The following is a 284,554-nucleotide window of genomic DNA, read 5'->3' on the forward strand; positions in this document are numbered from 1 at the left end:
GAAATGGCAGAGTACTTCAGTAGCCATTCTGTAAGAAATCTCTCTCTGGCTGTTGCATACTTTGACAGTAGAAAAATTGGAGGGGGAGGGGGGCGGTGTTCGCCCACTGCCATTTTTTAATCTTGAGTATTTTATAGACCTTTGAGCCATCTGGGTATGTTAAATTATGTTAAATTATTGAACTGTAGAATGCTTTTATTGTTTTATCTGTAATTTTAATCTGTTGTGAGCTGCCCTGAGCCCTGTGTGCAGGGAAGGGCAGGATAAAAATTCAAATAATAGATTAGACAGATAGAGATATGGGACAATGCAGCAACCACTGCCGAAGGACAGACACAAAAACGCTGGTCTGGAGTTATTTTATGGAAATGACCCTTCATTTAGTCTGTTGGCAGCTCATTGCAACATGTGATTATATATGACGGCCTCAGTTTTGGGACTGCCAGCGTATTGAGATAGTGAGGCAGATCAAATTTAGTAGAATAGTTAATTCCCAGATGGAGCAGGGAACATTTCTATGTAGCATTTTCTTGGAGGGAATCCCAGTCCTGTTTAAGCAGTTTCTGTATAAGTAATGCTTGTCTTTCTTGATTTCCATAAACCTAACTGGTTTATTTCTATATCCATAGTTCTATTCCATTTTGACCAACAGTGCTCATGGGCTACTATAAAGGCAAGGAAGGAAAGCACTAAGCATCTTGCACAAAAATGATCCTTATAAGTATGGATAGTTCCATATCTGCAGAGTGGCCATACGTATTGCTAAGTGAGTGTTAAACCACACATGATGCTGGAAAGGAAGGGGAACTTAAGAGTCACTCTCCTCCATTTCATGATTCCACCCCACTCTGGATCCAAGTTGGGCTTCATGCAGCCACTATGTCGTAAACAGGGCTTACAACAGAAAAAGCCCAGCAGGAATTCATTTGCATATTAGGCCACACACCTCTGACACCAAGCCAGCTGGAACTGTGTTTCTGCTCAAAAAAAGCCCTAGTTGTAAAGAAAAATGCCCTGGAGGCATAGTCATGGATCTTCTAACATCTGGTCTGGACTTTAGGATTGCCAGCTAAGGGTTAGGAAATCCATGGAAATTTGGGATTGCAACCTGAAGAAGCCAGGGCTTGGGGAGGGGAAGGACCTGAGCAGGGTACAATGTCCTGCAAATTAGCCATTTTCTCCAGGTAACTGATCTCTGTAATTTTGGGAGATCTCCAGACTCCACCTGGAGGCAGGCAACCCTTGGTCTGTTTTGACCCCTAGCTATTCCAAATCTACCTTCCTGCTAGGGGGAAATCACCCAGATAAGGCTTTTTGTCTGTTGATCGCCTATTCATCAGACAGTGCCTTGGGGCCAGAACTATCTGGAGTCACTCTCTGCTATCCAGGCTCTATAGAAAACTGGTGCTGCCCAGCAAGAAGGGCCTGTAATAACTCCTTGAAAACTGGAATATCTTTCTCTCCCTGCTGCCTTTCTTAAACCGCCCCCCTCCCCAACAACACATTATTTCCCTAGGAGTGAAGCAAGGAGCCAGACATCTACCTTCGGGAGCTCATTGCAATCATTTCCTGGGCCAGGTTCAGAATATATACCAGTTGACCATCCCTGTACTACAAGATGACTGAACAGTTGCATCTCTTATCACCAAGTACTAAAGAGGTGGATCACACCCTATGCAGGCAGCTGTGGTATGCACTGTGTTTCTTTGGTTTGTCTTGGCTTCTGAATATTGAATGTTGGAGGGGTGGCCGATACACCCTTTGCTAATATAAAATCCAAGGCCAGATGACTTCAGCAGCTAGTCAAGATCCTGGGCCTGAAGGATGGAATTCCAAAGGAGCACCTAAGACCTGGCTTTGGAGCCCCGGCAACACAGGAGAAACCATGCAAAGAGATCCATGAGTTTAAAGGGGAAGGAGAGCTATCCAGTGACCACAAGCTCACAGCTTTCTGGTAAGGCATCTTGCAATTTTGGGAACACAAACAGGATATAGCATTTGCTCTTATCCAGGAGGAAAGAACTAAACAATTAAAGTAATTCCTGCATGCTAATTACATGTATTCTAATAGTTCCTATCTACTAGGGACTTTCCTTGTTTTCTAATATCTACCCCTACAAAAACTCTCCCTCTTATTTGGAAAGGCATCCCCTAAAGACAACGAAGCTATTGAATCACTGTGGTATAGTGGCAGTCCCAGGATCAAATTTCCATTCTGCCATGGAAGCTCAGTAGGTGACTTTGGACCCAGTCACTCACTTTCAGTCACTAACCTACCTCACAGAGTTGTTGTGAAAATAAAATTGAGGAAAGGACAATGAGGTGAACTACTCCCACTGAGGAGAATGGTGGAGTATAAATGAAGTCAGGGGTGGCCAACGGTAGCTCTTCAGATGCTTTTTTGCCTACAACTCCCATCAGCCCCAGCCATTGGCCATACTGGCTGGAGCTGATGGGAGTTGTAGGCAAAAAACATCTGGAGAGCTACTGTTGGCCACCTCTAATAAATTGGGAGCATCTTTATTTGTTTTTTGTTAGTATGTGTGCAACTGCAAGAAACTGCTCTTGTTTCCCTTCTGTGCTTTTCCCCATATCTGCCTTTGCAGACAGTAAATATTATTGAATGTGCCTAAATTTCAGCTAGCTCAGTACAGTCAGACTTGTCAGCAATTGAGCTAGGGATGTCAATTTTGGATTGGGAACATTCTGGTAAATTTAGGAATGGAGCTTAGGGAGATCAGGGTTTGGGGAGGAAACCTCACCAGGGGATAATAGAGTCCATTCTCCGATTTAGCCATCCTCTCTGGCAGGACTGTTCTCTGTTGTTTGGAGATCAGTTGTAATTCTGGGAGCCTTCCAGGCCCCACCTGGAGGGTGGCAACCCTGGATGAACAGCTTGCTAAATGTTCTTAAAGGGCTCCAGAGGGTTGGAAAGCAGGCTATAAATTTAAGAGAAAAACAAAACTTTTTCTCTCTTAAGAGCAGGAGCAGAACAGACAATTGTTAGAATACCTGAACAGGGCAGGTGGAAAAGTGCTTTCAGCAGTTCATAACCAGCTAGGACTGCGGGTGTTACTAGTACACAAGAGTCCACCTGTTTCCATCTATGCCATTTTGTAGTCTATGGGTTATATCCTACCAGCTTTTTAACTCGGTCTCACCTGCTTCTGATCCTCATTGGAGCCAGCATTCCACATGGGTTTTGTCTGCAGTTCCCACAATCCTGGACAGGGCCAGCCCTGCCACTAGGCAAACTAGGCGATTGCCTAGGGCACCAACCTTGGCACCCCCATGTGACTCAGTGATGTTATAATTGGGGGGGGGGGGGGAGAGCCAGAAGTTAGCCTTGTTTAGGGTGCCAGATAGTCTAGGGCTGGCCCTGTTCCTGGTCATAGGCTTTTTTGCAGGGATGGGCTCCTGCTCTTGCCAGTGGAATAGCTGGTAGGATTCAACCCTATATTACACTACAAGCATGATTGCCTTATTGGGAAATAAAGGAATTGTTTGTGAAAATTGCTTCCCCCGCTTCCATTCCAGTAAGAATGTAACTTGGGAGTGTGACTTGCCAAGCTACCAGCATTCTGCCTCAGTCTTCTTTTCTTCTGTTAACCTCACTTTCACTCAATCGCAAAACCATTCCCTTCTTAAAAATATACTCTGCAATATCTCTTTTTGTCTGTTGTTTAAGGTGAAACTTCTGTCATCTGTCTCCAGTATTAATTGCTCTATCACCAAGTTTTCTGGAACCACTTATTCTACACCTGGAGGTGACCATAAATGCTAATTGCCTTCCAGTAATGTCTGGTGCGGGGTGGGGGGGGGCGGTACTCAAAGATAGCAGCTGGCCGCTATCTTACCTGGACTTTGTACCAGCCTGTACTGGCTTACTTTCATTCTTTCCCTCACCTTTTGCAAAATCCAGCCTGTATTAAAATGTGCCCTGTAGCCATACAAAAGAGATCCCTTATTTCATTAAAGAGCATTTGTGGTTGTTTGAAAGAATATTGGGTTATTAAAGAAATGGCCTACCATACATAGATAGCCTGGGCTTAAGCAGAGTTGATCTTGGATAGGTGACCACCAAGGAATACCAGGGTCATGGCACGGAGGCAGGCAACAACAAACTACCTCTGAATGTCTCTTGCCTCATAAACCCCGTGGGGTCACTATAAGTCCACTGTGACTTGATGGCAAAAAACAGCAACAAAAGAAATAGCAAGGGTGATATAGATATAGGTTTAGCAAACATTTCCCATGTATATATGCTAAATTATTCCCTCTAACTAGAATGGAAGTCTGCAGTATGTTAGCATCCTCTACTGGATATCCAAGTAGCCCCATAGTGCACAGTGGTAAAGTTGCAGTACTGCAGTCCGAGCTCTCTGTTCATGACCTGAGTTAAATTCCTGGCGGAAGCTGAGTTCAGGTAGCTGGCTCAAGCTTGACTCAGCCTTCCATCCTTCTGAGGTTGATAAAATGAATACCCAGCTTGTTGGGGGGGGAAGTGTAGATGACCGGGAAGGACAATGGCAAACCATCCCATAAAAAAATCTGCCGTGAAAATGTTGTGATGCGATGTCACCCCAGAGTCAGAAACAACTGGTGCTTGCACAAACCTTTACCTTTTTACTGGATATCCAAGGAAGCAACAGAAATCTCATCTAGCCAACAGCCAATGAGAAATGAAGAGCAAGCCCTTTCCTCAATCTCTAAAGAAGAAGAAGAATACCCTCCCACCAAGGAGGAATTACAGTCATCGAGACCTGCAGCATCAGAGTCACTCTCTCTTTTCTAGGATCTCAGCAAGATAACTAAGTTCTCTCAGAAATATTCCATAGATAGAAAAAAAAAATTCTAAATGCCCCTTGTAAGATTTGTTACCCTTATGCAGTAAAAGGTGGCTTAAAGACAAAGTAGTATGTGGGTTGGATCCATCCAGCTTTTCTGCTGGTGAGAAAGGGAGGAAACAGGTGTCCTCTTGGGCACCTAAAACGGCTCTCCCGGGAGTCATAGGCTCTGCATGGCCAAAAGCCACCTGGGATGGGAAGCTGTAGTAAGGAGGAGATTGAGCAAAAAACGCTAGCTGGATCGGACCCCATATCTCACAGGCAGCTGTTTCTAGGACTATAATTTTGTTTGACTGAATCTTCCCAAGCCCCTTTTGCACAAAACTGTAGGAGCTGAACACAGGGTTGCCAGGTCTGTGTTGGAGACTTAGGTGGTGGATCTGGGAGAGGGCAGGGTTTGGGGAAGGGAGAAGCCTCAGCATAGTACAGTGCTGTGCCATAGAGTCCACCTTCCGAAGCAGCCATTTTCTCCAGGGGAACTGATCTCTGCCAGCTGAAGATCAGTTGTAAAAACGGGAGATCTCCAGGCCCCACCTGAAGGCTGGTAACCCTAACACAAATATGGAAGATATACTTGTAAATATCTCTCATGAAGGTCTGCTTGCTGCTTCAGGCATTCAGTATACTTCAAGGCACAGAGAAAAACTTTAATCAGTCTCTCCTACTGCTACTGGTGATCTGATTTTGAGTCCTCCGCACCTGTTCTAAAGTTAACAACAACCAATAGGATTGTGAATTCTGGTCCTAGTGACTTGGTTTGGATTTATATCAGTGATCTGATTCCTTAATGTGGTTCCCCACTGTGCTAATTTTCTTCTTTGACAAAGCATCTCCTCCCCAAAGCAAGTAGCCAGTCCTGACTTTCCTACATTGGAGGAGATGGTGCTCAAAACAAACACCTCTTGGCATCTGGCCTCCTTCATACAGGATTCTTGGCTTGCAGTTCCCCAATATTTTGTGAGTGGCTTCAGCACCCCACTGCCATTGTGTGGTGGTGCCAACTTCATTCTTAGAATTCTGAAATTGCTCTCAGGCTCACCAAGATTGGGAACCTTTGTCATATGAGCATATATGAACATATGAAGCTGCCTTATACTGAATCAGACCCTCAGTCAATCAAAGTCAGTATTGTCTACTCAGACTGACAGCAGCTCTCAAGCTGAGGTTTTTCACGGCTATTTGCCTGGACCCTTTTTAGTTGGAGATGCCAGGGACTGAACCTGGGACCTAGATGCTCTACCACTGAGCTACCATCCCACATACTTGTTACCCTGCGTGTAATTCACCCTTATACTGGGACTTGTTATCCTACATAATTATCACTCTGTGACTAATTCACCCCAATATTGGGTTGTCCTACATAATTGTCACCCTGTCCCCCAATATCAGGGACCATTGTCCTAATTGTTCCCTTGTGATTAATTCTCCCCAATATTTTGTCCTACATAATTTTGTCCCATGACTAATTCACCCCAATACTCAAGAAGTGACAGTATGCTCATTTCTACTCTGTGAAAACTTTCGGCGACTAGTTTCTATACTTCAACAGATGTCTACCTGAGCCATTTGTTGGAGGCATGCATCTTGCAGATATCACAAAATCACACAAGTCTTTAAGCCACAGCCAGCTTCATGCATAATAAAGCATGCTACTGCCATCTTTTGATCCATGGGTTGTAAAATGTTACAAGAGCATCCATTTACCTGGGGCAACCCTGGAAGGTATGGGATTAACTCCAGATGCTTCCATTCAGAATTCCTATCAAAGGCTTGTTTTTTTCGTGTCTCCAGGGAAGTTGCAGGCCATCAGTAGTCTGATTTGATATTCCACCAGGACAGACAGATTTTAAATTGTTATCCATAAATGACAAAGAACACCCACTCTTTTTGTTGTTGTTGTTCCTTGCTTGTCAACAGCAGCTCCATTTTGTGGGACATAAGCTTGGGAAACTTGCATAGAGAGCCACACCAATCATGTGCCAAGCCTCCCGTGGGTGCTGTATCAGGAAAATACCATGGCACAATAATCACAGGGGTCAACTGTAGGAGGGGCTGTATGTGCTGATACCAACCAGTCTACCCTTTCATTTACAGTCACGCCCTTACTTAGTTAGGCCTTTCTCAAACCATATTTGACTTAACCAGGGCTTTTTTTTTGAGCAGGAACACAGTTCTGGCTGGCTTGGCACCAGGGGTGTGGCCTAATATGCAAATAAGTTCCTGTTGGGCTTTTTCTACAAACAAAGCCCTGGACTTAACTGCAACCATTGTCCTGTACAGTTTCACCACTTCCTATTAAAACATCCTTGAGACATTTTTACTGATTTCCATTATCGCCTTCAGTGCTGGACTGAGTCTATTTCTGTCAATACAATACAGAGTACTGTGGCACCTGAGAGGTTAACAGATTTGTTGTGATGCCTGCTTTGTCAAGCTTGATTCCAGTGTAGCAGCACAGAGACCAATAAGATTTTCCAGGATTTAAGCAGTAAAGAGCCAAAGCTTTGAGGTAGGGTTGTCTGCAGTGTTCCCTCTAAGCCGAGTTAGTGTGATAGCTCACAGATTTTTAGCCTCCAGCTCACACATTTTTGTCTTAGCTCAGGAAAATTGGCCCCAGAGCACACTAATTTATGCAGTAGCTCACAACTTTAATACCAGTAGGTCACAAAGTTGAATTTTTGCTCACAGGACTCTGCAGCTTAGAGGGAACATTGGTTGTCAGGTGAGTCCTGGAGATCTCCTGCTTTTACAACTGATCTCCAGTGGACAGAGATCAGCTGCTCTGGAGGGTGGACTCTATGGCATTATAGCATGCTGAGGTGAGGCCCCTCCTCCACCCCAAACCCTGCCCTCTTTGGGATGCACCCCCAAATTCTCCAGGTATTTTCCAACACAGACCTGGTAACTCTACTCTGAGGAAGGGTACAGGGTTTCCGGGTCCGACTCAGGAAATATCTGGGGATTTTGGGAGTGGAGCCAGGAGACTTTGGGGGTAGAGCCAGGAGCCAGGGGTTGACAAGCACAGTTGAACTCCCAAAGGAGTTCTGGTGATCACATTTAAAGAAACCACATGCCTTTAAAATGTTTTTCCTCCAATTGGAAATAATGAAACTAGGGCTGCCAAGTTCCTGAGCCGGGCAGGGGTTCTCCCGCTCTGGAAGTTCCCAACCTGCCGGCCCATATTGGGCTGGTGGGGAGATCCTCCTCCAACATAACTGGTGCAATGATGTCATTCGGAAGTGCCATCATTGCACTGGCAACGTCACATGCTGGCCACTCCAGGAGCGTCCAGGAAAACTCTATGGTTTTCCTGGATGTTCCTGCAATTTGGGAGGAAAACTCTATAGTACACAAATTGCTAGAGCATCCAGGAAAACCCTAGAGTTTTCCTGGATGCTTCTAGAGCGGCTGGTGCACGACATTGCCGGCGCAATGACAGCACTTTCGAGTGACGGCATCGTGCTGCACGTGTAAAGCATATAAGTCCCCTGACAAAGCCTGTGGGGGACTTAGCAACCGTAAATGAAGGATAGGGGCATCTTCTTCTTTTTGAAACTCGGGGGGTGTTTTGAGGAGAAGGACTGGATGCTATACTGAAAATCTGGTGCTTCTGCCTAAAAAAATCAGACCCCCCCAATACCCACTAATCAATTCTCCATTATACCCTATGGGAATCAGTCTCAGGGTATAATGGAGTGCCCAGCAGACATTTCCCTCCCCCCACCCTGCTTTCTGATAGCCCAGAAGGTGGTGAGGGCCTCCAAACCATGGGCTCTCCTTTCCCCACCTGGGGATTAGCAACCCTGCTACCAACAGACCTTGTTGGGATATAATGCCATGCTGCGTACTCTCCAAAGCAGCCATTTTCTCCAGGGAAGCTGATCTCTGTCTGGATCGGTTGTAATTCTGGGAGGTCTCCAGGCCCTACCTGTTGGTTGGCAATGCTAGTACAGACAGTGAGGGAGAGTGAGAAAAGTAATTACATAGTACGTTCCAGAGATAAGTACTCAACATCTGTTATGCAGTGGAAGACAAGAGCCTGTCCAAAGGGTAAATGATCCTATCAGACTGGGAGTCGAATTCTACATGCTTTTGATGAATTAGCAAAGCAGGTCGATGTGCATAAATCTCTTGACAAAGAACAACGGCTTCCTTTAAAGACCCACCTATTCACAGCCTCCACTGAAACTTTAGTGTAAAATTTGTCATTTTTCATAAATAAGAAGTTTTAATGAGAGGTTCCAGCAAAAGGCAGCTGAATAGGAATTCATATGCATATTAGATCATATAAGTCCCAATAGAACCTGTGAGTGGCTAGCTCACTGCAGAAAACAACTTCCCCTTGTATCTGTGGATCTGTGCACTATCAGTGGATTTCAGGCTGAGAAAGCACCAGACTGCATCTAAATGTCACTGCTCAACCAGTGAGTGTCCCAAATGAAGATGACACACTAACCACTAGGCCACACAGGCTTTGTATTGGTTATGGAAAGTGCCATCAGGTTGCAGCTGACTTATGGCAACCCTGTAGGGTTTTCAAGGCCAGAGATGAACAGAAGTGGTTTGCATTTTGCCTGCCTTTGTGTAGTGACCTTGGGGCTTCGTTGGAGGTTTCCCATCCAAGTGCTGACCAGAGCCAGCCTGGATGCTTGGCTTCTGAGATCTGCTGAGATTAGGTAGCCTGGACTATCCAGGTCAGGGTTTTGTAATACAAAATCAAATATTGACTATAAATATTTAATAACATAATCAAATGCAGTATCTTGACAATATGTTATAACCATAACTATAATTGCATTAATGTGAAGATTAGTTACAGCCAAGGGATAGTAATAATAGTAATAATATTTAATTTATATCCCACCCTCCCCGCCGAAGCAGTAGAATGTTTCCTACAGGAGATTTTATTTTTCTAGTTTTCATTGCAAGTACTAAGAAAAAATTCAGATCATATGACCTTAGTGGGTATGAATTCTCAGTATTCATGTATTTAAAACTACGGTTTGCTGGACCTGGTGAAATGGTGACTTTCCCAGCCATAGACATAGCGTGAGAGGGGAATTTTGAGGACTGGTGATAAGGCTACCATCTAGTGACAAAAAAAGAAGCTGCATTGTAAGAATTATTTCTTGTTCAAAAAAGTTTCAGAAGTTCAACCAGGTTGGTCTGCAGTAGAAAAGCTCAAGTAAGAGTCCAGTAGCACATTAGAGACCAACATTTCCAGGGTCAAAGTTTTCGAGAGTCAAAAGTGGCTTCATCAGAAACTTACCTTGAGTGTCTCTGCAAGAAATCTGCATGGAAAATACTGACTGTTCATCTAAACCAGATCAAACTTGCTTAACGTAAAAGCCACATAGAATAAATACCAGATGTTTGAAAGCCCAAGACATCAGTTTTTTGAGAGCTGGAAGGAAGGAAGGTATAGGAGGGAGGGAGAGGTGGAAAGAAAGCAACTTTAAATGAACTCTCCAAGCTGCCAGTTGACTTGGCTTAGAGAAGAGATTTAAAGAAAGAAATGATTTCTCCAAGCTGGCCGAAGGGGCGATGGGGGCTTTTGAGAGCTGCACAATATATGTGAAAGAGCCAGATGTGGCTCCTGAGCTGCAGTTTGGACACCCCTGGTCTAAAGCAACCAGTGAATTCTAATCACACTTCCCCTCTGAGCCACAGGGTGGGCTGGTCCAGGTCATTTAAAATATGGTCACAATTGCAAAAAGTTTTATTTAGGCTGGTTGTGGAGCCCAGCCAACAAAACAGATGTAGAGAGAGGAAAAGAAGAAGCCAAGCATGAAAAACATTTGCAGTCTGTGATAGAGCAAAAGACATCTTACCCAGGGTATCAGACCTCCAAGGGGAAGATGCTAGACCTGGAATACAATGTTTCTCTAATGATAGCAATTTGTTTATTCAAGGCAGTTGTGGAAATCATTCATGCCCTCCAGCTGTTATGTCAAATTAACCATTGAAAGGTTTATCTAGGGTATGGGGTACCATAAATGGTGCTCCTTGGGAACAAAAGTCACCCATTAATTATGCCATCATGCTGCCCTTTGCCCAGTGTCAGAGTTAGGGTGGGACGATCAAAAAGCACTGCTGGAACACAACACTTTCTACCCTCTAGAGAAAACAACAGGTTCCTGAATGTGTGGGCAGATAATCCCCAGGTAAGGAAGATTCTATGTTGCATGGCACCAAAGACAGAAGGAGGCAAAAGATGAACTGGAAAATCCAGAGCTGACTTCCAGACAGCATGGGAGCCAAGTCTGTCTACGAATTTCCCCCCTGCAAGATCCCCCTCACTACTACAAAGGTGACCTTTTGCTTTAATTCTTAACAGGAGCCTTTCCTGCTGGGAGCTGGCTGAATGGGAGGCGTGGCCACAAGGTTTTATGTATACCCTCAGGGGAACTTGCTTTATTATCAAAGTAGAAGTTCTCTGGAGAGATGGGGCCTTGCCTTTGATAACAGGTAGACCCAGCAGAGTTCTGGTTTGTAAGTCTAACTGAGGTTCCCACAAATCCTGGCTCTAGTTGCCCACAAGATTTATATCTTATCCATTCTGCTGGGATCTTATTTGACCAAACCCCTCAAGGTCACAAAGCAACACTTGAAGGCAACAGATCTGGTTGCTTCTCGGCTTTAGCCCCATCTCATTTCCCAGTGAACTCTGGAATCCTGCCCTACAGACCTCTTTTTGATGCTCTCCTTTTCTTTTTTGTCTCCAGGTCTTCTGCCACCATGTGGGTCTGGGCTTTGCTTCCAGTGCTCCTAGCTGTAGGGGGTAGTGTCGGCTTCTGGGTTGTGTGAGTAATCCAAAGAAGGGGACTGGTTGGCTTTGAAGGGGCAACTAGATTTTGGCCTCTCTCTGGGACTGGTTGGATAGGATATTGAAGAAATGGGATGTGTCAGCTCAGATTTGGAAATTGTGCACTCTGTATGTTAGCAAAAAATTCCCCTGGAGAAGAAATTCACCAGGTAGAGGCTGGTGTGTCAATCTTGGCTGATGGAGAAAAATAGGATGTGGATGTGAGCATTGTTAACACACTGTCATATGATCATCATTATTATTACTTTACCGGATGATGGGCAGTTGTCTGTTTTTTTAAAGTGCACTGAATTATTCAGGAGTGTAGCTGCTTTGTTCTGAAGTAGGCAGCAGAACAAAGTCTGAGCCCAGTGTGTATGCACACAAAAGTTGACACCCAGAATAAAACTTTGTTGTCCTTAAAGGTGTCACTGGACTCAAAACTTTGTTCCAATGAATTATGTCCTTTGGGTTTTTCTGCTCATTTTCATGGCATTTGAATGCTTTATTTTAACAAAACAAGAATCTGCAGCTGCATATCTGAAAGTGCTCAATCTTCACTTTGCCCTCGGCATTCTAAGCTCAATCAGTGGCCTGAGGAAACATTCACTCTTAGCCCAAATCTGTCAAACAGAGCTAATAATACTGGCCTGTTTTCTTGGGTCACTGTAAAGACAAATGTGTGTAAAGTGCTTAAAATTCTTTAAAGTGCTATATAAATTCTGCATGTTGAAAGCAGGCTGTTTGCCTATCAGCTCAGTTTGTGCCTATGTTTTTAAAGTACCTTACATCTTTAGAAAGCAGATAAAATGGAACTATTAATACAGGATTTTTTTTTAAGCTGTCTTATGTGATTTCTGTTTCCTTAGGTATGTCATGGCAGTTGCAAATGGCTCTGTAAATATCACAGAAAGCTTTCCATACATCAGGTATGTTTGATTGTTGGTAGGAAGTGCCATCAGGTAGCAGTTAAGTTACAGCAATCCTGTAGGGTTTTCAGGACAAGAGGTGGTTTGCTGTTTTCTATCTCTGCATATCATAACCTGAGTTCGATCCTTACAGAAGCTGAGTTCAGGTAGCCGGCTCAAGGTTGACTCCGCCTTCCATCCTTCTGAGTTCGGTAAAATGAGTAACCAGCTTGCTGGGGGGAAAAGTGTAGATGACTGGGGAAGGCAATGGCAAATTACCCTGTAACAAAAAGTCTGCCAAGAAAACATCATGATGTGATGTCACCCCATGGGTCAGTAATGACTCTGTGCTTGCTCTCTGTCCTTTACCTCTGCATAGAAACCCTGTGCTTTCTTGTTGTCTCCCATCCAAGAACTAACCAGGGTGGTTGACTCTGCTTAGCTTCTGACTAGATTGGGCTAGCCTACATAGGTCAGCCAGCTCAGGGTTGGGAAATACCTGGAGATTTTTTTGAGGAGGAAGGGGGGAGCCTGGAGAGGATGGGTTTGGAGAAGGGAGGGATCTTCACAGGGTATAATGCCACAGAGTCCACCCTCCAGTGCAGCCAGTTCTTCCAGGGAAACTAATCTCTGCAGTCTGGAGATCAATTAGAATAGCAGGAGATCTCCAGATGCCACCTGGAGGGTAGCAACCCTATCTTATTAAGGTCATCTTTAAGAGGCACTGCTCCAGGTTTCCTACATTCAATATTAATTGTCATCAAAGAGCAGGGGCCTCCTATGTGGTCGCCCCAACCTTAACGTATCTTTCCCAATGGGTATGCTTATATTTTTTGTTCCTTATGTAAGTTATGCTTACACAATATTTTCTCGTTTGTAAAAGCCTTTTGAGTATGCGAAGTGAAAAAGATGAATACTTGAAGCCAGTTTGATGTTGGAGGAGGGGTTATTTATTTATTTGCATTAACAGTTTTTAGTGAGCTAGGAAGTGACTTTAAAAATATTATAAGCAATTATGGAAAGGCAGGATGAAACATGTCACCAATAGATTCAAATTGGATTTCTGTCTTTGGGATAAATGCAAATAGGGACCTGCATCAGGAAATCTGGCGCCAGACCTCGCTGGTTGCCAGGCATGGCTCACTACCATATAGCCTGGTTACCAGCTTCCTTTTTCCGGACAGCTGGATTTGGCTTTGGATTTCTAATCAGCTGCCCAGCCAGTTACAGGAGGGAGACAGATGGGGGACTTGCCTCTTTGACTGTCAGAAAATTGGTCCCAGTTATCATATTAGTCCTGAAAAGGCACAGAGACAGCAAGAATTGAAAGGCAGGCCGAAGCTCCAGTAGGGCAGCTGCCAGTGTTTCTAGCAGGGCCCACTACCACCCACCAGTGCGCAATTCCCCTGCCTGCCCACCACCCATGCTCTTGGCCACCTGCATCATCATGGGACCAGCTGGTGGGGATTCTGGGGAAGGACACACGGGTGGGCCATTGGGAAGGGACCTGTGGATTGGTGGGTAGAGGGGCATGGTGGGAGGCAGGGGAGGAAGTCTGAACACTGCTTGTGGCTCCCAAAAACTGGGAATTGGCCTTGGGCAGTGGTGTTGAGAAGGGCGGGGGGCTGCAGGAAGGAGGAGGTCTAGAGTCAGCTCCAAAGAGCCAGTTTGGTGTAGTGGTTAAGTGCACAGACTTTAATCTGGAAGAGCTGGGTTTGATTCCCCACTCCTCCTCCACATGCAGCTGGGCAAGCTAGAGTTCTCTCAGAGCTGTTCTCTCAAGAGCAGTTCTCAAAAGTGCTCTCTCAGCCCAGCCGACCTCACAGGGTGTTTTCTGTGGGGAGGGGAAGGGAAGGAGATTTTAAGCCACTCTGAGACTCCGAGTCTCTCTTTCTCACCGCCTCTCCCAGTGACTTGCATACCAAGTTGACTCTGTTGATGGTGGCAGGGAGTGGAAGATGATTCAGAGCCAGAGTCTAATTTTAGTACCAGATGCATGAAATTTGCCAATGCTCTGTCTCTCTCTGTCCAGCACTTGCGGGTCCTACCCACCACAAAGCTGCATTTTCGGTCAAGTCCTGAATATAGGAGCCTTATTAGGTAAGTCTGCTCTCCTATCAGCTGGTTTGGGGTAGGGTTGCTAGCCTCCAGGTGGCTCCTGGAGATCTTCTACTATTATAATTGATCTCCAGATGACCAAGATCAGTTCCCCTGGAGAAAATGGTTGCTTGGAGGGTAGGCTCTGTGGCATTATGCCCCCCTGAGGTCTCCCTCCCCAACCCCGCCCTCTCAAGCTTCCAGCGCCCAAATTTCTAGCTATTTCCCAACCCAGAACTGAGAATCCTACTTAGCAGGGCTTTTTTTTTGTAGCAGGAACTCCTTTGCATATTAGGCCACACACCCCTGATGTAGCCCTGGATTGATGTAGCCAATCCTTCTGGAGCTTACAATAGGCCCTGTACTAAGAGCCCTGTAAGCTCTTGGAGGATTGGCTACATTAGGGGTGTGAAGCCTAATATGCGAAGGAGTTACATGCAAAGAAGAGAGCCCATCAGGGACTGTGGCTTTTCCATGTGTCCCACCTGTCCTGCTTTTCTGTCCTGGGACTTTTCCTAATGCCTTCAGGAAATCAGCATTCAAATGATATTGGGATACACTGTCTAAGGTTTTAATTCTCTGAGGTTCAGCTCCCTTACCAGAATTTTTTTAAAAATGAATCTCCAGGGATTTCCCAAACTGGAGCTGGCAACCCTATGTCTTAGGGACAGCAGTGGGTTGTTGCTGGCACAGTCATCCATTTAATCTTGGCCTTCTCTCTCTCCCAGGTGTGGTCATCTGTTGTCTGAAATACCAGCAGTTGAGGGATTATGGCTGTAACTCACATTTAAACCTAGCAGGGCTTATTGCCGGCCTATTTTGCGCTCTTGGCTCATCTGTTGTTGGCAACTTTCAGGTAGGAGCAGAGACAAGCCTATAGGAATATGCAAGAAGCGAGGATACTGCCTGCCTACTTGGGGGGAGTTGCTGTTCTGACCACCTATTCCATTGTCTTTACCATTGCAGCAATATAACCAACTGGAAACCCATTTGTTTGGTGCCTTCTTGGCCTTTGTGGTGGGTATCCTTTATTTCTGGATCCAAGCAGTTCTGACCTATCAGGCAAAGCCGAGACATGGAGGATCGTGGATTGGGCCTCTCAGGTTCTGCCTCAGTGCTTGCGGCACTGCCCTGCTCATTGCCAGTATCCTGAACTCATGAAGATGGGGGAGGCAAAGGGAGGTGTGCATTCTTATGCAGGTGGGTCTGGGGCTAGTTGAGGGCTGGAAGGACAGGTTTTGCTAGGGTTTCCAAACTCTGACTTGCAATGGAACACCAGATGAATTCCCCTGAGGAAAACAGGTGCATTGGGGGCAGGGTAGGTTCTGAGGCATTACATCCTGCCATCTCTAGTAGAGATACCAGCCTCCAGGTGGGACCTGGGGATCCCTTGGAATCTCCAGACTTCAGAGATCAGTGCCTGTGGCTGCTTTGGAAGGTGGGCTCTATGGCATAGTACCCCACTGAAGTCCCTGTCAGTCTTCCCTCTAAGCCGAGTTAGTGTGAGCTAGCGCACAGATTTTTAGCCTCCAGCACACACATTTTTGTCTTAGTTCAGGAAGGATGACCCCAGAACATAATAATTTATGCAGTAGCTCACAACCTTAATGCCAGTAGCTCACTAAGTAGAATTTTTGCTCACAAGACCCTGCAGCTTAGAGGGAATATTGGTCCCTGTCCTCCCCAGACTCCATCCCCAAATCTCTGAGTTTCTCAATTCGGATCTGGCAACTCCCTACCACCCAACCCATTGGTGGCCAAGATGACGACCATAGATTTATACCTCGCTTTCTCTCTGAATCAAAGTCTCAGCTTACAATCTCTTTTATGTTCCTCCCCCACGACAGACACCCTAAGGTAGGTGGGGCTGAGAAAGCTCTCACAGAAGCTGCCCTTTCAAAGACAACTCTGAGAGCTATGGCTAACCCAAGGCCATTCCAGCAGCTGCAAGTGGAGGAGTGGGGAATCAAATCTAGTTCTCCTAGATAAGAGTCGGCGCACTTAACCACTGCACCAAACTGGGACCTGGCAGCCCTACTTCCCGGAGATGGCAGGCCTAGTTCTTGTTGTTCCAGTTTTTTGTTTAGGAACACTGTGTATTTCAGATCCTGTGCGAAACTAGGAAAGCATTCCATGTCGTTAGGCATTTAAATGGCTAGGGTCCCTTCCACCCCGCTCCTCTTTTAGAGTGACATGCAGTGGTTCCAGACCTTGACTCCTCAACTCCAGCATGTGCTCTCTTCAGTCTGGGACTGGACTCCGAGTCGGCCTACTGTGAATGGGCCCTGGCCATGGATCTGTTCCTGCTCTTTGGCCTTTTTGCTGTGGATTTCTGGCATGTGGGCTCTTGCTCAGTCCACGTGCAATACTGCATGGTGAATCGAGAAATCCTGGACATTCAGGCATCAACTCAGACTCTATCGCTTTGATAACACCATGGAGAGAAAGGATTGTTGTGAACCTGTCTGCTTGGATGGATTTCCACACCAGCTTTGCTGGTAGAACTGATTATTCCCTGCCATGTCCTTTCTTTGGCAGGCAAAGTAGTCCTTCTTGGGGGGAGGCATGGGACCCTTGGTGGACAGCCCAGATATGTCCTTTTGTCTCTTTGGAAAGTCTCCTCCACTATGACTCCCCCTGTCAGACCAAATCTCCTCTGCCCCTGAACAGAACTATGGATTTCCTTTGTAAAATGCACTGGGCCCTTCCTGCTGAGAATGCCAGCTTTTTGATTCTTCTCAGAAATGGATCCACCAGCCACTTTTTCTACTTGACTTCTGGGGAAAAAAAACATTTTTAAAGTATCTGTTTTATTTTGCCATTAGCATCTTCTTACTGGTGACAGCAAAAGGCCCTAGTTTTTATATCACCCACTCCCATCCTACTGTATGAAATACAGGGCAGTGGAAGGATCCATTATCAGTCTTCCATATGTGTGTTGCCATTCGATGTATCCTTCCACCTGTGGAGCCTTCTCTTTTCTACCTCATGGATGGATCTAGAAAGAACTCTTGTGGTGTAGATGGATATAAAGCAGCTATTTCTCCATCTACTCCCTCCATTATAATATAGATTTAATGTGTGAGGCAGGAGGAAAAGATTCCAGTGAGACTTTCCCCCACAAGCCGGAATGCATTGAATGGAAGTTGGTGCCATGTTACTGCAACTGTGGTCTGACCGTACTCTTATGCCAGTTAAAAAGCAGCTGGCACTCTCTACCTCACACTCCAAGGGTGGCTTGTTGACACCATCCTGTGTGGGGAAAGATAATAGTGTCCTAAAACTCAGGCCTAAAAGACCAATTCTTTCCCCTGTGTGCATACTGCTGTATGGGGGCACCTCAAAATACTTTCCTGTCATAAACTGTAGTGCTACGTCCTTGTGTGAGAAAGTTTGTGCTGTCCTCGTTTTTCCTATCCTGTGATGAACAGGGGAGGGTAGGGGTAAAGGAAAATTGACTATCTTAGGTGAGATAGATTCCAAGACTTCTCTTATAGTTTCCCATTATGGCACTGCTAAATCTGAATTTCTCAACAAAGGGAAGACTTACTCCCCTTCAGATTTTAACTAGTTTTCTTGCTATAAATTCTTCCTGCGCAGTCTCTCTCTCTCTTTTTTGTGGGGGGAGAATAAAAATCTTGGCTTCTCACCATCTGCTAATTCTGTCCACAGAAGAGTGTATTTTGTTGCCACAAAACCACACAGTTGGTGTTGTGAGAATATGACAGCAATCTAGCTTCTGGTGCAGTACTTCTCAAGTGTTTGTTGACGTGTGTTTTGTAGAGAGTGGGAAGACGGCGGGCCTGTCTCTTTCAGAAAGCGTAGGTGATGGGCAGCCTGAAATCAGTTGGCAGCTGTCCTGGAAAAAGAGAATCCAGCAAGGACGATGGTATTTGGGACAAGCAGAGAAAAGATTTCCAGGTAGGATGTAGTGGAGGAATAAAGGCAAGGGGATTCTGTCCCCACAGAAAGGAATATGATTGGTTTCTGGTGACTACACAGTTTATGAGGTAGCAGCAGCAGCCACCAAAGGGAATTAACCAGGACAGGTCTGGTTCCAAGGGTACTGAGTCCATGCAAAATGACGGTGGTGTCTAAATCCAAAAGGGCGCTTGTATACTTTTTCCCTCTTACATGCAGACAAAAGTGCTTATCACTCCAGCTCATCCTCTCATGCTTGGGCACTGCACACCCACCAGCTCCCATTCTGTCACACTTACCACTGTCGTGTCTACAACTCATTCACAACTTACTCTGTGCACAGAGCAGTCAGACTTTGTGTGAATGGCCCACTCAACACCACCTATCTTGCTTGTACGTAAACATGCAAAGAATACCCACACCCCGCTCTTTTGCTGTATGCATGCTCACTCATAGCTTCTTCTATCTGTCGCATTTCATTTGTGGGAATCTCTTCCTTGTGGTTTCTTATCCTATTCCTTCTCTGGGTTGGGTGCGGAGGGGAGGTCAAGTGACATTTGGATGGAAAGGAATTACAGCATTCACTCTGCTGTGGGTCCTCTATCTAGATCTTAGCAGAGCAGTATGGGATAAAGCCATGAGCCAAAATTCCCAATGTAACACAAAAATTGGGCTTTGCGCCCTTCCTCGTATGCATACATACATTGAAGATAACCTACCCACATTTTGCATATGCTCACAGCATTTCGTAGCATTTCTTTCCATCTCACAAATATGCAGCAGCTAAGCATGTACCCCTGCATCTCTCCATCCATCATCCACTTGCAAAACACATCACACTTGTTCTCCTCCACACAGCGTGGCCAACTCCTATGCTCATAAACCCACAGGGCATGGGACACCTACTCAGCTACGCACAATATTCACCTGGCAGAGTCTTTGTTTCACATACATTCATACATACTATCGGATCCGCGCAGTGTCCACATACCTTCTAAGGATGGTAGCTCAGTAAAAGCACTAGGGGAGAGAACCCCAGGAAGGGGTGTTGGAGCGACACCACAGCTTTCACTTATGGGCCAAGGCTGCTAAAGACAGGACCAGCTCCAAATTATTGTATATCTGGAACCATCTCACAGACCATCCATGCTTCAGCGCTTGCCTGGATCAACCAGAACTCCCTCACCATGAATGGAAAGCGGTGGTTCCCACTTTGCAGACAAGAAGCAGTACCTCCCAAACATTGACCGGAAATGACACGAGGTGGATCCGGGCAGCCAGGGAACATTTCAGTGATTGATTGTATTTTTTTTTTCTGAGCAATAATTAGACCCCAGAGATGACATGAAATAGGAAGGGTTGGATGGTTGCAGGGAGGGAGGGAAGAGAAAAGCAAGGGCATATGTGTGATAAGATTGGGTTCACAAAAAGGAGAGAGGACAGATGGACACGGGGCCAGAAGATGAGATGGGACTGGGGTGGGGCTACATACAATTATCTCCTGTTCATGTGCACGCCCGCATGCGCCATCGTCCACATCCAGCAGTGTCACTCCCACCAGGGAGAGGAGAGTCACCCAGAGCCACTGAGGAAGGAAAGGAGGTTGGAGGGAAGGAAGAAGCAGGATTGCTTTTGTAGATTTCCACCACAATTCGTATTGCTCAACGGCAGTCTCAAGACCTTGAGTCCACCAGAGCTGCCAGCCCTCTAGACAGATTCATCCCTTGCCTACTCCCACATTCAAAAGAATACATGTAAGAGGCTTGATTGGAACAGGTATGCTGCTAGTGCTACTATCCTATATCAGCACCTTGCCTGGCTTCCTAGCCCTCCCCCTCCCCTTCCCGCAAGCCCTTCTGGGCTCCATCTCTGTTGATATCTGTGACTCCAGTCCATTTTCCACCACAAATGCTGCCCATGGGATCAAAAGGAATCCTGCCTCCAGGTCTGTGGTAATTATATTGCGGGTGGTGTCTGCATTTAGAGGGCTAGGTTGGGTAACATGAGGCTCCTCTGCCTTCCATCTGAGACACAGCACTTTTGAAAACCCAGTGCAGTGGTCGCCGCCTCCTCCTCCCTCCCATCAGAATGCCTTGTGCAGATGGATGCAGAGTGTTGGGGGGGGGGGGACTTGGGGGACAGGGAGGGGGAGAGATGAGTCATGTTACCCACTCAGAGTTCTGACAGGGTTGCTAAAATTACACGAAACAGAGCCAGTTAGAAGAAGAGTTTAAAATCAGCAGGTAAATAACATCCTTTGGAATTTTGCAAAGCAGCTGATGGAATTTTAAAAATGCCAATTACTTAATCGGGGAGGGGGAGTGTCACTGGGAGCAGGAATAGAATAGGATATTATTTTACTGAAATGCATCTTATATTCCTTTTAAAACAAATTAGTGGTTAAATAATTTGACAAGATGTCCTTAGTAAAATAATAATTTGCCTATTAAAAGTGTGAGAGAAAGTAATTTAAAACCTGTTCTTGCTTGTTTTGCTTACACAATGCATGATGTTCTAACCTCTGGAAGAGGGCTGGTATAAGCTAAAGATCATGTGACATCTTTTAAAAAATATGAAAAGAGAATTCTCTACAGTGGAGTGAGATGCAATTTTAATAAGCACATATTTGATGGGTACAAGGTTGCTAATTGTTAATTACCCCTTCCCCAACACACAAGTTATCTGTTCTCACTTTCCCTCTCTGTAGCACAACACTTGCATAGGAATCACTAAGACCTTTCAGCAACCATTTTCATCTCCACTGTAGGATTGCTTCCACACACAACCACTTAGTTGGGAATAGCCATAAATTATTGACTATGTTTTAACCAAATGCCAACCTACTACATTCCAGTGTCTTCCCTGTTATCCTCCTGCCTTTTTGCAGACCTGATTTGTGCAGTTTAAAAAAACAACAACATAAAGAGCAATTGCAGCTCCATGCTGCCTAGTGTGGCTAGTCAAAGCATGATTAACGTTTGGCCTTTTTCTTCCTTTCCTTCCACTTGCAGCTTAATCAACTGTTATCAGATTGTGGGGGAGGGGGGCAAGATTAAGTAGTGCTTTTCACTTTGCAACCAAAGCTACTCAATTTTTTATTATCATTACAGTGCTATTCAGGGGTGAAATTCTAGCAGGAGCTCCTTTGCATATTAGGCCACCCCCCCCCCCCGATGTAGTCAATCCTCCAAAAGCTTACAGGGCTCTTTTTTGTAAGCTCTTGGAGGACTGGCTACATAAGGGGTGTGTGGCCTAATATGCAAAGGAGCTCCTGCTAGAATTCCACTCTTGGTGCTGTTATAAAACTGTGATAATAAAAATTACATAACCTATCCTTCTTGACTACAAAGTTAAAAGGCAGTATTTAAGCTGGTCCTGCCACTGCCCTCCCCCCACAAGTGCAAGGAATGCTGCAGCCAGGGAATGGAACTGATAAGGTTGTAAACAAAGGAAGAAAAGTAACTCCACAGGGAGAAGCAGGACCTTTGCTGAATGGAACTTAATGCCTAGTAAACATTTAGTAGGATCTTGGTTGTGAGGATAGAAAGCATTGCTGTATTTCCATGAGAATATAGTGCTATATGAAGTGCTGTGTGGAACCACGTTTCAATTCCGCATGCAGCTGATTGTGGAAAAGGAATGCCTGAGCCCATGAGAGGTGATGGATTATACAAGTGTGACACTATAAGAATTGGGTTTAATCAAAACGGAGCATCCACACCAAGTTAGAATCCAGAACCCAGTTTTTAAAAAAGAAACTATAACCATGTTGTGCTATAGAGGTTTTGCAAACTCCAAGACTGGTCATTTTTCATATTGCTGACTGTTCTGTCACTGAATGGGCACACACACTTCCTCCCCCGCACCCCTTTCCCAAATTAAGAAATTTACATTTTATAAACTGAATTATTTTTAGTTTCAGAATGTTTAGGTAAATGTGGTTTTAACTACATTTTTCTATCCTTGTCATTTTATTAAACTTACAAAATGCTGGCTTTCAATAAATACTTTAATATAATCACAACTGTGTCCATTTTGGCTCCGCATTTGAAAATCAGATTTTTTTTTAATATTGGCTTTGGGAGAGATTTTTTTTTTTTACATTTTGGAAGAGGTTTTTATTAATGTTCTAATATTTTAAATTCCATCTTGTTCAGCAATAGTGCTTTTTTCATTAAAAAACAAAAGAATTGCCCCTGATTTCTGGAAACAGGAAAACTAAAAGAAGAAAAATAGGAAGGGACAGGGTTGGGTGCCAGAAACCTTTGAATTTCTCACTCAAGCAAACTTCCTACTAGCTCTGTCTCGTGATTTTAGTGGGTTCTGCCAAGATGCCATGAGTAGGTTGGCCTCCTACAGGCCACAGAAGGAACGGCAGAAGAAAGAAGATGTCTCCTAATTGGACTAACTGAAATCAGGAGAGAGTCTATGAAAAGGACTGAAGTAAATAAAGACGCTCCCCCCTTCCCTCCCTCGCTCCCTCCCAAACCAAAGGAATCAGAGTAAACATCCCAGCCCCCACCGGCTCCTGCCCGGCTTCTCTCCTCCTCCTCCAGGTTTGTTTTGTTTCTGTCCACCATCTTCTTGCAATTGTACTCTCCCCTCCCCTTTTGTTCTTTTTCTGGATTTGTGGTGTTCTTTTTTTTCTGTTTTGTTCTTAATTATTTACAAGTTCACAGTATGGGCTGCTCCCAAGATGGCAACTTTTCCGCCCAGGGGTGAGACGAGCTTCTTAAACTTAAACCACCCCCCCCTTCCCCTTTGTGTCTTTGGTGGGGCCTTGACCCATCCGTGCCTTGAGTTCATTGGCTCCATCTGCCCTGCTGGGGCGGCTCTAGCGATTCCCAGGGGCACGGAGTTTGCACTCCTAGCTGCTCTGGCTCCCGGCTGCCCCTGCGCTGCCCCGGTTGTCACGGCTGCTGTGGGGACGGGGGTGGCGGTTGCTGGACTTGAGTCCCATTGGATGAGACCAGCTTCTTGTCCTTAGAGCCACGTCGATGGTGCTCAGAGGAGACGTCGGATTCAGAGCGCCGAGATGTTTGGCAGCTGCGGGTTGGGGTACATGGCAAGCGGCACAGTTGCCCGTTCTTCTCATCTGGAGTTGGAGACAGAAGAACAAACCATGTGAATTTCACAAACGGGTATCACTTAGTTATACTCTGAATACTTTTTTTTTTTTTTAAAAATGCTTCTCTTCTGGTTTTTATTCATGTCATTAGAGTGGCCTTTTACTATTTACCCGATAGTTAATAATTAGAAATGTCTTACTACCATTTTAAGAATGATAACATAATTTAAATGACCAAGTTAAGATTCTTAATTTAGATTAACTACAATAATAGTAACATCTTTAAGAGATACTGTTATGATCATTTTTTTCCTTTCTTCTTCAGAATAATGATAGAAATATTCCTCTTATATTTAGTAATTCAGCATACAATAAAACTTTTAAAAATTATAATTACAGTGGGCTTAAAAAGTTTTGCTTTTTTAAAATTAGTGTGGTTATGTTTATGGTTATGGCCAATAAAGTCATACCACTGAAGGAAGAAAGGAAGATAATGTTAACAGTCCAAGAAAACAGCAACAGTTGTATGCACAAAGGGGCCACCAAGTCACAGCTGACGTATGACAACACAGTAGGATTTTCAAGGCAAGAGATGAACAGAGATGGTTTCCCATCGCTGGCCTCTGCACAGCAACCCTGGACTTCCTTGCTGGTCTCCCACCCAAGTACTAGCCAGGGCTGACCTTGCTTAGCTTCCAAAATCTGATAAGATCAGGTTAGCTGGGCTACCCAGGTCAGGCCTTTAAAAAACAAACGGACACAAGATGACCTCTTTCTGATCAGTTTTTGCTATAGTTGGAGCTGCTCAAACCATACTTGAAATCAACACGTCAAAGAGAAACTGAAATATTCAACACTTTAAACATTAAATTCACAAAGAACCCAATAGCATGCTGAGATCTGGAAGTGCTCCAAAGCAGTGACTCCTTCAGGAAAGACCAAAATCGAGCGTCCATGGTCACAGAATCATAGAGTTAGAAGGGACCTCCAAGGTCATCGAGTCCAACCCTCTGCACAATGCAGGAAACTCACAAATACCTCCCCCTAAATTCACAGGATCTTCACTGCTGTCAGATGCCCATCTAGGAGTGGTAGCATACCAATGAATTCCAGTTGCTGGAAGGAGTGGTAGCATACCAATGAATTCCAGTTGCTGAGGTCAAACAATAGCAGGAGGGCTATTGCCTTCATGCCCTGCTTATGGGCTTCCTAAGGGCTCCAGTGGGCCACTGTGAGACCGCAAGGTAATGGAGGAGGTGGATCTTTGGTCTGATCCAGCAAGGCTCTACTTTCTTACAAGCTGGTATGATGCCAACATTAGGCAGGTGCGTGAAATGTCAAGCAAACAATGCAAGTGTCTCTTAGAATATTGACTGCAGCTAGGGACATTACCTAGCAAACTGTTGGTACCCAGTCCGAGTACGGATCCCGAACACCCACCTGCGAGGGCTTGCACGGAAGGCTGGTCGTGTGTGCTGAGCAATTGCGCCTGGATTGTTTCCACAACTCGCTTAAACCGGCGGCTGGGACCTGTGGAGGCAGACAAGGGCTTTTAGATCGGGAGGGGAATTCTCTTGAGAGAGTCCCAGACCCTGGGGCAAAAGACACTACTGAAAGGGGTTTATGGTGAGAAGCTGCAAATCAAACATGTCTCATAAAAAGGGATCTGTGGATTCCAAAGTGAGGCTGGTGCCAAAGCTCTGTATTTTCCACGTTCTTTGAGATTCCAGGTCTGGATTACCCTGTAGCAGCAACCATTTGGGGCTGTTTGGATATGGATCACCAGATGAAATGGTCCTCCTGCCTTTTCATATTCAAGGTATATGCCTTATTGTCTCATGTTAGTTGAGTAAAATGTGATCTTCCCCACAAGAGAGCAAGGACTGAATCACTCCTTGCGGGCATATCTACACAGCAGACTTAGTGTAATATATTCCTGCTGCCCACCTAAATCTGGGAACTACAGTCCTCTTAGGAGAGCCAGTGTGGTTAGAGTGTAGGATCCCCATGCTGCCACAGAAACTTGCTGGGTACCCTTGCAACATGCTCCTTCAGCTCAGTCTACCTCACAGGTTGTGTCAGGAGAAAATGAAAGCCGAGAAAAAGATTCTGCAAACCAGGCGTTTTTTGGTAGAAAAGCCTAGCAGGAACTCATTTGCATATTAGGCGACACACCCCAACATCACTGGAAGTGATGTCACCAGGGGTGGAATTCTACCAGGAGCTCCTTTGCATATTAGGCCACACACCCCTGATGTAGCCAATCCTCCAAGAGCTTACAACGGGTGGCCAACGGTAGCTTTCCGGATGTTTTTTGCCTACAACTCCCATCACCCCCAACCATTGGCCATGCTGGCTGGGGCTGATGGGAGTTGTAGGCAAAAAACATCTGGAGAGCTACCGTTGGCCATCCCTGGCTTACAAAAAAGAGCCTTGTAAGCTCCTGGAGGATCTGCTACATCAGGGGTGTGTGGCTTAATATGTAAAGGAGCTCCTGCTAGAATTCCACCCCTGATCCAGTAGGTTACTTTCTGCATACTGACACAGAACAGTACAGTGCCATCAGCTGCATTTCATGGATGTGTTCTCACACAGCCCCCCCCCCCCCCAACACAGCAGGAGAGAGAGCCACACGCAGTGGGCATCAGCAGGCCCAGCTTTTCCAGGAAGGGGGCACTCATGGGCAGCTCCTCATCTCTCACTCTCTTCACAAGCCCATTGGAGGCTGGAGGTGGCAGAGAGGATGGAGTTGCCTAGTGCCTTCCCTCTGCCTGAGACCTTTTTTAAGCTGGAACCCTGGCCAATCCAGCCGGAACTGCATTCCTGTGTGTTCCTGCTAAAAAAAAAAGTCCTGTTGCAAACTAATTTGAGTCTGCATTGGGGAGAAAAACAGGGCATAAATATCTAGAGAAATAAATAGGCAATGTTGGAGAGTCTCTGCAGTCTCATCAAACCATGAATTCCCAAGATCCTTTGTGTGAAGCCCTAACAGTTAGTGTGACAAAAGTTTGTAGTGCCTGAATATACCTTGGATATATCTAAATTTGCTGTATATCCTCCTGCCATTCATATACAGCTTTGTGATCAGTCAGGAACAGTCTTAGCCAATGGACATGGGGACAGCTGCTGCAGGCCCTGTGCTGGTGGGGGCCTCAGCACAATCCATAGCCTTACCTCATGAAGGAGAGGGGAAAGAAGAAAAGCAGGCTCTTGCCATCTGCTTGCAACCACTCCCATCTGGGGCTTGGGCACAAGGGGCAGCCAGCTTCCAGCAGCAGCTCCTGCCCACTTTGCACAGCCCCGATAGGAGACCGGCACTTATTCTAGGGCCCCATCCTGGAGTTGTGCCCAGGGCTCCAGAAGCACTAAGACTGTCCCTGGGAACAGGTCTCTAAAATCCATCAGCATCACACTTCAGCCTTTGGGAACAGAACAATAAGTGATGGCACTGGTGGGGGGGTCGGTAAACAACAGGGCAGGCCCCAGCCTACTGCCTGGGATGATCCCACACGTTCCCCAGCGAGCACTGAGATCGGGAACTCAAAATCTGGTTGTCCCCGGGCCAAAAGAAGCCCGTTTGAAAGCTACAAGGGACAGGGCCTTCTCCATAATGGCTCCATCTTGGTGGAACCAGCTGCCGGAAGAGGTAAGGGCCCTGCGGGACCTTACCCAATTCCGCAGGGCCTGTAAGACAGCCCTCTTCCGGCTGGCCCACAACTGACTGGCACTGAGTACTGAACACTGAACACCGAATTTGAATTGAGCGTAACTTAAGACCGCTGAATGATTTTAATGTTTTATGTATGTAACAAATGATTAGATTTTTAACTATACATTATGTAATGTTAATTTTAATGCTTAATTTTATATTTTATGTTAGTTTTACATGTTGTAAGCCGCCCTGAGCCACCTAGTGGGAAGGGCGGGATATAAATCTCAGATAGATAGATAGATAGATAGATAGATAGATAGATAGATAGATAGATAGATAGATAGATAGATAGCATTATTCCAGGGCACCAACCTGAGATGAGAGTGAAGGTGACTGAGTAGATCCCACTGTCTTTGTGTGCCTCCCCACCCTCGGAGTAGCTGATGTCCACTTGGAACTTGACGGGTTTCTGGAAGACCGAGGGGCCGCCTGATGACTTGTATTCGGCCCGGAAGCTTGTTTGAGACACAACACTGTGACTCAGGCTGGGAATCTGTGGAGATGATCGAAGGGGCATGTCAACTCGTGAGATGGAGATTATCCCCTCCCACTGTCCTCCCCAAAATTCTGACACGGTCCAAACTCTGGCTTCCTCAGCTCCCCACTGGCCTCTTCCTTCTCACCATCCCAGTTCCATTTTCTGTCTTTTTCCCTGCCCTACCCCAAAGTCACACTCTTCTTCCCTGACCCTCGACACTCACTGAGAGGAAAGCATGAACAATATCAGCTTTGATAGAGCTTAGGGGCTTGTCTTTGATGACCACAAAAATTTGCTCCTCTTTGTCTAGGTTGATAAAATTCCCAAACCAGGATTTCTTGGCTAGTCTGAAAGAGAAAAGCAGAACAGGGAGGGGGGGGCAGGCTGAGTTGGTTCTGCAAAGAAACATGGCCCAGAGAACTGGCAGTTGCATCAGGTTGTCAATGATGTTGCAAGAACTAGCCAATAGATGCCTATGGCCCCCATAAAATCACATTTCACACACTGCTCACTATTGCTAGTGAGCCAGAAGCAAGATATTTAGAATCCAGTATCTGTGCATTCAGCATGACATACAATTTAATTTAATTTTAATGTAATTTTTAGATTTATATTCCACCCTATCCCGCAAGCAGGCTCAGGGTGGCTTACAACAATACAACAACGGAGTTAAAATAATATCATAAAAACAGATATTATGAAACAGGAGCAGCACAGTAAACAATTACCACCTAGAAAAGTGTTTGGATAAGGGAAAGGGCCTGAATTCCCCCAGATTCCATACCATCACTGTCTTCTGATACTCACTCAGGGGACGACTCTGGAGTCAGACTGGACATTTCCTCTGGTGTGGGAACTGTAGAGCAAGAAGCATTAAGACATTCAACAAGAATGAACAGGGCCTGTTTTCCCCCCAACACAGCACAGCCCTTCAAAGCAATGGCTGCTCTCCCCACCCCCCAACTGGGGAGCATCTGTCTGGACACAATGGGAAACAGAGCTGGGCTTGGACTGAACAATCCCATCAGGGCTTGCTCTGTTATTCCAAGGCAGTTGTAAGTAGGGTTATTCATCTCTATAAGCAGAGAGCTGCATGCTACCGAGATGTTTCTGAACTCTCCCCCCCTTGGGGAGGAACATCTTCTCTTGTACATCCCTCTTCATAATGCCCCTGTATAAATCAATAGTGCGGCCTCATTTGGAGTACTGTGTACAATTCTGGTTGCCGCACCTAAAAAAAGATATTATAGCATTGGAAAAAGTCCAGAAAAGGGCAACTAGAATGATTAAAGGGTTGTTGGAACACTTTCCCTATGAAGAAAGGTTAAAATGCTTGGGGCTCTTTAGCTTGGAGAAACGTCGACTGAGGGGTGACATGATAGAGTAGCGGTGGCCAACGGTAGCTCTCCAGATGTTTTTTGCCTACAACTCCCATCAGCCCCAGACAGCATGGCCAATGGCCATGGAGGGACGGTGGGAGGGACGGTGGCTCAGTGGTAGAGCATCTGCTTGGTAAGCAGAAGGTCCCAGGTTTAATCCCTGGCATCTCCAACTGAAAAGGACTCAGGCAAGTAGGCATGAAAAACCTCAGCTTGAGACCCTGGAGAGCGGCTGCCAGTCTGAGTAGACAACACTGACTTTGATGGACCGAGTGTCTGATTCAGTATAAGGCAGCTTCATATGTTCATATGGCTGATGGGAGTTGTAGGCAAAAAACATCTGGAGAGCTACTGTTGGCCACCCCTGTAGATAGAGGTTTACAAGATTGTGCATGGGATAGAGAAAGTAGAGAAAGAAGTACTTTTCTCTCTTTCTCACAATATGAGAACACGCGGACACTTCATGCTGAGCAGTCGGATTAGAACTGATAAAAGGAAGTCCTTCTTCACCCAAAGGGTGATTAATACGTGGAATTCACTGCCACAGGAGGTGGTGGCGGCTAAAAGCACAGACAGCTTCAAGAGGGGGGAATGGATAAGCATATAGAGCAGAGGTCCATCAGTGCCTATTAGCCACAGCATATTGTTGGAACTCTCTGGGGCAGTGATGCTCTGTATTCTTGGTGCTTGTGGGGGGGGGCACAGTGGCAGGGCTTCTAGTGTCCTGGACCCACTGGTGGACCTCCTGATGGCACTTGATTTTTTTGACCACTGTGTGACACAGAGTACTGGACTGGATGGGCCATTGTCCTGATCCAACATGGCTTCTCTTATGTTCTTATGTTCTTGCACAGACAGTTGGCCAGGATTCCCCAGTCCTCCTGTGACAATCCCTGCACTCGTCACCCACGGGTGTCACACACAATGCTCTTCCCTAATGTTTTCACACCGTCACTCACCAGCATCAATCCACACATCCCACATCATTCACTCATAACCTTTAAACATCTTTTATAGCACTGTCATCAAAGTTCTCCTTCACACAACCTGAGTTTCAGAATGCCAGGGGCACAAGGTGAACGTTCACTCACACAACCCTTCATTGTTTCCTCTGCCACAACTTCATCCATGGCTTCCTCTTTTGCAGTGAACTACAGCTGGCAATCACACCTAAGCTGACAGACATGGATTGGCATTTGATTTACAAGCTGGAAAATCCCAAACTGAGAGCAATGTGCCGTTTCCACATAACTCTGCTTTCCCACTAGGAAGTTGCTAATTGGTTTTCCACAGGCAAGGAGAGGAAGGGGAACGGCTCCTCGCACTCGTCATCTCCTTGATCATCCACAGTCAATGGTACACAATTCTATGGCAGCATCTCTCTTCCTGAATACCCCATCCCAGACATAATTAGCAGCCAGGGACTGTCCGGCACCCTAGGCAAGGCTAACTTCTGGCGCCCCTCCCCGCACTGATAACGTCACCAAGTCATATGGGGGGCACCCAATATGGTGCCCCCAGAAGACCAGCACCCTAGGCAATTGCCTAGTTTGCCTAGTGGCAGGGCTGGCCCTGTTAGCAAGCCATCATCATCATCTTCTCCAATAAGAGTTCTTGAGAGGCTCACTTAACACAACTGGCAACACTACTGAGTCGACCAGCACAACCCATCTAACCCATCCCTGGCCAATTTCCACCCCACCCTCAGCAGAGAGTGATAATTATACACTCACCTTGCAGTTTCCGGCGGTGGAAGCGTGGGGAGCCAAGGAAGCTGTTCTTGATGGAGTTCAGGCGGGTTTTCCACGCCACGCCGGCCACGCCAGGGCTGCTCGGTGGCGTCCCACCAGGAGTGCCGGTGGGACTCTCTTTGGGCGTGTGTACGGGGGTGCCGAGCGGAGTGGGGAGGGGGCTTCCCCGAGGGGAGGGGTGGGGGGTGACCTGCAGCACAGATTTGGGTGGGGGTTTAGTAGAAGGGAAAAAGCAACGGGGAGAGGAGGGTGGGTGAGGAGGCGGGGAGCTGGGGGGCAGGGGGAAAGGGGCGGAGCATCGGCTCTGCAGGGCCCGTTCCCCTGCCGGGCTGCCCTTGGCTGGGAGTGTCTGGGTCTTTGCAGGGGCAGGGGGAGGCGATGGGAGGGAAAAGCTGAAGATGGGGCTCTGGGTGTGGGGAGAAGTGGGGGGGAGAGAGGTGAGGAAGGGGAGAGCCGTGAGATGGGGGTGAGTAATGGCAGGTGGCATTCCCACACTCTGCTCCCAAAGCGAGTCTTGCTCCACGGTCCCTAACTCAGGTATCCTTGACATTTTCCACTGTCCCATGCTCCTCAGGGAGGGCCCAGCTTGATCTATCGGGAGGCTCTACATGGAGGGACCAGCCTCTTTGCGTGCAAAGCAGACAGCATGGGGGAGGGGTATTTTTTTAAAAAAAACAGACCAAAAACTGAGCGCACGGGTGAGGGGAGGGAAACCCTGCCCCCTCCCCCCTGCCTTACCTCACTGTACTCTGTTGCTTGAAGCATTTTTCTTCCAGCGTGGCTCACTTCCGGTATCGGAGTCAGGCGTGGAGAAAAACGCTTCAAACAACGGAGCACAGTCGGGTCAGGCAAGGGAGATGGCAGCCTTCTGCTCCCCTCACCCGCATGCTCTAGTTTGGATTTTTAAAAAAAGGATTTCCCCAACCTCCACTTTCCATGTGAAGATGACAGCACAGGAATACTTAAGGTGTGGGCACAGCTACCTGGGGTCTCACTGGACTCTAAGACTCGAGGCTCTGCTTCTCACGGGCTGCGCTGTGGCAAACCTAACACCCCCTTGACACAACCAGGAACAAGCCCCTCTGAGAAAATAAACCAGCTGTGTTCTTGAGGTATCCACATATGCCATTGCTTATACTTTCTGACAGGAAGGCAAGCTACCCTTGGACTCAAAGCCTGAGCCTGTTCTTTGGGAATCCATTTTTCTTGACAAAACTAACTAAATAAAGCCAGACGGGGTTAAAAAGGAGAGGCTGTCTTCTCTAAGGGTTTCGACTCCCTCACTCACCCCCGTGTCTTTTAACAACTTTGTGGAAGGTAGTAATTTAGTCACTGAAGCTGTGCTTGCTTCATTTAAATGATACATAAGAGAGAAAAAGTTGCCCCCCTCTGTCTCCTAAGAGTAGAATTCAGAAGCCTCCAAAGAAGTTGACAGGCAGTAAATTCGGGACAGACAAAAGGAAATCTTTCTTTACTCAATGAGTAATTAAATTGTGGGATTCACTGCCAGCGGATGGAGTGATGGCAACAAGCAGCTTTTTGGAGAACACCATCCTTCAGGGGCACAGCCTTCGCTGGCCTGGTGTCAGCAGAGAAAGCTGCACCACTTGAATCATTTCTGCCTGTCACGCAGCCACCTGCTACATTAACCTTCAGTACGGTCTAGCACCGTGTCTGAGAGTCAGTGATCCACACTGGAAGGTGTGCACACCCCAGTTTGAATCTCACCTCTGTAGATAGCCACAAGCTATTCTCCACTGCAGCCCACCCATCTGCAATATGGAGGTGAGAATGAAGCCCTGCTTTACAGGGTTTATGATTTTCCCCTGCCTACAACCAGCCAGATCTCACGACAGGCCTGCCCACACTCTCAAGACACTCTGCTCTGACTCCCTAGAGCTTGTCCCCACAGAATGTCTGGCCCTGTCCCTGTCCTCCAGCCTGACCCTCCACAATCCAGACATTTTCTTGGCTTTTCCTCAGGGCTTTTTTTGTAGCAGGAACTCCTTTGCATATTAGGCCACAAACCCCTGATGCAGCCAATCCCGCAAGAGCTTACAGTAGGCCCTGCAAGAAGAGCCCTGTAAGCTATCAGAGGACTGGTTATATCAGTATGCAAAGGAGTTCCTGCTACAAAAAAAGCCCTGCTTTTCCTCAACAATGCTGCATACCCCTCTCACATGGTTCACTGACAAAGCCTGAAAGCTACTCAGCCAGTGGAAATTCAACAGGTCCAGCTTTCTCTAGCATGAATGCAATGGGATATGTGTCTGCATGTGAGCTGCATCTGGTGAAGTTCTATCTGTCAGTTGTGAAATGCCACATTCAGTGTCACCCCACCTCCCTCCCAGCAACCTGAACTAAGTGCAAGATGGGATGTGAATGAGGGTCCTGAGGCTGTGGATTGGTTTCCTGACTCCCACCCCCTCAAGACCCAACCCCTTCCCTCTCCGTCGGTGCCCTCCCACAGCCACCTCAAACTGCTCCCCCGCATCATCTGCCCCAGTGGTTCACCATACCTCCCCCACCCCACAGTCTCTTTTGAAACCCTTCTACTCACCCTGGGGCTACTGAGGGGGCTAGAGGACAAGCCAGTGGAGGCACCACTCACAGATCGAGACCTGTTTGTGAGGAAGAAGAGGCAGATATGGGGGAGGGAGGGGGGGAAGATGAGATACACAGAAATGCAGTTCTTAGAATTATCAACAGGGGGCAGCAAAGACTTGGGCATATCTACATCTTTCCGACTCTGGGGTGAAGTCGCATCACAGCATTTTCACGGCAGACTTTTTAATGGGGTGGTTTGCTTCTGCCTTCCCCAGTCATCTACACTTTCCTCCCAGCAAGCTGGGCACTCATTTTACCGACCTCGGAAGGATGGAAGGCTGAGTCAACCTTGAGCCAGCTACCTGAATCCAGCTTCCACCGAGATCGAACTTTCATGAGCAGAGAGCTTGGACTGCAGTACTGAAGTTTTACCACTCTGCGCCACGGGGCTCATCTAACTATATCTATAGGCAGGAACACACAGGAATGAAGTTCTGCCTGAGAGGGGGTGTGGCCTAATATGCAAACGAGTTCCTGCTGGGCCTCTTCTACCCAAAAAAAGGCCTTTCTATAAGTACAGTATACATGGGTCGCAGCAAAGTAAATGTACATTGCAGGGCAAGCAAGTATTAAAATATTTGCAACTTCCACCTCCTTCTAGTAGTACGGGAAAGCCTACTGGAAAACCTACAATGCTTCCTAAAGCCAGACTGCAACAGCGTCTCTCTTCTGCTAGATACATATATTTATGGGCACTCACCTCTGGCTATGTTGTGCCATCTCTATGGCCCGTCGGGCCGGGACTGGGGAACCACCATCTGTGACACTCAGAACTTCCATGGACTTCCGTTCCGGCCGGCGCTTCCCATGTCGGTTCAGCATGGGTGAGTCGACTCGCTTTCGAGGGGGGTCTGAAACAAATCGGGGAGAAGAGACAGATTGCGGTTATCTTTTGGGTAAGGCATAGGAGCTGCCAATTACATGGGGATTTCTTAGTATTCGGGGCAAGACAGCAAAGCACTACAATGTCCTGGTTAAACTCTGCACCTGCCAGCACTGTTTTGACCTGTCTATCTGCGGGACTGCCTTTCTCCGTATATTCCCCAGAGAGCACTGCGTTCAGGGACGAAAAATCTACTGTCCATCCCGGGACCAAAAGAAGCCAGGTTGTGTATGACACGAACTAGGGCTTTCTCGGTGGCAGCGCCAGAACTCTGGAATGCTCTCCCGGAGGCCATAAGGGCCCTGCAGGATCTGCCTATGTTCCGGAGGGCCTGTAAGACCGAATTGTTTCAACAGGCCTTCGATATCTAACTGAGAGAGAGCTGCCACTGGACATCATATAGAGCACCAAGTAGAGTACTGGTAGTCACAACCGAATTTTCAGAACCGCCTATATTGTACTGTATTAACCCAGCACCATAAAATGGTTTTAAATAATTTAAATATGTAATTATGCTTTATATGTTTTATTGGTTTAATGGTAGTAATGTGATGTTGTGAGCCACCCTGAGTCCGCTTGCGGAGAGGACGGGATATAAGTTTAATGTAATAAATAAATAATAAATAAATTTGATGGGGCAGGGTTGAGTGGGGGAAAGGAAGAATTTAGAGGTGGTGTGAACAGTGCGATGACTTGGTGAAGCATGGCTTTTGGGGTGCCTCCTTGATTGCAAGTAGGGCTAGTGAAATGTATGGGAAGGGGTGTGCATTGGTCTTGCTGTCTTCCCCTCACATCCAGATGGAAGTCTCAATGTGAGATATGGAGGAAGGAAGAGAACGACAATTGTCTAGCAATCCAGCAAAAAATCCCTGGGTCACAGCTCCAGGACATTCTGGAAGGTTCTTTTGGCCCTTCAGCAGAATCCTGTCCCTGGAACCTTTCTGGAAGGTACTAGAAACTAGTGAGCCATGCCCTCCCTCCCCTAAATGTGTGTTGGGAAAGGGCCCCCTAATGTCTCACCAACATCGTTGCGTGGAGGCAGATCTTCATCCTCGCAGCTGGGGTATCTCTCCTTGCGGTCCAAGAGCAGATAATAAATCATTTTTTCCTGGTTTTCCCTGAGGTAGAGAGGGAGAAAATTGGGGGAGTGGACTCAGGGTGAGGAGGACCTCTCTGGATTTAGAATGGAAGTAACAGATTTCCCCCGCTCTGCGCTCTTTACACTTTTCTCCCCTCTTCCCATCTGTAACTATTTCGCTCACCTTGCTTTCAGCCACACCTCCCCCTGCTCCCTCCTTTTAGAGTGAATCAACAATAGAAACCTGCAGGGGTTTTGACCTAGAGTAACCATTTCAACTTTCAGACCTGTTAAGAATCTAACAGTTAGACTGGCAGACAAGGACTAGGTTTCACCCTGGCCTAGATGGCCAAGGCTAGCCTGACAGTTAGAGGAGTTCCTCAGTGGATCAGGCTTCCTCGGGAGGTGGTAGGGTGTCCTTCCCTGGAGGTTTTTAAACAGAGGCTAGATGGCCATCTGACAGCAATGTGGATCCTGTGAATTTCCTGCATTGTGCAGGGGGTTGGACTAGATGACTTCGGGGGTCCCTTCCAACTCTATGATTCTATGATCTTGTCAGATCTTGGAAGCTAAGCAGGGTTGGGAGAACACAAGGACATCCAGGGTTGCTATGCAGACTAGGCAATGGTAGACCATCTCTGTTGGTCTCTTGTTTTGAAAACCCTACGGCAGGGGTGGCCAAACTTGCTTAATGTAAGAGTCACAGAGAAAAAACATCAGATGGTTGAGAGCCACAAGACATGAACATCGGATGTTGGAGGGGAGGGGGGGAGGGAGGGAGGGAGGGAGGGAGGGAGGGAGGGAGGGAGGAAGGAAGGAAGGAAGGAAGGAAGGAAGGAAGGAAGGAAGGAAGGAAGGAAGGAAGGAAGGAAGGAGAGCAGCTATCGCTGCTGGGGCAAGAAGTTGTGATAGCCAAGGGTACTGGGAATCTCCACAGCCGGCATGCAGCACAGAATGTTGCCTCTGAGCCATTACAGAAACATCTCACAGACTACAGTCTGCTAGGAATTTCTCCTCCTGAAATAGATGGGGGAGGGAAAGGTAAAAAGAAAGCAACTTTAACTTTAAATGCATTCTCCAAGTCACCAGCTAGTTAGGCTTGGAGAAGTGATTTAAAGAAACAAATGCATTCTCCAAGCTGCCCAACGGAGCAGTGGGAGCACAATATGTGTGAAAGAGCCACATGTGGCTCCCAGGCCACACTTGGCCACCCCTGCCCTAAGGGAGTTGCCATAAGTCTGCAGTGACTCGATGTCATGAATGGGAGACCACCAAGGACATCAAGGGCTGCTCTGCAGAGGCAGGTAATGACAAATTCCCCTTTGTTGACTTCTTGCCTTGGGAACTTTATGGGGCTGCCATAAGCCTGCTATGACTTGACAGCACTTTTCCCCATCAGCTGAATCAATGCTAAGACTTGTTGTTTTGTACTGAGACTTCTCTCCCAGAACCACCTCAGCTTTCTCGCATAATTCCATTTCCCAGGTTTCCCTAGTCCATGATAACAAGTGTGATAGCATCAGGGGCAGCCTGACGCCCCATGGCACCCTAGGCAGACTCACTGCCTGGTGCCCTACAAGAGCCCCCCCTCCCCCCCGCCTCCTCCCTTCCCCACCGCGCCTCCTCCCTCCCTTTGGACCCTTTCCCATCCCAGCATGTCAATTTCAATGCCGGAACTGGCTCTAGTGCTGCATTCTGGATCGCTAAAGCTCCCCTCCCCCGGCCGAACACACCAGTCGCAGTTAAAACCGCGCTGTGGGGCCAGGCTGTGCTCACCGTCTGTCCCTCAGGAACAGTGTCCTGAAAGAGTGACCCCCCGCTGAACTCCTCCCCTCCCATCCAGGATGTGGGGAGGGAAGGAGTCAGCTGTAGCGGGGGTCGCCCTTTCAGGACCGCGACTGGAGTGTTTGGCCGGGGAGGGGGGGGCTGTAGAGAGCTGGAATGCGGCGCTAGAGCCGGTTCCGACGTTGAAATTGACACACCGGGGTGGGAAAGGGTTCGAAGGAAGGAGGAGGTGACGCAGGGGGGAGGCGTGGTGGGGAGGCGCAAGGGGGAAGGAATGGCGGGGTGGGCGGCGGCAGTAGCGGTGGAGGGCAAAAGGCAAACTAGGTGTTTGCCTGGGGCACTGGGAGGGGGTGGGGAGCCCAATTTTGCGCCCCCACCCTCCCGGTGCCCTAGGCAGCCGCCTAGTTTGCTTAGCGGGAGGGCTGGTCCTGGTTAGCATACTGCATCCCCAGCATGTAATGTGCAAAACTTAAGGCAGACTCTCATCCCCACTCCCATACACCCTAAATTTTCACCCCTCGTTCTGCAGCTCCTGCTTCAGCTTGTTCTTGTCGCGGAAACAGCCCAGAGAGTGCATGCTCTCCAGCACGTCAGGATCCAACTCGCTGACCGACTGGATCCGCCGGATCGCCACCTTTCGAGGAATTGGCTGCTCTGGCTCCGGTTCATTCTTGCCTCCTCTGGGAAAGATGGACAAAAATGAGTTAAAAGGAGAGCAGCTACCGCTGCTGGGCCAAGGAGTTGTGATAGCCAAGGGCACTGGGAATCTCCATGGCCAGCATGCAGCACAGAATGTCAGCTCTGAGCCATTACATAAACACCTCACAGACCAATCTGCTAGGAATTTCTCCTCCTGAAGCCCTGTTAACATTCATCTTGTGCTAGTTGTTTCTATTTCAGTGAAGCCTGTACAATGGACGCCCCACTATTATTGGCAAGGCTTTTTTTTTAGTAGGAACTCATTTGCATATTAGGCCACACCCATCTGATGTAGCCAATCCTGTAAGCTCTTGAAGGACTGGCTACATCAGGGGTGTGTGGCCTAATATGCAAAGGAGTTCCTGCCACAAAAAAGCCCTGATTATTGCTATTATTATCCATTTAAAGTTTCTAGCTCTCATGCGTTAAGAACTAAACCCAGGGGTTAACTAAGCTGGAAACTTAGAAATGTCATCTAAAGGAAAGCTCACAGTGGAACATTTATACTCTGTTCATCTTTTGAACTCAGCTCCTACATGCACTGCCTAGGCTCCATTCCACATCTTGAGTGATAGTGGCAAACCAGACAATATTAGAGATCTCAGTTCAGACAAGGAAAGGAACAGAGAGCTGAGTGGAAATCAAACGGAAGGATCTGGGAATACTCACAAGAACCATGGGTGCTTCTGAATCTGTTCTAGCTACAGCCATCGCATGAAAGGAAAAAGAACAGGATTAGTTGCCTTTTTTCCATGCCTTATCAGCAACACCTAACACTCCATCACCACCACTATCAGAATTTTATAAAACCCAAACCCCTCCCATGCTTTATGTATTATCCCCATATGCTCAATGGCATAAGAAAGGGGAAGAGGATGGGGAAATACATTGTAGAAAAATCTGTTTCTGTATTTACATGTTCATCAAAGGATTGCCTAATAACCAAATCAGAAGGGTTATCCTCCTTTCCCCACTGACTGCATCCACCCCTCACCTACACTCCTGGTGTTTTTATTTGGATGCAAAAATGATAGGCAAAGACCGAATGCCAGTCTTTCTGCCACATCCAGGGATAACAACAGCATAGGGGGAGTAATGAGCAAAAGAGTTGCGGAAACAGGTTTAAACTTTCCTCTCCTCCTGCACCATGTCCCTGATCTGCCTTTGCTGCTTTGTGGCTGGAATTGCCACAAAAGGCATGGATCTCCCAGCGTCATGTTCAGCAGGGCCCTAAGAGAGCTTTAAGCTCAGCGCTCAACAGCACAGTGCCTGCAGTGGCTGGATGACTCACACTGAGGCGCTTCTCAGGTTCCACCTCGATCATGCCCCGGAGGAGGTTCTGACAATCAGGTGGGATGAAATGGGGCATGTGGAAGATTCCTCGCTTCACCTTTTCCAATAGCTGCCGTAGGTTGTCGTCATCAAAGGGTAACGCCCCCTGCAGGACAAAAGGCAGGAGAGTTCAGCTTTTTAAAAAATGCACATGCAAATCCAACCAATCTGCAATCTGATGGGTGTGTGTGTGTGTCTACACCTGGAAGTCATGGCGATTTCTAATGACTGACCCCTACTAGGGGCCTGGAGGATATTCAGAGAGGTGGCTGAATAAAGCCTGCCCCTGTCCTCTTGACTGCTGGTATTCCATAGAGGTCTTCATCCGCATATTGGCCAGGGTCAACCCTGCTTTAGCTTCTGAGATCTGGTGAGACTGGGCTTGCGTGGGCTAGCTAGCTCAGGTTTGCATTGGAATTTTATTGGAAGAAAGCACACTTTTTAAAAAATCGAATGTTTTAAAGTTAAAGCAATAATATTAAGCTGAGCCTGAAAATATTGAGAATGCCTTAGAGATCAAGCTCAGTTTTTTGGAAACCAGCATCAAATTGTTGAATGTTGCTTCTGCACAGGAACGTATAAACATTGGACTCTTAAGTGCCAGCAACAAAATGGCTATAAATACAGGAAACCTTGTTCCTGGGACTTCTTCAGCAGTAGAATTTAATATTCATACACTAAATTCGATGGTTCTACATGTTTGTTTTAAAACTCAACATCCAAGAGTGTTGGTGTCAAACTCAATTTCAGTGTGTCAGACATTTTACATGGAAGCTTTTCTTCTTGCCACTTCTATCCATGAGCTTCACTCTGGTTGCCCCACCTAGAGGCTAGCAACCCTATTTGCTTGACTGGAGTGGTTCAGTGCCGGTGGAGAGGTGAAAGGACAGTGCTTCAAGTACAGGGAATCTCAGCACCACAGGGCCAAAACACATGAAGCAGCCCATGTTCTTTGTTTTACCACACACAGAGTTGCTCCTGTGGCATGCAGGACTGAAGTGAACTGAAGTGCAGCATAGTAGGTTGAATATTATTGGACACTGACAAGGAGACACAAATCTCTCCTCAGATTTGAGGTGCCTTAAAACAAAGACAGTTATGTGGGCTGTCCTATCCGGACTGCAAAGGAATCCAAAGATGGCTGGGCAGAGGATCAAATAACTGCCTCACAGTGTCCCTGAACCCTCACAGTCAGAGGTGTGTGACATAGAGTGCAGGCAGCTTCACAGTTTTGGAACCAGGGAGTGGGTGTCTTACCACCAGCAGGGCAAAGAGGATGACTCCACAACTCCACATATCAGCGCGGCGTCCATCATACTTCTCTCCCTAATGGACAAAGAGCAGAAATATTTTGGGGCTGGCCTCTGCCCAGGGGTTGGGTGGGGAGAGGGAAAAAGGGTTGTTAGGAATGATGAGAAATTAGAGTTAAACGTGGGAGGCAGATGTGAGTGGCAGTGGCAGCCAAGGAGGAATCTAGCTGTGCACAAGGAGAACTGTGTCTCCCCCATACCCATCTTCTTTAATCCAGTTCATTTCTAGGACATTTCTAGGAAATCTCTCATCCCCTCAGATTTAAGAACTGTTTCCAATTCCTGTTTCCTGGGGCAAGAATAGCACTTTCTTTGCCTTAGCCACCTGATTCACATATTTCTGAGGAACAAACTTATTTGACTTATCCAAATCTGGAACCTCTGGCATAAAGACTGTCGTGCTTTAGGAAATCTGAACTTTTCTTCCTTGATTAAAAACACCACAAGTTTGAGTCACCAACTTCTAGAGGACAGATTCACCATCGTATAGAGCAGGGGTGGCCAACGGTAGCTTTCCAGATGTGTTTGCCTACAACTCCCATCAGCCCCAGCCAGCATGGCCAAAAGCTGAGGCTGATGGGAGTTGTAGGCAAAAAACATCTGGAGAGCTACCGTTGGCCATCCCTGGTATAGAGGACAAAAGAAGACAAACAGCTCTCTACCCCCACATGTAATGCTTCCGTCTTAACCCATATGTAATGTAGAGCTGTCACCTGATTAACACAACTGTATAGCGATAAGTTGAAGAATCGCTTCATTAACAATGCAATCTTAAGAACACTTTCCTGGGTTGCAAGCTCCATTTGAGTAAAATGGGGGTTACTTTTGAGTAGGCCTGTTTAGGAGTGCTCCCTAAATTTACATTATATAGAAAGAAAAATGTTCTGCAGGATTCAAAAAAAGAAAACCCTGTGTTTTCTTGGTTTTGGATGAGGCACATATGTCTTGCAATGCACGCCATTTTAGAGGAGGCATCCCTCCCTTGAACACAGCAAGCTGCCTTTATATAGAATGAAACCCTTGGTATGTCAAGATCAGTATTGTCTACTCAAGCTGGCAGCAGCTCTCTGGTGTCTCATGCAGAGGTCTTTCATATCACCTACTACCTTTTGTCAAAAAGGGAGATGCCAGGGATTCAACGCAGGACCTGAATGTCAAGCCAGTGTGCTCAACCACGGAGCCACAAGTCCTCTTCTTTTCTTGCATTCAGCAGGGAATGCATGTTTTGTAAAGGAACTTGACATCTGCAACTTTTCAAAGTACTTGTATCATTTTTTTTCAAAGCCTGCAAACCAATTTATTAGAAGCAACTTTTTTAGTGCTTGAAACCGATTTGTTCTAATTAATCAAGTGCTATTGATTCTACATGCACACACACAATCCATCTTCCTTCCTTCCATCCAAATACTGTTCCCTCCAGGTATCTCTTCCCCCAGTTCCTCCTGAAATCAGTCTTTTTTGTTCACCCAACACAGGCTTGAAAAGCCCCCAAACCAGATTCAGGACTACCAGGGAATTGCCCATGGCCAGGTTTGATGCGCCCACTGATCTGATCCTTGGGCAATGGGGAAGGGAAGAGGATAACAGCATACATCAAGTGAGAAGAAAGGTGGCTGAATCCTTACCTTGATCACCTCAGGACATGCATAGTGAGGAGAACTGCAGCCCAGCATTGAGGGCAGAAAAAAGAAAGAAAGACAGAGACAGAGGAAGAGTGAAACGCAGGAGAAAGCTGATCCGTGGGGCCATCAGGGGGGCAATAAGCACATGCAGCTTTGACAGTAGGATGCTGTTCCCTCCCCAAGCTAATGTGGCCTGTAGGAAGAAGCCCCCCAATTTGTCATTGCTGCCATATTTGGCCATTTCACTTGTCGCACCTGCAAAGACTGAGGGACATCTGCCCCACATGATAACTTGCCTTTGGCCCTTTGAGATGAAGATGTAAAATCTACTCAGCCTTTACGTACACCCCTAAGATATTCCAGGAAGGGAGGTGGGGAAGGAAGCCCTTTGAAGTTGTCTAGCAACCATGCAGTTCTACTTGCTTCCTGCAACTTCCCAACAGGCTTTCTAATGGACAAGTGGGTCTGATTTATTGTCATATCTACACCCTGCCTTTCTCAGGGCAGACAACAAAAGAAATATAAGCAGATCAAGATCTTGTTCTCTCTTCCAGTACTGAAGAGTTTCTATTCACCAATGGAAACTGAGGCCTTAACTAGATAAGATGCTACAAGATCTACAATGGAACATTCCTAGTATTTTTTTTCTTCATAAACTGCAGCTGTACAGGGCCCTTCAGAGAGGAGTTTTCCTTTTCTCCTTTGCTGTTGTCCCTAGCTGACATGGATGCACTTTTATGTTTCCCTCTGATCATTTCCACAGTAGTGACATTCCCCACATTGATGTTTTCTCCTTCTTACCCTGCATTTTTGGAATTCACAGTTTAGGTGAGTTCCAAATGTGTGTGGTAAGGAGGAAACTTCAGCTTTGTGCCTGGTGAGGAAAAATCTACTGCAGAGAATTTCACATAACATGCAGTTTTAAAAAATCAATGTGGGGAATTTCACGACTGTGGAAATGGTCTCAATGGAGCAAAGAACTCTGCAAAAACAGTTCAAATTATGACAGAGACATGGAGAGAGTAGAACCCCACCCTCCCCCAAGCTGTATTTCCGAGGAAAATCAGGGCCTCATGTGGTTGCTGTTTACAAAGTAAAAATGCATGGGGCTCTGCCCATGGAACTTAGCATCATCTCCAATTAGGCCCTGAGAGGAGAGGGACCAGGTGGTCATCAAGGAATGCCAATTCGATGGGCCTTTCTTTCAGGTTGATGATGCTTCCTTAACTCCTGCTCTAAGCAAAAATACCCCTTCTGTGGGTGACACATGATAAAATTGGTAAACATTACAGGATTACCAGCCTCAAGGTGGGACCTGGAGATCTCTTGAAATTACAACTGCTCTCCAGGCATCAGAGGTCAGTTCCCCTGGAGAAAACAGATACTTTGAAGTTGGGCTCTATGGTATTATGCACCAATGAGATCCCTCCCTGCCCCAAACCTCACCCTTCCAAGGCTCTACCCCTAAATCTCCAGGTATTTCATAACCCAGATTTGGCAACTTGGCAAACACAATCTCCAAATCCAGGTCCAGGAGATAGCATCAGATTTATAAAGGCTTGTGGCAAAGAGGTACCGTCTGTCAAGGGCTGTTTCCAAACTGGCAGGATGAAAAGCCAAGTGGTAGAGCTAATCTGGCATTTTCTGTAATAACATTTGGGGATGTCAAGACATGGGCATGGCAAGGAAGAGGTTGACCTCTCCATTCCCTGGGTAGGAATAAGAATGAAGACTGGGGACAGGTGGCAGACAGGAGAAGGTCAATGACAACCAGGGCTTTTTTTGTAGCAGGAACTCCTTTGCATATTAGACCACACATCCCTGATGTAGCCAATCCTCCTGGAGCTTACAGGGCTCTTAGTACAGGGCCTACTGTAAGCTCCAGGAGGATTGGCTACATCAGGGGGGTGGGGCCTAATATGCAAAGGCTTTCCTGCTACAAAAAAACCCTGATGACAACCATGGCGAACAGACTATGTCTTGTGCTCCACAATGAATGGGAATCTTATAGTGTCCCCTATCTATAGAGCTGTCAACTTCACCCCCATAAATTGGCCCCCTTCACTGCTGACATAAGACAGTTCACACTTTAAATTCCAGATGATTGTGCTGCATGTACATCCATTTCTCCCAGTAAACACGTAGCGTCTGAAGGGAAGATGCAACTTATAAGGAACATGGAGCCATGCGCAGGAGACTCAAGGCTAGACAGAGATCTCTGATATATGCCCGCTATGGGTTTCTAGACACCCCTCCCCTCCTGGTTTATGGCATTCGCTGCTGGAAATATTGCAAATGTGACTCATCCCTTTGCTGGTGTCTCTACAGCCCACCCCTGTGTAGAAACTGACTCACCCACAACTTGTTTCCAGCAGGCTGTCTCCGACCTGCAGGGAGGCCATGCCGAAATCCGCAATTCGGATGTTGTTCTTCTCATCCAGCAATAAGTTCTCAGGCTTCAAGTCTCGGTGGCTGCAGAGGTCCAAACAGAAGAGTAATAAACATCAGAAAAGGCACACCTCCTTTCTCACAACTTTGCCTCTTGAACCCACAGCTGGGTGAATCCAGACTTATCTCAGCAAAGGAGCTGTCTTTTTTCTCTGGATATTTTCTAATCTAAAGCTTTCAAAAATGTGCTATAAAAATACAACACACACACACACAAAAACCCCCCTGACTTCCAGAACAATAGAGAATCCACCAGAGTGCACAAAACACAACTCTTATTCTGAAAGAAGAAATTCGATTTTCTTGGCTATGGGCTCCTTTGGACATTCTGGATTTAGAAGCAGTTATTCTAGGGCTGCTACCCTGAGAAAACATTTTGTATATACAAGAAATTCCAGCATGTTTAATCTACTACATCTGGTAGGACCATTTTGGGTCAATTCACAGCATTAGCTGAGAATCTCACTGAATGGAAATAACAATCCCAGGTATCATTGAAACCCCACATGACCTTGGATAAGGGAGAGATGATCCATGAATTTTTAAGGCTGTTTCAGGCCACTGATTCAAAGTTGTACTGAGTAAGGAGACAGGAGCTCAGGGACTGCATCTCCTTTCATTGCTTTACTGGTAAGTAACTGTCACACAGAAGGAAAAGGCTCAATTTGGACTGAGGCCCTAGTTCAGAGGATGGAGGTTTAAATCCAGACAGGAGGCTCCCTGGCTGAAGTTCACTGCTCAAGACCAACAGGAATGTCCATTCATAGCTCTGCTAGTTTCTGGTCTAGACCATCTGACCTTTAGCTCACTCTAATTTGTATTCACCCTCAAGAATGTAAACCGGTAGATGCCGAAGCCAGTAGAGTGGCAGTTATTCCAGAACAACTCATGTCACAAAACAGCCCCTTCGAGAGTAGAAAACCACAGTTCGCAATTAACACATGGCCCTCAACAGCTGTCCTGCCAGTAGCAAGCAGCCACCATCTATGCCAAAAATGATGGACAGAGCAATCCTACACAGAGGTCTGTTACTCCAGCCTAAACTCTGAAGAAGTGCACATGCACACAAGAGCTTATATATACCTTGAATAAAACTTTGTTGGTCTTAGAGGTGTCATGGAACTCAGCCTTTCTGCTGCTTCAGACCAAGATGGCTACCCCACCTGAATCTATCTTCATTACAACAGAATAAGTCTGATGACAAGAGTCAATAGAATTACACCCTTCCCAATCCACTGACGCCAAGAAGAAGCACAGAAGGATGCAGCTCTGCTTAGGACTGCGCTGGTCTCCCAAAGGGAACAACATGAGTGGTTTCTTGGATCTACTGCCATTTGCAGACAGCGTGTGATTTCTAATTTGTCTACTGTGTGTTAGGCAAAGGGAGCAAGGCAAGGATAAAGTTTGCACACACAGAGAAATACACCAAAATACCAAACCCACTTCAATAGAATAGGACATGAATACAAATGAAGCTGCCTTATACTGGAATCATACCTGTTCATCAAAGTTAGTACCATCTACTCAAACTGACAACAGCTCTCTAGGGTCTCAGACTGAGGTCTTTCCCGTCACCTACTACATGATCTTTTTCACTGCAGTTGCTGGGGACTAAACCAGGGACCATCTGTATGCAAAGCAGATGCATTTCACTGGGCCATGGCTCCTCCCCTTCTGCAACCAGGCAGCACAAACTATGTATATTTTATATGCCTTTGCTTTGGATCACTCAGAACAGAAGTGGCCTAACCTCAGTTTTCCATTATGTATTTTTTTTAAAAAAGACTCCCCTGTGTTCCCAGTTTGTTGTAGTGGTTTGGAGTGGTGAACACTAATCTGGAGAACCAGGTTTGATTCCCCCCTCCTCCACATGCAGCTGCTGGTGTGACCTTGGGTCAGCCACAATTCGCTCAGAGCTGTTATCTCAAGAGCAGTTCTCAAAAGAGCTCTCTCAGCCCCAGCTACCTGGAAGGGTGTCTGATGTGGGGAGAGGAAGGGAAGGGGATTGTAAGCCACTCTGAGATTCTGAGTGAAGGGTGGAGTATAAATCTAATCTCTTCTTCATCCCCAGAGAGTTTTCCAAGCAGCGATGCACACTCGGGCTCTCTTAAGAGCTCAAGCATGATTAATCCATGTTTAGTGACCCTGAGTATGCATTCTTACTTAAGGACACAAGAAATGCTTTGCTGGATCAAACCAAGATCTGCCTAGAGTAGTATTCTTGGCAAGAATCCCAGCCAGCAGCTCCCACAAAAGTTAATTAATCCAACCTCCATTAACTAGGTTTTTCAAAGAAGGGGGTAGAAGAAAGGAACAGAGAGAGGGAAATGCTACGGAGAAATTTGCAAAACAAGGTTAGAAATGTGACTTTTAAAAAAGCTAAACTTTTTTGGTATGACAGTTTATGCAGATGCATAGAATGTGCACAGCACTGGTAACTTTTTAGGGGAACAAAGTTCCCTCAAATCATGGTGGGTTTTTTTATTAGCTGAAAACTAATTATCGTTTCCAGTCTATTTACTGGTGATGGGTTCTGTGCCTTTAACAGGGTCTGTAGACATCAGCAGACGAGAATACTCAACCATATCAGAGATAATTTTATCTAGGCAGATCAAGCAATTTTTTAAGGCACAGGAGAAGATAAAGCCTTGAGATTGTGTGTGTGTTATGTGTCTTCATAGGATGATATAATGTTTCAGGGATTCATAGGTGAAAGAAGCACAGGTTCAAATCCCAGGACTGGGGGAAGAGAGCTCACCATATAGAATAGCTGTGGCAGAAATCCAAGGCTGAGACAATTTGCCGAAAAAATTTCCTGGCTTCCTTGGGTGTCAGACGTCCCTTCTTCACCAGGTAGTCAAAAAGCTCCCCTCCCGAGACATGTTCTAAAACCAGGTATCTATCACAGAAGGAGTCCAGAGGCGGTGGCACCAAGAAGAGGAGAAAGGAAGGAAGAAGTAATGAGAATCTTGCAGGTCACAATAGAAACAACCTCACACTGAATTCCTGCATGGCAGAAAACACTGCCAGGTGGACAGGAAAGGAAGTTGAAGAGCCATCCAGGGTCTTTAAACTGCCTTTAGCAGGCTGTGGTTGAATTAACAAACTTTAAGCTAACCCATCATATAGACATCAGCAGTGGTCATCCAAGAACCCAAAACATGTAGACAAAAGATGTAGAGCTGCTTCAAAGATGACAACATTCTTGTAGCCATTAGAGTGTCAGACTAGGTTCTTCTAGGAGACCCAGGTGTGAATCCCCAACTCTGCCATGAAACTCACAGGGTAACTGGACCACTCCCTCTCACATCCTAACTTACCCCATAAGTATTTGTTGTTGTGAGGAGGGGAGAAAGTGATTAAGAAAAGCAGGGATATAAATATCTACATAAATTTATGCATGAGGAAAAGGAAATGCACAATTGTCCCCTGCATCACCACAGGCACACAACCTGTATGTGTGGAGGCAAATGCCCATAAGATGGTGAAAAACGATCAGGGATCTTTCCCCCCCTTTTTTTGCCATTTTACTGGCATGGAACAGGGGTTCTGGAGGTTGTTTCTTTGGATATCTGGGGTTTTGGGGGTTGTTTTTTGAGGTAGAGGCACCAAATTTTCAGCATAGCATCTGGTGCCTCTCCTCAAAACACTCCCCAAGTTTCAGAAAGATGAGCCCCAAAAGAAGATGCCCCTATCCTCCATTATTTCCAAATGGAAGAAAGGCATTTAAAAGGTGTGTGGTTCCTTTAAATGTGATGGCCAGAACTCCCTTTGGAGTTCAAAGACTCCTGGCTCCACCCCCAAAGCCCCCAGATATTTCTTGGATTGGACCAGGAAACCCTAAAAGGGCCTAACCTCTCCAACTTCTTCCCACCTTCTCTGCAGCTTCCACTCTCTCATTCCAGCACTGGGCAGCTGTCAGAAGAGGAAGCATGCTGTGAGAAGAGAAAGGAAAACCACCACTGCCATGGCAGCCACCCATGGAAAGGGCAAGCCAGCCCATTTTCTCCCCTTTCTCTGCAGCCAGCTGGTCCTCCAGCAGGCAGCTTGGCAAGGTCACTCTCTTGCCCAACTCACGTGCTTCATGCTGAGGTGAGAGGGGTGGGAACTGGGAAGGCAGAGAAGGAAGCCCTTCCCTTCACTCCGGAAACACAAAGGCTGGTGAAGGTTCAGCCGTAGTGGGGAGAGACAGACCTATGAGTTCAGATGTATTTTGATAATTTAAAAAGTTATAGTAACTTATATATATTATATTAATAGTTACATTATTTATTTGCCTCACACCTCATCTTTCTCCCCCTTGGGACCAGTGTTCCCTCTAAACTGAGTAAGTGTGAGCTAGCTCACAGATTTTTAGCCTCCAGCTCACACATTTTTGTCTTAGTTTAGGAGGGATGACCCCAGAGCACACTAATTTATGCAGTAGATCACAACTTTAATGCCAGTAGGTCACAACTTTAATACCAGCAGCTCACAAAGTAGCATTTTTGCTCACAAGACTCTGTAGCTTAGAGGGAACATTGCTTGGGACCCAAATCAGCTAGGGTTGCCAGGACTGTGTTGGAAAATACTTCGAGACTTTGGGGGTTGATCTGGGAGAAGGCGGGGTTTGGAGAGGGGAGGGGCCTCATAGGGATGCCCATCCACTGTTGGGGACAGAGGATCCCCCGGTTTGGAGGCCTTCCCCTCACTTCAGAGTCATCAGAAAGCAGGGGGGGGGGATGTCTGCTGGACACTGCATTATTCAATATGGAGAGACCACTCTGGCTCTAGGGGTCACTTCAGACATTCTGCAGCTCATGGACAGCCACATTTATACTTACTGACAACCAAAAGAGCCAGCTGTAATCCCTAGAGATCTCCAGCTACTACCTGAAGGCTGGAAACCCTACATGGTACCCGCTGGGGCCACGGGCCAGTGATGCTCTCCCTCAAAGGGCTGTTGTGAGGACCTAGCCAGTGTGGTCTAGTGTGGTCAGAGTATGTGACTGGGATCTGGGGTACCCTGGTTCAAATCCCCACTCTGCCATGGAAATCTGCAGAGTGATATTGGGCCAATCACAATCTTTCCACCTAACCTGCTTCTCAGGGTTGTTGTGAGAATAAAATGGTGGAGAATGATGTAAGCTGTTTTGGGTACCCATAGAGGAGAAAGTATAAATGAAGTAAATGAATAAAATAAAAATAACATGGGGGAACCACAGATGTCTGATCTCCTTGGAAGAAGGGGCAGGATTAAAATGGAAGGGACCAGCAGATAAACCCGGGAGTCTTGAATGAGCCACAAGACTCTCTGTCATCCTCTTACCTCTATTGTTTGTGTCTTTTAATTCTGAATATTTCCTCTGGGCAGCCTCTTCCTCTGGCCCCCGTGTCCCTCCCCACTCCCATTGTGTCAGCGAATGAAGGATGACAAAGAATGCCTATGTGTGAGGAATGCCCGTTGTCTGGCACTGCCTGGTATGCTGGGCAACTCAAGTACACAGACACATGTACACAGACTGCAGACTATGCTGCTTTTGCAATGTTAACACAGAGGGAACTACCTAGTAAGGAACCACCGCTCTGCCCCAAAGAACTCAGAAAGCAGAAAACGATCAGGAAGTTCATTGGACTGCTCTGCTGCTCTGGTTTTAATAACTGAGTGACATACAGAAATCACGTTTTCCCATCATGCAGCCACCAAAGTTCCAGCTACTCTTTTTCCCTTGTAAGACCAATGCTTAAAGGGACAGGAGCAAGGCCAGTTTAAACACTGATTTGCCCACTTGCATCATGAGCTGGAAAATGGGTAGTTTGGGTTTGAGGAGAGAGACAGAGCAGATGTGCCTTGGGGATGAAAGCCCAGAAAGAAGGCACCCAACGCTGAACTAAGTGGTTATGCACACTGGTTCCACCCAGCCTTCCATCCCACAGCTCTTACAAGAGGTGTACTTTAAAGGAGATGCTGATGGGAAAGATGAGCTTATCCAAGCACTCTTTCATGCACCCTATGTCTTGTTTAACCTAGGCTCACAGTGGCTTTGTGTGCAACTTCAGTCTGCCAGAAATCCATAGTCCTGATGAGTGCCGCACTGGCTGCCTACTGTTGCATACACACCAGGGTCACGCAAGTTATGGTGACATACTGGGTGCACAGAAGATCACAGGGGTCAGTTTTTTGTGCCCACCAATGTCATACTTAAATGAGGCCTTAGGCCTAAGTGATGAGGGAAGTAGGAGGGAGGCCATGTGTCATATGGTCACCTACCCTCTTCCCATCAATCAACTCACTGGAAAGTTCTCCTGTGTACATTAATTTCAATGAGGGTTACACCAAAGAGCTCGAGGATAATGGCTGATCACTCAGGTGCCCTTAATGGCATCCAACATCTGCGGTATGAGTTGACCATCACAGTTTGCAGTATGGGGGCTTCTGTCAGAACTTTTTAGTAGTTAGTGGCTTATGGGTCAGATCTTTCCATCTCCCTCCCCCCTGCTTCTTTCAGGGGTGCCCAACAATCCATTCCAGCTTGCCACATGGGGCTTCAACAGAACTTTCTAGAAGGTGGTGACTTATGGGTTAAATCTTTGTACCCGCTACTCCACTGCCCTCAATACTGGGTAACTTGCTCTCCCTCCGTTTGCTCACTGTAGCTCCACCTCGTTTGAATAGCTACATGTTATATTTATTGTCCAAACAAAGTGAATTTGGTAAACGGTATCCTGCCCTTCCTTCAAGAAGTACTCCTGGCCTGTCTGGAATCTTACACAAAAGCAGCCTAGGAGAGAGCAGCAAACTTTGCCTCAGACTTCAGATTCCACCGAGGATGTACAGGGATTCCTTACACGGGAAGTGTTCCCTCAGTCCAAGCTCTGGAGTGTCTGTCTCATAGGAAACATTATTCCCCTCACATGCATGTGCACACTCACAAGTGTGAGGGAAGACTGAGGGAGAATATCTGTAAATAAATACCTACAAATATTTTTTGTTCTCGTAGACGTCATGGAGTTTGAGGACATGGGGGTGTTCGATGAGCTTCAGAATGGCAATTTCCCGTTCCACCTAAAATGGGGGAAAGCGAATCTATGTAAACATGTCTGGGGATAGGAAGGAACTCTTTGCAATGTTTTTAGCATGCTGGAGAATCTCAAATAGAAACTGTTCCAGGGTTATGTCTGAAGGGAATGAGATCTTCATTATCTTAATGATTCAAGTCCAGAAGCGCCATAGAGGCCAACTAGATTTCCAGGGTAGAAGCTTCCAAGAGCCAAAGCTGTCTTCATCAGATATATCTGGTGAAAAGAAGTTCTGACTCACAACAGTCTGTACCCTGGAAATCTTCTCAGTCTCTAAAGTGCTTCTAGATTTGAATCTTGGTCTTCCACTGCAGAACAACACAGCTGCCCACTTGAAACCAATTATTTGCATGATATTTGTGCAGATTTTAAACTTGCCAGGATTGGGTTTCCAATCCAATCTGGATAAATAAAATATATTTATACATATATAGCCTGCTATCCATATGGACTGGTTTACCATTCAGCGGAGGTGATTTTTGTCCACATTGGCAGTGGTACAAGTTTTTAGAATGAAAAATGTGTACCTGTGTGGGGGCAAGAGGGTTGCCAACTTTCTGGAGATTTGGGATCAGAGGTTAGGGATGCTGGAGTTTGGAGGGGCGAGGAAGCTCAACATGGATGTACTCCAAGAGTCTATTCTCCAAAACTGCCATTTCCTCCAGGGGAATTAATCTCTGTAATCTGCAGATCAGTCGTAATTCTGGGAGAACTTCAGACCCCACCAGAAGTTTTGCATACCCCTCTGAGAAAGCTATGCCCTCATTTTAACATTATAACAGACTCTCATTTATTGCACTTCACACTCAGAATACTTAATGGGTTTAGTACATGGACATCAATCTGCTATTCCAATTTAATCACCCTTCGTTGTTGTTTCAGTCCAGTTAAAAAAACCTAACAAATAGCAGACCACAATTTGTGACTTTCTTAATCTGCTAAAAACATTTCCATGACTCTGAAAACTAACTCACTGCCCACTTTCTCTATATTTAGGACTGCTTGCCATTCCATACTATTGTCTGCTTCTAGCACACGAAAGCTTACATTCTGAATAAAACTTTGTTGGTCTTAAAGGTGCAACTTAACTCTGGGTTTATTCCCTCTGGAATCTGTTTTCTCTCTTTCTCTCTCTTCCTTCCTACCCCCCCCCCCCCCCAATTTACTTTGAACTCTTTACTTTGGCAGAGCAAACTGGTTGGCCTTTTAGTGGAAAAGATGGCAGGAATCTGTACTTTGGAATCCCCCTTTCCGTCTCTGGATCATAGATTTTACCAGACACCTCTCCCTCCGAGAACCCCACCCCCAATTGATACTTAAAAAAAGTAGTCCCCTGTGCAAGCACCAGTTGTTTCCGACTCTGGGGTGATGTCGCATCAGGATGTTTTTCGGCAGATTTTTTTACGGGGTGGTTTGCCATTGCCTTCCCCAGTTATCTACACTTCCCCCAGCAAGCTGGGCACTCACCTTCATTAGAACTGACTCCGAAAGCTTTTCCCGGTTCACAATCTTAATGGCCACTTTCTGCCCTGTGATGCAGTGCACTCCCAGCTTCACCAGACCTTTATAAACACACACAAAAATGTTTTAGAGAACTAAGTAATACAAGAAACCAGAATTGCATGAATGGGGGTAATGATAATGCAAGTGAAAAATTATATTATTTATTTATTCTTTGTACTTATATCCCCCCCTCCCTGCCGAAGCAGGCTCAGGGCGGCTATTATCTCTTTAACAATACGCCTTTCACTTGTACTTGTAGGATACATATAAAAATTTACAGATAAGGTTAACAACTGATATCTATTATTTTCCTATAGTAGGGGTAGTGAAGTGGTATCTGACCACATACTTGCTTAGCTCATCCTTTTCCATTTTTCTTGGAAACTTGCTTCCAAGACATAGTGCACAGTTGCCAAAGTGATAATCCAAATGCATGCGGGATAGGAACTATATGAAGACTGTGGGAATGTGCATACAAGTGAGGTGTCTGTCTGCGGTCCACTTAGCTGTGAAAAGACCCATTGAATGCAATAGGGCTTACTTACAAATGAACATGAATAGGACCCAGGTGTGTCTATGATATTATGTATTTCTCATTTAATGAGGAAATGTTTTTAGGCTGAAGTCAACACATTTCGAAAATGTGCTGGGGACTATGTGCAATCAGTTCCCTTAGAAATGACTTGCTCACAGTTTATTAGATTTTTTATTTAGATATTATATCTAGGGTTGCCAACTCTGGGTTGGGAAAAGCCTGGGGATTTTTTTTTTTGGGGGGGGGGGTAAAAGGAACAATGCCTTATTTAGAATTTAATATAAAAGCACAGCACATTATAATCAAATACTTTTAATAAAAAAGAAGAGATGCTCCAAAATCAACTTTAATATAAAAAGATAGTACATTATAATAAAATACTGTTAATGTCCTATAATGTGTAAGATGCCATTCCCTTATGATTTCACATAGTGGAGGGGAAAGCCTCCCCCCAACTAGGCAAATAACACCTCCCTTAGGCCATTTCATGTCAGAAAAATGGCATTGGGGGGAACATGGAAGCCCTTCCTTCCCCTGTGCCATGGTCCACCCAGGGCTTCTTTTGGTAGCAGGAACTCCTTTGCATATTAGGCCACACCCCCTGGCCAATCCCCCAAGAGCTTACAGTAGGCCCTGAAATAAGAGCCCTGTAAACTCTAGGAGGATTGGCTACATCGGGGGGGGTGTGTGTGTGTGTGGCCTAATATGCAAAGAAGTTCTTGATACAAAAAAAGCCCTCACGTCTCAGTCGGAAAAGATACAAGTCATGGCTTGCAGAATGTTCAGTCTGGAGAAGAGGAGGTTGAGGGGGGACATGATTGCTCTCTTTTTAAAATATTTGAAGGGCTGTCCCTTAGAGGAGAGCAGGGAGCTGTTCCTGTTGGCAGCAGAGGAGAAACCCTCGCAATAATGGGTTTACGTTAAGGATGGGAAGGTACTGGCTGGATATTAGGAAAAACATTTTTACAGTGAGAGTTGTTCAATAGTGGAATCGGCTACCTAGGGAGGTGGTAAGCTCCCCCTCACTGGCAGTCTTTAAGCAGCGGCTGGACAAACACTTGTCAGAAGATATTGTATTTATATCCCGCCCTATACTCTGAATCTCAGAGCAGTCACAATCTCCTTTACCTTCCTCCCCCACAACAGACACCCTGTGAGGTGGGTGGGGCTGGAGAGGGCTCTCACAGCAGCTGCCCTTTCAAGGACAACCTCTGCCAGAACTATGGCTGACTCAAGCCATTCCAGCAGGTGCAAGTGGAAGAGTGGGGAATCAAACCCGGTTCTCCCAAACAAGAGTCTGCGCACTTAACCACTACACCAAACTGGCTCTCTGTGCTAGGAATGTGCTAGGCTGATCCTGCACTGAGCAGGGAGTTGGACTGGAGAGCATGTATGGCCCCTTTTAACTCCGTCATTCTATGAGAAACATATTGTCTAATTCAGCTCACAATGTGCTTCTTATTTTGGATCTCTTGCAATGGCAACCCTAACCCCAGGAAAAGCCCAAAGGTTACATCCAGCACTGCTCCCTGAACTGTACAGAGTGAGGGGCATGACCACTGCTTCTTACCTCTACTTTTACAGTTAGGAATGCCTCCTTCTTTATGGACAAGACATCTTAACTTAACAGGCAGAAATCAGCAGATTATGTTTTCTCATTTGCAGCACTTCCACTGTGGAAAAGTTGCAGCACAGCCACTTAGGCATAGTGGTTAGAAGGCACACTTCAGTAGGAAAAAAATCAAATATATGGTAATGAGACCTGAGCTTGCTGAGACTACGAGGGAAAGAGACCTTGGACTTGTGGTGAATAGCCCAATGAAAGCGTCAAAACAGGCAAACTCCATGCTGAGGATAATTAGGAAAGGGATTGAAAATAAAACACCTGGTATTGTAACGCCCTTGTAGAATGCCATGGTGTAGCCTCATTTGGAATACCGTGTGCAGTTCTGGTGGCCGTATCTCAAGAAGGATACTGCCAAGTTGGAAAAAGTACAGAGGAGGACAACCGAGATGATCAGAGGGCTGGAGAACCTTTCCTGTAACAAAAACCTGGAAAGCCTGGGACTCTTCAGTCCAGAAAAAAACCAGACAGCTTAGGGGAGACATGAGAAAGGTTTATAAAACCATAGAGTAGATGAAGATTTTCTCCCTGTCCCATAATACTAGAACTTGGGGACATTTAATGAAGCTGAGGAGCAATAGATTCAGGATGGACAAAAGAAAGTACTTCTTTACGCAAGGAGTGACTAAAATGTAGAATTCACTGCCAAAGGATGTAGTGATGGACACAGGTGTAGATGACTTTGAAAGGGGATTAGACAGATTCATAGAGTTCAGGTCTATCAGTGCCTATTAACCATTTACAGTAAGCGTCTGAATCCCAGAGCCAGGAGGCAGCATCAGGGGAAGGCTTCAGCCTCTATATCAGGGGTGGCCAAACTTGCTTAACGTAAGAGTCACATAGAATAAATGTCAGGTGTTTGAGAGCCACAAGACATGAACGTCAGATGTTTGAGAACCACAAGACAGGAAGGCAGGCAGGCAAATAGATATGGGGGGGAGGGGAGGCAGGGAGAGGTGGAAAGAAAGCATCTTAACTTTAAATACATTCTCCAGGCTGCCCACTAGTTTGTCTTGGATAAGTGATTTAAAAATAGAAATGTCTTCTCTAAGCTGGCTGATGGGGCAGGCTTCAAGAGCCACAAAATATGTGTGAAGGAGCCACATGTGGCTCCCGTAGTTTGGCCACCTGTGCTCTGTACCCTGTGACTTGCCCTCCAGAAGGGTGGGGCCTCATCATGGTACAATGCCATAGATTCCACCCTTCAAAACAACCATTTTCTCCAGGGGAGCTGATCTCTGCCAGCTGGAGATCAGTTGTAAAAGTGAGAGATCTCCAGGCTCCACCTGGAGACTGGCAACCCTACCCTGAGCCCATTTGGGGGGTAGGACAGGGTACAAATTGAATGAATGAGTGAACAACCATTTGAAGGCTGCTCCTTTGCTATTCCCATTTTACAGATGGAGAAATGAGGCACATAGCTTATGAATCAAGTCTTCTCAATGAGTTCACTAGATAGACCCAAATTTCATTATCAAAGACTCAAGCTCAGCCACAATGGAAAAGAACTATTGCGGGGAGGGGGTGTTGTTTCCCTTTTTTTAAAAAAGCATATCTCATATAGCATTCATTACAATTACTGTCAGTGCCTTATTCCATAAAAAAGAGAGATTGCACACCATCCCTATTGCTTATCTTTCTAAAGGTTATAAATGGATACCCAATCAATTCAAATTTCCTGCCTATTCCTGTCTTTGCAAGGAATGAATCACCATAGAAGACTTCTAAAGAGTGAACTCTTCCAACAAATCTTGTCACTTATGACACTCACTCCCCCAGTACTCCACAGACCTACAACTCCCAATATCATCTTGTATCTGAAACTGGAACCTGTCATAACAATATTGGCTTGGACCTACCTGTAATTTCCTATAGAATAAGGAGCAAACAAAACCAAATCACTTTCCAGAATCAAAGTGCCAAAAGAGTTGTCATGGCTAAACAGAAGATTTGTATGGGTTATATATAAAAAGAAGATATTGGATTTATATCCCACCCTATACTCTGAATCTCAGAGCAGTCACAATCTCCTTTACCTTCCCTCTGTGAGGTAAGTGGGGCTGAGAGGGCTCTCACAGAAACTGCCTTTTCAAGGACAACTCCTATGAGAGCTATGGCTGACCCAAGACCATTCCAGCAGGCGCAAGCGGAGGAGTGGGGAATCAAACCCGGTTTTCCCAGACAAGAGTCCGCACACTTAGTCACTACACCAAACTGGCTCTCAGAGCTTTCACTTACAATTTTTTGGGGTTCTCATTCATATACTCCAATCTTTGAGTGAATTAAGAAAAGGCAGAATCCTACTTCTTGCAGAAGAAGGTGCTGAGTTGTTTGTTTCTGCCATTAACTCACAACCAACTTCAGGTAACCCTACAGGGTTCTGAAGGCAAAAAACATTCAAAGGTGGTTTGCCATTGCTTGCCTCTGGCATCATGATCCTGGGCTTCTTTGGTGGTCTCCCATCCGAAGATGAACCAGGGCTGACGCTGCCTTAGCTTCCAAGATCTGACAAGACCAGTCTAGCCTGGACCAAGTTCTAATTGAAGGTATTTGCTGGATGACCCTTGTTCTTGGCTCAAGCGGCATTAAGGTCTTAACCTGACATCAGCGGCTAGTGACTTTGACAGGAGTTGTTAGACACCTTGCCTGAGATCAAAAGATGCTTTCCACAAAAGTTGATGGGAATTAACCACATAGGGAAATGTACAGGGTGGAGGAGCAGCTTATCTCCTGCTGTTTTTCTGCTCAGTCTACATGAGGCATGGCTGAGGGAACCTCCAAGCAGATTAGCAAGTTTGAGCTAAAGGAGAAGTGTGATTAGATTACACTCTTCCTCTTTTGATTTCTACTTCATGGATGATAGTCAGGGCTTTTTTTGTAGCAGGAACTCCTTTGCATATTAAGCCACACACCCCTGATGTAGCCAATCCTCCAAGAGCTTACTGGGATCTTAGTACAGGGCCTACTGAAAGCTCCAGGAGGATTGGCTACATCAGGGAGATGTGACCTAATATGCAAAGGAGCTCCTGCTACAAAAAAAGCCCTCGTATCACCCTTCTTTAGATCTGAGACAATGGCTGGCCCATAACACATTCCAAGTTAAGTCATTAGCTAAGATCTTTCTTGTATAGCATTGCAGAAATATCCCTCAGAGGGATAGGCAGCATCACCAAGGGATCTGCCTTGGCTGACACCATGACCCTTCTAGAATTCAGTCAGGCAACTCCTTCTAGGTCCTTCCCTCCTCCAGTCCTGCCCTATATGAAAATGATCCATTCTGTATAAGTAGCACGATTGCCAACTGTCAGGACTCTCGGGAGAAAAAAAGTCTCCCCCCTCCCCTTTTTGTTTTAAAGTCACAGCTCACTTATGGCCACCCTATAAGGTTTTCAAGGTAAGAAATGTGCAGAGGTGGTTTGCCAGTGCCTGCCTCTGCATTATGACTCTGGAATTCTGTGGAAGTTTCCCACCAAAATACAAGCTACAGCCGACCCTGCGTAGTTTCTGAGATCTGATGAGCTCAGGCTAGCCTGGGCTATCCAGGTCAGGGTCTTGTACCTGTAAAAGGTAAAAAGGTAAAAGGTAGTCCCCTGAACAAGCACCAGACGTTTCCAACTCTGGGGTGATGTCGCATCATGATGTTTTCATGGCAGACTTTTTACGGGGTGGTTTGCCATAGCCTTCCCCAGTCATCTACACTTTCCCCCCAGCAAGCTGGGTACTCATTTTACTGACCTCGGAAGGATGGAAGGCTGAGTCAACCTGGAGCCGGCTACCTGAACCCAGCTTCCACCGGGATCGAACTCAGGTCATGAGCAGAGAGCTCGGACTGCAGTACTGCAGCTTTACCAAGGTACAAGTACTTAATAGGATGTTGTTTACCAGGCAGTTATCTCCACCCTGTGAAAAAGCTTCTGCTGCCCATTTCTACCCATTAATGGGAAACAACTTTTCCTCAGCCTTTAGGCCATAAGAGACTTCCAGACTGGCTAAACTTAGTATCAGTATCAGGAACCTTTCTTTGCTTCATGTCAGCTGGTCCAGGCAGCCTCAGACCTTTAAGGTGAGGTCGTGAGTAGCCCCAGTTGAGCCCTGAGACTGAGACAGGAAGATGGGATGGGAGGAGAGAAACGTTACAGTTCTAGCTTGCTTCAAAACTTCTTGTGCATCGTTCTTGGACTTGCTAAATCCAGGTTGGGAAATTCTTATAGATATAGGGGTGGAGCCTAAGGAGGGCACCATTTGGGGAGGGGAGGCACATTAGTGGAGTCCACCCTCTAAAGGAACGGATTGGTACAGTCTGGAGATCCGTTGTAATTCTAGATCTTCGGCCCTACCTAGAGGTTGCAACCCAGAGAGATCTACAGAACCTGAGTATATATCATTTCCTTGTTATACCCCACTGGGAGGTTGGCAATCCCATTCTAGAAATAGAAGCTTGGGAAACCAAATATAGAAGGAAAGAGTCCAGTTCATGGCCATTCAAAGGCCTCCCCTGAAGGCCAGTCTTGGGCAACATCTTTCCTGACTCATATCAAGATACACACACATGGGGCTTTGTCAGGGCTTTTTTTTAAAAGCAGGAACGCACAGGAACTCAGTTCTGGTTCGCTTTGCACCAGAGGTGTGGCCTAATATGCAAGTGAGTTCCTGTTGGGCTTTTTCTGCAAAAACAAAAAACCCCAACACCCTGGGCTTTGTAGCATCTGAAGAGAAAATCCAGCTGCATCACCTTTTGGTATGGTTGCCAACCTCCAGGTAGCACCTGGACATCTTCTGCTATTACACCTGATCTCCAGATGTGTCTCCCTGCAGATAATGGCTCCTTTGGAGGGTGTACGTTATGACACTGTACCCTGTTGAGGTCCCTCCCCTCCCCAAACCCCACCTTCTGCAGGCTCCACTTCTAAAATTTCCAGGTATTTCCCAACACAGAGCTGGTGACCCTACCTTTTGGGCAATGTGAGAAATTGTCAACAGGGCTAGACCAGAAGTCCCTTCTCCTTTATGGTAGTTAGCAAATTGGTGGAGGGGCATCAGTGGGAGGGATCTGAGTAAGCACCTGTGAAAGTCCCATAATAACCTGGGGAGAAGGGTATAAATTTCTAAGGAAGCATTGTAGCATCTGACTTTGTAACTCAGTGATACATTGTAGGAACACAAGCATCCAGGGGAAAACTACATGCCCATATATATATTAGCTGTGGTGGAAAACAACTGGGGGAGGGGTATACACTAACTAGATCTGCTGCCATACTAATTTGATGCTCTCAGAGTCAAAAGACTAGACAAATAAAACACAGAAAGGCTGAAGAAAGCAATTCTGGTTAGTGGAAGAAGGCTTGTACAATTTATGGCCCACTTAGTGGAATGCAGCCCCTGCCCATCCATGTACTCAGGCCTACCCACTGTATTTACAATTCCTGGGAGTCGGCAAAATGGGAGCCCCTTTTGACCCCTCCCCCACAAAGATAATATTGGACTATGGCTGAACAGCTAGGCCAGAAAGTTTCTGGTGGGCCCAGCCTAGAGAAAGCGCCACTGGGCAAGATGCAGTGAGGATTTTCAAAGATTTAAAACTACAAATGAGAAGAATACCTTAAACATCAGGAAGAAGATCAAGTGAAAATTAGACATGGCAGAAGAATTAGCTACATATGTGAATGTAAGATATCCTGATTTCCTATATATTTATTTAGATATTTACAGGGATTTTTTCCTGAGGGAACATGGTAGAATGGAGTTCTGGAGCTAGGGTTGCCAGCCTCCAGGGGGGGCTTGAGATCTCCTGCTTTTACAACTAATCTTCAGCTTGCAGAGATCAGCTCCCCTGGAGAAAATGGCTGCTTTGAAAGGTGGACTCTATGGCATTGTACCCTGCTGAGGCCCCTCCCCTTCCCAAACCCCTCCCTCTCCCAGATCCACCGCCAAAGTCTCCGGGTATTTTCCACCACTGACCTGGCAATCCTATCCGGAACCTCTTTGTGGAAGCAAAATTCTCAAAAAATGTTTAAAAGTTCATGTGAGGACACCTGCGTATCTCTCTTTCATTTCCCTCTTGAGAGTTCTGGCACTTCTTTTTCCAGGAAAAAAAGCCCTGGATATTTATACAGTACTCTACTTACCTTCCCAAGGAGGACTGAAAACAGCTTACAATAACATCCTCCCTCCCTCCTTCATTTTATGACCTCAACAACAACCCTGTGAGGTAGGTTAGGCTGAGAGACAGTGGCTAGCTCAAGGTCTCCCAGCAGACTTCCATGGCAGAGTGGCGATTCGAATCTGGGTCTTCCAGATCCTTGTTCAACACTCCAGCCACTACACTGTGCTGCCTCTCATATAAAGCAGAAAGGATAAGAGAGGGCTTAGGGCTATCTTGATGGGCACTGAACAGATCCCACACTTCTGCATTTTACCCTCAATTGGTTAAGATAGCATTATTTCCAGTCCTGAAGCCAAACTGCAAAAAACACACACACACAACCCCCCCCCCCCCATTATTACACTTTTATCCCTCCTTTCCTCAAAGGAGTTTGGCATACCATACATAATTTCTTCCATTTTACTCTCACAACAACCCTGTGAAATAGATTATTATGGTGGTGTCTAAACTACATTGGTGAGGGAAAGCAGCATGGTATAGCCCAGGAGTGGCCAAACTTGCTTAATGTAAGAGCTACATAGAATAAACATCAGATGTTTAAGAGATGAAAGACATGAATGTCAGAGGTTTCAGAGCTGCAAGATAGGAAGGAAGGAGGGAATAGATGGGGAGGAGAGGTGCCTTCTCCAAGCGGCCAGCCAGTGGGGCGGTGGGGGCTTCAGGAGTCACACAATGTGTGTGAAAGACCCACATGTGTCTCCTGACCTGCAGTTTGGCTACCCCGGTATAGCCCAATCTCATCAGAACTGGGAAGCTAAGCAGGGTTGATACTTGGATGGGAGACTACCAAGGAGGGTTCTGCAGAGGAAGGCAGTGGCAACCCACCTCCACTCCTCACTTGCCTTGAAAGCCCATTGCTGGGGTTGCCATGAGTTGTCTGCAACTCAACAGCACTTGACACACACAACTGATATTGAGTTTCATGGCTGGAGAGGAGATTTGAACCCAAGTTTATTTGGTCTGAATTGGACACTCTAACCCTGACATGTTAAACATACAGCCCAGTTATTCGGCCTGTGATTAACTGGGGAGAGAGAAACCAGTCTAAACATGGACCAGAAGGACCTATATTAGGATATTATACCCCCTACTGTGGTCCCTTGGTTCCCCAAATACAGGCCCTCCCCAGGGTCTTCCCCTAGATCTCCAGTGATGACCCAACCCAGAGTTGGCAACCATAAGGGGTGAGGAGGGCTGGTTTGGCCCCAAGCTCTATTTTATTTTTATTTTTTTGAGGTGGGGTAAAGGTCACCGTCAATGGGATATCTCCGGCACCTGGCATTACAATTTATGGCACACATGGCCCCGTCCAACAAAGTGACATTTATGTCAGATCCAGCTCTCGTAACAAATGAACTCATCACCTCTGCTCTAACCACTGTGCCAGGCCATGTTTGAAAGATGTAGTTCTGGGATTAAGCCTTTCCATATGCAGATGTATTCCCTTTAAAGGAAACTGACCATTCCCCCAGTCTTCCACCGGCCTGCCTAGCTTGCCTCTAACATTCAGGAATGGGATTAGATATTAGAAAATATGGTTGCTTTCATCTTTGCCAAAGGTTAGGAAAGCATCAAATAAATAATGTTTTATTTGGAGAATGATGTTGCAAATAGCCACTCTCCTGATCATCTCCAGCAGACATTAGAAAAGTTGATGTGTCCCTCTCCACCCCCCACCCCCAATCCCCTTCAGAACATTCATAACTAACACAGATATGGATGGGCTAGTGGGTTAGTTTAGAAAGATTGTTGGTTGGACACTTGGGGCTTATTTGCCAGGCTTCTCCATGGTATCCTGTTTTAGATAAGAGCAGTGAAGGAGATCAGAAAAGACCAGTGGATCCATCCAGACTGCGAAACAATTTTTGTCTGACTGTCTCAGTAGCCCCACAGATTTATTCTGGGCATGATTTTTTTTAAAGTGCTCCATTTGTCTTGCAAGCCAAAGAATGCTAGAAACTTTCGACACCTTAAAGTTCTGTATCCAGAACTGTGAAAGTCTAGAACCAGTGCCAGGTTTATTAAAGAGCTCCAGTACACTGAGCTGAATGACTGACAAAATATTCTTCTCTTCCCAACTTGGATCATTTACGGAAGAAGTAAGCAGCATATGAGCTAAACTAAATAAGTTTAGCAAAGCCACCTAGGGTTGCTGTCTCCATGCTGGGAAATTTAGGAATTTGGGAATGGAGCCTGAGGAGGGCAGGGTTGGGGACAGGAGATACTTCAGTAGGGTAGAATCCACCATATGGTTGCCAGCTTCCAGGTGGGATCTGGAAATCTCTCACTTTTAGAATTGATCTCCAGCTGGCAGAGATCAGCTCCCCTGGAGAAAATGGCTGCCTTGAAGGGTGGACTTTATGGCATTGTACCCTGCTGAGGCCCCTCCCCTCTCCCAGCTCCACCCCCAAAGTCTCCAGGTATTTTCCAATACAGACCTGGCAACCCTACAAAGTAGTCATTTTCTCCAGAGGAACTAGAGTTGCTAGGTTCAGGTTGGAAAATACCTGGATATTTGAGGGGTGGAGCCTGATGAGGGTGGGGTTTGGAGAGGGGAGGGACTTTAGTAGAGTAGAATGCCATTCAGCTCACCTTCCAAAGCAGCCATTTTCTCCAGGTGAACTGATCTCTGTCATCTGGAGATCAGTTGTAATCCCAGTACCCCCATTTCCAGGGTCAAATATGTGTGTGTGCTAAAAGTGGATTCTAGATGCTGAACCTGTTGTTTTCTTGAAGGGCCACTTTGAGAAAGGAGTGAGGGATGAAGGCCTGGTACCTCAGCAAATTTCCTGAAAACAATCTGATACCAATGAATTATTTTGTCATTTTTTACTGCCACTTCCGGTTGGCAACTGCTTTGAATTGCATCTCCGAAGGGCCAGATTTGACTGGTGAGCCTCCAGATGCCAACTCCTAATCTCAGTCGACTCCAAGGAGAATTACACAGTTCTAAATCCACTGAAGTTAATAGGCTTACAAGGGTATAACTCTGCTTAAGACTGTGTTGTGAATGACTGTCACTCTTTCTCTATTAGCCAATATTCCACAGGCCCCATTCAGCTCCTCCTCTATCCTTTCTGTAATTAAATCTTAATTTGGTCCCCCCAAAAAGATCTAAATATCATTGTTAATCTCTTCTATGATTCTTTAAGTGTGCTTAGACCTCAAAACCACAACAGCATTACAGTCTTTTTAAAGGAGGAAAATATAGACTGAGAGAGAAAGAGAGCAGGGTGCTTTCCTATCCCCCCTTTTTAAAAAACTCTGGATAATTTACTAGTCCTTTAAGACCCCCCCCCTTTTTTTTTTACAAATAATAACAGTAGTAACTCTAAAACTGACCCATCTGCTCAAAGTCACACACAGACATGTCAGGCCAAGGCAATCATGGGCATACACATAGTGGCTGCGTAGATGTGATCTGGGAAATCCATGGTTCAAGTGTCCCCTCTGCCACAAATTCACTAGGTAGCATCGTCATGCCAGTCAATTATCTTCAATTATTCCCATCTGCAGGAATAACAATGCTGTCCTACCTTACTGGACTGTTGTAAGGATTACAAAACGATATTTGTTAAGCACTTCGAACACTAATTGTGTTAGATAGTAATAACAGTTACTGTCGTTATCAGTGTTCCCTCGAAGCTGAGTTCGTGGGAGCTAATTCACAGTTTTTTAGCTGTAGCTCACACATTTTTGTCTTAGCTCAGGAAAAATAGCTTCAGAGCAAACTAATTTATACAGTAGCCAAATCTCTCAGTCACAACTTTAATGCCAGTAGCTCACAAAGTAGAATTTTTGCTCATAAGACTCCACAGCTTAGAGGGAGCACTGGTTGTTATTATTACTATTCCCAGAACCACAAACACTACTACGCCCCAAGCTACACTGTCTTCCAGACAAAAGTGCCTCCCCCAAATCTATTTAAGATAATTCTAATAACAAAATCGGAGTTTTCTGGTCACTGTAGCGTTGTGTCCAGCAGAACTGTCAATGAACGGCACGCATTGTGATGGACTCAATTCATCATTTTTTTTTCTAGTCAACTTTTTTGTTTTTAACTTGCAAGCTGCTTTATAAACATGTGCATACTTCTTCAGTCTGCAAACACGCACCACTTCCTTCCTTTCCCGCCCCAGGAGAATCCCAACTCAGCATCTTCAGGGCTGCGAAACACAAATGAACACACAGTCCAGCAGGAATTGAGATGTATACACTTTTTTTTTAAAGAAAAAAAATTTGATCTCTGCCACTGATGTCCCTTAGGTGACCTTGGGCATGCCACTTCAGTCATCTCCTACCAATGCATTTTTTACTACATGAAAGGGTCACATAAATAATCATGAAAGGAGACAGTATTGCCAGATACACTTCCAGGCGAAAAAGGAAACCCTCCTCTGTTGGGTGGAGGCATCCATTTGTTTTGTTGTTTCTGGTGTCTGTTTCTTTTGGGACACAGGAAACAACCTGGTCCTTTCCCTCCTCCTCTTCCCATCTATAGCCCCATTTAGTCGGGAAATTCCTGAAACATCTTTGCACAGAACTGCCTCTGCCGCCACACTGAAGAAATGATTATTCAGCAAAATCCCATCCTCTCTTCTCCCCTCCTGCCTCTTCCATTTCTTTACCCACCTGCTCCAAACCTTTATTACAGTCATGCTGGGCTCTTTTTTTTACATTTCTAAACCTCCAAAACATGGGCAAGCCCCCCCTCCCCTGTCCTGGCACACACACACCAGTCTTGCCTCCCCTTGTCACAGTCTTCTTCGCCACTGCAGTAATCGGTTCCCTTTTCAAACCACAATACTCATTGTAACACACCGAGGCTCTCTCTCTCTCTCACACACACACACAAATTGAGGGATTCAGACAGAGAGAGGCCTTGTGGTTTGGGTTTTCCTGCATCATTGCAGAGATAGATGGGTCTCCCCCCTTTCCAACCAGCGATTAACCATCTCCGAAAAAGGAAAGGAAGCTAAAGAAGATGAATTTTTTTATTGCCTGGCCTTGGACATTTAGTCAAGCCGTGTCTCTCTCATAACCTACCGAGAGCCCCTGTAATCTAAACCACACAATCGAATCGGCATCCCTGCAGAGAGTAGAAAACTCTTTCATTCATCCAGAGTGCTGCAGCAGGAGAGGATTGGAAGAGGGGGGGGGGGAAGGCAGAGAGAATTGTATAGGCCTCTCCACAACACGCACCGGCAGCATCCCTCTCTGGGCCGTCCCTCATAAATACAGGATCTCAGCAAGGTAGAGATAGGCAGGTGAAACGGAGAGGGGGTTTATTGGTCTTTCTGTGAGCTGCTATGGGTTGAGGAATCTGGGTGTCACACATTCAAATCAAGTTTTTTTTTCTCTTTTTCCTCTTCGTCCCTAACCAACCTTGGTCACTGCAGCAATTTTTTTTTTAAAGCTATTGCTTCATCTCCAGTGCTCTCTGCTTCTGGTCCTTCGCCGGGGAGATACAGGCACCTCAGCGGAGGCTGCAAACCTGACCTGTTTGGAAAGGATGAGTGACCCACTGGTGTGTCCTCCACCCTCCCAGGTTCTGTCTAGGAATAAGTATTTGTGTGTGTGTTTGTATGTGTGCACACACCTCTCTGCTACCTCGCACAGCGGATTCAGAGAACCTCACAACAATCCCAAAACAACATCTGCTGCTAGGGATGTCTTTCTAAAACACACCCTTTCCAAAAACAAAAAAATCTGCATTTCTATCAGCCACCATGTAAAATAAACTCTTTCCTGAACAGGCACTCCAGGCTAACTCCTGCACATCCAATAAGCAATGCCCTCTCTCTTCTAACTACAACACCAACCATTTGAACATGTACGTCCTTCTGACCACCACCAACACCCCTTCTGCCAAATTTACTCTTCTTTCCCAAGATATCTAGCTGCCCCGGCAACCTCAGTCTTGTACCTTCTTCTGACATCCCCCTCAAATCAGCTCTTTGGTTTCCCACTTTGGACAGCTGGGTACTCCCCCAAAGAAACTCCAGGAAGGAGGAATCCAGCCTCCTTCCCACCAATTTATTTTCTAGACAGGCAAACCTCCTACCCTCTTTCCCTGAACTCCTTCTCCCACCTTCCTTTGGCCATGGGACATGAACACTTCCAAACACATCTTTTATTCATCAGCCTGGGCCAACTTAACCTCGATCATTCTGTCAAATTACCCCTCCCCTCCTTTATCCCTGTATGCTGGAGAAGGCCAAGGGAAATGGAATTTTTCTCTGCCACCGAGGTTGTCCCATGGTTGTGCCCATTCCCGTGGCGTGGGGGGGGGCTGCCCCTCCCACCCAGCCTCATAAAGAGGCAGGATCTCAAGTACTCACCGGTCTGTCCTTTCCCCAGTGTTTTCTCCAGCCGGTAGGGCCCCACGTACTGAGCATGCTGCTGGGTCTGTTGTGGCTGGTAGGGGTGGACCCCACCTGCTTCTTTGCCACTGGACATGGCTTTTGTCTGTCACCTTCCAAGCAACAATAAGAGATGGGGGCCTTGGGGGGTAGGGTGGGGTGGGGAGAGGCAAGGCAAGGCCCCCGATATCGCCCTATAGGGACAATACCGGGGCCGGCATCCTGATGGGTTTAGGGGGAGGGGGATGCATCAGGGAGGGGGAGGGAGGAGGAAGAGGGATGAAGGATGCTACAGTCCGGGTACCAGCATCCTCCCGCTGGTCCAGCCACCCCCAACCAAGGATGCTGATGTTGATGCTGATACTGCTGGGGATGCAGGATGCTGGCGGAGAGCTTCCTCCGGTCTGGTCCTTCGCCTCCTCTCACTGCAATCTGAAGGGATCTCTCGAGCTCTCTCCTTACATCAGCATCCGGGCAACTGGGTGACAGACACAATCTGGGTTAACCCTTGGCGGAACAAAGGCAGCGCCTCCTCCCCAGGCAAGGGAAAGGGGTGGGGATTCGGGGGCGGGGTTGAGGGGAAGGGAGGGGGAAGGGGTCGTCAGGGAGGGGTGCAGCAGCTGGGTGGGAGGGGATAAATTAGGGTGCTTTGCATCTGAGAGGTTTTATGGGAAGTGGTGTTCCATTGGTGTGATTGTGTGTGCCCGGTGGTGTAGGAGATATTTTATGCATACAAGATGTAGGTGTGTGTGTGTAGGAGAGAGAGAGACAGAGAGAGGGAGATAGCAACTCTGCGGTTTTGTGGGAAAGGTATTAATGCAACTGTTAGAAAGGTTGTGGTTTTGGGAGAGGTATGAGTGTATGAATGATTTTTCATGTACATGCCTGTGTGATAGTGTTGACACAGGTGAGATCAAGGGTTGTCATGGTGTGTGCAAGAGATGGAAAGAATAACAGGACTCACAGAGCTTTTTCTGGGACAGTAAACGAATGCTATGTATGAGTTTGAACATGTACCTGTAAACAGATTTGCACAGCTGTTTGTGTTTTGCTTCTCAATTTCTGTCATTGAGTACCTGTCTGAACTGACATCTTCATCCTGCAATCACAGTGTGTTTGGGGATGCTTGACAGATAGGCTGAGTTAAGCATAATTATGAATTTGTTTCTGTAGTACTCAAACAGGGGTGCAGACCCCATCTTGGTGAGTGCTGCGATCACCTGGGAGGAGTGGGTATAATGTTGTAGACAGGAATAGGATCCTGAGGCAGGCAAAGGCTTGGGTCCTGGGATGCCCCAAAGAAAGGCAGGTACATAAATATTTTAAATACAATAAATAACCTGAGTTAGATGGGTTAGATTACTGTATTGCCTTGTGCGTTGGCCTGCCCTTGAAGACTGTTCTGAAACGTTGACTGGTTCAGCATCAGAAAACATAGGGTTTAAGCCAGGGGTGTCAAACTCATTTGTTATGAGGGCCAGATCTGACATAAATGAGACCTTGTTGGGTCAGGCCAGGTCAGGTCGGGCCAAGCCATGCAGGGCCGGGTCATGTGTGTACCTATTTAAGATTAGGTAGCAGAGATATAACATTTAAAAAGAACACAGACAAACACAAATATATATATTTTTAAAAACTTAAAACTTGTTTAAAATGTTAGCACTCCTGGCAAGGCAAACTATTTCCCCTTCCTCCCCAAGGGAGGAGCCTTAGCCAATGGAGAAAACAGAGGTTTTGCTCTGTAGCTCCTGTGCGATTCAGCAAGCCTTGCAAAGCAAGCTATGACGCAGAAGGAAGCAAGAGAGAGGGAGAAGGAAGAAGATGACAGCCAGTTGCTCTGCTCGGGGGCCTGATTTGGCCCCCAATCTGCATATTTGATACCCCTGTTTAAAGCACTTCTAACTGGAGTTGTTAAAGACATCTCAGTGGCTTTCAGGCTGTTCCCAAGCATAATTGAGGGATCTCATTTTGACATATAAAAACCAGATGGCTTCCTGAAGGGTCACCTTTTCCAATATGAATCTGTTAGTTCTAAAGATCCATCTCAAAGCTCGCTGTCACGTGGGTAGTCCAGACAAGCCCAATTTTGTCAGATCTCAGAAGCCAAGCAGGGTCGACTCTGGCAAGTACATGAATGGGAAATCTCCTTGGAATAGTGGGAGATGGGGGCAGGCTGTATTCAGGCACCTCCCCATAGGGGGTCAGTCACGAAAGGTCAACATGACATGCAGGTATGCAAGCGCACACACACACACTACAATTTTTTTTTTAAAAAAAATCCAGATGCCCCAGGCTTCAGAAATTAGATGGATGGTGCTGCAAGAGCAGGTCTTTTTAGTGTAGATGGTCTCCAACCATATATTTTTAAAGATTTCCCCTTAAATCAGAGGTACACACTCTAAATAAACAGCCACATTTTGCGATTACCATCAGCCAAGAGAGTCATCTTTCCCTCCCTGGCAGGATGCCTGCACCTCAGGGAAACTCATCGTTTACCTATTTCAAAATAGCTTAGCTGTTTCAAGGTGGGACTGGGAACAACTTGTCAACCACAAGCCCTAGTGGGTAAGGGCCTTGCCCTTTCCTGGAACGGGGGGGGCGGGGCAGGAGCTATTTTGGAGAACAGTACTCAGAACTACAGGTGGCACGCCAAAGAGCTGCATGCGGCTCCCAAAGCACTGAGTATCCCTGCCTTAATCCCATTTTGTTTGCCAGTACTTTTAACTGTTGATTTTTCTACTGCTTCTACCTCCTCCCCCCACCCCCCCCAACTGGTTATGAGAGACAGCACAGTCTAGTGGTTAGAGTGTCAGACTAGAATCTGGAAGATGCAACTTCAAATCCTCTCCTCTGCCTTGGAAACTTGCTGGGTGACCTCTGACAGGTTACTTTTCCTCTCTCTTCTGTTAAGCCTACCTCACAAGTTTGTTGTTATGAAGATCAAAGAGAGAAAGATGTTATAAACCTCTTTGGATCCCCATTGGGGAGAAAAAAGAGGTATGTATGTATAAATAAATAAAATGGTAGTTTGATTTGCTGTTTGCTTCCATTTTACTTTGCTTTTTGTTAAATTTCTAATGTTGCCTTTGATGTATTGTTTAATTGAGAATTTTATTTTTTATCGCAAGCTGCTTTGGATATTTTGTTTGGAAAAAAAATTATAAATCTTCAAAGAAAAAAACTACACAAGCAAGTGGTCATGTTGAATTCCTGGTTCACATTTGGTTTCAGAGGTGTAGCTGTTTGCTCCATTTGTCCCACCATCACATTTGGGGAATTTTTTATTTTGTTTTAATGGTTTTAGGCAGGTGCGGGGTTTTTTGAGCAGGAAAGCATAGGGACTTCTGGCTGGCTTGGCAGCAGGGGGTGTGGCCTAATATGCATATGAGTTCCTGCTGGGCTTTTTTGTAGAAAAAAGGTTTTAGGAATGTTTGAACTTTTAAAAAAAATGCAGCATTTTTATACTGCTTTTTGGCAGAAAAAAGGGGTGGGGACTCTTGATGTTGTTTTTAGATTAACAGTTTTAAAAAAAAAACCATTGAAACAATAACACCCTACAATGAATTCTAAAGCATCATAGAGCAACCTATCTATCATTAACAGCATAGTGCTGCCCAGCTCTAAAAGATTAAATTCCCATCTCAGCTGTTCAATGGAATAAAAGTAGATTCCAAAGTGCTGGGGCAGCCACTCAAAAGACTCTGCTCCTGGTGTATGCCAGTCTTGCATCTACTTGATATGACATTCAAAGTACATTCTCATTGGCAGATCTCAAAGAGTGAGAGGACTTACATGGAAACAGATGTTCTCTTAGGTACTCAATTGGAATCTGTAGGGCTTTGTCGATCCAACAGTACCTCATATTGTCTGGAAACATATAGGTACTCAATGCAGTTTTTGAAGCAGCAATGTGCTTCAAAATGTGCTTACTGCTACGTAATGTGCTCTCACCAGCAAAGGACAAACAGCAGTGTTTGCACAGTGCACTCGCTGGTCCTCCTGGACTATACAAAGATATACCCATATGGAGTCTATTGCAGTAGTCTAATATATGGTATGTCACTAAGGCATAGATGGCAATATCTTTACAGCAACAGAAGCAGATAAAAGGTTCTCCCGGTCACAGCCACCATCAGATGTTCTGGCCACAATCTTGAATCCAGGAGAATCCCTACGTGACAAACCTGATGCTTCAAGGAGTGAGATCACCCACCCACTAGACAGCAACAGTCTTGTGTACCATCCTCAAAAGCAGTGATTTTCAGCCCTTCTTTTGGGTCAGGAAACCTCCGTTCCAGGTTGTGATTGCTTGTAGGCCCTCACCTTCCTCTCCTTGCCCCCAATTTAAAAGTTTAAAAATAGTAATAAGTAATTTATTTAATAATTTAAAAATTCCAAGGCAAACAACCACCACAACTTGTGTACTGATGAGATGTTGTAAGGAAGAAAAAATATATGAGGTGGGACGCTGCAGAAATTCATGGAAGCCCAGGAAAGTGCTTGAAAAACCATCCTATGCTTTTCCAAGAGTCTTTCTCATATACTGTGGTTTTAACAGGAGGATTGTGAAGTTGTGGCTAAACCAGATAGCATTTCTCCAGCCACAGATGTTGTGGGGTAACAACCACACTGAGTAGTGAAATCACATGAGTTCATGGAAAAACAGTGTCCCCTCTTTAGAGGGAAAGCATTCCTCTTTAGAGGGAAAGCTGCAAGAATATCACAGATTGGCCAATGCCTGTCACTTCAACAGCCTGTGTCACTAGTCCCACTTCTCAGCTGTTTTGAAATGCTGGCCCCTGAAAACATGTTTGTGCTGATTCTTTAAAAAGAAGAAAAATCAGAGTGAGGTATGCTCACTCTCAGCAATGGTCAAGTGCACATCTCTTCCATTTTAAAAAAGTCCCAAGAATTTTCCACCTTATTAAGGTGCATTCTCTGTATGGTGTATGTTTTGAACACTCCCTCAATATTATAAAACTCGTATGTCAGGGAGAAGTGTTGCCATCAAACCTTATGTTCTCCTCTTACATGCTACGTTTCTGAAAGCAGGAATGGGTCTTTTTTTTTAAAAAAAATAAAATAAGAGCGGCAGTGGCCAATGTAAGAGCCATATAGAATAAACACTGCTTAATGTAAGAGCCACCACATAGAAGAAACATCAGATGTCTGAGAACTGGAAGACATGAACGTCAGAGGTTTGAGAACCACAAGTCAGGAAGGGAGGGAGGGAGGAAATAGATGGGGAGGATGAGGGAGAAGTGGAAAGAAAACAACTTTAACTTTCATTGCCTTCTCCAAGCCGTTGGCCAACAGGGTGGTGGGGGCTTCGAGAACCAAACACTACGTGTGAAAGAGCCACATGTGGTTCCCAAGCCGCAGTTTGGCCACCCCATGATAGAGGCTTTCTGACAAACAGCGATGTGGAGACAGGGTGTGGAGAAAGTTCTCTCTCTCCCTCTGCTGTGATACAAGATCTTGGGAGCCACCTAGTGAAACAGGTGGTGAATAATATGGGCAATTTGCTATCACAAAACGATTAGGCCAATTCGTGGGAGATAAAACTACCAATGGGCTATTAACTACGATGGCACCGCCAGGTTCAGGAGCAGCATCTCTCTGAATAACAGTGGGGGGAAGCAGTGGGAGGGGGCTGTTACCTTTTCCCTGCTTGTGAGCTTCCTGAAAGCGACTAGGATGGTGGAGCAGACCGCCTATTGCTGTGGTCTGTCGGGATCCTCCCAAAAGGGTGATCCTTCCACCTGCAACTCCCTCCGCGTGGTGCGGCCGGTCTGAGGCCACTTTCCCGCTTGCTTCTGCCACGTGGCCCTTCCCGCCTGGCAACAAAAGCGCCAGCGCCAGGGTGGTGGAGGAGGCGGTGGCGGCTGGGTGAGTTTCCCTGGCCCCTTTGCAACAACTTGCCTTCAGTCTTTTGCAGCCGGGATCAAAGCAGGTGAGGCCGGGGAAAGCTGCAGCCGGCGGAACGGGGAGGCGCGGCTGCTACGTGGAGGGGAAGGCGGCGCCGGCCCCTCAACTTCCCAGGGCCGCAGGGCAGAAAGCGACGCGAGCTGCGTCTCCTTCTCGCTTGCTCCTTCCCAGTTGTCGGGAATGAAATCTGAACCAAATCTAGGCCAATGTGTTGAAGGACGAAAAGACAGTGCCTCGGTGCGTTTTTCGGGGGGGGGGGGGGGCTTTTCTCACCTCTTTGTGCCGCAGAAGCCGAGGATTGGGTTGCCAGCCCTTGGAAGAAAGCAGCAGGCTCTTCACTCTTGCCTGGAGGCTCGGAGGATGGAGGCCTGAAGAAAAGTTCTGGAGACTCCTATTGGATCTTCCTACAAGTCCACTCCCAGCTGCTCTGGCTCAAGATACCATACCTGCCTCTGCCTCAGTATGGCTCGCTTATACCGCACCTTTCCACTCTGTGGTATACCCAATTCTCCCTTGTTTGCCCCACAACTGTCCTGCAGAGTAGACTAGGCTAAGAGAAAGTGGCAGACTCAGGATCACCCAGCCAGCTTTCTTAGTTGAGAGGAAGTCTGACCTTGGCACTGTCCTTGTCCAACTCCCAAACTACTTGTATCAATCAAGCTAGTAAAATTAATGCAGAGCAGAAAAAGTATCCCAAGAAAGTTAGCCATGCCACAGGAGATAGCATGGGTTTCACGTACGCACATGTTTGTATGCATGGTTAGATTAAAACGTCATTTCCCAATGTTCTTCATTAACTAACTGTTTATTTGAAATATTTATCTGCCTGCCATTCTCCTAAGCAAGCTGGGATATGAGGAGGTAGCAGTAAAATACAATAAGGCCATACAAACTCATGTAATTAAAATATTTAAACAAAACACTAAAATGACAGTAAAAGTATCTGTTGAAAGCAATGGGGTGCCCATATTCCCTAGGATCCACATGCAGACCACCTCCACCACCCTGAGCCTGCTTCAGCAGGGAGGGCGGGATATAAATCAAATAAACTCCACTCAAATGCTCCGTGGAATAGTTCTCTTTGGGCAGATAGCTGTCTCGCCTCAGATTCCAGGGCACCAGTTAGGCCTGCACGGGGCTGTTTCCCACTTAAGATACCACACCTGATTATAGCGACCAAAACCTGTGCTTTCTCTGCCATGGCTGGTGGAGGGGGCTCTATGACAAGGTGGGGTGGCGTTTATTCATTGGAGTTTTCAAGAAGTACTTATTCATTGGAGTTTTAAATGGGGTGTATGCTGGCTCAACCTTGATCTGCATGATCCAGGCTAGCCCAATCTCATCAAATCTCGGAAGCTAAGCAGAGCTTAGCTTTGTACCTGGATGGGTGATCTCCAAGGAACACCAGGGTCGTGATACAGAGGCAGGTAATCTCTTGAATGTCTCTTGCCTTGAAAACCCTATAGAGTCACCATAAGCCAGCTGTGACTTGATGGTATTTTCCAGCACCACCTGGCTAGCTCTTGGAAACTATTTATTACTTCAATTTATATCCCGCCCTCTCTGCAAGCGGACTCAGGGCGGCTTACAACATCATAAAATACAATCAATCCAATAAAACATATAAAACCATAATTTACTTATATCCGTTTTAAAACCATTCTATGGCGCTGTTTCAGTACAGTATAGGCGGTACTGAATTCTCGACTGTGATCGCCAGCATTCTATAAGATGTCCGGTGGCAGCCCTTTTTCAGTCAAACAGCAAAAGCCTGTTTAAACAGTTCAGTCTCACAGGCCCTGCGGAACGCAGACAAATCCCGCAGGGCCCTTATGGCTTCTGGAAGGGTGTTCCAAAGTTCTGGTGCTGCCACCAAAAAAGCCCTGGATCTCGTCACACATAGCCTGGCTTCTTTTGGGCCAGGGGCAGACAACAGATTTTTTTGTCCCTGATCGCAGTGCTCTCTGGGGGATATATGGGGAAAGGCGGTCCCGTAGATAGACAGGTCCCTGACCATAAAGGGCTTTGAAGGTTAATACCAACACCTTGAAGCGAACTCGGAACACAACAGGCAACCAGTGCAGCTCCCTCAGCACTGGCTGAATGTGCTCCCATCGCGGCAGCCCCATTAACAGCCGTGCCGCAGCATTCTGCACTAGTTGTAGTCTCCGGGTTAGCATCAAGGGTAGCCCCATGTAGAGAGCATTACAGTGATCTATTCTTGAAGTGACCGTAGCATGGATTACCGTCGCTAAGTCGTTGCGCCCAGGTAAGGGGCCAGCTGCCGTGCCTGCCGAAGATGAAAAAAGGCAGATCTAACAGTGGCTGCTACCTGGGCCTCCATTGTAAGGGAGGACTCAAGAAGCACGCCTAAGCTCTTGACCTTAAGTGGGGCCTGCCCCGAGAGAGCCAGTTTGGTGTAGTGGTTAAATGTGTGGACTCTTTATCTGTGAGAACCGGGTTTGATTCCCCATTCCTCCACTTGCACCTGCTGGAATGGCCTTGGGTTAGCCCTTGAGGTTGCCCTTGAAAGGAAAGCTGCTGTGAGAGCCCTCTCAGCCCCACCCACCTCACAGGGTGTCTGTTGTGGGGGAGGAAGGTAAAGGAGATTGTAAGCCTCTCTGATTCAGAGAGAAGGGCAGGGTATAAATCTACAATTCTTCTCTTCTGGTTAGTACTTAGATGGAAGAATACCAAGGAAGTCCTGGATCATGATGCAGAGGCAGGTAATGGCAAACCACCTTGCCTTGAAAACCCTACAAGGTCGCTGTAAGTCAGCTACAACTTGACAACATTTTTTTATACACAGGCTGTTGGTGCATTTGGAGTTTTATTGTATGCATCAAATTTAGGTTTGTAAGCCATAGAGAAATACAGGGTATAAAGATTTAATGAAATAACTATAGAACACTCTATGGTACGCACACAACTTTTCCAGAAGGCTAGTCTGCAGGCTTAGCAATTAAGCAAAAAAGAGCAGTAAGAAACAATATATAGAAGCTAGAAATTCAGAAAAAGCAAAAGCACTGGTGGAAGAAAATTATTTTAAAGGGGGAAAGTACCTAAAAATTCAGTGATAATGTCCTCACAGAATTACAAACAGGCCCAGCTAAAGCTATCTTGTTTCTCTAACAGATTTAGTGGGATGCAATTTATCTCCACTTCATGAAAAGTTTCAAACACCCCTCCACACATTGGTGGTGGAAATTCCCATCAAGTCACAGCTGGCTTATGTTGAGTGGCGGCCCTGTAGGATTTTCAAGGCAAGAGATGTTCAGAAGTGGTTAACCATTACCCATCTCTGTATCATAACCCTGGTATTCCTTAGAGGGCTCTCTCCAAATACTAGTCAGGGCCGATCCTACTTAGCTTCCAAAATCTGATGAGATAGCCCAGGATAGCCTGGGCTATCCAGGTCAGGGTGTCCACATATTAAGCTCCTATCAGGGCTTTTTTTGAGCAGGAATGCACAGGAACAGTTTAGTCTGGCTTGATGTCAGGGGGTGTGACCTGATATGTAAGCCGCCCTGAGCCCGCTTTGGTGGGGTAGGGCGGGATATAAATCGAACAAATAAATAAATAAATATAAATTAGTTCCTGCTGGCCTCGGCTCTATCAAAGGAGGAAGATGTTTTCCCCCAGACCTGTTGGCAACCCTATTACCCACTGCAAGGTGATTGTACATTGAATGTTTGTTTTACTGTGCATACACCCTACTAAACTCATTGATGTCAATAGATTCAGAAGGGTGTAACTCTGTTTAGGTTTGTTGTTAGATTATAATCTTAACCATGAACCATTTAAATTGTTTTTTGAAGAAGAAAAAAGGGATGAAAAATAATGATCCTTTGAATATTCAGTTTGGGATCCCCAGCCTATTTTTGGAATTCTGGCATTGGGAGGTGGTTGCAGCCCTAAAATGGCCACCGCAGGAGGTAGAGTCAATCCAAAATGTAAGGGAATGGGGTTTTGCATAGCTCTGATAGTAACTCTTCAATATTCCGAGTAGAAGCTGTTTACCAGGACGCTTTTTAAAAATGAATGTACTGTTTTAAAATGTTTTCTTGCATACACACAGAGTTTACCTTCCGCTACTCAGTGAAGATCCGTATGCTGTGGTGGCAGCTGCTCCCAATGCAACATTTTTACAAATCTCCTCAGCCAATGAGAAGCCCTCCTGGGCAAAGTCACATTCTAAAAACACTGGGTGGGTACAAAAAAGGTGCTGGTAGGCACCACAGCTGGGAACCTCTGTTTTAGCTGTATGTAGTCTTACACTCTGCTGGTATTCTTCGTGGGCTAGTAACTGTTCTGCACTGGACTTATGAAATAATAGGCATGTCAATAAATTCAAAACTGAATCCCCTGGGTCCTCAGGGCTGTTGTAAACTAGTAGTGACACCTTTTCCTTATTTTGTTAAAATATTATGAACTTTTTTCTGTCAAAGCAAATATTTATTCTGCAGGCAACACAATGCTCTAAAATACAGCAGAAAAACAAGACTAGCTTAACTATCTAACACACCAAGACTTGTGTTAGAGGGCATAAATCTTAAGTCCAAGAGTCAAAGGCCACAGCTTAAGCATTCTCTAGGTTGCTGTCTGTTGCAATATCATAGTCCAGGCCCTTCAGTCCATAAGAATCCAAGATAGGAAGTCTACTTTTCCAGGTTCTTAGCTCAATTAGTTTTTTGAGACAAGTGCTACCTGACACACAGTCTTGCTGGAACCCATTACTCCATTATGCCTGACCTTCTCCCTCCCATCCCGTGGGCCACAGGTTCTCATGAGAAGCTAATTGCCGCTTTTCGGGCTCTGGCCTTGAAGATGATAAGGGCTGTGTAGATCAAGAGATCAATTAGTAACACCTTTAGGATGGAACAAGCCTATCACCATTCTCATTAAGCCTTGTGGAGGGTGGCCCAGGGATGCTTTGCCTCACAGGGCACTATTCTATTTCTGCTGTGGCTTGTGTACACATCCCATAATACTGTTGTCTGTTCATGAACTTTCATGACTGTCCCTTTGGTGACTGCTGGAGAACATACTGTCTTATCTAGTACTACAGATAGCTAATGAAAATACATTTCTGTACTACCCAGAAGTTTCCTAGCAAGGAGCTGCAGACTCGAATAGAGACTGGCTCTGCTGTTCCAATTCCACCAGGATGCAGGATTGGGATCTTCCCACTGAGTGAGGAGAATCAAGAGACTTCTGCACTGGTGGAAGTAATTATTTGGTATGATGATGGGAACTCTTTCTACCCTAGTTTGTGAGCCTTTGGATCAGTCCTTTTGGAACTCCACTCTTCACCCATCTACAAGATCTCCAAACTCATATTTTTATTCTGTTCCATGGGCACCTCTGGCAGTTTCAAAAATGAAGATAGCACTGTGTGTCTCTGTGTGGGGGAATCCAATGTGCATGTAACTTTAAAAATAAAAGGGTACAGGAATGGACTTCACCAATCCTGTCCAAAAATTCAAAAGTGAACAAACATTTGAAAATGGTCAGTGGAGGCTATAACCTGGAATGAAATGTGGAGGAAGAAGTGTAGTTGGGGATCACAGCTGGCATTCTTGGGGGTGGGTGGGCATGGAGGTGATGGCAAAGGCAGGGATTCTGGTGGTGTTCTCCACTAGAATGGGGAATGCCTCAATTTTGACAGACACCACAGATGTGCTGTAAAGTGCAGCCAGGTTGAAATGCAGTGGCAAGCTAGACTTCCTGCAGGACTGTCCATTGATTCAAAAATCTGGTTCAAACACATTATGGAAACAGTATGGATGGCAACAGAAAACGCTGTTCAAATGACTTGAAACCATCACCACCAATTAACATTGAGCCCCGGCCTATACATGCAGCAGAAAGAGGTAGAAAACTGAGGTCAGGCTGTCAACCTCCAGGTCGGGCCTAGAGAGCTCCCGAAAATACAGCTGCTCTCCAGATAACAGTTCCCTGCACGAAATGGCTACCTGGAGGGTGGGCTGTAGAACATTATACCCTGCTGAGGTCCCTTCCACACTACAGTCTAGACATTTCCCAACTTACAGTTGGTTACCCCCGGGATGTATTTGAACTGTATGTGGGAAAAGTCAAAACCGAAAACTTCCTCTTTTAAAAAAAAGGGCACTTCAGGGAGAAGGGTTCTTCAGGGGCGTTGCCAGTTTTCCCCCTGCAGCGAATGAGACGGGGGGGGGGGGCGCTTCTAGGAATGCATCCTGCGGGCGCAGCATCCGGTTCCCCACCTCAGCCGTCTACAGCCACCTTCTGCAGCACTGTCCGGAGCAGGCCTCGCGTGGACAGGCCGGGCAGAACGCGACCGAAGCGCCGGTTTGTTGGGCGGCGCTTCGCACCCTGCGCACGAACGTTCTCAAGCTTCGCTTCTAGAATCCGAATCTGTTTCCTGTGGCGCTGCGCTTGCCGGAGCTCGCCTCTAGGCGCCTCCCGCTCTGCTCCGCTCCGCTCCAGACATTCTCCTCCTTTTCCTTTCCACGTGGTTGCAGATGGCCGCGTCCACAGCCAGCCGGGAAGAGGCTTGCGCGCTGTAGGGGTGAGTGGGGTGGCGCTCTCGGTGCGTGGAGGAGCCCAGATGGAAGGGTGGGAGAAAGGGGGGAAACCTGGCCAGGGAGGCAGGAGACGGCGAGGGCAGTTCCTCGGAGGCTGATTGGAAGCGGAGAGGGAATACCCCAGGGGAGGGGAGAAACTTCGAGAGAGCCGGGGTGGCAAAACAACAACCTGCTAGTGTGGTCTGGAGGGAGGAAGCGGTGGCGGAAGACAAGCGGAGGACCCGTTTCAGAGCTAGCCGCCGAAGTGGCTCCTTTAATAGCAGGTGGGGCCGCCCGCAAGACTTATCCGGGGCTGCTTGTTTTCAGTCGTGCCTGTCTGTCGACCTGTTTGGATCCTGCCCTTTTTTTTTTAAAAAAAAAAGCGGTGATGGGAGCAGGGTCGGATTTAAGCACTGATCTGGCAGCCCACGGGCAAGAATCCCTTATCCAGTGGGGCTAAAGGAGCTGGTCGGCTTGTCGAAATCAGGCTCATATGTAGATAGGAGTGCTGCCAACCTCCGGGTACCATCTGGAGATCTCGCGCTAAGTACTATTGATCTCCCGTCCAGACCACTAAGAGCAGTTCCGCTGGATTAAATGGTTGCTTTGGAAGGGAGGACTTGGTGGAATTAAACTCTGATGAAGTCCCTTCCTTTCTTCCCTGGGCTCCACCCTTCTCAAACCTCCAGGTATTTCCCAACCCAGAGCTGGCAACCCTGTACACAGGTAATGTTTGCATATGGTGAGGGGAATGATATGGCTCTTAAAATGGCAGATTAGGAGTTTAGAGACCCAGGTTCAAAACGCCGCCCCCGGGTGGCTGGCCAATCGCATTCTTTCCAGCAAATTTACCCCGAAGGTTAATTGTGTGAAGATAAAATGGAAAATGAGAGAATAATGCTGTTAAGTTGCACTGGGAGAAAAGCAGGATATACATATCTAAAGCAGGAGTCAAGTTGCACCTTTAAGACCAACCAATTTTTATTTAGAATGTAAGCTTTCGTGTGCTCTTAAGCACACTTCAGTCGAGGAATCCTGCACAGTGAGCATAGCCATACATAGCTGAGCAGAGCCATATATAGCTGGTAGGTAGTGGCCCAGAATGCAACATGGTACAGATTTAAGAACCAATGACAGTGAAGTAAAATTATCTGGTAGGCAGTGGTTTGGAATGTAAAATGGTACAATGGCAGAATAGTAAAATTAACAAATTGCGCAAACCTTTGATCCGAGTAGCATGAGCATGCGAAAGCAACAAAACTGCTTCAGACCAACATGGCTGCCTCCTTGGATCTATATACATATCTAAAGAAATAGAGGCGAGAGAGCTGTAGCCCACGCTGGTATTGCTCTGCTGTGCTGCTATTGTGCTCATAGGAGCCGCAGTGAAAGGAAATGCTGGGTGAGTCACTACCAGCATCATGCTTTATACTGGGCCAAGGCAGGGAGGCAAGAAATGGCTTGGCTTACTTGAGGTGATTGTGACAGGGGAAAAGATCTCTAAAGCCTCTGGTGAGGCCCTCAGCTGAACACAGAGTGAAGACTGCACATTTATACCCCGCCCTTCTCTTTGAATCAGAGACTCAAAGCGGCTTACAATCTCCTATATCTTCTTCCCCCACAACAGACACCCTGTGAGGTGGGTGGGGCTGAGAGGGCTCTCACAGCAGCTGCCCTTTCAAAAACAACTCTTGTGAGAGCTATGGCTGACACAAGGCCATTCCAGCAGGTGCAAGTGGAAGAGTGGGGAATCAAACCCGGTTCTCCCAGAGAAGAGTCCACACACTTAACCACTACCCAAAGTAGCCACAAGAGAGGGCTTTGGTAGGCGTGGACAATTGGCAGGCGGCAGGAGAGAGGCTGCCTGAATTCATGCTTCTCTTGAATGGTGAAAACTTAAGAACGCAAGCCTTTAAATCTTCTTGGTAGCAGTGTACAGAATCTTGTGTATGGAGCCAGGTCACCTTGGTTCTCTGGTGGATAGGTTCATTTGGGGGAGATTTTCAGGCCTCTCTGTGTTTTCCTCAAGAGTTGGGAGTCGTCTTCTGGCAGAAACCGTAGACCCCAGCCATGGCTGAAGGGGGCACTGGTGGGAACCAGCCTCCGCGAGAGCATCCCCACAACCTTCAAGGCTTGCTGCAGATGGCGGTCATGGCAGGGAATGCTGAGCCTGCCCCACTGGAGCCCATGTCTGATGAGGTACACAGCTCTGCTCAAGGGGTGGGGAGGGGAGCGAGATCAAATGATGATGTCTGGGTCATGTGTGTCCATATGTGAAGATCTGCATCTGAGACTCCTGTTTACTTGCAGTCAGGTAGATGGGGGCATCAGTTAGGTAAAGCTAAAATTTGGGCACTGGCTGTGGCTTGGTTGTAGAACAAATCTACAATGCTTTTCCTGCATTCACAAAGTTCCTTGCAAGTGGAAAGCGAGTCCTGCAGTGTGAATGTTGCTGATAGTCTCAGATTTTTGCAGCTCTTTGAGAATAAAGATATGTTTCTTCTGTTCTCCAGAGCTGCACAAGTGAGCAACAAGAACTGCGTTTTTGGTTACTATCAGTGTTGCTGATGTGTGCCTCAGTGTCTGAGGCATTCACAAAATCCATCTGGGATTGTTACCGTTCCTTTTCAAATGTTCACCAGATTTTTGGCCTTTTGGGGTACATGCATGTAAATATGTGTAGTGCCTCTTGATCTATCAGAGCCTCATAAGCTTTAGTATGTGTAACACAGCAAAGATCTGTGTTGCTTCAGGTGCACCTTTCTGTCTGCAGCAAATCAGCTTGCCCCAAAGGGTACACAAACCAGTCAGGATTGTTAAATGGTTAAGGGGTGGGGGTGGAGCAGCAGTTTAGATTTCTTCTGTGCCTTGAACAGATGTATATGTAAAAGTCAACAGGCAAAGCTTCCAAGGGCCTTAATGTAAATGTTAAAAAAGCAAGCAAACGCTACCTTTGTGTTTGTACTTCCTGAACACCACTACTTACAACCTGATGACATGTGGGTAAGCATTCTTACTAGCTAGTTTCAGGTGATAGATTGAGGTGGGTAGCCGTGTTTGCCTGTAGCAGTAGAAAAGGGTAGGAGTCCAGTAGTACCTTAAAGACTAGCAGCAATTGTACTCCAGTGTGAGTCATTGCAATGACTCCCAGAAGTTAATAGCCTGTCACAAATGTTGTTAGTCTTCTAGGCTTTTTTTTGGTAGAAAAAAAACCAGCAGGAACTAATTTGCATATTAGGCCACACCCCATGACACCAACCCAACCAGAACTGCGTTCCTGCTCAAAAAAGGCCCTGTTAGTCTTTAAGGTGCTAATTTCAGGCGGGCAAGCATACGAGGCTGCAGTAGAAGAGCCAACACCTTAGATACCAAAAAGGAGGGAGCATTGACTCTTGAAAACTTATACCATGGAAAATTTCATTTCTCTGGACTCACATCTTGCTCTTACCCACTGATGCCTGCGTGGCAAACTACAGGAACAAAGCCTGTAACAAATGCTGGTGACTGTAGCTGAATTCGGAGTGGCTGTGGAACTTGAGGGTCAGTCAAACTTAACTCGTGCAAGGGTAGAGGATTTTGGGGAGCAGGACTCCTGGGTTTAGGTCAGGACTTTGGTAAAAAAATGACAGGGGATGGCCGTATGCATGGGTATTTCTGGAAGGAATATAGGCTCTTGGCAGGAAGAGGAGGGTCTTGTGTGTGAGGGTTTTTTGACTTGGTTTTTTCCCTCCCTCTTGCCATTGGTTGATTCCCCAGGGGAGGCAGTGGCTTCAGGAAGCGATGGTGGAGGCATTCCGGGGCCAGGTGGATGAGGTAGAACAGATGAAGGAGTGTTTGCGGGTGTTGGAGGCAGTGACACCTGGAACAGGGAGCCAGGAGAGTTTGGAGGAAGCCCATTCGGACCGGGTGAACAGAGAAGAAGCACTGGATCTTCTGGCAGAGTTGTGTGAAAACCTGGATAATGCTGCAGGTAGGGAGATTTTCTCATTTTTGTCTGTGCATGTGCATACACAGGAGAGTGTGCGAAGAGCATGATGGGTAGCCGAGGCTTGAAAGGTTACCAAGCAGAGGGTCAGCGGAGATGGAGAAACTGGAAAGTGGATTGAAAATGCATCTTGCATGAAGAATTCAAAGAAGTGGAGAGCTTTTAAAGTCTATCTGGGGTAGGACAAAATAGCCTTTGTAAAGTGGAAAGATTTTTTTTTCAAACACTTTAAATGTTAGTGTCTTCCAGATTAGCCTAGGCCAGTGGTGGCCAAACTGTGGCTCAGGAGCCACATGTGGCTTTTTCACACATATTGTGTGGTTCTCAAAGTCCCTACCACCACCCAGTTGGCTGGCTTGGAGAAGACATTTCTCTCTTTAAATCACTTCTCCAAACCAAGAGAATGCAGTTACAGTTTCCTTCCTTCATCTGATGTTTGTGTCTTGTGACTCTCAGACATCTGACGTTTATTCCATGTGGCTCTTACATTAGGCTATGTTGAGCTTTGTATTTGAGAACTTCAGCAGACTTTTAATTTACAAGTGCAACACACACAGGTTTTGTGGCCTCTTTAAGACTGTTGTGGCATACTTTTTGAGGTAGAGAGCTGACCTCATAAAGTTCATGAAGTGTGATTCTCTGTTGGCAGAATGATTAGCTTTCACAGATGTATTGCAAACACTATGGCTGCTTTCAGACATTGCTACAAACTCTAATTATAGAGAGGTTGGAGTCCAGTAGCATCTTTAAGATAAACAATGTTTAATTCTGGGTATAAGCTTTCATGTGCAAGCACAGTTCTTTTGTGTGCATACACATGAACGCTTACACCCAGAATTAAAGTTTGTTGGTCTTAAAGGTGCCACTGGACTCAAACTTTGTTTTGTTGCTTCAGAGCAACACAGCTACCCACCTGAATCTCTAAACAGGTTTATTCGCGTCATTCCTAGCTGTGGCTTGTTCTCTGGGCAGGTGCACTTTCCTTCCTGCCCCACACACATGGCTTGACTGAACCCTTCCTGTTTTAACAAAGCTCCAGTTTGTTGTGATGCTGAATTCAGGGACCTGGACAAATTGGAGAACTGCCTTGGATCAAATGGGCAACCAAGGCAATGGTGCGCCTATCCAATGAAGAAAAGCTAAAGAGGCTGGCATGTCTCAGTTTAAAAAAAAAAAAGACAACCAAGGGGAGACAGGATGGAGGCTTATAATATTATGTAAAGGTGGGGAAAGTGTGTAGTAAGAACTTTTTCTCCCTGTCCCATAATAAAAGAACTTGGGGCTCACAGTGATGTTGATGGGCAGTAGGTTCAGGATAGACAAAAGGAAGTCAGTGAATCATTGGATTGTGCAGTTCACTAGCAGAGAAGGTAGTGATGGCCAATACAGACAGCTTTCATGGAGTGCAAGTCAATCAACAGCTAGTAGATAGGGTGACTAAAGAGAACCTCCTTTCCTAAGCTGACTAAAAAGAGCCTTCTTATCCAGTGGCAGCAAGCCCCTGAAGGCCAGTGCAAAGAAGCAGCATCAGGGAAAGTCTTGACTTCTAAGCCCTTTTTGGGTTGGCTAGTGTGAAACAGGATGCTAGACTAGATGGACCACAGTTCTGATTCTTCTGATGTTCTAATCGAGAGGCTCAGTCTGTAACATTTCTGTGCAAAGCAACTGCAGCCAAGATTAACTATTCACAGAAGCAGAAATGGGTGACTTCCTTTAATTGGCTATTTGGAGTTCATGAGGCCTTCTGGGGTGAAGACACCCTGCCTCTTTGGGGAGAAGAACATGGATTAAGAATGCTTGAGTATAATTTATATAGTGACAGCCATGTGTGCAGAGTTTTGCACAGTGATGGAAGTGAAACAGACAAGTTCTCGATACATTTACAATTCACAATTCTGATCCCACTACGTCCAGCAAAGACCCTGAACATCAGCAAAAGCCATCCACCCAAATCTGATCAGGTGTGTTTCAGTGCCACCTGATAACATTGCACTTGACTTGGGAAGTTCCTGACACTGAGAGGATGCATGTGCACGCGTGAGGGGAAGGGAGAGGAACTCTCATGACCGTATGTTTGGTGAGTTGCTCCTGTGGGCTATGGTGAAATAATTCAGAGGATCAACACCTCACCTTGCACTGTATTCTGCAAATAATACTGATCCAGCCATATGTGTGAGTCTCCCCTTCAAACTCTTCCACCTTTTTATTCTCATCTAGATTTCTGTAAACTGGAGGGCATGCGGCTTCTGGCCCACCGCTATTTGGAGCATGAGGAGGAGGAGCTGCGCTGGCGAGCTGCCCACCTGGTGGGCACCTGTGCCCAAAATGTGCCCAAGGTGCAGGAGCAAGCTTTGGCACTGGGCTGCATGAGGAAGCTCTTGCGGTTACTGGACCATGATCCCAGCGAAGCCGTCCGGATCAAAGCACTCTTTGCTATCTCCTGTGAGTCTGGGAACAGCTCCCCTACTCTCCCCCTTCTGTTTGGAGGGAGGGAGGTTGAGCGAGAACACATTAGTGACACATGGATTTTGACTCTTTTAGCATCTGCATTGATCTTTCTAACTGTGCAGCTGCTCTGAGACTGTTGAACTCAATAGGATTTTTGTTACAAACAGTATCTAAATGTTTATACCCTGCTTTTCTCCCCAGTGGGAACCCAAAGGAGCTTTGCAGTAGTGTTCTCCATTCCTCCATTTTAACTTTGCAACAACAACCCTCTGAGGCAGTCTAAGTTGAGAGTGTGTGAGGGGTCTGTGATCACCCAGTGAGCTTCCGTGGCAGAGAGGTGAATCGGCCCAGCTGTCCCAGATGCATTGGTGGGCATAATTTTAGGGGGGAAACAACAACTGTCACCCATTCATCTTTTCCATTGGTTCATGCTGAAGTTTTGTGGATTTGCAAAAAGCTTGACTTCTTACAATTTCCTCCCATTTAGTTTTTTTGAGCCCTGACCTGAATGGCCCAGGCTAGCCCAATCTTGTCAGATCTCAGAAGCTGAGATGGGCCGGTCCTAGTTAGTATTTGGAAGGGAGACCACCAAGGAAACCTAGGGTCGCTATACAGAGGCAGGCAATGGCAAGCCACCTATGAATCTCTCTTGCCGGCACTTTCCAGTACCACCTTGCTAGCCCAGATCTTGGAAGTTAAGCAGGGTTGGCTCTGGATAGTATTTGGATGGGAGGCTACCAGGGAGGTGCAGGGTCATGACATAGAGGCAGGCAATGGCAAACCATCTCTGAACATTTCTTGTATTGGAAACCCCCATTAGGGGTCACCAGAAATCAGCTGCGACTTGATAGCCAAAAAAAAAAAAGCCCTTTTGGCCCATGGATGGGCTGTTGATGGATGGGAAGCTGTTGATCCTGTTGTGATCCTGTGCATAACACAAATCATGAGTCTGTTATCCCCGGTTATTCACTTCTTGGCCCAATTAGAAGCTGTGTCCATCTGGGGGTTTTGTGAAGCACATTTAGCACATTCAGTGTCAAAGATTACCCCCCTGAGTCTGTGGCTGAAGTGAGACATGAATGTAAATGGCATTTGTTTGCTGATCCATTCCCTGTGCTAAGAGCAGCAGACTCTAATCTGGAGAACCAGGTTTTATTTCTTCCCCTCCTCCATAGGAAGCCTGCTGGGTGACAGTGGGCGAGTCCCAGTTCTCTTAGAACTCTCTCAGCCCCACCTACCTTAGAAGGTGCCTGTTATGGGGAGAGGAAGGGAAGGAAGGTGATTGATTGTAAGTCACTTTGAGACTCCTTGGGGTATAAAAACCAACTCTTCTTCTGTGCTGCCAGGCCTGGTGAGAGCCCAGGAAGCGGGTTTGCTGCAGTTCCTGCGCCTGGATGGCTTCTCAGTTCTCATGAGGGCCATGCAGAGCAACGTGCAGAAGCTGAAAGTGAAATCAGCCTTCCTGCTGCAGAACCTTCTTATCGATCACCCGGAACAGAAAGGTGAGAAGGGGGCAGGGGGCTTGGTGCCTCTAGCAGTCCCTTCCTTGAAACTGAGGGGGACCCACACTGCCTCTCTGATGAATCTGGGGACCTGCCTGGTTCTGAGGAACAAGCCCTTCCCCTCAGTTCCAAGATGTTCTTAAGGCACTGAACTTGGGTTCTCTTGTCTGACATTCTGATATGTAGAAGCTAACAGTTCTTGGTGTGTGTGGGGGGGGAGTCTTTCCCCTTGAAAATGTATGTTTGGTTTGTGGGGTGAGCTATGTAGCTCTTAAGAGTTCTTTCTCGCTAGAAGAAGCTGTTGCAAACCACCTTGATTGAATATGGTGGAAAACAAATGGCATAGTTTAAGAAGCATCCATGCAGTGAAAGGGAGCTGTTCGCAGCTCTGTTACTAAGTGCCGGGTTATACTGTCTGTCTCTTTCCCCCTTCCCCAGAAACACTCTGTTCGATGGGGATGGTCCAGCAGCTGGTGGCCCTGATCCGGACTGAACACAGCACTTTCCATGAACACGTCTTGGGAGCCTTGTGCAGGTATCAAGGGGAGCGGGAGGCAGCCCCTGTAGGCACTTTGGATGGAAAGTGGAGGATTGCTTGCATAAAGTGGGAACCTAAAAGAACTGGATCAGGCCAGTGTCCACCTTATCCAGCATACTGTCTCACATAGAGGCCAAGGCCCTTCTCCGCTGCTGCCTCCCAGCCCTGGGATTCCAAGCTTTGTTGTTTCTGAAAATGAAAGTTCTCTTGGATCACCTTGGCTAGTAGCCTGTGATGGACCTCTGTTCCCTGAATCTAATTCTTTACATGAACTTTGGATTGGCATTCTTAGGAACTGGGCAGTAGGCTGGAGGCAGGATCAGATTTCTAGCAGTAGACAAAGAGATGCAGAGAGTGATTTGCAGTCAGTCTGTATCTCTGGTGAGGCAAAGCAGGTTCTTCATTTGAAATACTAGAACTTGGCCACACCCTGTGCAGTCGATGGGCAGTAGATGCAGGGAAGTACATCACCATGCAGCACACCTGCAAAAGTCAGTGATGAAGGAGGCAAAGAGGGAAATAACATTGGCTGGTGGAGGTAGAACTTTCTGCCCTGTGTCTAATCTCCCTTTCCTCTCTGTGGCCCTCAACTTCAGCCTGGTGACAGATTTCCCTCAGGGGGTTCGAGAGTGTCAACAGCCAGAACTGGCCCTTGAGGAGCTGTTAAAGGAGCGGTGCCAGCTACTGAAGGAGCAGGAAGCGTTCCAGGTAGGCCATAAATGGGCTCTCTCTGAAGCCTTTCCTCTTTCTGGGAAGGGGGCTGTATGTCTTCTGGGACAACCACTGAGTTTTAAGAGCAGGCAACCCCAAATTCTGTCACTCTAATAAACAATTTTAGGTTTTCATCTAATCTGGTACATGTTAAACAACACAGGATATTTTAAATCTACCTTTTAGGGAATTCCAGGGCTTGGCTGTTGCCCAACTGATTGTGAGTAGCCAAAGTCTTGAGCTCTTCACTGCTCTAGAGCCCCAAAACTGTATTGGCTGCCAAGAATGAGAAGTCTTTGGCTTTTGAAAGTCCCTCCCCTAAAGGGGAGCCCGTTGCACACACTCAGTCATGGGGGAGGAGCTTCTTGTGGATGAAGGTCCGGCCTTGTGTAAAGGGCTTTTTGTTCTCTCAGCCGTGTCTGTAAGTGCTTCCAGTGCTCCCATTGAAATGATGGCAGTTTATGTTTCTAGCACAAGGTTCTTGGGGTTTAATTTCAACATAGAAGTGGCAGAGATAGGAGCAATGTCAGCTTCTGTCCTAGGGTGGCCATAATATCTGCAGGCCAGCCAGGGACACCTTGAGGGGGGAATGAATGTGTGTGAGCGCACACGAAGTGCGCGCCGCCGGAAACAGGAAGTGACGTCACTTCCGGTGACGGCATGCCACCGCCGGAAACAGGAAATGACATCACTTCATGTGACATCGTTTCCCCCGCGCCACCTGCCGGAAGCAGGAAGTGACATCACTTCCTGTGACATCATTTTCCCCAAATGCCACTGCCGGAAACAGGAAGTAAAATGAGTACCCAGCATGCTGGGGGGAAAGTGTAGATGACCGGGGAAGGCAATGACAAACCACCACCTAAAAAGGTCTGCCATGAAAACGTGAAAGCAGCGTCACCCCAGAGTCAAAAATGACTGGTGCTTGCACAGGGGACCTTTCCTTTCCATTGGTAATAAGGGCTAGGAGCACCTTCATTGGAGGCTCATAGAATAAGACCCCCTGGTCCAATCTTTTTGAAACTTGAAGAGTGTTTTGAGGAGAGGCACCAGATGGTATGCTGAAAATGTGGTGCCTCTACCTCAAAAAACAGCCCCCCAGAGCCCCAGACACCCGAGAATTCTCCATTATACCCTATATCAATTCTCCATTACACCCTATGGGAATCAGTCTCCATAGGGAATCATGGAGAGCCCAGCAGACATTTCCCTCTTCCCCTCTGCTTTCTGATGACCCTGAAGTGGGGGGAGGGCCTCCAAACTGGGGGATCCCTTGCCCCCAACCTGGGGATTGGCAACCCTATCCCCTCAGGCTGCTTTCACGGCCAGCGGCTGGCCAATCTCGACTCTCGTCTGGCTTTCCTCCCTGCCGCGCTCCCCCCACAGGCGCTCCTCCGATCCTGGGGAAAGAGCAAAAGCAGCCCTCCCTCCCAGCAGAGAGACCTGCTTTGCAATCCATAGGGTGCTCCCAGATTCGCATTTCGGGGAGCGGGGGTGGAACACCGTTTAGGGGTGCTCCCATCCGCCTCCAGCTGCCGGACTTCTGCCAGGTCCCCGCCCCAGAGAGCTTCCAAACACGCAAGCTGAAGGAAGCGGAGTCCGCAAAGATCGCCAGATGCAGTGTAATGGATAAGCTGTGTGTGTGTACTGTGCCGTCAACTGATGGCAACCCCGGCAAGGGACTTTCAAGGAAAGTGAAAAGCAGAGGTGGTTTGCCATTGTCTTCCTCAGCAGCCTTCCTGGAAGTCTCCCATCCAAAGACTTAACTAAGACTGACAAGATCTAGCTATACCATGCCACCTTCCCTTCCAACGGATGAGTCATATGCCAGTTTCATTTTTCTTCTCCCAAAGTGGAAAACAGTACACCCAGTGTCCAAAGGGGATATAAAGAATTCCTTAAAGGTCCCATATCCCAGCAGAATGTTTGTTCAACTGTGGGTGTGCATGTGTGTAAAGTGCAGTCAAGTTGCAGATGACTTATGGCGAAACCAGCAAGAGCTTTCAAGGCAAGTGAGAAGCAGAGGTGGTTTGCTATTACCTTTCTCTGCACAGTTGTCCTTCATGGTCTTCCAAATGCCAATCCTGCTTAGCCAAAACCTAAAAAAACATTTCTACCTACTGGCAGAAGAGCTCATAATCTGAAGCCTCATTTTAAGAAACAAAATTTAGAAGATTTTGATACTCTGACCACTTCAATTTAGTTAAAAGTTTATTCTTCTATTTAAAAATAGACACATTGTCAACTATGCCATAAACTGACTGTATTTTCTCACAACGTGCTTGCTTAACTATTCTTGGAATCACACCATAGACCTTTTAAGTTAATAATTTCAAAAATGCTGCTGACATGCAATGTGATGCAAAGAAGGGCCTTGCTTGCTCTCTCAAAAAAGAAAGAAAACTGAATAAAGTTGCACAGTCTTCTCTTGGTTAACCACAACTCTGGGAGCAAGAATTAAGATACTGCAGCACATACACTGGTTAGAATGAGCAACAGATTTCCACTGAAGGATTATTATTCACTATAATAATAATGCACAATCCTTTAAATGTGATCACATGGTCTCTATGCATGCACGGGGCAAGTGCAGATTTATTCTACTCAATGATCATCCCTAAACTGCAAGTTATATTTTATGTCAACTACCTTTAGGCCTATAGTGCTGATCCGTAAGTAGTAGGAAAGGGAGCACAAAGGGATTCCTCAAAACTTCGCATACGCTATTCAGATACCAAGTGTATTTGTCGGGGGTAGTGGGGGGGGTGGGGGTCTGTGCCTGTCTCATGGCAACCGTAAAAACTACTTCTACCATCGCTATATCGAAACAAGCCCTGCAACTTTAGGCCAAGAGCTTGAGTGTCTTTATTTTAACTTAACCATTTGCAGTTTTAACCAGAAGTTTAAAACTCCAGCGTTTCTCAGAAAAGCTAAACACGCTTCCTTGGCAGGGAGCTGCACTGAATAAAGTGCGATTCCCTTACAAGTACCGGCTGGGGCTGGGAATACTCCCACAAAGCCAACCTCGACATGATCTCTCCCTCCCTCTCCCCCTCCCCAGCCAATGCCCCCGGGCCACCTCCTGTGGCCTCCCTCTGCCCTTCCATCCTTCATCTCCAGCCCAGCAATGTCAGAGGAGGGCAGGAACCTCCCAGGGGGTTTCTTCCCCCCCCCCCCCCGCTCTTACCTTGTAATCCTCACGGCTGAGGTTTTGCAGTCGTTCCTTGCCTGAGGCTGCCCGGATTTCGACGCCGCCAGCCGAAGGTTCCTGAAGATGCGGAGGGGGCTGTGGCTCCTGCTGCCGCATGGCGGGGCGGTGAGCTCCGCGCTGTCCCACGCTGAGCGCCCCGAAGTCCAGCGTCTTGCTCTCAAAGGTGCCCACCACGTTGCAGAACATCCCGCCATACTTCTGGCGGGGGACTTGGTCGGCCGTGCCTGGGCGCGCCAGGTACACGGGCAGCTCTTCGTCCGCCGCCTCAGGCGGCTCTCGCTCCCGGCCTTTCCTCCCGCTGCTCGAGGCCATGGCGGCCACCGGCGAGGCGGCGCTCAAGCGGCTATGGGGTTGCCGCCGGTGGCAAGCCCGCTCCTTTCTACCGCCTGTAAGGGGAGAGGCTTCGAGCGCGCCACAGCCCCTCTCGCCCGCCACCGTGCCTCAGCTCGAAGGCAACGAGAGAAATCCAAAGGGAAAGGCGGAGGGGAGGAGGAAGAGGAGGGGGAAAGCGGCTTCTCGGGAGAGTCGGCTCCCGCGCATGCGCGAGCGGCGGGCTAGGCGAGAGCGGCGGATTTTGGCGAATCCGGGATTTGCTTGGTCCCGGGTTAGCCAACCCGTGAGGCGGGAATTTGGGGGCAGGGGCGGGACTTTCCCGGGTGGTCGGGACGGTCTGGCCACCCTATGAATCTGTCCACAGATAGGAGCAATGTCAGCTTTTGTCCACAGAGTGGGGGTCTCCCACATTTTTGAGCTTGCGGGTACATTTGGAGCTCTAACACGACCTTGTCGGGCCGGACCATGTGTGTTCCTATGTAAGATTAGGTAGCAGAGATATAAACTTTATAGAGGACACAGAAAAACACAATGATTTTTTTTAAAAAAAACTTAAAATAAAACATGTTTAAAACATCACCACTCATTGGTCTTAAATGTGCTTTCTATCTCTCACATGGGACCCAGGGAACTGGGCAAAGGAAGCTCTGGCTCTTTCCTTCCTTTCCTAGGTGATTAGGAGAAGGAGGAGCCTCAGCCAATGGAGAAAATAGAGGCTTTGCTCTGTAGCTCCTGTGCACTTGAGCAAGCCTTGCAAAGCAAGCTGTTATGCAGAAGGAAGCAAGAGAGAGGGAGAAGGAAGCAGATGACAGCCAGTTGCTCAGAGGCCCTTGGCTCCCAGGCTGCATGTTTGACACCCCTGTGCTAAGAAGTGAGACTGTGCATAACTATGGTAGTAACTCTTTAATGTTTCAGGCAGAAGCTCTGTTTAACAGGATGCATTTTTACAATGAGCATGCTGTTTAAAAATAGTTTTTTGCATGCACATAAAATGTATACATACTGAGACAGCTAAGAAACCCTCCCCTGATAATATTTGTCTTTTATTTTGTGGGCATCTAACCAGGTTTTATATGAACTGGGTGGAAATCCCACTGTCTGCTCCTGCTTTCTAAAAACTTGGCGGGTGCCACAGTGGGGACCCCACCATAAAGTTTCATGGTCAGTGGCAGCTTTCAGTTTTAGAGAGAAAGTTCAGGTTGCGGGTGGCCCTAGTCTTTTCTCTCCGCTCCTGGTGGATTAGTCTTCTGCTTGAGGAAAGAAGTTATTCTGCCCTAGAAGCTTCTGTAAGACAGGCTGCTAGAACCAACGCTGTAGTCTTCTCTGTGCTATTAATTTCCTTTCCTGTGGCCATTCAGATGCTATTCTTCCCCACCCAAGCCTTCCCTTAATTATTGGAGTGGGGGATACAGTCCCTTCTTTTCTCTGTCTGTGACTGTTGTTGTGTTTACTGTTGGCAGATTAGTTCCCACCCCTGCTGTTCACAGTGACAATTTGCTTCTGAATGTAGCAATTAGGTTGCACAAAACTTGACAATTAAACAATTGGCCTAATGTGGTAAGTGTAGGGGATGGGGAGCCCGTCTTGCTGTGCTGTTTTAAAGCTCTCCCTCTGCCCGTCTGCCCACCCTGTTTGGGATTTTATGGGGGGTGGGAACCAAGTTGAAAAACCATACTTTGACATTTTGGAGGCCGAGTGTTGCCTGCAGATATAGCTTAAAATACAAATAGAAGGGTGATTTCTTGGTAGAAGGGTGATTTCTTGGTATAATTGGTTGGATTGGGGAAAGGGAACGATTCACCATCAGCTCAACCCATTGTACCATAAGCTCAACCAGCCATGCAGATCTGCATGTTGGAATGGACCTCCCAAGGGGTCAAAGGGTAGCTATAAATGGATGGTCAGTGTGATTGTGTGATTCTTCTCCTGATTAACTGTACTATTTTAGACTGTTTACGTGTGTGATCGGTCATCCTCCCTGCTCATAGAAAACTAGACTTGTTGGGGTTCTAGGATACAGGAAAGGAGGAATAACCCCAAACTCTCCTTTCCGTAGCTGAGAACCCAGGTCACATGAAGTTACCTTAACGGAATCAGACAGTTGGTTTGCCAAGGTCACTATTGTCCATCTGCTCTGACTGGCAGTGGCTCTGTGGGGTCTCAGGAGAGGTCTTTCACATGACCTGTGAAGTGAACAGGAGGGGCTGTGGCTTAGTGGTAAAGCATCTGCTTGGTATGCAGAAGGTCCCTGGTTCAGTCCCCAGCATCTCCAGTTATAGGGATCAGGTAGTAGGTGATAAAAAGACCCTGGAGAACTGCTGCTGCCAGCCTGAGTAGAAAATACTGGTCTTGATGGTCTGATTCAGTAAATCCTCATGCGTTCATGATCTTTCTAACGGAAGATTCTAGAGACTGATCTTATAACTCTTGCAGGTGCGCTCCCTGAGCTGCGGTCCCTCCTGGTTCAAGCTTCTCTAATAAAAGTGCAGTGTTGAATTTCTCAAGCCAGCTTCTTTGTGTGAAGCAGTCTGGGCTTTGATGCTTCTTTGGAAGACATACAACTGGCACAGCTAGGAAGGAACATTCCTTCTGTGGTGTCTTTGCTGCTCTGACTATCCACCAGAGGGCGTTTAGAGAAGATGCAAATATACAGTCCAGTGGTATAGCCCTCAAAGCGGTTTGACCACCCGTAGAATGCATGTGGGTAAGATCCTTGACAGGAAGCTGAGAGGCCATCCAAGCCATGTCCCAAACAAAGAATTTAGATATGGGAGGCACTTCCAAGTAAGTGGTCTCCCTCCCCCACCCCAAATGCAGTCTCATGAAGGTACCAATGGAAAGCCTCTCTGGTTTAGGCTTGCCTTACTGAGATGTAAAAGCACAGGGTGATTGCATTGAAGACCGAGGTCAAAAGGCTTGGTGCAGTAGCATGCAAACTTTAGAGTTAACATAGAACTCTTTGTCATCAGGCAGAATGGGTAGTGATTAGTTTTACCAACCCCAAGGTGGTGCCCTGAGATCTCCTGGAATTACAGCAGATCTCCAGACTTCAGATATTCGTTCCCCTGGAGAAAATGGCTGCTTTAGAGGGTGGACTCTGGTGGTGGTATACAGTGTTTTGGGGTTTTTTAAAATTAATTATTTTAATTACATTTATATATAACAACATAACTTGTAGCAAAGCAGCACGAGCAACAATATACATCAAATAAAAAGGGGGGGGGGGGGAAATATACAGTTTAAGTTCCCAGATGTAATCAGCACAGAGGAAAGGAAAATTTTAGAAGGTAACGAAAAGCTAGATTAAAAACAAACCTTGAAAACCATCCAAATTAATTATTCAATAGAAACAGTCACATATAATTGATTATTTTGTTGTAGCAATGTATAATTTGAGATCTTGCAGTTGAACTGTGTCTGTATAATGCCTCAAGGAAAGAAAACCATTTATCCATTATGTTTGCTTTGGCTCCAGAATGATCAAAAGTATAGATGCTCTGTAATTTTGTTGCAAACATCTCCCACACCTTGGTATACCAAAGATTCAGTTGAGGTGGGCCAGGGTCTTTCAATTTTATAGTGATTGCCATATTAGCGGTCACTAATAAAGGGTTTTTTTAGTTATTTTTTATTTTGCAATAATGAAATAAAAATTACAATGTAAATAACACAATAGCTTTGAACAATAAATAATGAGTGGTAATACAAATCCTCATTCAGAGAGTTATACTAAGATCTAAGAGTATACAGTAGCAGCATATTTCAAATAACTATAATTGTTTTAGCCAAATTAGATAACCACGGTGGATTGCCCAGGGCTGAGATATAAGTTATAAAGGAAAACCAAACTGAATAAAAATTAAATGTATAATTTCCCATTTTAGATTCATGAATATTGGAAGCTATTTTTGCCATCATACAAAATTCAGGTTCTTTTATAAAGCCATTTGGTAGTAACTAATGGTATTTGATTGTTTTTCCATGATCTAGCTAAAACAGTTTTTGCAGCAGAACATAAAATTGCTATTAGTTCCCTATGAACAAACAGGATGTCAGCCTCTAATTAAAATTGATGTCAATTCTCTGCTAGTTTGAGGGATCCTTATATCCTGCCATAAATCTTAAAGAACTAGTTCTGGTTGTCTTGGAACATCATAACCCTTGATATCCACAATCTGTAACATGACTCTTTCCCAGAACTCCTAAATTGTGGTATACAACAGGAGTGGCCAACGGGAGCTCTCCAGATTTTTTTTTGCCTACAACTCCCCTCAGCCCCAGCCAATGGGGCTGGGGCTGAGGGGAGTTGTAGGCAAAAAAAATCTGGAGAGCTACCGTTGGCCACCCCTGGTATACAACGTTGAGGCCCTCCTCTCCCCTAACCCCTACTCTCCTCACACGCCTCCGCCAAATCTCCAGGACTTTCCCAACCTTGAGCTGGCAATTCTAGTATGTAATAGCTGTACAGAGACCAAGGATCCTTGCGAAGGCGTGTGTTTTTAAATGCTTCAGACAGAATAGAAAACTGGCTGAATAGAACAATAGAAACTTCTGAATAGAAAACTGCCATTACTCGAAATAAATACGTATCTATATTGACAACTAGTTGAAATTGTATAATGGCTTGTGTGGGAACTGATCCCCCCCCCCGCTCTCTGTGTTTCTCTCCCTTTCAAAGGAGGAGCTGGATTTCTGTGAGACTTTGCTGCGCCTTTGCTTCCAAGGCCAACCTGATGAAAACAACATGGACCGGTAACTTGGCTTCCCGGACCCTTGTTCGATGCTGTTGGAAGTTCTTGCTTATACTTGGAGCGGTGTCAGTTGGAAACACTTTATGGAAACGCCCGTGTTTATCCTACATTCACTGGAGACAGGCTGGAGGAACAGAAGATGTCTCTGTAATGAGAGATATGGCTTGTTAGCCTAACGATTGGCAGGAAGAGACTTTCATAAGCTGTCACTGTGTAACTTCCTCTTCCTCACCCTGCAGAACTGTTCCTCTGCCACCATTCCGTTGCCCTTCTAGCCTCACCCTCACAGTTTATGAACAGGTAGCTGAGCAGCCATAGTTGGGAAGTGGCTCTGAAAATCCACCATGTTTAATTGGTGAATGATGCCGGTTCCTACAGATACCTGTCTCATTTGTCAAAGATGAGATGCTTATCAAGGTGAGGAGGGTTGCATGCCTTTATTTCCTTTATCTGAAATCGCTGTGGCAAAAGCTGATGGGGATTAATTGCCCTGTGGAGAAAGCACACTAAACTGCCACTGCGAGACCCAGAGTGCTTAAGGGAGCTTTGCTCCAAAGCAACAAGGGCTTTGGAGAGTGTCAGCATGAAAGATCCAGAACTATGCTTGTGGCTGCAAGTTCCTGAGGGATGACAGGGCTTTGGACCTGCTCTTTGTCAAGAAGGATGGACAACAATTGTGCCCTTTTGTTCCCTCAATGGCTTCTCTCCTCTTGGTGTATCCCAGCAGCCTCCGCCATTCCCATTGCTCTGCTGTTGCTGTGTTTGCTTTAAAAAAAAAAAAAAAAGTTTCTGGTTTGAGTGATCAGCCTGGCATGTTTTGTTTTTCCTGTTAACAGATGCAAACTCTTATCATGGCCCTCTTTGCTTAGATAAACCAAAAAGGAGCCACTGTTGAACATGACTGAATGACTGGAAAGCACCACAGCTAATGTGGCTTCTTTTGAGTTAGAGGTTGTGGCTCCCTGGCAGAGCACCTGCCTTGCACACAGAAGTTCCGGATTCAATCCCTGTCATTTCTAGTTAAAGGATTTACAGGTAGCAAGACTTGTAGAAAAACTTTCAGACTCTGGAGAACCACTATCAATCTGTATCCCCAATATTGAGATTACTTTATATCATTTCCTTCTCCCTAATGGAGATCCAAAGAGACTTACATCATTCTCCTCTACTCCATTTTATCCTCACAGCAACTCTGAGAGGGTGTGACAGGCTGAAGGTCACCCAGCAAACTTCCATAGCAGAATGGGGATTCAAACCTGGGTTTCCCAGATCCTAGTCAAACACTTTAAGCACTACACAATACTGTTGGTCCCTACTACTGCATATTGCATAGAGAAAATGAAAATCGTGATTGGATTTGTGTCCCTAAATTTTACACACTTTATTTTGAAGCTTGCTTCTAATATGTACAGGTGCCAGTGCTTTACACCCTAGGGTGCCATGCTGGGATTAAAGTTACATGCCTTAGATGTGAAAGATCCTGGATCTGGTTACGGACATCTCTTCTTCATAATGGATCTCAGGTAGCGAGACCTCGGGAAAACTTTATCTGTCTCAGACCGTAGAGAGCTGCTTCCAGTTATGGTAGATAATACAGAGTTTATGTTATGCTTATGTTTAATTCAATTTATACCCTGCCCTCGCTGCCGAGGAGTTAGATGGACCAATATTTTATTTATTGATTTATTTCATTTATTTAGACTGTGTTGAATGCCACTGCAAGGTCAAGCAATAGCAGCTTTGCCAACCAGCCTCAATCCAGCTGTCTGCAGATGTCGTCTGTGATGGCTGGGGCGGAAGCCAGACTGGACTGGGTCCAGTGCCTACATGTCTTCCAGGCAGGGTTTGTTTTTTTTAAATAACAGGAATGCAGTTCTGGCTGGCTTTGCATCAGTGGGTGTGACCTAATATGCAAATAAGTTCCTGATGGGCTTTTTCTACGAAAAACACCCTGCTTCCAGGACTGTCTTGACTGTTACGCAACTTTATTTGCTTATGTACAGGTAATTCCCCACATATGTTTTTTAAAAAATGACACTGAAGCTGTAACAAACTGGATTATCCATTGTCAAGAGGGAGATAGTGCTCAGTTACTATGGTAGGTTCAATCCTTGAAGGAATATTGAGGAACAAACATCTGACTTCAGCAATGGACTTGAAGAAAAAGAGATTGGATTTATATTCACCCTTCACTCTGAGTCTCAGAGCAGCTTACAGTCTCCTTTACCTTCCTCCCCCACAACAGACACCCTGTGAGGTAGGTTGGGCTGAGAGAGCTCTCACAGAAGCTGCCCTTTCAAGGACAGCTCTGAGAGCTATGTCTGACCCAAGGCCATTCCAGCAGCTGCAAGTGGAGGAGTGGGGAATCAAATCCAGTTCTCCCAGATAAGAGTCTGTGCGCTTGGAATGTGGAACAACCACTCTGACACTTCTGAAGGTGCAAGTAGCTTAATAGTTTGCTCTGATGCCATTAGAACCAGGCTGAGGTTCAAGGGTGGGCAAAATGGCTGTTCATAATGGCGTTTGCTGAGGTTGTCGTGACTGGATTATAGTGGTCCTGAGTTGGTTCAAGAAGAATGAAACAGAAATCTTCCTCAATTTATTAAAAAGTTCAAGCAGGTACTCGAACTGGAAGTGAACAGAAGGAACAAGCCTGAGGGTGTGAGAATGAAGCATGGTAGAAAGCACACGTGTACAGGGAGACAGTTATTTTTCATACTTTTCTTTGGTTGAAACACTGGGAAATTGCTGTGAAAGGTAGCAGAGAATTGTACTGCAATTAATGAATTAATTTCTAGTTATATGAAGTTAATACAAGCTTTTCTGCAGTTACCCCAAAAAGGATATTTATGAGGGGCTTGCAGCTGTTTACTGGCGATGTTTTCCATGCCTTTAAAAGCAACCTGTTGTGCAGATACTTAGCCAGTGAACTACTTTCATCCTTTTTAATATCTACAGGAGGAGTTTAATTTTGGTGTCAGACAGCTGTTAAAAGCAGGACCAGTAAAATGGTGCCAAGTTCATAGTACCATCTCTTCCAGTGCTGTTGAAATATACTGCAATAATCTCCAACAATCTCTTTCTGCCCCACACCTCTTACTCTCACTCACACAGAAATCTCATAGAAGGCCACCTGGCTACAACTGGGGCTGCCAACTTTTCATTGGCAGAGCTCTTATGTCTGCAACAACAGTATGATGAACAGAAAAGTTTCATCCAGCAAAAATGGAAGGAAAGAAAGAAAGAGAAAGGGAAAGAATGAAAGGGAAGGAAAGGAAAGGAAAAGAAAACGACATGGAAAGAAAGAATATAAACATAAGAGGAGCCATGTTGGATCAGGGCAGTGGACTATCCAGTCCAAAATTCCCTCATACAATGCCCCAAAAGCACCAGAATATCCACCAGTGGGGCCAGGGCACTAGAAGCCCTCCCACTGTTGCTTCCCCCCCCCTGCGCACAACACCAAGAATACAGACAGAGCATCACTTGCCAGGAAAGAAAGAAGGGGGGGAAAGCCTTCCTCACCATCCGATGACCCCAGCCAGCAAAAATTCTGCCCAGGGGTCATTTGGTAAAAAAAACCAGCTACTGGAATGCCCACTCCCCCCTCGCAGCTGAAACACACACACACACCCTTCTTTGCTGCCCAGGCCTCCTGGGCAAATCTCCCCAAAAGAACATACTGCAAGGCACATGAAAACTCATAACCTGAAGAACACTTCATAAGTCTAAAGCGCCAATGGATGCCAGCTCACTGGGAGTGGGGAAGAAGGAAGGAGAGGCAGCCCAGCTCCTCTCTGCACAACACAGATGGGGCGGGGCTAGCTTTGACTTTTCTTGTGACCGAGTAGTGAGGCTTCTGTGGCCCGGTACCAGGTCACAACCCTGAAAATGGAAAACTCATCTCTAGGGGGACTCATCTCTGTAGTCTGGAGATGATATCCCCAGATTTGCACCCCCAACTGGCCGTCTGATGCAAAAGAGAGCATGAGTGGATGCAGATTAGCTAAACTTGTCATTGTTTGGTCACAGGCCAACTGAATCTCTGAGTGCTTACAGCTACTTCCTCCCCAGTCGCAGCCCTCATTATTTATTCCAGATAGCCCTGACTTGGATGGCTAAGACTAGCTGGATCTTGTGGATGCTCAGAAGCTAAAAGTCAGCCCTAGTTATCCTTTGGACAAGAGAGCACCAAAGAAAATTTGAGTCACTATGCAGAGGCAGGCAATGTCAAACCACCTCTGTTTATCTGTGGTTTTGCAATTGGCTGCAACCCCTCCCTCCTCATGGCAGCCCTCCCTTTTTGGCCAATGAGCCATTTAAATGATTCTGGTTGGAGTGATGGATTTATTCTAGCTCTCCTCTTTGGACAATGTTAGCCTGTTGCAGAGAGGATGAGGAGCCTCAAGCCTGAAGGAGATTGGGATCAGTGTAGAATGGAAGATGATATGGCCTTGGCTTGGGCTAAAGTGTTTGCTCCTTGGCCATTTCTTGTAGAATGTTGAATAAGAGAGGATATTGAAGAGATTTACTCAAGACCAATGGGAGAAAATGCTCCTGTTCATCAAATAGTTTATTCTTTGATCCAAAATTAGACAGCAGTGATGTACAGACAGAAAACAAAGTTAAACAGCTGTCTGCTGCAGATGAAACCAGTAACATAAAATGGTTCTACCGTTCTAGAAAGGGGTTATTTAAAGCACTTCTTTGATTGGGAACTTTGCAACTGATCTCCAATACAGAGTTGCTTCATGGCTGGGTACACATTTGTTAGACCTTATGATCCAAAATGCAGAGAGAGTGGTGTAAAATCAAAATGGTCTGGAAAGCTCATATTTCCCTCAATCCAGGCATGGGTTGATTAGCAAACGCGGCAATGGGAGGAAAGATGGTTTAGAACAAAAATTTAATTAGGTAAGCATATTTATAAAAGTAATGTGTTCCATTTCTGGATTTGGACGAAAATTGTAGACTCACCTTTGACCAACCGCGACTGTGATATTAAAATGGTTGCATGTATGATTGTGGGTATTCATTTGTGGAATTAGTGGGGTTTTCGAGTGTATAAAGGTGTTTTTGCGATCAGTTTCTGTAAATTTCCCATGAAGGCGTTAAGAAAAATAACGGGAGATCAACACGATTAAGGTTGCAATCTTATACACGTTTACTTGGGACTAAATTCTAATTTAAATAGCTAGTTTACTGTCGATTAAACACGTACGGAAGCACCCTTTAAATCTAAGAACAAGAAAGCTGAACTTGAGAACAGGAAGGGTGGTTTTAACGCATGCGCGACTGTCTTAAAAGAAGTAATGGGGAGAGCGCCAGTTGTACAGTGCGCACGCGCAGTTGCCCTTACTGGTCCCATTCGTGAGAAGTACAAGGGAGGAGCCAAAGCGAGGGGGAAGAATCTCAGCAAGATGAGGGGGAGCTTCGCGCATGAGCAATTGCCCTCGCTTGTTCTACCATTCTGGTAAGGGAGGGGAGGCGGGTGGAAGAGAGTGACAGCAGTCGCAGAAGGAAACAGCGGGTCGGCCGCTGGAGGAGCGCGCGGAGGATTGTGGGATCGCGGCGGTGAGAGCAAAAAAAAAAAAAAAAAAAAAGTGAAGGGAGAGCGCGAGCGACACCCCCGCGAGCGAAGGAGGGGGCTCGAGCCCGGTGAGAGCGGCTGGCGGTGGAGGCGGGGAGGGCAGGGGAGCAATGGGGCGCGCGCGAGTGGTGGGGGAGTTCTGTGGGAAGGAAGCTGCCGCCATTTTAGAGCTCCCTGTGGGAGACCCCCGGTGTCCCCCCCGCTCTCTATATGCCGTGACCTCCCCCCATATTTAGTTTCTGTCATTTTCACACCCCACTTCCCGGCATCTTATTTCCTCTCGAGACCTTCCTTTTCTCGCTGTCGGGTAACATAACAATCTTCCTCCCTCCCTCCCCACCGCCACGAACTCAACAGTTTTCTGTTCCCGACGCTCAATGTATATATTTGAGGCTTCTTAAATTCGTTTTTTAACGCCTGTCGACTCCTCTTCCCACAGATACCTGTTCAGACCTGGTATCTAAAGTGGTAAAAGGTGGTGATAGTGGGAGATAGGGGAGTTCGCTTAGCCGTATCTCGCAAAAGTCCAGGGAGGTAAATTCTAGATTATAAAGTGTTTTTTTTTAAAAAAAAAAAAATCCCGTTGGAGCAGGACAGAAATCCAGTCAACAAAAATGTATGTTTAAATCCGTGCTCTCTCTTTAAACTGAACTCTTGCCTCCCCTTGAAGCTAGTCTAAGTAAATAGTTGTGGCCTTCTTGGGAGATACTTGGGCTCAGATTTTGATTATTGCCTTGAAGGGACAGGCTGTGACCTCAATGCGTGTTGGTATAAATATTGAATAGAATGTGTGCACAGACATGTATGTTTTGTGTTTAACTAGCTAATTGCAAAAGACGATATTTCAGAATACAGGTTCTTTAGATGTTCAGCCCTCATGCTGGAAGGGAAGCACATATGGTATCTTAGCTCCTTCCACACCCTCTCTGCCCCTGGCATTAAGCCGCTCCTCTTTATTTCCCCTTGTAACACCCACTGGTACCCATGCTGTATGCTACATTCTTTTTATAATGTACAAAATAATTGCTACTACAACAAAATAATTGCTACCCTGTGTAGTTCACTCCTCATTGTCGTTAATATGAGTTGGAATTCCCATATGCATTTAAAATGCAGGGGGAAGCAGCCATTCTTACTACATAATAACCTTGCTGGCTGTGTACAAAAGGGTGGCTAAGTGTGTTAATGGGTAAACTAAGCTCTGATAACTGTGCATACACTGACCACTGACATCGCCCTGCTGACTTTGTAATAACCCTAGATACTGTGACCTGGTATTCCCTTTCATTGGAATGTCCCCCAAAGGCCTGATCTAGGCATTTCCCCCCATGTTTGCATGGCTGTATTTGGTTATTCATTGAGAATTATGGGTTCCCACACTGTTTCTTTTTCCCCCTTAACTTTTTTTTGCTTTCTCCAAACACTTTACATATAATTTTGTTCTGTTTCCCATCCATTGCTGGCTCTGGCTTGCAGTTGCCAATGTAGCACTGAGTAATCAGAGAAAAGTAGTTTCACGGCTCACTTCAGGAAGGACACCAACAGGTGTCATTTTCTGGGCTTGGGATGTAGTTTTTATTTCTCTCCTGTTTTAATGTAAAATAAAACAGGAGACCAATGGCACCTTAAAATATTAGCACAATGAATTCTGGCATAAGCTTTTGTGAGTCAGTACTCTCTTCATCAGATGCATACATACATTTCTGCAGCGTTCTTATGTGGCTAAGTGGTGGGGCTGGGAAGCAAGTTTTGTTTTAAAATGTTTGGAGAGAGAGAGAGTCTTGCTTTGCTTTGAACATTGATGCAGACAGAACATTGCCAGTTGAGCATGCACTCTCAAGTTGTGATGGGTTGGAGGGTGAGGCTGATGTTGTTTGTGCAAGGTGAAAGAAAATCTACATACTACCCTAAATAGAGAGTGATTGCCATATTTAGAGTTGAGAAAAAAACAAGAGGTGACTTGTAGCATATTTGAAACACAGCTTTGCTATGGCATAAGCTGTTGTGGACTAGAGTTTGCTTCATCAGATGCCTGAAGGTTGGCTGATGAACGTTCATGGACAGACATTGTAAGCAGAGCAGTCAGAAATCCATGATATGCAGGAGGTGTATTCCGTGAAAATTCTGTGTCAAGCTAAAATGCCTATGGGATGGGTATGGTTATGCAGTGCCTTAAATAAAGTGTGATTTGATTTTCCCATGTTTATTTTGGTTTGCATTCAATAAACATAGGAGGACTAGTGTCAGCTTCCAAGCACATCCCATGAATTGTATAGGATATGTCATGGACATGGTTGTGTACTCATTCATTTCAGCAAAATTTGACAGTGCTCAATAGAGATCATGGGAGAGCATGTGTGTTTGTCTCAGTTTCACTGTCAGTCTCCATAGCATCGCTTGCATTAGTTCCATACCAGGTTAGTTTTTTATTTAGCCTGCACAGTCAAAGCTGTCACTGTAATAATATAATAATAATAATAAAATTTTATTTATATCCCGCCCTCCCCGCCGAAGCAGGCTCAGGGCGGCTAACAACATATCCATCTAATTATACAAAGGTTTAAAATCAGATTGCTTATGTCTCACATGGTGAAAAGGATGTTGGAATTGCCAATCAGGTGAATTCAGAGCTTGGTGGGGGGTTTTTTTGGGTATCAGTAAAACATACATGTTCTCTCAACACAATTCTTTGGGATAATCACCTGAAAAACATTAATTATGCCTCTGAAATGGTCATGCTTGCGCTGTATTAGAATAGCAATGGCATTAATTCATTGATTTGACAAACCATGACCCTTCTGAAATCTTTTGGCAGAACAACAAAGCACTAGAAGGTTTTTGACTTTACATTTTTGCACACATTCATGATTTGAAATTCAGTTTATATTAAAGTGCTTGAAGGGACAAATGGTTCTTTTTTCCGTGTTGCCCCCTCCCCTATCTCCCAAGTTTACAAATTGGGAAATATAGGTGACATGATCATTTGGTGGGAGTGATGATATTCATTAGATTTTTTTTTAACTTTTTCTGGCTTCCATTCTTTGAGAGTATTAAAGTACACAAAAGGTTGGTGACACTGCTCTCTCCCCCTTTCTGTTGCCCTGGCTGTTACTAAGCACAAGCAATAAAGGGTCCTGTCAGTACATCTTTGCTTTGGATAAATTTTGGGAGATGTTTTCTTCTTCTTCCTATTCACGGTATCTCAGATCAGCTTAAAAAAAAAAAATTAGAGTCTGCACTATTGCAAAAGTTCAGGCTGCACAATCCTAATCATATCTAGCAGGCATGTAGCTGCAGCTTGCCTTGACAGTTTTGGCAGAAGGGTTGTAAAGCTAATCCCAGTGCTATAATCAACACATAAGGAAGTAATTGAAATAAGAGACTTGAAATTCCAACAAAGCTTCACTTAGTGCTTTTGATAGACAGCCTAGGATCTTAAATCCCCCCCCCCCAATAGCAGGGTTGACTTGGGGTGGGACTAATATGAACTTCCATTGCAGTTTGAGCAGAAAGCATATGGCTCTGCTGTATGCAGGCTAGAGGCACAGTCTTAAGGCATTTATTGTTGTAGAAATGGCTTCTGTTTTGCCAGTGCTGCCTCTTGGTGAGCATTGAGGGTGTTGTGTCAGGAGGAAATGCCCTGTCAGTACGCATATGGCCGAGGACCTGTCTACCTTAGGGACCGTCTCTCCCCACATGTTCCCCAGATCTGGGTTGCAGAATTTATTGTCAATCCCCGGGCCGAGGGAGGTGAGACTGAAGGCTACCAGAGAAAGAGCCTTCTCAATTGCGGCCCCGCACTGGTGGAACCAACTTTCAGAAGAAGTAAGGGCTTTGCAGGACCTTGTTCAGTTCTGCAAGGCCTATAAAACAGCCCCATTTCGACTTGCCTTTGACTGAATTAAAGTATAAGTAGATGCCCAACATCGCTGAACAATGATATCAACACTAGCATCAAAATTGTTTTAAATCATTTTAAACTGTTTTAATATTATTTAATTGATATTAATTGTTAAAATTTTAATTGTTTATTTACTGTTTTATTGTTTTAGTTTGACTGTTATTAGCCGCCCTGAGCCTGCTTTGGCGGGGAGGGCGGGATATAAATCTGAAAAATAAATAAATAAATCCTTCTGATCACTGCCAGCCTCTTCAAGCCATCTTTCTGGGGCAGTGACCTGGAGCTATGGTGCTGAAGTTGTGTGTTGACACAATTGAGCCTCTTTGACCAATCAGAATTCAGAGGTGGCTATCCAGGATTCTTCTTTGAAGAGACAGCCTCTTGGCTGCATGAGTAAGAAATATTTGGGTGTTATCAGGCATTCACCCCTGCTGAATGTTTTCAGTGTTTGCGGATCATTGCCCTCCTTCTACACATCACCTTTTTGGGTGTGCACCTTGAAGCAGGAAATATGACTAACGTAATGTGTACATCTTACAGATACACTCATTGGTGAGTGAAGATTGGCTGGCTCAGTGGCAGCTCTGGTTTGGGCCTTTGTTATGTGCATAAAAGCCTTGTGTTTATGTACGGATGAAGTAGCAGTGGCATTTATTATATGCTTACTTGTACAAGGATGAACATCTCCCCCCCCCCTCCCCCGCTGAGGAAAAGCAGCAGTGCACTGTCTGCTAACATGCTTGGCCTTCTCTCTGTTTTCTGGCCTTTTAAAGCCAGGAGGCGGCGTAATCCAGTAGTGTGGCTGTAGTGCTGCAGTTTGCTTCCCTGATGGGAGAATGCAGTGCTACCAGGGCAGCAGGCTTGAGGACTGGGGTGTCAATTGGCTACTTGCTGTAAAGTGGATGAGCACTGGGAGGCAGAAGAAAGCCAAACTAAAATAAAGAGCAAAGCATTGAAGCGAGCTAATTTTTGAGCAACAGTAAGATTTTCGGGTGGTTAATAGTGAGCATAATGATGGCTATGATTGATGAATGAGGAAAGGCAGGAGAGCGGATTTGTGTATCTTCAGTCTTTAATACTGACATTGACGAAGCTAACGAAAATGTGCTTTGCTAAAATGTAGTTGCTGAAGTTTGGCAAAATTGGCAGTCCTCAGTTATTTGCAATCGTAGTGAGCACTAGGAAATATTTTTTTGGGTTGCTTTTTTTTTTGGATGAGCAAAAGCTTTTTAGAAGATATGAACGAAGATTTAGAATGAATGAATTAAGATTTTTACATAAAAGAATCTGCTGCATTAGATGATGATGGTTTTAACGTTTGCTATAAACTTATGCAGCACGTTTTTCAGGATGTGATTGTTTCATCATGATTCATTGTTGTTCCCAATCGATTTGCTTGAACATGAGTTACTACAGAGGATGTGATTGTTTTTAGTGTTGTAAAGTTTAGCTCTGGTGAGACTCTGGAAGTATTTCCGCATATGTATACTCATAAGTAATTCCCATTTTATTCTATAGGAAAGTGTTTTTATGATTGCACCCTGCTTGCCCTTTTATTAACTATAAGGTTTGCTGTCCCTTTTCAGCTGATTTATTTTCTCTGCTTTTCAGATAGCCAAAACTTATACATGTGCTAAGGTAGCAAAGGGCACAGCAGTTTGCATCACACTCTGTTTAGTACTCAGTATATTCACAATTTAGCTTTAGGAAACTAAAGTGTTTAAATGTTTATCCTGCATCCCAGAGTCCTCTGCAGAATACATAAGCGCTGTGGAAAATATATAGAATTTTTTCCCTTACACTAGCTATGTGGAAAGAGGGCTTTAAAGGTAGAAAGTTTGAAGACTGTGTCTCTAGAAGGTCATCCTGCAACCTGTTAATCTTTCTGGGTCTGGGCAGCTCTGTAAGAAAACAGCTTTGTGTGGCATCATAGAGACCTGTTGGGGTTTTGTGCACATGTACTTATTGTGAAGAAAGTAGCCCTTCTGTGGACTTTTATTATGATTTTTGAAAATGGTGTACTAGTTGTTGTTTGGGTTATTTCCTGAAGTAGGTGATCTTATTTAGATTTACAGAGTTGGCAGAATGGATTCTTTTAATGTGTGAATATATTGTGTATATGTGGACTCAAAAGCACTCTGGCTTTTTTGTTAAATACACAGCTCTATAGATTAATTTGTATGTGCGCTGCTGTATCCTGGGAACCTTACTGTACTTTCAGAGTATTGTCTTCTGATAGTCAAGTAGTTATAAGTATTCCCCCATATCTATTCCTTTCTAACCTACGATAGCACTAATTCTTGAAAACAGAGGTGTGGGGAGCCAGGAAATTACAAGCCTGTCACTCAAGCACATCTCCTAGGTTAATTGATGGAAAATATTATTGAAGCTAGAATGATTAAACATAAAGCCATAAGCTTTGCTAAAGAAGAAACAACCTTTGTGAAGTGATGTTACCACAATGGTTTTTTTTAATGCTTTGGAAAGGTGTTAGCCATGTTGATAGGGGTGATTTGATGCCTTCATGACCTGTTTATGAACTTCCTTGAAGCATCTGATTGGCCTCTGTTGAAAACAGGATTCTGGATGGTTCCTGGGACTAATCCAGTAGGGGGCTTAATTTAACTCCTCCAAAATATCCTGTTAAATGTGCCTTCATATGCTTCCCTGCAGTCTGAAAACTCACCCTCCTGTTCTGTTCTCCCCCCTCCCAGTATGCAACTAAATACCGTCCAACTGAACTTGTAACTTGCTGATTCTCTATTATGCCTCCGCAGCAGAGAAAAAGAACTTTATTTGCTTAAGGATTTATAAAGCAGAAAGGAATTACCTGTCATTGCTTCTTTTGTTCAAGAGGTCAGATACCAGCACATCTTTGTCTCCACATGCCATCTTGCCCATCACCCCAGTCACTGTGAGGAACTCCCAGTACTACAGAGCCCAGTACTGTACAGTTTTAGTAAGGAAGAACCAATTTACCTGTTCTGCCTCTAGTATGAAAACTTGGTTCAAATTCTGGAATTAAGGGTTTGTCTTTAAAAAGCTTGCCAGGTGAGTTGGGAGGTAAAGTGGATTCTCTAATTTCAGGCATAGTGTTCTGTATGGACTTTAACATGCACGTGTGCCGTTAAGAAAGAGAGAGTCTGTGTGTGTGTGGCATAATGAGCTGGAGAGGCGTATGATTATCATGAAGACCTGAAACAGATGGTGTGATTTGGCCAGAATACATTGTAAAGGGAGGATGTTGTAGGTACTTTCAGGGTGCTTAGCACCCTAGGGAGGCTGGTAGTGAGGATGGGGACAGGATGTGCAAACCTAAGTAGAGCTGTGCATATCTGTCGTGGTGTGTCTTGCGTGGGTGTTGAGCCTTCCAAAGGCACAAATATACGGCTCATCTCTAAGCAAGCTGTCTATTGGCTTTGAGTTCTCTGATACCTCCCTGGCCTGCAAAATATCGTTGGTTGTGGCTCTTGTGGCCAACAGTTCCTGCTGAGGGGCTGTACCTTTCACACACTGAAGCACGGCTTTCCTTGTCTTGATGTTAGCTGTCCATGTAACATTTTGGCTTGTGAATGAATTCACAGCACTCTGTGACTTTTCAAAATGATTGCAGCAACAGGGTAATAAATGAGATTTGGCTTTGGGTAATAAATGAGATTCCATCAATGGTCCTGAATTTTGAGCAATGGTGTTTGCTCTTTAATGGGAAGTTACAAGAAATATAGAAAAGGGCATTCTGGACCCAATATAGAAGGGCAGAACTCAGCAAATAATCCTAAGTAAAACCATCTTAATGACTGAAAGTAATGGTTTTGAGGTATACGTGAGATGACTCTAGAAGCAGTATGCTTGAGTTGTTGATCTCGGTAGAGGAATGAAATGCCCTTAACTGCTTTGTCTATTGCAAAACAGGTGGCTTGCAAAAGAGACCACCCTCGCTCATCAAAAGTCATAGCCCTATCCACAATCAGCAGTTAGTCCCACCTACTTTGATGTGCAGCTATCCCGGCACAATATGGACGTGGGTCAATAAGTTATCAAGCTCTGCTAAAACTCTGCCTTTACTTTTGTTTGGAGAATCTTCAGCCCTGAGATGCTTTTTATTTCTTTCCTTCTTATCCTTCAATAGAACATTACAGACAAAAAGTTATGCCTTTGCATTTTCAATTATTTGAATCCCCCCCCACCCAGCATTTATCCTTTCCCTTGTGTTTTCCTGAATTTCTGATCAGCTCATTCATGTTGTGTGCTATATCACTAGCACGTGTCCAAGACTTTATTTCTACTATCAAAAGGCTTGGGTTCTGGATAGAGAAGATAGTTTGCCCAATTATGATGTCCTAGTATTTCTCGTTTCTCCAGCACTACTTCTAAATTTGCCCCTGAATTCTGCTAAAGCCCTAGCTTTCAGCATTTTGGGGCTTTTTCAGAGGTGTTTATGTTTTGGCTTACCTTCTCCTTTAACAGATCATATGGCAACAGTGCCTAATGCCCTATCTAAATTTGAGGTACAGGTTGCCCCTCCCCTGTGTTGTCTGTTGCCTTTGATGGCCATTCAAGCTGTTTTTTGGACTGCTGTTTTTAGAGACGATAAGAGCCCCATGGCGCAGAGTGTTAAAGCTGCAGTACTGCCGTCCTAAGCTCTGCTCACGACTTGAGTTCGATCCCTGGTGGAAGCTGGGTTTTCAGGTAGCCAGCTTGAGGTTGACTCAGCCTTCCATCCTTCTGAGGTCAGTAAAATGAGTACCCAGCTTGCTGGGGGGAAAGTGTAGATGACTGGGGAAGGCAATGGCAAACTACCCCGTAAAAAGTCTGCTGTGAAAACATTGTGAAAGCAACATCCCCCCAGAGTCGGAAATGACTGGTGCTTGCACAGGGGACCTTTCCTTTCCTTTCAGAGACTGTACCAAGGATTCATTATGGGTTGTGACAAGGTGACCCACCAGCACACGTTTCAGTAAAGCTGGGCAAATAATCTTGGCTGATCCTGTAGACCGAAGAATGTTGTGTGAATGAGAATTTTAAAAAGGGTTTGGAAATGTTTATGGATACTGCCAAATAGGGCATATGACAAGACATTAAAATAGGAAATGTTGAAAGCAGGCTAGTGTTAGAATACTATAGAAGTCAATTATGAAATACGAATGACTTGGCTTTTATTATACTTGGACAGAAACACTGCAGTACATATAGCTAGCAATCTATACAGCAAAGTAAATGACTTTTGAGTACATCACAGTCTGTCTTGTTATCCCATTGGTGAGAATGAGGCTGTTTGCGTGCAGCTTTAAAACATGATTGCGTAAAACAGATTCCTGAATAACTCAGCACCTAAAAAACAATTAAAAAGCAATTTTCTATACCATGTTGGGGACATGTTTTTAAAAACCATGTGGGCTGTTCTATTTCTTACATTGCCACTCTTGCCCATGTGTTACCACTTGACAAAAGAAAAAAAAAGAAATACTGCAGGTCTGGTTTAAAATAAAGTATGCAAATAGAACACATTTGTTTAACAGTTTTGAGTATATTTGGGATATCTTGGGCCCAGCATGAGCAGCCCTGCTAATCATACTAGTAGCATCTGCCCTGAGGCTTGATGACTGTTTAACAAATACTCTGGATCACATTTTAGACATAATGCTGAATGTGCAGTCTCTGTTGCTTGACACAGAGAGCTGCAGTTTGGGCTTGGAGTCCTTCTGATCAAACCCTGAGCTCACCTACCAGTAACTTGCCATGACAACCAGCAGTCAGGTTGATCTTGACAACAGAGGCTTTGGCCAAGTATGTACTTTGTCTGTGGTCTGTCATTTTACTGAATACCACAAAAGGCCTGTCAAACACAATATATTGCTATCAGCATACAAGTCTTCTATCAAAAAAGTTTGATTTTTGGGGTGTTGCATGATCTTTTGGACAAAAGAGAAGACCCCTCCAAGGTTTTGAAATCTGAGGGGCCTCCTTTTCCATGCACACTGCATGAAAGCAGTAGGTGCTTGTGGGGGCTGGTAGTTTGGGAATGTTCAGTTATGTGTGAGTCTGACTGGCTCCTGAAATGTTCACGAAGCATGACTGTAAAGGTAAAAGAGCACCTGTGCTTTCTATCATTGCTCACAATGAGAACGAGAGGAAGGAACTGGAATAGAGACTACTTTGTCGAATGAATATCTTAGCATCTGCATGGCTTGTTCACATTGCAGGAGTAGAAATCACTCTTTCCAAAGCCACCAAAGAAGCTACATTCTGTGAAGGAAGTATAGGTAAAGGTTGAGCTCCCTGAATGAAAGCAAGGATCACCTATCTATGTGACATTCCATGGTGTCTTATGTATGCCAGAATGGAGATTATATGCATGGTTCTGATTTTGGATACTGGAAGATGCCCCAGCAAACAGGGCTCTGAGAATATCAGTTAGGAATAATTTCTTCTGTTGAGGCCTAGGCCTTAGATACCATAGTCAGTCCTCTTGGCTTTCCAGACTATCCAGTTTTGTCACTAAAAAGACAGAGGTCCTTTCAGTGCTTCTGATGGCTTGTTGACTGAAGCAGCAGAAACACAAATGTAGGGCAAATCCAGCCTTTCCTCAAATTTGTACCAGATCAGAGGCTGGCTGTTGCTTAATACGGGAAATGTTAAAATGCACTGCAAATGAGGAGCAGTGTTCTGTATAAGAAGACATCAGTCTGTTTATGAATTTGCACAGTTACAGTGGGAGTTTGGATTGGTTCTTGTCAGTAAAAAGCCAGCCATTAATGCAAGAGAGGGGTCTGGGCTGATGGTAGCTCACTACATCTTCAGTGTCCCTTCAGGTAGTAAGAATTGATGGTTGGCCGACCTAGTTCCACTCAACCAAGAAACATAGCTTCGGGCTTCTTTTATTTCAAGCCATGTTTAGTAATTGGAGTGGCTATTGCAGGAGTTCCATTATTTATCTGTCCTTTACAAAAGCCCACAGACAGCAAGCTTCACGTGAGAATGACGATGAACTGTGTCAAATGCTTTACATTATTTATTTGTAGAGTCCTGAGTTTTCTGGCTGTCACTTCGGACCTTAAATGCTGAGCTGAGTGCCTTCTCCAATCCTTGATGTGATTGCAGAGGTAAAGAGCCAGTTATTCTTTGCCCTTGCAGCGCGTTCTGGTTCTTGCCACTCTCTTGTCCAGAATATAAAACACTGAAGTGTGTTTCCATATTGTGTGACACCCCCTCCCCCCAAAAAAAACCTTTCCCAGCACATCCTAGCTCCAAATGAATGGATCAGGATTAAAGCAGTCTACTCTGGCCACCAGTGAGATGTAAACCTGAAATCAGCAGAAGACAATAAACCAGCTGCTTTCTGAAAGGGTTACTGATCCACAGTATAGAAACAGCAACTTTCCAGCCCCCATTTCTGATGCTCAGATCTAAACAAGGACGATATTGTAATGCAGCCATGTAAATAAAACCAGTTTTTAAAAAAATATCCAGCATACCTGCCCACGCATACCTGCGTTAGTCATTCATGGCTCATCAAAGTCCTAAAACAAACAAGCACGGATGATTTTCTCATTAAAAACAAAGCAAAGCCAGACAGATTGCAGGTCATTGTGTAGGTTCAAAGCAAAATCTAGAACCCAAAGCCATCTGACGCCTTTTATTAGAGTCAAACACAACAGTATGGGGGGGGGGGGGTAGCCCTGTTGTCCTGCAGTAGAAGAGCTAGGTTCGAATCCAGTGGCACCTTAGAGTCCAACAGGGTTTTCAAGGTATAAGCTGTTGAGAGTCAAGGCTCTGGATCCAAAAGGAGCTCTGACTATCAAAAGCTTATACTCAAAAATCTTTTGGTCTCTTAAGGGGCTACTGGACTTGAATCTAACAAAACTGTGTGCAAGTTTTCAAGCTCTCCAGAACTCTTCCTCAAGCCACCATTTAAAAAGGGGAGAGGGAGGAGAAAAGCAGATGTTTCAGGCTCTGATCATAAAGCCTTTTGTCTGTGTTCTTTGTATGCCAAGCAGATTTGGATAGATAAAGTGATGCTGGGTAAATTAGTATCATCAGGCCACACCTTTGGCCTTCTGGGAGAAACTCTGTTGGCATTTCATACAGCAGGCAAACAAGAAGCCTCCGCGTGAGAACTGCTGTGTTCCCTGCACCTCAAACATTCTGCCGGATGAAGACTTCTGGGAACTCAGAACGCACACTATGAGGTTTCAAGTCCTCCTCCTCCCCCCCCTCCCCCCCCCCCCCCCGTTTTGTGCTTTGTTTATAAGAGCTTCCACTAGTGTAGTGTAGTGATTAAGAGTGGCAGACCATAATCTGGAGATCAAGGTTTGATTCCCCACTCCTCCTCCACAGGAAGTCTGCTGGATGACCTTGGGTCAGTTACAGTTCTCTCAAAACTCTCTCAGCCCCACCTACTCTCTTAGCCCCACCCTAACAGACAGGGTGTCTGTTGTGGAGAGTGGAAGGGAAACGCTGTTGTAAGCTGCTTAGAGACTCTTTAAGGTAGAGAAAAGCAGGATATAATAACTGACTTCTGGTTGCCTGAAAGATTGTTCCTCTTTGTAGGATGCTATGCAAGTAACTGTCCACAGACATTGTCTCTGTGTAGTGGTATTGGCTTTCCTGAAGTGTGTGTCTGGGCCCATCTTGGTGGTATTAATTTTGTGGTTAGGGCTCCCTGTTACTGCTGTTATGAAGCTGCTTGGAAGTTCTAGAGTAGAGCTTGGTTGGGAACTGCTTGTTGCTGTTGCCATTCTGTCCTTTTAGCTTTATAAGGCTCACTGACTTATCTGTGAACCAGCAGCCTTTGGAAATCGAAGAGGGGTTGTCAACATAGCCCGTCAATTCAAACATTGTTCAGACTATATGGCTTGGAAAGTTCCTTCAAAACATGGGTCTTTTGAACTTGTATTTTGCTTGAGGTTAGCTAGTCAGTCAGTCAAATCCAAAAATCTTATGGTCAGCAAAGAATGCTACTGTTAGTATGTGGCAGCTCACCTTAACAAAAATTACATTGTGATTGGTTAGCAAGAGCAGGAGTGAAGACTGCTTTCCCTGCACACTTGTACCTGTCAAGGCAAACCCAGTACCATTTCAGAACTTCTGCTGGCCACAAGTTATAATTGCAGACATCCCAGAAGAGGAGCTCAAGCAGTTGTTTTTGGCCATGAGTTACTACCTGTGACTCCATCTTCCTGGCTGCAAAGGAGATCTGGCTGTCTGCTCTGTAAAACTCCTATGAGAGACTGGACTAAAATCATTCCAATTTTTAAAAAAAGTTTATTTCCATGTTTCATAACTAGTTTTTGGAAACTTTTATCAGCACAAGTATCAAACTTGCTGATGATTAAAATATCTATCTCCTTTCTGTTTCTAATGAAGTTAGAGCTTTGACACTTACTTAGCCAGTCAACTGACCAGTACCTTTTACTACTCAGAAGCCCAACTGTAGCTTTGACTAACTGCTTTTGTGTGTCATTGGTTGGATCCAGCCAGCTTTTTCGCTCAGTCTCACCCAATCCCCTATTACAACACCCTGTCCCTCATGGCTTTTGTCCATAAAGATCCCATCTTCTCCAGAGTAAGCTTTGGAGTGGCCACTCTTTTTCATCAGCTGAAAGGATGGTTAGATACAACTTAATGGTGTGCCAATTCAGGCATCATGTCAAACTGTAGCTATGCTTTGTTAGAAATGAATCAGATGGGGCTGATAGAAAGTTCTATCCCTGATAGATGAATTTTTATGGTATATTTTTGCAATTAACAAATAAACAAAATTTTGTTCCTGGTTAAGTTCTTGCAGGCAGCCAAGTTGCATGTATGCCTAACCTTGCCAGCAACTTCTCAGTAAAGTTTTTCTTTGAAGAAAAATTCTCTTGGGCTAATATTAATAAAATAGGAAGTACGAAGGAGGCTTAACCAGCAGGTGGTTGAAAATCTTTTGCCTTCCATAACTACTAATGCTGCTCATGAGCAGCAAGGTCTCTTTTCAAGCCTTGTTAAATGGGGACTGTGTTAATTGGATTACAGAAGAAGGAATCTGGTTATAAACTCCCTCATAAGCCAAAGCATTTAACAAAAATTCAGTGATACGTAGGGATGTATTTACCTTGGAGACATACAGAAACTAGATTATGAAGTATCTTGATACCGTCAATACGGTTTTGTTGGATTGAATTTTTAAAAATTAGTGGGTAGTGTCACAACATTAGTAGAAATGGCGATAACGTTGGAAACATGATACATAATGGGTGAGTATAGTATTGTGGTTAAAGTGTTGTAATAAGACAGTGAGATCTGGGTTCAAACCTTTACTCTGTCTTGAAGCTCTCTAGATGCCCTGAGGTTAGTTACACTGCCCTTCTAATTTATCTTTTGGGGTTCTAAAAAAGATAATGTAGGAGAGGTGAACCATTTACACCACCCTGACATCCTTGGAGATTCGGTGGGGTAAAAGGAGGATTGTTGGTTCAAGCCAACTTTGGTAGGTCCAGTATTCATAACAAAGCTTTCCTACTTATAGTACTTCATCTGGTAACCTTCTCCATCAGCTGTAAAATCACACTACATCACCTTGGAGTAACAAAAGAGGTGTGATCTTTTGCTTCCTCTTTCTAAAGACTTTAATTGCATACAGTTTCCTCCCCCACTTCTCTTTCCATTCTTCCAGATGCTTCTAATCTCTTCCTTTGGCTTGGCTCAGGGGAAGGGGTTTTTTGCCAAATCATTGGAGATATTTCAAAATAGTTTCCCCCTCCCCTGAAAAAAAGATGTCCTTTAATTTTAAAAAAGTTAGCAAGGAAGTCCTTAATGAAAGGATTACAAAGAAGTTACTCTTCTTTGTTAGGTTGTGGAGGAGCTGACCAAAATTCTTTCTCCTTGTTTGCTTTTTCCTTCAGCGAGTGGAGTTGGACTGGGCCTCCCAGAATAATTATATTAGAGATACTGGGATATTCCCTTTTATGTGAGGCCTCGTGCACTCATATTTAAGACTCTTTAAGGTAGCACTGCAGCGAAGAGCCACTTACTTAACCCTGGCTTTTGAAGATCACGGTTTAATGCTGTTTCTTACTTTTAATCAGGGTATGAAGAATAACAGATATACAGGAGTTTGGGCTCCTGGACAGTTGAGTTGGAGTCTAGAAGATTAAGATACCCTTTTCAGTTTGTGGTAGAGACAGGTGGCGGCAACGGGTTAGTGTGTTGACCTCAAACCAGGGAGACCTGGGTTTGGAATTCTCCACTTACCCTGTGGAACTTACTTGGTAACCCTGGAGGCCTAATCTACCTCACAAGTGCATTGTGGAGGGGTGGCGGCAGCATGAGATGATCCTATCCATATAGGCCACTCTGAGTTCTGGGGTTTGGGAAGTCTGAGATGATTATTAGGGATTGATTAAAGAGCTTGACTGCTGGTTGCTGAGCATCTGAAATCTTTTTTGTGTTCTTGATTTCTACTGTAAACAGCCTGAACAAATTCAGATGCTTAAAACATGTGGCTGTTATCCGCCTGTGCCTCTCCTAGCCACTGTCACTGTTGACAGCTGAGGCAGTGAGCAGCCAAGTAGAGAATTTTGAGGGCTGCTTTGCATTTGGCATTTTGTACTCTTGAGTGCCAGAAAGTTGAAAGAGACTATTCATGTATTCTGTAGACCCTTTGGAAATATCTGAAAGTAATGTCTGATCCCTTCCTCAACCTTAGGAGACACTTGTCAGCCCTGTGATAGAGTAGAACAACCCTCATCAACAGAATCACTAAACCGCCCACCTTGTCGAGTATTCTTGTCGGTAAGCCTACAAACAGGGCAAGACAGTGACAGCTTCCCACTAGAAACCTGCTGTTTTATTCAAGATAAAGCTGGGACTATCTGAAGTCACATGCAGCCCTGTGTGCCTAGAATGCAATTCAGAGCAGTGGTTTCGACTGTATGGGTACAAGTGCCCTTCATGGCCATGACATTTACAAGGTTAGGTAAAGACCCAGCTCACAGGGTGAACAAATGAGTTAAAGCATTGCAAAGCAAACTGCAGTATTAAAAAGGATGATGGAAAACAAGTTTTCAGCTCCAATGTTTAAGGCCTGAACTTTGTGGTCTGCCATTACCATCTCCCCCCCCCCCCACCCTCTAGTCCCCCCCCCCCCACCAGTTTCTGTGAGCTGATGTGAGCCCAGCTTCTCAAAGCCAAGCAGTCTGGTCTGATGCATTGCAAAAGTCTTGTGATTCTAGGGGTTGCTTGGAAACCGGGTGAAAAGTTTTGGCCTTCACAGTGGTGGCGGCGGCAGTAGGGTTGAAAAGGGAAATGAGGCGTCGCCACATTACTGTTTGTTTCTCCTGGTTTCCCCCCTCCATCTGGTGGTACAGAGAGTTCTCTGCCACTGTGAACTGCAGCTGTAGTTAGGGAGACAGCAAACATGCAGGCACAAGGAACTGCCTTCCTGGCCAAGTCTCTCAGAGGGCACGGAAGAAAAGCCTGTGCCACATGCAAAATCATGCTGCCGGTTCCTGTGTTCTTTAATCCACTATGACGAGACCCCTCATGGTACTGGTAGTCTTGTGGATTAATGTCCCTATTTCAGCCATAAACATGCATTGAAAAGGGTGTGTACTTGTGTATGAGGAGTTGATACTTCTTTTTTTTAAATACTCCTAATCTAATACTCCTAATCTGAATGAATTGTAGGCATTCTCAACCTATGGGATGGGCCCTCCTGGAAGCATGTAGGGCACCTGGAATGGAGTGATGCCAAGTTTACAGGGAAGGATAGGATCATGCATCAGGTGGGTCATTCCTTCGCTGTCAGTCAGGGCATGGGAGGATTGCAGAGGATCTTTTTGGAGTTACATTGTATTTGGGTACAAGTGCCCTTCATGGCCATGACATTTACAAGGTTAGGTAAAGACCCAGCTCACAGGGTTGCCATGTGAACAAATGAGTTAAAGCATTGCAAAGCAAACTGCAGTATTAAAAAAGATGATGCCAGTTGCAGGATTACCACCCCAGTGTGCAGATTTTTGCATGCAGTATCACTGCATGGACACTTGTGGATTAGATCATTGTATTGTTGGGACTGTTGGAAGAGTTCAGAAAGAGAGACACTAGGCTGAAGCCAAAAGGTATAAAAAGTTTGATTCTAGCCATTTGGGACAGTGGTTCCCTCTCACGGAAGATGTTACATAAGTATGAGGAAAGGGTTAGGAAAATTGCATTATTGCCACTTACTGCTGTTGTAAATGGTTACTGTGCTTATCTCATATGCATTTGAACTTTGCCTAGAAATACCACAGGCTGTGCTGCCTGTGTTTTGGGGCCTTTTGACGCCTCTCCTTGTAACTTTTTTGTCTTCTCTGTGCCCATTATACATATGTCTATCAAGACTATGGATGCATTTCATTCATCTGATGAAGGCCATGTGCCATATCTTTGAAGTGCCAAAAGACTTCTGTTTTGTTTGCTGGGTTTAAAGCATATTATCCAGTACTTAATTACTTGGATTCAGTTCTAATGGGACCCAGACACATGAGGGTTCTTCCGCTTGCTTTGAGTCCTTTCTTGGAGAAAGGCAGGCTAGAAATGTCTTTAAATACATGCTGTGCAAATTTCTCTCTCTCTCTCACCACACTACACCCCCACACACCCCATTAGATATTTTTAGCACCCTAGTTAAAAACAAAAAACCCAACCACCTCTGATTAAGGGTCCCTCAATGCCTGTTATTTCTTCATCATTTGTATTTCCCCCCTTCTCATCTTAGCTCTGGCTCCTGCTGATGTGTCTCTACTGGGCTTGTATTCTCTTGACTTCTGTGAAACCTGTTGGTTGGCTTGTCTGCCTTTTGATCTTGGCCTTTTTTGTTGTCCTCTTCTCATAACTGTGGCTTATTACAGCACTCTGTTTCCTTGGCCTGAATTTTTTTACTCTATAATCTGGAAGCTACTCTCACCTCTAAATGGACCTGCTGTGGCATTTACTGCTCTTAAACAGTGCCTGTGGTGGGAGGGAACCAATGTACTATCTTCTGATTTCACACAAATATCCTGTCCCATAAGTCAGGTGCTAGATCCTCCGTGCCATTGAGCTGGAGCAGCCTGTACTTGGCCCCGACTCCTCTACTTGGGGCTCTTATGAATCAAGAAGGGGACAGTTACAGGAGTAAGGGTCACTAGCACATTGGTCCATCCCCCCCCTTTCTTTCTTTTTTTTTTTGATGTCACTCTGTCCTCCCACTTTCCACAGCAAGCCATGTTCTGGAAGTTTGACCTCCACACGACCTCTCATATCGACACCCTCTTGGAGCGTGGCAACGTGACTCTCTTTGAGCTTCTGGATGAAGAGGATGTCCTGCAGGAGTGCAAGGTGGTCAATCGAAAGCTGGTGGACTTCCTGGTGCAGCCTGAGCACATGGAGGCACTGGTCACCTGCGTGACTGAGGAGCCCCCTGGAGATGTGGACGAGAGAGTGCGCTACAAGTAAGTGGGGGATCTTGGTGTTAGAACATCTGGAGGAGCAGCAGAGGCTGTTCATGAGTAATATGTTTCTCTCCCTGGATAAGTATGGAGCTCCTCTCTGTCAGTTTCTCCAAGATTAAGGAGCAATGTTCCTTAATCTTAATCCCTCTCCTGTTCCTTCTGTGTTTTAGCTGCTTGTGCCATTTCCATACTGCAAAGTTTAGATATTGCAAGATGGAGTGCAAATCATTTGGTTATTTTTTTTAAAAAATCATTAGCTAGAAAATGGCATGATAGTATCTTAATTAAAACAAAGCCTTATCCCATATTTAGCTCCTACTATAGCTTGCTCTTTTTTTTTAAGGGGCTCAAAGCATTTAACATGGTTTTTCCCCTCCTCCATTTTATCCTCACAGACACCCTGTGAGGTAGTTGAGGCTGGTCTGATAGAAAGTGTGACTAACTCAAGATGGTCTTCACAACTGAGTGGGGACTTGAACTCATGACTTCCTTGTCCTTAGCAGGCACTCTAACCCACTATACCATGCAGGCTGCCTGAGGTTTAACAGCTGTGGCTGAGACTTTCTCTCTAACATCATTTGGTTTGGATGCCAGATTTGGATCTCTAAGGAGCAGGGCCTTTCAGCTGAAGCTCTGGAGCACCTTTCTAAGAGTAGCTTCATTTGGTCATCATGCCAGTGTCAATGCTATATGCGGACAAAAGCACTGTTAGTAACTTTAGTGGATTCTGCCAGTTTATTTATTTCCCACTTCTCCAATATGTAATTCACAAGGCATTGTATAGTCTAATATAAAACCAGTGGCAAATAAAAGCAGACAGCACCAATAAACAAAATATAAAGTTAGGCTAAACAAATCATTTTAAAATATTAGGCTGCAGACAAAACTGAGTGCAAAAACAAATCCTTCTGAGAAAGGAAACCTTTGCTTGGCAGCAGAAAAATATCGAGAGGTGCCAGGTGCAGGAAGAAGGGGGGGGCTTTTTAAAGCTTGAGGGCCACCCCTGATAAAGGCACTGATTGTCTTAGTCATATATCTCCTCTCTGCAATTGGGGTGACATGAATAAAGGTCTGGGGTGATGGCCACAGTGCCCAAGCAGTACTATATGAGGAGAAATAGTGCTTTAAAAAATACAGGAAGAAATGGTGCTTTTAAAAATATTTTCTGTTGAATTTTAGATTTTTTATTGGTTTTACCAGTTGGTTTGTGTGCTGGATGTATGATATTGAGCATTCTTGATATTCCTTAAATAACTTGTGATAGCAAGTTTAGAGGGTAGCCATGTTGGTCTACAGTAGAACAGTTAATAGAACAATAGTATCACCTTAGAGACCAACAAAAGATTCAGGGTATAAGCTTCCAAGAGTCAAAGCTCTCTTCATCAGACATAAGTAAGTAAAAGTAAGTAAGTAAAATTTTATTTATATCCCGCCCTCCCCCGCCAAGCAGGCTCAGGGCGGCTAACAACAGCAAAACAACAATACATTTAACAAAACATTAAATAACCCCAAACCGATTAATACATTAGTTAAAACAGTTACTAAGTCTAAAAACATTAAGTTAGATCTGACAGTACCGTTATTAATCGACGCTATGCCTGTCAGTTTGTGAATGATGGCGGATCTCCAGACTGGACCATTTTGATGTTTCTTTGTGGACTTGGTCAGCCGTTCATGAATGCCTGTTTGAAAAGGGTGGTCTTGCAGGCCCTGCGGAACTGATCAAGGTTCCGCAGGGCCCGCACCTCCTCTGGGAGTTGATTCCACAAGGAAGGGGCCGCGGTAGAGAAGGCCCGTGCATAGGTAGTCCGAAGTTTAACTTCTTTTGGCCCAGGGGTGGTCAATCTGTTTTTACCTACTGACCTCAGTGCTCTCTGGGGCTCATACGGGGAGAGACGGTCCCTCAGGTAGGTCGGTCCTCGGCCATATAGGGCTTTAAAGGTAATCACCAGCACTTTGTACTGGACCCGGTATACAATCGGCAGCCAGTGCAGTTCGCGCAGCCCCGGCCGTATATGCTCCCATCTTGGGAGGCCAAGCAACAGCCTGGCCGCCGCGTTCTGCACTAGCTGCAATCTCCGGGTCCGGCACAGAGGCAGCCCCATGTAGAGGGCGTTACAGTAGTCCAATCTTGAGGTGACCGTCGCATGGATCACCGTTGCTAGGTCCCGGCGCTCTAGGAAAGGGGCCAACTGCCTCGCCCGCTTCAGATGAAAGAATGCTGACTTGGCAGTGGCTGTTATCTGGGCCTCCATTGATAATGAAGGCTCCAGTAAAACACCCAAGCTCTTTACCCGCTGCGCCGCCGTCAGCGGCGCACCGTCAAAGGTCGGGAGAGATATTTCCCTCCCCAGAGCGCCACGACCCACACAGAGAACCTCTGTCTTCGCTGGGTTCAGCTTCAGCCCACTCAGCCTAAGCCATGTTGCAACAGCCTGTAGGGCCTGATCCAGGCTCCCCGGGGCAGAGGCGGGCCGGCCGTCCATTAGCAGATAGAGCTGGGTGTCATCTGCATATTGATGGCAACCCAGCCCAAACCTCCGGACAATCTGGGCAAGAGGGCGCATATAGATGTTAAATAACATCGGGGAGAGAACTGCTCCCTGGGGCACCCCACAATCTAGTGTGCGCCTCTGGGATCGTTCACCCCCAATTGCCACCCTTTGTCCCCGACCCATGAGGAAGGAGGAAAGCCATTGTAAGGCCAACCCCCTAACCCCTATGTCGGCGAGGCGGTGGATCAGCAGCCGATGGTCGACTGTGTCAAATGCAGCCGACAGATCTAATAACATCAGCACTGCCACACCGCCTCGATCCAGTAGAAATAGAGATCTCTGAGTCTTTTTATCTAAGTCAGAAGAAGAAATTAGATTTATACTCCACCCTTCACTCCAAGTCTCAGAGCAGCATACAATCTCCTTCCCTTCTTCTCCCCACAACAAGACATCCTGTGAGGTAGGTGCAGCTGAGAGAGCTCTTTGAGAACTGCTCTTGAGATAACAGCTCTGAAAGAACTGGCTTGCCCAAGATCACCCAGCAGCTGCATGTGTAGAAGTGGGGAATCAAGCCCAATTCTCCCAGATTAGATTCCGCACTCTTAACCACTACACCAGACTGGCTAGTAGGTGGGAGGCTGTTAGACATAGTTGCTGAGAAAGGAAACTTATACGTGCGCCACATGGAAACTTAAAGCCAAACTGGCCTATGCATTATGGCTCAGGTATATCCATACCATAAAACCCTAGAGTGCTTATATAATTATATTTACTACATTTCTGTAAAAGTGTATTGTTTAAAATAATGGATCTAGAGTTTCCGAGAAACTGGAAAGGAGGAGGAATACAGGTCAATTCAGGTAGCAACTCTTAAGTAATACTGTGCAATCAAGAAGAGCATGGCTGAGGTAGTCATGCAGGACTATGCAGTCTTCACATTTCTAACCCTTCCTTTTCTTCTTGCATCACCTCTAGGTACCCAAGTGTGTCGTGTGAGATTCTGACGTCTGACGTCACTCAAATAAACGACGCTTTGGGTGAGGACGAGTCACTCTTGCGTCGCCTCTACAGCTTCCTCCAGACTGGCGGCGTTCTCAATCCGCTGTTGGCCAGTTTCTTTAGCAAGGTCATGGGGATCCTGATCAACCGCAAGACTGATCAGGTAGCGTCTTACATGCTCTTTGACCTGCTGGGACCTTCCCACCCATCACGAGCTGTGCTGCTGCTTGCTTCCTTGTATTCCCATTCATGCCCTTAGTCCTCCCTAAGGACAGCACCTTGGAATCTTGCAGTCTGCAGAATCCTGGGAAACTAAGTTCATAATGGTGGATGTTTCTTTCAAGTGCACCCTCAGGTGGCAACAGTTGGTTACTGAGTACTTTTAGGGCATCTGTAGGCTCCTGAGCATTCAGTTCAGAGCATTTTTTTTTCAGGGGTGCTAAATACTAGCTAGCTGTTGCTGTGCCAGGATGCATTCAGTTTAACCATGTGAAATTAATTAGGTAATTTAATGGCATGATGTGTTTACCAGGCCTTAGCTGTTGTGGATTTCATTTTTTATCCCACCCTTCCTACAAGTATTCCAGCCCCTCCTCTCCCCCTCTTTTTCTCTCTCTTCTCTCTCTTCTCTCTTTCTCTCTCTCTCTCTCTTCCTTCCTTCCTTCTTTCCTCAATTAGGTAGGTTAGGCTGAAAAACTGATTAGCCCAAGGTGGCCCACTCATCTTCCCAGTTTGTAGAAAGCAGTTTTTTAGGCCTATAACCTGTGCATGAATTTCATGTGTACTAGACTGCCTCTGCAGCAGCATTCACTTCCTCATCTGCTAGCAGTACCTTTTGCACAAGAGTTCATTGAAAACCATTGGTGGTGTAGGAACAGAAGTGTTAGCAGGAATGCACTCTACAGCAGAGGCTGTGTAGTGCTCATGGAACTCATCCATAGGCTCCAACCCAAAGTCTTTGCAATACAGGAAGAAAGACTGTGAAAACATGGCCATACTGTTCTGCCTTTAATGAAAGGTTCTCAAAAATCATTTGCAGATGTCAGTTTAAGTAATTAAGTCCCACCTCATCTCCATACCCTCAAGGTGGCTAACAAATTAAAGTTCCATCTCACCAGAGAACTCAAGGTGGCAAAGATTAAAATTCTAGGGAATTCTGCCATCGGGACACTGACTAGACTCTGCCCTGCTTAGCATTGGCAAGGCTTCTGCATTATGATATTATGTGTAGTAACTCCTGGTGGTGGGTCTTGAAGCTCTTTCTCATGTAGTTGATAAAACTGCAGAGGGTCACCTGTCCCAAATACAGTCTATCTTCCATGTCCTCCTTGTTCCTCTTCCTCCACTAACTCAAATCACTTCTTCTAGATAGTTGCCTTCTTGCGCAAGAAGGACGACTTCGTCAACCTGCTGCTGCGCCACATTGGTACCTCGGCCATCATGGACCTCCTGTTGCGGCTTCTCACCTGTGTAGAGCAGCCACAGCTCAGGCAAGACGTGTTCAATGTAAGGGTCCTGCCACAGGCACTCCTGTTTCTTTTATTCTCCCCACTTCCTACAAAGACTAAGCAATATGATTTTGTGTTTGGACTGTTTAGTGGTCTGGGGCCTCTACTACGGTGGCTCAGTGGTAGAGCATCTGCTTGGGAAGCAGAAGGTCCCAGGTTCAATCCCTGGCATCTCCAAAAAAGGGTCCAGGCAAATAGGTGTGAAAAACCTCAGCTTGAGACCCTGGAGAGCGGCTGCCAGTCTGAGAAGACAATACTGACTTTGATAGACCAAAGGTCTGATTCAGTATAAGGCAGCTTCATATGTTCATATGTACTACCAGTCACTTGACTTGTAATCTTTTCACCTTCTATGCATCGCTTCTGCTTGAACAATAAGAGGAGGAAGATCACTGGTTGCATGGGTTTATCTGGAGAATATCAGTTATCATCAGGGCAGCCTGTGATTTTGAATCTTGTGTCTAACTTTGTAATCCCAATTCTTTCTCTTCAGTTTCTCATGGTAGTTTTAGGTGGGTTTTGCTTTGCTTGTCAGGAGCAGCAAAGTTAGAGAAATGATAGGTACCTAAAACAATGGCCCATTGCGAGGACATGTTTAGTTCTGGATCCTGGTTTCCATACTGCCACCTCCTTTTCTGGTACCTCAAAGCAAAATAAAAAACCCCCACTCACTAGAGCTGTTCCTTGAGTATGGCCAATCAGGACAATTTCCCTGGTCCACAGGCTCTCCTGGAGAGCCTATTGATCACCCAGCTTACCAGGGTCTTTGTGGGATCTGTTGCCCAGTCGATTTGCAGTAGCATAGAGCTGAAAGAACTTTCAATGTCAAGTGACTGCTGAAGACCAAGTTGCCTGTATGACTGATGGTTGCTTGCAAACAGAAGTGTCTCAGGGCTTCTGGGAAGTGGGAGGCACAACACTCCTTTCTAGCTGGCCCTCCTGCTGACTCACTAAGCACCATACAGGTTCAGGTCTCTTACTTCTGGGGATTATGCACTAGGGGCTATATCAGGGTATACTTCTTCATGTTTATGCCAGGTGTATTTATCTATAAACCTGGTATTCTTTCAGGGTTTTGCAGAATGTTCACAACTCTTGAGAAAGAATAGTCATGTACACTGATTGCTAGAAAGTTTGCTTCTTGCTGTGTACTCATTTCAGGGTACTTCTCCCCCACCACACCCCCATAGTTATTTATTATTAGAGCTTTCACAGTACAGATGGGCATGAACCAAACCGTGAAGCAAAAGTCATGAATTTTACCCTGGTTCATGATGGATCTACTGTCATGAACTTCCATAAACTTTTAAAATAGTTCATAGTGGTTTGTGGACAGAAGAAAAAGTAGGGGCTTAAAAGGACTCCATGAACCTTTAAACTCTTTCTGTGCTCCTGAGCTGTTTGGAGCTGTCTTGTATGGTCCCTTTTAACATTTAATAGGAGTGCTCAAGACAGCCTGAAAAAAAGCTGAGCGGTGGGCAGCAAGTGCTCCCTTCTGCTCACCTGTTTTTTTGGACTGTCGTCAAACCCCATTTAAGGGACTGCAGTCCCTTTCAAGGAGGTTTGCAAGGCCATTGACCACAAACTGGTTCAGTTCATGAATGAACCTCCTGGTTTGATTCAGTTTGTGGTTTGGGTTATGGTTCAGCCATGAACCGACACGAACCACATTTTTCCAGTTTGTATCCGTTCTTATTTCCTAGTGTATGTACAGATAGGATTTCAAGTGTATTGGTTGGGCCTTAGAATGAAGACTGTTATTGTTAGACTGGAGAAGCGGTGACCAAACTTGCTTAACATAAGAGCCACATAGAATAAACACCAGAGGGCTGCATGACATGAATGTCAGATGTCTGAGAGCTGGAAGGAAGGAAAGCAAATAGATGGGGGAGAGGTGGAAAGAAAGCAACTTCAAATGCATTCTCGAAGCTGGCTGAAGGCTTCGAGAGCCACACAATATGTATGAAAGAGCCACAAGTGGCTCCTGAGCCACAGTTTGGCCACCTCTGGACTGGAGTATGAATACTTCTGTCCTTGGGCGGGTATCGTTAGAAGACTGTCTCCAAGGATACTTGCTGAATCTCAACATTCCTGTGATGGTGTTTGCTTGTCTTTTTTTCCTTCAAGTGGCTTAATGAAGAGAAGATTGTTCAGAGGCTTATTGGGATGATCCACCCTTCTAAGGATGACAATGTAAGTAGTAAATTTGCCTTGCTTCCTTTCTGTACTCAGGGTTTTGTTTAAACCATATGAGATGCAGTTGACTGAATCGCTACTTATTTTTTACGGCTAAGGAGTAATGTCAGGGGCTGGGGGGGGGGTGCTTTTCCTGAATCCATATGACCGCTGGAGCTGCTGTTTGACCTGCTGGTCAGATTTTCCCCACAGAAGAAAATGATAGCTGTGGGAGTTGGATGAAAGGGGGACTGTGTGGGAAGGAAGAGCTAAACTTCCCTCCTTTGTTACAATCTGATCCAAAGCCCCCCTTCCCCACAGCTGCTGTTAAGAAATCAGACACACACACAGTTCTGTTAATGTCCAGATTTTATTTCCAGTTTGACTTTTTTTACATGTGGGAGTCAGGCCTTGGAATTTCATTGATCCCAGTATACAGACATTATAACAGAATAAAATGTGCTAGGCTGGCTGTAGTGGCATTAATCAGCTGGTCCTTGTGTATTTTATGTGTGTTCAGGAATGTCCCGCAGAGCTGAATAGCTTGCTTTGGACTGCACCCTTATTGTCTTGCCGGCTGTCACTTTTAAACATGGAACCTAAGATCTCTTAAACTAACAGATCTGCAAAAAGCCAGTTTGACCTGCTGGTCAGATTTTCCCCACTGAAGAAAATGGCAGCTGTGGGAGTTGAGTGAAGGGGGGGTGGAGTGTGTGCGAAGGAAGAACGAACCCCCCCCCCTCCTTTGCGAGGTAGGGCTTAATTATGCCTTTTCTTTGTTTTCTCTTGTGTTCCATGCAGCAACATTCCAACGCTTCGCAGTCCTTGTGCGACATCATCCGGCTGAGCCGTGAGCAGATGATCCAAATTCAGGATAGTCCCGAGCCAGACCAGCTATTGGCCACACTTGAGAAGTGAGTGCTGGCAGCACCAGCAGTCGGGGTGGGGGTGGGGGGTGGGGTGGGAAGGCGACACCCGCCCCCCCCACACACCTTTCAGTCAGAAAGGAGAGTTACCCCTTTCATGCCAAAATGAATGCAAACCTCCTTTTTTATACTTCTGGCAATGTTTTCAGTCAAGAGGGAGGTAATAGTTAAACTCTGGATTTTTTTAACATGCTAAATATCCATTACTTTAATCAACAAGATCCCTAAATCAAAATCTGCCTGTTCTCTAAAACTGCCCCGTCTTCCTCTTGCTATCTGGTGTTCCCTCACGTGGTTCTGGGTTGCTATAAACCAGGGTTGGCCAAACTTGCTTAATTTAAGAGCCGCATAGAATAAACGTCAGATGTTTGAGAGCTGAATGTCATGGGTTTGAGTGCAGGAAGGAAGGGAAGGAAAGGAAAGGAAAGGAAAGGAAAGAAAAAAAAATAAATGGGGAGGGAGCGGTAGGAAACAATCAATTTTAAATGCATTTTCCAAGCTGCAGGCTGGCTTGGCTTGGATAAGTGGTTTAAAGAGACAAATGCCTTCTCCAAGTTGGCCAACAAGGTGGTGGGGACTTCAAGAGCTCAAAGCTAGAAGGTTCCTCCCTCTGGCATGGGTCTGACTCTTAACACCAGGGCCTCTTACTGTCTCACAGATGGTACAGCCTATTAAGAGCTTGTCGAGACTTCAGCAGTCTCTTTGGGTAACTCCAGGCAGCTTGTTCTCCTTTACATGGAGTGTAAGTGTAAGGGCAAGGAGGAGCAGGAGGTAAAAATAAATCATTCTCCCCTCCCCATCCCCCCAGTCTTTGGAATATGCTAAGCTTTTAAAAATTTATTTTAACAAAACTAGTCACAAGGGGAACGCACACAGCTTGATGTCAAGTGTTTTTTAACCAGCACCAATTCTCCCTTGTGTTCAGGCAGGAGACGATTGAGCAGCTGCTAAGCAATATGCTGGATGGAGAACGGAGTGAATCCGTTATCGTCAATGGCATCCAGGTCTTGCTGACCCTGCTGGAGCCACGCAGACCCAGGTGTGTGTGTATGGCGATGGGTGGAGGCTTTTGCTATTTAGATGGGGATGACTTGTGCAGCATCTAGAAGTTTATGGTGGTATGGGTATGGTATGGTGGTATGGTAATTTATTTCTTTGACTAATGTCTGTTCCCAAGCAGCTTATGAAGATATAAAAATAACAAAACAAAAGAGTTGCCTTTTAAAAAGACAAAATAAAAGTGGCACTGTTGTGAGCTTGAGCTGTTCCACTTTGCAGTGCTAATGAAAAAATGAGGTGGGGTGAGGGAGGCAGAGCTGTCCCAGAGTCCTTGCCCCTGTCCCTCAGGTGGTCCAGTTGTGAGCCCCAGCAGTACAGTTGCTCCTTCCCCATTTGGCAGTTGGTGGTCACTAAGATGAAGGGAGTCACTCAATGATGGGGAGTGGTCTTATTTTCCAGATCACCATTCTTAAAGCAACCCAATGGTTCTTCTTATTTTTGAAGGTCTTTGGGAAGACTTGGGGGTTGTGAGGCGGGAGGCAGCAGGGTTGCCACAAGTCCTCACCAGACCTCAGATAGTCTGGTCTCTTGTTCCCTCCACTCTGTATTTCTTGCCCAGTGGTTCAGCTTCCAGTCAACCATTGTGGAGAGAATCCACGCAAATGGATCCTCCAGGCACACTTTTGTATCTTGAGTATGTGGACTACAGCAGGAGTCTGTAACCTCTGGCTTAGGGCAGAACCAAATAAAAGGAGTTCTTTATAAAAAGAGAGCTTAAAATTTAAAGTATATTAGGGGAGCGGGTAGAACATTAAAATAACCAGCAAAAGAATTTTAAGGGATGAAATTGCTTTTTAGAGATGCTCTACAAAAAGGGGAGTGGGAGAGGTGAACCATTAACTAATCCCAATGCAAGCCATGTGCATATTGATGCAAATGTGCAAAACCCATCATGGGGGGCACTTCTCTGTAATGCTCTTCTTTGTTGCCAGACCTTCTGCCTTTCCATCCTTTTTTTTGTCATTTAAGAAATGGTACTGGTTTTAACAAAACTGTATAATCATATTACTCTTTATTATTATTCCTTGTCCAAACTGATCGCTTTTCCCACTGGTGCTCCAGGAAGCGCAGTTTGTTCCTCCACATGATCTGGCATGCATTCAGAAGCATCATGCGGCACACACCTGACTTGATGAACATGAGCCACATAATTTATTATAAGGATTTTAAGTTTCTCTCTAGGGTGGGCTTGAGATGGGGGTGGGGGGAGGTGCACACAGCCTCAGATCCTGGTATTGAAAAGCAATGGTCTGTCTTTCTCTCTCTTCCAGGACAGAGCTGGGGGGCATGGGGGGCTTTTACTGCAACCTGGAGGGGCAGATGGAGATGACCGGACCTAACTGTGAAGTGGCTTCCAGCCAGGCCAGTCTGGGCACTCTGCTTGCCATCAAACAGCGCCTCAGGGAGCTTCACCAGCTGCTCCTCGACCCACCAAAGGTGGGTATGTGCACATATGTGAGTGTGTGTGTGGTGTTGCTCAGGTGGAGGGTGGAAAAGGAGGGGGCAAGCATAGCAGACTGCCTTAATGGCACTTCGAGAGCCCTGGAAGGCTGGGAAGAGGTGGGATTTCCCCTGGGTGGGATCCTCCACGCATCATTGGGGAAGATAATCCTAAATGCAATGTGCCTTAAGCAGTCCAGATTTTTCTTTTCAAGGGTTTGAGTCTTTTTGAAAACAGCCAATTTAGAATCTGACTATATCTTCAGTTGTTATTCTGATGCCAGAAAAGCATATGTAAGGCACTATCCAAGAAAAGAAAAGGGAGGTGAAGTGTGTGATCCATGGTACATCCGCAGGGAAGGAATGAGACTTAAAAGCTTATCCTCTCTTTATAGATATTCTCTCTCTCTCTCTCTCTCTCTCTCTCTCTCTCTCTCTCTCTCAAGATTGGGCTAAAACTGGATAATCTGAGGGGCAGAGGAATTGGGCTGCACCAGGGAGGAAAATTTGCTAGAAGCAGGAGATGAGTTCTTGGCGGGGGGGCTGCAAGCTGGAGCACCCTCTCCCTCTCTCAGGAGTGGGACTACCTGCCTATGGAACTTAGTTTATGCACCCCACTTTTCCTGGCAGAAAGAGCCTCTTCAGACAACTTGGGGGATCCTAGACCCTCCACTGGGAAACACACGCCTACACGTGGTGAAGCTGCTGGCCAGCTCGCTGGGCACTGACAATGCTGCGCTGCGGGATGAGATTATAGAACTTGGGGCTGTCAACACAATGTTGGTGAGTATTATCTGTGCACCTACCAGTACTCTTTGAGCCACTTGCTGATCCGAAAGAGAATTGCTTGTGTGCTCCTAAGGAGGTACTCCAAAGCAAAGTGCTACTTTTCTGGAAATTTGGAAGCCTGTTTGAATTGTTTTGTGAGAGACATGAGGAATGGGTGGAGAGACATTTGGGGTGAACTGCGTTCTGGGCAGTATTTACCTGTTAGTCATTGCCAGGAATAGTTCCTAAAATGAGGTATGAACTTACATTAGTTGCTTTGGTGTAGTGGTTAAGTGCATGGACTCTTATCTGGGAGAACTGGGTTTGATTCCCCACTCCTCCACTTGCACCTGCTGGAATGGCCTTGGGTTACCCATAGCTCTGGCAGAGGTTGTCCTTGAAAGGGCAGCTGCTGTGAAAGCCCTCTCAGCCCCACCCACCTCACAGGGTGTCTGTTGTGGGGGGAGAAGATAAAGGAAATTGTAAGCTGCTCTGAGTCTGATTCAGAGAGAAGGGGGGTATAAATCTGCAATTCTTCTTCTTGATTATGTACATTTTCTCCATCATTGTCATCGGGCCATTGCATTTTCATTGATTTCTTTTATACCATACAGTTGATGTACAAATAATGTTGAAAAATGACTACTTTTTATGGGGAAGGTCTGGCACGAAGAAATGGGAAATGCCATGCCAAATAATGATGGCTTGTTTCTCAAAATGAGGTTGTTTGAGTGCAGTCAGCAGGCTTACAAAATTGGTTCCTACATAAGACCTGTCCTGAAATAATCCTACAGATGCAAAAGCCATGTGGGTGGAGAAGCCACTGTATATCATTACAACACAATCTGGGGCTGGGTGTTAGGAATTTCCTTGAGGTGGCTCTGTTTAATGGTACTGCTAAGAGAATAATATACTGGATCAAAATCATCATGAAATGGCTGTGCTTACTTCTGCCTTTGGCTCTCGTTGCCAGGATCTCTACTTCAAATACACATACAACAACTTCTTGCACGCTCACGTGGAGGCCTGCCTTAGCAATGTTTTCAGCTCCCATGCTGGGGATGAGACCATTGAAAACCACTCAAAGCCCCTGCCAGAGAACCCAGTCATCCAACATGTAAGTTGTGTGTGTGTGTGTATTGTTTCATGCTCTTTCCATGTGAGTGAAGCGGCCAGTAGAGGAGGAATAGATCCTTGTTTGCTTTCAGACAAGTGAAACTGAAGTGGAACTTGAGAGAGAGAGAGGAAGTGAAGGGAATAGGCTGGGAAATGAGGCCTTGGAATTAAGTAGTGGCAGTGGTGAGGGATACTGGATAGCTGGACTCAGGTTAATGTTACTGATCTGGAAGCCACCCTACAGAGGAGCTGGGCTAGCAGTCTGGATAGAAATCCATTTCAGAGTAAACTTTCATCTCACCTCCCAGTTTAGAAATAAAACTCAAGGTGATTTATATCAACAGATGGGGAGCTAGGGGCTAAGGGGTGGAACTCTTGAACCTGTCTAGGTTCCCTCTCTGTTTTGCCTTTAATACTAACCCCAGTACTCCAACAACCATGGGCTAGAAATATTGAAGCTCTCGGGGATCTGAGCAACTGAAATCCTTTTATTGTAACACAGAAGTTGTCAGTCTTGTTAAGGGACAATTCTCATGCGAGTTCCATTGTCTCTTTTGCTGTAGTTGCTGCAGAAGTGTCGCTTAATCCAAAGAATTTTGTCTGCCTGGGAAGAAAATGAGCAGTCACAGTGAGTGCTTGATGGAGAATGTTGGGATACCATGACTAGAGGCCCCCTCCCACCGACCTCTTTCTACAAAGAAAAATGCCATTTGCACTTCTATTGGGAAACATACATGCAGCTTTCATTTTAAGGAAAACCTCTAGGCCTTGTGATTGCCGAGTCATAAAGTGAAAGGGGAAAAAAAGAAACTTTTTTTTTAATGAAACCTGTTTTTTTAAAATAAAACTTGTTGTGAATTTGAATCTTGTTTTTCCCCATTCCTTGTGTGGCAGATATAACTTCTATAGTTGACTCCTCCCTCTTCCATTCCCCCACTCCGTAATTCACTTGAATATTCTGTGGTACATATCCATAGTTTCCATGTTTTCAATTGCAGGTCAGATGGGGGCAGACGCAAGGGCTACATGGGGCACCTTACCCGCATTGCCAATGCCTTAGCACAAGGCTCTGAGAAGTGGCCCCACTCCACCCTCATCAAGCAGCTTGTGAAAGGTAACCACAGGTGGCAGTATCAGTCAAAGTGACCTTGAATGTGAATGGTTCAAATAATTTGGGGCACCCTTGGCCTGTGGGAATATCATGAGACCTGCAATTCTTTGCCTTTCAAGCAGGAACAAATGCTGAACTTCTGTGTGGGGCTGCAGTTGACACTGGGATGGGGATATACCAGGAACCTTTGTCTAGAGTGAACTGTGGGTAGTTTTCCTTTTAGATAGCTGAGCTTGGGAGGGAAATGAAGTGCTTGGAATTGTCCAGATTAGAATCAAAGTTCAGTTATTGAAATAAATAAAATCGTTTTTTTGGAGGGGGAGTTTCAGTTCAGGGAGTGTGAAAGGCTAGATATGCAGAGCCAGGAATGAACAAGCACTGCCTGTTGCACGTGGCCAGGCTCTGTGTTTCTCTCCTCCATCTTGTCAGAGGTGTCCCTCCCCTCCATCTTGGTGCTGTGGAGCAAGAGCTTTCAACTGCTGTTTTATATATATATATATATATATATATATATATTCCAGAGCTACCAGAGGATGAACAAGAGCAGTGGGAGAAGTTTGTCTCGGGGCCCTTGTCAGAGACTAACAAGAAGAACACTGTGGATCTCGTGAGTCCCTCTCTTACTGTATTGTATTTCTACCCAGTCCCTTCATAAAATGGACTTACTACACAGGTGGTCCTTTGGTGCAGATGCAGAAATGGGCCTGCTAATGTCACATTCCAAGTATTCAGGTACTCACCTTCCCCCTTACGTGCAAATACTGGAACTCAGGCTCTTGAGCAAAGGATGTTTTCTTCAGTCAGTCATTGTCAACCAAATGCTAATGTTTGGAATTGCAGGGGATTTCTGCATTGTGCTGGTATCTCTGCCAGGCCTATATGCTCTCAGTATCGTTCTGTGTTTTGTTGGGGAAGTTCTTAAATTGTAGGTTGCCCCAACTTGCTTCCTTCCTTAATGGCTGTGGCCTGTGGCTGCCACAGATGCTGTCCTACGTGTGCTTTTCTTTAGCTGCGTGTTTGTGGTAGCCTATAGCAACATGGCAGCCAAGACTGGCATGTGCAGGCAATCACAGGGTGGTGGTGGTGATGGTGGGGAATGGCAAAAGATGCATGTAGGGGGATGGGGATGGAAAGGATTGCTAAGAGGCAGCAGCAGAAGCACAGTGAGTCTGTTGGAGGAGTTTGATAGGTTTGATGCAGGTTTCTGGCTTCCTGGAGGGGAAGATAGACCCTAAGAAGTAGGAGATCCCCTTAGCATCCATCTTGGCCAGTCGGTCTTTGCCAGCTCCCCAGTAGCATTATTGTCCCTGTTTCCTGTAGGTTAACATGCACAACCTCCACTCGTCAAGCGATGATGATGAGAATGACCTCAAGGAGTTCAGCTTCCCCCAGGAGGCTGTGCTGCAGCAGGTGAGTTGACTGGTTACTACAAGTCCCTTGAGAGAGCTTGTGTACCCCCTACCCCATCTCTTAGCCTCCGTTGCCTAACCTAGGGACCACTTGGAGCACCAGAATAAATATTTTTCTTTCTTTTTTTATTAATACCCACAAAATGCAATACCTGGTCTTGGGAGCAAAAAACCCCATTCTAACTTGGCCTGGATCCTTAGGTAGCCCTTGTCTTGGACTTTCTTTCTCTTCCGTTTCTCCCTTGGTCCTCCAACAGCATACTTCTAAGAACTTGGAAACTTGTTTACATAGCAGAAGTTCAAAGATTCTTAAGGTTCCACAGCAGATCTTGCATTTGGGGATCTGCAGTCTTTGTGGCTTTGATCTGATAAACGCTGGCTCTTCACCAGTGAGAAGTTGCATTGCTGCAGCTGAAAAGAGAGGCTTATGCACCCATCTTTTCCAGCATCCTCATTCTAGAATCCTGGTATGCACATCAGTGTCTCCTCCCAGTGCACACACTTTGAAGGCACTGGATGAGAAATGCTGGTCTTCAGAGAGAATGGTGCTGTGCAGCATCCCCTAAAGAGCTCTTGAAATGTCTGCTGGCTGAGCTGAGGCAGAATTTGTGGGCCAGGTTAGATTAGGGCATGCCAGTGCAAAAACACTGGTGAGAAACGGCCAGTTTGGGGAGGATGTGTGTGTGTGTGGCTTAATGGTAAGAACACCTGATTTGCAAGCAGAATATCCCAGGTTCAGTCCCTGGCATCTCCTGTTAATAGGATCAAGTTGTACATAGTGGAAGAGAAAGACCCTTGTGGCCTTGCAGAGCCACTTCCAGTCAGAATCGACAAGACTGTCCTCAATAGAACAATAGTCTGACTCAATATGGCAGCTTCATGTGTGTTCAGGTGTATTTGGATTCTAGGAATGAACATCCACTGGTCTTCTTTTGCCCCTTTTGGGGGAAGGGCCCATCCAGCCAAGAGAGGAGCTGCCTGGATCATCAGCTTCTGCCCTCTGTTTTGCCAGGACTCCACCTGCAAAAGCAGCGGCATCTCAACTGAAAATTTCACCCAGCTATTCATCTTCCTTTCAGGCCTTTGTGGATTACCAGCTGCAGCAGATGACCTCGGCATTCATTGACCACTTCGGCTTTAATGATGAAGAGTTTGGCGAGCAAGAAGAGAACGTTAAGTTAGTGCTGTGTTGTTTATCCCCTTGCACCTTTCCCCCCGTGCCGTGCTTGTGCCTCCTGTTCCTTTTCTCTTGCTATGCATTTGTGGCTGAGAATAAAAGTGGCCTGCTCTGAGAACAGTAGTACAGAGTGGTGGGATTTCTGAAAGAGAGGGAGCATGCGCTCATGAGAGGCGGGGAGCCAGAACTCCTTAGTGGCTCTCTCTGGCTGTGTTTTCTGCAATCCCACGTATGGAGTCATACCTACTTGAACGGATACTGTAGAGATAGTTGCTCTCCACTGGTCTTATTTATTTAACTTCTGTCCTGCCTTTTTTCTGTTGTGGCACTCAAGGCAAGTGTGCAAATGATGTTCCACAGAACTTTTGTCTTTTTGACATTGACCAACCTCAGACCTGATTCATTTCAGCATGGTTACTAAATCATATATCTAAACCAGGGGTCCCAAGTCTTTATAAGTCCACAGGCACCTTTCGAATTCTGAAAAATAGCAGTGGGCACAAACGCAATATGTTGCCACAGGAGGTGGAGCTGGTCAGAAATTGGCTACTGCAGTAGGCGTAACCAACCACAAAATGTCAGGGATTGAGGCTATGTACAACTCTGATAGTAACTCTTCAGCATTTCATCTCTGCTTAACAGGATGCTTTTTAATCTGTGCAGCCAATCAAAACCCCTGCTGGGAATAAGCCCCACCTAGCCCCACTCTCTTTCTTAGAAGCACTTGGCAAGCCCAATGGTGCCCACAAGCCCTACTGTGGAGATCCCTTATCTAAACATTGAGCTTGCTGCACATTGAACCTCCCAGAGATTTTAAGGAGCATGTAGCTGCCTGCATGTTCTTGCATGTAGTACTTGCGTCAGGCAGTTGTAAATGAGGTGATGTGGATGCACAGTGCAGGCTGGGGGAATGGGCTGGGGACACCTGTTCTGTTTGTGAAACTGTGACCTGTGGGAGATTATAGATGCTCTTTTGGGTTCCCTGAGTCAGGATTTGGGAATCAGAACTGATTGGCTTTCTTTGAGAAAGCAGTAAAGCCCAGGAAGAATAAGTGCTGCTGGTGGTAGAGATTTCTGGTGTTGCTTTATAAGCCAGGACCATTCTTGGCTGATGGGACATGAACTTGGGGTATTTTAGAGGGGATGTATCAAAGTTCTGGAAAATCAGGAGGGGAACGAGGACCCAGCTTCCATCGCGGCATGTTTGACCTCCCTGTTTGCCTTACTCAGATCAACTAGATTGCTTTACCAGGCAGGGAGGAAACTGGCACATTTTCTGAGCCTTGTTTACATTTATATATTTAATGGTCTTGGCAAAGATTGCACAGGCACTCTTAGCCTGTGCAATCTTAGCTAATTCTTTTTTTGGGGTGGGTTCAATATGAATCCCACCCTTCAGAAATACAGGAACAGAGGGAGCCTGGGGGACTGGTTGATAAGCACCCCCACCCCCATCCCACCACTGCTTACTTGAGAGCAGCCTCTCTCCTTCCCCCAACACGCCCCCCCCCCCGATTTCATGTGTCACCTCTCTCTCTCTCTCTCTCTCTCTCTCTCTCTCTCTCTCTCTCTCTCATTCCTTGTCTGCCCTGCAGTGCTCACTTCCGACAGCTGAAAAGGTAATGCCTAATTCACTGCTATACTCCTTTCTGGCCATAGGCTGGGACGTGGAAGCATCTCTGCCCCCGCCATATCTTAACTTTCTCCCAAAAAGAATATTTTGGCCAGGCACATCAAGCTAGGGATTGTCAGTTCTTTTAAGTACTCTGAACTGAAGAGTGGTTAGCAGCTCTTAGAAATAACCTGGGTTTCAGCAGTATGACACAGATCAAGGAACAGGAAGGTTGGCTGGCTGGCTAATTATGATGCCTTTTGGTGCCTTGATTCTGACTACCATGTGTTCTTATTATCAGGTCTGTGTATAATTTGTGCTATTTTAGCTACTGATTAGTTGATGAGGATGATTTTCTTTGTTGTGGTGTCTGCTAGGTGCTCATTAATATTAATACCTTTAATACTCGGAGGTGCTGATAAAAATGCTGGTGTGGAAGGAAGGTTTGGTTGATTGAAAGGAAAGATGGTGAAGCACTGTAGGGAAGACTGGCCCATACATTGCAAAGTTTTTTCTTCCCCATGGAGACACTAGGAGGCACTAGGCAAACAGCTATTTGAACCACCTTCTCCAGACTACTTAACTTTGGTTGTGTGGTTGGAGATTGTGAAACATGACATAAGCTCTGACACAGTAGTGCAAAATTTCTGCTGATCTCCAGAATTAGATCCAGCATAGTGTTTGTTTGTATTTCTGGAATTTCCAAGAGTAGGATAGATTTCCCACACCCTATCTGGCCATGAGGATCCCTCTTCAACACCTTCTTTCTATGCTGGATCTTGCTTCTTTCCCAAGGAAGCACACTGGTATGTCTTTCAACCTCGTGTCTCGTTCTCTGCTCTTTTCCAGTGCCCCCTTTGACAAGACGGCCAACATCACCTTCTCTTTGAATGCAGATGATGACAGTGTAAGTGCTGATCTTCTGTAGTAGCAACTTTCTCTCTTCCCCCCTTTCCTCCTTTGACGTGCTTTGACACACACCCCACCCTGTTCTCTACAGCCCAACTCCAACCTCTTTGACATTTGCTACAAGGAACGGATCCATCAGTTTGATGACGACGAAGAGGCTGATGGTTCTGATGGGGAAGACATCTGGCAAGAAAAGGAAGCAGCTGTCTCTTCTGGCAGTGCACAGCCCATGGCTGCCAGGTATTGGGTGGACTTTTGCACAGGGTCCAGTTGGGGTTCCTCATTAGAGCTTTGTAGAAATTTCCAAAAAAACAAGGTCATGCATAACTAACAAAGAAGAGTGTCCTGGGTGAAAGGGAAGCAGAAAGAAGAGTGAAAGGAATTATCCAGAGGCCTTGCTTTGATGTCTGTTCCACTTACTAAGATCAGTGATGGTACTTTCCATGTACATGCTGTCCAGGCCCCTCTTAGGAATGGTGAAGGATGGATTAGAGATGGGGCCCCTACTGCCCCAGTGTCCCTGTAGCCTGTTTGCCTACTGCATGTGCCTGGAACAGTAGCTCACACAAACATTCTAGGCAGCCACCACTATACTGTCACTTTGAGATCTGAGGCAGAGTCTGAGAGCCCTGCTTCTGCCCCTCTATCACGTATACCTCCACATTCAGTTAATAGCTGGCTATGCATGAGCCAATCCTTTTTACACCCCAGCAGTCTGGGGATGACAAAGGCTGCCTTAACAATTCTGGTTTTTGTTTGAGGAAAACAGAATGAGAAGGGAATATGGATACAGGTACTTACAGAGGAGAAATGAAGGCAGTGGACGGATTTTATAGACACAGGAATGCAAAACAGATAAAACAATGTAAAAACAATGCAGTCTGAATGAACTGGCTCTGTAGCTTAGTGCCTGACAGTTCCTGATATCGACCTATTTGGCAAAGTGTAGCAGCAGCTCTTACATTACTCATTTTTTCTTTCTGAGTTTGCAAGCTAACTGAGAGTACAAGCACTTTTCAACTGTCAGTGAACTCAAAGTTACTTTAATCTTGGATAATTAATTTGAACAGTTACAGAAAAGTTAGAGTAATTGACTTTTAATAGAGGTTAAAAGTTAAGATTGGCCTTCTTATCTTGCTATAACAGATTTAACTCTTATGCACTTGCTGATTATATCATTTGGACTTGTGTCAGTTATCTCATATTTAGTTAAGATGATATCTAGATGATAACATAATTATGCTAGAACAGGTTTAATTTTTTCTATTAATTTGCACTATTGTGATAAGCAAATAATATTTTTCTGGATGGAATTCTCAGAAGATGACTAGGTGAGTTTTCTGGGTGTGTAACTTGGGCTTTATGATAATCTCTAAAACCAGTGAGACAAAAACATGAAACCTGGTTTGCTTTTAAACTATTATTCACTATAATATGATTAAGCAGTGATATGAGCTTTGATAATTTTAGCACTTACTTTTACAGTAATTGTATTGTAGGATTAATTTGTATATTAATCCTACATCTTCTACTGTCCTGCATCTTCTACTGTCTTGCATCATAAAGAGAACAATTTCTTAATGAAAGATAAAAGTCTCTGCAGGTTTTTGGTCAGATTGGCTGGTTATAGTTCAAAGAACAAAATTCACCCTTTTTTGTATTATCAGATTTAAAGGTTGTTAATCATCTTTTGATAAATCCTGGAGAACTCTGCTGCTAAATGGTTTGCATGGGCACAATACCTTTTGAAGTAGTCTAGATTCTCTAATTGGGCTCTTTTCTTACAAAAGGACCTCTGGTTCCCTTGCTTGTTTCTTGGAAAGACAAATGTAACTGTTAGTTTGAGGTTTTGGAACTCTTTTCTGTGATAAAACCCCTTTATGTAGATAGATGCTATTTCTTCACTCCAGATGAGACTAAGCCAATCAGCTCACTGCTCTTGAAGAAACCTTGTCCTGCTCTGTGGGGCTTTGTGATTTGCTAGTCTGCTCCCATCATTGCCTGAGAAGGTGGCCTAAGAGTTGCCTGATTTGGGAGCTTAATTTACACAGTGAATCTTGGGAGCCAGAATAAGACTTCTGGCACAAGCTATGATTGATGTAGTGATAGTGATACCAAAGACATTTTCTGCAGTCCCTGGGCATATTAGACTCACTGCCTGCTTCATGTTCACTGGCATAATTCCTTTCAAGTTTTGTTGCTCTCATTTAAACATCAGTGTACGTCTTCTGTACTACCTTCCTTGGCCTCCTCTGAAATTCTGAACTGAAAAAGGGAGCAATGTGTTTTTAAACTTCAGCCAGTTCTAATAAAGTTATTGGGACTTGGTATCTTGTTTTTTTTGATCCACTGAGAGACTGACTTGGAAATGGAATTATAATTCTATTAAGAGTTTGTGTGTGTGTGTGTATGTATTGTCTCCTCTGCAGGAGAGCCCAGGTGTGTGAGCAAAAGAGCTGCATCTTCATTTCTCCAGTAGTTTTGAAACTGGGGTTTTGCTCATTGGAACTATTTCCATCCCCTTCGATGCTTTTTTTTCTCCCTTCCCCCAGGAGTGTTGGAAGCACAGATAGTGAGGACAGTGAAGACTCTGAAGAAGAGGGTGAAGAGGAAGATCCTGGTGGGGGAGACAGAGACACCACTCATGTCAGCAATGGCTGCGGTGAACAAACGGAGGAGGAGCGAGCATCAGGAGGTCAGAGTGCCAGGGGACCACTGGGGTTTGAGGCATGGGAAAGTTGGTAGATGGCAAAATAAAGAAGGTCACTTGCTTATTAGCTGGGGGGAATACTTGTCTTACAGAAGAGGGGCAGTGGCATCCATTGCAGTTCTCTGTGTCCAAGAGAGCAGTTGTGCAATGAGAAGGAAAGTTATGAGCCTGCTTTGCAAAGCAGCCAGATCATAGGGACACAAGTAGAGGAACACTCACACAGTCATGTTGGTCTTACCATGCTTGTCACAGTGATTGAGCATAGATGATAGTCTCAGGTAAACACATAGCCATTTGGTTTCCTTGGCATAACAAGTTAACTCTTTCACCTCCTAAGGGTACCAAGTCACTGAGGAACTTTGACTCTTGTCTGTTACAGTTACAGTCTATGGTGATGGGTAGTATCAAAAAGATGGAGCTAGAGAGACCTGTCTCCTTCCTGTGGTGGTGCTTTCCTGTCTTTTGCAGTTAAACTCCCAAAGCCACAGAACAGACCCCTGCCATCAAGGGTCTGTGTACTTGTCGGCTCTGTCACAGGTGAGACCTGACCTCCTGTGCCAACCTGTTCTTCTCTAGATTCTAGCTGGGCAGACAGTACCTCTACTGTGCCTCCCCAACCTGTGGCTGCTGACACAGGGGCAGCAGTGTGGGACAGGCCGAGTTCCGATCCCTCCTGCTGTACCACAGATGAGAACTGGGCCTCCTTTACAGAACCCCGCACGCAGCAGCAGCGGCAGCAGCAAGAAAGGTGAGACTTTAGTATAGTTCTGTCTTGGAAATCCAGAGCAGAAGCGAGTCAGGTAGGCTTTTTCCTCTCAGGGTGGCATGGTGCTGACACACTGGGGTAGCTGGGAAGGAGCTTTGCTATGTGGTTTTCCTTTCCCCTTCCTTTAGTGATTTCCCCCCTTCCTTTTGCCTCTCCAGTCCCTCCAAAGCACCCACGGGTCCTGCTTCCCCTGCCAGTCTCCCTCAGGAAGTGACGCAAAGCAATGTATCCCCCACCGATGGTGAGTAACATGTTTTTCCAAAGTAGTGTCACCACGACTGGAATCAGCCACTAGTTTTCTTTGCTCCCTCCCTCATTTTCCTAAAATAATAATTGTAAAAATGGATCATTTCATACCTAGCTGGTGCTACTGGATGGAGGTCTGTTTCAAAGTGTGTTCCTGCACACGTACACAAAAAAGTTTGTACATTTGTGTATGCATTTCTGATCTTTCTGCCTCTCCCCTCCCCTTGGTGCCTCTGCAGCAGCCTCTACTGTGCAACAGGATCCCCCCACTCCAGACACAGGTCCCCCAGAAGGGTGTGACCTACCACATCCCTCCACCGTGACAACAGTAGCCAGGTAAGTCTGAGAGAGGGGATATAATAATAATAATAATTTGGGACAAACCTGGCTGTCTTTTCCCCTGAAGAGTCTGAGAGAAGGGGAGGGTATTATGGAGACAGGTGTGTGCAGGGGGTTTCGTTCCCTCTAAGGCCCAGAAAAACCACACTAACCTTGGTAGTCCTGTTACCATCTGACTGTTCCTCTAGGTTGCTGCAGACACCTTAAAACAAAGAGAACCCCAGTACTGTTTCTCTTTCCTTTGCCTTCCTCTCATGACCATGATGATCTTGAGGTGGTTCACAGCTATAAAGTGGTTAAATCACAAGTGGTGGAAAGAAAGAAAGGCAAACCAGAACCAGTCAGCCCTCAAGCCACCACACATAATTAACTGTAAACTGCCTTGGTGAGCAGAGGCGGGTGCGCAGGTGGTGAGGCGGGTGCACAGCTGGATGATGCAGGAATGCGATTTTAAAACAAGTAAAATTGAATTCCGAATCTATACAGCATTTAAATATTTTTGCCTTTTTTTAGAAATGTGTTTTACATTATAAAGAAAATATTTTGGAAGTTATAAAAGCAGGAAGATTGAAAGATTCCTCAAGTGAATACTTTTCTGCATTGCTGGTGAAAGATGTAATACAAGCAAGAATTCCCAGCCTGCATGATTCCAAAGTGACATTTATTCTGAATCTATTTTAAAAGATTTCAGGAGTTTGGATGGCAGGGTGGTGGTAAGGGGGAGATGGCTGACCTGCCTTTGTACCTGGTCACATTTTCACCTGAGAACAAAACATTGTGACACTTGTCTAGTGGCCCAGACTGAAAACATCTGTCAGTTTTCCAGATGCTGCCCTTGAAAGGCAGACCATTGGTGGGCATTCTTTCTATCATTATTTGATTCAGATAAAAGTTATGTGATTCTGGACTTGTAGTGGTTTGGTGTAGTGATTAGGAGTGTGGACTTTAATCTGGAAGAACTGGGTTTGAGTCTCCACTCCTCCACATGCAGCTGCTGGGTCAGTCACAAGTTCTTTCAGAGATGATCTCAAGAGCAATCCTGGGAGAACTCTCTCAGCCCCACCTACCTCACAGGGTGTCTGTTGTGGGGAGGGGAAGGGAAAGGAGATTGTCTGTTGCTCTGAGACTTTGAGTGAAGGGCCGGGACATAAATCCAAACTCCTCCTCCATCATCATCAAAAAACTAAGTAATAGAACTGGATATTTGTTGTGATTGTAGATTTTCTTGTTTTTCTGTTTTTTTCTGTTAATAAGTAATGAAAAATAAAAAGCTTGGGGAAAAAACCCTGAAATACACAGGGAGGAAAGTTCAAAGTCAACTTTTTTAGACGTTGTAGTTGGATTGAGGGAACATACAGGGGAAGTCAGCAATGAGGCGGTATCTCTAAAGCACATGTAGGAGGATACAGAATACAAAGGTAACAGCACCTAATGGGACGGAAGCTACAGTTGGTACACAACAGGCATTGATTGGAGGAGGAAACAAAACTAACACCACTAAAGAGATGGCTTGTGAGTAGAGTCATAGAATAGGATGGAACCAGTCAGGTCTAATTGATCAGGCTTTAAACTCTTGCCAATATGAACTTCTCCCTCACGTTCCTGGGCCCTCCAGCCCCTTCCTTTGAATGGGCATTAATTTGAGGCAGGGTTCAGCAGCTTGTTTGGGCCAAGTGTCAAAACAGCCACAAATACAGGCAAACAAAATGGTGGGGTGGTGGGGACAGTTAGTATTTGCCCATGCACACTTGCACCAGTGTTTCTGCCGATACCTTGAGTTCATCTTGATCCCTTGGGTGAATGCTCAGCTATGCATACTTGACTAAATGTTGTGGCATGCTGCTGTTTGGCACATGGGCCAGAGTTTGCCTACCTCTGGTATTGTGTGTTTCCAAGGTGCCTGGTAAGGCATCGCTATAGAAAAGTTACAAAACTATGCATGATTAACAGGGCAGTAAAGGGATTAAATTTTTGTATACCTTTTTTGAAACAGAAAAGGGTAGTGGAGATGGCCAAACCAGTCAAACATTAATCTTAAGTACACCATCATGAAAGAGCCATTGAAATGAATTAAGTCCTTCACTGTGCAGTGCTGATGCTTGTTGGACGCACAGAAACAAACATTTTCATGTCCATGCGTTCAGACCTGTAATTGTGTGCTTAGGGATCATCAAAAGCACAGTTTGACTATGTTCACTTCCAGACTTGAAGAGGTCATGAATTATGTATTGGCTGCTTTCCTGGGTCTGTAGAGAAGTTTATTTGGGTAGAAGCAAAAATCGCATGCAACGGAGACGGCATGTACTGTCCTAGGTCAAGTGGAAAGGAAATGTAATTATGAGCTGCCCTTGGAAAATCAGTTGACAGGGGAGGGAGGAGAGACTTGCCCTCTGTCCTCGCATAGAGACGGCAAGGACAGGAATTGCTGCAGCTTTATGGCCCTTGTGGCAGACTTTTCTCCACTCCATGGAGGTTGGGGAACCCATTTAAAGGACAGAGAAATCCTGTTGTGCTGATAGGTACATTACTAGAAATAATGACAAGGGCATGGGGAAGGGGGGAGGGAGGTGTAAAACATTGTGAAGCATGAATGGGCCAGATGTGGAAGGGGGAGAATCAGTGATCCCTGCCTCATAACCTGTTGTCTTTTCCCCCTTTCCTCTGCAGCACAGTAGAACCTCCCCCATCTACCTCTGATTCTGCCCAGCCGCTCCAGGGGACAACAGAGGCTCCACAACCTGAGCACAGCTCCCCCCAGACAGATCAGCAGCATCAAGCAGCAGCCAGGTGAGGCTGCCCTTGGGCAACAAAGGATGCTTCAAGGGGCAACACATGGTAGGGCATAAGCTGGGACTTCCAAGGGTTCTTGGGTCAGAGGATACAGCACAGGCGTCTTCCATTCTCCCCTCCCCCCCTCCTTCCATACCGTAGTTTCCTCCCAGTTGTTTGGCTGCTTCTCTTTCTCCAAAGGGGTTTGTAAAAATTGCCTTACTGGTTCAAACCAAATTTTATACCTTCTCCCTGCAGCGGGCAACTTACAAGAATTTATCTAATCCTCGCTTGAAAGGCTTTTTGTGCTAGTGGCCATGTCAATTCATACAATTGGTTGCTAGAGGAAATTCAGCTGTGTATTGCATGAAGAAATGCATTTCTTTGTCTGTTGGATCCTACTGCTTGACCAAGCCAGTGTCCATGTAACTTTCTCTCTCTACCCCACACTTCTCACCTCCATTCCCTGTTGCTTTGTTCTTATCTGGATTTGCTTTGTGTGCTTTTAATGGACAAAGTAACCTTTGAGAGCCCCCAGAGCATGCAGTAATGCTTGTCTTGAGTGGCCCCTCTTTGCTGCTTTCCTGATAGGCCTTCCAGTTTGCATGAAGTAATGTATTTCTCTCAAAAAAATTAGTGCAACCCAGAGGTCAAACATATGTTCACATATATGCTAAATCAACGTATCTCAGTCAACTAAAATTTAAGTCCTGTCTAATACAGAAACATGTGCACACAGATAGGTGAAAGCCTATTAATCCTTCATTTGTAACATTGCTGGCTATTGTGGGCAGGATGCTTTCTTGCAGCTTTACTAGCATCCCATCGGTTAACGTTATCCTGTCTTCCTCTCTCCCTCCCTAGATAAAGCTTCTTGGTGGGTCTTGTCACTGGGGAAGCCCACGGCTGCTCGCTCGATCAAGTCCATTTCACCATGGACTGTCCCCAGTCCTTCCGGTGCCTTCACCCCTGTGGGCAGGTAGGGGGGCAGAAGAGAAAGCAGCAAGAAGGCAAAGAAAAGAGCCCGGCCTCTCTCCCTCCCCTACCCTTGCAATCACTGAAGAAATCAGGACCTGGTACCAGCGAGCGCCTGCAAGAGAAGCGGATGAGCGTGCACAGGACGGCAAGGGCATCTTCCCTCTTTGCAGCAGCGCCTTGGTTGGTGAAGCCCAGCAACATAGCGTTCCCAGTGAGGGGGGGGAGAGCAGTCTCTCTCCTCTGTTGGCACAGTGCCTCCCCCCCTTCCCAAATACGCATACACATTTGCTGCACTGAGCAAAACTTGTCTGTTTGATGCAATTAAAATTGACACTTGAATTGTAACCAGAGGTCTGCTGAATGGGGCAGGTAGAAAAGTCAAGCAAAATCTCTCCTGACAGTATTGAGAGCTCCTCTTCCATCTCACAACCCAACCTACAAGCACAAATCTGCCGCACCCTTCCTGCCTGTCTCTCTCGGCCCCCGCCTCCGATCTCCCCAAATTTTGTTCATAGGGTTTGGTGGGGGACTAATAGAAGACACCACACAGTGCTAGGAGGGCTGGGAATTTGCTGCCAAAGTTCTCCACGGACTTCATTGAGCACTGCTGCCTTTGAGCAATCCGGGTTTAGTGGAGCAGCGAGGGGGATTGTGGTAGGTGAGAAAAAAAATCACTGCATTTTTTTAAAAGATTGCTTCTTAATGTGTGTGTGCGTGTACATGCAAAGAGTCCCCGGGAACTTAAGGCCATATGAAGCTGACATCTAAGATGGAGCAGTGGGTGGCTGGAAGAGTAGGGCACAGCAAGGTCCTCTTGGTTTCCCAGCTGCAAATGCTGGTGTTTTCCTACCCCACACACCAGGAACTATCCCTTCACTGGGCTGGGGTCTTCAACCTGTCAGTGAGATTTTAGTGTGTGTGTGTGAAATCTGAATCAATACCTCCCCAAATTATCTTAGTTTCTCTGCCCCTACCAGTATGTTCACCAGCTCACTGGGGTTTAGCTGGACCCCTCGCCCCAGTTTCATTCTAAAAGTTATGCTCCTTCCACCCACCCTTATTTTCAGCACTGAGTTTTGTTTTTTTTGTAAACTATTGAAGGGCTTGATCAAGAACTCCACTGTTTCCCACAATTCCAAGTAACAGCCGCATGGTGGGAGGGAGAAGCAAGGTAGCGTCTCACTGCATTCTTCCTCCTGTGGCAACAGTTCTCTGAAATGCATCCATCCGGGAAGACTATTTCCCCCTGGTGCTGCAAGTGGATAGGTGCCCACCACTCTCGGAAATGATCCTGATCCCAAACTGGAACATCCGTAACTTAAGAAAGGCCAGAGATTCCGGAGAAGGGGGGGGTGTGGTCTGGGCAGCACTTCTGTAAGAACTTCTATGTGGGATCATGACAGGAGATCCCCCTCCTCCAAGTTCAGCTTTTGCAGATAAGGGACACCAGCTGCACTTTAAGAAATGGAGAATAGCTGTTTCCCGCATTCCAGCTTGCTCACTTGCTGCCCTTGAACACACTAAGCATTTTGTCTCTAAATTCGTCCTAAAGATAGGATTGTCAAAAGGAGCACTTCCTGCTTGGGTTTTACCAGCATGGGCACCATACCACAAGAGAAGAACTTCCTATACGTGGCTGCAGATTGTCCTAAAGTGGTAACTGTAAAGTCCGACATATTCTCCATCCTCTCTTGTCCTGGAGTTTGCTTGGGCTGCATGGCCATTGTTGAAAACCGGACTCCTGTCTTTCCTTGAGTTTTGACTCCTGAGTCCTGCATAACACACAGGACCCTACTAATGTAGGGAAAGCTCTGGGGTGCTGACTGGAGCCCTCTCCTCAGTACCAACCCCAAAGAGGCCCAAATACCTTCCTCAGCCCACCAGATCCTCCTTTGGGGGGCGGTCTACCAAAGACTCCAGGACCACTGCTTCTCTTTATTTGACCTCCCAGCTGCTGGTGTTTGTGGAGTTCCTCTTGCTTCTTTATAGTGTTAAAACAAAAATCACTGCCTCATCCTTGCCTCTGACCACAGAATCGGGACAGGAGCTCTGCAGAAGTTCAGCCAAGAGCGCCTTGGGGCTTTGAGGGTGGGATCAGTACCCATGGGGATTTTGTGTGGGTGCATCTGTGTGTCTGTATGTGTGTGGGGAGCTGAGTGAAGGTCTAATGCCAGAGTTCCTGGAGGTCAGTCTTACAATATTGAGGGCAGACAGGTTGTGGTGTGGCGAAGCTCAAGATGCCAGCCTCCAGGTGGGAGCTGGGGATCCCCTGGAATTGCAGCTCATCTCCTGACTAAAGAGATTAATTTCCTTGGAGAAGATGGTTGCTTTGGAGGGTGGACTCTGGCATTGTTACCCTACTGAGGTCCTTGTCCTCCCCAGGCTATAACCCCCAAAGCTGCAGGCGTTCCCCAACCTGGATCTGGCAACCCCACCCACTCATTCCCCACTGGACCCTAGGCGGAGCATTGGGTCCTTGCATAAGCACTAAGCCCCTCCCCCAGTTCCGCCCCACCTTTTTACTTCCAGGTGGTCAGTAACCTTGCTCCTGTCTCCCCCCCCCCCCCACCATATAAGTGGCAATATTTCTTGAAGCTCTTAAACCACAAAGGACAGAAGTGGCCTTTCGCATTGTCTGCGTCATGCCATATTGGTGATTATTTTTCCTTTCTTCCCCCCCGTTGTGTGTATGTGTGTGTTCTGTTTGAATAAAGAGATTCTATGGCTGTAGTCGACTGTCCATGTATTTCCTGTGCTTCAGCAAGCCCTCAGTGCCTGTTATAGATCCATTGCTAATTCAGGACACCTTCCATTGGCCACTCAGTCTTTCCGCTACTTTCAAAACCATCCCACCAGAGAAATGATGTGGCCAGTTATCTCTTTGGAGCAAAGCTCCAGCTAACTCCAGGTTGGTCTTGGATAGCTCATCTTCTCTGAACCCTTTTGTGGCTGAGCTATGGGGGGACACAACCCTCATGGCTCTGGTAGGTGGCCTCCATCTGAATGTAAGCAGAGGCCCTGCTTCTGTGTCTCACTCCTGTTGGATTTATCTGCAGCCTTTGGTACAGTGGACCATGCCTCATGGTTGAGACATCTGGATATAGAAGTAGGTGTAAGAATAGCCCTGCTGGATCAGACCAGCAGTCTGTCTAGTCCATGGATGGGCTCTGGACTGGTGCAAATCATTCATCACAGACTGGAATCAGACAGGTTGATGACAGCATGGGACCTGTTCTGCAGGGTTCCACAGGGTGCAGTCCTAAATCCCTATTCAACCTCTATAAAGCCCTCAAGACAAACATTTGTAGCTGTGGTGTTGGCTGTCACCAGTATGTTGGTGAGATGCATCTCTGTATCTCCTTGCCCAAATCTGGCATTGTGGTAGAGGTCCAGAAACTCTGCCTGTCCACTGAACTTAGATGGCTGAGAGTGAAGAAGTTTAAACTAAATGATGGTACAGAAGAAACGCTGACTGGAAAGGCAGAGATCTTGAAGGACATTGGGCTTCTCACCTTTTTGCTAGAGAAGCAAGTTAATGCAGCTGCAAAATTCCTGTACCCCCAACTTAGTTGAGCCTGAAGGATGGCGCCTACATTGACTTGGCCAATCTGGCTACCTGGGTCCTTGTCACGGTAACCTGAAAGCTTGACTTCTGGGATCCACTCTGCCTGAGTCTCCCCTCAGCGTCCTTGGGGATTCCAGTCAGCACAGAATGCTGCAGGTGGGTTGTTATCAGGAGCTATACAGAGCATTCATGTTAACCCCATTCTACAGTCATTGGGTTGGCTACCCTTCAGTTACCAGGTTGAGTTCAAGGTTTTGGCTTTCTGAAACAAAACCCTTCTGAACTTTTATCTGTTTGACCGCCTCTTCTAAGCTCCTCCATGACAGCCTTGCTCATCTGAGCAGGACCATCTGGAGGTACGATCCTGCGAATGGGCAAAATCAACAACTGCCTAAATATGTACACTGTACTTCTCTATTGTGGCCTCCACCTGATGGAATAGCCTGTCTGGTGAGGTCAGAAAGGCTCCCACTCTCCTGGCTTCCAGCGAACTATGCAAAACATTAATGAGTGCATTTTTACAAGGACAATAAGGGCGTTGTTACAATTGGAAATGATTCAGGGAGAATGATTTAAGAAAGGGAAAGAGACTGGACTATACTACTGTGTACTAGTACACACTAGCTGTTGATGTTAAGTTTTATCCTACTGTGTAAGTTCTGTATTGTTTAATATGCCATGGTAATACTTAAGTTTTGTTCAATTTTTTTTTACTTGGTTTTGATTTCGACATCATCCTATGACTGCTTACTGGATCTCCCTTTCTGTTGACTGCATTGGCTCACACTGTATAATTCATATAGTCTCTGTGAGAAAGGCAGACTAAGTCACAAAAAAAATAATAATGGAAACTGGAGGCCTATTGCTCAGTGAGACTGGTGAAATGTGAATAGGTAACAAAACACAAAGCTACTTGACTTTTTTGCTTACATCTTCTCCCCAAAAGGGAACTGTGTGCAACCTCACAAAAGTGAGGGGACAGGAGAGCTGATCAGGAGTTCGGCAGAGAATACTTAGCCACCTCAGAGAGCTCCAGTCTTTAGGGCCATGAGCACTGCATCCTAAGGTACAAAATGCAGATGTACTCTCAGAAGCAAGCTGGCAATATGGGGGGAGGTGGGGGCGGTGATGGCTGTGCAGTGGTGTCACTTTCTGCAAAGCCAAGAAGCATCAGCACTGCATCAGGGAGGTGCTCTAGCACTTGTATGTCATTCTAGTCCTATGTGGCAGTCCGGGATCATGCCAGAAGTGATGTCCTCACACAGTTGCCACCCCTCCATCTTCCATGGGTTTCCAGGCAACCATAAAGAGGCAGGACCGGATCTACATGTTTTTGAGGGCGGAGGGGCAAAATTAAAAAATGATTCTCCCTTACAGGCCCATTCTATTTTATGGGCTCATAGAATAGAATGGACTCCAAACCCAATTTGGAACCCCCTCCAGCAGTGCCCGGGGCAAGTGCCCCCTCTGCTCCCCCTCGATCCGGCCCTGTAAGGAAGATAGGTAAGGTGGTGCAAAACGAGATGGGTGAATATTGTCTTGATCTTCAAAAATGGGAACAAGGCAGATCCTGGAGACTTCAGGCCTATCGCTCTGTGATTGCTGGAAGAATGCTGGAATAGATCATAAAAGCGGTCATTTGGTAAGCAAGTTGGAAAGATTTCAGTGGTTCATAAAGGCCGGCATGGATTTTTCAAGATTGCATCTTGCCAAACTAATTTATTTTGAACAAAATTACAGGTTTAGTGGATTATGAAAATGTATAGGATGAAAGATCTTCGTATCAGCAAGCTTAAATTGCCCCATGGAGGTACTACTGGCTCCACTGCAAAACATGTTACTTATTTGGGATAAAGCAGTCTTTAAGGTACTCTGGTCCCAGACTACTTGGAATTTTAGCAGCCAATAATGTGGCACCTCCAGTTCAAATCAAATTTTGGATTATTGTAGGTTGAGAGCACGTGCCACAGCAATTTGTTTTGGGTCCAGAAACAAAATGGTGGTCTGTTAGCTGAAACCAACTAGGAGAAATATTCTCCTGGCAGCCATGTTCTGCACCAGCTCCAGATTCTGAATAGTTCTTGGAGTCTAAGGAGGCAGTTTTTCAGGAGGAATGGGAGTCCTAAAAGTATTTTAGGGTTGCCAACTCTGGCTTGGGAATTCCTAGAGATTTGGGGTTGGTGCCTAGGGAGGATGGAATGTGAGGAGGGGAAAGAGCTCAGGGATGTGGTGCTATAGAGCCTTCCCTCGGAATCTGCAGTTTCCTTCAGGGGAACTAATAACTGTAATGTAGAAATCAGTTGTAATTGTAGGAAGACTTCAGGCCTCATTTGAAAGCTGGTGACCCTGTAGGATTTCCTGGTATAATTAGGAGTCTTGTGTGTTACAGCTTTATTTATTATCTTTTACCCTAATTTTTCTCAGGGTTTTTTTTTTTAATATCTTGTGCCAGTGAGGAAAAAAATAAGTTCTCTAACAGGGTGTGGAAAGTAAAAACAAATTTTAGAAGAATTGTCATTCTCATTGTAGGAGTTTTTGTTAAATAGTTTGAGTTCAATTTTACTTGTTTGGCATCATCTATCTAAAATGGTTTCTGACAGGGAAATTTGTAAATGAAGGAGGGAAGGTCAACTGTCATTCCTATTAAATTGTAAAATTGTAGGATTAATGTCATGTCGTGGGATCTTCTAGGCTTTTCTGAGGAACCAAATTAACAAAGCAGCTATCCTATGAATGGAACCTGGGAACTTCTTGATGCAACACATATGTTCAACCAAGATTCTTTCCCCAGATTCTTTAAGCACCAGCAAGTGGCCTTTGAAGTAAGATATGCAAGCTACAGCTATCCAGTATCTAATAAGTGGCAGTCTTTGATTGCTGACAGGTTCTTTATACCTAACTTTTCCTAAATAAAATATGCCTGAAATTTTATTTAAAAGTTCAGTACCTCATATTCCTCACATCCCAACCCAGATACTACAGATTTTTGGGACCTTCTCCAAGTGGCAGGTAGATCTGTCAAAAAGGCAGCATTGAAAATGCATTGCTGCCAATGTAAAATCATACTTTGGATCCTTACATGTACATTGTACCAAAAGCTGAAGACCAAGAATGTTTAGTCAATCTGCCCCCAGTTTCAGAATACTGGCTTTCAAGTATTCAAAATGAGGGAAATTTCTCGAACATCCTGAATTCAGCAAAAAAGTGATCAGGATAAAGAGAAACACAGAAGGATTAGTCCACTGAGTCACTATTTAAATTCATAAATAAATAGGTACAGAAGCTTGAGGTCAAGTACCTTGTCCTCTCTTCAAGTGGCATGTCTAGTTTGCCTAGGCAACTACTCAGTAGTTAAGTATTATCTTTGTTCCACTTATAGCTTCAAAGATAAAGATCATGCCAAGGTAAAGGAGAGCCTGAATTTACCATTGGGAAGGTTCAGGGAAGCTTATCCCACAATGTTATAATGTGACATTGTCAGGATCAGTGCAATACCAGGTGATGGCAGGTAAAAAGACTGCTGTTGAGAATTAGGTTTTCTCCTAGGCCTGGTAAGACCTCCCCTGTTATGGTTCATGGCATTAATAATACATGCATTTGTTTTGAATTAAAATATAACCAGGAAAGGGCTTAGAAGACCTATATTATCGATGTGTGGTGTTCACCATCTTTAAAAAAGCAGTGTTATTGACATCTAGTTTGGTAGCAACCCCAGAACCAGTGTGATTTAGGAGTTACAGTGCTGCACTGGAAGTAAGGAGATTCAGGATCAAATTATGCCTCCATGATAAACCTCCCTGCGTGACCCTCATAATCTCTCAGCCTACCCAACCTTGCAGGGTTGAAGAAAGGGGACCCATACAAGCAATACTGAGTTCCCTGGGGGGAGGACAGGCTAAAAATCAAATCCTTCATGTCAAAAATCTCAAGGTAAGAGAACCTGAGTGTGATGTCAGCTGTTCGTCCTTAATAAAGTGTTCTTCAGAGAGTTTGAGAATCTACATATACATAACATGAGTTCACGTAAACAGAATTGGGTCTCTCATTTACAGAGTCAAATTGATATAATGTTCTGCTGAACAGAGATCTGATCCAGCCCATCCTTTACCATATCCATTCTAACGCTGGGAGCCGGTGTGGAGTAGTGTAGAGTTGGACTAGGATCTGGGAGACCCTGGCTGGACTCCCTACTCTGCTGTGGAAGCTCACTAGGTGACCTTGGCATGCCACAGTTTCTCAGCTTAATTTACCTCAGGAGAGATAGAACAGTGTAAGCCCCTTTGGGGCCCTATTTGGGAGAAAGACGGGGTACAAATGAAGCCAAGAAATAAATACAGGAGAGGCCTTGACATGGATGAAAACTTCTCTCAAGATTACCTGGAAACCTTTACATCTTGCCAGAAGGGATTTTAATTTTGAGCATGAGTTCTCAAAGGTTTATGTCCATCTTGTAATAATGTCAGTGTTGAGCCCTTAGAACAGGTAATTAGACTGATAGTAATTGGAATGATTAAGTATTTACAGTAATTAAGAATGGCAAACATTAGAGTACCTTTGAGGGCATGGAAGGCATTTTTCCTCCATGAGTGATGTGTGAAGTAAGTGAGAAAGGGTTTCCAAGTCTGTTGGTGAGATATCAGGTCAGCATGTTGTTGGAGAAGGAAAATGATAATCCAAATTCATTGTGAAGTAATAGTTCAGAAACTGAAATCTATGTAGATAAGTCCCAACCCCTGGAGCAAGTGTTCCCAAGTTTTTTTAGTCTGAGCACCTTCAAATTCTGGCACAGTTCCTTAGGAACCATGAGGCACTCCGGAAGAGCTAAAAGTGTTCTCAGGAAAGGTTTTCACCATTCCATTCCAGGCAAAAACATTCTAAAACCATTTTGGGCTGTTGGATTGGAGTCTGTGTGGTGTGGGTGTCAACAGCACAATATGGCCAACTTTGTACCACTGCACTCCTTGACACAAACTAATCCTTGTGTGGGTGTATGGGGAGCTGGCACTTGGACCTTGGTCTCCACTGCTAGTTGCTGTTAACAAGATGCAGACTTTGTCTACAGAGTTCTAGAACAAATTCCATAGTGCTGCCTGGTGGCAGACACACCCAGGATGTCCTCCTTCCTCATGGGTGAGGACATGTAGTTTACAATGTAGTTTATGATGAGTGTTCTTTGAAATGACAAAAGATATTCTGTCCCACATACTATTGGTGCGGGATAGAGCACTCAAGTGTCTTTCTGTTTTCGTCTGTACCCTCTGGGCAAGGGTCTATCAAGAGGCTTCTGTTCCCATGCTGGGAATTATTAGGAAGGGAATTGAAAACAAATCAGCCAGTATCATAATGCCCCTGTATAAATCGATGGTGCGGTCTCATTTGGAGTACTGTGTGCAGTAGGCTTCCCAACCCTCCCGCCCTGGCGGGGGACCCCAGGATTTCCAGCCTCTTCCCCCACTCCCCAAAAAAACGGAAGCGGGGGGGGAGGGAAACAGCGCCAAGGAGCGTGGGGAGCCGCCCCATCTCGGAGCGGGTGATGCCGCTGCGCTGCTGCCACCTCTTCTCCGGGGGTTGCCGCCCGACCCACAGGAAGCCAGAAGCCCCCGCAGTAGGAGAAGCGGCGACGCTCTGAGGCGGGGCGGCCCCCGGTTGCTGGTCCCGCTTGGCTCTTTCGCCTCCCCTCCCTCCCCCTGTCCTGCCCTGCCCCATCCCTCTCTCCTTCTCTTTGCTCTCACCCACCCTGTCCACCAGGCCAGGCTAGGCCACGGCAACCCCCCTCGCCCCTCCTCCCCAAGCCCCGGGCTGGGCCGGGCCACGGTAGGAAGGCGGGAAAGAGGCCGGGGCCAGAAGGAGAAGGAAGGAAGGCGAACGGAGCCTGCCTGCCTGCCAGGATGATCAAGCTTTTCTTGTTGAAGCAGCAGAAGAAGGAGGAGGAATCGGCCGGCGGCACCAAAGGCTCCAGCAAGAAAGCCTCCACTGCGCAGCTCCGCATCCAGAAACATATTAAAGTCCCCAGATATTTCTGGAATTGGACTTGGCAACCCTAGTTGCCAAGGGTTGCCGCGGCCTAGCCTGGCCTGGTGGACAGGGTGGGTGAGAGCAGAGAGAAGGAGAGAGGGATGGGGCAGGGCAGGACGGGGAGGGAGGGGAGGCGAAAGAGCCAAGCGGGACCAGCAGGACCAAGCGGGACCTAGTGTGCAGTTCTGGTTGCCGCACCTCAAAAAGGATATTATAGCATTGGAGAAAGTCCAGAAAAGGGCAACTAGAATGATTAAAGGGCTGGAACACTTTCCCTATGAAGAAAGGTTGAAACGCTTGGGGCTCTTTAGCTTGGAGAAATGTCGACTGCGGGGTGACATGATAGAGGTTTACAAGATAATGCATGGGATCGAGAAAGTAGAGAAAGAAGTACTTTTCTCCCTTTCTCACAATACAAGAACTCGTGGGCATTCGATGAAATTGCTGAGCAGACAGGTTAAAACGGATAAAAGGAAGTACTTCTTCACCCAAAGGGTGATTAACATGTGGAATTCACTGCCACAGGAGGTGGTGGCGACCACAAGCATAGCCACCTTCAAGAGGGGTTTAGATAAAAATATGGAGCAGAGGTCCATCAGTGGTTATTAGCCACAGTGTGTGTGTGTGTGTGTGTGTGTGTGTATATATATATATAATTTTTTTTTTGGCCACTGTGTGACACAGAGTGTTGGACTGTATGGGCCACTGGCCTGATCTAACATGGCTTCTCTTACGTTTATACCTCTCTTTCATACTTCTTTGTTGAAGATGTTCATTGGGGGGGGGGGGGTTTGGTAGTTGGGTCCAGGTGTCACTTCCCTGATAGCACCCTAAAGGGTACAGTATCTCTCTATCTTCCAGCAGCAGGGTGTCTTAAACTGATAGAGGGATCTATCCCACGGGGAGTGTCTTTGTTTACTTTGCCTTTGGTGCCCAAAGAGAGGAGTCGCCTACTCAGAGATGAGCTCCCTATCTCAGCAGAGAAGGAATGGTCCTGGTAAGTCTGAAGTTGCTCTCTAACTTTGTGAGCTCTACTTGTGGTCCCTGCCTGTTGCTTGTTTTGCTTTTCAAAAGCTTTTCCCTGTAGCTTGTCACAAATCATTTGCTTTGCAGAGAGATGTAGGCAGTCAGGCAGTTTCTAGGCAGGCGGCAAAATGCAGAGAGGCAGAGCAGAAAATGAAATGTGGGCAAATAAGAAATGCAGGAGAGAGTCCCAAATCATGTTTGACCTGTGGGAGAAACCCACCTGTATCCCAAGGAATGAATGGGCTTCCCCAAATAGCACCTTCCCCTTTGAAATGTTACAGTTTGCAGGAAGTGCAGGGCTGAAGTCTCTTCTCCACATTCATCACAATTGTAATCCAAATTGGGCATGTACTGGAATTGAGAACCCCCAAGTCACATCCGACTGACCACACAACCAGTGTTTTCGATAATGCAGGGTCCCTAAACTTTTTGAGCCCTTGGGCACCTATGGAATTCTGACATGAGGAGGTGGTACTGGTAGGGTTGCCAGATCCGACTCAAGAAATATCTGGGAACTTTGGGGGTGGAGCCAGGAGACTTTAGGGATAGAGTTGGGAGCAAGGGTGTGACAGGCATGACTGAACTCTGAAGGGAGTTCCGGCAATAACATTTAAAGTGACCGCGCACCTTCCCTCTTTTGGAAATAATGAAGGATAGGGGCACCTTAATTTGGGGCTCAGGGAACCCCCTGGTTGAATCTTTTTGAAACTTGGGGGGTGTTTTGAGGAGAGGTACTGAGTGCTATGCTGAAAATTTGGTGCCTCTGCCTCAAACAACAACCTTCCCAGAGTCCCAGATACGGATCAAGTCTCCATTATATTCTATGGGAATTGGTCTCTATAGGGTATAATGAAGTGCCCAGCAGATATTTCCTGCTCCCCCCCTGCTTTCTGATAACCCTGAAACCCCAGGCACCAGTCACAAAATGTTTGGTGTGGTAGGTGGTGCCAGCTGCAAAATATTGGCGTGAGATATACATAATTCTAATAGTAACTTTCAATATTTCAGACAGAAACTATGTTTTAACAGGATGTTTTTTTCAAACAAACATATTGTTTAAAAACACTTTCTTGTGTTCACAGAGTTTACCTTCTGCAATGGAGGCAGCTGCTGCTGAAACAATGTCCACAACTAATCGAAATCCCTGCTGGGCAAAAGCCCTGCCCATTTTCTAAATACAGGGCTTTTTTTTTTAGCAGGAACTCATTTGCATATTAGGCCACAAACATCTGATATAGCCAATTCTTCTGGAGCTTACAGTAGGCCCTGTAAGAAGAACCCTGTAAATTCTTGGAGGATTGGCTACGTCAGTGGTTTGTGACCTAAAATGCAAAGGAGTTCCTGCTACAACGCCCCCCCCCCGCCTAAATATACTTGGTGGCCACCAAGAAAGGTGTCAGTGGGCACTTTGGAGCCCCTGGGTACCATGTTAGGAGGAAAGGTTGAAGAAGCTGGGCATGTTTAGCCTGGAGAGGAGGCGGCTGAGAGGTGATATGATCACCATCTTCAAGTACCTGAAGGGCTGTCATATAGATGATGAGGTGGAATTGTTTTCTGTGGCCCCAGAAGGTAGGACCAGAACCAATGGGTTGAAATTAAATCAAAAGAGTTTCCGGCTCAACATTAAGAAGAACTTCCTGACCGTTATAATGATTCCTCAGTGGAACAGGCTTCCTTGGGAGGTGGTGGGCTCTCCTTCCTTGGAGGTTTTTAAACACAGGCTAGATGGCCACCTGACAGCAATGAAGATCCTATGAATTTTGGGGGAAGTATTTGTGGGTTTCCTGCATTGTGCAGGGGGTTGGACTACATGACCCTGGAGGTCCCTTCCAACTCTATGATTCCTGTCACAATGTGTGACTGCAAATCTAACACATTCTGTATTGAGGGGCTGTGTGGAAAACAAGGAGAAGTGCCCTGAGCTATTTGTAAGAAGACAAAAAAAATTGGTTAGTAAACTACATAACTGGTCGTAGCAGAAAGGGCTGCCAAGTCACAGCTGACTTTGGGTGACCCCAGTGGGTTTTCAAGGCAAGAGGCATTCAGAGGGGGTTTGCCATTGCTTGCCTCTGCATAATGACCCTGGTCTTCCTTGGAGGCCTCCCATCCAAGTACTTGCCAGGGCCACCCTGTCAAGTCGACGGATTCAAGAATGAGTCAAAGTTGATACTAAGACTACATTTATTGATAACCGGTACTCTGGCGCAAGCCTCTAGCTTGCTAAGAATGAAACCAATACATTGATACGTGGGTTTTAAGATACACTTCAAAAGCATTCCTACGGGGGGGGGGGTGGTGGTGGTGGTGGTGGTGGTTTACAGGAGGAAACATTCACACATAACTACGAGATACTTTCTCAGGCGATAGCTAGCCAGTGTCCTTGTATTATCATGCAAGGCTTTCTCCCACCTCAGGCCCTGAGAAGGCGCCGACTATTTCCTTCACACCAGTTGCAAATAAAAATAAGAAAAGGGGGGAAGGGAAGTAACTAGGGTATAACAGTAGCGGCAGTGGATCCATTATGATTTTAACCAGGCCAATTGCTTAGGCCATGATCCCCCAGTCTTTAGTCAGAATTAGTCGATCTTGACACACCCCTGCTGAGCTATCCAGGTCAGGGCTAGATAAACTATAATTACATCACTCTATTACTGTATGCCAGGGGTAGCCTTCGGTAGCTCTCCAGATGTTTTTTTGCCTACAACTCCCATCAGCCCCAGCCATTGGCCATGCTGGCTGGGGCTGATGGGAGTTGTAGGCAAAAAAACATCTGGAGAGCTACCGTTGGCCACCCCTGCTGTATGCAGAACACATCAGAGATCTGGCTTCTTAGACATCTCCTTCTGTTCAGCAGAGGTGATCTTTGGGAATGGCGTTTTGTTACAGAGAGTTTACTAATTCCCAATTCCCGTTTTACAGAGAACCATGCGTGTCACTTGTGAATTCAGCGGAAGTGTTGGTGTGCTCACTGAGACATGGTGCTGAATGACTCAGTAACTGCAGAATTACTTTCAGTAACTCAATGTTTTTGCCGCAACCAGTGAGCTTTAGTGGTCCACACCGTGCTCTACATGGCTCACTTGTGTGAGTCACCCAGAGGGACTGTGTGGGCCATCTTTCCTTACACTGCACCTCTTCTCCACTTCTGGTTCTAGAATCAGAGTTGGAAGGGGCCATACAGGCCATTTAGTCCAATCCCCTGCTCAATGCAGGATCAGCCTAAAGTATCCTGGACAAGTGTTTGTTCAGCTGCTCCTAGAACACTGCCAGTGACAGAAACCTCACCACCTCCCTAGGCAGACAATTCCACTGCTGAATTACTCTAACTGTAAAAAAGATTCCTAATATCCTTTTCACCTGTAATTTAAACCTATTATTTCAAGTCCTGTCCTCCAACAGCTCCCTGTTCTCCTGACAGCCTTTCAAATCCTTAAAAGAGAGCAATCATGTCCCCCCTCAACCTCCTCTTCTCCAGACTGAACATTCCCAAGTCCCTCAGCCTTTCTGCGTAGGCTTGGTCTCCAGGCCCCTGATCATCTTCATCTCTCTCTTCTGCCCCCACTCCATTCTGTCTACATCCTTTTTGAAGTGAGGCCTCCAGAACTGCACACAGTACTCCAGGTGCAACCTGACAATGTAGTGTATGGTGTGACTATGACATCTTGCAATTTGGATTTTATGCCTCTATTGATACACCCCAAGACTACATTAGCCTTTTTTGCCGCTGCATCACACTGACTGCTCATATTTAGCTTACAATCCACCCATACCCTAAGATCTTGTTCACAAACATCCAGAAATGTGTCCCCTACCTGGTATGTGTGCTTCTCATGTTTGTTACCTAGATGTAGAATTCTGCACTTATGCTTGTTAAATTGCATCTCATTCATATCCTCCCACTTTGCCAGTGTGTTCAGATCTCACTGAATTTTTTATCTTCCGGTGTGTTTCCCATTTTGGTGTCATCTGCAGATTTAAAGAGTAAATTTAAATGTAAATGGCCCTGCAAATTTAATTGCAAATGGTCCAGCCTTTCAGCAGGAAAGTGGGCTGGAAGATTTCCTCAAAGTTGGTACACTGTGACAGTCTGGTACCAAGTGAGGATACCGTGACGAGTATTGATTGCCCTCTTATCAGTTGGCCCCTTGTACCGGGGAAGATGAAAGTCCAAGTTGGTGCTAGGAGAGACAGTGATCGGTCTGTTTCTAGGCTCAGCAACACAAAGGACACTGAAAGACATGGATATCCTAGAGATAGATGCCCATTACAGGAGAAAGGTTGCAGCTAATGTAAGAGTCTATTTGTCTGTCTGTCCTTCACAATGGAAGGGGTGAGTGGGGCACAAATGTGGGGGGCGGGCAGCAGGGGGGCTGAGGTCTCCTTCAGAGTTCTGCCTTCCTGTTGAAAACTCTCTTCCCTTGAGAACCTCTGTTCTGCTACTAGCCTGTTGAGCTCTTTTCCACCCTAGGTAAAGATGCCCCAGTGCTTTATCTATTAAGTATTTAAAATACTCACATGCCCGCTTTTCTTTTGACCAAGTCAGGAGCCAAGTTTTGCTTCTGTTTCACAGAGAAACTGGGAGTTCTGACATGGGAATGATGCACACAAAACTCCTAACAAACTCTTCTGCCCTCCCCTCAGATCCAGAGAGCCCAGCTTGTCCCTAATGTATTAGCTACATTCCTAGTCCCTATGGAGCCCATGCAGCCAACAGTTCATGTGCCTGTACCCTTTGGTCCATTCATTTCCAGGGAAGCCTGGACTCCTTTTGGAGAGTGTTAAATACTGGGTTCAATGCATGAGGAGGCTCTTGCGTAGTGATTTTTTAATAAACAATTCTATTGGTAACATATGGTAGCAAATCTATATCAATATCTTACAACTTAAAAAGAAAAATTTATCTACCCCATATCTTACTTTTCCCCCACCCCTCCCCCCATTATTTGACCCCCGCCAGTGTTATTTACTTAAAAAAATATTAAAGGTACCCTTAACTATTAAGAAAACCAAAAGGTATATTCTTCTTTTAAAACTTAATCATTATCAAAAATTGTCCAATGTTCTTTTAGTTTCCACTCTTTTTCTACGTATCTTCTGAACTTCTTCCACTCCATCTTAAAAACTTCCAAATCATAGTCTCTTAATATTCTTGTTAATTTGTCCATTTCACTCCATGTCATAACTTTTATAATCCAGTCCCATTTTTCCGGTATTTTTTCTTGCTTCCACAACTGCGCATACAATGTCCTAGCGGCTGAGAGCAAGTACCAGATTAAAGTTCTATCTTCTTTTGGAAATGTTTCCATTTGTAGTCCCAACAGAAAAGTCTCTGCAACTTTGTTAAACTCATATCCCAAGATCTTAGAAATCTCTTGCTGAATCATCTGCCAAAACATTTTAGCTCTTTCACAAGTCCACCACATATGGTAGAAAGAACCTTCATGCTTTTTTCATTTCCAACATCTGTCTGGCATCTTATTATTCATCTTTGCCAATTTGTTAGGAGTTATATACCATCTATACATCATCTTAAAACAATTTTCTTTAATACTTTGACATGTTGCGAGTTTCATAGAGTTCTTCCACAGATATTCCCAAGATTCCATCTTTATTTCTTTATTTACATTAATTGCCCATTTAATCATTTGAGATCTTCTTCGTGGTCTCTGTGCATCACACTTGTGGGATACTGCGCCTGCGCCGGTCCCTGATCGGTATCTGTAAAAAGCCCGGGATTTTTCCGCAGTTGGCGCCAATGGGCATGTGCAGGCGTCCCATCGCGCATGCTCACCGGCGCCATCACGGCAATCCTGCCAGTTCCTTTCTGACCGCTGCGTGGAGAGGTTGCGTTCTCGTGTTCCCGGTCGGTGAGCTCTTGGCCTTTGCCTTTTTTCATTCTGTATATAGCCTGTTTGTTGTTTTCGTTAGTGTAGTAGCTAGTTAAGTAGTTAGATAGTTTTTTTTAAAAAAAGTGTTTTTCTGTGTGTGTTATTGGCGGATCGCCCTTCGGGGCCTTCCCCCTGTTGTTTTCCCCCAGTTTTTCCCCTCAGAGGACTCTGAGCGGGTTTTTTCAGCAACGGTTGTCTATGGACAGTCGCTGGGGTTTTTTAAAATGGTGCTGGGTCTGCGGGAAGAAGATCGCCCCCCCAGACGGCCATTCCCTGTGTCTTCTCTGCTTGGGTGAAGCGCACCATATGGAGGCCTGCCCACACTGTCTCCGCTTCTCCAAGCAAACGCGGAAGAACAGGGCGGCGAGACTGTCGGCCGCGTTGACCGAGTCGGCACTTCGTCCTCCGAAGTCAGCGGCGGGCCCATCGGCATCGAAAATGGTGGACGCCCAGGCCCCGACAGTCTCATCGGCCGATGCGACCCAGGTGGCGGTGGAAACACCGATAGAGCGAGGCTCCACGAAACGATCCCACAAAGGATCGGTGGACGTGCCCGCGAAGAAGCGTCGGGAGGACCTGGGGCGAGAGTCCATCTCCAAAAAAGCTAAGGCTAAGGAGAAGTGGAAAAGGCCACGCACTCCATTGCCTTCACCTGACGTTTCGGCGCTGGTCACGACTGAACCGCCAAGGAAGATCCTGGCTTCCCCACGCCGCAGCCCGTCGATGCCAAGGGACAGCACCCATCGGCCTCGCCTCTCCGCATCGGAAGCGGAGATCGATTTTACCCAGCGGTCACCGTCATCAGGGTCACGTCGACAAAGCAGCGAGTCGGCCTCGGAGCTAGAGGCATCGACATCGGCCGACGCGGCTAGACCGACGGGGCCTAGAGGCAGGAAGGAGCTGGAGCCACCGGTCGAACCTCAGCGCTTCCCACCGATACCCCCGTGGGAGCAGCATCGATGGCAGTCGCCGTATTCCTACTACCCTCCGTACCAGTGGTACCATCCAAGGGAGTTCCCGGACTGGGAGCAGCAGTCTGAAATGTCTTGCTTTTCCCGAATGTCCCACCGATCCAGGAAAGCATCGGCATTGGTCTCGGTTCCCCCGGAGAGGTGTAACCTGCCGACGGAACCCCAGCGTCGACCATCACCACCGATCCAGTCGCCGCTGAGGGAATCGACGCCGGCTCTGTTGGAGCACTCGGCACGCCGGGAGTCCTCATCATCGGGGTTGGAGAGCGACGCCCAAGGAAGAACCTGGGAACCTTTGCCAGACTCCAATACGGCTGAAGACCTTCCGGTCTCACCATCGGAAGACCTGAGGTCGTATGCAGAGATGGTGAAGAGAATGGCTGCCACCATTTCCCTTCCAGTCTCACAGCCACAGCCAGTCGTGGACGACAACGTCTTCAACATCATGCAACGGGACACGTCCACGGCTGTAGCTCTGCCTGTTACCAGGGTCATCTTGCAAGCTGTGAAGGAGCCCTGGAAGAAGCCGTTGTCAGCACCGGTGTCTTCGAGGAAGCTGGACCACATGTACAAGGTCCAGGAGACGGGGACTGAGTTCCTCTTCACACACCCGAAGCCGAACTCAGTCATCATCTCATCTTCCTCCAAGTCATGTAAGGTGCATTCTGCCCCACCAGACAAGGAAGGGAAGAAACTCGACGGCATGGGGAAGAAGATCTACTCCGCAGGAGCCCTCGGGGTGAAGGTGTCGAACTATGCGGCCTGCATAGTGAGATACCAGTACGCCATGTGGGAGCAGCTCACTCCTTTCCTCTCTTCCCTCACCGAGGACAAGAAGGCAGCAGCGAGGAAGCTGCAGAAAGAGGGTCTTGCTGTGGCCGAGCAGCAGCTGGCCGCAGCAAGACACATGGTGGACGTGTCGGCTACGGCCATCACGTCTGCTGTGTGCATCCGCCGGCACTCCTGGCTGAGATCCACTGCCCTGCAGCAGGACACTAAGGCGCTCGTAGAAGACCTGCCGTTCGAGGGAAACGGCCTGTTTAGTTCCACGACAGATAATGCTCTGCAGGAGTTTGATAAGAACTTGAAGACCTCCAGAAACCTGGGGGTGCAGGCACCCTCCAAACAACCCAGAGCCAGGCAGTGGAACAAGTCTTGGGCCAAGAAGCCCTACCACAAGTCGCCCTCAGAGCAACAATGGCGCCCTCGCTCTTCTCAGCCCGATAGGCCGGCCTACTCGGGCAATAATAGAAGCCACTATGGCACCCAACCTGCAGGCAAGTCTAAGGGTGCTCGCCCTACAAAACAGGGGCTTTGACTTCTCCACCGCACGCATCATCACCCCCACCAACTCATCAGCTATTCGCCTCCGCCCTTTCCTGCCTGCCTGGGAGCTGGTCTCCTCAGACAGGTGGGCTCTGTCCATCATAAAAGAGGGCTACAAAATAGAGTTTGCACAGATTCCAGAGCAGTCCTTGGTAGTCACCATTCCCCCTTCCCCACCTCTGCTGGCAGAGGTGACCAACCTCCTACAGAAACAAGCCATAGAGAAGGTGCCAGTGGAGGACAGGACGGGTGGGTTCTACTCCCACTACTTCCTGGTTCCCAAAAGGGACGGGGGATTGAGACCTAGTATGGACCTTCGGAATCTGAACAAATTCATTCTGTACCAAAAGTTCAGGATGTCCACACTGCAATCGATCCTGCCCCTGATCAATCAAGGGGACTGGATGGCAACTTTAGATCTCAAGGATGCCTATTTCCATATCAGCATCCACCCAGTGTTCAGACGCCTCCTAAGGTTTGCAGTGGGCTCCCAGCACTTCCAGTTCACAGCCCTCCCGTTCGGCCTGTCCACAGCACCCAGGGTGTTTAGAAAAATGATGAGCGTGGTGGCTGCCCACCTTTGGCTCCAGGGAGTGGTCGTCTTTCCATATATAGACGACTGGCTCCTGGTGGCGAGGTCAAGGGAAAGCCTGTCTACCCACATTGCTATCACCCTACGCCTTCTCGACACCCTAGGGTTGCAGGTCAACTTGGAGAAATCGAAGCTCGCTCCATCAAGGATAGTGCAGTTCATAGGAGCAGTGCTGGATACAAATAGTCATCGGGCATTCCTGCTTGCCCAGAGGGCAGAGGACATTGTAAATATGGTGCAGTTACTTCAGAGGCGAGGGTGGGGCACAGCACAGCAGCTCCAGCGGATGCTGGGGCTGATGGCGGCGACGACAAGCGTGCTGCTTTTTGCGAAACTGAAGATGAGAGGCCTACAGTTATGGTTTCTTCGTCAGTTTCGTCCAACCAGAGACTCACCTCGAAAGAGGTTCACCATTCCACCAAAGACGCTCCAAACGCTTCAGTGGTGGGAGTCGAAGGACAACATATGTCAGGGAGCCCCTTTCCACCTTCTGGCTCCTACGATGACCATCACCACGGACGCTTCCCTGTGGGGCTGAGGGGCTCACATGGAGGGCCTATGTGTGGGGGGCCAGTGGCCGCCAAGGCTGACTCTGTACCTTATAAACTATCTAGAGCTGCTGGCGGTGCACTTTGCCCTTCGTTCCTTCCGCCCGATGCTGGCGGGAAAGACAGTAGCACTACTCACGGACAACACCACTGCCTTGAGCTACATCAACAGGCAGGGTGGGACAGTGTCTCGTCGGCTCTGTGCATTGGCGATGGCCCTATGGTCGGAGTGCCTCCAGTACGACATCTTCGTAAAGGCGGCACATCTTCCGGGGGTCCTCAACATCCAAGCAGACTCCCTCAGCAGGGGGGGGGGCGTCCCCGCACGAGTGGGAACTGCAGTGGCGCTTCCTAGAGCCAGTGTTTCAGTGTTGGGGGTACCCACAGCTGGACGCCTTTGCCACAGCAGAGAACTCGAAGTGCCCCATGTTCTGCTCCAGGGCGGGGGGCAGATCCAGCATCTTTGGGAGACGGACTCCTGCTTCCCTGGATGGGCCGGTTCCTCTACATGTTCCTGCCCCTCCCACTGTTGACGAAGGTAGTCAACAAAATAGCAAGGGAAAGGCCACGCTGCATCCTGGTGACCCCATGGTGGCCCCGCCAGAACTGGTTCTCGATCCTGCTCCAACTGTCGGGGGGGGGGGGAGTTCTATCAGTTCCCAGCGGAGCCGGACCTGCTGTCGTCTCAGGGGGGGCATGTGCTGCATCACAACGTGCCACACCTGAAGCTGACAGCGTGGTTGATAGACCAGTAGAGTTTTCTGACAGGGTCCAGCTGGTCCTGCTGAACAGTAGGAAACCTTCCACCCGTGCTTCCTATGATAGGAAGTGGAGGAAGTTTTCGAGCTTTGTGGCCGACCGAAGGAGGTGGGTCTGGCGGCAATTTTTGACTTTTTACTGTCCCTGGTGGATGCAGGCCTGGCTTTCTCCTCTGTTAAGGTCTACTTGGCAGCGATATCTGCCTTCCACAATCCCGTGGGGGGGTACTCTGTATTTGCCCACCCTCAATCCAAAAAGTTTTTGAAGGGGTTGTTTAGGCTGCATCCACCATCAAGGTCACCCCCACAGCTGTGGGACTTGACACTGGTGCTGGACATGTTAACAAGGCGTCCCTTTGAACCAATGGCCACGTGCTCTCTGCAGCTTCTATCCTGGAAGACTGCCTTTTTGGTGGCCATCACTTCCACACACCGCGTGGGGGAACTCACGGCGATGCGTTGTGACTACCCTTATCTAGTTTTTAGAGAGACTGGGGTTTCTATGGCCCCAGACACTAGTTTCCTTCCGAAGGTGGTCTCCCAATTCCACCTCAATCTGGAAGTCTGGTTGCCAACATTTTACCCTAATCCGCCCTGGATATTAAGCGTGCCTTATTTTTTTTATCTAAAGCGTTCTAAAGTTTTTCGTAAGGACCAGCAGCTGTTTGTTTCATATGCTGCTCCCAAGTTAGGTTCCAGGATTTCGTCCCAGAGGTTCTCAAAGTGGCTGACGGAGACGATTAAGTTTTGTTACCTGCTGGCGAAGAGGCCGCTGCCTGGGCCTGTCCGTGGACACTCCACAAGAGCGATGGCGACGTCAGTGGCGTTCCTGAGGGGCGTGCCCTTAGCGGATGTCTGCAAAGCTGCCACCTGGTCTTCTCCGCATGCCTTCATGAAGCACTACGTGCTGGACGTGCATGCTCAGCAGAGGACTCGGTTGGGGACTGCGGTGCTACAGGTTGCTGCTTCCGGTTGACCGTCTCCCCGCCTCCAGGTATGTCTTGCTTGCTAATCTCCCACAAATGTGATGCACAGAGACCACGAAGAAGATAGACAGGTTGCTTACCTGTAACTGTAGATCTTTGAGTGGTCATCTGTGCATTCACACTACCCGCCCTCCTTCCCCACTGCTGACAGTCTCCCTCCAGTAGGAGCTTCCAGCGGTCAGGAAGGAACTGGCGGGATTGCCGCGATGGCGCCGGTGAGCATGCACGATGGGACGCCTGCGCATGCCCATTGGCGCCGACCGAGGAAAAATCCCGGGCTTTTTACAGATACCGATCGGGGACCGGCGCAGGCGCAGTATCCCACAAGTGTGAATGCACAGATGACCACTCGAAGATCTACAGTTACAGGTAAGCAACCTGTCTATTTCACTACATCTTCTATAGACCATTGTAAAAGTAATTTGTATACTTTTGAAATTAGTTTATCATTGTCTCCAAGCAGAACTTTTTCCATTTCTGTTTGCTCTTTCCTTATTCCTTCAGTTTTAATGTCATTCTCTACCAAGCTCTTTATTTGTTGCATTTGAAACCAATCATATTTGTGACTCAATTCTTCAGCAGTTTTCAGTTCTATTTTTCCACTTTGTATTTTTAACAATTGATTATATGACAGCCACTTTTCTTCACCTATCTCAGCCGTTATCTTTATTACTTCAGCTGGCACTATCCATAAAGGTCTTCTCTCATCTCCATATTTCTTGTATTTTGTCCATGTATTTAATAAATTGCTTCTTATATAATGGTGAGAGAAAAGACCACCCATCCTCTTTTTTCCATAATACAAATATGCGTGCCAGCCAAATTTATTTCCGTGACCTTCCAACACTAGAAGTTTTTTGTTTAACAGCGTTATCCATTCTTTCATCCACACTAAGCAAACTGCTTCATGATATAATTTTAAATCTGGTAATTGAAATCCGCCTCTCTCTTTTGCATCTGACAGAATTTTCATTTTAATCCTTGGCTTCTTCCCAGCTCACACAAATTCTGAAATTTTCCTACGCCATTTATCAAATTGTTTGGCATCCTTCACAATAGGAATAGTTTGGAACAAATACATTATCCTTGCTAGAATATTCATTTTAATTGCAGCTATTCTGCCCAGCAATGACAGATTAAGCTTATTCCATTTTAGCATATCTTCATCCATTTTATGCCATAACTTCTCATAATTATTTTTAAACAGATCAACATTTTTCATTGTTATCTCCACCCCTAGATACTTTACCTTAGAGGTAACTTCACAACCCGTTAGTCTCTGTAATTCTTGTTGTCTATTCATCTGCATATTTTTACACAGAATTTTAGATTTTTCTCTATTTTTAGAGAGTCCCGCCAACTCCCCATATTCTTGTATTTTAATTAACAGCAAAGGTGTAACTTGTATGGGGTTTTCATTTATAAACATTATATCATCAGCAAACGCTCTGTATTTGTAAGTACATCCTTTTATTCGTAAACCTTTTATATCTTTTTCTTCTTGAATCTGCATCAATAAAATTTCAAGAGTCATTATAAACAACAGTGGTGAAAGCAGGCAACCTTGTCTAGTACCTTTGCTAATTTTCATTTCTTCTGTAAGATCTGCATTAACATACAACCTTGCCCTTTGTTCGGAGTATATTGCTTTTATCATTCTTATAAAACTTTCTCCCAACTCCATTTTTTCCATTACTGCGAACATAAAGTCCCAGCTTAAATTGTCAAATGCTTTCTCTGCATCTGCAAAGAATAATGCTACTTCTTTTTCTGGATGTCTTTCATAATATTCTACAACATTTACAACAGTCCTAATATTGTCTCTTATTTGTCTTTTGGGAATTGAGAAGAACCCCCAAGTCACATCTGACTGACCACACAACCAGTGTTCTCGATAATGCAGGGTCCCTAAACTTTTTGAGCCCTTGGGCACCTATGGAATTCTGACATGAGGAGGTGGTACTGGTAGGGTTGCCAGATCCGACTCAAGAAATATCTGGGAACTTTGGGGGTGGAGCCAGGAGACTTTAGGGATAGAGTTGGGAGCAAGGGTGTGACAGGCATGACTGAACTCTGAAGGGAGTTCTGGCAATAACATTTAAAGTGACCGCGCACCTTCCCTCTTTTGGAAATGAAGGATAGGGGCACCTTAATTTGGGGCCCAGGGAACCCCCTGGTTGAATCTTTTTAAACTTGGGGGGTGTTTTGAGGAGAGGTACTGAGTGCTATGCTGAAAATTCGGTGCCTCTGCCTCAAACAACAACCTTCCCAGAGTCCCAGATACGGATCAATTCTCCATTATATTCTATGGGAATTGGTCTCTATAGGGTATAATGAAGTGCCCAGCTGAGCTATCCAGGTCAGAAAGCCTAGCACTGGCCCTGCAGTCATGGCCTTTGACATAAATGGGTTAGATTGCAGTAACTCTCCACAAGGCTGCATTCTAAGTGTATAAACAGTCCTGTGAAATAAGCAAGCTTAGACTGGAGTAACTCTTCCTAGGATTGCACTGTAAGGGTCCTTGAAGTTACACAGTCTCCATTAGTCCCAATTTTCATTAGGGAGTAGCAATAATGGTAAGATTGCAATGAAGCAATATACTTATTTTGTTTTTAAAAAAACAACATCTTCTTCCCTTCCATGTTTTATCCCTAGACAAGGAGCCTGCTGTTTAAACTGATGCCTTTCCTGATCTCCTGCGTTCTGTATTTTGCCCTCCTGCTGCCTGAGCCCAGCGTGCTGAGCACCATTGTCAAGTGCCTCCCGACCCTTTCCCTGGCGTTCTTTGTGATCCTCCAGTCTTATAGCACAGAGCTCTGGAAACCCTACGCCCAGAGGATATTTCAAGGGCTGCTCTTCTCAGCAGTGGGAGATCTCTGTCTGGTGTGGCCCAAGCTTTTAATCCTAGGTGTGTGCCATGAGAGAACATGCCAGAGCTGGAGAGGGAGAAACGGTCTGGGATTGGAGATGGAACTTGATCAGGGCTGGTGGGTGGAGCTCAGTCCAGGCCACTTCCAGGTTTTGTGGTTGGTAAAATTGCTAGACTATGCCTGGCACCAGAGGTTTGGCAGTGGGAATATAGGGGACAATGTTGCACATGTCGCTGTATCACTTCAGAGAAGCACCTGAAAATGGTATAGGGTAGCTCTAGGAATTGCTAGGGACTCCATGGTAAAACCACGGTGTTTCCGGTGATTCCTAGAGCTAACCATCACTTTCCAGGGTTTTTTGGAAATAACATGATGGTGCATGCAACACTGCCATTTAAAAACACATTTCTCAAGCAGGGGCAGGGGATCCTACACCTTGACCAGGAGACTGACAAGCCTAGTGGGTGGTCCCTGCCCTTGATTCTTCAGTCTCACACATTACAGAGTGCACAGTTTGGGTGCAAGTTCCTGACCCTGAGTAAGATGTAGCATAGTCAAATGTGAACTATTATTTTTATCCAGGGCTTTTTTTGTGGCAAGAACTTCTTTGCATATTAGGCTGCACCTCCTAGATGTAGCCAATCCTCCAAGTGCTTACGGGGCCTACTGTAAGCTCCAGGAGAATTGGCTACATCAGGGGTGTGTGGCCTAACATGCAAAGGAGTTCCTGCTACAAAAAAGCCCTGTTTTTATCCATTCCAGCATACGCAGTGACCAATTTGCATCTGTACTGCAGTGCGTGTGGAGAAGGGGCTTCAGCCTCCCCTACCTCTATGAATTTTTCCCAAATAGAAACAGTCTGGGGAGAGCACTATTAGTTGAAATCCATGTGTTCCCTGAGAATCTGGCCCAACAGGTAAAACAGTGACACCCTCCTCCCCCACTGTTTTATGGTGGGACAATGGCGTGAGGGGGAAGGCTGAAATGCTTTCTCCTCACGCACTGCTGTACTGATCTGAATTATGTGCCCCGCACATGGAAACCTACTACTCATATATGTGTTACATGCTTGACAGAGGATGGTTGACCCCAGACCAAACCCTGTACACTGTGTAATGTGTGAATTATGTTTGTGAATGTGGTAGAGGAACAGCAAGTAGCAAGAACAGGATCAAAGGGGGGTAGGAATGCCTTTTCCCTGATGCTTTTAAAAAAGAACAGCAAAATTTCCTGATTCTTTGCTTTGTACCCAGATATCATACAGTTCAGGAAATAGCTTTCCTGCTAGAATTTTGCAAGCTGTATGGACTGGGCATTTGAATATTCTTTCTCTGGGGTTCCTTCCATCAGCCTTTGTGGCAAGAATTCATGCCCTTTGTGTGAGTTATCCAGTCTGGCATGTCAAATACCACCTTTCGCCACATGAGGGTGCAAACACCACATGGATCAGAGGAACTGGGACAATGAGGCCTAAATTGTGCCCCAAGTTTAATGGATAAATCAGGCCTCAGTGAACCTTAACTAGAGAACCATTTGAACTGAGTCTTTGCATTTACATAAATAACACAGCTGGGGAGTATGTGCAGGGCAGAGTCCTCTGAGCCATGCAATCTGTCATGACTCTAGCAGCTGGCTTCACAGAGCTGAGTCAGTTGTGGTTCCCTTCCCTCTCCGACCATTAGGAAACTGACTTCAGTGGATTTCAAGTTAAGGCAAGTGATTGTCTTGCCCTAATGACACAAACTTGACTCAGCCCACTGTTTCTCTTTCCTTGGAGCTACAGCAATTATAGTAGTGGATTTGAATCTAGGACTGCCCCTTTGTTGAGTGGGAAGCAAAGCCTTGATGTCATTTATGACATTTATGACATCAAGGCACTCTAGGAATTTTGTCTCTGTTTGTTTTTTGCACAGAGATGTTCATATTCCTAGAGCATTGGGACATCATTTCTGGGTACAAACTAGAAATATGTAACACCACACACTGGAACAAAGGAGGGATTTGGGGAAGGAGAGATTTGGGGAGGGGAGGGAACTCAGCAGCAATGAGATGCCGTAGGGACCACCCTTCAAAGGTGTCATTTTCTCCAGGTGAACTGATCTCTGTAGTCTGGAGATGAGCTGGAATTCCCTGAGATCTCCAAGTTCTCCCTGGAGGCTGACAGCCCTAGTTCTTAGAAGACAGGTGGGATAAAAATGAATCAAATAAATTATTCTTAATTTAGGCACCAAAAATATCCAGACTTCATGTACTGCTCATGCTTAGGAATCACAAACAACAAAAGTTTACTCAGATAGTCTAAGGGCGTCCAACAGAAGAAGGGAACGAATGAGCTGCTTGAAACAGGCAAATTAGCCAGACTCCTATGCTTTTTTGTGGTGTTCTCAGAGGGGGAAAAATGAGGACAAGAAGACTCGGTTTTTATACCCACTTTTCTCTACCTGAGGGAGTCTCAGAGCAGCTTACAACCTCCTTTTCTTCCTCTTCCCACAACAGGTGGGACTGAGAGACCTCTGAGGGAACTGTGACTGGCCCAAGGTCACCCAGCTGGCTAAATGTAGAGGAGGGGGGGAATCAAACCAAGTTCTCCATGAATGCGAATGATGAATGTGAAATATATTCAGTCATATTGCGGGCATATGGTTTTTCATTCCTTTACAAGCCGAAGTGCATATTTGTGTGTCTTTTTGTAAGCCTCCCGCTTCCTCTGACCTGTGTTCTCTTCTTCACAGGAATGGCTGCCTTTGCCATGTGTCAAGTCTTCTACATTTCTGCCTTTGGCCTTCGTCCCCTCTGGCCACTCACCTTCCTCCTCTTTGTGGGGCTGGGGGCTGCAATTTATATTTATTTCCTGCTGCCCTGCCTGACAGGCCTGTACGTCTGGGCTGTGGCAGTTTATGGTGGCCTCCTCTGTGCCATGGCCTGGCGGGCTCTCTCTCGGCCTGCCCATCGGCTGAGTACATCTGTCGGCAGCCTCCTCTTCCTTGTGTCCGATGTCTTCGTTGCTCTCGACAAGTTCTGTTCTTCACTCCCTCATGGTCGCGTCCTTATCATGAGCACCTACTACTCAGCCCAGGCTCTTATAGCTCTTTCCATAGCACCTCAGAATAATCACTGGAAGAGGAGCTGAGGCCTTGGCTGGGAGGGAGGCAGTCTAGACTGAGAGAGATCCTAAGACTCCTGCCTCACAGCTTCTCTGCTCAGTTAGCCTGTTGGACAGCTCTCCAAGATTCTCCACACTGATTCATCCGCTTCCAGACAGTTCCACCAAACATACCTCAGGGCGCCAGTGCCCACCATGACACTTATGGCTTTCCGTCCCTTTCTGCCTCCATAGTTTCTACAGAAAAATCTGCCACCTCTCTCAAAATTAAGCAGCAGTTACATTAAGGTTGCCAGCTCTGGGATGGGAAATACCTGGAGATTTCGGGGAGTGGAGTCTGGGGAGGATGAGGTTTGGGGAGGGGCCTCAGAAGGCTACAGTGCCATAGAGTCTACCCTTCAACGCATCCATTTTCTCCTGAGGAATTTATCTCTATTGTCTGGAGGTCACTCAGTTGCAGGGCCGACCCTGCCATTAGGCAAATTAGGTGATTGCCTAGGGCGCTGGCCTTCTGGGGTCACCGAATTGGGCACCCCCATGTGACTTGGTGATGTTATCAGTGCCGGGGGAGGGTGCCAGAAGTTAACCTTGGCTTGGGGGCCAGACAGTCTAGGGGCGGCCCTGCTCAGTTGTAATAATGGGAGATCACCAGGCTACACTTTGAAGTTGGCAACTTAGGTTACACTTTAAAGGCAATGTTCTCAGGTATCTCTCTATTGCCTAATGACAGTCCAACCTGTCTGGAGTGCTGCATCTGAGAAAGTCGACCGCCCGAGTTTCCAGGCTTGTGATTGTTTCTCCCAATTCATGCTTTCTCTTTTTTTCACCTTTAAACATGTGAAACTGCCGTATACTGAATCAGACCCTTGGTCCATCAAAGTCAGTATTGTCTACTTAGACTGGCAGTGACTGTCCAGGATCTCAGACAGAGGTCTTTCATATCATCTACTTCCAGAACTTTTAAGTGGAGATAACCAGGGATTGAACCAGGGACTTTCTGCATGCCAAGCATCAGCTCTACCACTGGGCCACAGCCCCTCCCAGATGACAAAAATCTGGCTTGATGAGAAGTGAACACCTGTTGAGAATGTTAAGATGCTCTGAGAGACATTTAAAGGCAAAAAGCAGTGGAGGGCAAATTAACCTGCTCAAATCCCCGTGAAAGTACAGAGAAGGCAGGAGATTTAGGGGTAGTTTCTAAATTGTTCTCCCATCCTATAATTCCTTTTAGGGCCAAAGTTTATAAATAATAAGTATATACAAGGCCTACTGAGTAAGAGTACTGGTCCCCTAGAACAGTACTATCTTCTTTGACTGCCTATGACTCTCTAAGGTAGAGAGAGGTCTTTTCTACTACCTGTTACCTGAGATCCTGTTTAGTGGAGATGCCAGGGGCTGAACCTGTGACATTTTGCATGCAAAGCACATGCTCTACGACTACCACCAAGGGATGGCCTTCCTGGAAAGAAAACACCGTGAGCACAGACACCTTGTGTAGCCCAGGCAAATAGTCTATAAACAACTCCAGTAATGTCTTCATTAGAATCTTAAAATTACTATAACCAAAATGATTTCCCCTTACACAATTTTCAGCACTACAGTTCTGGTGCTAGGCTGTGGAAGGGGGAAGAGGCAAAGGAAATCACCCAAACAAAAGAGAGCAGGTGGCACAGTGGAGAGACAAAGTCACAAGCCGGACATTGCCAGATTGTAGCTGCCTTTTGGGGATCTGTGGATTATATTTTCTGATGGCATCTAGAATATTTTCCCAAGGAACTTCTGAGAAGGATCAACGAGGCTCCAATACATTCCTAAAATGACAATTTCCAGCATTCGTTGAATGAAACTGTGGCAATGAATATGAAACTGATTTCAAATGGGTATCGTTGTACAGTGTGGATAATGCCCATAATAGATCCTGTCTTCCTTCCGGATATTGATGCTCTGTACTTCTGGGAAATCTCGAAGAGAGGGAACTGTGTGTGTGTAAAGTGCCATCAAATCGCAGCCAACTTATGGTGACCCTGTAGAGTTTTCAAGGCAAGAGGCGTTCAGAGGTGATTTGCTGTTGTCTCCCTCTCCCTTTGACATTACAATTCCTTGGTGGCCTCCCATCCAAATACTAACCAGGGCTGACCCTTCTTAGCTTCCAATTTCTGATGAGACAGGGCCATCCAGGTTGGATGGGAGACATCCTTGAAATACCCAGTCGAGAGCACAGGGGCAGATGCTGTTTGGCCACTTCTTTGAATATCCTTCAGGCTCCCAGTAGGGGTCAATCACCAGAGGTCAACATGACTTCTAGGTGCAAACACACACAAATATACAAAATACAAAAAAGAGAGAAAACCCTCCCTTTTTAGCTTCCTTGATGCTTAGCCATCCCCCACAGCTAAGTTGGCCCCATTACTACCTTCCCCTGGAACTTATCTGCCCTCCTGCTTCCCACTCCTCAGTTTTACCCCCCCCCCCTTTGACTTTTGCTGGGAAGCCCAGGTGCGGGCAGGGGATCGCCTGGTTTGGAGACCCTCCCCCCCTTCAGGGTCATCAGAAAACAAGGGGGGGGGAAATGTCTGCTGGGCACTCCATCATTGCCTATAGAGACCAATTCGCTTAGGGTATAATGAAGAATTGACCTGTGGGTATCTGGGAGTCCGGGGGGCTGTTTTTTTGAGGTAGAGGCATCAAATTTTCAGCATAGCATCTGGTGCCTCTCCTCCAAACACCCTCCAAGTTTCAAAAAGATTGGACCAATTTTATGAGCCTCAAATAAGGTGCCCCTATCCATTATTTCCAATGGAGGAAAGGCATTTAAAAGGTGCGTGTTCCCTTTAAATGTGATGGCCAGAATTCTCTTTGGAGTTCAGTTATGCTTGTCACAACCTTGCTTCCGGCTCCACTCCCAATGTCTCCGAGCTCCACCCCCTCAAATCCCCAGATATTTCTTGAATAGGACTTGGCAAACCCTTCCCATAACCCTGTTTCCCTATTGATTACACTCATGTACTATCACCAAGCTGGGCTATTGTTTTCCCAGTGGGTGCTGAGGCCAGGTGAACTATTTCCTCCTGGGTTGTGGAAGGGGGAGGAGGCAAAGGAACTCACCCAAACAAAAGAGAGCAGGTGGCACAGTGGAGAGACTGAGTCACAAGATGGGCATTGCCAGACTGTAGCTGCCTTTCAGGGACCTGTGGATTATATTTTCTGATGGCATCTAGTATACTTTTCCAAGGAAGAACTTGGTTCTCCTTCCTGCTGGTAAGTGGATTTTTGAAAGCTGCTTTTTAATGTGCTGGCATCTCCCTGAAGATTTATTCCTAGTCTGGATTTAGCTATATCTCGACCGGTGACTGCTTAAACAGTTGCTGTCACCAGAAGTAGCTGTAGGTGGATATTATTATGAGCATATCCTGTGTCTGTTTTTTGTCAGTTGTTTTCCAAAGTAGCTCACATCAGTCAAGACACATAGACCCCCCAAAAAGGAGCCATGCAAACAGAAGGGGAAGAGGAGTTTGGCAGAATCAAAATGAAGTGAGCATTTTATAACCTGTTTGAGAAGCTGGTCTTTCCTTCCCAGTGAGATGTGAACCTGACATCATCTGTCCCCTCCCCACTCAAATGAGGCTGTGTTTGGGCTTTGGAGGCAGGGCCGGATTAACAATTAGGCCAAGTAGGCACTGGCCTATGGGCCCCCACTTCTTGAGGGGCCCTGGGCTGACTTTCCCCCCTAGTCCCCCCCCCCCCCCCCGCTTGCAGCCCTTGGAGCCTGAACGTGCAGCCAGCAACTGAGCCACTCCTTGCCCAACTTGCCTGGTGCGACTGCTGCTGGTGTCGCCAAGTTTGCCTCTCTCTGCCTCTCCCCCACAGCTTTGTCAAAGGGGCTGTTGAGAAGGCATCTGCAGGCTGCAGCGGGGGGCCATGGGCGGCGGGGCAGGTGCTCTGACTCTGAGATAATCTACAAGGACCCCCCCCCCCCCAAGATTTTGACTGCCTAGGGGCCTCCACAGGGTTTAATCCGGCACTGCTTGGAGGGTAAGACAAATGTTCCCATGGTGAGCAGTTCCATTACTCTTTTAGTGTTGCTAACTACCTCTAGGTGAGGCCTGGAGTCTCCCAGGCTACAGAGATCAGTTCCTTGAGGGACAATGGCAGCTTCAGAGGGTGCACTCTGTGGAATGCCATATATTCTAGGTGAAATTCCTCCCCAGATCCCCCTCCCTTCACAGGTGCCACCCCAAAATTGCCAGGAATTCCAGGTTGGAATCAGCAACAATACTCCTGAGTAAGGTGGTATCTTCTTTCTAGGTGAATGGATTGCTGGGGTAAAGCTGCAGAACCCACCTCAGAGGCAGGAGGTAGCTTATTCCTTTCTGCAATTGAAAGATCGCAGATGAGTGTGTTTGCAGGACAGTGCATGGATGAGCCATGGGGATGCATTCTCTCAGGCCTGAATGGAAGTACAGTGTGCTCAGAATACCTGTTTCTATTTGTGAACTTTCTGTTAGTAATTAAAACATTTACTGCAGGAATCGCAGCCCATGTCTCTAAACTGCCTGTGGAATTAGAAGGACGTAATTCTGTCTCTAAGGAGCTCCGTGGCACAGAGCGTTAGAGCTGCTGCAATCCTGCAGTCCAAGCTCTCTACTCATGACCTGAGTTCAATCCCAGTGGAAGCTGGGTTCAGGTAGCCAGCTCAAGGTTGATTCAGCCTTCCATCCTTCCAAGGTCGGTAAAATGAGTACCCAGCTTGCTCGAGGGAAAGTGTAGATGACTGGGGAAGGCAATGGCAAACCACCTTGTAAAAAGTCTGCCATGAAAATGTGCTGCGACATCACCCCAGAATTGGACACAACTGGTGCTTGCACAGGGGACTACCTTTACATCTCTTTTTTTTAAACTGTCTGTTCCTGATCTGGATAATATAGGCTAGCCTGATCTCTTCAGATCTTGGAAGTTAAGCAGGATGAGCCCTGGCTTAATATATATGGATGAGTGACTTCCAAGGAATAGCAGGATCTTGATGGGGAGGCAGGCAATGGCAAACCACCTTCTGCCTTGAAAACCCTGCAGAGTCGCCGTAAGTCAGCTGTGACTTGACAGCACTTTCCACCACCAGCACTGCTTAGGGTTGTATCATTAAACTCCTGTTGAGCAGTAGAAGACCAATAATCCACCACAAGTAAACAGAGAGGGTGACAAGAAAAGGCAACCAGAGATATACCAGGGACAATCCCCATTTTGTTTTTTGATATCCCTCCCTAATAATTTATTGTCCCTACTTGTACCTCTTAAGGATGATAAAATGCTTTTAATGCAAGTTAAGTTCTCTTTCCCCTCCCCTCAGGTCCAGCTTCCTAGAAATTAAACCTTGAAACAAGGAGGTGAGGCAGTCCATCTTTAGGATGTATCTACTTAAATGTATGCATGTGAGCAGGGCTTTTTTTTCTGGAAAAATAAGTCCCTGAACACTCAAGAGGGAAATGAAGAAGAAATACACAGGTGCCCAAGGGGTTTTTTTTAGTAGAAAAAGCCCAGCAGGAACTCATTTGCACATTAGGCCACACCTCTGATGTCACCATTATTTCACAGGAATTCATTTACATATTAGGCTACACCCCCTGAAGCCAAGCCAGCCGGAACTGGGTTCCTGTACGTTCCTGCTCAAAAAAAGCCCTGCAGGTGCCCTCATGAACGTTTAAACATTTTTTTTGAGAATTATGTTTCCACAAAGAGGTTCCAGAATTCCATTCTATCATATTCTGCCCCCCTCCCAAATTCCTGCATGTTAGTGTTAAGCCAGTATGAGAACTCAGCTTGCCATTTTGTGTGTTACAGCTGCGCTGCTGGAGGTATATTTTCTGAAGCGCTGATAATATATTTAAGGACTACTGTGTTGCAGTGTTTTAAAGTGCATTTTTAACAAGAACAAACACCTTCCATCTTTTAAATCAATGGAAAACTAAAAGAACCCAAAGCCTACAGGAGGTGGTGCAGAATGTTCAACATGTAAAGACGGTGATCCTTAGTTGAGAATTGGGTATTTCAAGCACATTCCCATTTTTGTCCTTAAAACTGTGGAAGGTATGAGTGGCAGCCAGCCATGTTTTTGGGTTAGATCTTGCCCAGTCACTGTCTTATTACACCACCATCCCTACGTGGCTTTTGTTTATATGGGTTCCAGGAGCCACCGTGGGGCTTTTTGGGTGACCCAGTGTAGTTTAAGAGCCACATCAAGGGTTACCAACTGCCAGGTGGGGTCTGGAGTCCCCCTTTCTGAATTACAGCTGATTCTCAGGTTGCCCCTTCTGATTGAAGGTTTAGTCTGGCAGGTTTTGGTACAGAAGGAGAGTCTGAGGTCAAGCCAGGTTCTGCTGGCCTCTGGGTGACTTCAGGTCTTGGAGCTGTTTTCTCCAAGGCAAACTGATCTCTGTCATCTGGAGATCAGTTATAATTGTGGGAGATCTCTCAGTCCCTCTTGGAAGTTGGCTCAACTATGGGCGGGGGGGTACCCTGCCACCTCAGACCAGCCGCAGGTTTTTCAAGGTCTTTGGGACAGAGTGGTCAAAGAAACTTCCACTGCTTTTTTGTCCTCCTCCCCAGTTGTGTCCACATTCTGTACTGCCTCATGGCTCTATCCCTCCCCTACCAGTTGCAATTCCCTTCTTCACACCACCACCCCCAACTGCAGCTATGATGGAGGAAGTACCATGTGACTTCCACGCAGTTCTTTTACTCCTGTTACAGCACAGCTGTGACACACAAAATGGCAAGCTGAGTTCTGCATACTGGGCTTTTTTTGAGCAGGAATGCACAGGACGCAGTTCCGGCTGGCTTGGTGTCAGGGTGTGTGGCCTAATATGCAAATGAATTCCTGTTGGGCTTTTTCTGCAAAAAAAAGCTCTGACTGTTGGTGTTGGTTGGCCAGTTTCAAAAGATCAAGAAGGCAGGGCTTTTTTTTTTGAGCTGGAATGCAAAAGGACACAGTTCTGGCTGGCTTGGCACCAGGGGGTGTGGTCTAATATGCAAATGATTCTCTGCAGGCTTTTTCCCCTGCAAAAAAGCCCTTCAAGAAGGCATCAATGAACTGCGGAGGGGGGTGCCTCTGGTTTAACTCTGATGGGGAGAGAGCCTGAAAGAGCAGGGGCCTCTTGTGCTTCGCCTGATGCATGCCCTGAATGGAGTCACTGTCTCCAGTTAGGGGGAAGCTCTTTCTGGGTCAGGGAGACTTGGTGCCGGTACCTGGGGGGCAGAGTTTGGGGAGCTCAACAGGGATGTGTAATGTCAAAGATTCCCTCCTCTGAAGCTGCCATTTTCTCCAGGGGAACTGATCTCTGTAATCTGGAGAACAGCGGGACTTCTGGGAGATCTCCAGCCCCCCCCCCCCCCTCCGAGGCTCACAGCCCTCTTGCTCACCAGAAACCCTACTTGCTCAACCATACTTGCTGCCAGTTTGGGCCATCTCAACCCCTCACCTCTAACTCTGCCCCAGCTACCGGCCTGTTCCCTTTCTTGAGTGTGCTGCTTGCAACTGCAGAGGGATGAGGCGAAAGCTTCTAGGAAATGGAGGGGCTCGGACTTCAATGATGCTAAAATAATACTTAATCAAGGGGACTCTTGTAAGCTAAACTGTTTTGAACTGCATAGCTAGGTCTGAATGTCCACTTCAAAGACAAATCTTTAGACTCAGTTTTGGTCTTGAGATGCTTGGGTGAAAGGTGGATATCTAAATAGTCTTAAACAGGCCTTGAATTCAGCAGGAGCTCACAGGAGCACAGTTCCTGAACCTTTCTGAGGGTTTCCCCTCCTCCTCCCCTCCTACCTTGTCCATTGACTAGTAGGTGCAGCTACATAACAATCCCTGGATTAGGAGATTGGGCAGCCAGCCAGCCACCAGGGACTTTGCCATGCCCTCAGCAGCCCTTATTAACCCCTGGAGAAGCCCACACCACCCTCTCTCCATTTCTTACGTGTAGGGTTGCCAATCCCCAAATGGGGGCAGGGGATCCCCCGGTTTGGAGACCCTGCCCCCGCTTCAGGGTCATCAGAAAGCGGGGGGGAGGGGAGGAAAATGTCTGTTGCGAACTAGGGTTGCCAAGTCCAATTCAAGAAATATCTGGGGACTTTGGGGGTGGAGCCAGGAGACTTTGGGGGTGGAGCCAGGAGACATTAGGGGTGGAGCCAAGATCAAGGCTGTGACAAGCATCATTGAACTCCAAAGGGAGTGCTGGCCATCACATTTAAAGGGACGGCACACCTTTTCAATGCATTCCTTCCATAGAAAATAATGAAGGATAGGGGCACCTTCTTTTGGGGCTCATAGAATTGGACGCCATTGTCCAATCGTTTTGAAATTTGGGGGTATTTTGGGGAGAGGTACTAGATGCTATACTGAAAATTTGGTGCCTCTACCACCAAAAACAGCCCCCCCCCCAGAGCCCCAGATACCCACGGATCAATTCTCTATTATTTTCTATGGGAATGAATCTCCATAGGGAATAATAGAGTTCCCAGCAGACATTTCCCTCCCCTCCCCCCGCTTTCTGATGACCCTGAAGCGGGGGGAGGGCCTCCAAACCGAGGGATCCCCTGCCCCCACCTGGGGATTGGCAACCCTACTGGGAACTCTATTATTCCCTATAGAGATTTATTCCCATAGAAAATCATGGAGAATTGATCTGTGGGTATCTGGGGCTCTGGGGGGGGCTGTTTTTTGGGGTAGAGGCACCCAATTTTCAGTATAGCATCTAGTTTCTCTCACCAAAATACCTCCCAAGTTTAAAAAAGATTGGACCAGGGGGTCCAATTCTATGAACCCCCCAAAAATGTGCCCCTATCCTTTATTTCCTTATGTAAGGAAGGCATTAAAAAGGTGTGCTGTCCCTTTAAATGTGATGGCCAGAACTCCCTTTGGAGTTCAATTATGCTTGTCACAGCCTTGATCTTGGCTCCACCCCTAATGTCTCCTGGCTCAACCCCCAAAGTCCCCAGATATTGCTTGAATTGGACTTGGCAACCCTACTTACGTGATTTTGGGTGGCAGGTGGCTTGCTTGCCTTTTGACTGGGGACGGCTGGCCCAGGAGAGCCCCAGGTGAGCAAGGTCTGCTTGGGCTGGCTGGATTTCTAGCCAGCCCAAGCAGGCCTCACTTGCCCAGGGCTCTCCTTTCTTGCATAGGATTGCTTTGGCTGGGGGTGATGGTGGCATATACTAATAAGCTATGCAAATGAGCTCCACCACATATTTTTCTACAAAATTATCCTTGATCTTAAATAATAAACAAATGAAACTGGGAGAATAAATAGGACTTGCCCCTAATAACTTGTTTTGAGGATGACACTTGAGTGATGCTTTGGAGATCCAGGACAAGATCTTCTGTCTGTAACAGCAGTAAAGGCAAATAATTGGATCAGGGCGTTGGGACTGTAGGGCAGGGTAGGTTAGAGTCTAACCCTTTCCCCTTGATTCCGTCTCTAGGGGTCTGACACAGGACAGTGGATTTGCCCCCAACTGAGCTCTATTTTTAAATAAAGCAAATGCTGCAATTGCTATGGATCTTCCAAAGGCAGCAACCCAGACGGATAAGTGCTCATCTCTTGAACTTCTCACCACTTGGAGAAGCAGGGTGAGCATCAAGAAGTAAATGAAGCAGGCATAAAGATACCTCCAGGCCTCTTCTTCACTTTGTCCTGCCCTGTCGCACCACTCTTGAGTCAAGAGCTTAAAACTTCAGGGGAAGAACTGTGACACTTTGCTTTGCAAGAAAAATAAAAGGCAAAAACACATAAGATTTTAGCAAAATGTTTGCTGGCATAACTCCTTGCTGTCAGGGTGTTTCCTTGCCATAAGTACTAGGCTTCCCAATCCCCCCGCCCTGCCGGGGGACCCCTGAATTAGCAGCCTTTTCCCCCGATCTCCAAAAATGTGGAAGCGGGAGGGGTGGTGGTGGGAAACGGCGTGGCCTCCCTTCGTGAGGTGCATGCTGGGAGGTGCATGCTGGGACTCATAGTCCTTGTGTCCTCTCCGGCTGCTACAGGCGTCTCCTCGGGGAGTCTGGCCGGCGGGAGTCAAAAGAAGGTGCCCCTATCCTTCATTATTTCCTATGGAAGGAAGATGTTTAAAAAGGTGTGCGGTCCCTTTAAATGTGATGGCCAGAACTCCCTTGGAGTTCAATTATGCTTGTCACACCCTTGTTCCTGGCTCCGCCCTGATGTCTCCTGGCTCCACCCCCAAAGTCCCCAGATATTTCTTGAATTGGACTTAGCAACCCTAATAAGCACATCCATGTTGGTTCAGTCTTACTACAAGTAGCTATTGTGAGTATAGATGTAGCTGGCTGGCTAATAGCACATATTTTGTCTGTGTAACTTATAAGTATCCACTTTCTCACCCTGAGATAGTTGGTATGCTTGGACACTCAAGGTTGTACACTCAGAATAAATAAAAATACTCTGGTTTGTAACTGGAATAAAAAGGAGATGGGGTAGTGGGCACTGCTTCATTGGTAGAAAAAAGGCGCTTTTTACTCAAATTAATTAATGGTCTGAAGCAACCTATATATCTGCTTAACCAGGCCCAGCTGAATTTGGAAACATGCACATGTGTGTTTGTGCTATAAACTTCCACTCTATCTGCTGGGATTTAATTGTTTCTGTCACAAACAGCACCTATTCACCAAATCACCAGATGCACAAATACACCTGGACCAGGGGGTGATGACATGAGGCATGTGTGCGCTGTTTTGCAGCCACCAACGAACAAAGCTCTGTGGGAATGGCTAGCTTTTGGGATCCTTTGCTCTGGAGTCCATTGGAAAGCTTTATTCAGATTTCTCTCTGAAACAATGGGGCCTTCCCCATAGGGATGGGATGTTGCAGCTTGCTGGTGCAGCTGCAGAGAAAGTGCAACAGCAATGTGGCTTTTCCTGATGTTTCCCTGCCCCCCCCCCCCATGGCTACCACTTCCCTCCCCAGCTACCAGGACTTTTGCAGTTTTAAAAACATTGGTACTAGATTATTCTTATATTGACATAACGTGATAGGTATAGCAGATTTTCTGAGCTTCCCAGCTTAGTTTTTAAAAAATAAGCCTCAAGGTCAGGGGTGACCAAACTGGCTCAGGAGCCACGTGTGGCTAGGCTTCCCAACCCTCCCGCCCTGGCGGGGGACCCCAGGTTTCACAGCCTCTTCCCCCGCTCCCCAAAAAAATGGAAGGGGGGGGGAGGGGGGAGCGTGGCGAGCCGTGAGTTGTCTGGACACAGGACGTAAAAGGACATGCCCGTGTCGGCGTAGAAATCCATCCTCCTCTTGGTCTCCTCGGTGGCGATGAGCTCGAAGGGGGTGTTGGAGCACCATTTATTCTCAACATCCGCCAGCTGCTGGAAATCCATCCTCGCCTCCTACCCTGGCTGCCTTCAGCCTCCTCCCTCCCTCCTCCTCTCTCCTCGGCGGGTGACTGTATCCGATTCCGCTCCCCTCTCCCTCTAGGAAACTGGGCACTCGGCCCTTCAGAGGAGGGGGAGGCAGGAGGGGGCTTAGAGCTGGGGGGATGCTCCAGGTGGCCCACCGGTACTTCGGGCTGCGGCTCCCGGCCTCGGCATTACTTGCGAACTTCCACGTATTGTTTACATGCTGGGTGGCCCGGGCGGCAGGCTGCCTCGCTCACTCTCCTTCGCCCTCTTCTCTCGCTCGTTTCCCCCCGCCTCCTGCGGCCGCTCTTCAGCAGCCTGACATTGGTTCAGCGCGGCTGCGTTGCTGTCGGTGTGGGTCACTCGGTGGGTATGGGTAAAAGCTGGAGCGTGGCGAGCCGCGAGTCCAGGTCCATCTGAGCCTCATGTCCAGAACCCCCCTTGGAGTTCAATTATGCTTGTCACAGCCTTGATCTTGGCTCAACCCCTGATGTCTCCTGGCTCCACCCCCAAAGTCTCCTGGCTCCACCCCCAAAGTCCCCAGATATTTCTTGAATTGGACTTGGCAACCCTACGTGTGGCTCTTTCACACATATTGTGTGGCCCTCAAAGCCCCCATCACTTAAGGTTGCCAAGTCCAATTCAAGAAATATCTGGGAACTTTGGGGGTGGAGCCAGGAGACTTTGGGGGCGGAGCCAGGATACTTTGGGGGTGGAGCCAGGAGACATCAGGGCGGAGCCAGGAACAAGGGTGTGACAAGCATAACTGAACTCCAAGGGAGTTCTGGCCATCACATTTAAAGGGACCGCACACCTTTTTAAATGTCTTCCTTCCATAGGAAATAATGAAGGATAGGGGCACCTTCTTTTGGGGCTCATAGAATTGGACCCCATGGTCCAATCGTTTTGAAACTTGGAGGATACTTTAGGGAGAGTCACTCGATACTATACGGAAAATTTGGTGCCTTTACCTCAAAAAACAGCGCCCCCAGAGCCCCTGAAACCTCCAGATCAATTTCCCATTATACCCTATGAGAATCGATCTCCACACAGAGAATAATGACGTGCTCAGCAGACTCCCCCCCCCCATTTCTGGCAACACTGAAGGGGGATTGGCCTCTCTACTCACGAGTTGCTGCCAACTTCTTCGAAGTAACACAGACACCCATCCCAAGAGGAAGCCTTTCAATCAGTGACTGAAGCTTCCGGAGGTAGAAATGCACATGGTCCTCTGGGGGCGGAGCTCCCCCCCCTCTGCTGGCCAGACTCCCCGACAGCACCCAGCAGCCAGAGAGGACACAAGGACTACGAGTCCCAGCATGCACCTTGCGAAGGGAGGTCGGACTGAAGCGAATAGCAGACCGGCGGTGGGCGGGCCTTTGTGACCCGGAGGAAGCCTGAAGCCTGCGAGGGAGGGAGGCAGGCAGGGAAAGAGACACGGCGCCGTTTCCCCACCGCACCCCCCACTTCCAGATTTTTGGAGAGCGGGGGAGGAGGCTGCTAATCCAGGGGTCCCCTGGCAGGGGGGGCGCATTGGGAAGCCTACCATCACTCCATCAGCCAGCTTGGAGAAGGCATTTCTCTCTTTAAATCACTTCTGCAAGCCAAGCCAGCAGGCAGCTTGGAGAATGCATTTAAAGTTAAAGTTGCTTTCTTTCCACCTCTCCCCCATCTATTTGCCTTCCTTCCTGTCTGCCTGCCTGCCTTCCTGTCTTCCAGCTCTTAAACATCTGACATTTATTCTATGTGACTTAGGTTAAACACATTTGGCCATCTCTGCTCTTCTCTTGTGGAATATATTATTTCTCCAAGGGAAGGGACAAGATGCTTTTTCTTTTTAAATGAGAGCTGAGAATTCAGAGAATCTGCTGCACCTATTGTTCTGACAGTATATCGATAGAATGATACTCTAGTGTGGATTTTTAAAAAGATAACACCCCCCCCCCCCATGGCAGGGCGAAGAAATGGCTGTCACAAGGGAGAATGACTGCCTTGTGAGCCAGAAAATCCTAATTTATCCACCCACCCATGCAGTAGCTATCCAGGTTTTACTGCAGTCTTTTCCTGAAACAAAGCAAGTTTAAGATACAGCAGAGAAAAACTATGGAAATCCCCAGGGATGCACAAATACAACATGACACTGCAGGGAAACAGGAAAGAAAAACACCTTCCCCAAAACATTGAACTCCTATGGAAGGCATTAGTGAGGGCTAGCAACATCTTGAGTTTTTAAGGAGCATGAATTAAAATGCTAAAAGGATCCTTCAACAAACACGGCTATAGCCAAATATTCTGTAGCTGTTAGCTGGTGCCTATGCATAAAATAAAATGTACAGAAGAGTCACTGACACTCTGGCAACACCTGATACTTTTGTGGAGCTGATCTGGTGCCACTGGGCAAAAAGAATGGCAGGGACATTTTCTCCTCTCCTTGCCTGCCCTTGTGTTGGAATGCTCACCTTTCCCCATAATATCAGGCTGGAGGTTAGAAAGAGACCATTGTTTTGCTGCTGAGCAAGGCTCAGACCACAGGATTTGGTTTGTTAATAGAGGTGCAGCATGCAGATGATACCTCATGCGCTTGGGCATCAGCTCTTCAAGGGCACATCACTATGCTGCTGTGGGGAACACCATATCACAAGGGCTATGGACAGTTGTGATTGTCTTGGGCAATTGTCTTGAGCGGGGGGGGGGGGCAATTCGGTACACCCCCTTCCCGCTGCCCTAGGCAATTGCCTAGTTTGCCTAGTGGGCGAGCTGGCCCTGGTTGTGAAGTTAACATTTCTCCCACTCTCCCAAATGCAGCCAGCAGAAACTTTTAACATGGGAAGGGAAAAGCTGTAACAGCAGCAGAGTACATGGGTTGCATGCAGCAGCATCCATTTTCAATCATAGCTGCTTCCACATGCCAGTGACTTTATGGACAGCTCTTGTTGCAGCCAGATGGAGAGGCAGATATGCTGGTCCACTGCTCCATTTGTCGAGTGCACACTACCACAGAGGGAATGAAAAGGCATCTAATAGAGATGCCAGACTCCAAGTGAGAACCCCCCAGAATTACAGTTCATCTCCAGACTATAGAGATCAGTTCTCCTGGAGAAAATGGATGCTTTTAGGGTTGCCAGCCCTGGGCTGGGAAACACCTGGAGATTTTGGGATTGGAGCCTGAGAAGGGCAGGGTTTGGACACGAGAGGGGCTTCAGCAGGGTATAACACTACAGACTGCACCTTCCAAAGCAGCCATTTTCTCTGCATTGGAGATTAATTGTAATAACAGGAGATCTCTAGGTGTCACCTGGAGGTTGGCAACCCTAAATGCTTTGGAGGGTGGGCTTCTATGGCATTGCACCCCGCTGAGGTCCCTACCCCCCCCCCCAGAGTTTCCCAGCCAGGACCCAGCAACCCTAGCCCCTATTCAGGTGCAGTGTAGTTAGAGCCCTCCATCTGATTCATTGCCACTGAAATATGGTCTCCTACCAACCTGTGGTTGAGCAGAAAATGCAAATCATGTGTTCCCTCTGGAAATTACAATACTTCTCCTATCGCTAGCACCAGAAAGGGCCGGAACAGGAAGAAGGCAAGACACAGCCCTCATTGTCTGGGAAGCTGGAGATTAACATTTAAAAAACGCACAAGGTGTAGAGTCAGAACTGAAGCCACTTTGATGGCATTGAAGAGAGCAAATTCAAATTTTATAACAGAGCACTGACTTGCGTGAATCACAAGTCATAGTGGGACTCTACTAGTGTGAAGCACAAGGCTGTGATCTCTTTCTCTGATTTTTTTGTACCTCAGTCTTCTTTCAAGCGCTCAGGGAGGCAAACATGGTTCTCCCCTTCTCCATTTTATCCTCACAACCGTCCTGAAAGTTAGGCTAGTCCAAGAGAGTGAGTGTTACTCTCCCAGAGTCACTCAAGGAGCTCTGTGGCTGAGGGCCTGTTGTGTATGTGGCCTCAAGTGAAGACTTAAAAGGTTGTTCCTGCCTGGCTCATTGGAGCCATAAGAACAGAGCTTGGGAACAATGGGCAGTAGGATCCAAATCCCTGCTGCCCTGCTCCAATCACAGGACCCCTGCTAGTTTGAATGATCCAATAACGGAACCCGGAGTTGTATATAGTTGGCCTCATTGGCCCAGTTCCTCAGTCTTCAAGTGCAATCTATCTTATGCTGTATGCAATAAAGAGCTGATGATCACTACTACCTCGCCTCTTCCATGCATTGAACCCACTATATTATAGGGCCCTTACCAGATGTGTCCACAGGTATGCTTACAAGTGCTCTGGCATTCCCTGACGGTGAGCCAGGTTGCCACAAGCATTGAGGGCTCAGTGAGAGGTTGACTACAACCAGGTTGCGAAATTCTTGGAGACTGGGCAGTACCTGGGAAGGGCAGAGTTTGGGGAGGGGAGGGAACTCAGATGTGGTGGTGCCCATAGCTGCCATTTTCTCCAGGGGAGATGATCTCTGTAGTCTTGGAGATTGGTTTTAATTCTAAGGCAATGCCAGGCCCCACCTGGAAGTTGGCACCTTAACCATTCTACTTGGCTTAGCTAGGCTTGGGCTGAGGTGAGAAGGGGTGGGAAAGAAGAGGAGGGAGTGTGGAGGGAGGAAAGAAAGGACAGCATGTGCGCTCCTTCCCTCCTAAATCTGTGTGGTGGAAGAAAGGGATGAGGCAAGATTGACAGTGGTAGTAGCAGAAGAGGCATTTTATAGGGTTGCCAGCCTCCAGGTGGGGCCTGGAGATCTCCCACTTTTACAACTGATCTCCAGCTGGCAGAGATCAGCTCCCTTGGAGAAATGGCTGCTTTGAAGGGTTGACTCTATGGCATTGTAACCTGCTGAAGCCCCTCCCCTCCCCAAACCCCATTCTCTCCCAGATCCACCCCCAAAGTCTCCAGGTACTTTCTAACACAGACCTGGCAACCCTAGCAATGGTGGTGGCATGCCAGTTCACCCTCCTGGGTTCTTATGCTCTAAAACCAGATGGACATGGCATTTATGAGCAATTGTAAATGTACCCACAGAAAATATCATGCTTGGTGTAGTGTACAGCGTTCGCAGAACGCAGCCAGTTCATAATGGCCACGACAGCAGAATGACACCAGTCCACCCCAGCCGCGGAGGTAACTGAGAAACATCCAGGTGCCTCCGCGCTGGGCGCAACGATCCGCCAATCACAGCTTGTGGCGGGAAATACGGCTGGTCGGCATTGGACCGGCCAGCAGGAAGAATAGTCCGGCTACTGTATATATGCGGGATCCGGCCCGCGTGCTTGCTCTCTTCCATCTTGTACTGTACCAGCAATAAACTATGTTGCCCTACGCTCGTCTCCAAGTCTGGTACTTTACAGTGGCGACGAGGATGGGATACTAGCCACGTCGGCTACGACGGAGATCTTGGGCAACGAACGACCGGTCACGACCGCCGCCGCCACCATGGCCAACCAGGGCGGTATCACCGGCTACCTCGAGACCTTCGACCCTGCAAATCCAGAGGGCTGGGAGTCCTACTCGGAACGGGTCGAGTTCTACCTCCGGGCCAACAAGGTCACCGACGCCGGAGCAAAGAGGGATGTTCTCCTGAGCGTCTGCGGGCCAGCCACATTCGAGATCGCTAAGGGTCTCTCGGCGCCCGCCCGCCTGGCGGAGAAATCCTACGCGGAGATCATCAGGCTCCTCACGGGCCACTTCTTGCCGCAGCCCTCACGGGTGGCTCGCAGATTCCTGTTCCACAAAAGGGACCAGACCGCTGGAGAATCAGCCGCGGACTACTTGGCGGCCCTCCGCAAACTCGCCGGGAACTGCAACTTTCCCCAGTTGGAGGAAACCCTGGCCGACCGATTCACGTGGGGCCTCCGCGACGAAAGGCTCCAGCAGAAGCTCTTCGCCAAAGAAGAGCTCACCCTTCAGGGCGCCTTCAGCGAGGCGGTAGAGTGGGAGAGGGCCGCCAGGACGTTTCCCCGGGCCAAGACCGAGACCGCCCACCATGAGGAGCTGGATCCCGAGCACCAGGACGAGGGAGAAGCCCTCCAGATGCACCGCGCCGCAGGACCCGCCGCCCGAGCTCCACAGCGCCCCCGAGCCCACGAACGGCTGAGTCAGCGCACCAGCGAAAGGGCTAAATGCGCCAGCTGCGGCGACCCCCACAATCGGCGGGACTGCCAGTACCGGACCTGGGACTGCAGGAGCTGCGGGAAGACCGGCCACATAGCGCGGGCTTGCCGAGCCAAGCCCAACCGCCCGCGACCGACCGCACACCACGAGGCCGCAGAGTCCCACTCCACGGCCTCCACCTCACTTCAGGTACTGAATTTGCCCCTGACCACCCCCAACAAGATAACGATGGCGGTCCTCATAGACGGGGCCCCCTGCACCATGGAAGTGGACTCGGGCTCCTCCATCTCCATAATTGCGGAGGAGACCCTGAGAAGGCTACGCCCCGGCCAGGGGCTGCAGCTGCGACCAGCAAATTTCATATTGCGGGACTTCCAGCAAAACCCGGTCCAAATAGCGGGGTAGGCACGGGTGCAGGTGGAGCGGGGGTCCTTCAGAGGCCCCCTAGACATCCTGGTGGTCAAGCGGCCGCTTACCACCCTGTTGGGTCTTGCATGGTTTGGCCCCTTGGGAATCCGAATAGAGGTGGCGCGCACGGCCACAGCAGGAGGGTTCGGGGGGGTATGCGGAGAGTTCCCCGACGTATTTGATGGGTCGCTGGGTAGTTACAAGGGCCCGGCCATCTCCCTACCGCTCGACCCGATGGTCAGACCGATCCGGCTCAAGGCAAGGAGGGTCCCCTTCGCCTTGAAGCCCAAGATCGAGGCAGAGTTGGACCGCCTAGTAGCCCAAGGGGTCCTGGAGCCAGTAGATTACGCCATGTGGGAGACCCCCATAGTGACCCCGGTCAAACCAAATGGGGACGTGCGGATATGTGCAGATTACAAGTGCACAATTAACAAAGCGCTCCAAGACAACCCATACCCGGTGCCAGTAGTCAGCCACGTCCTGGCAGCCCTGGCGGGGTCAAAGATTTTTGGGAAGCTGGACCTGGCACAAGCCTACCAGCAGCTCCCGGTGGACGCAAAAACGGCCGAGGCACAGACGATAGTTACCCGCAGGGGGGCGTTCAGGGTTAACCGGTTGCAGTTTGGGGTCAGCGTGGCTCCGGGGATCTTCCAGAGTATAATGGATGCCCTCCTTAAAGGGATCCCCGGAGTCCAGCCGTTTTTCAACGATGTTTTAATCGCCGCCCCGGACCCTGAAGAATTCCGCAACCGCCTGCGAGAGGTGCTCCGCCATTTTCAAGCCGCTGGACTAAAAGTTAAAAGGGAGAAGTGCATGCTGGGGGTGCCACGGGTGTAGTTCCTGGGATTCGCAGTAGACGCGGAGGGAATCCACCCGACCGAGGAAAAGACTCGGGCCATTGTTCAAGCCCCTGCCCCCACGTGTAAAGCGGAGCTACAGAGCTTCTTGGGGGTCCTCAATTTCTACCACACGTTCATACCCCACAAGGCGGCCCTTGCCGAACCCCTACACCGATTACTGGACAAAAAAGCTCCATGGGTGTGGGGGAAGAAGCAAGCCGCCGCCTTCCAGGCAGTTAAGGACGTCCTGGTCTCCAACGCGGTGCTGCACCACTTCGACGAGCGCCTCCCGGTCATCCTGGCATGCGATGCATCGCCGTACGGGGTGGGCGCTGTCCTGGGACACCAGTTACCGGATGGCCGGGAGGTCCCGGTCGCATACTACTCACGCACCCTGACTTCGGCAGAACGGAACTATGCACAAATCGACAAGGAGGCCCTGGCCATAGTAGCGGGGGTCCATAAATTCAACGATTATCTGTACGGGCGCCGGTTCACAATAGCGACGGACCATAAGCCGCTTTTGGGTCTGTTGGCCCCTGACCGCCAAACTCCCCAAATCCTGTCCCAGAGGGTATTGAGGTGGAATCAATTCCTCAACTCGTACACTTACACGCTGATACACAGGGCGGGCAAGGCAATGGGTCACGCGGACGCTCTCAGCCGGTTGCCGCTCCCTGACACAGGCCCCGATCCAGCCCCAGCACACCAGGTTATGTCGATCGAGTCACTCCCGGAGCAGCCCCTCCACGCGGCAGAGGTGGCTAGAGCCACCGGAAAAAACAAAACCCTAGCAAGGGTGCTCGACTGGGTGGTGAGGGGGTGGCCAGAGGGGAACATGGGGGAAGAGTTCAAACCCTACAAAATGCGAAGGGAGGAACTCGCAGCCCACAAAGGGTGCCTACTATGGGGGAGCAGGGTAGTGGTTCCCCCCCCTCTACAGAAACGGGTCTTGGAATCACTCCACGAAACACACCCAGGCATAGTGAGAATGAAGGCCCTGGCCAGGAGCTACGTATGGTGGCCGGGGATGGACGGGGAGATAGAGAACTGGGTCCGGAGATGCAGCACATGCCAGGAGTCACGGCCGGACCCACCCAGCGCCCCAGCTACACGGTGGGAGACCACAAGGAAACCGTGGTCCCGGCTCCACATTGATTTTGCCGGGCCGTTCCAGGGACAGATCTTCCTAATCATTGTCGATGCATACACAAAATGGTTAGAGGTCATCCCCGTAGGGTCTACCTCGTCAGCAGCAGCCATTAGAGCTTTACGCAGGGTCCTGTGCACCCACGGTATTCCGGACACCATAGTCTCGGACAACGGGGCAGCGTTCACATCGGGGGACTTCCAGGCGTTCCTCCAGAGGTACCTCATTAGACACATCCGGTCAGCTCCCTTCCACCCGGCCACCAACGGCCAGGCCGAGCGGATGGTCCGAACAACAAAAGAGGCCCTGGGCAGAATAGTGCAAGGCGATTGGGACCACCGGCTAGCCGCGTTCCTCTTCGACAACCGGGTCATTCCAAACCCAGTCACCGGGGTCAGCCCAGCCGAGCTTCTCATGGGATGCAAGCTCACCACAAGGTTAGATCGGCTAAACCCTGACAGAGCCCCCGACGTGCGAGGGTCCCCGGAGGTCAGAGACGCGGCTAGGGGGTTCTTCGCAGGGGACCCAGTGTTCGCCCGGAACTACGCTTCAGGCCCAGAGTGGGTAGCCGGGCGGGTACTACGGGTCGTGGGTTCCCGCCACTACGAGGTATCCACCGAGGGGGGCCAGATCCTACACCGGCACATCGACCAGTTACGCCGCCGGACTCTCCCAGAGATACCCACGGAAACGAGGGAGGCAGGGCCCGAGGGGGACCCAACGACACCGGCACCGGCACCACAGCCACACACACCGGCAGAGGCGAACCAACCCTCGAACCCCGACCCACAACCCACCAACGCTCAACCCCCGGGGGAAAACCCAGATGCGGAAGTAGCCCCGGCACCACAAGCAACTCCGAGGCGTTCAACACGGGAGCGCCGACCTCCCGCCTACCTCCAGGACTATGTCACTAACTAAGGGGGGAGGAGTGTAGTGTACGGCGTTCGCAGAACGCAGCCAGTTCATAATGGCCACGACAGCAGAATGACACCAGTCCACCCCAGCCGCGGAGGTAACTGAGAAACATCCAGGTGCCTCCGCGCTGGGCGCAACGATCCGCCAATCACAGCTTGTGGCGGGAAATACGGCTGGTCGGCATTGGACCGGCCAGCAGGAAGAATAGTCCGGCTACTGTATATATGCGGGATCCGGCCCGCGTGCTCGCTCTCTTCCATCTTGTACTGTACCAGCAATAAACTATGTTGCCCTACGCTCGTCTCCAAGTCTGGTACTTTACACTTGGTTAAACCCAGAGTAGGGATTTGAATCCAGGTCTCTCCTAATCTGACAATAACTACTCTTTCACACTGACTCTTCTTTCTAGGCTGTAAAAATAATAAAATTTCATCCTTTTTCATGCTCTGCCTTTTTCCCTCCAGGTGCTGCTGCTGATCCCTCAGCCAGGCCAATATGGTGAGTAGCTAAGTGAAGATGTTTTTCCTGGGTGCCACTTTGCTTCCATGGCAGGCAGACTCCATTGGTGCAACCTTCCCCACCATGGAAAAGGAGTGCTGTGACACACCCTTTGAACATCTGCCTGTCACAGCCATTGAACCACGCCTCTAGACATGGTGTCAGAACATTTCTCCTCATCACTTGGTGGGGCTTATGTAGATAACTGAGGTACCTTGGGGTAGGCAACCTCCCTCTAAAGTATCCCCTTGATTGTTTGAATGGACTCTGACAGACAAGTGACACATTATGCTCAAACACAGCTCATGGCAACCTGATAGTCCTTTTTCACTTGAAAAAACCTGTTGTGCTCAGGCCGTAGAATCTCTGAGGTGGTAAAATGGGCAGCATCAACCTTGAAGGGGAAGGGGGGTTATATTCTTCATAATCCTCCACATAAAAATTTCTCCCCACTGGGTTGCCAATCCCCAGGTGGGAGCAGGGGATCCCCCATTTTGGAGGCCCTCCGCCTGCTTCAGGGTCATCAGAAAGCGGCGTGGGGGAGGGAAGTGTCTGCAGGACACTCCATTATTCCCTATGGATGGAGACTGATCTTTGGGCCTTAAGCCTGTTCTAGACATGCAGCAGAATGAGGTGGGATTGAGGCAGCCGAGCAACCAGGTGGTAGAAGGCACTGTACCACTTCAGACTTTGGGACTGGGGTTCCATTGTTCACAGTTCTCCTGCCTTAGTAACTTCAGTTTCATGGAAGACTAGCACATCATGATGCGAAGGGCTAAGCAAGAACTTTCTTATTTTGGTGTGCTGTTTTTGAATTTGCGTGATATTTTTCATGGAAGAAGCATTAAAAAGGCGACTCTCCCCACTACAGTCTTAGAATTCCTCTTCCAAATTCTGGTGCATAGACCAGGCCTTAGCCTTTCCTCTCTGTCTGCTGTTTCCTTGCTCAAAATCCCTCATCTGTTCACCTAGCTTTTTCCCCATGGTGTTTGAAATGTGAGTGTTCTTAAATATGGAAGTATGGGACAGAGAAGCTGCTGTGTGAATGGGCCTGCTATGGAGTGGGGGAGGGTTGGGGTTAAGAAAAATGATTTCAGGAAACGATGGAAATTTTACCCTCTAACCCTCATCATTCCTTTCTCTGCTTCCTCTCCCCATTAAACAGGCAAAAAGAATCACAGCCAAAACGCAACTACTTTGCTGCCCAAATTTACAACAGCCACCAGTAAGTAGATAACACTTGTTTTTGTTTACTCCTTATTCCATCAGGGTGAATCTCCACTAACCCTTTGGGACTGTTGTTTTCTATGGTGATCTGTTGTTATTTTCTGTGGTGGTCTGAATTTCTCAGCTAGGGTTGCCAATCCCCAGTTGGGGGCAGGGGATTCTCTGGGTTGGAGGCCCTCCCCCCGTCAGGGTTATCAGAAAGCTGGGGGGAGGGTGTTGAATGCCTGCTGGGCTCTCCATTATACCCTATGGTGACTGGTCCCCATAGGGTATAATGGAGAACTGATCTGGGGCTTGGGAAGAGGGCTGTTTTTGAGTTAGAGGCACCAAATTTTCAACATAGCACCTGGTGCCTCTCCTCAAAAAACCTTCCCCAAGTTTCAAGAAGATCGGGGGTCCAATTCTATGAGCCCCAAAAGGAGGTGCCCCTGTTACGACCAGAAAAGAAGTTCCAAACAGGATCAGTGAAGCAAAGCAGTTTATTATAACTGTTTGCAAAGCGTGGGAAGACCTTGGGCCAAACTTCTCACCCCAAAATCCTCCAAAGTCTGCAACGCAGTGCAGCTCATTTTTAAGCCTTCCCTGTCCCGCCTTCCCTGGCTTTGTCAACCAGTTGGCTGACAAGCTCACAATCTGTAAGCCTATCCACGTACACTTCTAACACGCGCGCTCCCCGTGTTCCCTCGTGTTTCTCTCCCCCTTCCCTGTCCCCCTTAAGATATATTTTGGTGTTTTTTTTACGGCTGTGGAACTTTGGCTCACTTTCCTCATTAAATTCTGTTTCTTTGTTCTTAAGCAAAGGATGTAACTTATCTACTGCTGGTGGTGTGCCCTCTTTTATTGGCGGCTCAAGCGATGTTCTTCTACTGCATGCCTAATTAACTATGCTTGTATGTCCTGTCACGTATGTATGTCCAGGTGCTTTATATCACAAAATAAAACAATTTCCTTTATTCCTTCTACCTTATCACCCCCAATCTTATTTCAAATTGAGGGAAGGCATTTAAAAGCCATACAGTCCTTTTAAGCGTGATATTCAGAACTTCCTTTGGCGTTTCATCATGTTTGTCACAAGCTTGCTGCTGGCTCTGCCCCCAAAGTCTCCTGACTTCACCCACATAGTCCCCAGATATTTCCTGAGTCAGACCTGCAACTTTATTCCCAGCCCAAAGCTTGGTAACTCTCAGTGTACAAGTAGTACCAGATTCACAGTTATATCTCCCAGAATTCAAGTGGGCTCCTTTCCAGCCAACACCACTATTTGATTCCCCTCCAAACTCCATTTCAGACCCCTCCCAGCTTGTAGGTAGGAATATAACCCTAATGCACTCCGATGCAAAAAGCAGCCTTATGACCCACTTGTCCATTGTACCCCGTCAATGACCAGGCCATTCATACTTCAAAAGGACCGATCTTTTCCTAGCAGAACAAATCTGGACAATGAAGTCTTACTTTGCCCCAAGGACTGCAGCTAAGGTGCTAACCCTTGCCTTCATTTAGCTGTCTCTACAGGCTGTTCGACGATCAAGGAAAAGTTTGTCATTAAGCTAAATGGAGCAGAGATGCCAGGATGTAAGAACATTTCAGGCCAGTTCTGTGATGTAACCCAAAACTGCAGCTTGCCGCCAAACTGCTCTATCCCCTCAAACACAAGTAAGGACAAACAGCCTCGGTCTGTTATTTGCACTAACTGAGACCTAAATCCTATGAAGGGCAACCTTCACTTTTTTCCTTTTACAAAAGAAAGTCTTAGGGGCTGCAAGTTGAAGTGTGTTGGGCAGGGGCTCTATTGAACCTTTTCTGTTTTCCTGTGAATTTTTATGGGTTCTATAACGGTTGTTTTTATTGTGTTTTTAATAATGTGTTATTTATATCGATCCTGGAGTTCCACAAGGGAGAAAGGTGGCTAATAAATGTTTTAGATAATAATAATAAACTGATTTTGGCTCTGCTGAGGAAACCATCTGGATGCCTGCTTTTCAGTGTGAAAAAGGCACAAAGGGTAAAAAACCTCCTTCTGTACCAGTCCTCCCTTTTAAATTGGAGCCCCCAACCCATGTGACAGTTTCTACAGAAAAAGTGCCATTAAAGAATCATAGATCTGCTCTCAATTTTGCCCATAGAGCAACTGTCTAACATGTTTACTCCTTTTTTGCAAAATGTATTGCAGTTCCAAGGTTCAGGTCTTGAAAAGTATGTGTTATGCTTTCTGAATGACAAATGGGGCTAGCTGTAGTCTTTTGGAAGACTTTGGGCTATTTGGTGTTGGAGGATCTTGTAAGCTGGGCCTGGGGATCATAAGGGGGAGTGAATGCTGCTCTTAAGGTGGAAAAGGTTGTCTGAAGATTGCAGCTGTGAACATTGCAAATATGAAGTGGTAGCAGGGCTTTTTTTGTAGCAGGAGCTCCTTTGCATATTAGGCTACAACCCAATGATATTGCCAATCCTCCAAGAGCTTACAGTAGACCCTGTAAGAAGAGCCCTGTAAGCTCTTGGAGAATTGGTTACATCAGGGGCCTAATATGCAAAGCAGTTCCTATTACAAAAAAAAGCCCTGCGTGGTAGGAATGTTTCAATTTAAAAGCAGGGCTTTTTTTGTAATAGGAACTCCTTTGCATATTAGGCCACACCCCTCTTATGTAGCCAATCCTGCAAGAGCTTTCAGGGCTCTTAGAGGGCCTACTGTAAGCTCTTGTACGACTGACTACATCAGAGGGGTGTGGCCTAATATGCAAAGGAGTTCCTGCTAAAAAAGGCCTTGATTTAAAATGTGCCTTTGTCTAAAATGTGCCTTTGTCAAGGGCAAAGTGAAAAATGGAGCAAGTGAATGGGATAAGCACCTATGAGTGAGGGCAGGTGTAAGGCAGGTGACTGGCAGGTGTAGCAAACCACAGCCAAACCACAGAGACTGAAAAGGGAGCTCTGCTGTACTGTCCATGTTCAAGCCATAATAAAAGCATGATACGTGTGACTCTGAGGACTCAAGCTAAGAGAGATGGGGCTTGTATCCAAACACAGATCCGAAAAGGAAGTATGCACCACCAGACTCTCATGGTTGCAGTCCCACAGAGGCCCATAATGTACAAATTAACATCATGCCTCATTGGACTCTGAAGCATCACAGATTTCAGGAATTAAATTATCGTTTCAAGTATACTCAGAAAAAAATCCTTCCCCTCGTTACAGGAGATTACACAACCCTCAGGTGAAGATCCAGAGTTGCAACTGATCTCCAGACTACAGAGAGCCATTTCCCTGGAGGAAATGGCTGCTTTGGTCACTTCCCAAACCCTGTATAATATAGTGGGTTCAACACAAGGAAGAGGTGAGGTTGCAGTGATCATAGCTCTCTTAATTAGTTACAACATGTTAACAGCTGAACTAGAAGACTCCTCAACTAGGCCAGCAGGGCCAACTATATACACTTCAGGATTCCAGCGGTAGGACACCATTGGATCATTCCAATCAGCAGGGGGCTCCCGACTGGAGCAGGGCAGTAGGGATTTGGATCCTACTGCCCATTGTTTTTGAGTCCCCAAGCTCAGTCTAAGGATTCAGTGAGCCAGGCAGGAACACAACCAATAACATGTATGCACCACCACATACACAACACCCTGTCTTCCCCAGGCTCTGTCCCCCCCCCCCCCCCCAAATCTCCAGGAATTCCTCAGTCTGGAGTTTGGACTCTGGCCTCGGCCGTAGATCTGAGAAGGACATGATATCTAGAGAGACAATATATGATAACAGTGTAGGGCAGTGGACATTGTTGGAGTCTGAATTCTAACAATTGCTGATGCAGAGCCTTGAACCAGCCAGTCTCTTGGCTTAACCAAGCTAGTGTTGCTGCTTACTCCAGCGTGCTTTTGGTAGCAACTTGATCTACACAAGTCAAGAGGGTCAAGCATGATCCACTTGTACAGGGGCGGTATTTTAGCAGAAGCTCCTTTGCATATTAGGTCACACGCCCCTGATGCAGCCAGTCCTCCAAGAGCTTACACAGCTTTTTTTTGTAACCTTTTGGAGGATTGGCTACATCAGGGGTGTGTGGCCTAATATGCAAAGTAGCTCCTGTTAGAATTCCACCCCTGCACCTGCATTCAAACACAGATCCAAACATCTGCCTACCAAGTGGTCACTGAAGGCATATTATCAGGAGCCAGTTCAAAACTAAGCTGCCCTGGCATATGTATAAAAAAAGTTGGTTTCTGCCCCCCCCCCCCCCAAAAAAAAAAAAAGTAATATGACAGAAATTTAAGGCAGGGCACAACTAAGGTAACCCCTGCATTTTTCAGAGCAACTGATGGATCAGGTGGATTGTGGCATGAGTTCCCTACCTACCATTAGAGTAGAGTGTCCCAGTTTCTGACTCCGGTTCTCTTTCTGTGCAGGTCCAGCCCCTGTGAATAATCTTACAGTTACGGGAAAGACCAACAGTTCTGTAACTCTAGCCTGGGAAAGTCCACCTTGCCCACCCTCCGCCTGCAGAACAAACACGACCAACAGCCAGAGCACAAACTGCGTGGCACACTTTTCCCATCTGCAGCCTGGGCAGAATTACACTATTGTGCTGCATCGGGTCACAGAGCCTGGAGGGAGCAACCAGAGCACATCTGTCGACGTCACTACCTGTGAGTCTCCCCAATGACATTGGGTGACAATGAGATTGGGCCCACTCTTTTAAGAGTGGAGAAACATTGAGAAATTGGAAATGGGGATTTTCTTCCTCTTCCAGGAGGAAAGCTTGTTAATTTTGCCTTGACTAGCTTGCTTGTGTGTGCGCACTAGTGTGTAATGTAAGGCAACAAAGATGATGATGGGGTTGGAGACCAAGTTCTATGAAGAAAGGCTGAAGGAGCTGGGCATGTTTAGCCTGGAGAGGAGACGGCTGAGAGGTGATAGGATCACCATCTTCAAGTACTTGAAGGGCTGTCATATAGAGCAAGGGTGGCCAATGGTAGCTTTCCAGATGTTTTTTTGCCTACAACTCCCATCAGCCCCAGCCAGCATGGCCAATGGCTGGGGCTGATGGGAGTTGTAGGCAAAAACATCTGGAGAGCTACTGTTTGCCACCCCTGATATAGAGGATGGTGCAGAATTGTTTTCTGTGGTCCCAGAAGGAAGGTCCAGAACTAACCGACAGACATTACATCAAAAGAGTTTCTGGCTCAACATTAGAAAGAACTTCCTGACATTTGGAGCGGTTCCTCAGTGGAACAAGTTTCTTGGGGAGGTGGTGGGCTTTCCTTCCTTGGAGGTTTTTAAACAGAGGCTGGATGGCCGTCTGACAGCAATGCAGATCCTGTGAATTTAGGGGGAGGCATTTGTTAATTTCCTGCATTATGCAGGGGGTTGGACTAGATGACCCTCGAAGTCCCTTCCAGCTCTATGATTCTATGATTCTGTGTCTGTTTCCTGCACTTAACATTGATGGAGTAACTTTTTTTTTGTTTTGAGAGAAGCTGGGGATTGTTCCCAGGCCCCTCTGTGGGAAGATAAGTTCCAGCAGATAAACCACCCCAAAGAGCTTCTCTGTTAATTTCTCCCATTCTAGAGGGCTACAAAGGGTGTCTTCTAAGTCCAAGAAGCATTGCTGACACACAGCACAAACCTACCATTTATTTGCTTTATATATTTCTGTAAGCCGTGCTGTCAGCCTGACCATTGAAGCGGTTTACAAGCAATTGATAAGAAATATAAAATATATGAACTGGTAAAATAAATGCATTGCTGAAACACTAAATAAGATCCTAAAAACGTGTAGTCAACGATAACAGTATTCCAATATACAAGACGTGTGACTCTTATGGTAAGAGTGGGGCATCCAGAGATATGCTGAAAACAAGAGCATGAACTATCCTTACATAGACAAGCGAGTAGCATAAATGATCAGGAAAAACATGCATAAAACAATTAAAGTACGGTTTAAAAGCAAGCAGGGAATAACTTATCAGCCAAATCTCAGGGGTAAAAAGCATGCTGAAAATCTAAACAATTTGGAAGGGTTTCTGAATACAAATTTCAGATTTATGTGCATTTTTTTGGGGGGCAGAGACTGACCTGCTTGGTCAATGTAGAGAGCCAGAGGGCATTGTTGACGCATGAATACATCTATTATGCTGGAAGATGGGCAAGCAGCTAACTCAGAACAAGGCCAAACTCACATCAGTTTGTTCTGGTCTGATAGGGCTGCTAACCTCCAGGTTGTCAAAGCAAAACAACTGTGCACAAACAATTATAAACAGTCTGTATTTCATTGGAAAAATATACAGAGATACCCTGTGAATAATATATTGGGATTTCCGGTTCCTGGCGGGGCGGTGCGTCTGCGTCTTGGAAACTCTCTTTCTAGAGACGAGCCGAACAAAGGCTTTTTGGGGGGCCTCGGGCCCATACGAGTCTCCAGTTGTGGAGCATGTATACAGAAGGGGCGAGGGGAGCTGGCTCGGAGTAGTTTTTGCTCCTGGTTATCTTCCTCCTACCTTTGTCCCGAAGCCTAGCAGCGTCACAAGACGAAATAGCTCCAGCCGCCGGAACATGGAGGTTGAAGGTGGTAGGCGGTGTGGGGGAGGAAGTTTTTCTCTTTTTTTTCTATCAGTTTGGTCTCCTTTTTATTTTTATTTTTTGACTTCGAAATAATGGCATCCAGTTGTGGTTATTAACGCCTGGAGAGGAGTGCTGAAGTAAAGCTGAGGAGCAGCCGTGGAGAGGGGGTGTGGTCGACACAACGCATAATGTGGAAGCGCGACCATTCGGTTTAGAACTTTTTTTCCTGGTGTTTGCCTAACTGATGGTGTATTTGGACGCAGTGAGGAGGTGAATGATTGACAAACAAGTGAAGACGGAGGAGATATATTCAAGAAGGACGAGGGAGCGAGTGGGGGAGTGTGATTGAGATAGGTGGGTGGTGCAATGGAGTGACGGGGCGGCAGAGTGACGGAGAGACGGAGTGACGAAGAGGGGTGGAGTGGAAAGGACGGTGAGGTGGAGCGATGGAGTAGCGGAGCAACGGAGTGAAGAAGAGCTGTGGAGTAGAGAGGACGTGCTTTGTGACGGAGAGGACGGTGAGGCGGAGCGACGGGGTGCGTCGGTGGTGTGACGGGGTGACGGAGTGACCGGGCGGTGGAGTGATGGTGTGACAAAGAGGCGAGGAGTGGAGAGGACATGCTTTCTGCAGAATGGAGGAGAAGAAGGGGCATATTGAAGCAAGTTGAAGGGGACAGTGAAATGAAGTACTGAGTTGGTGAATGAAGGTGATGAAGGGAGACTAGTGAGAAGATTGCTGGAAAGGACTGGATTATTATAGAAGGTAGAAGAAGAAGAGCTAAAGGAGTTAATTAAGGATTTAATTAAGGTGTCTTTAAATTATAATTTAGGCTGTAATTGAAGTGTTATGGTATTATAGGTATTATTGTTATTTGTTGATGTTGTGGATGATAAGGGGATAATTAGGGGATTGTTCTAAGAAGTGATATTTTCTTTTTCTTCTGGTTAATTTATTATTGATAAACGTACCTAATAGGGGGTAATAATTTCCTATTGAAGACTAACAATAACATCAAAGTGATTGTGCAATCTAGTAAAATGTCCCAACAAACAAAAAATAAATTTTCCCCAGGCCAGCCTAAATCGGTGGGGGCTGCAATGTCTCAGGATGCTTTTAAAGAATTTCAACAAACAGTTATGGAAGCCCTAAATCAAATGCAAAAAATGTTGAGTGGTCAGATTTAGTGCTTAGCAAATAAATTGGAAGGGCTTGAAAATCAGTCTAAAGACACAAAAAAAGATATTTTGGAGTTAGTTAAAATCATGAAATCTATAGAGAATAATCAAAAGTTAACTGATCATCGTGTGGATGAAATAGAACTAAAACAAGCAGAGTTCTCAGGGAAAACAGCAAGCAGACTATATTCTTAGATTTTTGAATATTCCGGAGGAAAAAATGAGAATTTAACAAATATTCTGGCAGAAACATTGACAGTTATACTTGAGATGGAAGGGGATGAAATAGAAAAGGAATTTGATTATATTTATAGAGTAAACTCGTTATACGCAAAAAAAAATGACCTCCCTAGCGAAGTGCATCTCAAATTTGTTAGAAAGGGGATAAGAGATAAGGTGTGGAGGGAGACAAGAGAACAGCTACTTAAGATAAAAGGGACTAGAATAAAAATTATGAGAGAAATCCCCTGGATGATAAGGTATAAGAGAAAAGAATATAAGAATTGGCAATGATGCTTCAAGAGAAAGGGATACTATATAGATGGCTCATTCCAGAGGGATTATTATTTACAATTTCCAACACTAGATATAAGATTGATTCATCCTTCAAGCTTGAAGAGTTTATAAAAAAATCAAACCACGAGCTGGTCAAAAAAAGCAGGACGCAGGGACTCAAAAGAGACAGATGCTAGGAGAGGTTCGAGTGGAACGTCTGAGTTGGTGGACTTGTTATATACGAGTGAACAAGAGGAGGGGGAGGTTTTACTTGGAGAAGAATTATCCCAAAGAGAAACAAGACTACAGAAAAAGAAGAAAACTCAACAAACAGAACCTAAGGGTCTGTAAACTTAAATAATGACAAATCAATTAAAGATAATATCGTTAAATGTAAACGGCCTGAATTCACCTCAGAAAAGGAAACGAGTATTTTTACAATTAAAAAAACTTAAGGCAGATATTATTTGTTTGCAGGAGATGCACATAAAGCAAAAAGATGAGTTACTATTGGTTGATAAGAGATTAGGGAATAATTTCGTCAGAAGTAGAGAAGAAAAAAAGAGGTTTGTAACGTATATCAAAGATGATATCCAAGCTAAGCTGATTTTCTCTGCTCAGGATGCAAGATATCAAGGAATTGAAATTATAAAAGAACACCAGAATTTCTTATTAATAAATATATACGCACCTAATGACAAACAGGAGATTTTTTACAAAGATCTGACTGTGTCATTGATACTCACAAATATGAAAACATTTGTATAATTGGAGACTTCAATGCGGTAAATTGCCCGAAATTAGACAGATGTTATGGAAATGAAAGTTCAAAACGTAAGACTTCTAGAAGTAAAAATCTGCCAGACTTTTTTTTAGAATGGCAGATGAATTTGTTTTAGTTGATGTATGGCGTACTTTAAACCTGAACAAAAAGGATTTTATGTTTTTTTCTAATAGACATAACTCGTGGTCAAGGATTGACATGTGCTGGTCATCTGTACTATTAATGAAATCTGTTGAAGAGGTAGAAATTCTTCCTAGCACAATCGCGGATCATAATCCTGTTATGGTTTGTATAAGGGGAGGAAAGAAAAGAAGTGGCTGGAGAATAAATCCAAGATTAACGGAAAATAAGAAATTTATTAAATATGTAGAAGATGAGATGAAATGTTTTTTTCAATGTAATATACAGAAAGAGACATCTTCTAAAATTGTCTGGGAAACAAGTAAAGCATTTTTTAGAGGCCTAATTATAAACTTTAATGCCCATAAAAGACGAGAAGAAAACAGAGTGTTAGGAGAGATGACGGAAACAATAAAAGGGAAAGAAAAACAATTAAAAGAAAATCCAACAATACAAGCAATAAAGAATGAGATTAAAATTTTATAACACAAGATCCATGTGATGTTTTTGGAAGAAATGGAGAAAAAAGTGCGTTTTGCTAAGCAATATTTCTTTGAAAACGCTAATAAACCAGGAAAATGGCTTGCACATAAAATTAAGAGAGAACGAGAAAACAAAATAATAAAGATATTAAAAGATAAGGAGGGAAGACATAAGTTTCTTCTAGAGGAAATGGACAATAATACGTGATTTTTATACTCAACTATATAGTGTGACGGATATAAATAAGGAAAAACAAGAAGAATACTTATTAAGTAAATCACTTCCAAAATTAACGCTGGAACAAAAGGAGATCTTGAACAGTCCTATTTCGATGTATGAACTAGAAGAAGTCTGGAGTAAATTAAAGAAAAATAAAGTGGCTGGTCCGGACGGTCTCCCTCCAGAATACTATATTGTTTTTAAAGAGAGTATTATAAATCACTTTAAAAGTGTGGTTAACAGTGGAAATGCCGAATTCCTGGAAACACGCAAATATAGCTCTTATTCCGAAGACTGAACAAGGTTCTGATGAAATTAGGAATTACAGGCCAATATCACTACTTAATGTAGATTATAAGATTTACTCTGCTATTCTGGCTAATAGACTGAAGAAGATTCTGAATAAATCAATCCATTCAGATCAAACAGGGTTTCTTCCAAAGAGACATATTAGAATTATTCTGAATGTAATGGAATATTATGAAGTTAATAGGAATAAACAAATGGCCCTTTTTTTTGACGCGGAGAAAGCGTTTGATAATTTAAATTGGAATTATATGTTTCAACAATTAAAAATTATGGACTTTGGAAAAGATTTTATAAAAAATGTACAAGCTATTTATAATGAGCAGACAGCCAACGTAATTGTTAACGGAGATCTGACAGAAGAAGTTAAATTATGTAAGGGTACCAGACAAGGCTGTCCATTATCCCCGTTACTTTTTGTTTTGTCTTTAGAGATTTTGATTGAGTCTATCAGAGGTAATAAAATAAGAGGCTTAGAAGTAAAAGGTGAGGTATACAAGGTATTGGCATATGCCGATGATATTGTTCTGATCTTACAGGATCCACTAGAGTCAATAGAGGAAATTTTAAAAGAATTAAATGAGTATGGACAAGTGGCTGGATTAAGATTTTAACGAAAAATATGTCCACACAGGAGACTCAAGTCTTGGAGAGAGAAACAGGATTTAAAAGAGAAGTGAAAGTAAGATACCTGGGGATAATTCTGACAAATAATTGCAGTAATATTTATGATAACAATTTTGAGCCTTTACTAAAAGAGATTGAATCTGCTTTAAAAAAATGGTGTAACATGCAATTATCCTTTATGGGCAGAATCGCACTTATTAAGATATATATTCTTCCAAAAGTGATGTTTTTATTTCAAATGATCAATTTTGCAATAAGAAAAGTTTTCTTTGTTAAGATAGATCATATGATCAGGGCTTTTATCTGGCAAGATAAGAGACCCAGGATTAAGTGGAAAATCTTAACAGATAGAAAAGAAGGTGGATTAGGTCTTCGGACTGGGAAAATGATTATACAGCATGCGTTACGGTTTGGTTAATAGATTGGATAATACTGGAAAATAAAAGAATACTTACACTAGAAGGTTTTGATTTGCAAACTGGATGGCATGCTAATATATGGTATGTAGAAAAAACTCAAAAGTATTTTGTAAACCATTTAATCCGCAAAGCATTATTTAATGTTTGGTTAAAAATTAAAAGGAAAATATATAATAAAGTAGCAAAGTGGTTATCACCTGGAGAAGCCTCAATACAACCACAATTATGGAATTACTCCAAGGTGATTAGGTATCAGGATTTATTAGATAAAAATGATAAACTAAGAAGGAAAGAGGATTTGAAGTTAAGAGGAATAAAATTGGATTGGTGGACAATGACTCAGATTATGGCTAAATACAACAAAGATAAATTATCTGGGCTCACCAAAGATAATTTCAATTTTGATAAAATTTTGTTAAACAAGGATAATAAAGTAATTTAAAAAGTTTATAACTATCTGATTCAAATGAAATTAGAGGATGAAAATGTGAAAGAAGCGATGATCAAGTGGTCACAAAATTTGGGGGAAAATATTGATTTAGAGACATGGTCACTCTTTTGGAAGATTAATTATAAGATTATTAAGCCTATAAACTTTAGAGAAAATTTTTTTAAGTTGTTCCATAGATGGTACATCACTCCAGTCCAATTGACTAAAATTAACTCAGCTATCTCGCCAAAATGTTGGAAATGTGGTCTAGCAATAGGCTCATTTTACCACTTATGGTGGACATGTAAAATAGCCAAAAAATTCTGGGTGAAAATTTATGAAACTCTGAAGGCAATATTAAACACAGATATTCATTTTAAACCTGAGATGATGTTATTGTCTTCAATTAGAAAGAAATCCCTCAAGAGGATGAGTATTTGACAGTTTATATTCTCACAGCTGCAAGAGGATGAGTATTTGACAGTTTATATTCTCACAGCTGCAAGAATTGTATTTGCCAAACACTGGAGACAAAAGGAATGTCCGAAACTTGAAGAGGTTTTAGATAAAATATTACAAACCGCTGAAATGGTCATACTGCCAAATTTGTTGAAAGGGATGCCAAAATCTGAAGCAAGTAAAAAATGGGAAAAATTTTATAAATGGTTAAAAAAGAGTGATTTATAGGTAAGGTTAATTAAATGCTGATTATAATGAAGTAGTGTAGGATACAATATTACTACAAGAATATGATTTAATTTTTGTTCTAAACCACAATCTCCTCCAGGATGAACATATGGAGTTTAAGTTTTTGTATTTATTGTATCTAGTTTAATTCACTTTACTTGTCTATTTATTTATTGATAATGTACAGTGATGAAATTTGATGAGAAAAAGGTGAAATAATAAAAATACTATACAACCCCCCCCCCATATATTCAAAAAGGGGTAGGTTCTATGTCAATAAAGTCCATAAATTCATGTGGCAACAAATTTGCTCCTGAGTAGTAGAAGAACCAGTTCCCCTCAAAAGAAGACTCCAAAGGTTGATATAGCCTTAATGTGCCTGTCGACTTCTTGGAACACATTTCCCATCAAGATGCTTTCTCGTTGAGCCAATCCTGAACGAAATTTTTAACAGAAATATTTCTCCACTGATGTCAAGCTATGACTTCACACAACTTACAAAAAGGCACATGCTCATTAAGTCGTCTGATGAAATGTGCTTAGAGAGCATGTGAAAGCTTATTTTCTGAATAAAACTAAGTTGGTCTTAAAGGTACAACTTGACTCCTATTTTACTCAGGAACAAATTTGTTGCCACATGAATTTATGGACTTTATTGTCATAGAACCTACCCCCTTTTGAATATATTGTTCATAGGGTATCTCTATATATTTTCCCAATGAAATAGAGACTGTTTGTAATTGTTTGTGCACAGTAGTTTTGCTTTGGTCTATCACTGTGCAACCATTCTGTTATTTTGCTAACCTCTAGGTGGTGGCTGGATATCTCCTGGGATTATGGATTATCTCCAGGTGACAGAGATAAATGAATCTGGAGAAAATGGCTGCTTTGGATGCTTATTATTATTATTACTTTAAATTTCTATCCCGCCCTCTCCGCAAGCAGACTCACGGCGGCTAACAACATTCATTTTTACAAATTAAACCAATAAAAAATAGCTACAGTTTAAAATTATTTAAAACATTTCATTTCATGGTGCTGTATCACTACAATATAATATAAGTGGTTATGACATCATACCCCAATGAAGTCCCTTTCCTCCCTAAACCCTGCCCTTTTCAGGCTCCACCCTCAAAAGCTTCAGGTATTTCCAAACCGGGAGCTGTCAACCCTAGTTGTGGCAAGTCTGTGTGTCTCTGTTAGGTGTAGTGTTGTTACTAGTGAGACACTGGAAAAAAGATATTTTATCATCAGTTGCTCCTGTTCATACCCAACAATAGCTGGGCCGTAGTGTTTTGGACCACTTGAAGTTAGGGTTGCCAGGTCCAACTCAAGAAATATATGGGGATGTTGGGGGTGGAGCCAGGGGACTTTGGGGGTGGAACCAAGAGCAAGGGTGTGACAGGCAGAATTGAACTCTGAAGGGAGTTCTGGCCATCACATTTAAAGGGACTATGCTCCTTTTAAATGCCTTTCCTTCACTGGAGATAATGGAAGATGGGGGCGCCTCCTTTTGGGGCTCATAGAATTGGACCCCCTGGTCTAATCTTTTTTGAAACCTGGAGGGTGTTTTGAGGGGAGTCATTGGATGCTATGCTGAAAATTTGGTGTCTCTACCTCAAAACATAGCCCCACCCCAGAGCCCCAGATGCCAGCAGATCAATTCTCCATTATACCCTATGGGAATCAGTCTCCATAGGGAATAATGGAGTGCCCAGAAGACATTTCCCTCCCTCCCCCCACTTTTCTGATGACCCGGAAGCGGGGGGAGGGTCTCCAAATTGAGGAATCACTTGCCCCCAACTGGAGATTGGCAACCCTGCTTGAAGTTTCCAGACCATCTTCAAGGGCAGTCCCACACAGAATGTGCTGCATTAGTCTAATCTGGAAATGAAGGAGGAGGAGCCTTGGTTCAAATTCTCCTCCTGTCATGAAGCTCACTGGATGATCTTGGGCCAGTCAGACCTCATCAGCCCAGCCAGCCTCACAGGATTGCTGTGAGGATAAAACGGGGTGGAGGAGAGCCACATGTGCCATCCTTGAGAGGAAAAGCCAGATGAAAATGTGTCTATGTGTGTGTGTGTGGGGGGGGGCGGGGATTACAGCCAGTCTAGATTTCCTTATAGCAACAGAAGACACACCAGTGAGTGAATGAAGGAAGCAGTTTATTCATGAGTCGAAGGTTGCTTGTTGTCTTGTTTGCATGAAAAAGGGGCCCTAAGAATCCTGGATCTCTTTCATCACATGGCACTCTGCAGTCAGGGATGCCACTGTACAAAACCAGACAGTGGACTCCCTGAAAATTGTGTAGACGTCACCTGAGGATAGCTCTGCCTACAGATACAGCATCTGCCTGTCATCAAATGTCACTCTTCTGCTCTTCTGCCATCAACCACTCATACACTGGAGGTGCAGGGCCAGATTAACAATTAGGCCAACTAGGCACTGGCCTATGGGCCCCCAGGCCAGCTTTCCCCCCTGCTTGCAGCCCTCCCTGCCTACAAGTGCAGCCAGCAACTGAGCCGCTCTTTGTCTGACTTGCCTGTTGCAGCTGCTGCTGGCGTCGTTGCCAAGTTTGGCCTTTTCTGCCTCTCCCCCACAGCTTTGTCAAAGGGGCTTTTGAGAAGATGCTTGCAGTCTGCAGTGGGGGCTGCAGGTGGTGGGGTGGGCATTCCAACTGAGATAATTTGCAAGGGGGTTTGCAAGATTTTGACTGCCTAGGGGCCTCCACAGGGTTTAATCTGGCACTGTGCAGGTGGTCTGGCAGCAGGAGTCCTGTACGTGGTCACTGTCTGTGCTGTCACCAGCAACAATGTCTGCAGTGTTGGGGCTGACCATCAAGATGTCACATGTAAGGTGGTGGTAAGGGGAGGGGGGACATAAGAGAAGCCATGTTGGATCAGGCCAATGGCCCATCCAGTTCAACACTCTGCCATACAATGGCCAAATCCCAGGTGCCATTAGGAGGTCTACCAACAGCAGCAGGGCCAGAACGCCAGATGCTCTTCCACTGCTGCCCCCCAAGCACCAAGAATATAAAGCATCACTGCTGCAGACAGTGTTCCATCTATGGCATAAGGTGCCTGGAACCCTGGTTTCCCTACTTGCATATTTACTTGTTTGCAAACCATTTTTGGCCTGGTGAGTGACGTTTCTTTGTTATCCACAAAGAGCAACACCGGAAGGCAATGTCTCCCTGAGTCATCACAGAAAATCATCTAGAACAGACATAGCCTAAGCCTTAAGTATTGAAAACAGCAGTCTAATAGGACTGATTCATACATTCACATAAACTGTGATGCTACCAAATTACGTCGTCCTGCTATTTCCACTGGAAAAAAATGTGTTTTGATTTGTTTTTCCCTTGCAGAAAGTGAGTCTTTGAGTCTTCAGTTTTGTGCCATTTTCTGTATCCATCCCCCCTCCTCAGACTGAATATTCCTTACGTTTGTGCAATTCTAAAGGTTATTTTTGTGACAGTTGAGGATAAATGGCACAGAATATATAAAAGTTATAAGCAGGTGAAATGAAAAGGCTCAGGACGATGGCATACGGAAACAAAAATAAAGAGTATATTCATTTGCCTTGGATCTATTCTAACCTTGGTGTTATGTGGTTCTGTCTGCCATTCTTCCCGCTGTCACAGTGCCCGAACCCTTCACAGCTACCCCGAGTGTTCCCACCTATGGAACTACAGAAAGAGTTACTGATCATCCTGGATCTCCCACCTCATCGGCTTTACGATGCACATCGTCCCAGCCAGCTATTGAGCAGAACTCACTCTCGGCTGAACCTGGTGGACCAGTGACCTCTGTGCCCAGCTCATCACAGTCGACACCGCATGACCCCATCTCCTACAGCACCGTTTTCCAAGGCTCCACAAAACCATTCACAAACAGCAGTGACTGTACGAAAATCTATTTTTAGCTTAGGGTTTTTTGGGGGGAGTATCTACTGGCTGATGTTATAATAGCTCTACTTTTAGATTGCTCTTTTTGTGAACCTAATTTTTAATACATCAATTAAAAACAAACAAACAAACCCAAAAGAGCAGTGATCCCAGATCAACCTCACAGACAAGGGCAGTGTCTGAAGCAGAAAATGAAAATGGCTCACTACCACCTGGTCCAACAACACTAACAACAATCATTGTAGCTGTTGGCTGTTCCCTTAAACTTTCTGCCTTCTGCTTTCTTTCTCAGAGAGACCCCGTCCTCCACTCCTTTCTGCCTCCCCACAGTGGAAGGTCTATGGAAGTGGGGAATCCACAGCCCTCATGTGCTCGGCTCCTGATAGGATTGCCAATCCCTAGGTGGGGGCAGGAGATCCCCCAGTATAGAGGCCCTCCCCCTGCTTTAGGGTTAGTAGAAAGCAGGAGGGAGGGGTTTGAATTTTTGCAGTGGGCACAACAACAAAAAAACCCCTGTGAATGAACAAATACACAAGCTTGCCTCATCATGTCAAGCATAGCCTTGAAATGGCCTGGAAATTCCTGGATATTTGGGGTTGCCCATACTTGAAGAGGTGGGAACTGGGGAGGGATTTCACATAAAATCTTTGGTATCGCATCCCCCCCCCCCCCCCCCCGAAGCTGCCATTTCCTCCAATCTCTGTAGTCTGGGGATCAGTGGTAGTTCTGAAAGAACTCCAGGTCCCATCTGGAGATTGGCAATCCAACCTTGTAAGCACACCTTCATGAGGGGTGTGAATGTTTCTGTGTAAAACACAGAAAAGAACTGTTGAAGGAGAACGGTGAGCCATGATGCCAAGGGCCACGTACTCCCATCCAGGGTGTCTCCCTCAGTTTTAGACAGGGCAGGTCCAAGAAATATTGTTTACCCCAGCAAGTAGGGTTGCCAAGTCCAATTCAAGAAATATCTGGGGACTTTGGGGGTGGGGCCAGGAGACTTTGGGGGTGGGGCCAGGAGACATGGGGGTGGGGCCAGGAGCAAGGGTGTGACAAGCATAATTGAACTCCAAGGGAGTTCTGGCCATCACATTTAAAGAGACAGCACACCTTTTAAAATGCCTTCCTTCCATAGAAAATAATGAAGGATAAGGGCACCTTCTTTTGGGGCTCATAGAATTGGACCCCCGGGTCCAAACTTTTTGAAACTTGGGAAGTATTTTGGGGAGAGGCACTAGATGCTATACTGAAAATTTGGCGCCTCTACCTCAAAAAACAGCCCCCCAGAGCCCCCAATACCCGCAGATCAATTCCCCATCATTCCCTATGGGAATCGTTCCTGGAGGTGCATAATGGCTGTGGGGGTGGGGCTTCCCCCGCCGGCCAGCTGGCTGGGGGAGGGGGGAAGGCTGTAAAACCGGGGGATCCCCCGCTGGGACCTGGGGATTGGGAAGCCTACCAGCAAGGGACCTCCATAGCTTGAGAGTCCTACATGGTTTGTTGGAACCAGGGGATCTGATAGGCCGTCTTCTCCCATGTTCATTTCTCCTGCCTGGGAATCAAGACTGCAGGGAGATAGTGGGATTTTTATTTGTTTTAATAATGCTTTCTTTATATTATAAACCACCTTGAACTCTGCAAGGGAGAAATGTGGCTGATAAATGTTTTAAATAAATAGCTTCTTCCTGTGTTCCTGACAGCAGAAACTTAGCAGTGATGGAGGTCCAAAAGGCAATGTCTTTGTTGCTGGTGACTGGAGGAGAATGGAACCTCTGTAGTACATGAGTGCCCCTTTGTTGTGCTGCCTGAAGCAGTAGTTTGGGTGGAAAAGAGGCCTTGGAAGTTAGCTGGGGCAAGGCAGAAAGCCAGAGGTTCCAAGAAGCCCAGGCCCAGGACTACAGATGCCAACCTCCAGGTGGCACCTGGTGATCCCTTGGAATCAATACTCCCCCTAAGCTGTGGAGTCTTGTGAGCAAAAATTCTACTTTGTGAACTACTGGCATTCAAGTTGTGAGCTACTGCATAAATTAGTTTGCTTTGGGGCCATTTTTCCTGAGCTAAGATAAAAATGGGTGAGCTGGAGGCTAAAAAACTGTGAGTTAGCTCACACTAAATCAGCTTAGGGACAACACTGCTTGGAGTTATAGTTCATCTCCAGACTATAGAGATCAGTTCCTCTGGAGAAAATGGCAACTTTGGGGGGTGGGCCCTATGGCATTGAACCCCATTGAGGTGCTTGGCCTCCCCAGGCTCCATCCCCAAATCTCCAGGAGTTTCCAAACCTGGATCTAGCGACCCTGCCCCCTTATCCCCTGCTGGTTTCTGGGGTGGGGGTGGGGGGCTGCTAGTCCAGGCTGCAAGCCCATGATGCTGCTATAGCCTCTTTATTTCATTTCAGAGTTAAAGCAGGCTTTTTTGTTCTGTGACGCTTGCATGCATGGGTGGTGTTGTGTGTGTTGGAAACCCTTGCTGGGGTAGAGGAGATGCTGCCGGGTTCCAGTCTGGTGTAGTAGTTAAGTGTGTGGACTCTTATCTGGGAGAACCGGGTTTGATTCCCCACTCCTCCACTTGCAGATGCTGGAATGGCCTTGGGTCAGCCAGAGCTCTGGCAGAGGTTGTCCTTGAAAGGGCAGCAGCTGGAAGAGCCCTCTCAGCCCCACCCACCTCACAGGGTGTCTGTTGTGGGGGGAGAAGATATAGGAGATTGTAAGCCACTTTGAGTCTCTGATTCAGAGAGAAGGGCGAGGTATAAGTCTGCCGTCTTCTTCTTCCTTGTCCTGTGTGTCGCCAGGGTCCGGGGTCATCATCAGCGCCCTGTTTGCTGTGCTGATTCTCCTGTTCCTCCTTGGCCTGCTGCTGCTGTTCTATTTTCGGAGACGGTAAGTGAGCTCGATGTGATTGTGAGCTTTCCCCCCCTTCACAGCGTTGACTGCCCCCGGCGGGGAGCATCAGGGCCTTTAGCCCACGAAGCCTGAGACAGGAGGAAGTGAGGCAGAACGTGTCTGTTGGCATTTGTCCGCTCCCTTTTGCATAATGCAAAGCATACTGGAGTTTGCTGAGGGAAGGGGGGTGGGGTGGGGAAAGGTGTGACCCACGGCTAGGGATGCCAGCCTCCAGGTGGGACCTGGGGTTCTTCCAAAATTAGAGCTCATCTCCAGGCTGCAAGGATTTTCTGTCCTGGAGAAAAAGGGATGCTTTTAGGGTTGCCAATCCTTAGGTGGGGGCAGGGGATCCCCCAGTTTGGAGGCCCTCCCCCTGCTTCAGGGTCATCTGAAATAATGGAAATAATGGAGGATGGGGGCACCTTCTTTGGGGGCTCATATAATTGGACTTCCTGCTTTGATCTTTTCAAAACTTTAGAGGATTTTAGAGGAAAGGCATCAGATGCTAAATGGAAAATTTGGTGTTTCTACTTTCAAAACAGCTTCTCCCAGAGCCCCAAATACCCACAGATCGATTCTCCATTAAACTCTATGAAGACTGGTCTCCATAAGGTATAATGGAGTGCACAGCAGAGATACAACCTCTCCCCACTTTTTAATATCCCTGAAGCAGAGGGAGGGCCTCCAAATCAGGGGATCCACTGCCCTCAACTAAGGATTGGCAACCCTACCCTCCACCGGACCTGCCCTCTAAATGTCCCAACCCAGATCTTGGCAACCCTATATCTTCACTAAAACCAGACAAGGGGGGCTTTCTAGACCATAACAACTGGAGAGCCGGTTTGGTGTAGTGGTTAAGTGTGTGGACTCTTATCTGGAAGAACCAGGTTTGATTCCCCACTCCTCTACTTGTATCTGCTTGAATGGCCTTGGGTTAGCCATAGCTCTGCCAGAGGTTGTCCTTGAAAGGGCAGCAGCTGCGAGAGCCCTTTCAGCCCCACCCACATCACAGGGTGTCTATTGTGGGGGGAGAAGATATAGGAGATTGTAAGGCACTCTGAGTCTCTGGTTCAGAGAGAAGGGTGGGGTATAAATCAACAATTCTTCTCCTTCTTGGTCTAGCATCTTCTCAATAGAATTGCCAAATATGGCCTGAGAAATTCCTGGAGATTGGAAAGTGGGGATTGGTGGGGGGGAGGATGCTATGGGTAGGGATTTTACTCATCATCTATGGTGTACCATAGAGTCTGCCCTCTGAAGCTGTCGTTTTCTCCCGGGGAACTGATCTCTGTAGTCTGGATACCGGCTGCAGTTCCAAGAGAATGCCAGGCCTCACCTGGAGGTTGGCAACTCTATTCTGAACGTGCTGTGGCCACTGAGGAAGAGCACAACAAAACTGCATGTGTGGATTATGCAGGGGCTCCTAATAGTTCAGGACATTTTAAGAAATAATTTACTATTTGGGGTACGGGAGACTCATGCAAATCATTTGTCCACGTGGTTTGCTTTTGTTACATTTCCAAGAGGTATTATTATATTTAGCTATTTTTTCCGTTTTTAACGGTGTAATTATATCGCAAAATCAAGGTGCGTGAGTTTGAATATGCATATTTCCTGCCCACTTCTTTTCATTTTGGGTAACATGGTTCTGACTAGGGAAAGAAAAGGACAAATTTGCCAGTGAAATACTGAAAAGAACACAGAGTCTCCTTCTGCTAGGGAGGGAACCCAAGGCCCAAGCCCCTTCCGATATATAGGAAGCTTTCCACCCCCAGGGCTTTTGTGGTAGAAAAAGCCCAGCAGAAACTCATTTGCATATTAGGCCACACCCCTGACACCACCATTGTTTCACGTAGGGCTTTTTTGTAGAAAAAGTCCAGCAGGAACTCATCTGCATATTAGGCTACACCCCCTGACACCAAGCCAGCCAGAACTGTATTCCTGTGCGTTCCTGCTAAAAAAAAAAGCCCTGCCCAACCCCATTCTGGCTTCTGAATATCGAACTGGTGGGTCCAGGGGTGGAATTCTAGCAGGAGTTCCTTTGCATATTAGGCCACACACCCCTGAGGTAGCCGATCCTCCAAGAGCTTACAAGGCTCTTTTTTGTAAGCTCTTGGAGGATCGGCTACATCGGGGTGTGTGGCCTAATATGCAAAGGAGCTCCTGCTAGACTTCTACCCCTGGGTGAGTTTAATATTAATTCACTCTAAAGTAACAAACACTATGAGATGTTTGGGAAGAGATTTTGAACTTTCAGCCCCTCATGAACCTACTGTTTCCAGGATTCTTTAGGAAAAGCCTGGAAGACTGAAATGGTTCAAGAAAACTTGCAAAGTGAGTTATGCTTCTAGTGTAAATGTACCTCTGGTTGCCAGCTCTGGGTTGGGAAATACCTGGAGATTTGGGGGCGTGGAGCTGGGGAGGGCGGGATTTGGGGAGGGGAGGGGCCTCAGCAGGGTACAAAGCCATAGAGTCCACCCTTCAAAGCAGCCTTTTTCTCCAAGGGAACTGATCTCAAATGTCTGGAGATCAATTATAATCGCGTGAGATCTCCAGGTACCACCTGGAGGCTGGCAACCCTATCACATTTTCAACCTAACTGTTGCAGTCATGAGAGCTTGAATCTTAGGTGCAGGGGAGGGGAATGAGTGAGATCAGAACTCCGGGATGAATTGATAGGTTCCTTGGAAGCCAGAAGTGTGTAGTAGGGTGAAACATCATTCACGCAGCCCTGTTTGCGAACTGCTGTTGGCTGGCTGTATATCCATCATGAGTACCTTCAGTCTGGCACTGCTGCTCAGTAGGAAAATAATGTACTGTTTGGGGTTGAGCGTATTTTATGTTCGACAACTTAAAGGCAGCTAGGTATGGGAGACTCTGTGCATAGGGCTTTTTTTGTAGAAAAAGCCCAGCAGGAACTCATTTGCCTATTGGGCCACACCTCCTGACACCAAGCCAGCCGGAACTGTGTTCCGGCTCAAAAAAAGCCCTGCTTATGCAAATCAGTAGGCGCTTGAATGGTTCCTGGCTTCCCCTTCTTAACACCTCACTGGCTTGGGGCTTCAACAGACATGCCAAGCGCATGCCTCACTTTCTGTTTCTTGTTTGCAGGAACGAGAAGGTTTTGGAGAAGTTGAAGGCAACTGCAGGACCCCCCTGGTGAGAGCACAGGAGTTGCTGAGCTTTTAAGTTTTGAAGTCGGGATGTATCATTTTAATTTTAATGCAAAACATTCCTAGGTCAACTCTCAGCAGAGCGTCCTTGAAGTTCTGTCAGGTGACCTGTGAAGGAGAGAAGATAAGCTGTGGACTGCAAAGGGTTATTTGATAAGGGTAGCACAAGGCCCTGGCCCAGATTCTAGATCATGCAAAACCTTATTGGTGATTAAGGTTGCCAGTCCCCAGATGGGGGCAGAGGATCCCCCGGTTTGGAGCCCCTCCCCCCGCTTCAGGGTCATCAGAAAGCGGGGAGGGGGGGAGGGATGGAAATGTCTGCTGGGCACTCCATTATTCTCTATGGAGACCAATTCCCAAAGGGTATAATGGAGATTTGATCTGCTGGCATCTGGGGCTCTGGGGGGGGCTGTTTTTTTGAGGTAGAGGCACCAAATGTTCACCATAGCATCCAGTGCCTCTCTTCAAAACACCCTCCAAGTTTCAAAAGGATTGGACCAAGGGGTCCAATTCTATGAGCCCCCAAAGAAGGTGCCCCTATCCTTTATTATTTCCATTGGAGGGAAGGCATTTAAAAAGTGTGCAGTCTCTTTAAATGTGATGGCCAGAACTCCCTTTGGGGTTCCATTATGCTTGTCCCAACCTTGCTAATCTGGCTCCACTCCAAGATCTCCTGGCTTCACCCTCAAAGTCTCCTGGCTCCACCTCCAAAGTCCCCAGATATTTCTTGAATTGGATTTGGTAACCCTATTGGTCACACTCATCCTAAAAAGTCACACATTGAAATGTCCACATGTTTGCAAAGAGCCCAGCAGTTTTGGAGGGATTCTGGGAGTGCAGAATATACCATCTGCCTATGACAAAACAGACAGAAGTGTGGGATAGCAAGAGAATGTCCAATTAGGAGGATATAGTTGGAGGGCTGGCAGAGAAAGGAATGTCTGGGGAGGGGGCATTCCTAGATGGACGGGATCCAGGCCAAGGCAATCTGTGAATGGGTGTGTGTGTGTGAGCGAGTGTAAATCTGCTGCAGAAGCAGGAAATAGACACACATTCCGGAGATATTGGGAGGGGGGCTGGTTGCTGAGCAACTGAGTTCTGGCTCTTGCCAGATGGGGAAGGCAAGGAAGCTCTGACCCAGCTGCCAGGGTGGTGAGGCTGAATTCTCTAGCCCTGGGAAGGCAGGTCTTGAAAAGCTCCGGGAGGGGGTGTCAGGGAGGACAAGTGAACATATGTGGTCTGCTAAGCTGCACATGAGGCCAGGAAAAGACAACAGAGCAGGAAGGATTTCTTGCAAAGGAGGAAGAGGACAGAACTGTTCCACCTCCTTTTCGTTTTAATCTGTGGGTTTATCCCTGGCAGATCCGGCCTTCTGCTCAGCCCTGCTTCATACACAAGTACGGAAACTCTGCATCTCCAAACACTGCAGCCTTTAACAGATCCTGTCTCAATTTTTTTTTAAAAAATGCATCAACAATCATAAGAGCTCGAAACAAACAACTAGAAACAAACCCTTGTGTTTTAGAATTCTGTACAAGCCATCCTGCAGGAGATAAAGAGCAATATTTTTAAGGGCTTCCTTGTACCAGGGCCTCCCATGGTTGATACCAAGACCTTTGATCATGCAGCAGAGATATCCCTGGCAGCAGCTTTTTGAAATAAAGGCCACAGGGGTCCCCTTGTTGTCTGCATCCCCTTGGAGTATAGACTTTCATTTCCCCCTCTTTCCTTGCCAGTGTTCTTGCTTCGGTATCTGTGTCGACTTTCCCGTGTTACTGCTGTGAGCACTTCTCTGACAGTGCGTTTGGTTTTGCCAAGGAATACCAGGTACGAGGGTAGGATAAGGCTGGGGAAGGAATTACTATACTCCCTCTAAACTGTGTAGTCTTGTGGGCAAAAATTCTATTTTGTGAGCTACTGACATTAAAGTTGTGAGCTGCTGCATAAATTAGCTTGCTCTGGGGTCATCCTTCCTGAGGGAAAATGAAAATGTGTGAGCTGGGGGCTAAAAAACTGTGAGCTAGCTCACACTCACTCAGCTTAGAGAGAACACTGGAAAGGAAATAAGACACACTTGCCTCTCAGTTCCTTCTTGTGGGAGGCATTTCTATGGTCCATGTAGTGGATTTATTACCCATTAAGCAAGTAGGGTTTCCCTCCCAGACAGAGGGATGGTTCTGGGGCCTGTTGAAAATTATTCTGGGTTGGATCCAGCCAGCCTTTTTTCCTCAGGTGCATTGAAATCTCTTTACAAGTCACCCCTGTCCTGCATGACTTTTGTCCCTGCAGGTCTCATGATGTTTTGTGGAGCCTTTTTGAGTGGTCTAAAGCAGACCCCCCTCCTCCTTCTCCTCTTATCACCTGGTTAGCTCTAGAGCCCGGCATTCCCATTCTTTACCACTGCTTGGCAAGTTGTTGTTGGGAAATGGGAGGTTCTTTGGCATAGTGCTGAAGCTGGCAAACTGTAACAACAGGGGAGGTCACTACAGGAACAACAGTATACACAACTCGATTGTTATAGTGACAAATTACTATGTAATAAAGTGCATATACAAAATACAAAACATAATTCATGAAATTTCTTCCACAAGGAGTCCCGACTTGCAGGCTGTCGACTTTAAAAAGTCCTGCTTCGATTGGCACTCTTCCAGCAAAGGGTGCTCCATAAATTTTCAAAAAAGACGTCCCCATTCAACACCACTCACTGTTGATCTTTTCAGTGCGTTGCTTTACTGCTAAATGTTTTTTAAGATAGTGTGGGAATGTAATTTCTCCAGGAGGATTCCAAATTGTCATAATGCTCTATGGCTCTAAGGCCTTATATGCATCAGTCATCTCTGGTGCAATACCAGAAGTGGTGTCATGACATCAGTGGTTTAGCCACAGAGTTTTGGTGTGAATTCTAGAGTGTTGCCCAGAACCAATGACATCAGTTCCTGCACCAGAAGTGATGTCACATGTAGGTGCGATGTCCAAAGAAATTGTCCCCACCCCCTACTCCTTGGATTCCACCCTCTCTGTGTATGTTTGTCTATGTTTAGGTCTGTGCAATAAGCATGGCAGTTCTGTTTTTGTATTGTAAGGATAAAACAACATAATTTTACTAGCGCTCCTTACTGAGAGGAAAATGTTGCCTGGCTAATCTCCTGTAATGCATAGATTTGTAGGAATGCTGTTAAGTATACTGCAGAGGATCAGAATAGGATCTGTCATTTCCCCCCCTCCCATTGGGTACATTGTACAAGGGCAGCTATTTTTCCTCCCCAGGGAAGGTAGTTTGCCTCCTGGCCACTCTCTGATTGTCTTGACAAGCTCCTCTTTCTTCTTCAGCTTTTTTATTTTTGAAAGATCTTTTAAATTTTCAGTTCCAAAGCTGGGGAGCGGGCAGTTTTAAATAAGCATCTACATTTCCCCGACTGGAAACAGGCCAGGAGAACTGCTGTTTCCCTACTGGGGAAACATATCTTCTGATGGCTATGCTTAAGTTTCCCCAGTGAAACAAACAGTGGCACCCTGGAGGCAAATGGAATGTGGGGGCGGGGCGGGGATGCTGATGCTCTTTCTCCTGGTATGCTGTGAATGGGGATCACCCGTGTCTTCGAGCTGTCTTCCAAGCACAGAACTCTAGGCAGGTGTCTGACCCAAAGTCCTCACTGTGGCCACAGCCCCCCCCCCAACCAGTGCGGACTTTGTAACACGCAGGCCTCATTTTGGCCAGGAGCTCACAGGAGTGGAGCTTTAGAACCTGTAAATTTTATTGTGCTCTTTCTTTTTAACCCCCCCCCCCCCCAAATACTTGCTTCTGGGCTCCATTGTTCAACCCCCTTATAAAAATTTTGCAGAACTCTAAGGTTTGACAAACTTTCTAATATTTTCTCCCACAAAAAAGGGAAAATAACCAAAATATATAAAGCAGACAGAAGGAAATCATCAGGCCACTGTGGCCACATAGGAGAAAGTAATTTAAAAAGTATGGTGGGAGTAAGGTTTTATTATGACTGATAATTCAAGAAGCATTTTAAGGTAGATGCTGAGCCAATGTAATTTAGTACACCTTCTGGTGATGTCAGGGGTGTGTGGCAGATGCAAATGTGTTAATGAGCTCCGGCATCCCTTTTTCTATGAAATGACCCCTGGTGACATGTCAGTCTGATAGACCTAACTGAGGCAATGCCCTAGCTTGGGATAGTAGCTCCTCTTTCCCTCATTTGGCTCAGGGGAGCCAGTTTGGTGTAGTGGTTAAGTGTGCGGACTCTTATCTGGGAGAACCGGGTTTGATTCCCCACTCCTCCACTTGCACCTGCTAGAATGGCCTTGGGTTAGCCATAGCTCTGGCAGAGGTTGTCCTTGAAAGGGAAGCTTCTGTGAGAGCCCTCTCGGCCCCACCCACCTCACAGGGTGTCTGTTGTGGGGGAGGAAGGTAAAGGAGATTGTGAGCTGCTCTGAGACTCTTCGGAGTGGACGCCAGGATATAAATCCAATATCATCATCATCTTCTTCAGCAAATGTGTGTCTTTTTTGTTGCCTCTCTGGAGGCATCACCCTGTCTTGATTCTCTCCCTGTCCTGCTTTCCCGACTCAATATCTCACCTTCACTGTATTTTGCCTATGCAACAGCAGCTGCAAGACATGGGGACGGGACAGCCCCAAACTGTGGCAGAACTTCCGAGAAACCGTGACAAGAACCGTTACACCAACGTTCTGCCATGTAAGTTGCGTTCCACACATTTCATTCATTTAGTGCTTATTCGAGTTCAGTGTTTGAGCATCTCACTATCGGGCAATCTCTTCAGGGATAACCTGTCTTGATCAATTAGCAGAGATTCAAAAAGGAAGTGGGAATGGTCCATCACTTGAGAATCACCTGACTTCCTGGGTGGATGATACCAGGCTATGATGGGGGTAGGGGAGTTGGCTCCTGGACAAAGAAATTCACCCCTCGATTGGCACCAGCACTCTCAAGCAGCAGTAAAATATTTCACTTGCATACACTCTACAGTACCAACTAGGTGAGCAGTGAATGGAGTTAATCATGCAGATGGAATACAAGTGTATTTTCTCGTTGAAGGTTCTGTTGGCATAAACTTCCAGTTGTTTGAGAACGGGGGAGTGAATGAAGATCCCAGGGTTTAAGATGCATGGGAGAACCCCTTTCTTCTGCTGCTGTATACAGTTTGTTGTTTTTGTGCCTCGATTTGGTGAGGGCCTGAATCTGTTCTGCACATCTTACTGTGGAGAAGTATCTGCCCATAGAATTGTTGGGGTCTTGTTTTATGAAGCTGTAAAGAAGTGATGCGCTGAGTATCCCTTCATTTTCTGAAGCACCTCCTAATTTTCCTCTGGGAAAGGAAAGGTCCCCTGTGCAAGCACCAGTAGTTTCCGACTCTGGGGTGACGCTGCTTTCACAACGTTTTCACAGCAGACCTTTTTATGGGGTGGTTTGCCATTGCCTTCCCTGATCATTACACTTCCCCCCCCAGCAAGCTGGATACTCATTTTCCCGACCTCGGAAGGATGGAAGGCTGAGTCAACCTCGAACCAGCTTCTGCTGGAATCGAACTCAGGTCGTGAGCAGACGGCTCCGACTGCAGTACTGCAGCTTTACCACTCTGCGCATGCATGTAAATCCCCACTTCCCTACTACTGCAATCTCATCCTTAAGGAATTAACATTAAATTTCCCAGCAATGGGAAGAAGCAAAGGAATGATGGCTGAAAACAGACAGGGCTGGATCTATCGCCAGAAATAACAGTTTCTGAACCCAAGTTTGACATCAAAAATACTTTTGGTTCCAGCCCATTTCCACTACTAGCCTTCCATTCCTTATGGTCACATTCAGTGATTTTGCATCTTAATTTTACCACTATTTTTGCTCCTTTTCCTCTCAAGTGGCCTTTTAACCCCTTTTGTTCCTTTTTCTGCAGATGACAGCTCTCGAGTCAAGCTCAGTCCCAACCCCAGCGATCCCAACTCAGATTACATCAATGCCAGCTATATGCCCGTGAGTCTCATTCCGATGTGATTCCTGACCTTCGTGATCCAGATCTGGTAGCTGCTAATCCTGGATATAGTGGGAGTCTGGTGCTGTTTTGCAGATCTCACTGCGGTGAAGTATCTGCTTCTTGATTTCTTCTTAGCTATATTTAGAAGCCATTTGAAAGCGGCTGAGCTGTGGGTTTTTCTTTTGCACCTCTTCCAAAATTTTCTGAGTCTCGCCGCACAAGCCCAGAATATCTCACCCCCCGTTTTATAAACAGACATGTTTCTCTAAATTGTTTCTTCAATTTATGCACTTGATTTGCATAATGGAAATTGAGATTTCTCCTGGTGAAAACTTTATATTTACCTTGGATTTTATTTTAGCACAATATATGGATATCCATAGAGATATAATGCAATTCAGATTCCATCTGTGCCTCCAAATTTTTCTCAGCCAGTTATGGATCAGCAATTGCCTTTTCAGATATTACAAGCATGTCTAATGAGTGCACACTACCTGCAGTCCTCTCAAATATGTCTGGCTTCTGTGTGGATGGGTACAGTGCAACTATTTGCCATGCACATACAGCTCTGGCATGCTGAAAAATTCATTGGTCTGTTCACACAGATGAAGCTTGGCTCCAGTGATGTGAAAGCAGAAACATAAATGGACTTTGTGACATTCTTCTTGCGCAAAATCTTTTGCAACATGTAGTGCTTCTCTCCTTATCTATTATGGTGCCCAGAAATTCACTGTACAAGCAAAAATGCAAGTAGTTACAGTCATCTTTTTTTTTTTCATTTTCTGCTTGTCCAAGAGCTCAATTGCAAGCAGACATTTTCTACTGGGTCCAACTATGAAGCTGCAAGTGCATGGAAAATATGGATGTCGCCTCGGTTCACATGACATTGGGACCACACTCACTGGGAGGGTCATTGTAGCACATACTCTTGCTATGTGTAGTTGGTACACCTCCTACTTCATATGATTGTATCATCTAAGAAGTAGATACTTGGAAGGAGCCTGCTTTTGCTTTGTGCATTTCACTGAAATGTGGTATTAGCAAGCTGTTTGGTTTGGATCAAGGGATGTGCGCAAGAAAATCCCTTTAAGCTTTCTTCCTTCCCACACCCGATCCATTTCAGGGCTACCATGGGGAAAAGGAGTACATTGCAGCCCAAGGGCCACTGCCTGGAACGGTTCATGATTTCTGGCGCATGATATGGGAGCAACGAGTCACAACCTTGGTCATGCTCACCAACTGCACAGAAAATGGAAGGGTGAGAATTGTCTTATGTGGCTGTGATGGCATTATGGGATAGGTGTGAAGTGGGGAATCACTTGTACATTGGTCTGATTTACAGGTGGACTGCATTTTCAAAACAGCAGACACTAAGTCTGTGCCAACTGCTGGTTTGGGTGGGAGCGAAACTTCTGAAAGATTCATGCATTTACACATTCTCCTGTGCAGGGCTTTTTTTTTGTAGGAGGAACTCCTTTGTATATTAGGCTACTCTCGCCCTGATGTAGCCAATCCTCCAAGAGTTTACAGTGCTCTTAGTTCCGGGCCTACTGTAAGCTCCAGGAGGACTGGCTACATCAGGGGGTGTAGCTTAATATGCAAAGGAGTTCCTGCTACAAAAAAAGCCCTGCTCCTGTGAGAATGATCATGTTTGCTACCATTGTTTGTTTTTCTTGGCTTTGCCCTTTCTGGAATAGTCCCATGAGTGATCCTATTCAATCAGGGATAGTGACATAATGCCACTCAGTCAATCAAATTTGGCTCTGTGAAATTCTCCTTTGTCTTCAGTCACCCTTGGTCAGGACAAGTGAGGGCAATTTATATCAGTGAACTCCCTCCCCCCATGAAATGATCGGAAATCATCAAAAAAGAAAGGGTGTTGTTTTGGGCACTACAGAAAACATTTGCAAAGGGCAGTGAGTAGCTTCCAGTCTGCTCTGTCAGGTAGGTGAATGGGGGAAGGTATGAGATGGGTGGGATTGTAACCCTCTCACTTCTTTCCATGGGGGCTGAAATCTGCAATTGTGAATTTGGCCACTGTGTGATGGACTGGATGGGCCATTGGCTTGATCCAACATGGCTTCGCTTATGTTCTTAAAATGACTCCCAGTTTGCAGTGAGATGGAGGAATAGGGTTTGATCTGTAAACAGAAGAACTCAAATGTAACTCTAGTCTGATGACTGCTTGGCCACAAAGACAGCCATCCCAGTAATCCTGCGGCTGTTCCCTTCCCTCATCCTGATTGTCTTACCCCTTGGCTAGGTGAAATGTGAACGCTACTGGCCCCTGGATTATATACCCTGCACCTATGATGACATCACTGTCTCAGTTGCCATAGAAACCATCCTCCTGGACTGGACCATCCGGGATTTCACTATCAAGCGGGTAAGTAGTTCTGGCAGTGATGGGGTCAAGCTGGTTGGGCCTTCTGCTGCTCCACACCAGTGCTGGCAACCCTTTCCCCAGAGGCGTCTTCAGCGAGGCAAAGGTCATCTCATGAATCGGTGTCTCCCAACAGAAGAACGAGTGCGAAGTCCGCCTTGCCCGCCATTACCACTACACGTCGTGGCCGGACCACGGGGTACCGACGGTCACGAGTGCCATCCTTCACTTTCGAGACCTTGTGAGGAAGCACATTGAACAACATGTGGAGAGTGGGCCGGCTCTGGTTCACTGCAGGTAAACTAAACAGTGGGGGGCGAGGAGGGAGTATTGTGTGTGTGTGCAGTGCTGTCAAATCAACTGATTTACGGCCACCCTAGCAAGGGGCTTCTGAGGCAAGTGAGAAGCAGAGGTGATTTCCCCCTCGCTTTCCTCAGAAGAGTCATCTTTGGTCTCCCTTCCAAGTACAAACCCCGCTTTCCTTCAGAGATCTGATGAGATCAGGCTATACCTGGCTGCTGTCCCTCGAGGAGGGAGTATTAGAGATGAATTAACCTTATTGGCTATTGGTATTGCTTCTAGGCTGAATTCTAGGTGCTGGTGCTTGTCATTTATGGTCTGGAACCAAGCTGCTTATGTGGAGATGTGCTGCTGCCTTGTAAGGTGTAGTGGGTGAGTGGATTCTTATCTGGGAGGAACCGGGTTTGATTCCCCTCTCCTCTACTTGCAGCTGCTGAAATGGCCTTGGGTCAGCCATAGCTCTTGCAGAGCTGTCCTTGAAAAGGCAGCTTCTGTGAGAGCTCTCTCAGCCCCACCTACCTCACAGGGTGTCTTTTGTGACTGTGGGGGGGGGGGGAGGTAGAGAAGATTGTAACCGCCCTGAGACTCTGAGATTCGGAGTGGAGGGTGGGATATAAATCCAACATCTTCTTCTTCTTCTCCAGTTCATCTGGCTAAGTGTTGCCTGCTTTGACTGGCAGTGGTTCTCCAGGGGCTCATGAAGATGCCGGTCTTTCCCAGTACCTGCTACATGAAGCCCTTTTGCTGGAGATGCCAAGGACTGAACCTGAGACCTCCTGCATGCAAAGCAGGTGTTCTACCATAAAGCTGTGGTGGTTCTCCTAAAGTGATGGATGAACAAAGGTGTCTTATACCAAGTTAGGTCATTGGCTTCCATGAGTTGGTATTGTCTGTGCAGAGGAGCCATGGCTCTCCATAGTCACCCAGCAGAGAATCCCACCCACCCCAATATCTGTTTCCTTGATCTGTTAGCTAGAACTGGAACTGTGGATCTTCCTCCTGCAAAGCAAGTGTTCCACCATTGGGTGGTGGTCCTTACCTTCTCCCATCTGATATCTCCTGCTTGGAGTCAATCACAGAAAATCTCCCAATGGTTCCCCCAGGTTTGTGGCCTCTGCAGAGTGAGATTTTCTGGGCTGACTCCCAAACTGTGGAATTGGTTGTCTTCTGAGGTGTAACATGCTTGGCAGCAAAGATTTGGGATGGACATTCTGTTGTCGATGTACCTTTTGATATACTGAATTTCTTGGCTGCTGTGTGGTCTTCTGGGCATTGCTCGTTGATGGTCTGATGGATGCTTTGGATTGCAATTTGTGGCTTTAATGGAAAACCAGGCTGTCAGTTTTCTGAATGAATAACAGGGCAGATGATAACCGATGGAAGCTGGTGCCAAGGATTCTCTCACTGTGGGGCCTTCTGCAAGGGAAGGAGGGCTTGGGAAGAGAGCAGGAAGGTGAAGCACCAGGTTGTCTGGATTTTTCTGGCAAAGGAGCTGGGACAAATGGAACAAGAAAGGGGCCAAGGCTTCCTAGTTCTCAGACAGATGTGGTGGCTAGGGGATTAGGGCAGTACTGAAATGAAGTCCAAACTAGGGTTGCCAAGTCCCCTGTGGCGTCCGGTGGGGGACTTTTTCGCATGCACAATGACATCACCCAGAAGTAACGTCATCGCACCGGCAACACCGTGTGCTGGCCGCTCTAGCCGTTTCTGGGAAAACTCTGTGGTTTTCCTGGACACTCTAGCAATTTGGGCGGGAAATCTCTATGGTACAACGGGTACCATAGAGTTTTTCCCTTCCAAATTGCTAGAGCGTCCGGGAAAACTATAGAGTTTCCCTGGAAACACCTAGAGCAGCCGGCATGCGGTGCTGCTGGTGCGATGTTGTCACTTCTGGGTGGTCATTGTGATGTCAGGGGAGGTCCCTCCCACCAGCCCAATGTGGCCCAGCGGGTTGGAAACCTCCAGGGCAGGAGTACCCTTGCCCAACCTGGAGGCTTGGCAGCCCTAGTCCAAACACATAAAATAAACCGCATCAAGTCCCTTCTAGTCCTACTATGAGCTAGTTTCATGTAGTGCAGGGGTGGCCAAACCTGCTTAACATAAGAGCCACATAGAATAAATGTCATATGTTTGAAAGCTGCAAGACAGGAAGGCGGCAGGTAAATGGATGGGGGGAGGGAGGAGGTGGAAAGAAAGCAACTTTAACTTTAAATGCATTCTCCAAGCCATCAGCTGGCTTGGCATGGAGAAGTGATTTAAAGAGACAAATGAGTTCTCCAAGCTGGCCAATGGGGCATTGGGGGGCTTTGAGAGCCACACAATATGTGGGAAAGAGCCACACGAGGCTCCCGAGCCACAGTGTGACCACCCCTGGTGTAGTGGTTATGGGTGGCAGGACTCTAATGCAGAGAACATTAGATTCCCCCCTTCTCCTCATGCAACCAGTTGGGTGATCTTGGGCCAGTCACAGTTTTCTCAGAGCTCTCTCAGCCCACCAGCAAGCCTTGCTCTTGCCACACTAGTGGTGCATAACTGTGACGATCAGGGTGAATTGCCCTTTCCCTTTAAATCTTGTAAATGTTGGAAGGAGGCTAGTGGTTGTGTAATTTAATAAGGAAGAGCTCTTATCATGGGTTTCTTTTTAGGAATGAAGCCTTGATGGTTAATTTGAAAGGTCATCCTTGTTAGATTGCTACCTTATTAGCGAAAGCAAAAAGTATAATTGCCAGGTGAAAATCAACTTCAAGGGAGGACGGAGGATGCTGTGCCGGCAACAGACCCAGGATTTGGCATGCAAGATTTATGGTTACCAGCTACACTGAAGGAGCAGATGCACTGCGTGGGGAAGACTATGCCTGCAGAACATACTTTATTTTATAGTACAAAGTGTAAATTAGTCTGTCTAGATGTTTTTAGTTTCTTTGTGTTCAAGTCTTGAACCAAGTACTGACATGCATGCTTCTTTGTAAGATGGAGAAATTAGACTCTTTCTTGTTGTCTGTTTTAAAAAGTGTGGTTAATTGGAGTGCATTTTGTAGTTATTAAAGAAAAGGACCCGCAGGTTTGTCTCAGTAATGCTAAAGAGTTAGAACGTTGGCTGCTAGACAATCCTTAGGTCTCCTGGTTATACAGCACCCACTGTTATACGATAATAATAATTATTAATCCTACTGCCTTTTTGAGTTTGATTCTGGTGGAAGAATCTTAGTTGATACTATCAACCAATGTTAGTGTGAAATAGCTCACCGTTTTTTAGTCTCTGGCTGACACCTTTTTGTCTTAGCTCAGGGAAAATGGCCCCAGAGCAAACTAGTTTATGCAGCAGCTTACAACTTTATTGCCAGCAGCTCACAAAGTAGAATTTTTGTTCACAAGGCTCCAGCACTTAGAGCAGAGGTGTCGAACTCATGAGGGCTGGATCTGACATAAATGAGACCTTGTCAGACCAGACCATGTCAGGCCAGACTATGTGTGTACCTATTTAGGCAGCAGAGATACACTGGTATTTGGTCTTAAAGATGCTTTCTTTGTATTTCTGCCATGGGATCCAGGGAACTGGGCAAAGGAAGCTCTGGCTCTTTCCTTCCTTCCCCAGGGGACCAGAAGGGTGAGGAGCCTCAGCCAATAGAAAGAAGAGAGGCTTGGCTCAGTAGCTCTGCTGCACGATTGAGAGAGCTTGGCAAAGCAAGCTATTCCTTTCACCTTCCTCCCCAAGGGAGGAGCCTCAGCCAATGGAGAAAATAGAGGCTTTGCTCTGTGCGATTAAGAAAGCCTTGCAAAGCAAGTTGTTGTGCAGAAGGAAGCAAGAGAGATAGAGAAGGAAGCAGGGGCCTGATAGGAGCCCTTCGGGGGCCTGATTCAGCCCCTGGGCTGCATGTTTGATGCCCCTGGCTTAGAGGGAGCATTGCTGCCAGCATTTTGATTGTCCCCTCCCTTTCATCCCCACCATTCCAGCGCTGGTGTCGGCCGAACAGGAACCTTCATCGCCTTGGACACCTTGCTGAGCCAAGCCCAGAAAGAGGGGAGGATCGGGGTCTATTCGTTTGTGCAGAGACTGAGGATGAACCGGCCGCTCATGATTCAGACAGAGGTGAGCACCGATAAATAAACTGTACATGGAGTAGATCCTCCCGTCCTGCAGGGGGTGTTGTGATGCACCAACTATGGCTGTTCAGTTTTATATAGCAGAGACTTTCGGGGGATATTGAAGGAAAGCCCACCTAAAAAGCGGTCCAACCCCGTTCAAGGAATACTGTCACCAGTTCTTGGCTAGGAAATACCTGGATATTTAAGGGGTGGAGCCTGGGGAGGGTGGGGTTCGCACTGCACTCTGGGTAGTGGCCTTGGACTTCCTCAGTGGTCTCCCATCCAAGTACTAACCACAGGGCCCACCATGCTTAGCTTCTGAGATCTGATGGGATTGGGCTGTCCTGGGCCGTTGCTGGTTACAACAAGATTTATCAGCTGTAGTCCCTCAAAGTGACTGGAAGAAGCCACACACCGTGCCATCTCTGTCTCCACAGTCACAGTATGTGTTCCTGCATCAGTGTCTCCTGGACAGGATCCAGCCACCTCTACCGGACATGAGTGAGCAGATGCAGTGTACTGCTGTGTATGAAAACACTTTGGCTTTCCAAGACTATGAGGTGTCCCGTGTGTGAGGGTTTTGGTCACCATGCTGGAAAGTGTGAAGAATGTCCACAAGCACACTGAAAGCCATAACACTGGTGAGAGCCAGCCTGGAGTAGTGGTTAAGCGTGTCAGACTAGTATCTGGGAGACCTGAGTTTGAATCCCCATTCATGCCATGGAAGATCACTGGGTGACCTTTAGCCCGTCACTCTCTCTCAGCCTAACCTACCTAAAATGAAGAAGAGGAAATGATGGCCAGGAATCCTGGAGGGGTTTTCCCTCTTTTGCCATTTTCCGGGCTTGGAGCAGGGGTCACAAGGTGTGTGTGTGTGTGGGGGGGAGGTATTTGTGAGTTTCCTGCATTGTGCAGGGGGGCTGGACTAAATGACCCTGGAGGTCCTTTCCAATTCTGTGATTCTGTGATGTAAGATGTTTTGGAGTTCCCATTGGGGAGAAAGGTGTGGTACAAATGAATGATTTAAATAAGCAAACAAAATAACCCTCGAACTTTGAGGTGTCATTCCTTAAGGAGCTGGGAGGCCAGGTCCAGAGGAAATGACCCTCTTTTACTGATTTCAGCCTAAAATTGGCATGCATGTTGATTGTTCCAGGTGTTTGAGGGGAGTTTCTGTCTTTTTTGAGGGGTAGCTGTGGAAGTAAAAATACACTGATTTGACTAAGCCCTTCAGAGAGCTCCCAGTCACAACAGGGGAAGCAAAAAACAAATTCTAGAATTGGATTTCTCTAGTGAGGTTATAGGCACCCACTGGGCACAGTAATTTTGAGCAATGGGTTAGCCTCATTGACTTGTACAAGCCAAGCATGTGCTGTGGCATTCCCTCTGACCACCAGCCACATCTTGTGGCCACATCTGAAGGTCAGGTGGGGAATTACTGGTCATGGCACATGCCATACCAGGTGTTAGTCCAGGATCTGGTAATCAAAGCCATGCACTGAAAGGGAGGTTTAAACATGCAATTTCTTGAGACTCATTTTTAACCTTTGAGGAAACAGTGTTTGAATTAGAAGGTGTGTGGGGGGGTTCCAGATACAGCTGGAGATCAGCAAGGGCAACGGAGTGCAAAACATCAACCATCTCACCTGCTTACAGGGTCTGGGCTGTGCCCCAAGTCCCAGGCTGAAGGTCTGAAATGACCCCCTGCAAAGACCCAAAAGAATCCTCAGTCTGGTCCCCAGAAATGAGAAAGAGCTATAATGCATGAGATGAATGTTCTATACTGGTAGAGCATCCCCCAAGGGAATGGTTTCAGGTGTGGCCGGTCGATCAAGGTAGAGCAAGACTTTATCCCCCACCCCTTTCCCTTCAAAGGAAATGGGCTTCAACAGACGTTGGATACATCCTATGTAGAGAGATCCAAGTGGGCAGCTGTGTTGGTCTGAAGCAGCTGAACAAAGCAGGAGTCAAGTGGTACCTTTAAGACCAACCAAGTTTTATTCAGAAAGTAAGCTTTCGTGTGCTAAAAATACACTTCTTCAGACGAGGGGATCCTATGTTTTTAATAAACTTTTTCTTATCTGAACAAAGAATACACGGCTTCACTTCTCTTTGTGGAGACTGTCTGTTCCCCTCCATGCAGACACACTTCTGCTCACCTGCCTCCAAACACTCATCAAGCAAAAAAGTTAGTGAGATGTGCAGATGATGAAGAGTTGAATGTGTACAAATGTGAACAGCTTCCAATGACTCGATGCCACTGCTGGGGTGATCAGAGGAAGGGGATGCAGCAGTCTGCCCCATGATATAGCAGCCAGATGCCCCTCCAAGATGTCCCCCCTGCTGCCAAACCCCACAGGAGGCCGTTTAAAAGGACGCAGCTGCCAGGCGTCCCTTTGTCCTGCCCAGAGAAAGTTCTGTTACTGAAGACTGCTCTTGTATGTTTAAAAACTTTACATGTTATAATGTTTGGACTGCCTTCCTTTACTGATGCAAACAGCTTAGAGGACATCTGTGTTAAAAAGCGGTAAATAAAAGGATGGGGGTGGGGGTGGGGAGGCACCTCTGCCAAAAGCAGCCAGCAACAGCAATTGGGGAAAGGGAGAGGCACTCATCTGGACTAATTTTCAGGAAGGCTTGCAACCTCTTCCGCTTTGCAAATAAGTCCTGGAAAGGTGTAGCTCACGCATAAACACAAGACGTTGCCGAGTCACTAACCAGGTATCCACTGGCACATTAATGGCATTTTGGGAGGAGAAGATAAAAAATGCCTTGCGATTTCTGAACAGTCTCTCACCTCATTGCTGTAGGCAATTCCCCACCTGCAGTGGGTACAGGAAGCCACAGCCTTCCGTTTGCAAGACCTAAGCAAGACTGTCAAGGACTGGACATCGGAGAGGCCAGGGCTTTTTCGGTTGCAGGAACTCCTTTGCATATTAGGCCACCCCCTCCCCCCGATATAGCCAATCCTCTGAGCGTTTACAGTAGGCCCTGTAAGAAGAGCCTTGTAAACTATTGGAGGATTGGCTACATACATCAGGATACATATGCCTGGATACATAGAGAGCCAGTTTGCTGTAGTGGTTAAATGTGCCGACTCTTATCTGGGAGGAACCGGGTTTGATTCCCCACTCCTCCACTTGCACCTGCTGGATTGGCCTTGGGTCAGCCATAGCTCTCGTAGGAGTGGTCCTTGAAAGGGCAGCTCTTGTGAGAGTCCTTTCAGCCCCACCCACCTCACAGGGTGTCTGTTGTGGGGAGGGGAGTAAAGGAGATTGTGACCGCTCTAAGATTCGGAGAAGATGGCGGGATATAAATCCAATATCATCATCATCAAGTTGGGTAGCTGTGTGAGTCTGTCTGTAGCAGCAGAAAAGAGCAAGAGTCTAGTAGCACCTTAAAGACTTAACAGAAGTCGTGTCAGGGGAGCAGCTTTTGCAAGTCACTTCTCACATAGTGACTCATGAAAGCTCATATCCTGCCACAAATATTGTTATTCTTTAAAGTGCTGCTGGACTCTTGCTCTTTTCTGCTGCTACAGACAATAACACAGCTACCCATCTTCAGGGCTTTTTTTGAGCAGGAACACAATTCCCGCTGGCTTGGTGTCAGGGTGTGTGGTCTAATATGCAAATAAGTTCCTGGTGTCCAGGGGTCGTCTTGTAAAAAATAGGTGGTGGAACTCATTAGCATAGTTTATTAGCATATGCTGCCCCCCCACCAGCCAAAAGCAACCTGATGCAAGAAAGGGGAGCCCCAGGCAAGTGAGACCTGCTTGGGTTGGCTAGAGATCCAGTCATCCCAAGCAGGCTTCGCTCATCTGGGGTTTTACTTGGCCACAGACAAAAGGCCAGCAAGCCACCCGGCACCCAAAATCACATAAGTGGAGAAAGGGTGGTGCGGGCTTCTCTAGGGGTTAATGAGGGCTGCTGGGGGCATGGCAAAGTGCCTTGTGTCTGGCTGGCTGCCCGTTCTCCTAATCCAGGGATTGTTATGCAGCTGCACCTACTATTCAGTGGACAAGGTAGGTGGGGAGGAGGAGGGGGAACCCTCAAAAAGGCTCCTGCTGAATTCAAGGCCTGCTGCTGTCTATGAGGACTGAGATGTAGAAGAAAACAGGATTTAATCAAACACCCTTAGGCTGCATCTGAGTCATCAAGGCCTGGGGGAGGAGGTTACTTCCTTTATTGAGATGCACACACAACCGTGAAATACAATTCCCTCCGCCATCAACAAGCCCAGGTGTTTTGATGCAGAGACTGCTGAGCCTATCTCTTTCCACAAGGCACTCCTCCCCCCCCCCCCCCCGCCTCTCAGTTCCCTGCATGCATCCTGGGGATCCCTGAAGGCACAATACCCTGGCCCCAGTTGCTCCTTGTACAGGTTGGGACTGTACCCCATGCTCAGATGAAAAGGATAACTTGGTTAAATCATGACCCGCTTCATCTCCATGTGGAAATGACATGGAATTATTTTGTTGCTGAGGCAACCCAAGTGTCAGCTCCAAAAATGTTGCCATGGCTCTGACAGATCTTTCCTCATATTCCCCACCACCACCACCAGTTTTCCACCAGGTCATGACTCTTTGCAAATGATCAGATCTGATCTCAGTTAAGGCAGGGAAGGGTGGATCTAGTCGGCCCGGGCTTCTGGGCTTTCTTGGTGAGGGGATGCTGGATGTAATAGTGTGGTGTACAATCCTCCCTCTAAGCTGTGAAGTCTTGTGAGCAAAAATTCTACTTTGTGAGCTACTGGCATTCAAGTTGTGTGCTACCACAGAAATTAGCTTGCTCTGGGGCCATTTTTCCTGAGCTAAGACAAAAATGTGTGATCCGGAGGCTAAAAAACTGTGAGCTAACTCACACTCAGCTTAGAGGGAACACTGGTGGTGTCACTTAACAAGATGGTGGTAGCCAGAATTCCTATGTTCCTTGTTACCAACAACAGGAGATGTGGAGGGTAATAACTTGGGTGACCCTGAAAAAAGAGAGGGGTGTTAAGCTGTAATGGTTTGCTAGGGGCTAGGTTTGGGTGTGGTCCTGTAAATGGAGCTGTTTTGCCAGGTTTTTGGATGAGGCAGTGGGCATCTATCTATTCGATCAGTTGGCCTCCTCCTACTGCACTGTCTGGGGTACTATTTTTGTGCTAGTCTGTAGTACCAATCTGCCATTTTGTAGTACCATCATTACTATATTATTCGGTTATATCATCCCGCTGGACCATCCTGTTGCACTTTACTAAATGATGAAATTGGTTTCATTATGAAGTTATTGTAATTTTATTGCGATTTTATTACTATTTTGATGTACTCCGCTCTGAGCCTTCAAATGGGGGAATGGGTGGAATATAAATAAACAAATAATAATAATAATAATAATAATAATAATAGATCAGTATCAGAGCATTTTCTTGGCTTGCAAAAATCCCCAGTTCCATCCCCAGCATCTCCAGTAAGAAAGATCTTAGGTGTCCATTACTTGGAAAGACTTCTCTTTGCCTGAGACCCTGAAAACCCAATCAGTGAACTACATGGACCAATGTTCGGACTCCATGTTACAGCTCCCTGTGATTGCCAGTGGTGTCTGTAAGTGTGGAATAGGTCTTTTCTTCCCCACCAGGCTAAGGAAGGGGCTGTGGCTCAGCAGCAGAACATTGTTCGATCCCTGGCCTCTCCAATTAAAGGATGTCAGGTAGCTGGTATTGGGAAAAGCTGTTTAGAGAGCTGCTGCCAGCTAGAGCAGGCCAACGCTAAGCTAGGTTGACCAGTGCACGGATGAGAAGAAGCAGCAGCAGCTATTGCATTTATATCCTGCCCTCCACTCTGAATCTCAGAGCGGCTCACAATCACCTTTATCTTCCTCCCCCAGAACAGACACCTTGTGAGGTGGGTAGGGCTGAGAGGACTCTCACAGCAGTTGCCCTTTCAAGGACGACTTCTATGAGAGCTATGGCTGACCCAAGGCCATTCCAGCAGCTGCAAGTGAAGGAGAGGGGAATCAAACCGGTTCTCCCATATTAGAGTCCGCACCCTTAACCACTACACCAAACTGGAAGAGATGAGTGGGACGTAGTAGTTCATAGTCTGGAATGCTGGGAGGATTCCTGGGTTCTTTGCAAGAGGAAAAATATTATTCTTGAGATTACTTTCCCTGATACCTTTATTCTTCTTTGGCAAGCTTCCTCTTCTCTGACAGAAGCATGGAGATCTACCTGCACTCCTTTTAGGGGGTTAATTTTGCTACTGTCAGTCACAATTCCCAGACTCTTACAGTAGCCTGCCATGGATTCTGAGACACTTTGAGAAACCATATATCTGATGAAGTTGCTTTGACTCACAAAAGTTGGTGGAAAGTACCATCTAGTTGCACCCAACGTATGGCAACCCGGTAGAGTTTTCAAGGCAAGGGATGCCATTGCCTGCCTCTGTATAGCAACCCTGGACTGCCTTGGTGATCTCCCATCCAATCACTAAACAGACCTGATCCTTTGCAATAGCTTTCAGGATGAGGCTGAGCCAGTCTGATCAGGGCAGGTCAGGGCCTGAAAAACATTGTTGGTCTTAATGGTGCTGTTGGACTTGATTTGGGGAAACCACCGCTGTTGATTTTTTGCTGGTGTTACTGCCTTTTGCACTGTCTCCTCTGCCAAGTTGCTTTTCTGCTCCCCCATTAGGTGGTTGGGCACCCCTACATTCAAAAGATAGCTTGTGGGGGAATCCGTGGCTGCCGTGGATGGGAAAGGTTTCAGTGGATGACATTGTGGGAATGCAGAACAGAACCCTTTTAGAAGGAAGGGCTGGGATGAGAGCCAGCATGGTGTAATAGCCTGAATCTGGGGTGGAGCTGGATATATATATATATATATATATATATATATATATATATATATATATATATATATATATATATATAGGTGTTATATTTTTTGCACAAACCCAGAGGGGAGATTGAGTTTATCCTGCCCCGGGCTCCAAATACAGGTTGCAGGAGTGTCTTTCTCCACAAGAGGGCAGCACCAGCCTCTGTCTCTCAGGCACACACGCCACACCCACCAGTCTCCTCCACACTCCCACACTGTCCATTCCAGCTCCTGTCTCCATCTTCTTCTCACCCACATGCAGAAGCATCCTCCTTCTGTTTCGTTAGCAAACAAACATTCATGTTATCCCTTCCCCAGTATGCATCTCCCTCTCTCGCTCTCTGGCAAAGACAGGTCCTTCTCTTATGGCCTCCCCTCTCTTCCTTGTAAGAAATGATCTCCCTCTCTCGCTCTCTGGCAAAGACAGGTCCTTCTCTTATGGCCTCCCCTCTCTTCCTTGTAAGAAATGACCTTTCCTTATTCCAAGATGTGAAAAACATGCCTCTCATCTTTACTAGAGTTCGCTCTTTAGCACCATCCCATTGATAAACGCTCCCTCCCTCAGTCTTTAACTCTCTTGGAGGCTATTTAAAACTACAATCCTAGAAGCACAGATAAAATATATACCACAAGTTAGGAAAGGTACAAACAGGTATAAGAGAAGGCCTGCATGGTTAACAAACAAAGTAATGGAAGCTGTAAAAAGTAAGAAGGACTCCTTTAAGCGGTGGAAAGCTAGTCCAAGTGAGATTAATAAAAGGGAACACAGGCTGTGGCAAATCAAATGCAAGACTGTGATCAGGCAGGCAAAAAGGGACTATGAGGAGCATATTGCAAAAAACATAAAGACCAACAATAAAAATTTCTTCAAATATATCAGAAGCAGGAAACCAGCCAGGGAAGCAGTGGGGCCCTTGGATGACCAAGGGGTCAAAGGATTACTAAAGGAGGATAGGGAAATGGCTGAGAAGCTAAATGAATTTTTTGCCTCCGTCTTCACTGTGGAAGATGAGAAGTGTTTACCTGCTCTGGAACCACTTCTATTGGAAGGGGTGTTGAAAGACCTGAGCCAGATTGAGGTGACAAGAGAGGAGGTCCTACAACTGATGGACGAATTGAAAACCAATAAGTCACCAGGTCCGGATGGCATACATCCAAGAGTTCTGAAAGAACTCAAAGTTGAACTTGTGGATCTTCTGACAAAAACATGTAATCTTTCATTGACACCTGCCTCCGTTCCTGAGGACTGGAAGGTAGCAAATGTCACCCCCCTCTTTAAAAAGGGTTCCAGAGGAGATCCGGGTAACTACAGGCCAGTCAGTCTGACTTCAATACCGGGAAAGTTGGTAGAAACCATTATCAAGGACAGAATGAGTAGGCACATTGATGAACACAAGTTATTGAGGAAGACTCAGCATGGGAAGATCTTGCCTCACTTAACTTGTTACATTTTTTTGAGGGGGTGAACAGACATGTGGACAAAAAGACCCGATGGATATTGTTTACCTTGACTTCCAGAAAGCTTTTGATAAAGTTCCTCATCAAAGCCTCCTTAGTAAGCTCGAGAGTCATGGAATAAAAGGACAGGTCCTTTTGTGGATCAAAAACTGGGTAATTAATAGGAAGCAGACAGTGAGTATAAATGGGCAGTCTTCACAGTGGAGGATGGTAAGCAGTGGGATGCTGCAGGGCTCAGTACTGGGTCCCATGCTCTTTAACTTGTTCATAAATGATTTGGAGTTGAGAGTAAGCAGTGAAGTGGCCAAGTTTGCAGATGACACTAAATTGTTCAAGGTGGTAAGAACCAGAGAGGATTGTGAGGAACTCCAAAGGGATCTGTTGAGGCTGGGTGTGTGGGCGTCAACATGGCAGATGTGGTTCAATGTGGCCAAGTGCAAAGTAATGCACATTGGGGCCAAGAATCCCAGCTACAAATACAAGTTGATGGGGTTGAGAACTGGCAGAGACTGACCAAGAGAGAGATCTTGGGGTCGTGGTAGATAACTCACTGAAAATGTCAAGACAGTGTGCGATTGCAATAAAAAAGGCCAACGCCATGCTGGGTATTATTAGGAAGGGAATTGAAAACAAATCAGCCAGTATCATAATGCCCCTGTATAAATCGATGGTGCGGTCTCATTTGGAATACTGTGTGCAATTCTGGTCACTGCACCTCAAAAAGGATATTATAGCATTGGAAAAAGTGCAGAAAAGAGCAACTAGAATGATTACAGGTTTGGAACACTTTCCCTATGAAGTAAGGTTAAAACGCTTGGGGCTCTTTAGCTTGGAGAAATGTCGACTGCGGGGTGACATGATAGAGGTTTACAAGATTATGCATGGGATGGAGAAGGTAGAGAAAGAAGTACTTTTCTCCGTTTCTCACAATACAAGAACTCATGGGCATTCAATGAAATTGCTGAGCAGTCGGGTTAGAACAGATAAAAGGAGGTACTTCTTCACCCAAAGGATGATTAACATGTGGAATTCACTGCCACAGGAGGTGGCGGTGGCTATATATATAAATTTGTTGGCCACTGTGTGATACAGAGTGTTGGACTGGATGGGTCGTTGGCCTGATCCAACATGGCTTCTCTTATGTTCTTATGTTCTCTTCATCATCCTCAACCCCCACCCCCACTTCATATTTTCTCTCATTTCTTGACATTCATTCATTGCAATCTGTAGCTGTAGGCCTCAACCCTAATGCCCATTCCACGGACTACAATCCAACATACAACGTCCTGTTAGTCACCAGATCGCCTTGCTTTCTAGCGCTTTTACTGAATCCGGTGTGTGTGTGTGTGTGGGGGGGGGATAATCTCGCCTAAGGGTTTAGCCTTCTCAGATGGTCCTCAGGTATGTGTCTTGAGAAGACTTTTAACCCGCCTAATGGTGAGAACTGCAAGGTTTTAGAGGGGAAGGCGTTATCTAGTTAACTTCTCCGTATTGTGCCATCGTGTTGTACCCCTTCTCTCTCTCACACAGACGCCAACATGCAAACACGCCCACTTCCCTTCTCCTCCCCGCAAACACCATGTCTGCACTCCCAATTTTAAGATAACGTTCACATCCCCCACTCCCTTCCTCCAACAAGGGATCCTTGCGCTCTACTCTGCCAGGAAGATATAAGACCCATCTTTCAAGGAATTTAGAAGCACACATATTAAAAGTGTGATTTTTTTTTAAAGCGGAATTTCCCCAGGAAGTTATTCCCAGCAGCCTTTCCAGAGTTCCGAGGGATGGAAGGAAACCCTGATATTTTAAAAATCCGTTGCCGTTCGGATGTGGCGCTTGGGAAAGGGTTTGGTCCTTCGCAGACCTGCAGGCGCCTTCTCCGTGCCTCTTAATGTCTCTGGCACACCCATCTAACCCCGCCTCGGCTCTCTCCACCGCAAGGCCCGGACCGCCACCTGCTCGCATTCCTTCTCTGCCCCGCCTCCCCTGCCCACCACTGCCTGATCCTTTCCAAGAATCCTCCAGATGTTGCACCCCGACGCTCGTGAGAAGAACCGACCCGGCTGGGTTTTGTGAACGCCCGCCCCTCTCCCCTCCACCCCGCCCGCCGCCGCCGCCACCTCGACGGCTGCCCCGCCCTGCCCTTCGCTCTCGGGTGCCTGCTAACCCCACCTCTTCCTTCCGGGCCCCACCCCTCCGCCAGCCGCTCTTCAGCACCACGGCGAGAGGACAGCTCCCTCGGCAGAGAACCAGTCGCCGCCCAGCCGAGATCTCCGCTTCTCTGTAGCCCTCGTCGCAGCTGGGCTTTTGAGCCGTCGGGCCGAAAAGATCCTCGAAGCCTCTTGGGGAAAGAAGAGAACAATCAAAGGTAAGAGGCGCAGCTTCCCACCTGGGCGCGGGCTTCCTCCGGAGATGGGGCGTGCAAAAAGGGCTGGTTTTGCAAAGAGAGAAGGAGTCCCCCACCCGCACATTTTTGCATTGGTCGGGCGGGTTTTCTTCCCTCCAGTCGTCCAGGCTGTAGGGTGGAGAGCGAAAGATGCGGAGAGCGGAGGGGAAATTCCTGGCCAGGGCTGCTGCGAGGAGAATTCCCGAGAGGCTGGGAAACAAAGACAGGTGTTCGTTCTGTGTGTACAGCGATGGGAGGGAAGGAGAGAGAGAGGAGGAGAGCGAGAGAGAGGCTTTTAAACAGCGCGTGGAGGCAGAAGGCTGGGAGGTGGGAAGAGATGGCTTCTTGTCTCTGTTTGCCCCTTCGAAGTGGACATCAAGGCCTGTGAGGACATTAGGGGCCAGGTGGGACCGGCCTGGAATCTCAAGGAGGGTAAATCCTTAAGAGAAACTGGGTAGCCATCAGTGTTTCCTCTAAGCTGAGTTAGTGTGAGCTAGCTCACAGATTTTTAGTCTCCAGCTCACAGATTTTTGTCTTAACTCAGGAAGGATGATCCCAGAGCACAATAATTGATGCAGTAGCTTACAATTTTAACGGCAGTAGGTCACAAAGAAGAATTTTTGATCACAAGACTCTGCAGCTTAGAGGGAACACTGGTAGCCATGTCTATCAGGGGAAATACGGTTTCTCTGACTCGACCTATGCCGATTTCCCGTGGTGTGCGGTCTCACCGCTCCCCAGCAGGACACGAGTGACCAGTTGACCCCACCTTCTCACCCCTTCTAATCTTCCCCCCGGTGTACTTCCGTTGGAGGCTGCCCCCCCCCCAAGGAAGCAAACGCTGAAGGCGGGGGTGTCCTTTTTGTGGGTGTGGGTGATGGTCAGAGAAAGGAGGGGTGTTGCCTGGGCGGGGGAGGAGGAGATCCTGGGTGGAAGAGAGGAAGCCAGTCGCCCCCGGGGAAAGCAGGGACAATATAGCTACCCCTGGCAAAAGGGGCTGGCCGCTGGAAGCCGGGAAGTCAGCGAGGCCGGTCCGTTTGGGCGCTTCACTTCACGCCGGAGAGGAGCCCAAGAGGGTTGCTCTGTGACCCATCGATAATTCCCGTCGAGGCCCGCGGTTGTCTCCTGGGCGGGGCGGAACTTTTTGAAAGCCCACCGCGGGGGAGGGAGTAGTATAGATCCCACTTGGGCTGCGGTAAGACAGGCTGGCACGCCCCCTGCTAAGGCTCAGATTTGTAACACCCAAGGCTTTAGAAAACAGTGCCTCTGAGCCTGTGCAGAGTGTTTTTATTTTCCTTTGCCAATGAATGAGGACCGCCAGTCTTGATCATTGTCTGCGGTTTTTCTAAATAAGAACCTTCCAGACTGCCTTCTAAAAATGATTGAGGAACGAATCTATTCCCCACCTCTGAATTTATTAATTACTTTGGTATCCCACCTTTTTATGGAACTGGGGGCAGTGTAAGTCCCGGGAGGTCTCCCTTTGAGGCAGGGCGCAGATTCAGAGCCCCTTAATTTCAGGCAGAGAGCCCTCTGCATTTGCCCAGCCCCCTTGCATTGATGAACCTCTCTCTACAGCTCCTTTCTTCTCTCTCTGAGCTGAGTTTGAAGCATGAAGATTGGTTTCTAAGCCTCAATCCCTATACTGCAGTGAATGATCACCAGCGTTTCATCTGAGTTGCGGGGGGGGGAGGGGGTGTCACCAGGATTAAACTGCAGCACATTAGAATAAGGACCAGTCAGACCCAAAGTATCTGGGATTAAGCAGAAAAGCAGAGGGCAGTGTTCACAGGTCTGCTCTGGGTTGTCCTTTTTGAATGACAGGAGTCCTGTGTCTTCAGAAGCTGCACAACATATAGAAATCTAAGTGGAAAGCCATAAGAACAGCCTTGCTGGATCAGACCAAAGGTCTAGCTCAGGGGTGGTTTGTGTAATGTAAGAGCCACACAGGATAAACGTTAGATGTTTGAGAGCCACAAGACAGGAAGGAAGGAAGGAAGGAAGGAAGGAAGGAAGGAAGGAAGGAAGGAAGGAAGGAAGGAAGGAAGGAAGGAAGGAAGGAAGGAAGGAAGGAAGGAATAGATGGGGAATGGAAGAGGAAGGGAGGGGTGAAAAAACAGCTTTAACTTTAAATGCATTCTTCAAGCTGCCGGTAGCTTGGCTTGGAGAAGTGATTTAAAGAGAGAAATGCCTTCTTCAAGCCGACTGAGAGGGTGGTAGGGTCTTCGAGAGCCGCACAATATGTGTGAAAGAGCCACATGAGGCTCCTGACCTGCAGTTTGGCCACCCCTGGTCTAGGTCGTTCAGCAGCTTGTTTCCCAGGGTGGAGAAGCCTGGCTAAGCATGGATCGAGATTTCTCCATCGCTCACCCCCCCTCCCCCCCAGCTCTGTGGGTTCTCTGTAAGGCAAAAGTTAGGAAAGTGAAGATTATTATTTTTACTTTATTGACTTATTTCTTTCATTTATGTCCCACCTCCCTCCCAAATGGGGACCCAAAGTGGCTTCTGTCATCCTTGTCTCCTCCATTTTATCCTCATGCCAACCCTGTGAGGTCAGTTAGGCTAAGAGTGTCTTTGACTGGCCTAAGATCCCTCTGCAAACTTTATGGCATGAGTGAGGATTTAAACCCAGATTGTCCAACACTCTAACATGGCACCAGGCTGTCTCTCATCAATTCAATTCTGAACTGCTTAATTCACCTGCTTAATTTTCTCAGCATGCCTTTCTCAGTCCTATTCCCTGATCCTGGAGACACCCAGGACTGAACAGAACCCCCACCCACCCCGCCACCATCACCAATCTCAGCTGCCAGTTTGTTTCTAGGCCCAGTTCAAAGTGCTGACAGCCCTGAAAAGCTTAGTATCCGGGGCACTACAGGGGCCACCTCTACCCATCAGAACCTGCTCCCCGTCTAAGACCATCAGTTACTGGTGATCTGTTCTGCTTGCATGGTTAACAGAGGTAGAGGTGGGTGGTGACCAAGACAGGGCCTTTTCAGCAGTGGCCCCTCCTAATTCTGGAACTCCTTGCCCAGGGAGACCTTCCATGCTCTCTCTCTCTGGCCTTCTACAGATCCAAGAACACATCTTATTCTGGAGGGCATTTGGTGAACTTAATCCTTGGCTGGAGGCTGATCTGTTTTTCAAGGTTTTAAAATATGATTGCTGATTTTTACTGCTTTTTAAAAAGTTTCAAGGTCATTTTTGCTGCCATTCCCTACCTCTCTCCATTCTGTGTCATCCAACTGTCTTCCAAGAAGCTGAGGGTTTCATACAAGGGTCTTCCTTCCTCCATTTTGTCCTGAGCAGGAGGTTAGGCTGAATGTTTGCCTGGTCCAAGATTCTGTAGTGAGAATGGTACAGTGGGGAATTGAACCCAGAACTCCCTGGTAAAGAAATCACATTGTCTTTATTTTTTATTTAGAAAATGTGCATAGGTGGAAAATGTGCCTGTGGCAAGTTGCTGCTTTCAGTTCATGTCTGATAACTCTTTGGGGCAGAGGTCTGTTCTCAATTTTATTCTTTCTTGTAAACCACTGTGAATGTTTTTTTTTAAAAGTAGAAAAATGGAGTAGAAATTTCCAAAATAAATCTGTAGGCCAAGTGCATGCTCTATCAGCAAGGCGATGGCCTGTCCCATTTATCAGGGTTTTACTTTGGGAAAAGATTTTGGTGTGGTGGTAGATCCTTTCACAACATGCCAGACTTGGGAGAGCCAGTATCTGACCATTGGTTCGCCAGGGATTGGCTGTGGAGCCCTGGACATTTTTCTCTGAGGCTCCGAGTGAAGGCAGGGTATAAATCCACTCTCCTCCACCACCACCTCCTCCTCCTTTTCTTCTTTCTTCTTCCTTCTTCCTTCCCCCTCTCAAATTCACTTCCTTGATTGTGGAAAGGAGGATATTAGTGCACTGTGATGTTGGGATTTCATCCAAGGCAATATTTTAAAGACGATTGAACTCTCTGACCTTTTAACTCATCGATTGATAGATCTGGATTTAAAAACAGGGGCCTTTTGTTTAAAAAGGAAATTCACTTTGGTGCAGGTTCCTCTCAGGTTGGAAAGTCAAGTGCGCCTAGGGTCTGGTCCCCCCCCCCCCCCCCCAATGCCTCTTGATCTTCACATGCTGGGGAATCAATGCAGGCAACAGCAACACCCCCTTCCCTTGAGGCTCCTCCAGCTGGCAGACGTTGCTTCTGCCCAGGGTGGCTGGAAGTGTGCTTCGGCTGTGTGAGCCTGCGTGAGTGGCTTAGATCCCCCTGTGGATGGCTCCGATGTGGGTCTTGCAGTGGTTGTCATGGTTTTCCAAAGGAGCTGGGAAGAGCGGCCGTGAACGTTGCCTACGTCATCCAGCCAGCTGCCCCAATCCTCATCCAGGCATTGATGTGTGTGTGCTAAGGAGCATCTCTCTCTCCTCTCCTCCTCCTTCTGCCTGGAGCAGGATTCTGGCTTGGGCGGTCCACCTGTCTCCCTGGGGACCATTGCTGGGATGCTTCTTTTGGCATTTTATTGAAGAGTCTGTGGAGGGAGCAGCTGAAAATAGGTCCTCTCTGCAGGATGGATCCTGAGGGCTGAGCTGCCAGGTGGTCAAGGGGCCAGGCAGGTTCCAACTTGGGGGGGGGGAGTTAGCAGGCTTTGAGAGGTGAGGCAGGCTTGATTTGAGCCAAGGCTTAATTATTTAATAGGAACTGAAAGCTGCCAACCTAATCTTTCAAGGCCATTTGAAATTTGGGCTGAAATATATCGAGGCTGGGTCTCAGAGCCAGTTCCAAATGCCTTGTGAAGAATGGAAAGGAGGGTGCCTCTGAGCATACACAGATGGTGCTTTCACACTATGCCAAATTTTGCAACTGGGTTTTTGCTGTTTAAGAATAGCAACAATCCATCTTCAGAACGCATTATTTAGTGTAGTGTGAATGCCCCCGTGGAGTGTCTTTGCTTTCTTTCAGCACTAAACAAACCAGCTGCAAGTATTTGGGACCTGAGGGAATATTTTGGGGAGGAAGGACTTCCATTCAAGCCTGAGCTTCCGCATCTTCCTGATTCTGGAAAAGAAGCATTTTAGCAGGCTGAAAAGAAGGGCTGTCGAGATGAACAAAATCTTGGTGGATTAATTGTGGGTGGTTTAGTGGAATGAATTTACATAGGGGTGAAAAACTGAAGCCAAAAGCTGACTGTTTAGCTGATGCATCCCATTCAGGGTTGCCGAGGTCCCTTCTGGCCACCAGCTGAAGTGGGAGGGGATGGAGTTGCCAGCTCCAGATTGGAAAACACCTGGAGATTTGGGGGTGGAGCCTGGGGGGACAGGGACCTCACTGGGGTACCATCCCACAGAGTCCACCCTCCAAAGCAGCCATTTCCTCCAGGGGAGCTGATCTCTGCAGTCTGGAGATGAGCCTTAATTCTGGGGGATCCCCAGGTCCCACCTGGAGGCTGGCATCTTGGAAGAACCAGGGCTTTTTTTTGTAGCAGGGACTCCTTTGCATATTAGGCCACACACCCCTGATGTAGCCAATCCTCCTGGAGCTTAAAGTAGGCCCTGTAAGAAGATCCCTGTAAGCTCTTGGAGGATTGGTTACATCAGGGGTGTGTGGCCTAATATGTGAAGGAGTTCCTGCTACAAAAAAGCCCTGGGAAGAACTATCATCTCCTTTTAGGAACAAGGGGGAGGGAATTGCCTCTTTGGGTGGCATTTATGACCTGCAGTTTTTTTAAAAAAAATATCAAATCAAATCAAATCAAATTTTATTCTTATATCCCGCCCTCCCCCACCAGAAGGCGGGCTCAGGGCGGCTTCTTTTTAATACAATGAAATAACTAGCTAAATATTTCAAATTATCAAGGCACTTTTAAAAAAAATCTCTGAAAAGTTTTAATTTAAAAAACGCATGTTTTTGGTCTCTGTGATATGGCAAGAATAATTCTAGGCTACCTTACTGGGCAGTTGTGAAAAAGAAAAATATTTCTGTCCCCCAGGTTTGAGGGTTCATGCAGTCTTTCCCCCTTCTCTTGTATACATCTCTGGTTGCTTAATGAGTGCTATATTGCTTTGCTGTATTTATTATTATTATTTTTAAAAAATCAGGTCAAGGAATTTTGGGACGAACTACGCTTTAATTCAAGTTGTTACTGTTTAGACACCTCAGAAAACTTTTAGGCTGGCATCCTTTTAAAACAAACAGATAAATGATGTTTGCAGGGTTCTTTGAAAATTGCTAAATAGTGATAGTAAATACGAACAGTAAAATGCTAAATAATAATCATCAACCCAGTTAAATAGAGATGTTAGCAGGTCACCTTAAATATACACGGGGGCGGGGTATGGAGTTCTAAGGGAGGTGAGTTTTCTGGGAGGGTAAAGCAACCGAACCATTCAATGATGTGTCCAAAACAAGAAGTTCAAGGAAGGACCCTGAAAAAAACGGGCCCTTTCTTTGGAAAGGGGAGTGGGCGAGAGGAGGGCAGGGTCTGAGAGTATCCCAGGGCTCCAATTTGTTTCAGGGCAGGGAGGGGGTGTCTTGTGGGTTATGAGAAGGGGCTTAGCTCCTGTCGACAGCGTTACTCTCAAGCTGGGCATCTTCTGGGATTACATATTTAATCATGTTCCCAGCCTAATCATATGTATGTAGGACATATTATGTATAGGAGTTTAAAGATGTGGCGCATCCCCTGGCAGGCGAGTGCACGCACACACACACACACACACACACACATGTAGGGCTGCAAACAGCTGGCACAGCCCTGGAGGGAGGAGTGTGAGTTCAGAAGCCAGTGGTTCAACTCTAATCTAATCAGCGGAAGAGTGCCCGGCCTCCCAGTTGCAAGCCAGCTTTTAGGGTTTTCTTTGATATATATGTCTCTCTACGTGTGTGTGCATTTAAAAAAAAACAAAAAAACCAGAGGCTTCACCACCAAAGGCTTCTGAGGCAACTTTCCTCACAACAGTCAATAGTCAAAAACGATTCAACAAGCCATCAAGTCTCAAAGCAGCACTAAGAACGAATCCGGGTTTTAAAACCCAGGGCTTTTTTGTAGCAGGAACTCCTTTGCATATTAGGCCACACATCACTGAATGTAGCCAATCATTCTGGAGCTTACAGTAGGCTCCGTATTAAAAGCCCTGTAAACACTTGGAGGATTGGCTACATAAGAGGGGTGTGTCCTAATATGCAAAGGAGTTCTTGCTACAAAAAAGCTCTGTAAACCCATCCTACTTGCTGCCTCCTTGTGGAGAAAGGAATGCCAGAGACCCACCCTAGTGATCCATCTGTCAGTCTGTCTGTCCAACTCCCCCCACCCTGGGCACTAAACACACATGTAGTGTTCGTTTCCCAGTCTTGCTCTTTAAAAAATTAACTTATGGAACTCACTGTCACAAGATGTACAGATGGTTAGATGGATTTTACAAAAAAAGTGTTAAACAAACATGAGCAGGATATTCATGACTGTTAGCCGTGATGTCTGAATGAAGCTTCCATTTTTAGAGAAGAACAGCTGGTTTTTTATACCTCACTTTTCACTACCAGAAGTCTCAGAGTGGCTTACAATCTCCTTCCCTTCCTCTCCCCACAACAGGCACCTTATGGTGGGGTGGGGGTGGGGGTGAGGCTGAGAGAGCTCTGAGAGAACTGTGGCTGGCCAAAGGTCACCCAGCTGGCTTCCTGTGGAGGTGGAGGGTGGAATTAAACCCATTCCTCCAGATTAGAGTCTGCCACTCTTAACCACTACCCCATGTCACTACACCAGTGTACCTCTGAATACTTCAGAACAGAGTATTCTGAATAGTTGCTGTCAAGGGAGGGGGAAAACAGCTCTGGGCCCCTTCCTTTGCTTGTAAGTTTTCCTGGGGCATCTGGCCAGCCACTGTGAGAAACTAGAAGCTGGACTAAAGGGGCCTTTGGTCTTACCTGTCAGAGCTTCCCTTGGTGTTAGAACAGGTGTCCCCAACCCCCAGGCCATGGACCAGTACCAGTCCGTGGCCTGTTAGCAACTGGGCCATGAGTTTCATAATTATTTCATTAGGTATTACAGCATAATAATAATAGTAAGAAGAAGACATTGGATTTATATTCTGCCCTCCATTCCAAATCTCAGAGTCTCAGAGTGGCTCATAATCTCCTTTATCTTCCTCCCCCACACGTGGGTGGGGCTGAGAGAGCTCTCCCAGAAGCTGCCCTTTCAAGGACAACTCTGTAAGAGCTATGGCTGACCCAAGGCCATTCTAGCAGCTGCAAGTGGAGGAGTGGGAAATCAAACCTGGTTCTCCCAGATAAGAGTCCGCACACTTAACTACTACACCAAACTAACAGAAATAAAGTGCACAATTGTATCATCCTGAAACCATCTCCCCCCCCCCCGCCTCCCCACCCGATCCGTGGAAAAATTGTCTTCCACAAAACCACTCCCTGGTGCCAAACAGGTTGGGGACTGCTATGTTAGAACATGCTGCCAAGGCACAGCCGACTGTTGGCAACCTCACAGAGTTTTCAAGGCAAAAGACCAACCTGGAGATTTGGACTGCAGTCCTAAGCTCTGCTCATGACCTGAGTTCGATCCCCGGCAGAAGCTGGGTTTTCTGGTAGCCGGCTTGAGGTTGACTCAGCCTTCCATCCTTCCGAGATTGGTAAAATGAGTACCCAGCTTGCTGTGGGGAAAGTGTAGATGACTGGGGAAGGCAATGGCAAACCACCCTGTAAAAAGTCTGCTGTGAAAATGTTGTGAAAGCAACGTCACCGCAGAGTCGGAAACAACTGGTGCTTGCACAGGGGACCTTTCCTTTCCTTTCCTTTCCTTTCCTTTCCTTTCCTTTCCTTTCCTTTCCTTTCCTTTCCTTTCCTTGCCCATGGCCTTCCTTGGCAGCCTCCCCATCCAAGTAGGATCTGTGGCCAACCCAGCATAGCTTCCAAGATCTGATGAGATCAAAATAGCTTGGGCCATCCAGGAGCTCAGGCTGGACTTGTCTTAGTGTCTTAGAAATCCCACATTCCCTCCCCCCTTCCCAAGATGCAGCCAGGGCTTTTTTTGTAGCAGGAACTCCTTTGCATATTAGGCCACACACCCCTGAATGTAGCCAATCCTCCTAGAGCTTACAGTAGGCTTTGTAATAAGAACCCTGTAAACTCTTGGAGGATTGGCTACATCATGGGGGTGTGGAGTAATATGCAAAGGAGTTCCTGATTTAAAAAAAAGCCCTGGATGCAGCACTATGAGCAAGCCTCTTGTTAATGAAGGAGAGCATGTAACCACTGGCTGTGCAGAAGACACTGCTGTTGCAAATTATTTGCATATGAATCCACCCATTGCCCCCCCAGTCGAAAGAAGAGACAGACACAAGTGTTGGGTTATAACCGGGCCGCTTTATTAAATCAATTAACCTGTAAACTCGGCAGGGATAATGCCTGACAGAACAAGCCCTGGGGTCACCCCTTGACCCCGCCTTGTCCTAAGGGCGAGCACCCCTGCCCCCAGCACAAACCCGCCGTAATTCGGGTTGTAACTGAGCGGCCAGGCCCCCAGCCATTCTCCACCTGGGCCAGCATCGATCCCCATGGAAAGATCCGCCCAGGTGAGGCTACCCGTGGTCTGCATTTCCCGCACTGAGCCGTGTAGCCCATCTGTGGTTCATACAGACCACCAGCACCACTGGTGCTAGGCCATAGGGTCTCCCCTGCAAAATCCTGTGGCCAAAACATCCCCCAGCCAGCGACCTAAAACTGCAGAAAATTCCGGGACCTAACACTATAAGGCAGTACAAGGTAGGCGAAAAACAACTCCACATGGGCCAATTATGTGAAGAAGAAAAAATTCCTACCTGGCCCCCAAGAGGGGCGACCGGTCGAAACCTGTACTGCCTAGGGCGGGTGGGCGGGCAGAGAGCCAGCGAAGACGACGAGCAATCTGGGCGGAGCCAGGGCTTATAAAGCCCTGACCACGCCCACCCCCAATCGGAAGGATCAAGATGTCAAGCTGTTCCTCCCTTCTTCCGCGGGGGCAAATACGGCCCCCAGCTTAAACGCGGCGAAGCCGGCGCAGCTGGGAAGGTGCCGAGCCTTGCCCCCCCAGTCGAAAGAAGAGACAGACACAAGTGTTGGGTTATAACCGGGCCGCTTTATTAAATCAATTAACCTGTAAACTCGGCAGGGATAATGCCTGACAGAACAAGCCCTGGGGTCACCCCTTGACCCCGCCTTGTCCTAAGGGCGAGCACCCCTGCCCCCAGCACAAACCCGCCGTAATTCGGGTTGTAACTGAGCGGCCAGGCCCCCAGCCATTCTCCACCTGGGCCAGCATCGATCCCCATGGAAAGATCCGCCCAGGTGAGGCTACCCGTGGTCTGCATTTCCCGCACTGAGCCGTGTAGCCCATCTGCGGTTCATACAGACCACCAGCACCACTGGTGCTAGGCCATAGGGTCTCCCCTGCAAAATCCTGTGGCCAAAACATCCCCCAGCCACCGCCAATGCCAAGCCTCTGCTTAGGCATTAGCGCCCCACCGGACGGCCCAGAGCCGACCGCAAACCCTGCCGAATTTCCTCCAAAAAGGCCCGGTTGCCCAACTCTGACAGGTGGACACCATCCGGCCGATACAGGTCAGCATCCTCAACCCGTATGGCCGGATGAGGCAGGAACAAACCCAAACCACCCTCCATGGCTATCTGAAGAGCCCTATTAACTTTGCGCCTAGCGCGCTCAATCCCCCCAGGTGAAAGGGCGTACCTCCACACCCTGCGTGGCAGAATAGCAGACCACACTAAAAGCACCCCCGGCCATCTCCATCTAATTTCACGGAGATCTGCCAGGGCCTGCTGCGAGAGAGCCTTCCCTCGCAGCAACCCCAAGTCGTTCCCGCCCAAATGAACGACAAGGATGTGTGGAGGCCTGCCAGCCCTTTCCCTGAACAAAAGGGGCATAATTCCGGGCCAGCGTAGGCCCCGCCGTCCCAGCCATTCCACGACGGCCCAAGCACTGAGCCCAAGCTGGGTACCAACTGAAGACCGCCGAGCTTGATGGGCAGCCCAGAATATCATGCTGTGCCCACAGATGAGAATACGCCGTCTCTCACCCCGAGCCACAGCACTGAAAAGACAGAATAGTGTTAAACCGGTGAATCAAAACCCGAAAGGCCCAACTTTCAATGACCACTAACTAGGCTACCATTAGGCGCCCTTCAGGCCAACAACGGGCGCACATATGTCTTAAAGGCCGTTGACCGCCATCTCCCAATCTTCCGAATAGCGGATGGCGTGTAACCCATTGAAGCAGCTGTGGAGGCTGCTCCAATGCGAAACGAATGTGTACCAAATCTGACCCCCTTCAGGCCAATGGCAGTCAATGCTCGACTCGTCACAGCCCAAAACTGAAACTTGGTGAGAGGGGATCCATCCTCGTGCAGGAAAAAGGGGCCCTCCGCACAGCCCCGCAGCTGAATGTAATGTGCAACTGCCTGCACCGGGCATAACTCCTGTACCTCACACTGACCAATTGTTATGATGGACCCCCGCTGCCTCTGGTCAGTCTTGGACCGCCGTAGCATCAAAATGATCTTCCCCCTGACCATTTTGACATCCCCGGCTTGCAACGCCCTGCGTGACGCGTCGGTCTTGGATTGCAAAACTAACTCACTAATGCGCAACGCACCAAAAAACGCCAACAACGATGCGGCATGAAACAACGCGGCCTCAAAAGGAGAAGAACAAATAACAGGCCAGCATCCAAACAACTCCTTCAAAACAGCAGGGGAAATGGGCTGCCGCTCGTCGGAACGTGGGCCACGCTCCCTGGCCCACCCTTCCAACATCTTCCTAATACGGAAGTCCGACGTGTTATCCACAAACCCCTGGGCTTTGCTCAAAAAGGCCAAAGCGGCCAGTTGGCCCCTAATAGTCCTAAGCCCCAAACCCCTTTTCTTCTGGAAAACGCTGAATTGCATAATGTGGGCCGTGGGAATCGGCCAGCAATCCGGCAAATCAGCGGCCCTCCTGAACTCCCAGAACTGGCAAGCCACTCTATTATAGGCCCTTCTGGTGCTAGGCGCTAAAGCCAACTGAATGGCCCTACCGGCTTCGGCTTCCCAAGCTGCCATAGGTCCCATGGCATCCGTGCCGGCCGCGGGTCCGCTTCTGGGGCGAGCTGCCGAAAACGCTCCATCTGTTGGCGAGATAGAGCGTCCGCCACCCCATTGCAGACACCGGGTACATGCCTCGCTGTGAACAAAATGTTCAACTGGAGGCAACGTAGCGTAAAGGCCCTCACCAGATTCATCACCACTTTGGATTTCGAGGTCAAGGAGTTGATAACATGTACCACTGCCATGTTATCACACCAGAAGAGCACAGAATGGTTGGCGAGCTGCTCACCCCATAGCCAAACAGCAACGAGGATAGGGAAAAACTCCAAAAATGTCAAATCCCTAATGAGCCCGCTATCCAGCCATTCTGCTGGCCACTGCTCTGCACACCAGTGCCCTCTGAAATAGACTCCAAACCCGGTAGAACCTGAGGCGTCGGAGGAGATCTGAAGCTCAGCTTCAATCTTCAAATCCTCCCTCCAAAAGGAAACACCATTGAATTCCTCTAGAAACCTAACCCATACCTCGAGGTCCGCCCTCATGCCCGCAGATATGCGGACCCTATGCTGCGGGGAACGCAACTGGCCCATAGCGTCACAAAGACGCCTCAAAAAAGCCCTACCTGGTGTCACAACTTTGCAAGCAAAGTTGAGGTGACCAACCAACTGCTGCAGGTCCAACAAAGAAACCTTACGCCTTACCATCAGTGCAGCCAACCTAGCTTTGAGGTCGGTTACCTTTGCCTCTGGCAGTCGAGAAGACTGGCTGAGCGTATCCAACTCAATACCCAGAAAGGTAAGCACCTCACAGGGCCCCTCTGTCTTCTCGTGTGCCAGGGGCACCCCCAGCTCCTCGGCCAGCCCCTGGAAGGCACATAGCAACCTGCCACACTGCCCAGTACCCGGAGGACCCACGAAAAGGTAGTCATCAAGGTAATGCGCAGTGGCCGAACACCCAGTCCTGTCCCGCAATGCCCACTCCAAGAAGGAACTAAAGCGCTCAAAAGCAGTGCATGATATAGAACATCCCATGGGAAGGGCACGATCCATATAAAATCTGCCCTCAAAACAGAAGCCCAGGAGCTCAAAATCCTCGGGGTGGACTGGCAAGAGGCGAAATGCCGACTTAATGTCGCATTTCGCCATCTCCGCCCCCACCCCACAACCACGCACTACCTTGACCGCCTGGTCAAAGGAAGTGTACCTAACCGAACAAAGCTCCTCTGGGATACCGTCGTTAACCGACGCCCCTTTGGGGTAGGACAAATGGTGTATGAGCCGGTACTCCCCGGGTGCCTTCTTTGGCACCACTCCCAAAGGGGAAACCCTCAAAGCCGGGACAGGCGGAGTGTCAAAAGGGCCAAGAACTCTGCCCTCTTCGCACTCCTTGCTGATCTTAGCTCGAACAATATGCTCGAGACCAGATACAGACCTGAGGTTGGACGCAAAATAAGGGGCCCTAGGCCCCTGAAATGGGATCCTAAAACCAAATGCAAACCCGTCGCTCAAATATCGCCCATCGGACTTACGTGGGTACCTCCTCAGAAGATTACTGAGTACCCTCAGCCGAATGGGACTGGGACCCTTTACCAGGAGGCTGCTGCCCTGCACTGCCACCGCCAGGTCGCTTGCCCCCTCCCCTAGGCTTTGATCTGCTGCATGCCGACATAGCGTGAGGCCCGCTACAGAGCGGGCACTCATGTTTGAACCTACAAGGCTTCCTAGGGTACGCTCCTTTCGAAGCGAACTCCCAACAAAGCATCCGGGTTTGAACCGGCTGGCCCGCCGCTGGGCGGGCCCCTGTAATCTGCAGCTGCTTGTGAACCAAATGTCCGCTGTCGGACCTGTCCCCCGTATTCGGCTTGGCCGGCGACATCAGCTGCAACCAGAGCTGTTGGCTAACTTGATCCCAAGGCAACCCTGGATTGACCGCCGCCCTCATTCGGAAAGCTTCATCATATTGCAGCCATGCTGCACCTACGAAGTCCGAATAAGCCCTATACACTATATCCATGTATTGGAACAGGGCGGCGGCCCTTGCCGGCTGAGCCCGGGCGATGACACCCGCATAAATTAGAAACCCCGGCAACCAGTTTGCCCAGGTTCTATCCACCTTCCTGCGCTTAAGTTTTTCTTTCTCCTTTTCGTCGAGCTCATCCTTGCTTTTCTTTTCGAGCTCACGATACAGGAGGCTAAACACATCAACGAACTCTCCACGCAAAATTTTGTCACGCGTGGCGGTCGTTAGGTGATCTCCCAAAGGCAACGAAGTGTCGCCAAATGGGAGCGCATGGCATGGAATGCTAGAGTAAGGAACGGGGGGGTAAAACCACCCCCCGCCTGGCCCCCTGGGCCACAACCCTTGCCATTGCGTATATTGCTGCCCGCCCCATGGCAAAACACCTGACATGGGTGCCACCGTCGCAGCCGCAGAGGTAGATGGGGTAGCCTGCTGGGCTGGTGTCTGCGGACCCGATCCGCTTAAACTAGCAGCCCCTAAACCGTGCCCCTGCACCACAGGACTCTGCAGGGCCCAGGCCCAAGGTGACCCCGAATCCCAACGAACGGTGGGTGCCCCAGGTTGCCCTCCGCCCCAAACCCCGCTCCCCATCACTGGAGGGAGGGGTGGCGTCTGCACTGGTCCCCATGGCCAATGTGGTGTCTGGTGCAAAAAACACTTACCAGCATCCAAAGAAGGACCCGGACCATCCGGAGTGCGGGGCAAGCCGTCCCCCGAGCCGCCGCCAATCGACTGCTCCCCCGACGGGCCCTCACCAGGATCCTCCTCTTCATCTAACTGCTGCGCCGGATCAGGTGCTGCCGTTCCGCCCTGCAACGCAGACAAACGGGCCAGCATCTCTGCCTCAAACATGGGTCGCTTTGACCGCTCAGAAGCGCGGCAGCGACCCTGCCAAATCGGGGCCCCTGCAGCAACCCTCTGCTGCTCCAACGCCTCAAGCTGCTGGATAATGGCCAACCTAACCCGCTCCCCTAAAATCTGCCCCGCATCAGGCTCAGGTTGCCCACCCCGGCCCCTGGGCGGGCGAGCCGGTTGTTTGCCCTTAGGCTTCCCCGAACCCTTTTTAGACACCATGTTAGCCAACTAATACGGCTAACTACAAGGCCAGACAAAGATGGGGGCAAACACGGATACCGGACCCCAAAATTAATCTCCGCACTCGCAGCTGCTAAAATAAACGCCCAGGCAATGCCCTTCAGCGCTGCCACTAAATGCAAATATGAAAAACCCCAAAAAGCCAGCCACTCTCGCCCGGCACACTGATGCGCCCTAAAATGGCCGCCCCAAGAAGAAGTCTGCCCAGCCCTAAAATGGCCGCCCAGCAACAAGCAATCTCCCCAGCGCACGAGGCTCCACCAAAATGGCCGCCGCGCGCGCTCCGTGGAGCACGAAGCTCCGGACCCCAGGCCTACAGCCCGCCCAAAATCAGCCGCCGCTCGCGCTAAAATGAAGTAGCCGCCGCACGCGCTGAAGGGGCCAAAGTAGAGGGGGGGGACCGGGCAAAGAGATGTACACCCCTGCGCTATGCACTCGCCCTAAAATGGCCACCGCGCGCGTCTCGTGCAGAGCACGAGGCTCACCAGGGGCCTAGAGCCGCCCCAACCAAACAGCCGCCGCTCGCGCCGCGGGCTTCACCGACAGCGGCCCTATAACGCGCCGTGGCCCGACTACAAGTCACCGCCTCTGAACACTCCCCAGCGAGCCCGTGTAAGCAATCAGCCTCCCCCCCATAGCCAAACCGCGAAGCCCGTCTCCTCTATGCAGGCACGATCCACCGCCGACGGAGCCGCTCTGCTTCCGTGCCGCTCCGACGACCCAACGACGTCTCCCCGCTCTAAGGCCTCAGCCACCACCAGCCAACGACCCAGGCTCTCCCTCAGAGAGCCAGCGAAGACGACGAGCAATCTGGGCGGAGCCAGGGCTTATAAAGCCCTGACCACGCCCACCCCCAATCGGAAGGATCAAGATGCCAAGCTGTTCCTCCCTTCTTCCGCGGGGGCAAATACGGCCCCCAGCTTAAACGTGGCGAAGCCGGCGCAGCTGGGAAGGTGCCGAGCCTTCTCCATCTGGTACCAGCTAAGGAGCTAAGGTGTCTGGGGGCTTTCTCAACTATTTTGGGTGTTGTTTGCCTTTCCGGTCTGAAACATCCCCTAATTGTTCCTTGCCATCATGGGGATCCTTGTCAAGATGACCAAGATGTTTTCTACCCTCTCACTCTCAAGATCCAGCGTGCTGTAGGGGTGAGTGTGTTGGACTAGGAATGGGGAGACCCCAGACTTGAATCCCCATTCTACCCTGGAAGAAGCTTGCTGGAAGACACTCTGTATCACACAGTGGCCAACAAATTTATATATATATAGCTGCCACCACCTCCTGTGGCAGTGAATTCCACATATTAATCACCCTTTGGGTGAAGAAGGACTTCCTTTTATCTGTTCTAACCCGACTGCTCAGCAATTTCATTGAATGCCCACGAGTTCTTGTATTGTGAGAAAGGGAGAAAAGCCCTTGGGAAGGAAGGGAAAGCAGGGGTTAAGAAAAAGATTGAAATGGCAATTAAAGAAATCAATGGGTAAATTGGTAGGAAATGGAACATGCCGTGATGTAAAGAGCAAGATTTGCATGGCGAATTCTACTAAGTGATGCAGCAGAGAGGGGGAGAGAGGGAGGGAGGGAGAGAGAGAGGAAAGGACGTGTGAGATCAGAATTCTGCAGCTTCTGAGATCTGTGAAGGGGCATGACCTAGTAGCCTTTCAGAGGTGTTACAACAAACTCCTCTCCTGGACTCTGTATAGAAAAGCACTGTGATGTGCAGGAGGAAGGGCAGGGCAGGGAGGCTGTGGTGGTATTGATTGTGTGTATGTGTATGTGTGAAGATCTGACTCCACTTAATCACACCATTGGCCTAGGCACAGAAAGGACTTTCCTCTCCTACTCCCTGATAGTTTTGATTGGAGGTGCCAGGGATTGAACTGGGGACCTTCGGCCTGCAAAGCGAGCGCTCTGCCGCTGAGCCAGGGTCCCTCCTGATGCCTGGGGCCTGGCACTAGAGCCACAGGCAGATTTGTTTCCTGGCCAGGAGGCCTTAAGGGGACACATGGAGCCGGAAAGGGGAGGGAATCGGCAGAGAGCAACCAGCCTGGAAAAGGCAGGTAGTCGCCCGGGAGGCTCATAGTTGGTGAATGGCATTAAATATTAATCTGATAAAAATTTCGCGCGATGAAAAATTTATAAACAACAGCCGAGGACTCACTACTTAGGCAAGGGGCTTTGCATCCGTCATCCGGAACCCAGGAAGGCAGGGAGGGGGTTAGTTCTTAGAGAGCAAATGGGTGGAACAACATCTGCCCGCTTTGCCTTTTATCTCCTAACAGACATCAGCTAGAGATTGCGTCTTTCTTTTTAAATGAGAAGTGAAAATTCAAGGAAGGGACCTGGAATCTCTCTAAGAGGGGGGCAAGCATTCAGTCTCTCCCCCCCCCCCCCAATTCCAATCTCGACTGGGACCAACTGCAGGCACCGGAGGATAAACCCAGCAGAAAAGTAGGCTTTTCCTCCACAGCACAACAGGAGTCTGCTTGGACCATTGAACTCTGCTTGAGAATTGTCCCGGAGATGCTCTTTCTTCTAACACTCCCGGATTTTCACAGCATTTTTTCTAGTCGAGTAACCACAGCACTAAAATCAGACCCTGCTAAAAACAGAACTCTGCTGGATCCATCCAGTTCAACCTCCTGCTCATCCCAAGTTCAGCCTTCTGCTTCCCACACTGGATGAACAGGGGCCTCCAAGAAAGACTGTAAGCGGGACACACAGGTCTAAAGACTCCCTTTGTTGGCATGCAAAGGTATGCTCCAGGGCTTTTTTTTGTGTAGCAGGAACTTCTTTGCATATTAGGCCACACCCCCCCTGATGTAGCCAATCCTCATGGAGCTTACAGGGGGCCCTGCAAGAAGAGCCCTGTAAGCTCTTGGAGGATTGGCTACATCAGGGGTGTGGCATAATATGCAAAGGAGTTCCTGCTACAAAAAAGCACCCTGGTATGCTCCCTCTGAACATGGAAGGTGCATTCAGCTAACAGACATGGGTGGTCCTCTCTGCTATGAATTTGGCTAATCCCTTGCTACTTAGGTAAGGGGCTTTGCATCCATCATCTAGAACCTGAGAGGGCATCAGGAGGGACCCTGGCTTAATGGAAGAGCACTCGCTTTGCATGCAGAAGGTTCCGGTTCAATCCCTGGCACCTCCAAGCAAAACAAGCAGGGAGTAGGAGAGGAAAGCCCTTTCTGGGCCTGGGCCTTAGAGAGCTGTGAGTCCTGCTATCTCACTAACAGACATGGATGGACTTCTCTGCCAATTCCTTTTTAAAAGCCATCTATGCTAGCAGTTGGGGGGGAGGGGATGGCACAGCTCAATCTTCTCAGATCTCAGAAGCTTTGTGGGTTTGGTACTTGGAAGGGAGACCACCAAGAAAGACTCTGCAGAGGAAAGCCATGGCCAGCCACCTCTGCTTCTCCTTGAAAGCCCTTTGCTGGGGTCACCATAAGTCAGTTGTGATTTGACAATACACCTGTATATAAACTAGTAATTAACTCGCGTAACTTGCTGCCAGTATGGCTGAACTAGTGGGCTACATCTAGTGGCAGGAAGTTCCACAAGTGAATTCAGAATTATGTGTATGTTGGTGTTTTTCCTGAATCTACTGCACATTGGGAACATGGCCTCCCTCTGAGTTCAGGCAATTGGGGGGAGGAAGAAGTTCTCTTGATTCAGAAAAGGAACCCAAAAGAAGAAGATGACTGCAGGTTTATACCCCACCCTTCTCTCTGAATCAGAGACTCAGAGTGGCTTACAATCTCCCATGTCTTCTCCCCCAACAACTGACACTCTGTGAGGTGGGTGGGACTGAGAGGGCTCTCACAGCAGCTGCCCTTTCAAGGACAACCTTTGCCAGAGCTATGGCTAATCCAAGGCCATTCCACCAGGTGCAAGTGGAGGAGTTGGGAATCAAACCCGGTTCTCCCGGATAAGAGTCCGTGCACTTAACCACTACACCAACGAGGAAGGGAGGGGCCCAAAATCTATTCCCTGGCATGCACCTCTCAAGCGAGCCCCCTTAAGAAAGTCTCTGGCTTCTCCTGCATGGAGAAATGCTTTGTTTTCCACCGCCACTCCCCCCCCCACCACCATGAGTTTTACCCTTGAGCCAAGACAGTTATTTTCTCTTTGACTTTCTCCCAAACTGACAGTGTTGTGGAAACGTTTGGGCAAATGAGCCGACTGGAGTGAAGGTGACACCGTCAGGAAATCTGGGGACAAGTTGGAAACAGGCCCTGAGGAGGGGAAGGTGGGAAGGCGTAGCAAAACCCTCTGAGGAGCGGGGTGTCACTGTGCATCCATCCAGGAACGGGGAGAAAAGCGTGGGAGAAAGAGGTGATCTCGGGACGCTTTGTGGCGGTGGCAGCCTGCGCTTGAACAAGTGCCCATTCCATGATTGCAATAAATTAGGCGGATTAAACAAATGAGATGCGTGTCATTTAATTCCTCTATTTTCTTCCGATGTGCTTTTCATCCTCTCTCCGACACAGGAATTCTGGAGGAATTGAGTTATTTGGGGCTGTGATTGGGAAATGAGGGGAAGGATCTAAGGAGCTGGAAGCCTCTTCTGAACAGCCAGCAACAGGAGGTTGTAGAGGCCTGAAACGTGAGCCTGGACTGTACCACTTCAGGTTGCAGGTAGTGGTGGTGGGGGGGATTTTTGATTCCTCTGTGTAGAAAGAAAACTCCTTGCAAAGAGCTCAGGAGGGAGTAAGCTGGGCTAGAACCCTTCTCCCTAATGTCTCCTGTTCTTTGTGCAGGGAATTGTTAAATAGGATGCATATTTTTTAAAATAGCATGCACACGCACACACATCCCTGCAGCCAGAAGTCTCAGGATTCTGGATTCTGTATCATCTATAGGTTAGGCTTTGTGAAACAGCAGATACGTTTAGTGATTGGGAGCAATCGGATGACCAAAGAGGGCAGGAGGAGGTGGTGCTGTGTCCTAAGTAGCTGCTGGCCACCTCTGCCCTCCAATCCACCCCAGAGACAGCCCATAGGGCCAGCATCAGGCTGGGGTGGGGCCCTGCTTCCTGCACCTGCCCTGGCCCACCCCCTGCACCCAGCAAAAGGCTGCCCTCCCTCTTCCTTCTCCCCATGGAGCCAAAAATGGGACAAGGGTAAGTCCAGGTTCCTGCTTGGGAGCAGATGTAGCAGAGGTCTTTGGGCAGGGAACTGATTGGATGCTGGCAGGGCTTTTTTTGTAGCAGGAGCTCCTTTGCATATTAGGCTACACCCCCTCCCCATGCAGCCAATCCTCCAGGAGCTTACAGGGCTCTTTGTACAGGGCCCACTGTAAGTTCTTGGAGGATTGGCTACATCAGGGGGGTGTAGCCTAATATGCAAAGGAGTTTCTGCTACAAAAAAAAGGATGCTGGAATGACAGGATCCAAGCATGGGCTAACAGAGCCAGTTTTCTTGGAAGACTTCAAGCCTACCCTGAAAGATCTATGTGTTAGACGGAACTCTAGAATTTCTGTGAAGTCTGCAGTACCCCTGGGAGAGCCAGTCTCTCTTTTTGGCTTGGACTGCATCTCATTCTGCATGAAGCTGTCACAGGAGGTTGGAACAAGAGTCCATCTAATTTATTGTTGTCACTTCACTTGGAGTGTTGTGTTCAGTTTGGGGCACCGTAGTTTAAGAAGGATGTTGACAAGCTGGAATGTGTCCAGGGGAGTGCAATGATGATGGTGAGGGGTCTGGAGACCAAGTCCTATGAGGAAGGGTTGAAGGAGCTGAATATGTTTAACTTGGAGAGGAGATGACTGAGAGGTAATACAATCGCCATCTTCAAGTATTGGAAGGGCTGTCATATAGAAGATGGAGTGGAGTTGATTTCTATGGCCCCAGAAGGCCGGACTAGAACCAACAGGTTGAAGTGAAATCAAAAATGTTGCTGGCTAAACATTAGGAAGATCATCCTGAGGGTTACAGTGATTCCTCAGTGAAACAGGCTTCCTTGGGTGGTGATGGGCTCTTCTTCTTTGGAGATTTTTAAGCAGAGGCTAGATGGTCATGTGTTGGACTAATACCTAATATGTATCATTGTGGATTTTTTGCTTTATTTGGACAGTAGTTGCAATGAACAATGGACATAACTTACCTATTGTATTCTTGTTGCCACTGTGGATTATAATGATTTTTGTTATAAATTGTGAGATTTGGTGATATTTCTGTGGATATTTTGTGTGCAGAGAGCTGGTGATACATTTTATGGCTTTTTTTCCTCCGTGGTCCCGATACTACTGTGATTCTGTGAACTTAGGCAGATCACGGGAGGGAGTGAAGGGATGAACCAGTGCTCAACTCTCATGGCCCTTCCTACGTGCCCAGGGTAATATTGATCACCACTTTGGGGTCAGGAGGGAATTGTTCTCAAGGCCAGATTGGCCCAGAGATCCTGGAGACTTTTTGCCTTCCTCTGGGCATACAGCAGGGGTCACTGGGGAAGTGGGAATGGACGTAGTTGTGAAGTTCCTGCACTGTGCAGGGGAGTGGACTAGATGACCCTTGAGACCTTTTCCAACTCTGTTTCCAGCCCCTTGGCACAGAGTGTTAAAGCTGCAGTACTGCAGTCCTAAACTCTGCTCATGACCTGAGTTCTATCCCTGGCGGAAGCTGGGTTTTCAGGTAGCCGGTTTGAGGTTGACTCAGCCTTTCATCCTTCCAAGGTCGGTAAAATGAGTACCCAGCTTGCTGGGGGGAAAGTGTAGATGACTGGGGAAGACAATGACAAACCACCCCGTAAAAAGACTGCTGTGAAAACGTTGTGAAAGCAACATCACCCCAGAGTCAGAAACGACTGGTGCTTGCACAGGGGACCTTCCCTTCCCTTCCGTACTTTGGCTGGTGGGAGCTCTCCAGGATCCTGCACACTAGAGGTCTTTCCAGCTCCTAATGCTTGAGATCCTATACCTGAATTGCCAGGCATTAAATCTGGGACTTTCTGACTGGAAAATAAATCTTGTCCCACTGAGACATGGGTTCCTTTAATCTCCGAGTAAAACATTCCTCTCTCTGCTCAGAGAGAGAGAGAGAGTGTGTGTGTGTGTGTGTGCTCCTGCTTTGGAAAGAATGCCACAAGAACTAGGCATTGAACAATCATGCCAGTCCCACCTGTGAATGGCCAAAGAGGATGGGGTCAGGAGGACTGAGACAGGTGGATGGACTTGGGGGACAAGGATGGGATGACTTTGAAGAGGAATGTGGGGATGTGTGTTAAAAGAAGAATCTGACCTGGATGGCTGGCCTGATCTCATCAGATCTTGGAAGCTAAGCAGGGCTGGCTCTGGCTAGTAGTTGGATGGGAAACATCCAAGGAATACCAGGGTAAGTAATGGCAAACCACTTATGAACATCTCTTGCCTTGAAAATCCCACGGGGTCGCCATAAGGCAGCTGTGACGTGATGGATCTTTCCACCCCCCAAAGGACAGAAGGGAGAGAGCTTTACTCTTTGAACCCATCTGTTTGCAGCAGTGCTGTGAGAACCGTTCTTCTTCCCAGCCTTTTCTCTTCTTTTGAAGTTTGTCTGTTTCCCCCAGCCCAAAATATTAAAAGTAAACTGATACTCCAATACATGGAGAACTACACCCCAAAAGCAAATTAAATCCACCCCCTTGAGTGCTTTGGAATTACTGTCTCCATTTGCCTTTTCACAGTGGTGAATTTGAAAGCGAACACTGAAAGCAAATGAACGTTCTCAACTTTAAACTCTTCTTTTGGGATCTATATTGGCTTTCTGAGTTAAGAGCTGCTTCCCTTTGTCTTGGGTTATGTGCTTGTCCGTCCCTGTGCATAGACAGCGAGCTGAGCACTTAAAGGACTTCATGGACTACAAGATGGCTTCTGGGCACCATTCAAAGTAGTGGCTTGGATCTATATGATTGGGACTGGGGAGATCCAAAGGACTCCTTGCTCCTTTGCGACTCTGCCCCATTTCCCAAAGCCCACCTCTGGGTGCTTCCACCTTTGGTTGGTGCCTGTGAGGAGAGGCATTTTTGGTGGCAATACCACATGTGGGGCATCAGTGGCTTTTAATAGTAAGCAGGGGTGGAATTCTAGCAGGAGCTCCTTTGCATATTAGGCCACACCCCCTGACGTAGCCAATCCTCCAAGAGCTTACATGGCTCTTTTTTGTAAGCTCTTGGAGGATTGGCTACCTCAGGGGTGTGTGGCCTAATATGCAAAGAAGCTCCTGCTTGAATTCCACCCCTGATAGTAATTATGTGCTGTCAAGTTGCAACAGACTCATGGTGACCTCAGAACCATGGAGTTTTCAGGGCCAGAGATGCTGAGAGGTGGTTTGCCACTGCCTGCCTCCGTGCAGCGACTCTGGACTTCCTTGGTGGTCTCCCATCCAAGTACTAACTGTGGCCAACCCTGCTTAGCTCCCACACTCTGACAAGATGGGGTCAGTCAGGGCTCTTCAGGCTGCTCAGTAGCTTTTTGGTGACAGGCAAAGGCAGATGTGTATTGTGTTTCCTGTGACTTTTAATGGTCTCCGATGTATTTGACTGATCTGCCGTTGATGATTTTCCACACGGGTGTTTGCATTTGTAATACGTTGCTATTTTTAATGCTTACAATATATTTAAAAATGAGCTGCCTCTGAAGCCAAGAGCCCCAAAGGCAGGCTAGAATCACTTAAAGTAAGTAAACGCCGACATCATAGTGTGTGCATTAAATTGCAGTTATCTCTCGCTTAGCTCAGTGACTCCAACATACATCTCTGGCACAAATGAGCCATTCTTTGTGCAAATTCCCTTGCAAATGTTTTCATTCACATTTTAACAGAAAAACCATCATTCTCTTTTTCCTTCCCTGTGCAACATGCTCTTATGCATGACATTTTTGATGCACCCATGCTTGGGGTGGGGTGGGGTCACAGTATGGGGGGCAAAGTGGGGGGGCTGTGCTATGGTGGGATGCTGGCTCAGTGGTAGAGCATCTGCTTGGTAAGCAGAAAGTCCCAGGTTCAATCCCCGGCATCTCCAAATAAAAATGGTCCAGGCAAGTAGGCATGGAAAACCTCAGCTTGAGACCTTGGAGAGCTGCTGCCAGTCTGAGTAGACAATACTGACTTTGATGGGCCGAGGGTCTGATCCAGTATAAGGCAACTTCATATGTTCATATGTCTGGAGGGAGCTGGTGGAAATTGCTTTCTCCTCTTCCACCAATGGAAGGCCCATTCCTCCTGTGGTGGGGAGGGGGATCCTACCCATTGATAGCACCAGTCTTCATATTTAAAAGATGCTGACATTGGAGGCACCACCCTCAGGGGTGTGATGAATGCCCTTGCTTGCTGTAGTCTCACAAACGTGCATGGGTTCGCATCCTCCCTGCTGTGGACACACTGTCCTACAATGGCATCCTGAGAAGAGCTATACACATGAACATATGAAGCTGCCTTATACTGAATCAGACTCTCTGTGCATCAAAGTCAGTATTGTCTACTCAGACTGGCAGCGGCTCTCCAGGGTCTCAAGCTGAGGTTTTTGATGCCTGTTTGCCTGGACCCTTTTTAGTTGGAGATGCCGAGGATTGAACCTGGGACCTTCTGCTTACCAAGCAGATGCTCTACCACTGAGCCACTGTCCCTCCCTGACACTGTCCCTACCTTTCATACAGAGCAATCCCAAGACCACTTTCCTGAAAGTAAGCCCCAGTGAGCAGAATTGAGGATGTTCTGTGTAGACTTGTTTGGGATAGCACTGTTAGTTCGTTGGCATCAGCGCGCCTAACTCTGCTTAGGATGGTGCTGCTAGTGATTTATTTACTTAAAAACATCAATATCTTGTTTCTCTCTAGGCACTTAAGAATTCATTTTTTCAGGGCTTTTTTTGTAGCAGGAACTCTTTTGCATATTAGGCCACACACCTCTGATGTAGTCAATCTTCCAAGAGCTTACAGGGCTCTTATAGTACAGGACCTACTGTAAGCTCCAGGAGGATTGGCTACATCAGGGGTGTGTGGCCTAATATGCAAAGGAGTTCCTGCTACAAAAAAGCTCTGCATTTTTTAAAAAAAACTATTCATCTTTTTTTTAAAGGTAACAGTAGTTCCCTATGCAAGCACCAGTTGTTTCTGACTCTGAGATGACGTTCCATCACCACGTTTTAATAGCAGACTTTTTATGGGGTGGTTTGCCATTGCCTTCCCCAGTCATCTCCACTTTCCCCCAAGCAACCTGAGTACTCATTTTACCGACCTTGGAAGGATGGAAGGCTGAGTCAACCTCAAGCCAGCTACCTGAAAACCAAGCTTCCGCTGGGATTGAATCTTAAAACAACTGGTTAAATAGAAAAGGGCATAACTTATAAAAGTATACCAGATTTTTAAAATGAAAAGAACACAGCAGCGTTGGGGGTCAATGCTAACAGCAGATCACTCAAGCAATGCTTTGGCGGCTGAGCTGAAATGGCTCAGTGACAGGCAGATCTTTTTCACCCCCACTCTTTTAACCTCTATGTTAATGTATGGGTGCGTCATTATAAGTGCCCATTAATGCTAGGAAAAAACAGGACAGCGCCCCCTAGAGCCAGACTGGGAAGTCTCCTTGCCTCGTGTTTCCATCTCAGCTCCGTGCCTGGCAATCTCCCTGACATTTCCTTGGCCTCACGTGTGTGCATGTGTGCAGACACACACTGGCACATGGAGATGGCTGTGTGAGCTGGGCAAGAGTGAGTCACAAGTTGCGCTCAGTGGCAGGAGGTGCCTGCGCAGCATGACAGCTCGGGGGCTCTGTGCTGGCTCCCTGCGTGTCTGCTCCTAAGTGGAGAGAAGCACCAGGGTTGCAATGGGGGTAGGAAGGCGAGAGGAGAGAAGATGGATGGCAGGATCCTTGGGGTGGGGGATGATGCTGGCGAAAACCAAGCGGTCTGTCTTCAGGAGAAGGGATTAGTCTAGTGGGGCAGCAGCAGGGCCTGATTAACAATTAGGCCAAGTAGGCACTGGCCTTTTGAGAAGGGGCTTTTGAGAAGGTGCCTGGAGGCCACGGGCAGCAGGGTAGGAGCTCCGACTCTGAGATAATTTGTGAGGGGCCCCCTGAGATTTTGACTGCCTAGGGGCCTCCATAGGGTTTAATCCGGCACTGGGCAGTGGAGAGAAAAGGACGGAAGGAAGACCAAGATGGCTTTCCCAGCATCTAATGTCATTCCAACCAGGCAAGCCCTCTAGATTCTGCGGGAAAGAGAGAAGCAGAGAGGAGCACAGCAGAGAAATAGCCAAGTGGCAGGAGGGTTTCTCTGTTCCTTGGGCTGCTGGAAGAGCAATTGTTCAGTGATCAATATCAGCTTCAGCACAACACCGTGTGGGATTTCCAGAGTCTCTGGATACCACTAGACCAGGGCTGTGTTGGCTAGTGCTTCCAAGTCACAACCAACTTACTGTGACCGCAGCAAGAGGCATTCAAGACAAGTGAGAAACAGGGGTAGTTTGCCATCACCTCCCTCTGCAAAGTCTTCCTTAGTGGTCTCCCTTTCAAGTACCAGTTTTGTTTTGTTTCCGAGATCTGACGAAGTTGAGCTCTGCTTTATTTAATTACTGGGTTTACTTATTACCATGTTGCCTTCCCTCCCACCATGCTGTGGGGAGGTTGTCTGTACATCGCTTCCCAGCTGTACTTCAGCCATTGAGCTATAAAGAAGGGGGTCTTGGGGCTGACTCTGCCATGGACTGCATAGGTAGTCTTAGGCAAGGCAGCCTTCTGTGAAATATAGAAAGAACACTCTCCAACCTTATGGGGTTGTTGAAAGGAGATGTACACAAAGGACTCTGAACACTCAGAAGTGCACTGTAAAGAAGAACTGTTTTGATTATTTCCCACTACAAAAATAAATAACTAGGCTGCAATTTCCAACTTCCAAATCTATGCCAATAAAGGGATTTGGATTTGAATCTGGAACTTCCAAATAATCCAGTTCCTGCATCAAGCTGCCATAGGTCAGGGAGCAAAAGGCCAAGAGAGTGTGGATAAATGTAATAAATCTATCTGATTTCTCATAAGTTTTCATGCTTTGTTCTGCAGATGTTTTCTGCTATGTGTAACTGGCTTTGCTTTTGCTTGTGGGGGGAGGGGCCAAGGGCCAAGTGGAAGGCTCTGAAGCTCTCTTTCCAGTCACTCTGAGCCTCCTTCAGCCAGTCCTCTGGCTTCAGCTCAGCAGGTGTTGCCAATATGCTTCCAGAATACCTTTGCCCACCATTACGGCTAGAAACTTGGAGGAGGTATAGGCATGGCCAGCACATGGGAGAAGGCCATGTAGGCAGCTGCCTGGGGTGCCACTAGGTGCCCCTTCCCCACATGCCAGCAGGCCACATTCGACTTCCCCGCGCCATGAAAAGGTTGACTGGGGGCGGGCATTTGCATGGTGGGCTCCTCTTGAGGAGTCCACAGTGCAAACAGGGCCATCTGGCCATGCTTGGCTTCCTGTGCTGCAGGAAGGTTGAGTGGGGGTGGGCGTTTGCATGGCAGGCTCCTCAAGAGGAGCCCACTGTGCAAACAGGACCATCCAACCCCGCTTGGCTTTCCTGCACCACGGGAAGGTCAAGCAAAGGCTGGCGTTTGCACAGCAGGCTCCTCAAGAGGAGCCCATTGTGCAAATGGATCCTGCATTTAAGTGGGCACTTGGGGTCCTCTTCCATTGGAAGGTGGAGCCTTGCCTGAGGCAGTAAAAGCCCCAGCGCTGGCCTTGGGTATAGGAAAGTTGACATTCTCTACAGATTGAATCCTGTTGTCAGAATCTTGCTCTTTTCCAGTACTCCTGTGGACACAGAGAGAATAGCATAACCCTGAGGACTGACTGAACATAAGGAAAGCCCTTTTGGATTAGAGCAGTGGCCCATCCAGCCCAACATCCTGTCTCATGCAGTGGTCAACCAGATCCTCTGGAGTACCAACAAGAGGGCACAGAAGTCAAGGCCTTCCCTTGATGTTGCCTCCTAGCACTGATAGTCAGAGGTCTAATTCTTCTAAATGTGGAGGTTCTATTCAGTCACTATGGCTAGTAGCCACTGATAGACCTGTCTTCCAGAATCTGCCTTTTCCTCTTTTAAAACTCTCTATGCCCATGGTCATCACTACATGTCTCATTTTATGACTGAGAGATGCATTAAAAGTTTCTAGAGGACCTGGACTCTTTGTATGAGGCTCCTAGGATGTTATAGGGATATTTTTGGAAGCTTAGCTGGGTTCTCTAAGAGTGCAATCAAATGGTTTACAGTAGGGAGACGAAAAACATGAAGCACCCCAAAAGGGCCATTGAGAGCCCTGGAGGTTGTGGAGAGGGCCCCTACTGGGTCTCCCCCACAGCTTTTGAAGACATTGAATGGAACCCTGGCTTTTTGGCACCCAAAACAATCAACTCAGAGCCTTCAAAATTGGTTGGAGATCCAGACGTGCCCTTTAGGCTAAAGAACCAGTCCACCCCTGCATTTTAAAGCAAAGCGCTAAAAAGGACTAGAGCAATGGGCTGTGGAGACCAGACATATTGAATTCAGGTGCCGCTCGACATTTCTGTCTCTAAAAACTGAAGACCGGAGTGACTTGCCTTGTAGGATATTTGTGATGTCGGCTTTGGAATCCTGAGGCACTTCTGGGCGGTTTGTCCAGAGATTAATGGAGGCTGTCCAAGCTAGAGAAACATCCCATCACTCTGATTTATAGAGACGTCTGCCAAGACACTGGATAATCTGAAACTGGTCTTCCCTGGGGGGAATGGAGGTGGCTCTCTCCTCCTTTGCACCCAGTTGTTTAGTGCAATCACCATTCTAAAGGGATCAGCAACATTTTGGATTGTTTGCAGAGACGTCTGTGTTTGTAGGGGTTGGAGAGTCTACGGTAGAAGCAGTAGGGGCCATTGGCACCCTGGAAGGATTGACAGACAAATGGTTTAAAGCAGGGATGTGGTGGATTGAATCCCCTCCTGGGTCCTCAGGCAGGGGAGAAATGACCAGAGAAGAGAATCCTCCCTGGGCCACTCTGCTTCTGTCCGTGGTGCTGAAATGCTGGACTGCATCCCCTGCTTTGCATGCCTGCCTGCCTTCATGCTTATAGAGAACTCCCTGCGGGGCACTGTTCACTCCCCCCCTCCCACTCCCTCAGCCAAGCTGTTGCTGTTCTGTCCATCAGCATCCAGGGAGATGCTCGGACCAATCAGAGGCAGCGGCTGACAGGGTGGTGGGCAGCCCTGACAGCTGCGTCTTCCTTCCCCTCCAAAGCCTTGACAAAGCAAGACAGCATGCAACAGAAGGGGGAAGGCTATGGAAAGAGACAGGCTTTGTTTTGTGCTCTGTGTGTGCATGCGTGCACATGTGTGCACAAAAGAAAAGGCAGCCAGGGAAGGAGAAGAATGGTGTCCACTCTGTAATGTGTGGCTGCACCGCACCCTCTTGGCGGACAACCCAAGAATCCTTGCTCCAGCTTTTATACAAAGCATATCCTTCCCTGACCACACAGCAGAGAATCCAGCACAGGGCAGGCAATTATTTTTTCCAGCCTGAGAGCCACAGCTGGGCCTGATGCTGGAAACAGAAAGAACTCAGGTATTCAGCTGAGAATTTTCTAAAGCAGGCTGAGAATCAGATATGGCCCTCTGTCCTCCCCCTCCTCCTGCTGTTTACTGTACTACTCAGTCCTTGAACTAGTTAAGGAGGAATGAGCTTGCAACCAGTAAAAAGGTAGTCCCCTGTGCAAGCACCAGTCATTTTTGACTCTGGGGTGGGTTTTCACAGCAGACTTTTAATGGGGTGGTTGGCATTGCCTTCCCAGTCATCTGCACTTTCCCCCCAACAAGCTGGGGACTCATTTTACCGACCTTGAAAGGATGGAAGGCTGAGTCAATCTAAAGAGTGGCTACCTGAACCAGCTTCTGCTGGGATCGAACTCAGGTTGTGAGCAGTACTGCAGCTTTACCACTCTGCACCACTGGGCATCTCCTTGGCTCACAGAAAGCTTTGGGTTCAGTCCTCAGCTTCTCCAGCTAAAGGAACTGGAGAAGCTGTAAATGATGGGAAATGATGCTAACCAGTTGAGAGCCAGTTTGGTGTAGTGGTTAAGTGTGCGGACTCTTATCTGGGAGAACCGGGTTTGATTCCCCACTCCTCTACTTGCACCTGCTAGCATGGCCTTGGGTCAGCCATAGCTCTGGCAGAGGTTGTCCTTGAAAGGGCAGCTGCTGTGAGAGCCCTCTCCAGCCCCACCCACCTCACAGGGTGTCTGTTGTGGGGGAGGAAGCTAAAGGAGATTGTGAGCTGCTCTGAGACTCTTCGGAGTGGAGGGCGGGATATAAATCCAATATCATCATCATCATCATCATCATCATCATCATCATCATCATCATCTACTACAAATGCAGCTTGAAGGCTAGAGGGAAAGATCCTCCAGAATGGATGTGCCCCCCCATCATTTGCCCACCTCTGGGCTCCCATTTTCTGCCCCCTCTCTCAAATCTCATACCAAAAGCACATAAACCTGAACCGGCCACTCACGAGGCTCAGTCAGCCTCTGGGCAGCAGACATCCATTTGCTGCTTTATTCAAGGACTCATTTAACCTAAATACATCACTCCTCACCCCTGGATTAATCCCCCTTGATGTGTTTGCAAATCACAGTCATCCCATCCCCTCTCTCAGCCTCCTCTTTGCTTGGCTGAACAGGCTGAGGGCCGTCCACTTCATTGCACAATGATTATGTGGCCTACTTCTTGCAGAAAGGGTAAACCTGCGCTTTGATTTGGAAGCTAACTTGGGGGAATGCTCACATGCATCTGCGCACACACACACACATGTTCCTCCACATCAAACTGAGCCTGCTTTGTGGAAAGCTCAGCTGCATGGTCAGGCTAGTGTGGTGCAGTGATTAGTGAACCAGAAAAAGATGGGAGAAAGACCTGAGTTCCAATGCACAGTGTGGTTAAAAGTTCCCTGGATGAATAGTTCTGTCTCAGTTGAGCCTACCTTTGAGGGTTGCTGTGAGAACAAAATGGAGGAAGGGAGAACCAAGTACATTGCCCTGAAGGATGAATTGAAAATGAGATAGGCAGAGCTCTTCTCCCTCATGGCTTGGGCTTTCTTCTTTCAAAGATTTTTATTATGTTTTATGGGATACAGAAATTAAAAACAGAAAGGGAAAGGTTAAGAAAAAGAATAGCATAAAGCATACACACACACACACACACACTTAACCCCTTCTTCAGTCTCAAAGCAACCATACATAACACTAACAATACATTCAGTTATTATGACGACAATGCAGTCTTCTAATACAGTAATTCTAAACAAATATTTTCCCTTGACTATTATCAAAGTTGTATTCTGCTATTGCTGTTTTTTCCCCAAATTCAACATAAATTAACCATTTAAATTGAAGCAAATTTTCTAAATAAGCTGAAATACAGTCAATCATACATGCTTTGGGCTTTCTTCATGTGCAAGGACCTTGTTAGGCTAGCATCCATGTGAGCTCTCTTCCAAAGTCCAGGTACAGTGAGGGCTCTGATCAGATGGAGATCACGTCTGGGGTCTGTCCCCTAAAATCCAGACTGCAGGTTAATGGGACTTTGATTTGAGCCCCAAAATACCATAACAAATCAGTCCATTGGTCTGTCAAGGTTTTATCTCTTGTTTATTTGGACTGGTTGTGGCTCTTCAGAGTCTCAAGTCACAGTCTTTGGCAACATCTCTTAATAGGACCTTCCAGATGGAGATGCTGAGGATTGAATCTGGTGCCTTCTGCATGCAAAGCTGACACTTTGCTGCATTTTGCCTTTTGTGGGGAGGGGTCATGGCACAGTGATAGCACATCTCCTTGGCTCACAGAAAGCCCTGGGTTCAGTCCTCAGCTTCTCCAGCTAAAGGAACTTGGCTTGTAAATGAAGGGGAAGGTATCTGTCAGAAGCGTGGAGACCCACTGCCAGGACAAATAGACAATACTGACCATGATGAGCCAACGGAGCTTCATGTACATGTTCATGTGTGTGCACCATGAATACAAAGAAAGAAGAATGTCTGTCTGGTGTAGCAGTGAGGGGTGCTGGATATGTGTTTGGGAGATGCAGTACTGAATTCCTCCTCTGTTACAAACCTTTGGGGTCTGTCACTATCCTTCAGCCTTGCCTGCTTCACATTATAATTTCTTTGGTGTAGTGGTTAAGTGGGTGGACTCTTATCTGGGAGAACCAGGTTTGATTTCCGACTCCTCCATTTGCAGGTGCTGGAATGGCCTTGGGTCAGCCATAGCTCTTGCAGAGTTTTCCTGCGAGGGCAGCTGCTGTAAGAGCTCTCTCAGCCCCACCTACCTCACAGGGTGTCTGTTGTGGGGGGAGGGAAGGTAAAGGAGATTGTAAGCCACTCTGAGACTCAGGGTATGGGATGGGTATAAATCATCATCATCTTAATCTTCTTCACAGTAATCACAAAGACTTGGGTGGGTTAAGAACATAAGAGCGATCCTGCTGGTTCAAATCAGTGGTCCATCTAAACCAGCATCCTGCCTCACACAGTGGTTACTCTGGAGGGCCAATGACAGGGCATAGAGGCTGTGGCCTTCCCTGATGTTGCCTCCTGGTATGGGTACTCTGAACATGGAGGTTCTCTTTAGTCACCATGGCTAGTAGCCACTGATGGACCTATTTTCTATGAATTTGTCCAATCCCCTTTTGAAGCCGTGCATGTTTGTGGCCATCACAACCTCCCCTGCTAGGGAGTTAGTACAGCTGCAGTTAGTTATACCAAAGTGCAGATGAAGTTACACCCTTCTAAACTCACTGACTTTGGTGGACTTAGAAGCATGTAACTCTGTTTAGGATTGCATTGTTAGGCTTCGCTGCAATGAAGATGAAAAGAGACAGGACTTCATGGCCAAGGTGAGTTTGAAAGGCAGGGGGCAGCACGAGCAATCAGCAGGCCCTCCCCAAACAAAGATTCCCTCTGCCCCATCCTGCCTCAGACATTGCATGGAAACACATCACAGGACTGACTGTTGCCATGGCCTAAGAATAGCTTGTGGGGAAAGCAGTATCAAAAGAGAGGAAACACATTCTTCACTTGGCAATAAACTTTGAACAGCCAAATGCAAGGAAAGGAAAGGAAAGGAAAGGAAAGGAAAGGAAAGGAAAGGAAAGGAAAGGAAAGGAAAGGAAAGGAAAGGAAAGGAAAGGAAAGGAAAGGAAAGGAAAGGAAAGGAAAGGAAAGGAAAGGAAAGGTCCCCTGTGCAAGCACCAGTCGTTTCCGATTCTGGGGTGACGCTGCTTTCACAACGTTTTCACAGGGTGGTTTGCCATTGCCATTGCCTTCCCCGGTCATTACACTTTCCCAAACAATGTGCTAATTATGTTCAGCCAGATAGTGCAAAGTAGATCTCCATTTGCACCCATGGCTCTTCAGGGACAGGGATGCCTTGGAAAAGACCAATCCCAGCTGCCTTACAGCTCTGCCTCTTACCCGCTAGAGCAGGGGTGGCCAATGGTAGATCTCCAGATGTTTTTTGCCTACAGCTCCCATCAGCCCTAGCCATTGGCCATGCTGGCTGGGGCTGATGGGAGTTGTAGGCAAAAAAACATCTAGAGAGATACCATTGGCCACCCCTGTGCTAGAGTGCATCCAACCTACCAGCAGCAAAGTCCCATCCCTACTTCTTAGGTGGCCGAAGTCCCATTAAGGTAGAGAAGCTGGACCCAGTTTGACTCTATCCCCGAGAGACCCCCTAAAGTTAACTTCCAGCTTTGCTAATAGGACAAGCACCATCTTTCCTCTTTCCTTTTCCTATCAAGGACTTGGCTGGGCCAATTAAACCCCAGAGGCAGATCCAAACTGTTGTTGGCTTGTGTGCTTTCAGTGTACTGTGATACAGTGAGATCTCCCTGCTGAAAATGCGGTCTCACAGGATGCAACCCTAAATACAGAGAGAATCATAGAGCTGGAATTTATAGAATTAATCATAGATGGTTAGGGCTTGGTAGCTTGGAGAAATGATAATGGAGATTTCCAAAATCATGCATGGGATAGAGAGAGGTTTACAAAATTATGCACATGATAGACAGGTAGAGAAAGAAGTGCTTCCCCCCCTTTCTCATAATACAAGAACTCATGGGAACTCCATGAAATTAATGAGCAGTAGGCTTAGAACAGTTTAAAAAGAAGTACTTCTTTAGCCAAACAGTAATTAATGCGTGGAATTCTCTGCAGCAGGAAGTGGGGGTGGCTACAAGCATAGACAGCTTCAAGAGGGAATTGGATAAGCATATGGAGCAGTGGTTCATTAGTGGCCATTAGCCACAAGGTATAGATGGAACACTATATCTGGGGCAGTGATGCTCAGTATTTTTGGAGCCTGAGAGCCAACAGTGTGAGGGCTTCTGGAGTTCTGGCCCCACTGGTGGACCTCCTGATGACACCTGGGTTGGACTGGATGGGCCACTGGTCTGATCCAACATGGCTTCTCTTATCTTCTTAAGTCCTAGTGAGGAAGTTCCAATGACATCAGTAGGACCTTTTAGTGTACGCTCTAAGGATTGCAGTTTCTCCACTCTATTTCAAGACTGTGTCAAACCACAGAACAGAGTTTTCCCATTGGTTCCTCTCAGGGCTTTTTTTTTTTTTTTTTTTGAGCAGGAATGCACAGGAATGCAGTTTGGGTTGGGTCAGAATGAGTTCCTGCTGGGCTTTTCCTACAAAAAAAAAAGCCCTGGTTCCCCTTCCTTTTTGTTTCTGGGGTTGTTTGTTTTGCTTAACAGCCAGCCTGATGAAGAGCTTGCCCTCTTCATTTTGTGGTGTTTTCATTGGTCCTAATGAAGGCACTCTGCTTATTTCTTGGCAACTGCTTGACTGGAGAGCCAGTTTGGTGTAGTGGTTAAGTGTGTGGATTCTTATCTGGGAGAACCGGGTTTGATTCCCCACTCCTCCACTTGCACCTGCTGGAATGGCCTTGAGTCAGCCATAGCTCTGGCAGAGGTTGTCCTTGAAAGGGCAGCTGCTGGGAGAGCCCTCTCCAGCCCCGCTCACCTCACAGGGTGTCTGTTGTGGGGGAGGAAGGTAAAGGAGATTGTGAGCCACTCTGAGACTCTTCAGAGTGGAGGGCGGGATATAAATTCAATATCTTCTTCTTCTAATTCACTTGAGCAACCAGCACAAATGAGGGAAATTAAGTGCAGTCTATGTAGGTTTGCCAACCTCCAGGTGGTGGCTGGAGATCTCCTTGGATTGCAACAGAGATCAGGTCCCCTGGTGAAAATAGCCACTAAAAAGGTGGACTCTGTGGCATTCTACCCCATGGAAGCCCCTCCCCTCCCCAAACCCCACCTCCCTCAGGCACCGCCCCTCAGATCTCCAGTGATTTCCCAACGTAGTGCTGGCAACCCTAATATGAGGGTGGATGGCAAAGGGAAGTTGGGTAACCTGGTCCCCAAAACTACACAAACCTCCAAGAAGAATAAATGGGCTTGGAAACCAGTCGCTTTTCACATTCCAGCTGCAGGACAAGTTTCTTCTGTACTTTAATGATACGACAACTCGGAATGCATGCCAAGATAATCAAGATCGGTTCCCTGGCGAAAATGGCTGCTTTGGTGTGTGTGTGTGGGGGACTCTATGGCATTATAGGATGCTGAAGTCCTTCTCCTCCCTAAACCCCACCCTTCCCAGACTCCACTCTCAAATCTCCAAGTATTTCCCAACTCAGAGCTGGCAAGCCCAGCTAGTGTCCCCTCCCTCCCACTCCGATTAGGGTTGTCGCTCTCAACCGTGATTCTCTGTTTGGGTTACACAAGCCCCAGGTGGGGGCAGGGGATCTCCTGATTTGGTGGCCCTCCCCCTGCTTCAGGGTCATCAGAAAATGGGGCGGGAGGAAAATGTCTGCTGGGCACTCTACTATACTGTATGGAGACCATTTCCCATAGGATATAATAGTGAATTGATCCTTGGGTATCTGAGGCTCTGGGGGACTGTTTTTTTAGGTAGAGGCACCAAATTTTCAGCATAGCAACCAGTGCCTCTCCTCAAAACACCCCCGAAGTTTCAAAAAGATTGGACCATGAGGTCCAATTCAATGGGTCCCAAAAGAAGGTACCTCTGTCTATTATTTCCAAATGGAGGGGAGGCATTTAAAAGGTGTTCACGGTCCCTTTTAATGTGATGGCCAGAACCCCCTTTGGAGTTCAATCATGCTTGTCACACCCTTGCTCCTGGCTCCACCCCCAAAGTCCCCAGATATTTCTTGAGTCAGACCTGGCAACCCTAGCTCAGATGTACTGACTTAATCAGCCATATTGTCATTCCATACATTTAGCTCTACAGTCGCAGGTTGTGGGGTTGCTTCTGAAAGCCCTCCCCTCCCTTGAAGCCACAGGCTACAATCCTACAGATCAGTGAAAGAGGAGGAGGAGGCACTTGGCTCCTGCTGCCCCCCTCCCTGGCTCCTCCTAGGCTGGGGGAGTTTTGTCCCTGTCACCCTCCTCTTGGAGGCCCTGCTATAAGCCTTGCTTGGGGGGGGGGCATAACATGTTTAGGGAAGGAGTTCCATCCTAGTGAATTTTGCCATTAAATTGGAATGCTTTTTGAAAATTATTGATTACAGTTTTAATGGATTAGAACCACTTGCACTCATAGCTCTAATTGGAAAGAGGCAACCAATTTATCTTTCTCTCTCAACCTGCAGGCTGAACAATGAATGAGGCCCGGAGGTCAGCCATGGTGGCTCCGGAGGTGACACAGCCCCAGCAGGAGTCGTCCCTCAATGCCACTGAGATGCCCAGCAAAGAGAACGTCTTTTCAGACATGAAGGACAAATTCATGAACAAACTGGGCAAGCTGCCAAGTAGGTAGAGCCGGGCTTTCTCCGGTCCAGACGCTGGGTGGGGGCCCAATCCAATATTGAGCAGGAGCACACAGTTGGCTTCAGTCATTGGGTTGCTTAAGTTAGCATTTCGTGGCACGTGTTCCTTGTTTTCATGCAGAGAGGACTATGGGTCTTCCAAAATCCCCTTCAAGCACAAACAATGCACTACTGAAATCTCACCTCGCTTGCTTAAAAAAAAACTTTCCAGTCCTCTTATCTTTGAAACTCTGCTCGAATACAGGAACCTTATTCAACCCAAATGGTGCATTAGGAATAGAGTCATCTGCAGCCAAGTCATTCAACACAACCTGGTGTTTGGAGGGCAGGTGTCTCCCCCTTAGCAAATAAATAGGCATTGCAAGGGGCAGGGCTTTTTTTAAAAAAAGCAGGAATGCACAGGAATGCATTTCCGGCTGACTTAGCACCAGGGGTGTGGTCTAATATGCAAATGAGATCCTGCTGAGCTTTTAAAAGAAAAAAGGCCAGCAGGAGCTCATTTGCATATTAGGCCACACCCTGTGTGAAACAATGGTGATGCCAGGCGTGTGGCCTAATATGCAAACAAATCCCTGCTGGGCTTATTCTACAAAAAAGCCCTGTGTGAAACAATGGTGATGTCAGGGGTGTGGCCTAATATGCAAACAAGTTCCTCCTGGCAAGAGAGAGGGGACAGAATACATAAATTAAAATGCCAGGAGTTTGAAAAATGACATTCTTGAAATGTCAAGTGTTTGCCCAGAGAATGTGGAAGTGGGGCAAAAATGAATACTGCATGTGTTTTTGGGCAGCCCGAGGCAAAAGTCTCTGCCTCAGCAGCCCAGCTCCTGCCCAGAGCGTTAAACAAGTGTTGTTCCACCCCAGACTCAGCTGCCTCTCCTCTCCCCTCCCCTAACTGTTGTGCTCTGCTTCAGTCCCGCCCTGGGCTTTGGCCTCCATCCTCATCGTGGCTGCTCTCCTCCTCCTCTGCTGCTGCTTCTGCGCCTGTAAGAAATGCTGCGGCAAAAAGAAGAAAGGGAAGAAAGGCAAAGACAAAGTGAAGGCCCAGATCAACATGAAGGAGGTGAAGGAGCTGGGCAAGAGCTACATCGATAAGGTGAGACACTGGTGGTTCTCACAACAGATCCAGTGCAAACATTTCCCTTGGAAGGAAGACCCTACAAGAAGCCCCACAGGAAGAGTCTCCTGTAGTGGCCACCAGTTGTGCAGTGCTCAGGAGTTTCCTGTAGTGGTCATCTGTACCTTTCTGTAGTTTCTGGGATGCCCAGAAGGAGAGCAGGCAAGCCAAAGCCTCCCCCTTGCTGTCCCTCCTCCAAGAAATGAGTATCCAGAAGTACACTGCCTCTGAATACTGAGAGTCCACCCTGGCTCATAGTCACTGATAGACCAAGGTTGCTTCAACCCTGAAGTCCTCATTGTAGGGAAGACCCTACAAGAAGCCCCACAGGAAGAGTCTCCTGTAGTGGCCACCAGTCGTGCAGTACTCAGGAGTTTCCTGTAGTGGTCATCTGCACCTTTCTGTAGTTTCTGGGATGCCCAGAAGGAGGGTGGGCAGTCCAAAGCCTCCCCTTTGCTGTCCCCCATCCAAGAAATGAGTATCCAGAAGTACACTGGATACTGAGAGTCCACCCTGGCTCATAGCCACTGATAGACCAAGGTTGCTTCAATCCTGAAATCCCCATTGCCAGGCAGAAGCAATGCATTTCTCCAGGAAGGTCATGTAATGACGTCTGTAAGCTCTCCCTGCGTCCTGTAGCAGCCTATTCCTTAAGTTAATTCTGTAAAATCAGTTACAAAAGAAAGAGAAATCTGCTCTGTAAACAGCAGAACCTTGTGGCATAGATGGGCTCTGGAATTTGCCAGCAGTCTCTGTCTTAAATGCTCAAGACAGGGGTGTGAAGTGGTTAGAGCAGCACCCCCAGGAAGTGAGATGATCCAGGTTTAAATCCCCGCTCAGCCCTGAAGCTGACTTGGCCCCCTTGGGCCGATTAGTCTCTCAGCCTAGCCTGCTACACAGTATTCTTGCAAGGATAGAAAGAGGAGAAACTGGGGGCACCCCCCAGGGATGAGAGAACACGTAACACCTCCTGCATAAAGGGGGACAGGCTCCTCCCATTCAGCAGCCCTGACTTGTGCCAGAATCAAGTCACCCTTGTGCTGAAAAACAGAGTCGACAAGGAATGTCTAGGAGAATGCCAGTCCTGACGTTTTTTCCAGCCTTGGCAATCTTGTTCGCTTGTGGGGCTGGACGGGATGAGCCGTAATTAGCCGAAGCAGCTAGGTGTCTAATCGGCCCAGAGCAGCTGGCTTCTGACCTTGGGATCTTGACCTTGGGGAAGGATGGGTGGAACCTCAGGAGACAGTAAAGGGTGAGAGGGGAAGGACAAGCAGGCAGGAGCTCAACCACGTAAATGTGTCTGGAGAAGGGAGCTCTGTCTCACAGAAAGAAGCTCATCCTGAAAGAAGCATTGATAGAGTCAGGTGGGGGCAGCTGTGTTGGTCTGAAGCAGCAGAACAAAGTTTGAGCCCAGTAGCATCTTTAAGACCAACACAGTTTAATGCTGGGTATAAGCTTTCATGTGCATGCACATAATTGCATGCACAGGAAAACTTATATCCAGAATTAAACTTTATTGGTCTTAAAGGTGCTACTGGACTCAAATTTTGTTCTGGAATAAGCATTGTTTTTTAAGGTGAATCTGGACTCCTATTTTTTTTTAAGCCACAGTACATCTGCGCAGCTACCCTTCAGGAAGGAGCTAGGGCAGGCATGGCCGTTTGCCAAGTGTGGGTGGACAAAGCAGACACCTGCGCCGGACTGTGAATTGACAGGGAAAGATTAAGGACAAACTCGCATGCATATATTTTTTGTGCATCCTCCTTGAATGAAGGGTGTGCAAAACTTTCTGTTGCCGTAACTACCCAAAATTCGCAAAATGCTCAGTGCTGGCGCTGCTGCAGAAAGCAGAACAGCTGGAGGGGTTGGCGTTCCAGGCAGCTTGGCCATTCTGTCAAGCCAAGTGACTTTCCCATTAGCTTTTGGCATGTCCTTGCCATTGGTAGGGGGAAACGAACAGTCAGTTATGTTTAGGATCTGGCAACTGAGTTACATCCTCCTGCCAGATTCTGCTTTGTTGGTCGGAAGCTCAGGGGGTGTACAAGATAACAAAAACATTCCAGCTATGGTTTTGGAGAGACCAGCTATTTCTGTGAATGGAGGACTATC

General features: G+C 46.9%; 7 protein-coding genes across 18 annotated transcripts in view; 6 read left to right on the forward strand and 1 right to left on the reverse strand.

Moving 5' to 3' along the window:
• The first annotated feature begins 1,857 nt into the window (after positions 1-1,857).
• On the forward strand, positions 1,858-18,317 carry TMEM150B (transmembrane protein 150B). 4 transcript variants are annotated; one of them, XM_060256217.1, is made up of 7 exons: positions 1,858-1,954; positions 11,573-11,650; positions 12,522-12,581; positions 14,593-14,660; positions 15,386-15,513; positions 15,624-15,801; positions 16,887-18,317. In XM_060256217.1, exons 2-7 carry the CDS (start codon positions 11,586-11,588, stop codon positions 17,084-17,086), a joined length of 699 nt encoding a protein of 232 aa, XP_060112200.1. In that variant the 5' UTR covers positions 1,858-1,954; positions 11,573-11,585; the 3' UTR covers positions 17,087-18,317. The 4 variants fall into 4 exon arrangements, with proteins under 4 accessions (XP_060112200.1, XP_060112199.1, XP_060112202.1 ...); XM_060256216.1 differs by lacking the exon at positions 1,858-1,954 and adding an exon at positions 11,259-11,315; XM_060256219.1 differs by lacking the exon at positions 1,858-1,954 and adding an exon at positions 11,259-11,315 and having other exon boundaries at positions 15,624-15,678.
• Positions 18,318-22,727: 4,410 nt separating this feature from the next.
• Positions 22,728-68,520, reverse strand: BRSK1 (BR serine/threonine kinase 1). Of its 7 annotated transcripts, XM_060256088.1 has the most exons (20): positions 67,956-68,519; positions 53,257-53,351; positions 51,690-51,775; positions 47,489-47,629; positions 44,638-44,754; positions 42,286-42,319; positions 40,608-40,676; positions 39,310-39,456; positions 38,688-38,719; positions 37,835-37,999; positions 35,477-35,574; positions 34,274-34,424; positions 33,527-33,587; positions 31,705-31,785; positions 30,949-31,156; positions 28,644-28,692; positions 28,060-28,183; positions 27,671-27,851; positions 25,039-25,176; positions 22,730-23,673 (listed from the first exon to the last, which is right to left on the reverse strand). In XM_060256088.1, the coding sequence occupies exons 1-20, from the start codon at positions 68,071-68,073 to the stop codon at positions 23,489-23,491; spliced, it is 2,280 nt and encodes a 759-aa protein (XP_060112071.1). In that variant the 5' UTR covers positions 68,074-68,519; the 3' UTR covers positions 22,730-23,488. The 7 variants fall into 7 exon arrangements, with proteins under 7 accessions (XP_060112075.1, XP_060112070.1, XP_060112069.1 ...); XM_060256087.1 differs by lacking the exon at positions 31,705-31,785 and having other exon boundaries at positions 22,729-23,673; positions 25,087-25,176; positions 30,949-31,372; positions 67,956-68,520; XM_060256086.1 differs by lacking the exon at positions 31,705-31,785 and having other exon boundaries at positions 22,729-23,673; positions 30,949-31,372; positions 67,956-68,520.
• Positions 68,521-80,122: 11,602 nt separating this feature from the next.
• HSPBP1 (HSPA (Hsp70) binding protein 1) lies at positions 80,123-98,733 on the forward strand. The gene is made up of 8 exons (XM_060255876.1): positions 80,123-80,457; positions 82,482-82,651; positions 84,209-84,422; positions 86,655-86,879; positions 88,232-88,387; positions 88,826-88,922; positions 89,522-89,633; positions 97,859-98,733. The coding sequence occupies exons 2-8, from the start codon at positions 82,523-82,525 to the stop codon at positions 97,934-97,936; spliced, it is 1,011 nt and encodes a 336-aa protein (XP_060111859.1). The 5' UTR covers positions 80,123-80,457; positions 82,482-82,522; the 3' UTR covers positions 97,937-98,733.
• Positions 98,734-103,332: 4,599 nt separating this feature from the next.
• On the forward strand, positions 103,333-151,117 carry PPP6R1 (protein phosphatase 6 regulatory subunit 1). Of its 3 annotated transcripts, none has more exons than XM_060255409.1 (23): positions 103,333-103,589; positions 121,643-121,875; positions 125,346-125,532; positions 126,738-126,875; positions 129,005-129,070; positions 129,854-129,966; positions 130,904-131,017; positions 132,309-132,474; positions 133,108-133,260; positions 134,219-134,362; positions 134,925-134,989; positions 135,360-135,475; positions 135,994-136,079; positions 136,793-136,882; positions 137,961-138,058; positions 140,520-140,577; positions 140,671-140,819; positions 143,132-143,274; positions 143,866-144,037; positions 144,214-144,296; positions 144,541-144,637; positions 147,308-147,427; positions 148,274-151,117. In XM_060255409.1, exons 2-23 carry the CDS (start codon positions 121,649-121,651, stop codon positions 148,275-148,277), a joined length of 2,589 nt encoding a protein of 862 aa, XP_060111392.1. In that variant the 5' UTR covers positions 103,333-103,589; positions 121,643-121,648; the 3' UTR covers positions 148,278-151,117. The 3 variants fall into 3 exon arrangements, with proteins under 3 accessions (XP_060111392.1, XP_060111394.1, XP_060111393.1); XM_060255411.1 differs by having other exon boundaries at positions 103,433-103,589; positions 144,544-144,637; XM_060255410.1 differs by lacking the exon at positions 148,274-151,117 and having other exon boundaries at positions 103,433-103,589; positions 147,308-147,431.
• Positions 151,118-163,197: 12,080 nt separating this feature from the next.
• Positions 163,198-176,243, forward strand: TMEM86B (transmembrane protein 86B). Its single transcript, XM_060255967.1, has 3 exons — positions 163,198-163,282; positions 172,718-172,970; positions 175,665-176,243. Exons 1-3 carry the CDS (start codon positions 163,232-163,234, stop codon positions 176,060-176,062), a joined length of 702 nt encoding a protein of 233 aa, XP_060111950.1. The 5' UTR covers positions 163,198-163,231; the 3' UTR covers positions 176,063-176,243.
• An 11,336-nt stretch (positions 176,244-187,579) lies between these two features.
• On the forward strand, positions 187,580-234,225 carry PTPRH (protein tyrosine phosphatase receptor type H). The gene is made up of 16 exons (XM_060254995.1): positions 187,580-187,648; positions 197,332-197,365; positions 198,531-198,590; positions 200,105-200,164; positions 202,981-203,220; positions 214,528-214,788; positions 217,580-217,667; positions 220,782-220,829; positions 222,580-222,670; positions 225,461-225,551; positions 226,768-226,844; positions 227,969-228,103; positions 229,109-229,231; positions 229,365-229,525; positions 233,483-233,618; positions 234,052-234,225. The coding sequence occupies exons 1-16, from the start codon at positions 187,580-187,582 to the stop codon at positions 234,187-234,189; spliced, it is 1,812 nt and encodes a 603-aa protein (XP_060110978.1). The 3' UTR covers positions 234,190-234,225.
• A 46,930-nt stretch (positions 234,226-281,155) lies between these two features.
• SYT5 (synaptotagmin 5) overlaps positions 281,156-284,554 on the forward strand; it is a 12,405-nt gene continuing 9,006 nt past the window's right edge. The window contains exons 1-2 of the mRNA XM_060256241.1: positions 281,156-281,310; positions 282,243-282,424. Of these exons, the coding sequence (XP_060112224.1) occupies positions 281,160-281,310; positions 282,243-282,424 (333 nt within the window). The 5' untranslated portion in view covers positions 281,156-281,159. The remainder of the gene's footprint in view (positions 281,311-282,242; positions 282,425-284,554) is intronic.

This window comes from Heteronotia binoei, chromosome 15 (genome assembly GCF_032191835.1).
Source record: "Heteronotia binoei isolate CCM8104 ecotype False Entrance Well chromosome 15, APGP_CSIRO_Hbin_v1, whole genome shotgun sequence".
In the NCBI taxonomy this organism is placed as follows: Eukaryota; Metazoa; Chordata; class Lepidosauria; order Squamata; family Gekkonidae; genus Heteronotia; species Heteronotia binoei.

Bases quoted from the DNA above. Each gene is read 5' to 3' on its own strand.
- TMEM150B (XM_060256217.1), top strand. From the start codon at position 11,586: ATGTGGGTCTGGGCTTTGCTTCCAGTGCTCCTAGCTGTAGGGGGTAGT. The intron at 11,651-12,521 runs GTGAGTAATCCA...CTGTTTCCTTAG, and splicing joins AGTGTCGGCTTCTGGGTTGT to GTATGTCATGGCAGTTGCAA. The intron at 15,514-15,623 runs GTAGGAGCAGAG...TTACCATTGCAG, and splicing joins CTGTTGTTGGCAACTTTCAG to CAATATAACCAACTGGAAAC.
- BRSK1 (XM_060256086.1), bottom strand. From the start codon at position 68,073: ATGTCCAGTGGCAAAGAAGCAGGTGGGGTCCACCCCTACCAGCCACAA. The intron at 34,425-35,476 runs GTGAGACATTAG...GATTTGTTTCAG, and splicing joins GCCTCCACGCAACGATGTTG to ACCCCCCTCGAAAGCGAGTC. The intron at 28,693-30,948 runs GTGAGTGTATAA...CTTGCTCTACAG, and splicing joins CCACCGCCGGAAACTGCAAG to TTCCCACACCAGAGGAAATG.
- HSPBP1 (XM_060255876.1), top strand. From the start codon at position 82,523: ATGGCTGAAGGGGGCACTGGTGGGAACCAGCCTCCGCGAGAGCATCCC. The intron at 82,652-84,208 runs GTACACAGCTCT...TTGATTCCCCAG, and splicing joins TGGAGCCCATGTCTGATGAG to GGGAGGCAGTGGCTTCAGGA. The intron at 88,388-88,825 runs GTGAGAAGGGGG...CCCCTTCCCCAG, and splicing joins CGATCACCCGGAACAGAAAG to AAACACTCTGTTCGATGGGG.
- PPP6R1 (XM_060255409.1), top strand. From the start codon at position 121,649: ATGTTCTGGAAGTTTGACCTCCACACGACCTCTCATATCGACACCCTC. The intron at 125,533-126,737 runs GTAGCGTCTTAC...CACTTCTTCTAG, and splicing joins TCAACCGCAAGACTGATCAG to ATAGTTGCCTTCTTGCGCAA. The intron at 135,476-135,993 runs GTAACCACAGGT...TATATATTCCAG, and splicing joins CATCAAGCAGCTTGTGAAAG to AGCTACCAGAGGATGAACAA.
- TMEM86B (XM_060255967.1), top strand. From the start codon at position 163,232: ATGGATATCCTAGAGATAGATGCCCATTACAGGAGAAAGGTTGCAGCT. The intron at 163,283-172,717 runs GTAAGAGTCTAT...TTTTATCCCTAG, and splicing joins GGAGAAAGGTTGCAGCTAAT to ACAAGGAGCCTGCTGTTTAA. The intron at 172,971-175,664 runs GTGTGTGCCATG...TCTTCTTCACAG, and splicing joins GCCCAAGCTTTTAATCCTAG to GAATGGCTGCCTTTGCCATG.
- PTPRH (XM_060254995.1), top strand. From the start codon at position 187,580: ATGCTCCAGGTGGCCCACCGGTACTTCGGGCTGCGGCTCCCGGCCTCG. The intron at 220,830-222,579 runs GTGAGAGCACAG...TTTCCTTGCCAG, and splicing joins GCAACTGCAGGACCCCCCTG to TGTTCTTGCTTCGGTATCTG. The intron at 225,552-226,767 runs GTAAGTTGCGTT...CTTTTTCTGCAG, and splicing joins TTACACCAACGTTCTGCCAT to ATGACAGCTCTCGAGTCAAG.